The 279,409-nt window shown below is 39.4% G+C and overlaps 11 protein-coding genes, 1 long non-coding RNA gene and 1 pseudogene across 28 annotated transcripts in view; 5 read left to right on the plus strand and 8 right to left on the minus strand.

The window, feature by feature from the left end:
• Positions 1-21,371, minus strand: part of LOC148371436 (uncharacterized) — a 21,790-nt gene extending 419 nt beyond the window's left edge. Inside the window, exons 1-5 of one of the 2 annotated variants that reach the window (XR_015849814.1) lie at positions 20,775-21,371; positions 20,098-20,198; positions 17,695-17,772; positions 11,186-11,297; positions 1-1,890 (exon numbers count right to left, since the gene is read on the minus strand). The exon at positions 1-1,890 is cut by the window's left edge and continues 419 nt beyond it. This is a non-coding gene — a long non-coding RNA (uncharacterized LOC148371436). Of the gene's footprint in view, positions 1,891-11,185; positions 11,298-17,694; positions 17,773-20,097; positions 20,199-20,285 lie in introns of both variants that reach the window. The other variant, XR_015849813.1, reaches the window with a different exon arrangement.
• On the plus strand, positions 500-3,309 carry LOC148371437 (cytochrome c iso-1/iso-2-like). The gene is made up of 3 exons (XM_088329521.1): positions 500-654; positions 1,398-1,573; positions 1,805-3,309. Exons 2-3 carry the CDS (start codon positions 1,405-1,407, stop codon positions 1,954-1,956), a joined length of 321 nt encoding a protein of 106 aa, XP_088185647.1. The 5' UTR covers positions 500-654; positions 1,398-1,404; the 3' UTR covers positions 1,957-3,309.
• LOC148371438 (uncharacterized) lies at positions 3,617-20,910 on the plus strand. 2 transcript variants are annotated; one of them, XM_088329516.1, is made up of 19 exons: positions 3,617-3,797; positions 4,143-4,189; positions 9,212-9,336; positions 11,204-11,319; positions 11,399-11,518; positions 13,074-13,118; positions 13,191-13,217; positions 16,495-16,566; positions 16,621-16,683; positions 17,336-17,362; positions 17,475-17,519; positions 17,613-17,648; positions 17,712-17,792; positions 17,855-17,951; positions 18,021-18,160; positions 18,520-18,639; positions 18,719-18,848; positions 19,095-19,197; positions 20,133-20,910. In XM_088329516.1, exons 3-19 carry the CDS (start codon positions 9,234-9,236, stop codon positions 20,200-20,202), a joined length of 1,395 nt encoding a protein of 464 aa, XP_088185642.1. In that variant the 5' UTR covers positions 3,617-3,797; positions 4,143-4,189; positions 9,212-9,233; the 3' UTR covers positions 20,203-20,910. The 2 variants fall into 2 exon arrangements, with proteins under 2 accessions (XP_088185642.1, XP_088185643.1); XM_088329517.1 differs by lacking the exon at positions 4,143-4,189.
• A 253-nt stretch (positions 21,372-21,624) lies between the features above and the next one.
• Positions 21,625-30,215, plus strand: LOC148371439 (peptidyl-prolyl cis-trans isomerase FKBP14-like). Its single transcript, XM_088329518.1, has 4 exons — positions 21,625-21,986; positions 22,604-22,764; positions 24,988-25,115; positions 27,558-30,215. Exons 1-4 carry the CDS (start codon positions 21,793-21,795, stop codon positions 27,720-27,722), a joined length of 648 nt encoding a protein of 215 aa, XP_088185644.1. The 5' UTR covers positions 21,625-21,792; the 3' UTR covers positions 27,723-30,215.
• Positions 28,300-40,362, minus strand: LOC148371440 (WAS/WASL-interacting protein family member 3-like). 11 transcript variants are annotated; one of them, XM_088329509.1, is made up of 9 exons: positions 40,147-40,362; positions 38,735-38,833; positions 37,045-37,162; positions 35,917-35,958; positions 34,062-34,223; positions 32,417-33,073; positions 30,424-30,585; positions 29,206-29,307; positions 28,300-29,120 (listed from the first exon to the last, which is right to left on the minus strand). In XM_088329509.1, exons 2-9 carry the CDS (start codon positions 38,822-38,824, stop codon positions 29,080-29,082), a joined length of 1,374 nt encoding a protein of 457 aa, XP_088185635.1. In that variant the 5' UTR covers positions 38,825-38,833; positions 40,147-40,362; the 3' UTR covers positions 28,300-29,079. The 11 variants fall into 11 exon arrangements, with proteins under 11 accessions (XP_088185635.1, XP_088185641.1, XP_088185639.1 ...); XM_088329515.1 differs by lacking the exon at positions 35,917-35,958; XM_088329513.1 differs by lacking the exon at positions 30,424-30,585.
• A 2,414-nt stretch (positions 40,363-42,776) lies between these two features.
• LOC148371441 (uncharacterized) lies at positions 42,777-46,605 on the minus strand. Its single transcript, XM_088327867.1, has 2 exons — positions 46,275-46,605; positions 42,777-44,789 (listed from the first exon to the last, which is right to left on the minus strand). Exon 2 carries the CDS (start codon positions 44,767-44,769, stop codon positions 44,398-44,400), a length of 372 nt encoding a protein of 123 aa, XP_088183993.1. The 5' UTR covers positions 44,770-44,789; positions 46,275-46,605; the 3' UTR covers positions 42,777-44,397.
• A 9,785-nt stretch (positions 46,606-56,390) lies between these two features.
• On the plus strand, positions 56,391-71,614 carry oxnad1 (oxidoreductase NAD-binding domain containing 1). Its single transcript, XM_088329523.1, has 8 exons — positions 56,391-56,516; positions 56,881-56,978; positions 57,283-57,349; positions 57,425-57,528; positions 65,659-65,800; positions 68,105-68,332; positions 68,423-68,531; positions 70,645-71,614. Exons 2-8 carry the CDS (start codon positions 56,887-56,889, stop codon positions 70,800-70,802), a joined length of 900 nt encoding a protein of 299 aa, XP_088185649.1. The 5' UTR covers positions 56,391-56,516; positions 56,881-56,886; the 3' UTR covers positions 70,803-71,614.
• A 4,879-nt stretch (positions 71,615-76,493) lies between these two features.
• rftn1a (raftlin, lipid raft linker 1a) lies at positions 76,494-118,849 on the minus strand. The gene is made up of 10 exons (XM_088329522.1): positions 118,716-118,849; positions 110,265-110,416; positions 90,895-91,078; positions 88,702-88,813; positions 82,113-82,731; positions 81,843-82,046; positions 80,627-80,736; positions 79,264-79,367; positions 77,299-77,374; positions 76,494-77,055 (listed from the first exon to the last, which is right to left on the minus strand). The coding sequence occupies exons 2-10, from the start codon at positions 110,410-110,412 to the stop codon at positions 76,669-76,671; spliced, it is 1,944 nt and encodes a 647-aa protein (XP_088185648.1). The 5' UTR covers positions 110,413-110,416; positions 118,716-118,849; the 3' UTR covers positions 76,494-76,668.
• A 1,437-nt stretch (positions 118,850-120,286) lies between these two features.
• dazl (deleted in azoospermia-like) lies at positions 120,287-130,209 on the minus strand. Its single transcript, XM_088327868.1, has 10 exons — positions 130,078-130,209; positions 126,480-126,596; positions 126,267-126,358; positions 126,146-126,197; positions 126,008-126,074; positions 125,289-125,428; positions 123,469-123,537; positions 123,341-123,394; positions 121,129-121,190; positions 120,287-121,036 (listed from the first exon to the last, which is right to left on the minus strand). Exons 1-9 carry the CDS (start codon positions 130,078-130,080, stop codon positions 121,152-121,154), a joined length of 633 nt encoding a protein of 210 aa, XP_088183994.1. The 5' UTR covers positions 130,081-130,209; the 3' UTR covers positions 120,287-121,036; positions 121,129-121,151.
• A 14,585-nt stretch (positions 130,210-144,794) lies between these two features.
• LOC148371445 (uncharacterized) lies at positions 144,795-145,548 on the minus strand (annotated as a pseudogene).
• A 4,720-nt stretch (positions 145,549-150,268) lies between these two features.
• On the plus strand, positions 150,269-205,305 carry LOC148371446 (inactive phospholipase C-like protein 2). Of its 3 annotated transcripts, XM_088329525.1 has the most exons (13): positions 150,269-150,712; positions 180,297-180,398; positions 182,454-182,603; positions 182,785-182,945; positions 185,259-185,715; positions 186,657-187,880; positions 187,967-188,216; positions 189,180-189,466; positions 191,361-191,564; positions 194,846-194,921; positions 201,301-201,410; positions 202,156-202,234; positions 203,412-205,305. In XM_088329525.1, exons 1-13 carry the CDS (start codon positions 150,401-150,403, stop codon positions 203,486-203,488), a joined length of 3,489 nt encoding a protein of 1,162 aa, XP_088185651.1. In that variant the 5' UTR covers positions 150,269-150,400; the 3' UTR covers positions 203,489-205,305. The 3 variants fall into 3 exon arrangements, with proteins under 3 accessions (XP_088185651.1, XP_088185650.1, XP_088185652.1); XM_088329524.1 differs by lacking the exon at positions 203,412-205,305 and having other exon boundaries at positions 202,156-202,879; XM_088329526.1 differs by lacking the exons at positions 180,297-180,398; positions 203,412-205,305 and having other exon boundaries at positions 202,156-202,879.
• An 857-nt stretch (positions 205,306-206,162) lies between these two features.
• Positions 206,163-243,191, minus strand: tbc1d5 (TBC1 domain family, member 5). Its single transcript, XM_088329527.1, has 22 exons — positions 243,045-243,191; positions 231,311-231,418; positions 227,771-227,822; positions 227,234-227,342; positions 227,062-227,151; positions 226,619-226,693; positions 226,200-226,267; positions 226,023-226,125; positions 224,644-224,732; positions 224,424-224,474; positions 224,233-224,302; positions 217,504-217,676; positions 217,280-217,422; positions 217,100-217,206; positions 216,032-216,117; positions 213,750-213,997; positions 212,657-212,707; positions 211,146-211,336; positions 210,298-210,397; positions 209,520-209,599; positions 208,698-208,907; positions 206,163-207,249 (listed from the first exon to the last, which is right to left on the minus strand). Exons 2-22 carry the CDS (start codon positions 231,408-231,410, stop codon positions 206,968-206,970), a joined length of 2,478 nt encoding a protein of 825 aa, XP_088185653.1. The 5' UTR covers positions 231,411-231,418; positions 243,045-243,191; the 3' UTR covers positions 206,163-206,967.
• An 8,603-nt stretch (positions 243,192-251,794) lies between these two features.
• The window catches only part of satb1a (SATB homeobox 1a), a 30,410-nt gene continuing 2,795 nt past the window's right edge, over positions 251,795-279,409 (minus strand). Inside the window, exons 2-11 of one of the 3 annotated variants that reach the window (XM_088329528.1) lie at positions 278,909-279,128; positions 276,464-276,640; positions 274,643-274,769; positions 272,609-272,732; positions 269,896-270,004; positions 265,118-265,617; positions 258,459-258,656; positions 257,125-257,271; positions 253,723-253,923; positions 251,795-252,818 (exon numbers count right to left, since the gene is read on the minus strand). In XM_088329528.1, the coding sequence (XP_088185654.1) occupies positions 252,054-252,818; positions 253,723-253,923; positions 257,125-257,271; positions 258,459-258,656; positions 265,118-265,617; positions 269,896-270,004; positions 272,609-272,732; positions 274,643-274,769; positions 276,464-276,640; positions 278,909-279,128 (2,568 nt within the window). In that variant the 3' untranslated portion in view covers positions 251,795-252,053. Of the gene's footprint in view, positions 252,819-253,722; positions 253,924-257,124; positions 257,272-258,458; positions 258,657-265,117; positions 265,618-269,895; positions 270,005-272,608; positions 272,733-274,642; positions 274,770-276,463; positions 276,641-278,908; positions 279,142-279,409 lie in introns of all 3 variants that reach the window. The other 2 variants (XM_088329530.1, XM_088329531.1) reach the window with 2 other exon arrangements.

Raw genomic sequence — 279,409 nt, forward strand, 5'->3', positions numbered from 1 at the left:
TGTAATAATTTTGTATTACTTTTGACGTTTCTCTGTTGTAATATTTATGTAGTAGTCTTCATGTGTTATAGGATCAGTAGTATTTTTTATTTTATTTTTTTTAAATATTCTTTAGTATTTCGCTTTATGTATTTTTTGTACTATTTTGTAGTAGTTCTTTAGGTTTTATTTCCGTTGTATTTTTGTAATGTTTCTGCAGTACATTTTTTGTAGCATTTCCATAGTTTTGTAGCCATTTTTAGAACTTGTGCTCTATTTTTGTCGTGGTATTTGGTCTCAGACACACAAAGGGACAATGGGGATAAAGTCGGAACAAAAAAAAAAAACATTTTCATTGGTACTGATTTATTTACTTTTGCCATTAAATTTTGACAAGTTGCGTTCTGAGGGTCGGATTAAAAATCCTGCCAGGCCACATGTGGCCCTTGGGGGCGTAGTTTGCCCACCTCTGCTATACCTGAATGCATTCTCACCCGCCTTGAGTCAACCAGACTGACACGCCCACTTAAAATATGAAGGTGTTGCTTTTGGAGGGTTGGACAAAAACATTCAGAAAAAGAAAGAAAGAAAAGAAACAACACAAGTTGAAACTTGAGAAGGGTGGTGCCTCCTCTAAGAACACTAAATTAGGCTACAAACCTCGACGGACAAACGGTAAGATCAGTTTTACTCTTGTTTACAAAGTCAAAAAAATTGTGTTCCTTCGTTCCACTGTCGAGTAAATTATGTACAAATAGACTGTACAGGGTCCGTAAATATTTTCATGTCTAAAGTCAAGCACTTAAGAAGGACTTTGAAAGCCATTTTTACAATTTCTCCAGTACCATTGAAAGAAGGAATCCAGTGAGAATCATGTATTTTGCAGAGCCACAAACATGTCTGCGATTTACCAATATGATTTCTAATCATACGTGTGCACAAATGATTTTTAGATCTTGAGTAAATTGTGGATATATTGTTTTGGACACAAATCCCTCCCCATACAGGTTTTAAGTAAATACCACAAATATACTGTATTTGCTTTACACTTTCAGTTGCAGGAAATTTTTCCCATAACATTTTCCACTGGGAAACGCTACCTTCATTTTTGCTTGGCCCCAATTTAATACATAATCCTTGCACTAATACCAATTCATAGTGCCCTGTTTAGGTGTAGCCATTTTCCCTCCCAAAGCGTTGGGGACCTGTCCTCTTGGACGCTTCATAAGACAATGCAATACAAACTAATGCCAGCTGCCGTTAATCACGAGGGAAGAAGAAATGCAATTGCAGTCCTATATACTTTATTATCTCAACATTGACCAGCAATTGTTACTCAAGTTGTATTTTTTTATTTTAGCTGTGATTTGTCTTAACACCTGAAAAAAAATGATTATCCTCATTTGCTCTTATTCTAGTCTGGTAATGGGGGACCCGGAAAAAGGAAAGAAAGTGTTTAAAGTGAAATGTGGCCAATGTCACACTGTCGAAGAAGGTAAAAAACACAAAGTGGGGCCAAACCTGTGGGGTCTCATTGGCAGGAAGACGGGACAAGCGCCAGGTTTTTCTTACACACGGGCAAATATCGACAAAGGTATGACTAACTCTATTGATCTGATTTTGTATACGATTATTGTTGTGAAGCGTTACAGTATATCCTGTAATTGTTCATTAACCAGATGTTGTTTTAGCTAAAACCACGAAAAAAGCAAATGCAGCAATGAGAAGCAGTCAGTTTTGTATGTTTACGAGTCGCAAGTCTGAACAGGCCAGTGCGCAGATTTCTCAACTTGCAATGGAGTCATTCTTGTGATTGTGTTCGTAGGTATTATATGGAGTGAAGAGACTTTGATGGTCTACCTTGAAAACCCAAAGAAATACATTCCTGGTACCAAGATGATCTTCAATGGTCTGAAAAAGAAGAAAGAGAGGGAGGATGTCATAGCGTATTTAAAGGAAGCCACGTCGCCCAAGTAATCAAGACAATCGCCTTTGAGTTTTGTGTTTGATTTCTTGTATTAAGTCCTCTTTCTTTTTTCCTTTGTCACACCTCTATGACCGCACTTATTATTTATTGGTATGGATAGTTTACACACAGAAAAAAAAAACATTTAAATGGTGTGTGGATTTAATATTGTGTGAAATTTGCTTGTATAAGTGCAAGAGCTTCACGCAAAGTAAAAAATATATATAACAAATGAAATTTGACACATGAATTAAAGCGTTTTTTCCCCATCTGATAATCTTACGCTGCAACAGGTTGCACATGTTATGTATATTTAAAAATGTACATTTCAAACGTTTAAGTTATTAGCCATATGAAAAGAAAGTTGAGTAAAAAAAGGTATTTACTAGAGATTTAACAATATGTTGAATCTTATGGCATATATAAAAAAAGACAATAAATACTGTACATTGGGTTTATATAATATCGTGTGATATGGTTCAGGTTCTCACTGATTTTGGGCATAATGAAAGCTTATTGAAATGTATAATGATATCAAATCACCACACAGTTCACTTTGAATGACTACAGCAGTGCCTGAGTTCTCAAACTTAATTAGTCCTAGGTAGGAGGCCTTGGTCTGTTGTTTTTGGTCAAGGTCTGAACTTATTGTTCCCGTAAGTAATAATGGTAAGATCATTAATATGCTCCGGCCCGTATAAGGTGTCCACTTTTTCTATAAAAAGGGTATAAAAGCAAGAATTTAGTTTAAACATGGATATGTATATAATCCTGATATATTGTGGTTCTTCGGATCCCTTGACCATATTTGGCTCATTCTGATTATTTTTTTTTATGTATAAAATGATTTTATTTTTCCCATTCCAATATTTTTTCTTTTATCAGTGTGAGCAGATTTTGAATATTTGGCTCTTTGTAGGGCAGCACGGCGGCGCAGTGGTTAGCGTGTGTGCGGCACAGTTGTGAGATCATGGGATCTAACCTCCTGTGTAGAGTTTGCATGTTCTCCCTGTGCTTGCGTGGGTTTCCTCGGGGCACTCTGGTTTCCTCCCACATTTTAAAAACATGCATGCCAGGTTAATTGGCCCATCCAAATTGTCCCTAGGTGTGTATGAGCGAGTGAGTTGTCTGTTTCTGTGTGCCCTGCGACTGGCCGGCAACCAGATCAGGGTGTCCCCTGCCTACTTCCTGAAGGTAGCTGGCATGGGCTCCAGCATCCCCCGCGACCCAACTGAGGATAAGCGGTGCAGATAATGGATGGATGGATGGCTCTTTGTAAGTATTTTTTTACCTGTGTTCCTTTTTTCCTTCCCCCATGTTGGAATTATTTTTCTTAAATTAGTAAAAATAAAAAAAACATTGTATTATTGTATTATATTTTACTTGTTATGATTCTTTTAATTACATTTAACAAAAAACAATGATAACTAATTAAAAAAAAGTTTACAATTGAATGTACTGCTATCGAAATCTCCCGACTCATGAAATGACAAAAAGATGTTACATTTTGAGGAGACGAATTTGACCTTTTTTACTACTTTAAATAAACAAACGGAGCCCTTTTTGATTTTTTTTTTAAATTGACGAATGATACTTTAGGCGTGCAAGGGATTAAACCCCCCAGCAGATGGTGCAATTTTCCCTCTAAAAAAAGCCTCATCAAAAATCGACATCCCAACCATTCGCATCCATTGATGTGTGGCTTCAGTCGGCTTTGCAGAGCCACCAGGACTCCACTCTGCCTAGCCGCACTCAGCAGTAACCAATGTTAGATTTTGGGGAGTTTTCTTAAAAGTGAAGTGGCGACACAGGACATCGAAGTCTTATTTTTCCAGAAACAAATCCACTGACGGTAAGAGAAAGAGCTCATCATCAGCTTCCGCATAAAATATGATATGCCTCAAGTTGGCTGAGCTTCCTGCATGGCCATCTTGCAGCATGATGGTCGCAGTCTGTGCCAGTGAGCCTGCATTGATGTCATTCGTGCACACTTGCATCTGCTGCAAAGATGCAACACGTTTACGCTTCTGTATGCGTCACATGTCTCAGGAGAAACGGCATGTTACTCGAAAACTACAATGATGCACATGCAAACCATCTGTACATTTCTTTTCCTGCTTGGGCTCGTATCATGAATGCAACAAAAAGCCACACAAGATGATGGCGTTTGATTTGTCCTTTATATCTTCTATATCAGGGGTGTCAATCTCAATTGAGTTGGATCCTGCTGAAGCTAAGGTCCAGGTGAGGTTGGGCCAAATGGGCTTTTACACAACAGACAGCGCTGATAGAAACATGCCGCTCTTCTTAAAGGGACAGTGCTTATATTTGTTAACTAGATGGTGCTGTTATGTGTAGTGCAAGTCCAAGGAAGACTTCAAACTACAGAGACTGAAAGGGAGCAAAGAGCGGCCTTTTCCTTCACATTTCTACCCAACCATTCTCAAAGAAAGACGAAAAGACAGGACTTTTTTTACTTTTTGAAGGAATAAAACATAGGAAGGAAGAAAAAGGAAAAAAGGGCAAAAAAGAAATATTGGAATAAAAAGAAAAATAGGCATATTTTTTTCTTTTACTTTTAAATTTTAATTTTTTGTTTCATTTTTTCTTGATTTTTCCATTTTGTTTTATTTCTTTTATTCTCTTTCTTTTTATTTTATTTTCTCGTCTTCTTTTCAAAAGTAATAAAGTGCGTTTTGGTCACTTTGAGTCTTCGTATTTGGTCTTCTTCTGTAGTCCTTTTAGCACTTGTTTTTAGTGAAAAGAGAGAATACAGCAGCATCGAGTGGGAGAATAATACACACTGTCTCTTTAAGCTCCATATCAAAACGAGGGCCTCAAACTATCATCCTGGTGGCTGCAATTGGCCCCCGGGCTGCGGGTTTGAGACCCCTGTTCTATATCTTCATCCTTTTTGTCTTTTTAATACATGGCAGGTATTTTTGTACATGTGCCAGGGCAATAGTTTGACCTCTCTATGACTGCTGGCAGCATGACCAGTGTTCATTTTACCCCTGAAAAGTGATGGGTCCCGGGGACTCGCATGCTCAAAAATCTGTGGGTCCCAACCAATATTCTCTCTAAACACATTCTCAGCGCACAAGAAAATCTATCCAGCGCAATGTTCCCTCTAAGCTGCGTGTGTGCGCAATTGCGCTCTACCCAGAGCTTTTCCGTGCACAAAAATATCTAGCCAGCTCACAAAAATCAGGGCTCGAAATTGCTAATTAAGAAGTGAATTAAGTCAAAGTTACAGTGCATGAAGGTAAAAATACAAGGGTTCCCCTGATATTCTAAATGCGGTATTTTGAAGTCAACGTCGAAGTAGAACGAAGTTGAATAAAGTCAGTAGAGATTTCAAGAATGGGCTTCTTCGGCTCGGCTCACTAAAAAGAACTGGCTCTTTCGGGTCCCAAACGGCTCTTCAGGTTGTTTTTACTTCTTTAATCCCTACACGACCAAATATTATGTAAAATTGTGCAAAAAAATGACTTAAAGGAAGGGGGGAATAGAACAAAAAAGAAAAAAATACCAAAATGAAAAAGTAGTGAAAAGCTGAGAAAAAAAGAAACAAAACGAAGAGAAAAAAGAAGGAAAAATTCAGAAAAAAAGAAAGAAACAAAGGAAAAAAAGGAAATAGAGAACAAAAAGAAAAGAGTAACAGCTCGGAAAAAATAAACACAATGAGATTTTTTTTAAAGGAATTAAAAAAATTGAAAAAAAAAACAGGGAAAAAGAAGAAAAAGTTTGTGTTGCATTCAAATAATTTCCAGTTATACCAAGTCAATCTTGTTGCCAACATTGTACTTCCACTAAAAATGTGATTAAATACAGTTCTGTATCGTGCAACCGACTAAATAAGCCCCCAAAAATGTTAGTATTATGCGACAAAAGATACCAGGAAAAAAAAGAAATCTTGTGAAAGAATTGTGAAAGAATTGTTGTAAAAACAAATGATGTTTGTAGGCCATGCAACCATTGCAATAGTACATTAGTGAATTCATTCAAAAGTGAAAAATGATTTTGCATTGCCGGAAACTCGGCAAAATGTAACTTGATGTTAAGTTTTGGACATGTATAATAATGACTTATGCTGTTGCTCACTGTTGTTTCAAGTGTTGCTCACCGACTTTGTGTGAACGCTCAGACCCGTGGAAAATTACAGGGAACATTGGTCCCAACAGAGATCTTTGGGTCCCCAAAATGTAGTGTTATCGAGGTTGAAATTGTAAATCGGCGACAAATATATAATATAAATCTATATATTCATTCAGTTTTAATCATCACAGTTTATTGGTAATAAAAATAAGTTATCAATTCAAGATTTTGCAGTTCACAATACTTTACATTATAAAAAATAAAATTGCTGAAATATTAGTCTATATGTTCATGCACTTTTAATCATCACAGTTATTTGGTAATACAAAGCAGTTATCACTGCAGATTTTTCAGTTCATATATTCTTCGTGGTTTGGTGTCCCGCCACAGTTGTAATGCCTTCTCAAGGTCCAATCCATTATCATCCTCCTCATAGCGTAACCAAGAATATAATTTAGTCAATTTTGGCAGAAAAGTCCTTTTCTTGCTAGGAGTATTCTTTTGTTTAATTTATTTCGTCGAATCGTTCGCTTCTACACATCTTCCGAAGAATTTCTCTGCCGTTTTTTCGTGCCGGAATTATTGCCGTTGTTATCACTTTCTGCATCATGTTTCGACTTATTACTGGCACTGAAGAAATGACCAATTTTGTGTTGATTTTCACCTAATACAAACAGTTTTTTCGGAGGCATACTCATACCTGTCAACCTCCACGGCTCCATGCCCTTACAAACTGTCGTATTTTCCCTTACAAAATACCAAAAAATATTATTTTTTTTAAACGTGTTTATTTATGTAGTTTAACATATTATATTGTACATGTGTTTCCTTATATCATATATATTGTTAATGAACATTTTGTTGTGAGACACTGAGTTGCTCGACATGAATGAGGTTTATAATGGAAAAAAAAGTTCAAAAATTAAGTAGCTTTGACCCTCACTGTAGAAGGAAAAATACATGCAAATATAATTAAGTCGAATAATACATTTTCTTATTCAAAATATTAATTCATCTTCTGCATTAAATTATTGTTGGAAATATACTGATTAAAAGGGATCACCACAAAACTGTCTTTTTTCATTTTCTCCTTTTATACTTCCTTTTTTTCTTAACTTCTTTATACAACATAATCAGTCGTAACATAATGTATCAAAGCAAGTGAGCCGTTTGAGAGCCGGCTCTCATTAATGAGTTGAGCCGAAAAAGCCGGTTCGGTTTAAAAAGAGACGGACTTTCACTACACAATTCGAACTCGTTTGACTTGATTGATTTGCCGTTTTCGTGATATTCGGTGTATACCGGATGGTACCCATAATTGACAAATTTGCGTTTTTCCGTACAGATTTTCTTGTACGTCGTACACGTCTTAAAATGCATCATAAACGTACATTGTACGGCAAAAACGTACAGGTTGACGGGTATGCATACTTAACCTTCACTCAACGACAAGCACCACAACAATGACGTAATATCGAAGCAACGAGATCTCGTTTTCCGAGATCGGCGTGCAGACGAAAACTCAAACCGCGAGACCAAAACAACAATGGCGGATCTGCCTGACGAAAAGTTTAGAGTGCGGTAAATCTTTGTTAAAAAATGATAATGACAATTTCATGTCAAAAAAGTTGCGCCCCGGGGACGCACGTTGATTTGACACGATGCGTCCCCAGCAAAAATAATGCGTTTAGGACGCAGGGACGCGGGCAAACGAGAACGCTGCATGACGACTCTTAAAGGTAGTGTGCGTAGTTTGAAGTGTCCTTAAATCGGTTTAAATTGAGTAGTTTCTCTATTAAGTATGCCCAACTGTGTTCCAAAAGCCTTTATTTTATTTTTTTCCACCGCACCTATCTGCTCCTGCTATCTGACTTTTACCCTCAATATTTCTGCCACGGAGCACATTACGCTGGAGAAAAGGAGGCAGGGGATGGGGGGAGAAGAGTGATTTCACGCCCGTGCTCTTGGTTTTATTTTATTCTTGGATGAAAATGGTGAAAGTAAGAAATGGATTGTTGCAAATACAGTGCAAATGCCAACCCAAAATCCCAAAAACATGAAAAATGAGTTTTTTTCAAGCCCGTCTAAGAATTTTACATACTTGCACACGCAAAACAAGGAGCTTGACAGAGGCTGCAATGATGATTTCAGCCAGAAGATGGCGTCAGCAAGTTGAATATTTTGAACTTATGGACACCAACTTTAAGTTGCTTTACTCTATTATTGTCTCAAGACTGCATGATTATTTCCTTAACAGTTGAAAGTTTCGAAAAGAACCAATGCAAATATGTGTAATTTAGTTGGGGTAAAACTTTCTGTTTTGCTTATTATTTGTTACAAAACCCAAATATTCTTAAACAAACGAAGAATACATTTTGTAGTACAATATTTATTTCTTAAAAAATGGAAATGAGGTTAAAAATCCCCACAAAAATATAATGAATATTCCTGTCGTCAAATCTACTGTACCTTCACAATGTCACCACTAGATGGCAGATATGTCTATGTTGAATGTTGTTAAATGCCAATTTTTTGATCAACTTTTGCTTTTTTCTTTGAAAATATGAATGAAGAAATAGGTTTAAATCATCACTAAAAATATAACTAAAAGTTTACAAATAGAAGAAAAAAAGAAAAAAAACTCCAATCACCAATTCTGTAAATGCAAATACAGTATGCAAGTATCGACGGTAATTTCACAATATCATAACACTGATGACCACTAGATGGCAGATATCTTCTTATCAAATCTTATCAAATGTTGTTGTCATTAGATGCCATACTCCATAAAAAAAAACAGAAAGCCGAACATTACTCTTAAATGGTCTCCCCTGTTAAATTCTAATTTTGCAGATGCAAAAAAGTGGGGTTAAAATCTCCAAGAAAAATCTAAAATTCAAAAAGTTAATAACTGAAAAAATAAAATGGAAATCCATCTACAAGTCCAGACCTGCAGAACTACACAAGATGCCAGAGTAGTTTTACGTTGTAATATCACCTATGATCATTAGATGGCGGACTATTCTTAGTCAAATTTCAGTCATTGGAGGCTTGTTGTCATGCAAGACAATCCTTTTCTCTGAGGAAAAAAAGACTCAATTGTTATTTACTGTTTGATTCAAAACATATGGAATAATCTGTTCAAAATGTGTGTTTTTTCTTTTAAAGGTTATAATCCACTACTCTAAGGATGGTTTTAGTAACACTAGCAGCATTTTTACACATATTTCTGAGTCCTGCTTGGGCGATGTCGCATCACTCCTTCCTGGACCGGTTCTTCCAGTTCCATTCAGGTAGTGTATTGTCTATTGCAGTGTTTCTCAACTGGCGGGTCGGCAACCAAAAGTGGGCTGTGGGCCCATAGTCAGTGGACCTTTGCCTTGGTAAAATAATGCTTGGAAAAAAAAAAAGGAGGGTCAATTGAACAGTAGATGGAGATCATGCCCTGCTCCATCGTTTCTTCCTGTTCAGTCAATCGGCCCGTTTAAGAAGGTCCACACCTAATTTTATTCTGATTTTGTTGGTTTTATTTCATTTTTCTGCCCATAATAATGGGTCTCAACAAAGTTAGTGATAAGGGGAAGGAAAATCAGAAAACGGTAACAACAACAATCCAGTCGAAGAAAGAAATGATTGCGGAATATGAAATGATTGAACAAGTGTCTGCCATTAAAGCACTGATTGAAGTTACAGTTAATATTTTTAAACTGTTGTATTTCTATCTTTCTTACTAGCATATTGATCTTTCTTTTCTACTCAGTAAAAGGGACAGTGTGTAATATTTAGTGCCTCCTATTGGGACAAAAAAAACCTTTAGCCAATAAAAAAAGAAAGCAATGGTTTAATTAATAGGCAAAATTACATGAACTGTATATAAATGTTCAATGGTCAATTTTTTTTTGCATTGTGGGATCAATATCATGTAGTCCCTGTCTGGCATCTTGCTGCTACATTGGGCTCCTTTGGCGCTGTTTTTCATTCGTATTTGACAATACAGTGCCATCCAGTGGTCAAATATTACTCAATGTACCTTTGAGTAATTTTGGTTGTTTGGGTACAGGATTTTTAACTATTTTGGGTACGAACTTCATTCAGTGTATGGTTATTTCAAAGCAGTTTTAGTGGGTTTCCCAAATACGATGTAAGCTTGTATAAAAGTATCTACGGAAATTAGAGTCGTTTTTGTTTTTGACAAAGAGGTGAATATATTCTATTCTGTTTTAAACTGCACAATCCTTTCAATTGATTACATTTGCAGATGTGGAAATATTTTCTTGATTTGAGTTACAGCTTGTTATTAAGATTTAATGGAAGGTCCTGAAGTTAGACCAGTTGCAAACCACTTTCCAGTGCAGGGGTCGGGAACCTATGGCTCACAAACCATATATGGTTATTTGCATTTGCATGAGTACATATTACTCGTAGATTAAACCGTAGTCATGCAAATCTCATCTATAGCGAAAATAGTATAAATTGCGAAAATAGTATCAGTAGTCCGGGTCCAGTATATAAAGGGCACACTCTGCACTACAGTTTAAAGTCAAGGGACCCCGTTTTGGCTGTATGCAGCTAAGGAATTATTTATACGGATGCTCATTAAACAATTTAGGTTCACTGTTGAGACACTTCATTATAAAAACCCACAGAACAAACTAAACAACCAGAAACGCCAGCCAAGCACACAGAACAATTTGCATCTATGCACACAGCACACATCTCCGATGGTGAAAACGTCAGTGTCCTTGTTTGCAGTATTTCGTGACCTTTTTTAAAGAACTCTGCATGCACCTTGTTTTAAAACCATTACTCATGCAAAAAAATGAAGGTGAAAATTAGTCTCAACTGTTGCTGGAAGGCGACAATTTCAAAGTGGAATATTGGTTGATAAGGGTCACAGTTCCTGGCATCATTCTTATTTCATACAGTATATGTAATCATATCATCTCAGTGAAATATCGCTAAAAATTAGATTTTGTCTGGAGAGCGGAATTGGCAGCTGAAATTTGTCTTACAATGTAAGGTATGGATCTCTCCCCGAAAAAACAAAATCAAAATATTTTGCTTCTATGGCTCTTTGGGTCAAACAGATCCCCAACCCCTGGTCTAGAGTGTGCATGTGTGCATTTGTGTGTCTCATCTTACTTCCACGTTTGCTCCCAGATGTTGGGTTGCCAAATAATCCTCTGAAATTTGAGCCCTGTTGTCTGACTTGGCCTCCTCCTCCTCCGCTCTTCCCTCCGCCACCACCTCAGATCTGGAAGCAAGGAAGCATACCTGTAATGCTCTCTCTCACACACTTACAAACCAGCGTAAATATCTGCGCTGCAATATTTGACGAAACTTTCTTTGATGAAGGATGAAAACGACGTGTCAGGGCCGGCCGTTTTCAGAGGAGAGGGGCAGAAGAACCAACACCCGCTGATACCGGGATGCCCGGCCGGGCCCCCAGGACCACCAGGGCCCCACGGGCCCGAGGTGAGAAGGCTAAATCAAGTGGATGGATGCAAATAGAAGTGCACAATTTAAATGCAGTGTCAAGTCAGTCTTCCAGCGTCTAACGAGATAGGACCCGTCTCACACTCTCTCCGGAAGTTTTCCTTCTTTACTCCTTTGTGCATCGTTTTGGATTTTTTAGGTTGTACACATTATATTGTTGTTAGAGAGTAAGGAGAAGGATGGGAACATGTCTTTTCTAAAGCAGAGGTGTCAAACTCATTTTGGCTTGGGGGCCACAGGGTAGAAAATAAAACTCACAGGGATTAAAGAGAAAGAAGGAACCAAAGAAAGAGAGGGAGAAAAGGGGCAGGGAGAGAGAGTCAGAAAGAAAGAGAGTGAGCAAGAAAGAGAACGTGAGAGGGATAAATGGAGAGGGAAAGAGAGAAAGAAATTAAGACACACAGAAGGTAAGAGATGGAGAGAGAGGGTGAGAGAAAGAGAAAGATGAACTGAGAGAAAAAAGAGAATGAGTGATAAGGAAAAAATAAGAAAAAGATAATAAAATAGTGATGGTGAGAAGAGGTGGGGAGAAAGAGAGAGAGAGGGAGAGAAATTTGTAGCCAGAGAGAAAGAATAAAATAAAGAGAGTTGTCGAGAAGAGGTGGGTAGAAAGGGGGAAAGAGGTAGAGAAAATTGTAGACAGAGAGAAGGAAAAACAGTGATGAAAGAGAGAAAGAAAGAAGACTAAGAGAAGGTGAGAGAAAAAAAAGTGACACGGTGAGAGAGAGAGAGATAAAGAGAGAACAAGACAGAGAGAATAGGAGAAAGGGAAAAGAGAAAGAGTGAAGAGGGGAGAGAAAGAAAGCGACAGAGAGAGAGATAGAAAGAAGGTGAGGTAGAAGAAAAGAAAGAGAGAGCGAAAGAAAGTGAGGTAGAAGAAAAGACAGAAAGAAAGAAGGAAAGAAAGAAAAACAGAAAGAAAGAAAGAAGGCAAAAGTGAGAGTAAAATGAAGGAAGAGAATAAAAAGGAGCATAAAAGAGTGAGAGAGTAAAAGTAGTGAGACAGAGGGATCAAGAGAAAGAGAAAAAGAGAGGGAGGAAAAGAATGAGAGTGAGAAAGAGAAAATAAAAGAGAGAAATAGAGAAAAATAGTGAGAGAAAAAGAGCGGGCAAGAGAGAGAAACAGAAAGAGATGGAGATAGGGAAAAAATGAGAGAGAAAGAAAGAGTGAAAAAGAAAGAGAAAGAAATGCAACTAATGTCCTTTGGGAGTGGTGACTGACTTTGGCGACCTCAAGTGGAAATATTTCATTGTGCAGCTCATTTTTCTTTTGCGCTTCTCTCAGAATTGTCAGGCAGGTGGGCCTGACCCCTGTGTTTTAAAGGATTAACAATGTGTCATAATGATGTAAGATGCGATTATTTGTTTATATAATTGATAGAATAAGCGTCCAAAGTTAATTTAGAGACAGGTCTCATAAGCCTTTGGCTTCAACCTGTCATCCTTTTTTCGTTCATTTTGTGGTTGTGATGTTTGTTGCAACAGGATTGAAAAGAAAAGAATAAACCCGAAAATATCGAACAATATGTTTCAGGGTGACACAGGATTACCTGGTTTAAGAGGACCAAAAGGGGAAAAGGTACTTCAACACATTTTGTGATGTGTTTATACTTCCATAATATACAGTATATACCTCGTTTGTCCTTCCCAGGGAGAAATTGGACGCCCGGGTTTAAAGGTGAGTGGCCTTTGAATTTTACCATCAAATGGTTCCTTCCTGATGCATCTTGCACGCCACCAGAGTAATCTGAATGATATTACTAAATTTAGTATGTAACTTAAGCAAGGAGTGTTTTTAGTCGCCATAATGACCTAAGAGATATGAAATTGTTATGGATGTAATGGCCATTGAAAATAAATATGTCGGGAGAAAACAGCTCATTTAAATATATATATATATATATATATATATATATATATGTGCGTATATATATTTTTTAATTAAAATAATCTATTATGACAGTATTTAGTATTTCATCTACCCTATCACTATAAATGTTTTTAACTCAATAATTACCATTAAAAAGACTAAATGTATCTAATGTGGTATATTTCTAATTTTTTTTTAATTTATTAATTTTTTTTCTAAATTAAGAAAAATAATACATAGAGAAATATTATCTGCCATACGCTATCCACTAAAATGGCTCACTCTGTTGATTCATTTTATTATTTAACTACCGTATTTTCTGTACTATAAGGCGCACCTAAAAGTCTTAATTTTTTTCAAAAGCTGACCATGCGCCTTATAATACAGTGCGCCTTATATATGGATCAATATTAAGTCGCAAAGTCTTTTCAACTAATACAAGCAGCCGCCGACTCGATTTTCCCCCGAACGCGAAGTAGTCCGCGGTGTATGCTGGGATTTATATACCGGCGTTTCATTGGCTAACCAATGTGTCAATCATCATTTGAATCGATCACTATTGGCTAAAGTTATTCGGAGGTAAAGGGGGTGGATCCTTTTTATCATTTACAGGCTCGCATTGGCTAAAGGGGCAAAACAAAGCCTGCAATTGGCCGAAAAAGATGTGTCAATCATCAGTTGAATCGATCACTATTGGCTTAAGTTATTCAGAGGTAAAGGAGCCGGATCCTTTTTATCATTTACTGGCTCGCATAGGCTAAAGGAACAAAACAAAGCCTGCAATTGGCCGAAAAAGATGACTGTGAATAGCATGTTGGGTAGAACTACGCCATAGAGATAACAGTATTTTACTATTCTGTACTGTATTTGTGAATATTTTACTCTCCTGGATTAACTACACTCACCGATATAAGAGGACCATGGTTGCACATTATTATTGAACACAACGACTTCGGTGAGCTACTCCAACTATATATTTTCCCAGTATCTTGTTTCAGACTGAACTCGATGTTTCTGTGATAAGCGGTGCAGATAATGGATGGAATGGAGTGTCTATTTTTAAATTAAACTCAATTCCAAGTGTTTATTGTCATATGCACAGTAAAGTTGCGAGCGAAAAAGAAAATAGAAACTAAGGAATGGTTGGCATTTCTTGAATCCCAAGACTTTAACCTTCCGAATGATATTTGGAACGATGCATTTGAGTGACATCGTACGGACACCGCATCCGCACGTGTCTACGACACGTATTTGCTTCTTTGCAAGTTTTCGGAATGTTAAAGGGGTAATAAGTTTGACTGAACTATCTGACTGTTTTGTCCACGTTGCCATTGTAGCGCCTTATAATCCGGTGCGCATTATGTATGGTAGATATAGGACCAAAAGCTATTTTTTGGGGGTGCGCCCTATAACCCGGTGCGCCCTATAGTGCGGAAAATACGGCATAATGTATTTTGTTCAGTACATAAGAAAATGTACTGAGCATGGCAATACATTGTACTATGTACTTACTAGATTTAATTTAATCTAGTAACCGTAATACTTGAAAGTAAAATAATCCTCAGAAAGATCACTGGTATTTGATATGAAATACAGCAGATGTTTTTTTTATCTGTTATGATTTTTTTTTTACTAAAATAAGAAAAATATTTGATAAACAGGATACAGTAGATAATATTGATTTTGGGAACATTACTTTTATTTTAAGATTCATGACTAAAATGAACTAAATTACCTCCTGTTTCAGTTCATTTGTATACACATTCTTACAATGAGATTCTCATGGGTCCATTTGAAAACAATTTGATATTCAACATCTGGTTGGGAGTCTTCAGGTGACCAAACCCCCCCCCCCAATTCCAACCCCTAATGCCGAGCGCCAAGCAGGGAGGCAATGCGTACCAATGTTTTAGTAAGTGTTAGGTATGGCCCGGCCGAGGCTCGAACCGGCAGCCTCACAGTGGGCGCCCGACCTTCAAGGCCACCGAGTTGGTATTAAAAAAATTGCTGTTATTTAAGAATTATCTTTTATAATTGTACAACAAACTCATGTTGCAAACATAGTAAAATATGAAAAGAATAGGGTTTTTATCAATTATTATCAGAACTACTTTATAAATCCTGATTTTTGTGTATGTTTTTGTATGTGATTTATAAGCGCCGAAAGGGCTGATCTGATTTTTGGGAAAATTCTTTAGGCCTCTACAAGTGTCTTTAGCTAGGTTTCGTGTCAAGGCACCCTCAATAAATACCAAGCAAATTGATAAACATTAGCTTTCGTGTGGTCTCTAACTCACTCTAGCGGCCAAATTGGGTACTGCAGCTCCCGCCCACCGACTACTCCAAGCAGCTCAATCCGATCTTCTATGACCAGGCCAGTTAACCAATATCTGTGCAGTGCCCCAGACAATGACCAACAGAGGAAGCCAAAATGGAAAGTCGAGGAGTTTGTCAATTGCTGTTTCTCAGATGAGGGGACAAAGTCAAAACGTGAACTGGCTTCCATCTTTTAATGTTGCCCTCCCAAACTAGGTGACATTTCGTTCGGCGAGAACATACTTTGCAGCCGTTCAAACGCAACCTTAGACCGCTCGGGAAGACGCTCCCTCTTGTTCGCTGCCCTCCTTTCCTCAGCTCTATAAATTCTCCTTTCGACCTCTTTCACGCACATTTTGGCCCGCATCCAGTATACTACGCTCTCGCTCCAGGACTCCAGTCGTGCTGAGCAAACCACTCGGGCTCCTTAATCTCCCTGAGTGCTTTTGACTCTCGTTTGATGATAAATCACCCCCACGCGGCAGCAGTTGCAGCAGGTCCGCCTTGTCCCAATAGGCCTCTGCAGGTTTAATGACAAACCTCTGGAAGATGGCACGCTGCAGCCACGGGACCCTGCAGAGGGCCTCACATTTTGCAATAAAGCCTCGGCTGGCTGCAAGCGAAAACAAAGCGTAATGCACCAAAAACCTCAGGGGTGCACTTACAGCCAGCACTGTATCTGATTAAGGAATCATAGAAGGTCAAATTGTTATTTCCAAGCATTTATGGGCACAATGGCATCGTGCATTATTTTTATTGTTTTTTTAAGGGTCGTAGTGGAGCGCCCGGCCTTCCGGGGAAACAAGGACTTCCTGGATGGCCTGGTCCACAGGGACCCATGGTAGGTGTCAGGTTTTGTTTTGTTATTCAAAAAGTTGACTTATTTCGTGATTAGGGTGAAAAAGGTGACCCTGGACTCATGGGGCTACCAGGATTGAGGGGACCCCCAGGAATGAAGGTGAGCCACAGTAAAACGACTCCATGAAAGTAACTCTCAATCATTAAATTAGTTTTTAAATATGTATAAGGGTATCCTTTCTTCCATTCTTTGTAGTATTGCAGGGGGCATCAAACTCATTTTAGTTGGGGGACACATGCTAGAAAATCAAACACACGGTGGCCAGACTACCGTATTTTCCGCACTATAAGGCGCACCTAAAAGTCTTATTTTTTTTTCAAAAGCTGACCATGCGCCTTATAACACAGTGCGCCTTATATATGGCTCAATATTAAATTCGCAAGGTCTCGCAATTTACTCAACAGCCGCCGACTCGATTTTACCCCGAACGTGGAGTAGTCCGCGGTGTATGCTGGGATTTATATACCGGCGTTTCATTGGCTAACCAATGTGTCAATCATCATTTGAATCGATCACTATTGGCTGAAGTTATTTGGAGCCTCGGATTGGCTAGATGGCGAAAACAAAACAAACCCTGCAAACCCCTGACGTATAGCTTGTTGCATGTATCATAACAACTAAACACAACTTCATTATGCTTTCTTTTAACTCTGGTCTCAAATAATTTATATTTATTCAATGTTTCTTTAAAAGTATTTCAGTTGTTATTCAAAGCATTTGCTGATTTTAAAACTTTTTCATTCTATTACAGGGGATGCCTGGTTACAGGGGAGAGAAGGTATTTTTTTAGTTCCAAAAATGTTTTTTTTTTACAAACATATGATTAGTTTCTTTGTTTCTCTTTCAACTTTCCACATTGCTTTTTTTAATTGTTTTATTATTGAAAAAAGGGAGATACTGGAAATCCAGGAATGCCAGGATCAAAAGGTGATAAAGTAAGAAAAGATGATTTGTTTTAAAAAAATTTTTTGCATTAACTAATTCATCTGTTGAGAGAATGATTCGTCTGATATGCTGTCACTATTTAGGGTATAATTGGGTTGCCTGGGATGCTGGGTCAAAAGGTAAATAGAAAGAGTTAAAATATCGGGGATTTCTCCCAATATTGACCTGTACTCTTCTAACAGGGTGAACAAGGACCCAAGGGAGAGCCAGGCGTCCCGGGCAAGAGAGGACCCACTGGGCGACCTGGGAAGAGAGGCAAACAGGTAAAACCACAGACATGTTTAATTATTTGGTCATCATTTTCGCATATTTTTTCTCTATCAAGGGAGAAAAGGGAGAAAGTGGAGCTTCGGGACTGATGGGTAAACCTGGCCCCCCAGGTCCAAAGGGCACTCCTGGTCCACCTGGTCCACCCGGCCCTGGTAGCATCACACATAATCTGATCACTTTAAAAAAATATTTTAGCTAACATGCACATGTGAATCATGCAGGTCAATATTTAGCGGGGGAGAAAGGCGAGAAAGGTCTTCCAGGCCCACCCGGTCGCTGTGATTGTGACGCTTTTCTCATATCCAATAACGCGCCTTCTGGAGGCTACACGCAAGAGGAGGCACCCAATCAAGTCCCTGCTGTAAGACCACGACATAACAAATGACGTTTAGGCCTTTTTCTGTTGAATCTAAACTTATTTATAAATCTCAATTTGTGTGTGTGTGTGTGTGTGTGTGTGTGTATGTGTATGTGTGTGCGTGCCATTTTTCTTGTATGAAATAAGCAGCAAAATACATCTATCGTCTCATAGTTGAAAAGGTAGCTAACTCAACACTAATGTTAGCAGCAAAATGGTCGTCCCCCGAGATGGCAGCAGCTTTGTTAACTCTTGTAGGTCAAAATAAGATTTTTAGGTTGATTTTAAAGTATTTCAATTGACTTTGATCATCAAAAATAGACATAAATTATTTTTGTAATTTTGTACTCAAATGTGTTTAGATTTTCGTGGTTAGGAACCAAGAGGAGCTTGGCCGTCTAAACCTGGATCAGGCGATAGCGTTCCGAAAGGATCAGAAAGCTCTCTATTTTCGAGATAAAGACGGGTGGAAGCCCATTCAAGTGAGTTCGGGTTGGGTAAGAATCCAAACATGTGCTTAATATTTGCTCAAATTTTTTTTTTTTTTTTTTTTTTTTTTAGCCTTTCCAGCAGTTTCAATCCACTGAGAACATGCCTGACAGAGTCGGGGTGTGTGGGGACGGGAAGGTGCAGCTCAAGGATGGGGAGGAATGCGATGATGGAAACCAAATTGTCACGGATTCTTGTCTGAGTGAGTCACATGCACAAGTTCATACTCGGAAAAGCATCCTTAACTCATTCACTGCCTGCCTAGTAAGAATAAATCTTGACGGCCAATTTTTTTTCTGTCAATGGCACCCAACGAGTTAATGTTTCTTTTCCAAACAAGCTTTCAACCGTCCAGTTTGATTGCATTAGATGCAAAAAGCTGCCCTGACTTCTCTTTCTCTCTGGCTTGGCTCTGTGCCTATATGCTGTCTTCAAATTTCGACTTGAGACTGCAAATGGGCTTTTTGTGGAGATGGTCATCGACATGAAGGCATGGAGGAATGTGACGGGAAAGACTTTGGCTATCAAACGTGCAAATCCTATCTTCCTGGGTAGGTTTACAAGTCACCTATTGCATTAATAGATCATACACAACCATCCAAAAGTTTGGGATCACCAAGACAATTTACTTTTTCCATGAAAAAGTTACACTTTTACTTATTAAATGAGTTGTCCAATATGTCTCTTATTTTGCACTTATTAATCACTTCCTTTTGTTGGCCTTTTCTTTGCCACTCTGCTTTGAAGGCCAAAATCTCAGAATTGCCACTTCACTGTAGATGTCGACACTGATATCTTGCAGGTACTATTTGCCTGAGCTTCTAGTTTAGGACCCTAAGGGGTCTATTTGTTAAACTAGGGACTCCAAAGTGCTTGTCATCTTGCCACTTCTCTTTATACTCTGGTTGAAGCCTGTTTGTTCTGTTTTCTGAAGGGAGTAGTACACACCGTTTTAGGAGATCTTCAGTGTCTTGGCAATGACTCGCATGGAATAGCCTTCATTTCTTAAAACAATAGAATGTTGAGTTTAACACTAAAGTTCTCTTTGTCTGGCCAATCTGAAAGTGTAATCACACTAACAAATGTGATATTCAACTAGCTCAAAGGAAGGTCAATTTAATAGTTTATCTAACCAGCTAAACTGTTTTCTTCTATCCTAACATCACTGCACATGGGTTTTTTTAATCATCCTTTGGCCTTCCAATGCAATGAGCAAACACAATGTAGTATTAGGACACTGGAGTTCTGGTGGCTAGTTATGGGCCTTTATACATCATGTAGATATTGCATTAAAACATGACATTTGCTGCTAATATAGTCATTGAACATGTTATCACCCCATATTTCTAAATACTTTGGTGTTATCTTCTTTGCTTTTCTTACAATAACAAGGATACGTCTCAGCAACCCCAAACTTTTGAACATCAAATAAAAACTGAATTTGCACTTACAATGCTTTTCAACCTCCTCCTGTGTCTTCTTTCAGATCCTTTGGCCAGCTTCGATGCACAGACTTCTGCATCATCGACTCCACCGGCTGCAAATACTTTACCTGAACAGAACACGTGGTGAAAAATTTGAAACAGGTCCTCACTGGTGATGGAGGGGATCCAACTCAAGATTTGGCGTGTAGTCTCACCTCACGTTACCTAAATGATACTTGATGCAGTAAGCAAGCGCTAACAGGTGGCCCATGTGTTCTGGGTCATGAGGTGAGTGGCGGTAGTCAGATTTTGGATTAGCTGATGATTTTTCTTTTTGTTTCCTCAGGGATCTGCTACTTGATAAATATGCTATGAAGGAAAATGCTTAAACGATTTTATGACTACCTGACTGTTACTACAGGCATAAGCGGTTTTATAATGAGAGAAAATGCCTTTTCCAAAGGTCTATAATATTGCTTGTGTAGTATGTAGAATGCTTTAAACATGCAATATGTATGAAAAGAGAATTATATTTAAGGTGTGAAATGTGTTATTGCATGTTTTGTGTTGTGAAAAAGAAAATAATTGTTGGCCGTATCAAATTAATGTGTAAATATTGATACAAGCAATACAGTAGCATGAAAAAACGAGTAGCATGAACCTTTAACTGTTTATTTTCTATGCACACATTGCACTGTACTCACCTGGTCAGATTTACCTGGGCCAAGAACGTCCTCAAACTGGTAATTTTGAGAAAATTCGAATGTGAACTGGAGATTTTTCTAAATGTTTAAACATTATCTAGACTGTCTGGAATTAATAAATGATTTAATCCCCAAATATTTTCTGCGCCAGATTGACTCTCTTTCCTTTAAAAAATGTAAAGAAACAATAAGGCATTTAAGAATACTTTAAGTAGATTTTATAGCACCCCACTCAAGCTTTTCTTCTTTTAAAAATAATCATGTAAAATCCATTTTAGCAAACTCGGTATTAGATTCAACGCAATAAAGCCTTATTGTCCAAATTATGGTCATTTTAAACGTTTCAATTTTTACTACTTCTGTTGTTACGATCACATACAAGCTTTTTAAAAATGTATAATTCAGAAACCGATAGTTTAGGCGCTGTTTTTACGTTTTTACCAAAAACTTATCATTCTTACTTGCTATAAAAAAAATTAAAGACATATGCCCCACAATGCAGCGGGTTATTGACATGCTTACCATATATGTACGTAAGTTTTTTGTTTGTTATTTATTTATTTATTTTTTTACTTTTAGAATTTGTGACCCTGTATGATAATACCTTCAAAATTTTTGTTCTCAATATAATTTCATTTTTAAATTACTTTAATGATCGGTAAATCCCGCAACTCACTGCGCATGCGCGTTGAAACTACTTTGAAACTCGTTTGGCAGTCGAAGATATTGACTCCATGTTGGCAGCTTTACGTTTGGCCAGGGAAAATGGACAAACGAGATAAATAAATGCTGTAGGTCCGAAATTTCAAATACTTACATTTTAGCACTTAGGGTTAATACTCTTGGGGGAAACTGTCTGTGGGCGGAGTTTGGCGAGAGAAACAAGCCAATCAAACGCATGCTTTCTACAGCAGCACCTACCAATGAAAGTCACTGCCACGTAGATGCGTCGCCGACTTGCAAGTCTGTCACGTTAGTGTCCACCTAAAATTCCCAACCGGAATCTTCCAAAAAGGGAATGTTGTTGCAAGTCCTGAGCTGGTTCTGCTCCTCCCTGCTGTCTTCCGTCTGCGGTGGAGCTCTACCGGAAGCAGAGCTCGTGATAGAAGTCCTGCACAAACCTTTCCTCTGTCATCGCAAATCCAAGTATGGAGACATGTTGCTGGTCCACCACCAAGGCTCCTTTGCAAATGGAACCGTGTTTCATGACAGGTAGAGAGCTCATCATTTGAAACGATTACAACAATGGTCTTAAACTCATTTTTCTCAGGGGCCACAACTAGTGTCTGGGTAAGGTGGGGCCAAATTGGGTTTTACAAAAATCAAGTTGTTTATCTGTGACACCCTCAATCTCAAGAAGTCTCAAAAGGCTGTATAGACTACCATTACACCATCCCCTGATCTGAAACCTACAGTAGGGCAAGGGAAAAATTCCATCTATGTAAAAGCAATACGACAACAAAAACAACATTGGTATGATAGTTTATGTATTTTTGCCTAGTATTCAAATCAATGTTTGTTCTGTGCTAAATGAAAGTTTTTTTGTACCACTAGGAGGCACTAAATACTATACACTGTCCCTTTAAGTTTTAAGACGACCCTGTAATAGTCGAAATGTAGGAAGTAGAAAACTTAAAAAATATATAAAAATGAAAAATACTACAGTGTTGGGCTGTCATGGCCTGCAAGGCCCTTTCCGCTGGCCTAAAAATATATGAATCATGTGAAGTTTATTCTATTTTGTCCTCAAGTACTTCCTAATATAATAAATATTTTAAAAACAAAATCTGCCACCTTGTATGCTTTCATATTTCATTTTATGTGTTCAGTCGTGGTGATCCTGCTGATGGTGACAAACAGGCAATGTGGTTCACTTTGGGCATCAGGGAAGCCATCCACGGCTGGGATAAGGGCCTGCAGAACATGTGTGCAGGAGAGAAAAGGAAGTTGATTGTACCTCCATCGTTGGCCTTTGGGAAAGAGGGAAAAGGTACTGCCAAGCCCGCTACTGTATGTTGAAGAGCATGTACTACTTTCCTATATCAAGCATGAGAACTGTCTGGACTCCAAAGTTTCATTCCTGATGGAGCATGGAAATCTTTTTGGTAAGCTTACTCAACACTAACAATTTGTGATTAACACCAAAGAGGAATTACTTTTTTCTTTCGACTTGTTTTGAGCAGTGGTATGGAATTTGGAACTTTTCTACCCACTGCCGCCATCCTCTGGCTTGTGTCAACATTGCAGCCACAGGTTGTTCACGAGGCACGTGCAAGTATGTGTATTTCTTAGATGCACTCAAATAAATTATTTTATCAACTTTATTGGAGTTTGGGTTGCAGCTTGAACTCTACTTGAAGCAGACCTTGTTAAAACATATTTAATAAAGAAGAAAATATTCTTTTTTTTTTTTTGAGACGCCTCAAACGACGCACCCCACTTTTAACACCTAAGTTGTGAGGGGTGAAACAAATGCTTAAGTTGAACGAATTCACTGAGATTTTGATTAAACAGAAGAAGAATATTCTGGGCAATGTGAGGTACAGAACACGGCTGTAAGGGTTCAAAAATCCAAAATGACTGAAAATCACTTTAATACAAGGAAGGCGTGCTAGGACCGAAAGAAAACTCTACATTACACCAGCCTTTGTCTGGACCAGGTCTGGCAAGTACTGAAACTCAAGGCATTCTGCAGTGACTGAATAGTGAGTTAATGAATGCATATGTCAATAACTCATATTGATTATATCGATAAATAAATAATTACAATCAAATATATGAATAATCATGAAGTGCGTTGAATACGACTAAACAAGTGAATATTTGAATAACGGAACTAATAATAAGTTAAAAATGAAAAACTCAAACTTCCTAAATACATATGAAGTGACACATTTCAATTCTACAACAACAAACAAAAGCAACAAAGTATTACATTCACCAAACTCACTCTTAAAGCCCCATGCGTATTTTATAGCAACCACTCGTAGTGTAAAACACTTCTTTCATTAAAGAAACACTGTTGATTCAAATAATGAACAACAACACGTGTACCATATCATAAGCAGGATTTTGTTAGACTCCTAGGTTTAGAATGTCTTCAATAATAATGACTTGAAGAAGCTGACATGTTTTGATCACTTCGAATGTACTTTCATATCTGTTAACCTCAGCCAATTGCACCCCTTAACTATTGCTATCTTCCTCATTAAGCCATCATAAACCTTACAAACACAAGCAGCACCTATTTATTCACCGCAATCCAGACTATGTAGAATGCAGTGACAATATTAGCAATTTACAATGATGTCGCCTGCTACCAGTGACTGATACCGTCTGGATTAAAGCCAAAAGGAGTAAGACGAGATCCGTCTAACCGTTAGACGGATCTCGTCTTACTCCTTTTGGCTTTAATCCAGACGGTGCTGTTAGACTCTAACCGGAAGCGAGTGCTTTTTTAAAGTTTTCATTATTTCATTTACCGTACACATATTGCTATATGGCGTTAACAATTTTAAAGGATTAAAAAGTATATAAAATACGAGGAAAATGTATAAGTTAACAGGTGTGTAGCAGGTCCCGGTGGTGCTTACCTTACACTTGCTTTCCACAGCTGAGCCATGAATGTGATTGGTTGCAGTCTTATTATTCAGGCATCTTCCACTTGTATATTCACTGTTTACTTCTCAAGCCACCGGTGTTACCCACATGGCAGCAGGCTATGTCTTGTCACTAGCCGCTATTGTTGTTTTTAGCTGCTAAAATACAATACAGTACTGTAAATACAGAATGCCTGCAAGTAAACATTGCTAATTCCACCCCGATGCGTGACATATTCAAGTTTAGTCCTGCAATATTTAACTTGCCTTTTTAGTAGGTTTTTCCATTAGCCGTTAGAGTACAACAGCTCTGATCAACTCCAGCTATTCACCCTTTTCAGCAGCTCCGGTCTTTTGTTATGACTGGCAGAGATTAACAACTGCTCTTCTCACCCGTTGCTAGCTAAAATGAATCCTTGCTCTTGCAATATGGAAATAATCTTCCGAATTTTATCGTGTGGTATCCTTCTGCCTTCAATAGTGTCTCTTTTTTTAATGCACGCACTTCTTCTCCTTTGTAATCTACCTCTAGTTGTAAATTACTACACTGTCAGTTTAACGACTACGTTTGTACTTTGGAGATCTAAGCTTTTTCACCTGGAAACCCTTTTTAGGCAAAATCCCGCCAGAGAGCACCTTAACTTTTGTCGTTGAGCTGCTGGACATCAGGAACGGCCCAAGGTCGCACGAATCTTTCCAGGAGATGGACATAAACGATGACTGGAAGTTGTCAAAGACTGAGGTGAAACAAACTCATGCGAGATATGCACTAGTATTTAACCTAGACCTTAACATGTATAGGAAACATGAAAAAAATGTATATATTGTATACACATACGGGGTTCTCGCAGAACCTTGAAATTCTTAAAAGGCATTAATCTCGTGATTCTCAAAATAAGGCCTTAAATGGCATTAGAATGTCTTAAATGCAGGTTTGAAATTCTTAAAAATGTGAACACATTAATAGGATTTATATTAGTTTGAACTTAACATTTATAAATTGTCTTTGTGAATAATTCACCAATTTACCCTATTTTCCGCACCGTGTTATAAGGCGCACCTTCAATGAATGATATATTTTTAAACTTTTTCCATACATAAGGCGCACCGCATTATAAGGCGCTACAGTAGAGGCTGTAGTTACGTTATGCAACCAATAGATGGTGCCGCGCTAAAGGCAATGTCAACAAAACAGTCAGATAGGTCAGTCAAACTTTATTAATAGATAACAAACAAGCTTTCCACAACTCCATTCACTCCCAAAATGAATAAACAGCTGTTTTATTATTTTCTCTGAGGTAAAGCATTTTCGTGACACATCTTTAACATCTTTGAACAACAGCAAGGCATACCATGTTACTTTTCCTACATTTAGTCAACACACAAAAAAACGTCTGATACTGTTATGGTAAATTAAACGTTAGTGCAATCACAATATAGCGTAATGTACAAAAACAATAACAAGTGCAAAACAATAACAATAAAGCAATAACATAATAACTGTAAAACGTAAACACACAAAAGAAAAACATAAAGCTCACTCTATCAGCTCCTCATCTACGAATCCCTCGAATTCTTCTTCTGCAGTGTTCAAATTGACCATCTCAGTGAATGGGCCATCCAACACGTCCGGCTCCGTCTCATCAAGGTCGTCATTAATCGAGTCAGTGTCGCTGTTGTTGTTGTTGTCTGGCAGTTCGGGGACAATTCCCGTCTTCCTGAAAGCTCGGACCACAGTTGAGACTGATATATCAGCCCAGGCATTTACGAGCCACTGACAGATGGTGGCGTATGTCGTCCGGCGCTGTCTCCCCGTCTTGGTGAACGTGTGTTAAGTTCCCGTGCCAGCGCTGTTGCCTTCATTCGAATAGTGATTGTACTGAAACTTCTACTTGCTGCTCTTTGTTCAACAACCCACTGTTCAAGTCTGTCCTCTAACTGTGGCCATCTCTCTTTATTGCCACGGAAACTTTGTTTAGTCTTCTTTACTTGGCGCAGCTTATCCTCATGCTTCCTCCACTTCCGCACCATCGATTCATTAATGTTAAACTCTCTCGCTGCTGCTCTATTTCCGTGTTCTACTGCGTGACTGATCGCCTTGAGTCTAAACTCTGCGTTGTAAGCGTGTCTCTTAATAGGAGCCATTTCAGGGTCTTTATACAAACGCACAAATAAAAGAAAATCGTTGTTTAATATTTCCCAGTATGCAAAGCGCACTTCTTCTAACCGGAAAATGGAGTCGGTGGCTGCTTACCATAAGTTGCGAGACCTGTCGCGGCTCAATATTGATCCATATATAAGGCGCACCGGATTATAAGGCGCATAGTCAGCTTTTTTTTTTAAAAATCAGATTTTATGTGCGCCTTATAGTGCGGAAAATACGGTACTTTGGTGGCAAGATGGCGTGACCACAATCAAAACGGTGATGTGCTTTCAGTCGGCGCATTACTTAGGTTTACCCACAATACACATTAAAACTTCGGACAGAGACGTTTAATTTGGACCCTGCCCGGGAAGTGGACATGGCTAAAAGCGGTGCCAGGTCATGTGTACAAGGTAAAATGTATAGTGTGCAAGAAATATTTGTGTTTTATTATTTTGTTTTAATTGTGGGTTTTCTTTTTTGACGACGTGGTCTTGAATTTGATTTCAAAGTGCAAAAAATAAGTCTTGAAAAGTCTTGTATTGAACTTGCTTTAAGCTGTAGGAACCCTGACACACACGCTCACATTATTTTTATATACATATATATATATATATATATATATATATATATATAATATTTTGATTATATTTGGATTAGATTATATTTAGATTAGATTTATATTGTATTTACATTGTGTTATATTTAGATTGTATTATGTTATCTTTATATTATATTTATATTATATATTGTTGCTATAGCCCCATACTTCAAAGGTAGAAAGAAGAAAATCATTGTTTTTTTTTCCAATAATCATTATACTATAAAATGTAGTTTACAAGGAAATAACATCATTCAAAAGTTTGTTTCATATTTTTTTACCCACCACTTTTAACACTTGGGATTCTTTGGCATGTCACTAGAGGGAGGCTCTGATTGTAATCATGCTTGTATCGTAATCTCAAATCAGAATTCGGGTGTACGGCACAGAATGAAGTGACTGTTAAAATATTAAAATATGCCCCGGTTTTGTTCTGGCAGGTAAGGCAGTACCTGAAAAAGGAGTTTGAACGTAACGGCTACCCCCCTAACGACACCTTGCACGAGAATATGGTCGAAGACATCTTCACCAAGGAAGATGAAAATAAAGATGGCTTTATATCCGCCAAGGAATTTACATACAAGTACAAACATGATGAACTTTAAAGGGGCTGTACGGAATTTGGAACTTTCTGCCGCCATGTGTCATCCTTGCAGCCTCAGTCAACTCGTTCATGATGCGTGTGTACGTTTGACATTTTTTAGAAGCGCACAATGGATTCTCGCCTCCTCTCACATGTCCGTCCGTCAGTGAGAGAAGCCCAAGCCCTAACATAATGATTTACATTTTAGGCCTAGTCCGACCAAAAATTCAGGCTGGAGATTTTTCCCCTAAATCAGGAGTCTCAAACTTGCAGCCCGAGGACCAATCGCGGCTGTCAGGATGGTAGTTTAAGGTCCCTGCCTAAATATGAAAGTGAAAGGGACAGTGAGTATAATTTGCCCACTAGATGTCGCTGTATTCTGTTGTGCCAATGAAAACGAGTGGTAAAAGCACATCAGATGAAGGCAAAATATTACTTATTACTTTTGAAAAGAATTTAAAAAATCAATAAGACATAATTTAAACTCAAGAACAAAAGGGAAAGAAATATTTTAAAATAAAAAAAAAAAAGAAATTTGCATTATTTCGTTTTTGTCATTTTTCTCTGTAAACCCTTTTTTTCTTTTTCCTTTCTTTGCTTTCTTTTACTCTACTTTTCTTTTTGTTTTTCTCTTTCAACACATTTTATTTATTATTCTCTATTTTTATTTCTTTAAAAAAAACTTTCTTTTTGTCCTTATTTGAAAAAGGCTGGGTAAAGATTGGACAAAAAAGGCTTCTTCTTGCTCACTTTAAGTTTCCGTAGTTTGTAGTCATCTTTGAACTCATTTTTGGTTGCACTACACAAGACGGTGACATCTAGTGGACAAATATGAAACATCGTCCCTTTTTAGAACAGCGCGATGTTTTTATCAGCCCTGTTTTTGAGGAAAGCTCCATTTTGCCCAATCTCACCCGGATCCTAGCTTCAGCGGCCCCCAACTCAATTGAGTTTGAGACCCCTGCTTCAAATCAAAGTGATCAATAACATGACTCGAAACATTTCCTCCAATTAGCCAGCAGGTGGCACTTTTGTCAGGTTTATGGTTGGTACATAATAGAGGAAACTTCACATTCAGTCCAGCCATAGAAAATGCTCAGATATAGTACAAATCAAGGATCTGGAACAATATAAAATAATCTGCATCTGCAATTCATTTAATCTATTCTGTTTCCAGATAATGAACTACTTTAAAACTATCCATGTCAAAAATAGCCACTTGAAGATGGGAGCACTCCTCTCACATAGAAAACATTACGTTCCAAGAAAGTCAGAGGTCACATACTCTAGTGAGCGGTGAGACTAACATCCCAAATCTTCATTTCCTGTGTTTATAGTGTTTTCCAACCTTTGTATCCAGGAATTGTAAGTGATGACTATCATCTGAGGTGTGATTTGTTCCCAAGAGGGACGGGATGTACTGTTGAAAGGATGGAGAGCCAAAAGAAAACACTGTATATTAAAAGAAAACAAGTAATTATAAGAAAAGGGATGTAATACTGCACCTCTGTTGTCTTTGCTCGGGTAGATGCGGGGGAAAGGCTTGAATTCATCGGGAGGGGGTAAATCTTCGATTGGGTGGAACTGGAATTTGGATTCAAAGTCATCTGGGTGGAGAAACAAAAGCATATTGAAATTTTCATCTTGCATTTTGGATTACAAATGTATCATTATTTTTGTGCTGTGCTTAGTGAGAGAAATTCACACTTCTGTGAGACGAAAATCGACTTGGGTAAATAATTAACAAAAATCACGCCAACACATGTTGTTTTCTATCCCAACTTCTATCTTTGTTTTATTTTCTTTTTCTTGTTTTTGTGTGAGATTATTAGCAAAGAAAACTCCATAAATCAGAGTATGTGTGTCTTGATTAAAGTATACCTTACTGTCAAAAACAGTAAAAAGAATCCGTTTAAAGTTGTGTGTAACCAAGACCTTCAAATTAACTTAAAATTTTTCATCCATTTTCCTGATATAATTGTCTAAAAAAGAATGTGGTGCTCCAAAAAAAGGTGAGACGAGTTTGAAAAGAAAGAACTCGGCTTTGTAATTTAATTGGTCAATTGATTATTTGTAGAAATAATTTATCGACCACACATTTTGCCAAATTATTCTTTTATATGCAAAAATATTATTCCTTCCTCCAAGATGAGCAGTTGATTTTAAAGTGCAGTAGCTTTTGGTATGACACAAATTTGCACATAGATATTAGAACAGTACTGAAAATTTTACCTATTTATCCTATTTGTTAGGGTCTGGCGCGTCTCCGTCCACCAGAGGGCGCCAATAAAGTTAAGTCCAATCACCCCAAACTTGTCCCCGATGAGCCAGACCCTTCATAAGGACATTTTGGACAGCACCCAGATTCAGTTCCCACTTTCATTATCCATTATTGCCCCTTTCCAGTCCATCCCAATTTGTTTTTGTTTTTTTGTGTGTGACTGCTATTGTTGTTTTTGACCGTTTGTTTGTTACTTTGTTGATGATTTTGTTAATAAATGCCATCCGTTTTTGAGCACCTAGCCTTTTCTGTGTTTGGATCCACCGCAATACCACAGCACTTTTGTTCATTTTTTTAAACTAATTTTTAGCTTTTGAGTTTTAGTTACATGTTTATCCTGGAGTGCCACGTCAAATCTCGTAATCAAGGTTCCGTTTTTTTTTAAACAATGACAACGTAGTAATTTCTATTCTTTTCTAAATGCCATATGCCATTGGCTCACCTAAACCATGTAGGTGCCCATTCCTGATAATGGAGGGAGGCAGGGGAGGAGGAATGCGATTGGACAGCTCGGTGGAGGGCGAGCGCGCAGGAGGAACTGGAGGAGGCGCCAGACGGGTGATGGAGGCTGGAGAGGAGTCATTGCCGCGGTCAGAAATGTGATCTTTACCATGAAAAATGCATTTCAATTGGATATCTTGCCAATTGGTCATGTTACACGACCACATTACCATCCGTGAACGAACCGCTTGTTTTTAAGGCGTAGTGCGTATCATTTGACCATATTGCTGTATTGTGTAGTGCAGGGATCACCAGGGTGCCCTTTAAGGACTGTTTAGGTGCCCTCAAGCCTATTCCGAAAATAGCTTAGTGCTGCGTCATTGTGATTTTTAGTAAAATGTATGGTTTATTGGTTGAGTCTATGTAACCCTTTTGAATAATTAACATGGTACTAACATAGCAATAGCATGATAAGTTGTTATTTTAGAAATTCAAATAAATCTGGTTTCTTGGGCATCATGGACTAAAACAATCTATTCATGTATTGATGATCATTTTTAAGCAATTGAGAGGATAGAATGAGAATGTATTCATGTATTAAAAAATATTCATCTTTTTTTTAATTTATTTTACGGGAAACACCATAAACTAAATTCCTAATTAGGGATTTTATGAAGCTAATAAGCAAAAAATGTTGTTGTTTTTTAAAGCTAGCTAGCTTTCTTAATTTTTCACTCTTGAGCATGCTAACTAGCAGGCTTTTTAAATTTCTGCATGCTATCTGACTAACATTTGACCTTTTTTGCTAGTTATCAAGCCAAATTTTGGTCTCCTTTCTAGCTAGCTATCTAGCTTAGTTTTCAGCTTTCTATCCATGTATTTAGATGGCGTTTCCCTTTTTTAGAAAGCTGACTAGCTCCCTTTCAGTTTTTTACCTGTTTACCTTTATAGCTAACTGTCAAGCTACATTTTTAGCTATTTAGCACACCATCTAGAAAAGTTAATATTTTAGAAAATTACTATCAAACTGGGAGCCTTTTGTGCAAATTAATGATAAAAAGTAGCTTGACACTTGAAAAAGGTCGAAGACCCCTTGTGTAGTGCAACCAAAACGGGAGCTAAAAAGCACAGGGAAGAATACAAACTTTCAAGATTTTAAGTATAAATCCACACCATTTTCTTCTCATTTTTTGCTCAGCCTATTGTTTTGCGTACCATAACCGCAAGATGGCGTAAAATAATGTCAGCTCTCTTGGTAAGGCTCATCTAATGTAAAACAAGTACACATTTATTGACCTAAGAGTATTTGAAAACATACACGTACAGAATATTAATGGTATTATTGTTCATTTTAAAAGCAACATTTTTTTGGATTAATTAGATTTTCTTTCACCACTAATACACAATGTCCCTTTACCTTACTCAAATTAACTGAACAAAAATTGGGTACATTTATTTTATATCTGTATACAGTACTTATTTTTTTACAAACCCACTCCCAAAATTATTTTTTGTATAATAACGAAAAACTGTTAATTAGTTTAAAATTTCAAAATATTGAGTTATTTGTGAGAGTTAGAGGGTAAGGATTCACTAAAAATGAAAAAAAAAGGAATTTGTTTAAACGTCGCCCCTCCCAAATAGGGAGCCTTTACTCTGAGTTTAAAAAAAAGATAATCTGGTTAAAAACAACCCCAAAATATTTGTAATCCAAATAAAATTATTTTATATTTGTTTATAACTTACAAAAAAGGTCCTACTTTACAGAAGCCCCAACCTCCTAAAATGGAATAATTTTGTTTGAGACAACCTGACCAATTGGATAAAGTTAAAATCTATAAAGTTGGATCCAAAAAATTCAAGTGATGGTATTGTGTTTTTGGAGTAGTTGTGTTTTGCCCTTTTCTACTTAACTGTTGAAAGGTGTTCCTCAGGGTTTATTTTTGAGTACCTTGCGTTTTTTACTGCATCGGCTTCACATTTTATGAACGTACCTGCACTTCTGGGCACAGCCGGCGGCCGCCGGGTGGGAGCGTTGCAAGGGTATGACGGCGGTAGAAAACGTAAGGCCGGTGAGGGCACAGCTAGAATTTTGGGCGGGGGGGGCGGGACAGTGGTTGGACAGCTGGGGGTATAAGAAATCGGAAGAGGGGGAGGTGGCGGTGGGGCTGGAGGTGCTTGGGGGTTATAGTCCCGTAGGATGGGAAACCGGGCAGTTTCGGATTGGACGACAAATGTTGACGGGGTGAAGGACCAAGAGGATCGGTCCCGAGGGAGAAAAGGGGGGTTGTAAGATGGCGGGGGTGGCGTTAGGGGTTGCATATTGGGGGCGTTTTGGTAGTGCTGCGTGGGCAGCCAGGTGGGTTTTGCGACCGGAGGTGGGCAGGAAGGTAAAGGCGGAGGTCTGTTGGCGGGACGGTCCTGGAAGGTTTGCAGAAGGGGTGGCGGGGCAGAAGGCGGAACAGGCAGCTTTGCAACAAGATCAGCCACAGGAAGAGGAGCGAGATGTTTGCCAGCATGAGTCGGCGAGGGCGGGGCAGAAGAAGAGGCAAGGGGTTGGGGCCTGATACTGCCCAGGGGCCCGATTAGGTCCGCAAGAGTTGGCGTGTTCCAAAGTGGCTTGAGCGAGGCAGATGAACTTGAGCGGGACACTTAAGAACATTCACACAAAAGAATTGAGTTACAGTGATACTGCTATATACGAGCACCTCTACAAATGAAAATTTTGGTATACGAAGTTTATTTGCAACAAAAATCTTGCACGCTATACGAAGAAAAATCCAGTTCAAGAGCAAACCCAGAGGCTGCCACAAGAGACTGCTCACTGCTCGTGATTGTTTACCACCAGCATAAAAATAAAAGAATGTGCAGTTAAACATGTTTATGTGCTCGTTCATTTTAAGATACAGTAACTTTAATTTTCAGTGTACCGTAAGTGCTTACGTATCATCAACAATCTCTCGATTTCATTCCTGTCGACCTCAGACAATTGCTCCTCCTATGAATGATTGGAAATACCCCTATTAAGCGACAATAAACCTTACAGGCACACCTATTTACTCACAGCAAGACCGATGACGCTGTCGTCTGCTACCAGTGACGGAAACAATCCAGATCAAAGCTGAAATCGGCAAGACGAAATCTGTCCTTTTTTTTTTTTTTTAAATCTGTCATATAAAATTTGTTATACGGCGTACATGATGTGAAAATATCAAAAAGCGTATACAAATCTGGGAAAGCATATGTTGACAGGTATGCGAACTCCGTGACTCCTCACAACTCTCCCCCCTTCTACCGCAGCACGCACATTTGTTACTGTGCTCGTAATGAACTCATTTTATCTTATTAACGTCTTATTTATCTTATTACTGTATTTTTTTCACGTTTAAGTACTGTTTGAAGGTGTTTTTAGTGATCAGGAATATATATTTTATAGCCATGTAGGGTTCACTTGGATGCTTTTGGGAGGACAGGAGCGGATCCTTTACTTTTTAATTATTTCATACAGGGAAAATTCACTCGTGACACGAGTAATTAGAGCTAGGAGTACGATCCCGGAACATATTAAGCTTGTAAGAAGAGGTACAATTGTTGACATATTCAGATAAAAACCATTTTGAGGGCTGAATTTGTGCCAACCTGGTGTCTTGCCTGCAGAGTCATGTTGCCCGATAGGCCTGAGGGTCGGGAAGCCCCCTGCAAAGAGTCCCCCTAAGGATGGCCCCATGGAGGCCGTACCTCCACATGAAATCTGAGTAGCACCGATAATGCTTGAAACATCTCCACTTGTTGCCTTGGGCTCTAATAAGCGTGCATGACACATTTAAAAAAAAAACAATACAAAACAAACATTTTCAACATTATTATAATTTATGTTTTTTTTTTTTAGTTTACCGTATTTTCCGCACTATAAGGCGCACCTAAAAGCCTTTATTTTTTTCAAAAGCTGACCATGCGCCTTATAATACAGTGCCCCTTGTTTATGGAACAAAATTAATTCGCAAAGTCTTGCAACTAACTTGCAGCCGCCGACTAGATTTTCCCCCGAACGCCAAGTAGTCCGCGGTGTATGCTGGGATTTATTTAACGGCGTTTCATTGGCTAACCAATGTGTCAATCATAATTTGAATGGATCACTGTTGGCTAAAGTTATTCGGAGGTCAAGGGGAGGATCCTTTTTATCATTTACAGGCTGGCATTGGCTTGAACGGCAAAACAAAGCCTGCAACTGGCCAAAAAAGACGTGTCAATCATCAGTTGAATCGATCACTATTGGCTAAAGTTATTCGGAGGTCAAGGGGGGATCCTTTTTATCATTTACAGGCTGGCATTGGCTTAAATGGCAAAACAAAGCCTGCAATTGGCCGAAAAAGATGAATGTGTATAGCACGTGGCTGACGGCATACAGAAAGCATTTTTTTACTATTTTGTATTTGTAAATATTTTATTCTCCTGGATTTACTAAACTCACGGATATAAGAGGACCATGGCTGCACATTATTATGAACACAACGACTTCGGTGAGCTACTCTGTCTATATATATTATCCCTGTATCTTGTTTCAGACTGAACTCGATGTTTCTGTGATAAGCAGTGCAGATAATGAATGGAGTGTCTATTTTTAAATTAAACTCAATTCCAAGTGTTTATTGTCATATATACAGTAAAGTTGCGAGCGAAAAAGAAAATAGAAACTAAGGAATGGTTGGCATTTCTTGAATCCCAAGACTTTAAGCTTCCGAATGATGGAACGATGCGGGGTGCGCCCTATAACCCAGTGCGCCTTATAATGCGGAAAATACGGTAATAGTAATTCAAGTCATCTAGCTGGATTCTATTTGATACTGTCATTCATAATGGCGCTGCAACTATCGACCATTTTAATAGATGACTACTCACCGACTGTTAAGGTCTGGCGTGTCTCTGTCCAACAGAAGGCGCCTGATTTGTTTGTAATTGACCGTATTGGCTTGAAGGTTACCTGAATATTACCGAGGCGAATCATACTCCGTTTGGGTAAATTGTCAGATGCTCGCTTTAAATTTTGGGGCATAACCGGTCTACAGCTACGGTCCGCAAGGACTATTTTGCAAATGTTGAAAGTCGTCTTAATAAATTGCAATATCCAGGCTAAAATTCTCCCAAACTTCAGAAGTCTCGGTACGCGTTATTGATGTTGACGCCATAATTTCTGTGTGTTACCGCTCAAGACAGAGAAACTATTGTGAATGAGCGACTCTCAGCAGAGACTATAATAAAGTAAGATGCCTAACTTTGTTAGAAAAACGTGTATGGCCACTACGGAATTTATTTACTATTTACTATTTGTATTCTTGATTTTTGTCCATAACTTCGACTCATTGTTGCAGGGCTAGAAGCAACTAGGGCCCATTTGACCTGAACTGGATGGTGAACACAGCCCGCCCAAGGCTTAAGCGACCTAAGCAGGCGCATGGAGCCCAGCGACCACTAGGGGGACCCCAAAAGCAATTACCTTTTTTGGTGCCATCTTCGTCCCCATTGCCACTTTGTCTGCCTAAGACAAAAATACTTCTATAGAAATACAACAAAAATAATAAGAAATAACTACAAAACTATCATATATATATATATATATATATATACTGCTTAAAAACGGGGACTTCGTATATTATATTGTTTTATCCTAAAGAGAAAAAATATTAAGGAAATCCTACAAAAATACTACAACAGTTATACTATAATACAAAATTCTACTACATAAAATGATTCCAGAACTACTACAAAAATATGACAACAGTAATATCTCAAATATTAAATAAATATTACAAAAAGACTTCCACAGAAATGCTACAGAAATACAACAAAATAATACTATAATAGAACACACCACTAGAGAAATATTAAAACTGATGTATTAGAACAGAAATGCTGCAAAAATGCAACTCCAACATTACTCCTAAAAAAATCTACCACGGAAATCAACTAAATACAACAGAAATGGTACACAAAAAAACCCACTACAGTTACACTACAAGAATACTTAAGTCATAAAACTACTTTAATACTACAGATATATTATGAAAATACTACAGATATACAACCAACATTCGATTGGAATGCTACGGAAATACTACAAAAATACTACCAAAAAAATGCGACTGCCGAAATACTACAAAAAACCTTCAGAATCCGACTCCAGAAATACTAAAAATATACTAAAGAAAAATACAACTACAGTAATACTTCAAACTTAAATATCAAACAATGGTTTAAAACAGGGAGCCAATATACTATTTTGCTTTAATTGTGAGTGTTTTAAAACTAATGTGATGAGACTTATCTAGTTCAAAAGAAATATAAGAACGTAAATGTCTGCATGTTTATATAAATGGTAGTCGTCTCCAAATTTTTTAACCAGATGCAGCCCTCCTGGGGACTCCTGGATTAGGAGATGGAATTAGTTCTAGTAGGTATGCAAATTATCAAGTAATAGCCCCCCACAAATCTCATTTTGCTTAGGGCCCCATGAAGGCAAGGGCTGGCCCTTCAGCTTCAGTTTTAAGGGTGTGCAAACTGAGTTTCGACGCTGAAAATGTTTCAAAAATAATGAGAAAATTCTGTGTAAGGTGTTTTCACTTACTGTCTACAACAGGGGCACTGCGGTCATTGACCTGTGAGACTTTCTTGAGTCTGGTTCCCTTCTGGATGTCGGCTAACAGGGCGCTCCTGCCTCCGCTAGATTGGACTTCTGTTTGGGACTGACACAAATATATACACAACCTGTGAGTTTTAAAGGTGTTCACTGACATTTAGGCAAAAAATGTGTCGTGTTTCTCCCCACAATTGTATAAATATGGTATATGCGGTGCCAGGGGACCCGAGAAGTTTAGTCCCAAAGTCAACCCATCTGACTGGAGCGAAAGATCTTAGAGTGGATGGACTTTGAACGATGAGGGAATTGAGGAAGGAGGTCGTGGGAGGAGAAGCTTGTCGTTCTGGTGAGGGAAAGTCTTTAGGATTTAAAAGCGTTCAGCAATGTGAGATGGCAGCCCAGGGAATTTATAGTAGAGGGACTGTCGAGGGTTTTCCTGTGTTGTTTGCTCCTGGTTAACAATCGTTGGATGCTGACCGTGTGTTGTTTGATCAGCTAGCTTGGAGTTAGTGCCGGTTTTCCCATGTCCCTTGGTTTATTTTTGCCTGGCTTCGCGTTTATCGTAGCCGTTGCAGCTTTTTGTTGTTGGTTCCCAGTTAGCCTGGCTGCTCACTACGTGTTTTTTGGTCGGCCAGCCTAACGTTTTTTGCCCACCTTTTTTTTTTTAATTTGGTCCCAGTAAACCCCTCGTTGGCGGCTCTCTCTGTGTTATTTTTGCCAGTTAGCCCAGTTTTGGTTGCTAACTAGATGTTGCACCATTACTGCATCCTCCTGCAACACAAGCCCAAGGCATTCTCCACAAAAACAACCAAACTTTGCTTAAAACACCGATAACCTCTTAGACTAATTAACACATAAAACAATATGGCGATTGGCTTGCAAGTGCGTTGGTGTTACTCTGATGAAAGCATAGCTCAGGATGTGAAAGACGAGATATGCTTTTAATTCGATTCAATAATTAATAATAATTATATTTATTTGGTCCCCTTAGGGAAGGAATGTCAAAAGTCTGGCCTGGGGGTCAGTTGCGATCTGTGATCAAATTTTTACTGGCCCGTGGCCTCTGTCATGCATCAATATCTCTTTCTGGTCTCTCTTTCTCTTTCTCTCTAGACAGAGAGACACTGCTAGACAAAACATGCCAATTACATCAAGCTGGAAAGAACAACGTGAAAAGGTGAAGAAAATGAAAGCTGTTTTAACGGTACAGCAGTGCTTTTTTTCACGAGACCCTGCAAGTCAAATGAAAATGTTGCAATGTTGCGACGCAAGCACTGCAAACATTTCCCAGAGGCTAAATTTATTAAAGACTGTTCGAAGAACGCCAAGCTGAATAATCGGCCCTCACACATTTTCAGCCCACCAAGTCTGGCCCGAAATTGGGCATTCTCAGGGTGGCCTGGCCGTAAACATGTCTTTCTTCAAAATGCATCATCTTTGAAATTAATTGGAATAAACTGATAAAATGTCAATAGATTTTACACAAAGAACATGTACTATTTCATCCCATTACGCATGCAAGGGTTTGGGAATACAATTAACATCACCTACAACTCAGTAACCAATTCAGACGCTTTGCACCTGCCATGGAAACTGAACACTGAACCTCTTTTAATAATTCAAATAACTTCCAGGTGTTAAACCGAGAATGGAGTACTAATGTTGGGGTTTTTCTTACCGGTTGGAGTGCAGTGCAGGGAAGTAGAGGGGGAGGAGGAGGAGGAGGAGGTGGTGGTGCCGGGGGTGGAGGCGGCGGAGGTAAGGGCATCGTTGGAGGCTGTTGAAAAAAAAATTCAAATAAAGTCGGCTAAAATCTGCTACTGTTGCTCGAGAGCGGACCTCTCGCCAGATTTTTCCTAACAGGAAGCCCTTTCAGCCGCAAAACAGGAAACAAAAAGTACTCCATCCTCCCCGGAGAAGTCCCTCTTCTCCCCCCCTCCACCCCTTCTCGACCTGACTTCCCACAATGCACTGAGAAGAACAATAGTTTGCGTTGTGCAAAAGGTAATTGACTCCAATCTTTTGACGTCTTTCAGTCGAAAAATGCAAGTTTTTTTAAGGATAGAATAGTCTTTATTGTCGTTGAGTACAATGTAGCGTACGTTGTTTACAACAAGAATTGTTGTGGCACTCCAGGAGAAACATCAAACAAAAGGCTTAAAAGGAAAGTGTGTTTTATTAAAGAAAAATACATGAACTATCGTATAAAAATACATCTTTTAAAATATACTCTTAAGTCAAAAACATAGTACTTATTTTACACAACATGAACCTCACTTAAAGGGAGCTGACATAATTGTGCAACAATCAAACATGTAAATAATGACCCATTAAGTAAATGTTTTATTTATATAGCCTTTAAACACAAATGTGCGAAATTTATTTTATCTCCGAGCCATATGTACTGATGAAAAGAGCCATATGTGGCTTGTGAGCCCTAAGTTCCCAACCCCTGAACTACAGACTTGCTTCTTTTTTGACATACTCAGAAATCTACAACGGGCCGGATTTTTTCATCTTGTGTGACAGAACAGGCACGCGGGCCGCATGTTTGATATCCCTGCATTACACCATACAGCGACATCTAGTGGTCAAATACTACACACTGTCCCTTTAAAAGCTAAGAAAAAAAGATAAGATGAAGAATGATATTAGGATAGAAGGGTAAATGTGGCATTAAAAGTTATTCCTTGCAAGGAGGTAATTTATGATGTTTGTAACCGCTGATGGCAGTAAATAATTGAAAACAACGCTAGGCATTTTGGCATTCCCCGGCAAATGTAATAAACACGCAAGTGAAATGCTGTGCTGCAAAATTATCGGTACGCCCGTTTCAAAATGAGTTGACATTCTGACCACTCGAAATGAGCTTGCTAGATAACTGTCAGGCTGCTCTTCAGTTTCTATTTCGATCACTGTAACTGTGTCAAACATCTCCGTCACGCTGACCAAAGCTTTCCGAGTGTGACCACGTTAAAAATAAGTTTAACTTTTTGCTTAAATCATGCATTTCGTGTTTTAAAAATCAACCTTATTGACACATCATTATTAGCTTATGCAATATTAGTAAACAATGAATATGGGGCCTACCTTCAAAGTCAGAAATCCACCTGCTAACTTTCAAAAATCCTCATTTGGCAACCTGAGCTCATAGTTTTATTTTTAACCTAACGGGCCATGTGCGATTAACCCCAAGGTGTCAGTAGAAACCTTCAAAAAAGGGAAAAGAACGTGGTTTAGTTGAGTCCACGATGCAGTTCTGCGCACAGGAACAGTGGACTATTGACTGCTGTGGGAGTTCGGTGCTCTCACATATATTTACGAAGTGGGCTGGCCAGCACAAAACTGCCGGGAGGGTCCAAAAAATGCAATCTGAACTGAGATTCACAACTTTTACTGACAAAGATTGTATTTTGGGGAAGTCTCCGTCGCATCAAATAATACCAAAATAATATTCTTCTGTTACATGTAAAGCAACAGGTTTTTTGTTTCCTCTGTCACCTAGTGGATACGTTATATATTTCTTCTGTTGCTCTTATCCATAAATTACTTAGAAAATTTAACCTGGTTTGGTTACTGTTTAGCAGCGGTGGTGGGCCTCCTCCGCTGACCTAGCAATATCTGAATTATGTGTTGTCAATAATGTTTTGTCGATGAATACCAAAATAATTCCAAACTATCAATCAGGTTTTTTGCATTGCTTTCCCTCTTTTTGTGCGACTTGCTGATGGGTGCTTTCATATTTAAGTATTTAACCAATCACATTCCGACCATTACTTTGTTCCCAGGATCAGAAATCTACCCGGAGGCCTTCTCATTCAATTCTGCAGGCCGTGGGGCATAAATAATAATAATAATTTCCTTTGTATTGTCATTCTTTGTAACAATGCACACAGAACGAAATGTCGATACACCTGACCCGTTGTAGCGAGTCGATGCAGCCGCAGCCAACAGAGGGCGCCGCCATTATACCAATTAGGTATGTCTCGGCCGAGGCGCGAACCAGCGACCTCCCAGTCTCAAAGCGGGCACACTACCATCTAGGCTACTGAGCTGGTAATAAGTGTCAATAAAGAAAGTGTAACAGAACGTCAGCGGTTTCACAACCTATGATTGGGTAGGGGGCGGTAATGAAAGTCTCACACCAAATAAGTGAAAAAAAAATACCCGTGTCCACTGCTTCTGTCAAACGGACATTTCCAACCCTAAACTGAATAAAATCTTATGCCAGAAATATGACAGGACAGACTTGACTTTCAGCATTAGCTTTGATGGCGGCAAAAAAGAACTTCCTGATGGAACTGAATCACACAGATAATCTACAATTGGGTAATTGAAATGTTCTTGATGAAAGAATGTATATCATTCACAAATAGAAGGGGATTTTGGCTTACTAAAATGTGATTATATTCCTAAATAATATTATACATTTATGAGGTTCTCATTGAAGCTTCATTCATATATGTGTCACAGCTGTAGCTGAAGTAAATGTTTTATAATTATAAAGTAGTTATTGAGGGTTGGATTGATTCAGATGTAGCACTACTGAAGGCTTATATGTGAAATATACGGCCCGCCACTGCTGTTTAGTTATGACTACTTAAATGATATTGTAAAAATAGTGATACTTTTTTCATCGATTTGTGTAAACTACCGGTAACTTCTGTCATATTCTTCACTGGAATCTTTTTCAAGGAAACTTCAAATGACCAAACTGCACCATTTAAAATGAAAAATTCAAACCTTTTTGTCTTTCTTGAGTACTCTTAGAGCAAGATGTCACAAAATCTTATCAGTTCCCGCTAGGTGAGCCTTATGTTATGTAAAATAAATACAAATTTCTCGACTTACAAGTATTTTTAAAAAGGCACGTTTAAATGATGGTTCATGTATTTCTGCTTATTATTCAAATCAATATTGTTTTTTTAATGAATGACGTAGGCTATTATTTTCTACCGAAAGCAAGTCCTTGATAAAAACATTGTCCCTTTAAGAGGATTTTGATCAACAAGGAGACTATAAATGATGCAAATTAAGAATGGCAGATCAGGCACAAATCAGTGAATTTTTATTATTTTATTATTCTATTGCAACGATTGCTCATTTTTTTATCGTGCATTGTACTGTTAAAGTATAGTAAAGTGTAAAATTCACACTTAATGCTTTGCTTTTGAACAATGCACAGTATGTTTTTCAAAGATGGTATTTTTTTGGCATCGGGTCCACATTGCAGTTCCTGTTTGGCTCTTTGAAAGTTGATTCCCGTAAAATACAATCTTGTAACAAGACCCATCTGAGCTGAGTTTTGGGCTCGGTGCCATTTAATGACTGCCATGTTTAGTGAACTGAAGTCATTTTCAGCGTCCTCTAATTGTAATCTTTTACAATGCAAAACGATAAAAGATACCACATATTTCTTTACATTTAAATCCGCATTTGCTGAGAGATTGGAAAAGAAAAGACATCCTTTTATGAATGATTTTCACGTTTTAAAAGGACAGTTTTCACGTGAAATTTAGGTTCCATTTAGATCATATTTCTTAAATGATTATTCACATGTTTTTACTCATTAGGTCTTAATGAGATCATTTTGAGTGTTTACTATACTTTAAGCTTATTAATAAGGCAAGGTTCTGTCGCTCAAATTTATCCTGGTTAGCTCCAAAGTGACTAAACCGGATAAGCAGATGTGACAGTTACAAAAGGAAATAAACACGTCATGAGATGTAAACAATTTGATTTATTGCTCAGGGGACCTTCATTTTAATATTCACAAGTGGTTTATAGGCAGCATAAAACGAAAACCAAAAGTCAAGAAGCGGAGTCACATTCTTGGATACTTGACCCTTTTGGATGCATCGACTTCTCAACTTGTTGGATTTTGATCCTTCATTTAAGACGAATACTGCTTTGAAAGCTAACTCAAGTTAATTCAAAGCTTTAAAAATGTTTCATCATTGTGAGTTAAAGGCAGGGTGTGATGTTTGAGGTTTCCTTAAAAAGTTGAATATTTTCTATATTAAGTATGTATTAACAATGTCCAACTGAGTTAAAAAAGCCCTTATAATTGGGTTTCCACCACGCCTGATTTTATCTTTTAGCAAAGCTGTTCAGGGTGGAACACGGTAGGTAAGAAATGCGGGGGCAGGGGACAAGGTGGAGAGTCACTTTATACTCGTCCCTGTGTCTTATATTGTTAGTGTAGCATGAAAATGGTGAAAGTAAGAAAAGTCCTGTTTCAAGTAAAGTCCAAACACCAAAAAAGAAGAGTATAATACGAGATTATCTAAGAAACGCATGTACTTGCACCTGAACATATGGAGTTTGACAGAGGCTGCAATGATTGCAAAAGCTAGGATATGGTGGCCGCGAGTTAAGAAGTTACAAATTCCGTACAGCTCCTTTAAAGGTGCGATGCGTCTTTTGAGCTTTGTGCTTAAAGAGTTATAAGTAGAACATTTTTTCTACTAAGTATGTGTTACAATGAGCAATTGTCTTCAAAAAGCCTTCATATTTTTTTTCCACTGGCCTACCTGCTTTTATCTTACTTTTAGCATAGCTGTTTCAGCCACAGAACACTTTAGGTAAGAGAAAAGGAAGGAGGAACATTGGAGAGTGACTTTACGCACGTCACGGCAGTTTTTTGTTAGTGTAGCATGAAAATGGTGAAAGTAAGAACAGGCCTGTTTCAAGTACAAGCGAAACGCCAAATCACCCCCTGGTTCAATTTAACTCTTTGGTGTCAAGTTGGGAAGCGCGAAGTGAAATGAATGTGAGTGTGATCTTGCTTCTAGCTACCCCTCACCATGCAGGTATGGCTTTGATAGATAGATAGATAGATAGATAGATAGATAGATAGATAGATAGATAGATAGATAGATAGATAGATAGATAGATAGATAGATAGATAGATAGATAGATAGATAGATAGATAGATAGATAGATAGATAGATAGATAGATAGATAGATAGATAGATAGATAGATAAGTTAACTCGGGTTTAAAGTGTAACTTTGAACGCACTTTTTAAGAACAAAATATTCTCACTCTGAAGTAAAATTTACAATTTCACAAACTTTTTTCATGAAAGCTTTTTTGGAGAAGGCACATCCTTCATTTCACCACTCCAACAAATTATTTTATAAACAGCAAAAGACAGGGAGGACGTGGCACAATCTCAGGTGATTGGCTCAGTATCAAAACAAATCTGCAAATCCGTTTTCTATGCCGTTCGTCTCCTCTCAACCAAGCCAAGGAACCTTCATCAGAAAGGAAGGACTTTCTTCTTTCTTCCCGTCCTCTCCAATCAATTTTGAACTTCTTGCCCCTCGGTCACCGACCGTCACCGAACGTCGTCCTTGGCCGGGGCCATGTTCTCAGTGCCTTTTTCCTCCACGGGGATCCCGATGCGGGCCCTGGTCTTGACTTTAAAGCGTCCAGAACGGGAAATGTTCATGTTCCTGCGGCAGGTTTGCTCGTTGAAGAGCGACTCCATGTGCGAGTCGTCGTAGGTTTCGTTGCTGAAGAGGCAAGTCCCATTGGCCGGCTCTTGCTGGGGATGGGTTGGCTCTGTGGCCGTCTTGGACTCTTTGGATTTCACCTGAGCGAAGGGGTCGAAGTCTGGTTCGTAAGCGCTGGCGGAGCCCGTCTCCTTGGGGGCCCCCGGCTTTTTCTTCGGCAGGAAGGCCCTCCACCATTTCACCCGCTCTGTCATGATTCGATGAGGGGCCGAACCTATTAAAATGTATAGTAGAATTTAAATTTTCTTTATTGTCATTGATTCTAATGTTGTGTACGTTGTTTACGACCAGTGTTGGGAGTAACATGTTACAAAGGAACACATTTTGGTGCGTGACTCCAATAATTTAAAAAATCAGTTCACAAATAACAGTGTCTGTATTTCTTTGACTATGAATCATTCCCTCACTGAAACACGCATGCCAGAAACACTTAACATGGTCGATGTATTACATTTAAATACAGTCACAGTGGTCTCTTTTTTTTGCAATACAACGTCTTGGTCATCACTCAGAAATGGAGTCGGAAATCTTTGAGTGGTTTAAAGTCAAAATGGATAAGGAGTGTCTCCTCCAAGTGTCCACTATGAAGGCTCTACTGTTTCCACAGGTTGTCGTACACCAGGGGTCTTCAACCTCTTTCAAGTAGAGAGCTACTTTTTGTTAGTTTGGTGTGCATATCTAAAATAGCAACTTAGCTAGATGGCTTGTAAAATAGCTTAAACGCAGCCTGATAGTTAGCTAGAAAAGTAAACAGGTAAAAACTAAAAGGGAGCTATGTAGCAAGCTAAACGAGTTAAAAACCAACTACCGGTAGATAGCCAGATAGTAAGCTTAAATTAGCTGCAAAAAAAAAATTCAAAGGCTATCCAGATAGCTTGCTAAATAGCTAAAAATTGAAGATGATAGCTAGCTCCAATGCTAAATAGGTAGCCAGATAGCAAGTTAAAGTAAAATGGTCATTTTTTTTTGCTCATTCTTTTCATAAAACCAATACATTGGAATTGAGTGTGTTGTATTTCCTGTCAAATGAATTAATAAAAGAACGGAAAAAAACTCTGGTGTACACGTTTTTCTCCAATTTATTTTATTATGTGTCTAGTTTAAAGCAGTTTAAGGAGGTTGGCTTCAATGCGAGTAAATACGGTCATTGGTAACTAGATATCTTCTTTCAGATCAACGCACTACTTTTGGGTGTCAGTAATCTTGGTAACACAATTACTTTTTAAATGGAACTGTAAATGTAACTAATAACTGTACTTAATCTTTTTTTCCAGTAATGCACCCAACACTGTTCATAAGATTAGATGTGGCACTCCATAATAAACATGTAATAAAATACTTCAAAATAAAACAAACAATGTAAAAATATATATTTGTTATATTGTACATCATATCTTTAATATTATTGACAACAGAGATTTGCAGAATCAGTTATTACCATATTCTTAGGGTTCAGATTCATTTTTTTTCTATTGACTGTATGAATCTGATTTTATTTAACTTCTAAACAAGGCAATTGTGATTTCCTTGTAAATTTGTGACTTGAGACGGGATTTCCCAGCTGCTAATCTTGCACAAGCCTTCTTAGTAAAACTGGTTGAATGAGTTGTGGGTAAACCTAAACAGTGATTCACGACAGCACATTCGACACCAAAAAATGATTCAAAACCGCACATTCGACACATCAAAATGAACTTACCTGAGATGGGAGACTTTTTGACAATGTTAAATTTACGAAGGAAAATAAAAAACACTTTTGATGAGGATTTAATTTCAGTTCGCTTGTTTTGCCTTAAAAAATATCCCAAGTGCTCCAAACGGAAGAGTTTGTTGATGAAGCTCTCTCACTACACGCCCGGTTGCGTGTATCCCTCCTGGTTTATTCTAGTTAAATATTCAGATCCTTTCTTAAATATATATATATATTTCTGAAATATTATGAAGAAATACTGCAGACACAATTGTCGCTTTTGCAGGAACTGAACCAGCAGGTTTCTGACTCCGAAACTCTCAGGTAGTCGCACCTGTACTCGCTTCTGGTTGGCTGGCGCGATTGTACCGGTCACGTGAGCCCCACCCCAAGTTTGCCAGCTGTGCCGTGTGGGCGGGACAAACCAGGGAGTATATGTATATCTTCGGTGAGTTTTTTTTTTTTTTTTTTAATAAAAACAAATCTTTTGTTATGTACGTGTTCTTGTTTGACCCAACCCTGCATTGACACGAAATGCAGTTTACAAGAATTAAATGGCAAGTAAGATTTCATTTCACTGAGGTTACTGAGGACAGGCGGAAAATGTAGTACTGTAGTCAATAACTATCACAACAGTCATCTGCTATTTTATAAAATGTACTTAAAATTACAAAATCAATCGGGGATATCAAAACACACTTTTGTTATCTTATGTACAGTGCCATTAAAAAGTATTTGCCTTCTTCCTGATTTCTGTATTTTTTGCATATTTATAACTCACAAAGGTTGCAAGTTGTCAAAATAATTTTAATATCACAGAGAGACAACCCAAGATAATACACGACACATCTCGGAGGTAACAAAAGACTGTCGAAGGAGCTGCAGGCCTCGCTGGCCTCAGTTAAGGTCCATGTTCATGACTCCACTATAAGAAAGACACTGGCCAAAAATGGCATCAGTGGGAGAGTTCGAAGGCAGAAACCACTGCTGTCACAAAAGAACACAAGGAGTTGACTCACATTTGGCCAAAACCATTTTGATTATCCTTAGCACCACATCCTATGGACTGTTGAGTGAAAAATAAAACTTTTTGGGAGAATTGCAGCCCGTTACATCTGGTAAAAAATGGCACAAGTCAAGTCAAATTTATATATATAGCCACAAAAATGTCTCAAAAGGACTGCACAGGATTACAATGACACAATTACCTGATCTTAAACCAACATGCGGGCAAGGAACAACACAAAACCTCAGCGTGAGGAAAAAGAGAAACCTTGAGAAGGGACCTCACAAGTGGTATCCCCCTTTCAGGATGACCAGGGTGAATTACATTTAGCATTACAGTGCACAAACATAGTAAACTCTAGGTAACATGTTGAAAATTTGTCCGGAAAGTGCATGACAGCAGCGCCGCCCCCAGCCTGTAAACTAGTCCAGAAAGTCTCTGACGCCCACGACGCAGCTTCCCATCTCTGCCAGCTGGTCCATGCAGGCGTTCACATGCTTCAGGTCAAACGCTGGTCCGCTGACTCATCTCAAATCGTCCTTCTCCTTAGTATCACCACCAGGCAGGCAGTCGGAAAAAGACAGGACAATACAGAATATGAGATGGGCATCAATCATAAGCTTTGGAATAGAAGTGTGTCTTAAGCCTTTTGTAAAAACTTCCATTGAGGTTGCAGATCTTATCTCCGGAGGCAGGGCATTCCATAGCACCGGGGCCCGGATGGAGAATGCTTTCAAGCCTGCAGACTTCTTGGCTCTCGGAGTCACAAGTAGACCGGCATTTTCCAAGTGCAGACTCTGTGCAGGAACATAGGGGGAAAGCAAATCAGAGAGATAAGAGGGTGCAAGTTCATGCAAACATTTATATGTTAACAAGAGAACCTTAAAGTCACATCTTAAGTGGACTGGGAGCCAGTGCAAGTTGGCCAATACAGGAGTAATATGCTCAAACTTTTTGGTTTTAGTCAAAAGTCTAGCTGCTGCATTCTGAACCAGCTGCAAACTTTTGATGCTAGACATTGGAAGACCAGAGAGCAATACATTACAGTAATCAAGCCGAGAAGTAATAAACGCATGAATTAAAACCTCTGCATCTGATTGGGACAGCATCAAACGAATCTTCGCAATATTACGGAGGTGGTAGAAAGCTATTCTAGTAATATTTTTAACGTGTGACTGAAACGACAGATTAGGATCAAATAAAACACCTAGATTTTTCACCGAGTCATTATGTAATATTACATTTGTCTAGTTTCAGGGTAGTGTTTGAAAACAACTCACAACAGTGAGCTGGACCAATAATCAACATTTCAGTTTTTTCTGGGTTAAGGTGCAAAAAATTAAGTGACATCCATCTTTGAATCTCAGGAAGGCAGGCCTCCTGATTTCTACAACTTAACTGTCCAGTTGTCTCCAGTGGTACATACAGTTAAGTGTCATCTGCATAGCAATGGAAACTAATATTATACTTGCGGATAATGTCACCAAGCGGGATCATATAAATACTAAAAAGAAGGGGGCCAAGTACAGAGCCCTGTGGAACACCACAGGGGACATTAGATTGTTTAGAGGTCAGATTGCCATAGTTAACACATTGCATCCTGTCTGACAGGTAAGACCTAAACCATGAGAGTACAGTTCCTGAGATACCAATGCATTCCAGACGAACAAGTAATATGTTGTGGTCAACAGTATCAAAAGCAGCACTGAGATCCAGCAGCAGTAACATTGATGAGGCACCGGAATCTATTGCTAAAAGGAGATCATTGGTTATTTTAGCCAGGGTTGTCTCAGTAGAGTGATTTGCCCTAAATGCTGACTGGACAGTTTCAAAGAGGTCATTTTCTGACATGAAGTCATTTAACTGCTGTGCAGCGACCTTTTCAAGTAAATTTGCAAAAAATGGCAGATTTGAAACTGGCCTATACTTACCTAGGCTTTCTGGTTCAAGGTTAGGTCGCTTAATTGTGGGTTTAATGACGGCAGACTTGAAGGCTACAGGAACAATACCCGAGGATAGCGATATATTAATAATATTTAAAACTGATGGTCCTAAGATCCCAAACAGATCCTTCACCAGTGAAGCTGGAAACGGATCAAGCAGGCAAGTAGTTTTTTTTTGCCCTACTGACCATCTGTAATAGACTATCAAGGGACAAATCATTGAAACTGGAGAATGTTTCTGAACAACCGCCGACACAGTCCTTGCCTAACACCTCCACATCTTTGAGATAGGAGGAAGTTACAGAGCATTCTTTTAAAATTTCATTCTTGATTAGTTTAAAATTTTTATTAAAAAATTCCATAATGTCATTAGCAGAATAAGTAGAACTATTTGGGTTAAGTTGTTGTCTGGCAAGTTTCGCCATTGTGTCAAACAAAAATTTCGGATTATTCTTATGTTTAACAATAATCTTGGAGAAAAACGATGCTTTAGCTGAGGCAAGAGCTACTTTATATTTCAGCAAGCTGTCACATCAGGCCAGCTTTGTAGTGCGCCATTTTAGTCCATGTTTTCTGCAACCTTGTTTGAGTGACCTGGTTTCTTCAGTAAACCAAGGTGTATGCTTCTTAGGTCGAAATTTATGCCTTAGGGGCGCCACAGAATCAAGAACATTAACCAAAGCAGTATTAATGTTGTTTGTAAGTGAGTCAACAGACCCAGTGTACAAAGGGAAGGCTGCAGTTACTGTAGGTAATAGTTCTTTTAAAGCTAATGCCGTTGTAGGGCGGATATTGCGACTGCTAAAGCCTAAATTTTCCTTATCACAGTAAACATTAAACAGCACCTCACACTTAACAAGATAGTGATCAGAGATGGCATTAGGATACGGTAACACATTTGAGGCTACTACGCCACGGGTCAGAACTAGATCTAGAGTGTTCCTATCTTTATGAGTGGGCACATCAACTATTTGATTGAAACCAAATGTATCAATCAGTGACTTAAAAGCAATTGCATGTGAATTTGATGGGGAGTTTACGTGAACATTAAAATCACAAATAATTACAACATTGTCCGCATAAGTTACTAAGTCTGTTAACAGTTCCAAAAATTCATCCAAAAAATGTGAGTATGGTCCAGGTGGGCGATACACAACACATAAATTGGTGTTGACATTAAGGACCTCAAAACAAGTGCTTCAAACGTTTTACTTACGCTTCAAACAGTAGAGGCACCAGGAGAAAATTTCAACTTACCTTCCGACATAAGAGCAACGCCTCCACCTTTTTTGCATGGTTGTGCCATGTGCAAACTCACAAAGTTAGGGGGAGAAGCCTCATTTAACACTACTAAGTCATTTGGTTTTAACCAGGTCTCACAAAGGCCAATAAGGTTAAGATTGTGTTCATTAATAAGGTCATTGACAAGTAAAGCTTTGGAGGCTAGTGATCTAATATTCAGAAGGCCAAGCTTCAGCACTGTGGACTGAGCCGAACCCTTTCCCGAGTTTTGAACCTTAATGGCAACCTTAGTGGTAACCTCCACAGGATTATACTGCCATTCTGCCTTGCATGACGGCAGATGCGGCCCGAATTCCATACCACAGGAATATTGTTGACAGATGGAGTAGCAGGATGACTAGTGGTAGAGAATAATGTTATTTCTTCTCCCTCCTCACCTAACAAGGGAGAATCAGAGGTGAGAAGCACAGAAGAAGATGCTATAGAAGAATACAGATCAGGGTGTGTGGTGCAGGCAATAGAACACTCTAAACTACAAAAACTATGTTAATTGTATGAATCTAGCATAGCGCTAGTTAGCTCTAGCATTACAGACTCCACACCCGTGGTTACAGGTTCACTAATCACCTGTGACCTGGCCTGCACTAGTGTACCCTGTCATGGAAGGCTTAAACAGTAATCTATATTTTTAGAAAGAGTGCGAGCACCTTCCCAGTTAGGGTGAAGGCCGTCTCTCCTCAGCAGGTCAGGTCGGGCCCAGAAAGCAGGCCAGTTATCCACATACCTAAATCCCTGCTGACTACAAAAACTTGCCAGCCACCGGTTTAGCAAGACTAGTCTGCTAAACCTCTCGCACAGCATTTGAAAAAAAAGAACATGATGTCAACAGTAAAGCATGCTAGTGGCAGTGTGATGGTCTGGGGCTGCTTTGCTGCCCCAGGACCAGGACAACTTGCTGTGGTTGACGGAATAAAAAATCCTCAAGGAGAACGTACAGCCAACAGTTCGTACCCTCAAACTCAAGCACTCTTGGATCATGCAGCAGGACAACTACCTGGAACACACCAGCAAATCCCTCTGAAAGGCTAAAAACAAACAAAATGAAGGTTCTGTAGTGGCCAAGTCAAAGTCTGGATTGAAATCCAATTGAGATATTTTTGGTGTGACCTTAAACGGGTAGTTCAGGCTAGAAAACCATACAGCAGATTTGAAACAATTTTGCAAAAAAGATTGTGTCATAAGTCCTTCACAGCGTTGTGGAAAACTCATTACCAATTATCGTTGACGTTTAATTTCTGTTATTGCTGCCAAGGGTGGCCCAACCCGCTATTAGGTTAGGTTTTTCCACATTGGGCCAGATACCTTTTTATTTTTTCAGTGTCTTAATAAATTGAATCAATATTTGAAAACTGCATTTTGTATTCCCTTGACTTGTATTCTGCGCGATAATAAAACTGGTGTGCTGATCGGAAACCTTTGTGAGTGATAAATATGCAAAAAAAAAACTGAAATCAGGAAGGTGGCAAATCCTGTACATATTACATGTTAGAGAATGGTAAGGCACGCCACCTGGTTCAGTTGTGCCTGAAGGGCGATGACGCTAATGACTCATTTTGATTCCCCTCGTGGCGTTAGTCACTGTCAAAAGCATACAGCTGAAAACGTGTCCTTTTGCTATTGTGGCAGAAGTGCACAACAGGTTGAACAGTGCGTGCAAGCCATGGGAACGAAAGCAGGAGGAAGCCAGTCCGACTGGTAGGGGCAGCTTGCAAAAACACCTCAAAAAGAAGACAAAAGGTTTCTGCCTGCTAAGAACTGTTAGGATTATTCAGCAGTCTTAGTTTTTCCCATAAATAAGAGTATTTCTCATCAATAAAACCTACAGACTGTTAAATCTTTAGTAGTATTGCATAAAAAAGCAAAATGATCACAGTTTTGCGGTTAGGGTTAAGAGATCACATGATCAAAATATAAATAACAAAAAATGTAATACTAAATACTAGTCGTAAAAATATTGTTCGTGCCAACTTTGTCCCTTTGTATGTCTACAGCAAAAAGTACTACAAATTTGCTACAAAACTCAATATCAAATTTAGTGCTTGAAAACAGGGGCCTAATATAAACTTTTTGCTTTCATTCTGAAAAGAAGAAAGACCAATAAAAATACTCCTACAATATTACTACAAAAGAAAAATACCACTAGAGAAATACCACAAACATACTACAATAATACCATTACAGTAATAGTATAATACAAAATACTGCTACAGAAATATTACAGCAGAAATACTACAGAAATACTACTACAGAAATATGACATATATACTGCAAAAATAGTTCTACGGTATACTACAGATATACTATCAATATTCTACCATGAAAATAATACTAATGAAATACTTGAAAAATGCTACCATGAAAATACTAGAAAAATGCAACTACAGTTATACCATAAACCAAGAATACCACAACAGAAATATTGAGACAGAAAAACTACAAAAATACAACCACTATAATACTACAAAAATATTGCAGATATACGCCAAAATTCTGCTATGGCAATACCACAAAAATACTGAGTAAAAACAAATATGGAAAAATATTAGAAAATAAAACGACAGTAATACTATAAAATACTAACAAAGTACTACACAAAACTGACTGCAGGGGTTTGGGATGCGGGTCAACCCTAACCGTATAGTTGCAGACCAATCTAAATGTGTGTATACTTTTAGACATATCCCAGCATCTCAACTTAGTTTTGAAACCATACTTCTTTTGTCTGGGTTTGTGTAGTTTTGTAAAAAAAAATAGAATTGCAATTAGTGACACACTAACTTGGATACGCCTTGTTCAGACTTGAATACATTGAAGCGGTGTTAAAATTTGCATTTCCAGCTCGGTTAAGACAATCAAGTGACCTAGTGAGCGTCCACACCCTTCACACAAAGACTATGATGAAACTTTATGTACAAAAGATGCTCTTTACTTGGGCGCACTCGGTTTCACAAGCAATCTTGACCAGTATTGTTAGCACGCATGACTGACTTGCATTATTGTAATTAGTTGGGGCTGGCTTGGCAAGGCGCAACTCATTGCCAACAGTGCTGGAAGCCCAACTATTCGTATTCTCCGTTTTCTTCTCATTCTATCCATCTTCTTTCGTAAGATTTTGGCACAGTTTTCCTCTTCGGGCTTTGTGAGTTCCCCAACGAGATGATGAGTCCAACAGTGCCATCTGCTGGTATGGGGTGGGGCTTGGTTTTGGCTTCTGACATGTGACCGGGAGGCGGGGTTTGTTGGCAGTCTTACCAGAGAGAACTGCAATGGTAAGACACATCTTTTGGTGCTCCACAAAAGAAGTTAATATTAAACATTATAACCCCAGCTGACAAATCTCTCAACATGCACAGTAATGTGATTGATATTGTCAAGCTGTTTAGGTTTATTTTCGTTTTGTTTCTATTTTACTAAATTATGAATTCCCCTTGTAGAGATCAAAGAGATCAAAGCCAGCAGAAAAGCTAATGTTGTGACTCATCCATTTGCAGGTAACTTGTACCCGTTTTTATACTCATTATTGTTTTTATTTCTATTTTCTCATATACATTAAAAAAGGATGATGTTGGTTAAAATTCAGACGAAAGAAAAATATGTTGAATCCATTGTAAACGTTAAAAATCCACTATACGATCTCTTGTTAAAAGTATCTTGTTAAAATGTAAAGATGTAAAAATGTATTGTGATATTCTAAAATGTATTTTATGTAAAGTGAAAAGAAAGCTCTTTGGTATGCTTTGTTAGCAGTCTTACCAGAGAGAACTGCAATGAGATCAAAGAGATCAAAGCCAGCAGAAAAGCTAATGTTGTGACTCATCCATTTGCAGAAACTGTAACAATAAAAAACCTCATCATCCAGTCCAGCGTGAATGTGGATCTTTGGTGGGACACGTACACCGCGGTTACATATATATATATATATATATATATATATATATATATATATATAAGGGCAGCACGGCGACGCAGTGGTTAGCGCATGTCTTGGAAACCTCCTGCGTGGGTTCAAATCCAGCTCAAGACTTCCTGTGCGGAGTTTGTATGTTCTCCCGTGCTTGCGTGGGTTTCCTCCGGGCACTCCGGTTTCCTCCCACATTCCAAAAACATGCATTTTAGGTGAATTGGCCGGTCTAAATTGTCCCTAGGTGTGAATGAGCGAGCGAGTGAGTTGTCTGTCCCTGTGTGCCCTGCGATTGGCTGGCAACCAGTTCAGGGTGTCCCCTGCTCACTGCCCGATGACTGCTGGGATGGGCTCCAGCACGACCCCTGCGACCCTGCTGAGGATAAGCGGTGTAGCTAATGAGATGAGAGATTATATATATATATATATATATATATATATATATATATATATACACACACATACAGTATATATTCCGGGTCAACCAGGAATTGTGTGCTATAGCTTTTGTTAGCGATAGACGTTCCTACAGCGACTACATCCTTTTAATAACCTGAAATTTTGGCCCATCCAGAATGAATGGGCTTAGATTTTTCCCACCCAGAATGAATGGGCAAATCCATTTTGAATGGGGAAGCTTGGTCTCCATGGTAACCGTGAAAGTTACCAGGGGCGGCCCTAGTGGGACACTGACCTGCATGAAATGTTAAACTACGCAAAAGGCAGGTTAACGAGTGGATGCTAACGAGTGGATGCTAATGGATATACGCTAACGAGTCATGCTAACGGCTCCATGCTAATGGGTTGATGCCAACTGATCACGTTTAAGGCCACATTCTAACAAGTCATGCTATCGGCTACATGCTATCAGGTAATGCTAACAACTGCATTCTATTTACTACATTCTAACAGGTAGATGTTAACGAGTCACGCTAACTACTACATACTAATGGCTCATGCTAATGGATATGTGCTGACAAGTAGATTCTAACAAGTCCTGCTAATGACAACATGCTTACAAGTCATGCTAACAGATACATGGTAAATTGGTAATGTGTCATGCTAACAGGTAGATGATAACCAGTCATGCTAACAGCTGCATGCTAACGACTACGTACTAACGACTATGAGCTAACAAGTCATGCTAACAGCTACATGCCAACAATTGCATGCTAATAAGTACATGCCAACGAGTTGATGCTAACAACTACACGCTAACGACTACAAAAATGGTTAAAATATAATGACCAAATATAGAATAAATAAAGTACTATTAACAATAAAAAACATGTTTGGTGCCCTTTACGCCCCATTTTCAATTGGCTAATATAAAGGTACTACACATAAATACTATAAAAATACGACAAAATTACTAAAAAACAAATTATCAAATTTGATAAAACTGAAGTACTACTACAGAAATACTACAAAAATCCTACTGCAGAAATAATACAAAAGTCATAATACAAAAATACAACACAAATACAACTACAGTAATTCTAAAAAAAAACTAAATATTATTAATTTGGTGCTAAAAATGAGACCTGATATATTGTGTTACTTTTTTTCTTGAAAATAAAAGCATACGACACAAATACTACCCAAATGCTACTACAGAAATACAGAAATACTACAACTGACGTACAACTTGGGCAAGGACTACAAGTACTAACATGTAAAAATCGCTTATCTGTCCTTAAACTGTGGATCAGGTTATTTTTACTGTAAATCTTTTATTACTTCCTTGGGTGCCACATATGTCTACTACATTATTTAACCAATGACAAGAAAATTACATTTTAAAGGACAAATTTATTCCTTTGAGAAAGTCATTTCAACAAAACTGTGAACAAGTTCAAAACCATTGAAACTCTTTGTTAAACATTTATAAGGATTTAATCATGTGACGTCACCTTTGTTTGGCCCATAGTGCGCAAATATTAAAGCGTACACTAGGGAGCGGTATTGGAAACAATGACGCACACCGGCACGAAGAAGATATGATAACAGTCACATAATGTTAACGTGACCAAGGTTGTTGATTTATATTAGCCAGAGAAATGGACCCTTTTTGATAAAAAAGGAGAAATATTTTTGAGGTAAGACAAACATTCTGACTTTGTGTTACCATAGCGAGGGGCTTGTGTTATTAAGAATGGGCATTAATCGGGTGGCTCCTGCTAGCATTTCAGCTAGTATGCTAACGAGTAACTACGGTATGAATGAGAAGCTAGAACTGTGTGAGACGATAAATATGAATTCAACAACACAAACACTGCAGTTTTTTCCTCTTAATTTCTTTAATTTTAACTTTTATTGTTCATCAGTTACTTTATTTTGCTAAACCGCCGCACATCTGTCAACGTTGTTAGCGAATTCACGCGAGGTTTTGGAAGTTTTGCCGTGCATTGAAATCACGCGAGAAGTTGTTCTTAGTTTGTTTTCGCATTGAAACGTCCACAGGTAGAGATGAGCGTCCACTGCGTATTGACGTCCACTGTACGGAGTTTGTCCGCAGACCTTCTCCGCCGTCTTCCCCGTGCCTTGTGCCATATCACTGGGTGAGACCACCTAAAAAGTTTTTAATTAATGTCAAGTATTGTTTTGTCAAATATTACCTCGAAATGATGAAAATTAGGTAGTCCTTTACCAGTTTGGTCGGATCTACTTTCCAGTAGTGTTTTAGAGGTAGTCCAGTTTTTTCTGTGTTTGAACAAATTCATTTATTTTATTTAGGTGAGAAAAAATCACAGTACGTTATGTAAATACTTTGCAAAGTTCCCACACAACTTTTGTTGTATCATCAAGTGCAAAGTCCACATTTCCCATTTAAACTAGTCACTTATGTGTCTGTCTTTGTAATAGGCGAAACATGTCCTCCAAAAGGCAAATGGACCATTTAGAGAGGACTGCAAGCAACCAAAGACAAAGTGTAAGATGATCCGTTTATTCTCAGATTAGTCATCATTTAGAGATGAAATGATTAATCCCCAAATATCACACACAGGCTGTGTATGCTGCTCAGGTGTGTGGCATCGTGAACGAGTCTGAATCGGTGAAGCGCCTCAGGTTAACGGTCCATCCGGAGTTTAACTTCAAGGCAGGACAGTGGTGAGTAGAAATGTGGTTCTCATTCTCACACTTAACATTATGTTATTGTATTTTTGGGGTAGTATTTCTTTAGAGCATTATAGTGGTGCCTCTACATACGAGTTGAATTCTTTCCAGGTTTGCGCTCGTAGCTCGGATCGCCCGTCTAGAGGACTTTTTTTTTTTTATTAAATAATTGAAAAGTACCGTATTTTCCGCACTATAAGGCGCATCTAAAAGTCTTAATTTTTTTCAAAAGCTGACCATGCACCTTATAATACAGTGCGCCTTATATGTGGCTCAATGGTGTGTCGCAAAGTCTTGCAACTAATGCAACAGCCGCCGACTAGATTTTCCCCCGAACGTGAAGTAGTCCGCGGTGTATGATGGGATTTATGTACCGGCGTTTCATTGGCTAACCAATGTGTCAATCATCATTTGAATCGATCACTATTGGCTAAAGTTATTCGTAGGTAAAGGGGGCGGATCCTTTTTATCATTTACGGGCTTGCATAGGCTAAAGGGACAAAACAAAGCCTGTAAATGGCCGAAAAAGATGAATGTGAATAGCAAGTTTGGTTGGTTGTCTACGGCATAGAGAAAGCATCATTTACTATTCTGTATTTGTAAATATTTTATTCTCCTGGATTTACTACACTCACGGATATAAGAGGACCATGGTTGCACATTATTATTGAACACAACGACTTCGGTGAGCTACTCCGGCTATATATTTTCCCAGTATCTTGTTTCAGAGTGATATCGATGTTTCTGTGATGGGTCTTTTTTTAAATTAAACTCAATTCCAAGTGTTTATTGTCATATGCACAGTAAAGTTGCGAGCGAAAAAGAAAATAGAAACTAAGGAATGATTGGCATTTCTTGAATCCCAAGACTTTAACCTTCCGAATGATATTTGGAACGATGCATTTGAGTGACATTGTATGGACATCGCATCCGCACGTGTCTACGACACATATTTGCTTCTTTGCAAGCTTTCGGAATGTCAAGGGGCAATAAGTTTGACTGAACTATCTGACTGTTTTGTCGACGTTCCCATTGTAGCGCCTTATAATCCGGTGCGTCTTATCTATGGAAGATATAGGACCAAAAACTGTTTTTGGGAGGTGCGCCGTATAACCCGGTGCGCCTTATAGTGCGGAAAATGCGGTAATCGGCTCGTTTCTGGCCTCTCAAAAGGATCAAAGTGAATTATAAATAGCTATGAAACACATCTTCTTGACCACAAAAATACATTCAAATAGTAATTGAACATGAAAATACAGTAATAAGATTAATTAGATAATAACGAAATACCATGCAAATGTATTATGAGGGACTTGCCGTAACAAAGGTGCTTAATGGTGTGAGGGTGCGGTAGAAAAGTGAATTTCCCTTCGGGGATGAATAAAGTATCTATCTATCTATCTATCTATCTAGTAGGAGAGGGGGGTGGCGGCACACGACTTTTGATGATAAAAAAGCACTTATTAGATAGATAGATAGATAGATACTTTATTCATCCCCTAAGGGAAATTCACATTTCCAGCAGCATCCCTGAGCTGAGAACAGTACAATAATAAAGCCAAAAGAATACAATATACAAATACCCAGTGTGACGTGCAAATGCCCACTGTAGCGTGTTATATAGAGTAACTAAATAGTGCTACACAGAATACATATTGCAGTAAGATTCGGTAATATCCAATGTAGGTGGTGTGGTTTAATGTGGGCCTTTACTCTGCCGGGTGGAGTTAAAGAGCCTCATGGCATGAGGAAGAAAAGATCTCTTCAGTCTGTCCGTAGTACAAGACAGTGACAGCAGTCTGTCGCTGAAACTGCTCTTCTGTCTGGAGATAATGCTGTGTAGTGGATGCGATGGATTGTCCATGATTGACCTCAGCTTTTTCAGTGCTCGTCTCTCAGCTACTGTTGTTAGGCTGTCCAGCTCTTTGCCCACAACTGAGCTCGCTTTCCTAGCCAGTTTATTGAGACGAGAGGCATCCTTCTTCTTGACACTGCCTCCCCAACACGCTGCCGCATAGAAGAGGGCGCTTGCCACTACTGTCTCATAGAATATTTTCAGGAGTTTTTTGCAGATGTTGAAGGAGGCCAGCCTTCTGAGGAAGTAAAGTCGGCTTTGCCCTTTCCTACATAGAGCTTCTGTGTTGGCAGTCCAGTCCAGTTTGTTGTACACCGAAATGTAAAATTTACTTTAACTTTAATAAAACTTTGTTTTGTTTTTTTTTTTGTTTTTTTTTTAACAGCAAAACATTTTTTTGTTTGTTTTTTATTCATCATTTTATCTTGCTGTTTTAGCTGGACTTGCAGCGCTATAGCTTTCATTTAGTTTTTTTTTTTTTAAATGAACTTAAGTCTTTGCCTTCCCTTCAAAATGTTGAGGAAATGCGTAAGGCAAGTGTTGTTTAAGAGAGCTTTCTAATGACCAGTCAATTTTTTTTCTGGATTTTTTTTTTTTTTTTTAACAAAAGCAGCAACTTCCCTCCTCTTAGCTAGCACCTCTCTCATCACCTTTTGTAGACACCCGCTTCTCTGGTTTGTTCTGTTTTTGTTTTGTTTTTTAGCAGGAATATAACCTCCCTCAGAAATTATTGCGTGAAGCACTGCGTAACTTCTTTTGCGGCTTTGTGATTGGCACTCGCTGCTTCCAGATAGTGCTTTTTGGCTTGGCCATTCACATGATCAACCGCACTGGTCTTTTTCTCTTATTTCTTACTTCATGTCAATTGTCGTGATTCTCCTTCATTTCTCAGAGATCTTACCGTTTCCCTTCCCAGAACTCATGGCTAAGGTCACAAAAGGTTATGCTATAGAGGTGATTAAAGAGATGTGTTTAAAACAAACTTGCTGCAGAATACAGGTACTCCGCAGGTATAACAAAGGGCGTGCTAACAGGGGCCTGATGGTGGGACTTCTTGTGAACTGGATTTTTCTTCTTAAAGTGAGGTTGATTTTTTTTTTCTTCTACTTATCAAAATTGTTATGTGTATGGGTGCTTCCTAAAGCATGCAGTGCTGTTAATACGCCAGGAGGGGGCAATGTTTTTCTCACTAGCACATTATTTTGGGAGCGTGACTTAAAACCCCAGACAGTTCTTGTAAATTTCTGCTAAAATCCCAATTCAGTATTCATTTTACTTTGGGTATGTCCAAAATAAATTGAATGCTGTCCTTTTACAGTTTGGAGAATATGGGCAATTTGTCTCTTTTTTGGATGCAACACTCAAGTTTTTTCCCAAACTGAAATAATCACTGCAAGTGCAACTAACATTGAGTCATCTGAGTTGGAAAAACTAAACATTGTATTTCACTCATTTTTCTAATGGTGGATCTAAGTGTTTCCAAAAGTGGCCATTTGGAGACAGCCCTCAACTTTGCATTTGTTTATTTTACTTCATCCAACTTTTAACATTGAGAAAGAGTTGTAAATGTTTAACTTCTCTTTCTCGAAGTCAATCCATGACTGAGCACGCTTGCATGTAATACTCGCACGTAAAAATTGATCTCGAATTGCATTTGCGCGCGTTTATTTTTGGCTCAGATTTTAATGCACACGGTAAATGTGTACATTTATACATTGGGAATTACATTGGCTAACCAATGTGTCAATTCACTTTCAATCGGTCACTATTGGTTAAAGAATTTTTCAAGCTAAATTGGTCATGACGTGTTTTTTTTTTTTTTTTTTTTCAATACAGGCCATCATAGGTTGTCACAGGCTAAGGACTGAGAAATATCTTGCAATTGGCCAAGAGTGGTTTCATTTAAAAATGTGAGAGAAAAATGGCTATCTGATGAGTTTGTTTACTTGTAGAAGGGAATTATGAGGCGAGACTGACATAGAACAACAAGGATTGTCAATTGATGTAGAAATGCTTCTAGGTGGATTTGTTTTTATCTGTCAGCCTTATCGCGTGTTTTGGATTTAAATATTTGACGTTGGGTTCACTGGACTCTCGTGACTGTAACCAGACCATGTTAAAGGGAAATTGTTTCACGAGTGGAATATCACAAGACTTTTAGGTATATTTGTACTGACTATAGTTTTCGGGTATCTTATTTCAGACTGATCTGGATGTTTCTGTGATGAGAATATATTTTTTCCATTATAAGCTTTCCAATGATATGTGGCATGACATATTTCATTGATATTGTGAAGACACGACTTAGTTTAGCAACAGTGTGACGGCCCGCAGCATTAAGGGTTTCATTTTTAGGAATAATGATGATTTATTAAGGTCACATAGTCCAATGTGTAAACTAAAGCCATAAGGAAATGAATTTGCTCACGTTTTTACTCCATGAATGTTGCTGAATAAATTAAATACAAATGGTAATGTGCATTCATTGCTACAGGCTTATAGGAATATTATGAGATGAAGTTACGTGCGCGTCTGTCAGTCATCTCCTCCGGCGTTAATGAGCAGAACATGTACATGAGCGCATACTGTAGGTGGGTGGCGGAAAGGGCGAGATATAAAAACCCGGCAGCCAGTTTCCCCTGCGGCGCTTGATAATGAATGTAAATACATGGAAAGCTTGGCGTTTGCCAGAAAAGAGCCTGTTAAGTTGTTCGGTCTCTAGGTGGTGGTAGAAGCAGCGCCGCTGGTGGGCGGAACACTCGTGTTCTCTTCGTTGCAGATCCATATTCATGACGTTGGAGGTCGAGGGGAAACAGACGCTAGTTGTTTGCTGGGGCTCACGTGCTGGTGTCACAAATGTGTTCTCGCCATTTTCCTCCGGTCTAAAAACTTTCCAGAAGCGTCGTCCTTGCTTAGGTCATAGATCACAATCCTTTCACACAATCCCACGTTGACCTTCAGCTCAACATGCTTCTACCCTCCAACCGTGCAATTGTGCAGTCAGGCTTTCTCTTGTGGCACTATTGTGGTATGACGGTAGGGCTGTTACGACTAGGAATTTCTGGAGATTAGAGATGTGACAATTAATCGATAAAATTGATTATTTAAAGTATTGGCAACTATATTTACCTCAAGTTAATGTTGTGTTGTGCAAATTATGAGGCCACTAAGCTAATGAGTGCATTTGGTCTTCTTGTGAAGTTGTAGTACCACTTGGTTCTGCAGAGGGCGCCTTGGAGCAGTTTTTATCAAAGCCTCAAAACAAACCAACTTGGCACGAAACTGTCAAACACTACAAAGTTAACATTGTTCAAGGGAACAGAAAGTGCTGCAGAAATATAAAGAAATATGAAAATAAAGTAATAACTATAAATTGAAAAGAAAAATACTCATCATGACATGTTTATCTCAACACAAGGGGCAGATTCTTAATCATTTTCTATATCAATTTGCACATTGAGAATATTTATCATATTCAAAGACTTAACCCAAAAACAAATTCGTTGACAACATTTTGAAAAGTAAAGTTTGAGATTTTTTTGTGGGGCAGCAATTGACATAAAATTACATTTCTCTCTTTCTTCCTTTTGGTTTTGGTTGTATGATAACACACATTTGCCGGTGTCTATCATACATTTATATGTATTTTTGTGAATTTTTTGGACAAACACTTGGATTTTTTATTGTTGTATATTATAAATGAGTTGGTTGTTTTGCGCACTCTTTTTATATCTGTCCAAAACTTCAATCATTGAATATAGAAGGAAATTGAAAATGTGTTTTTTTAAAAATCTGATTCATCGATTAATCGAAAGAATAAACGACCAATTCAACGATTAGTAAAATAATCGTTAGTTGCAGCCTTACTGGAGATGAATACTTTGTCACACAAATCACAATTTTGATTATATTTTAATTTATCCCCTCTGTATTACAGTGGGACCTCGGTTATCGCGGTTAATGGGGACCAAAACCACCCGCAAAAAGTGAAAATCTGCAAAGTAGCGACGCCCTTTCCAAAAAAAAAAAAAAAAAAATCTCATGTCATCTCATTATCTGCACCACTTATCCTTATTAGGGTCGCGGGGGGGGGGCTGGAGCCCATCCCAGCCATCTACGGGCAGGGGACACCTTGAACTGGTTGCCAGCCAATCGCAGCTGCAAATCCCATTAGTTCTCGCAGCTAGCTGCGTTCTTCATCGACGCACGAGCCGAGTGATCCACCGCTAGGAGTCATACAGTTGGGCAATTTTACGTCCGCCCGGGACGAACGGAGACTTATTCACGACAGTGTTTATACTTGTGCCGCACCGTGGGTGCCGTTCAGGTAGCTCCCGCAAACGATCCCCTAACCTGCGGTGCGGGTACTTTCGGGCGCGGTACGCACGACACCGCGACAAGCCGAGCGGGTCAGCCGGCGCCCGGCGTCTCCCCTCTCGGGCCGCGATGGCTCTACATGGCGCTACACGGCCTTCGATGGCTCCGGCCGACGGACGGGCGGCCGGGAGGGAAAGGGGTAGCTAGGGGGGACCTGTGGTGTTAGGGGGTGGCGGTGAAGCGGAAGCCGCACCGAAACCGCGCGCCGGGAAACGAGAACGGCGCGCCGTGTTAGGGTCGTCGGCCGAGCGGGATTCCCGCAAAAAGTGAAAATCTGCAAAGTAGCGACGCCCCTTCAAAAAAAAATTTTGTTTTTTAACCATTACAGACCGCCAAGTAGCGAGGTCCCACTGTATATGAAAAATATCAGCTTAATATAAAATGTACTGTACACTTTAATAAAGAGCAATTTCATGTTCAAGAAATAATGAAGACATCATGTATTAATATACTGTTCCTTTGTATAAAAACAACTTCGACATTGCAGGATTTCAGTCTGTTCGGTCGTAACAGGTTGTAAGGTTTTTTACTTACGAGTAATAAAGTGTAAAATTCAACTTTACAAAAACAAACTGCACAGATGAGAAACAAACTCTTAATTTCAACACCCACACTTAAAGCCCCAATGCTTAAAGTTTGACAACTAGATGGCACTGTTGTCTAATGCGAACGAAAAACCAGTGCCGCAGCATGGCTGCAGACAAACATGGCGGCCAAGCTAAATAGGGATTCCACTACGTTAAGATAAACCTGTAATTGTTTTATAAAAATGAACACTGGCATAATAAGTCATGTATTTTTTGCTTAGGATTCAAATCTGTATTTTTGTTTTTTACCAAGTTTTTTTGTACCAGTAGGGGGCACTAAATATTACACACTTCAAGTGAAGATAGATAGATACTTGATTCATCCCCGCAGAAAAATTCACAGCAGAGCATATAAATGTCTACGCTTCGCTTTCACTTTTAAGATTTCAACACATGTAACCAACCCTCTTATTCGCGTGAGGGTGCTTGCGCCCCAATTTTACAAGCTTTATTTAAATTACCGTAACGCTGTGACCGTTCGGCATATTGAATCAATGTAATTCTCCAAAACACCCACAAGGTATCCACGTGTGGCAACGGACTGATCACAGGCAAGGAATGGCACATGCGGGGCGTAACAAGTCATGCTTTTTGTAAAGCATTTTTTGTGATCAGTAACCAATTAAAAAAACTTTGAATATTATAAATATTACCTTATTAGTTTTGATTGTCAAAGGGGCAATGAATTTTGGTGCTGTTGGGTCATGTATGATGTAGATCTGGCACCAGGAATGGCTTCAACATCTACCATACAGGCCCATAATAGGCCTGGTCATGGTAAAAATAGTTTGCAAAATATGGACAAATGTGAAAGACTCAAAACATTTTTGTATATTTATAACAGTTCATATTGCCAGTTAATTTTCTTATGTGTTCATGTTCACTTCCGGTCTCTACTTCATTATGTTCCTTAAAAATCCAAGTCTGTTTTATTTCCATTTCATACTGTTATCACATTGTCCTTACTCACATTTATGGTAGATATTGCCTCATACTGGAAGTTTGTGTTGATCCGAAAAAGGGCCAAAAGTCATCACTCATAACACAATTTCTCACTCTCATGGCCAAAGTAAACTACAAATTCCAAGCGGCCTGTATGATACTTGATCATTAATGTAGCTAACAGCAGCAGACGAGTGTCTTTTATTTGCTTTAGGAAATAGAAAAAGTTTTTAGGAAAACAGACTGGTACACTGTGAAAGGACTAATATGAATAACATTCACGGCAGGCCTCTATGGCAGCAAGGGCAATAATACATCAGGCTGTGAGGCAAATCTGAGTGATGAATCCGTCATGGTTTGCAGGGTGGACTTTTTCATCCCGGGCGTGGACAAAGTGGGTGGTTTCTCCATGTGTTCCAGCCCAGGGCTGCTGCAGAGGGAAGGCGTCGTGGAGCTGGCAGTTAAATTTGCCAATCACCCGCCGGCACGCTGGATTCACACGCAGGTGAGTGGGCGGAGTCTCTCATTCCTTACAAATCCAGATAAAAAAATAAAAAAAAAGAATTTAAGGCAATAAGGCCTTTTCAAAAAGGGGGAGGGAAGTTGAAGCTATGTAAGTTGGGAAAGATTTGTACAGGTGCTTAAAATTCTTGAATATGCTTGAATTTCAATGTCTTTTCACAGATTAAAAAGTGCTGATATTATGGGTGAAGTGCTTCTAAATGCTTGACATTGTTGCCATGTTTGACAACGAGTCTGCTTAAAAAAAATGATGCCCACACTGCTTTCTAGTGGCTTCGCTTTGCCATTGCATTTTTTTTCCCTTGTGATTAACTGCAGCTGGCATTACTTTGTGCGGTATTGTCCTATGAGTGTCATCGCCCCTCACGGTTCACGCCCAAGAGGACAGGTGCATGCTACTCCTTAACAGACCGGTTGGATTGAAAACCCCGCTGGGCAGCATGTGGCCCGCAGGCCGTCGTTTGCCCACCCTATCTTTAGAAAGTAACTAGAAAATGTGTCAATCATAGTTACTTTATGGGCGTGAACTAAGATTTTTGTGTCTATTCTTTTTTGCAGTGAGAAAGCCTCTTCTTGGATAATGTTGGGATACTTTGATCCCGCTTGTTGTTACAAACCTTTTTTCCTCGTGAGCCTAATGGCATGTCCTGATACATGTTGCTCTTTTGTAAATCAGGTTGTTTAATGTATGCATAATGCATAAATATGGTAGAGCAAATTTGTCCCTGCACTTGATGTAATTATGTAAGCATAGGGCAGATTGCATTGTACTTTCTTATAAATTTTTAGACACCTTAACAAATTTATTTGTTAGTTACTATTTGGAAGAAGTAAAGAGGAACTGAGTTAATAACTGAATTGTTCTATTGTAATAGTAGCTTTTTGTTTTAACTGAGCCATATTCAAATCCTTTGAATAGGGAAGACCAGACGGGCAGTTGTGTTATAAAACCTTATATTTATTTCACCACACTAGCAACACAAATAAACAGGAAGCAAAATCACAAATAACAATCAACAGTAAACAATATAATCTCACAGCTTGACAACTGGTCAAGTAGAAATCTGCAACTGCACTTCAAATTTTTGTTAAATGTACCTATACATTTTTATAGCGCTTTTTTAAGTCATTTAAATACCTTCCAAAGTGCTTTTACAACAAAAGTCAGTAAAATTGTGACGTTATGTGCTTAACATAAGAACATTACCCATAATGCTGTATTGCATTCCCTAATGTTTACAGTTGTATGTTATGGTTTACTTGTAAGCGACTTCAAAGTAAAAACCCAACTACACCATTATGTCTCGCCTCAGTGATGCCAGTTGCAGAAAAATAACGCGTTATACTACCCATTACTGAAAATAATAACAGCATTATTCCCAACACTGGTATTAGGCCACTATTTAGTTTCTGGTGCGAGCAAGGGCAGGATGCCGGACAAACTTTGCAGAGACCTGGGAATTCCACTTGGCAAACTGGAGGCTATCGAGATCTATGGGGATGAAATCTCTGATTCAATGGGCCTGTATTCATTAGGACAGGTGAGGGGGGGGGATATATTCTGTACTGGCATTCTAGTGGAAAATTTGAGACTCACCAAAATCTTGGACAGGATGGGAATGTCCGGGAACACTTCTGCCGGCTGGCCTGACACCTTGTCCAATCCTGCAGCTGTGCAGGTCTTGACCCTCCCCAGATGGGGGCAGGTGCTGCTGCTCCTCCTGCTCAGATAGGTGTGGAGCTTCTTTGCTGTGTCGAAGCAGGCAAAGATGCTGGTTACAGGGTTCATAAGGGTGCTTGAAATTCTTAAATGCTTGAATTTTAATGGTGTGTTTTCTAGGTTTGAATATTAGGTGGCATACTTGTAATTGGCTAAAATTGTGGCCATGTTTATTCAGGGTAGGTGTTGAGGCTAAGAGCTAAGTTTAGGGTTCAAATAAGGGATTGGGGCTGAGGTTAGAAATGAAGGTTTATTACGGTATAAAACTGTTTTGGGGTTGTAAAATAAGCTTGGGGCTAGAGTTACAGCTTGAGTTAGGTGTCGGTACAGGTTTGTAGGGTTCCAAAATATGTTTAGAGCTTTGGTCAGAGTTAAGGCTAGGTGTAGGTTTAGTCGCAAGGGTTTGGTCTGTAAAGGGTCTGAAATATTGTTGGGGCTAGAGTAAGGATTTGAAACTAAGGTTCAGGCTCTTTCTTTTGATTGGCTTCATAGTTCTGGGAAAGAAATGGCTTCAAGATGTGCTCGAATTTGCCTATAAGTGTAGGAACCTTGCTTTTGCTCCCGCAGTGCCACGTGGGCTCTGAGGTGGCGATGCGCGTCGGCGGCGACTTCTTCTTCGAGCCGTCGCCTTCGGACCTCGCCGTCAAGCTCCTCCTTGTGGCCGGCGGCGTGGGCATCAATCCCCTTTACTCCATTTTGTCTCACGCTTACGATTTGCTGCGGCTCCGGCCGGCAGACGTCGACGCGGTGCACCTCTGCTACAGCGCCAAGACCACCCAGGAGTTGCTTTTCAAGGTGTGGCCACGGATCCTAAAGAGGCAGTTTGTCAATCACTCCCAATGTTTCCATTGCTGACGAGACTTTCCTTACTTTCTACTTGCCAAGAATGGAATCCTTCGGGCTTGCGGGGAGTTTCCGGACAAGTTGACTTGTCAATTTCATGTCACGCAGCAGAACACGGATATTGAGGCGTACCTCCAGCCTTTTGTCAACCGTAAGTCATGAAGCTTTACGACGCACTTCACACTTTACCCATTCAAACAAATGCACACTGATAGCCTTGAGGACTATATAGAAAATGTGTGGGTTTTTTTTGTGGCTATTAAGTCCCACCATTTCCCATTTGTGTGCGTTTACTACGACAAGACTTAATATCAAATTTGGTGCTTGTAAATAGAAACATAAAATATTAAAGTATTATTTTGCTTTAATTCTGAAAGGAAAAATATTCTATAAAATTCCTTGCTGGAATAATTGGAAAATTGGTTTCTGAAGTACACATTCCTGTATAAGGTAAGGTGTCTCCCCGAAAAATAGTCTTTTGCCATCATATTTTAGTCGTACTGGACGTTGAGGTGCATCACTTTAAAACTGCAGTCCGAAGCTCCCATGGATACACTTAGGCTTTATATTAGTGAAATAATTTATCAAATAAAAAATTATCACCTACCAAAATTGCAAAACATTGCATGCAACTGGAATCAAATTAGGGTATACTCGAAAAAAGTAGTACATTTAATCTCATTATTACACCATTTTACTAATGGTGCCAGAAATGAATGTTGGAGATTGCAGAAAAATCGTCTTAATAGGTAATCACAAAAAAGCACTTTAGTTATCTTTCAGGAAGTCATTTCTGTTTTCTCCATATGCCAACCTTTGTTTCTGGCACTATGAGTAAAATAGTATTATAGGTAAAGGCATTGGCTTTTATCTTATGACATCTGTATCACTGGTTGTCTTGTGTCTTGGGTTAAGTGCTGGTGTACTCAGTTGCATAATCAATGTCCATACAGATTATCATTGTACAAATACTGTAGTATCTTGTAATGCACATGTGTAAATACTGTATGGATTTCTAATCTTATCCCTCTTAGTTTGCAGTTAAAAAGGTGCATTCTTCAAATTCCTAGCCAATTTGGGGTTTTTCGGTGTGCCTCATATTCCGGATATTACAATGCTATTTGCTTATTTAGACTGGGGCTTTGGCTCCATCTTGTGGTATTACCAGGTATATCTAGGTATATTTTTCATTACGCTTGCCAAAACAAAATGGTACAATGAAAGAAATATCAATCAGGATTCTGTACAGGTGCTTAAAATCCTTAAATACTTGCATCTTAATGTTGCGTTTAAGGTTTGAAAAGTGCTTGAAACTGGTGATGGTTAGAAATAAATGTTTAGCCTCCCTTGATCTAATTTAGGGTTCCAAAATATCGTTGCGGCTAGAGGTAGGGTTTGAAACTAAGGTTTAGGCTCTTGTTCTTTTGATCAATGCTGGAATGTTCTATTAGTATTTGGAATAAAAAGAAAAGTATTTTAGCTCAGGAGGTAGAGCGCTCGTCTTGGGATCAACGGATCCCAGTTCGAATCCCGTCTCGTCCGTGTTACATGTAGAAGTGTCCTTGGGTAAGACACTGAACCCCTAATACCCCCAATAAGCAGGTTAGCGCCTTACATGGCTGCAAGCCCGCTATTGGGAAATGTGGAGCACATTGTAAAGCGCTTTGGGAAGTCATTGACTTGAAAAGCGCTATAGAAATGCAGATCATTTCATCTCGGAATCCAGACTACACAGTGCCATCTAGTAGTTAAATGTATTACATTGGGGATTTAAGAACGGCCAAAGCGAATTTTTCCAGTATCATAAAAAAAAAAACCTCCAGTGCCTATAAAAAGAATGGGAGCCTAAGTTTGTTTCTAACTGTAACACTAAAATTGGTAAGAACCCTAACTCCTAACCCTAAAAGTAGCTGTAACTGTTGTTGTCCCTCTGCTTCAAACTAACATATTTTAGAACCCTACATTGAGTTTAAAACCTTAACATGGAGCTTAAACTGGAGTTCCTAAACCTACACCTAACTCTTCAGAACCTTAAATTCAATTTAATACCCTAAATAAGTAGCGTTAACTTTAGTTTTTAACTCTAGCCATATCAAATAAGTTTCAAACCCTTATTTGAAGAACAAAGGAAGAATTTCAAACATTTACAAGCGCTTCATGTCAAATCCACCCGTATAAATCGTGTTTTGTACAAAGGATGGTTGTTGCAAAGGGCCTTCTAAATATAGTACATTTACATGTCATGGACTTACTGGTGTTCCTAGGTCAGAGAATCTCAGAGGAGGAGTTGCGAGCCCACGTGGACCCTCGGAGGACTTTGTGTTACCTTTGTGGACCTCCGCCCATGATCGAGGCCCTTTCCCTAACCCTCATGGACCTCGGCCTCCCACAAGACCGAATTCTCTTTGAAAAGTGGTGGTAACTGTTCCTACCTTTCCGGAACCGACGACCAATGAGTCCTTTTAGGAGTTGGATTCTGGCTGAATCCCTTCAGGAGGCTGCACATTCATCCAAATGGAATTGAGAGTATTTTTATTTGATCTGTAAATTTGGACATGGTTGTGGTCTGAATATGGATTGACTCAGTGCAGGTGCAATGAACACGTTTGCAACTCTGTCATATTGATGATGCATTCAGTGTTGTCCTTAGAATTTGGTGAGATCCTGGGGTGGGTGGACTCTGGGGAAGTGCCCCGTATTTCAGCTCCTAAACGACTGTTCAGATTATGCCTTAAAATGTATTGTGCGATATATTATTGGTCTTTTTTTTCCCCCGACAGCAAACTTTTAAATCTAACTTATTAAAGAATCCCTGAAAATAAGCAATTTTCAAATAAAAGTACTTTTAACTAGCTACAATTCAACTCCTAACCATTGTTGACTAAAACACACGCAAAACCTGAATTAATGTGTATAAGAAAAACTACTGCACTGAATATTGGCATTTAGGAAAAGTACTAAGCTTTGAGGGACAGGTTCTTGTCAATGGTAGACAACGCACATTATCATCTTTTTGTCCGCCATATTGCAATTTCTACTGAACCGTTCCTGTGCTCGATGTGCTGCTGCGTAAAATTTGGAGACCTTTTTCCATGATATGGGAAACACTAGCGTTGTTTGAATTCTACTTTGCGGTAACATTCATTTGGTATTTGCACATTTTTATTTATTTCTATTTTGTGTTCTTGAGTGCCGAACTATATATGACACCCTTGAATAAACTGTCAGGCCACATGTTGCTTGTTATTGTGTGTTTTAACATTTCTTCCGTCGCACGCAAGAGTCATTACACAGTTCAGTGAGGAACTCGCAACGGAAGCTCAAATTGGACCTCCTGATTGGTGGACGTCCTCGAACCCCCACAGAGACAGTCATCAGCTTCTCAGCGGGGCATGCCGTTTTCCCGTTCGGCAGAGTTGTTCTACGCTGTAATGTGACAATTAAATGCCGGAGACGCTTCATTTGGTTTAGCTTTTATGTAAATACATATCACACGCACCGCACGTGGGGAGGAACATCCCAAATAGCTAGCTCCCATTGTACAGATTTCAATAGCCAATTTTACTCATCTGCCACTATGACAACAAGCACAATAAGGATGCAACCATCCTACCAAAAACGCTCATGTAGTACAGTGTTTTTCAACCTTTTTCTAAAATGATACACCTTCCGTCCATAATTTTCAAAATCTATGTTTTTGTTCTTGAATGATCACGTTTTCTAAATTGGCAGTATTACATGATTTTATTTGTGGTCCCACGGCTGAGGAGGTAATACTGGTTGTATGGGTAGATAACTTTGGATTTTACTACTTTTTTTTTAAGTTATATTTTGTTTCTGGAAAATACAACTGAAATCATCATTAAAATGAGCAAAATCACATTTTTGAAACATCATTTCACCTTATTTTTTTTCTAAATGGACTGCATAAAAAGTCCTTCAAGACCCCTAAACGTAAGGGCCTAAAGCACTGTACAACATACTCTGTACCTACCCATTCACGCACACACACCTTGCAAGGCACCTACCTGCTCATTGAGGGAGTTAGGGGTTAAATGTCTTGCCCAAGGACACTTCCTCATATAACCCGGAGGAACTGGTATTCGAACCTGGGGACTCTTCGGCCCAAAATGACCGCTCTACAATACACTTCACCCATTTACTCACACACCGATGGCAGCATCAGCCATGCTAAGCACCAACTTATCAGGGGAAATAGAGCTTCAGTGTCTTGCCCAAGGACACTCTCACATATGACTGGGAAAAGCCAGGGATCAAACTTGCAACCTCTAGCTCTTAAGACAAGCTACCTGCTAAGCTCCTACAGCCCCAAATAAGAAAACATCTTAAAAGTAGCAATATTATGTTATTACTGGGTGGGGCCACAACACGGCGGCGCAGTGGTTAGTGCGTGTGCGGCACAGTTCTGAGGTCAAGAGATAGAACCTCCTGTGTGGAGTTTGCATGTTCTCCCCGTGCTTGCGTGGGTTTCCCCCGGGCACTCTAGTTTCCTCCCACATTCCAACAAAAACACAGTTTAGGTTAATTGGCTCATCTAAATTGTCCCGAGGTGTAAATAAGCGAGTGAATTGTCTGTCCCTGTGTGCCCTGCGACTGGCTGGCAACCAATTCAGGGTGTCCACTGCCCGAAGATGGCTGGGATGGGCTCCAACACCCCCGCGACCCTACGAAGGATAAGCGGTGCGGATAATGGATGGATGGATATTACTGATTGTTTTTTTTTGTATTTTTACTTGATTTTGTTTTTTTGGTGCAAGCTCAGACGTCAATTTTATTTATAATATAAATATACATGAGGAAATAAATAAGATACAGGAAGAAATAACATAGTAATCTGCTGCCACCTACTGATACAGATACATGTTAGTGAACTGGCCATTCATTGAAAAAAGCAACGATACTGCAAATCGGCAAGCCTTTTTGCAAAGATTAAATTGGCAATTTTATGTTGAAAAACACTGCTCGAGTAAAGAAGTTTCTAATACTGATATGGGCATATGTGCTTTCTTACCTATAAATGACTGACCCAGCTGACTATTCAGTGTATAACAGAATTCGGAAGCCATCTATGTAAATCCATGCTGTGAAAAACAAAATGGCACGTGTTGACCACAATATAAACTATTCCTTGATCGTAGTATAAGTACACTTAATATACATACAACAATCCCAGCAACATCAAATCACACCCACAAAGCTGTATTTTTCTAACCACATTACCATAAGCTTCTATTCTCCGCTGTACGACAATTTCACATTGTGATCCCCTCAAAAAGCCGAGAGTACAAGACCAATTCTTAGCTAAAACTTCACAGCTTTCATCATTTATAAAAAACAAAACAAAAAAAACAATGCTCACTTTGTTGACGTTGAGTATTTTTGTGTAATAAATTAAGTCAGTATATCAAGGTCAGATAAGACGTATAAAACTGTTCAGGTCAGGAATAATCAACTGCTACAGGGCACATTTGACATCAGACCACAATATGAGGTGCTTTAGATTAATAGAAATGTAAAAAAAAAAAACCTCAAAGTTATATAGAAACCAACTTTGTGAAAATAAGGGTCAGCTCACATTTGAAACAAAAATACCCCCCCAAAAGGCAAATATATTTGCATTTACTCACTGTGAACCTTGTGTAAATGGGTTGATTGTGTTTTAAGTGGTAATAACACCATTCACCATCAGATGGCAGACACGGTTTGTACTTTCCTTTACAACATGGGGTTGGTGGTGATGGGGTGGGGAATGGTGTGGGTCATCTGGGCCCCATTTATCCCTTCACCCTTTTGATGAGTTTCTTGCATGTGAGGCCTTTTCAACCCCACCAGCACTTACCCCACACCTGTTGCTATGGGCGGGCCAAAGGGGGCCTTGGCCACACCATTGAACCCTGATATGTTTTTTATAGGTAATAAGTCTGCCCCCCTTGAGACTGATGTCTGGCAATGAGTCTGGTCCTATTCTAATTCAGAAGTGTAATTCCCCTCAAGACTATTTAGACCAGGGATTTCCAACATGGTTCCCGCAGGCAGGATAGTGCCCCCTAAGGACAGCTTAGGTGCCTGCAGACCTATTCTGAAATAGCTCACCGTTGCAGGGTCATTGAGATTTTTTTTTTAATTTTTTTTTTAAATGGTCGTGTGTATTTGATCCGATTTCCAATCATTAACCTGGTAATAACATGATAAGTAATTTTAGAAATGTCTTGTCAAACTAAGTGCCCTTTTTGCCACTTAGAGAGTTGCTCTTAGCTTGAAAAAGGATCGCATATTCAGACAATAGAAAATGGTGTCCCTGGTTAATATTTCACCTATGTTAATCCAATTCTCATTTGTAATCGAGTTTCTCAAGATTGGGACTGACCTCGGTGAAACTTTAGTCAAACCAACACCAGAACCACTACCTCAGCCCCCCCAAATTCCTTTCTTTGTATTTTGGTACCGTTGTCAGATGGGGATGGAATCTTGAAGTATCACACTATTGCATCTTTCTTTTCACCTCTTCTGGTTTCCCGACTACTTGAGTCAGCTAAAGAATGTCCCAAGTTCTATGAAGATATACTGGACTGTCTCAGAAAATTAGAATATTGTGATAAAGTTCTTTATTTTCTGTAATGCAATTAAAAAAACAAAAATGTCATACATTCTGGATTCATTACACATCAACTGAACTATTTCAAGCCTTTTATTATTTGAATATTGCTGAATTTGGCTTACAGCTTAAGAAAACTCAAAAATCCTATCTCAAAATATTAGAATATCATGAAAAAGTATACAAGTAGGCTATTCAACTAATCACCTGAATCATCTAACTCGAAACACCTTGCGAGGGTTTCCTGAGCCTTAAAAACACTCAGCTTGGTTCAGTAAACTAAATCACAAGTATGGGGAAGACTGCTGATCTGTCTGCTGTCCGGAGGACCATCATTGATACCCTCCATCAGGAGGGTAAGACACAAAAAGAAATTTCTCAAAGAGCAGGCTGTTCACAGAGTGCAGTTTCAAAGCATATCCACAAAAAGTCTGTTGGAAGGGAAAAATGTGGCCGGAAACGCTGCGCAACCAAGAGAGATGACCGCAGCCTTAACAAAATTGTGAAGAAGAGCCGCTTCCAGAATTTGGGGGAGCTTCAAAGACAGTGGGCTGAAGCTGGAGTCCAGGAATCAAAAGCCACAGTTCACAGACGAGTCCGGGAAATGGGCTACAATAGCCGTATTCCCATGGTCAAGCCACTTCTGAACTCAAGACAACGGAAGAAGCGTCTGACTTGGGCTATGGAGAAGAAGCACTGGACAGTTGCAGAGTGGTCCAAAGTCCTCTTTTCAGACGAAAGCAAGTTTTGCATTTCATTTGGAAGTCAAGGCGCCAGAGTCTGGAGAAAGGCTGGAGAGGAGCAAAATTCAAGTTGCTGGAAATCCAGTGTGAAGTTCCCACAATCAGCAACGGTTTGGGGAGCCATGTCAGCTGCTGGTGTTGGTCCACTGTGTTTCATCAAGTCCAGAGTAAATGCAACTGTGTACCAAGAGATTTTAGAGCACTACATGCTTCCATCTGCTGAAAAGCTCTATGGAGATGAGGATTTCATTTTCCAGCATGATCTGGCACCTGCCCACAGTGCCAAAACCACCAGTAACTGGTGCACTGACCATGGCATCACTGTCCTTGATTGGCCTGCTAATTCCCCTGACCTGAACCCCATCGAGAATTTGTGGGGTATAGTTAAGAAGAAGATGAAAGACACCAGACCTACAAATGCAAATGAGCTGAAGGCCGCTATCGAAGCATCCTGGGCATCAATAACACCTCAGCAATGCCACAAGTTGATTGCCTCCCTGCCACGCCGGATTGATGCAGTAATCCGTGCAAAAGGATTCCCAACCAAGTACTGAGTGCATCAATGGACATTTTCAAATGTTTGATTTAGTTTTGCTGTTATAAAATTATTTTTTTACTTGGTCTGAGGAAGTATTCTAATATTTTGAGATAGGATTTTTGAGTTTTTTTCAACTGCAAGCCAAAATCAGCAATATTCAAATAATAAAAGGCTTGAAATAGTTCAGTTGACGTGTAATGAATCCAGAATGTATGACATTTTTGTTTTTTTAATTGCATTACAGAAAATAAAGAACTTTATCACAATATTCTAATTTTCTGAGACAGTCCAGTATACAGCAGAGCATGAATGTGCACATCCAAGCGGATCGGAAACTTTGAAATCCTTCGAAAATCTCCTTTTCAGCTCTCAAACTGTCCCCCATTTCCATTCAACAGACACCGGAAAAGAGTTGATGTTTGATGCGCTCGTCTTCCTTGACCTCTTTGACTCCGCAGCCGTCTCTGTGGCATACGTCCGTCCACCTTACAGACTTTTCCGGCTTGTACGTCAAAACGTTGTCGATGTCCGTCTCCTCCTCCTCCTCCTCTTCAATGGACAGGCTTCCCGAGAGGAACCGAAGATCCTTTTGAAGCGCGTCCTGACCGCCTTCTTCGGTCGGTTCTCCAGCCCAGCTTCTTCTCCCCTCCTGGTCCTCTTTTATGTGTCGCAGCTTTCTCATTTCAGTCTCTGAGACGAGGGACCGGTCCTCTCCCTCCTCCAGCATCTCTCCGCATGAGTGTTTTTTTGTCTTGTGGCGACCTCGGAGGTTGAGCATCTGAAATGAAACGAAGGCGTTTGACAGATTCTATTGTTTTTTTCCCTTTCCTTTCCCTGCAGACACCTGACAAAATGGAACAAAGACTCTCGCTGATAATTCTTTCTTTGCACCGTGAGGCATTTGACTATTATTAGACAGTTTAATTGTATATTCTACATTTAGCATCGTGACTTAGTAACATAAGGCAAAGCCACACTTAGGCGGGCAAGATCTGTGGTAATGACGGAGCCTGGCACCAACCTTGAAGTCTTTTCTTTTGCGCTGCAAAACGGGCCTCTGAAGGAAAAGGATTTGCTTAGTCGACAAACTCCCATCACTGCGAGAAAGAGAGAGCTGGAATGTGATGATGCGCGGAAAATCATTTCTTTTGTTAGGCGCATTTTGAAACACGACAGGTTACAAGGCAAAGAGAGCCCGGCGTGCTTCTTTGGCTGACAGACTGAAAAAGGGCTTTTATTTAAGACATCCAGTGTCAGATCTCGCACCATTTGTGTTGTGTTTTGTAGTTAGCTCTGTCAGCCCATAATTCTTTAAAGACACCGCAAAATAAAACACAGGAGTGCTCATTAAGAAAGTAAAATCAGGTACAGTTTCTGCTCACGGCTTTTTTTTTTTTTCAAACAAGTTTTGTCACTGTTTTGCATGCTGAAGGTAGAAAGTGAACTGATGTTCCCTATCTATTAAGTACAACTACATCCAAAATAAATTTACTTGGGCATTGGAAATAAAACGACAAGTATAATTATTGTCGTATAATAAAAACATTCAATAGAAGTTGATCATTTATAAAATGGGGGCGCTAATGCAATGAAAACGCAAGTTCCAAACTTACATTCAGGAGACAAAAGTGACAATGACCAGACAATCAGTTCGTAGGTATAGCAGCTCACACAGTGGAAGCGAAAGGACTACAAGAAGGTCAAAATGAGCGATAACGAGACGAAGGATAACAGCCAGCATAGCCATTAAAATCATGCTGAAAGAGTTGTAGACAGGAGAGGCCTCTAATATTCACTCTTTTGGAGCTATTTTGGCCAATTACACAGTGGTGATATGCCCTGCAGACGTTGCCTACCAAGATGGGCAACACAACAAACTCATTTCACAATTTAAAACACTATAGCCTGCTACAATACCCAGAAGGAAAAAACACTTCACCCAAAAACAAAGGTTCCCGCGGAAGCTGCAGATTTCTTCTTGGCTCTTGCGATCACTAGTAGACCTGCAGTTTACAAGCAGGAACATTGGGGGATTACCTCATGTGCAGCCCCTTTTTAAGGTTTTGTTCTTTTCCTCATGTTGAGGTTTTTGAGTTTTTTCTTGCCCGTATGTAATTTTTAGTTTGTAGAGCCCTTTAAGGGATAGACAAATAAACATGACTTGGCTTGACTTGACTTAAAACTTGAAAAAGTTTTATATTTTATAACCGAAAAAAAGGCCTTGAAAAGGTCTTACATTTTGTTTGAACATCTTAAATTTCACTCTTAATTTTCCCCGTGTTATCTGCACAATAGAGCCAATAAATACAATAAGTAAACTAACAAAAATTATGTATGGTGCGTTGCGTTGTGAAATTCTATTTTATGTTTTCCGACTTTATTGATCCCTAAACGATAAATGGAAAAATTCAGATTTCTGTGTTTTCCAAAATGCAGCACGGAGCTTCACGTTCTCAGTCTCTAACCCGCTGTGGTTGATAGAGTAACTTTGGGATGGGAGCAGGTACTTGGTCCTTGTCTTATGCAGTTATTCTTAGTTATCCTGACAGATTATTTTGCATCATTTCATCATTGTATGCCAGAATTGGTGCAAGATAGCTGTGGTCTTAAATGAAATTGGATGTAACCTCAAAAGGGTTAAATTTGAATTGAAAAATACTGGGGAAGCACTTTCGACGAGTGAGCCCGCTCACATGGTGCCACCAGTGTATCCCTGCAACCAGCTCCGCCTTGTTTTATGTTCCTCATATTTGTGAAATGTTGAACAATAGCTCGTCATCAGTTCACTCGGGCAAAAATGAAACCGAAAACGGGAACGAAAAAAAAGGTTGCGATAATGATCGCAACCCACCGTCGTGATCGCAATTTTTGTCATATGGCCCAGTACTGATTTTACTGCCAGCCTATTTCAAGAGGACAATGTGGAATTGACGTGTTTAGCTGTCAACGGCACGCAATGTATTTAACGCCCTCAAAATCGATGTACCTGTTAGTCTTGACAATGGGTGTCGGTAAGACACACATTAGCCTCCATCCGTAGGGAGCAAGCGACTGCAGCAGCGGGACATAGTCGGCTTTCACCACCACACCCTGACAGGCACAAACAGTCAGCAACAAAGACAAATGCGTATGGAACCATGCAACTGCCATATTTACACCAGACCCCTGGATACGGCGTCCCAGCCTTGTGACATTTTCACTTCGGAAAAGGACGGTTTTTTGCCCCTTCTTTACAGCATTTTCCCCACTATACAACAGCAATTACAAATTAGTTTGCGTGTTTAAAAACATTTAATGACGAGTTACATCTCGAAGATGCCCATCTGCTATTAGTCGACGTCGTATGGAACGCTGGTCTGCTATTGATTTGCGTCTCGTGAATATAACGATATGGGATTGGCTGAACTGCCTCCCACTATACAATACTTTTTTGTATTCGTTTCCTTTGTGATCCTAGGCTTGTGGTGATGCTAAAGAGAAGCAAAAACGTGATCAGGCTTGTGATTATCAAGAAATACTAAGAAAGCACATAAATGGCGACTGTCGTCAAGTTGCACGGCCGTAACCAATTGACAATCCAGACCATTATTCAAACCAAGGAGGTGATTAAAGCAAAGAAATCTTCAAAGGACATGACAATCCTCACAAGAGTAATTCTTAAATCAGTTTCATTTTTAATCCGCCGTCACCGTTCCCCACATACTCCATGCATCCACCCGCGACTCCGCTCGACTAACTCATATTACGTCAGATCGGGAACATTTAGTTTTTCTTTTACATGTATTTATAATGTAACTCAATACTATACATCTACATAACATATAAATAGTACCTATTATATACTATTTTGTTGTTTTGATGTTTTTTTTTTTTTATGCATACCAGTGGTTTGAAACACATTAGCTACACATTACCATGGAATTATCCTCGGCTATTCGACAATTTCACATAGAAATCCACCGCAAAACTGGTTACTGTTGTATCCTGGGAGTCTATTGCATCTGTAAAGTTGAAAATTTGACCAAAGATCGTTATTGATTTAAAGGTTTAGTTGAACACGCACCTGCCATCATTTGAAATAGATTTTGATAATCTAGTCAGCTTTTCCTGACAATTGCCTGTTTTTTTTACCAGTAGGTCTAACTTGACTGTGTAATTCCAAAGGGTTGTTCAGCCTTGCGTTTTTTGCCGAGACAAGTTCTTACAATTTCACTCATTATCATGTCCAAGAGTAGATAATACAAGAAGACACACTTAAGCAGGCATGTCCAAAGTTCGGCCCGGGGGCCGGTTACGGCCAGTGATCACATTTTTACTGGAAAAGGCCCGGGAAACAAGAAGAGGCTCACATTGATGACAGTCCATTGCTCAACCACGATGGCGTCGTAGGAGGTGTTTGAGGTCTCCTCGGTCGAGTTGTGGAAAATGAACACACTGTCCACCGACAAAATCCCATTATCTGTGGAAAAAAAAGATAAGGATGTGAGAGGACACTCGTGATTTGGGAACGCCTCTTCTGACCCCATCTGGATTTCAACCTCTTTTTTTTATCACCCCCTTTCTTATTCCACATATGGCTGAACACTCATTTCCAATGTCTCACATTGCTATAGACCTGTTGCACAATAGCAATCATATCTCCTGTTGCTACATGGCAGACAATTACATGCATGATAGCCAGAACTCCAAGCTACAACAATGAACAAAGGAATTCAATTCAATTATGTGTACACTTTGTATTCCCATTACGAACACATTCATCATCACAGGGAATAGCATCATATTGGAACTATTCAAACTTGGAGTGGGTCGTTTGAGTTGTCCTTAAAAAGTTGAAAGTGAAATATTTTCTCTAATAAATATGTGTTAACAATGCCAACTGAGTTCAAAGAGCCATTATGATTTATTTTCCATTGTGCCCATCTGGTTTTAGCTTACTTAAAGCAGAGCTGTTTGGGACAGAACACATTAGGTCCGAGGAATGGGGTCTGGGGTGAGTGCTGGAGACTGTAGTCATGCTTCTCCCCAAAGGTTTTAAAAACAAATTCTATAAGTCAGTGTCGCATGAAAATGATGAAAGTAAGAAAATACCTGCTTTAAGAATCCAAACGCCAACCCAAATTCTAAGATAGACTAATAAAAAAGGTTTATTTGAGCAGAAACACACGTCATTGCACACGCATCATCAATGAGCGGAGTGAAGCTGCGGTTATGATTAAGTCAGGTGATGGCGTTCCAAAATTCCGTACAACTCTGTTAAAGGGACAGTGGGATATTTAGTGCCTCCTAGTGGTACATTCAGTAAAAATTACTTGAACACTAGGCGAAAATGCATAAACAGTCAATGGTTAATTTATATTTAAAATTGTAAGTCGAGAAATTTGTAATTTTTTTACATAGTGGAATCCATACATAAGGTTGCCGCCATGTAGCATTGCTGCAGCACTAGTGTCACATTAGACAAGAGTGCTATCTAGGGGTCGAATATTACACGCTGGGGCTTTAACTTAAGCACCCTCCCCCCCAAAACAACCGCTGATTTCTCACACGACTATCGCACTGTACCGTTATTATCCCAGAGATGGAAAAAGCCATCAACGAGCTGCGCTCCGTTGGCGAAGTGCTGAGTCATGTGATCGAGCCAATCGCCATCGACTTCCGTAACAAGCCCCGCCTCCTTCCGAACTCTCAAAGGCACTCTCAGCGCGTAATACCTCAAAGAGGAGTCGAGTTCCCCCGTAGAGTTGTACAAGGCAAACAATTGCATTCCTACGAAGATCAGAAAATTACTCAACAATGTTGTGAATGAACGGGAATTGACATCAAATTACTCACGAGCTTGAGCCGTCTCAGAGTTTTTCACACAAATATGGTTGTTGTTCCAAGGAACGTCCGGGACGGATTCTTTTCGGTCTCGCCGAATCGAAAGTCTAGAATTCCTCTGTGGGGATTCCTTAAGTTCTGGTAGGCTGTGTTCCTCTTGCTCGTAGGCTTTCAGGGTCTTTGGACTTAGCTGCCTTTCTTGTGTCTCGACTGGGTTCTCACTTACACATTGTTGGACTGTGTCTCTTTGATATGAAGCTCTGTTTGTTTCTCCACGTGATTCTCTGAGGGGGATCTCAAGCCGCTCATTAGATCCTTTTGGGTCCACATCTAAAGGCCGAACAAGGAAGTCTACTTCTGAGCTCAGAGCGGGTGTGTGATCCCTTGTAGCGCGTTGTGTGCTCTCATGATGCATCTCTGGAGGTTCAAACGGTAGGCTGCCGGGCTCAGAATCGTTACGGCACAGGGCTGAAGGATCAGTCGGACTGAAGGGGTTTCGGTGGATGGGGGAAGGGCTCGAGTGTAAGGAAGACAACTCGTCTGGTTCCCAGTTGCTCGTGAAGCAAGGCGTCCCTCCTGGATGCTGGAGAAATCCCACAAACATCACTCCTTGCTCCGCTACGTCCTGGATCTGGAGGAATGTGACAACTTTATCAATGTTCACATCTTCAGAAAGATTTGGTATTGCATTGTTTTTATAGAACAAGGCAGCAAAATGACTACAATAAATTTTAGACTGCAGGTTTAAAGAAAAAAAAAAGTCAGCTCCTCACCTGTAATATCTTTCTGTGTAAATATTTGAAGATGGGGTGGGTCGTTTGAGTTGCCCTCAAAGTGTAGAATATTTTCTCTATTAAGAATATGTTAACAATACCAAACAGAGAAAAGAGCCTTTTTTTCCGCCACGGCTATTTGCTTTAATCGCGATTTTAGCAACACAGTTCAGGACGCGCAACACATTAGGTAGTAGGAGTGGAGAGTGACTTCATGCTTGTCATGGCAGTCTTTTGTTAGTGTAGCCTGAATATGATAAAAGAAAAAGCTCATTTCAAAGACAGTCTTAACGGCAACCCAAACCCCAAAAAGATTTAAAAAGAAAAGTTGATTCGAATGTGTAAGAAATGCACAGCCATCATGAATGAGCCGTCTTCGGCTGCGATCATGACCTTAACTGTTCTGCATTTTTGTAGCGCTTTTCAAGTCAATGAAGACCTCCCAAAGCGCTATACAATGTGCTTCACTTTCCCTTTTACACACACTAACTAACCGATAGCCAGGAGATGGCAGCAGAGAGTAACAAAGTTTCAAATTCCGCACAGCAACTTTAAGAAAACGGCGAGAATACAAAACACCACGCCGACGCTTGAAATAAAGAAAAACGAGTCCGTGTTTTTGCCAACATTCATATAATGCATAACAAGAGCAAAACTAGCAGTTTGACACTCTGTAATTTATTCAACTTTTACATCGTACTCGTAATATTTCGACTTTTGCACCCACAAGTTGAGTCCTTAATTTAAACATACGAATTCAATAGCAGGGGAAGTTATACATCACAAACTCTGCATTTTCTGAATCATCGGCATTGAAGTGAGGTTGCTGAAATTTCCTTTAATCCATGAGGAACGATGTCAAACAAATGCAAATTTGTCCATTACCAACCACTGATGACAATAAAACAGAAAGACACGTCAGTATGAGGAAACCCTCGTTCATGTTTTCTATGCGCAAAAGTAAACATGTGCTCGCTTCCCCTTCCCCCGTTCCTCAAACCTCATGAGCTTGCCCCGAACGCCTCCTAAAAAGATAAAAACAAAAAGGCGCAGAGCAAAATAAAAGCATAAGGGCTCTTTGAACTGAGTTGGACATTAGTAACACATACTTAATATACAAAACATTTGACTTTCAACTTTTTAAGGACGCCTCAAACGATGTACCCCACCTTTGAGCATGCAGCTTTAAATAATCATGTGTGCTTTGTAGTCCGGAATTTGCCGTATTCTAGCCAAGAAAGCCGCATCAATCAAATTCAGATAAGCTATGTACTGATCAAAACAGTTTGGAATACAAGGTTGTCTACACGGGACAGACACGGCCGATGTCTTTCCCCTTGGGTGAGCAGTCACATAGCACGTCACACGACTTCAAATCAAGGCCAAAATGACAGAAGTACTACATTTTCATAGCAAGAGAGGTACTTGTATCAAAAATATAAAGAGGCCAATACTTATTTCTCAAATTTCGGAGGAAAATACAAATAATGTTGGAAAAAGTGTTGTATTTTTTAGAACTATAATGATGAATTTGCATTCTCAATGACTGAAAATAGTGACTATTGTCCATCGGCTTTTTGTTTTTCTAAGGTTCATGTCCCGTTTAGGCAAACTGCATTAAAAATATACCGATGAATATGTACATGGCAGATCATTTTGCTTGTTTTAAGTACATGTATGCTTATTTCACTAGAAATATTTCTTCAAAAAAGACAAATAAGATAAATAAGAAAATTAAAATATTTCATACAAAATGTTGGATATCAAATAAATACATATAATTCTTAACATTTATATTTCATTATATATATATATATATATATATATATATATATATAAAGAAATAAAAATGTAAATGAATAAACAAAAAAACAACATTTAAAATCATTAGAATTATCTCTTAATAAAGTATAATAGGTCTAGTTGTATTTCTTTTTGGTAAAGATTTTTTTATAATAATATTTCAAATTATGTGTCACTGGGCCCAATCAACAACTATCAACATTGAAGGGGTAAGGAATATAAGCATTTGCTTCTGACTACCCCTTTTCTAACATATTATGGAATATTATTTTGTTGTGGAGTTATTGTTTTTGTTCTGTTTTTATTTTAATGTTCGAATAAAGTTTTCATTCATTCATTCAACATAAGGTTATATCGGAGGCCATTTTTCTTCCTCAGGCACAAAACTAAATTATCTGGAATCCGAAATAATTTTACCCCAACATGCCATCTTCGATTCAATCTTCTGCTGTACGTTTTTCAACGTTATCATAATCTGAAGCGCTTTTGTCCATTTAATGTCAATATCCAAGGCTGTCACGGTAATGCAAATGATTCTATTATTCACTATTCATAAGCGACCGCTATATATTCTATTCAGGTGACGTCAGAGCCTGATTTACACACACACAAAGGCAGAGATGATATTCAGCTGAATTAGAAGCATGCTAATCATGTGCAAAGATCAAATATTCAAATGACAAAAGGACCTCATCTGTGCTCATCCGTGCGTGTACGCGTGCAAAAGAGAGAAAGCGAGTGTGTGTTTGTGTGCTTTGTCACTTGGAATTTGGGCTGAAAGGCTTGACGGGAGAAAAATCACACGGCAATAATGAGACTCGTCTTCCTTACTTGTGCACTTTTCTCACCCCTCATCTGTTTATAACTGGATGACAAACCTACGTTATAGCGGGAAAAAAGCAGTCTACTGAGACGCTTCGCTACTTGGTGCTTCAGTTATCGCTGGTTCATTTCTTTGCGAGGGAAAAAATAAAACAAAAAAGATCAGAAAAAAAACAAAAACGGATGCTTCCCACGCCATTGAGGAAGGCTTCGGGCAGCCAGGATTCAAGCTGACTGGCCGTTAGATTAAAAAACGAAAAGAAAAAAGATTACTAAAAAAAAAAAAAAAGAAAAAAAAGAAAATTCAAACCCTTCCTGCACCGACTTTGCAAAATCACTTTTGCTGTGCTGGCTGGACTCCGCGAGAGATGGACATGAGAAGTTTGTGTCCTGCCAGCTAAACCACAAAGACACACACACTTATATATGTATATATATATATATATATATATATATATATACATACATACATACATACATACATATACACACACACACACACACATGAGATAAAAACTTTAGATAATCTCTCCCCTCCCTGTCTGTCTGTCTACCCATTTCTCTCTCTGTGTATCCCTCTCTCTACACCTTCTCAGTTGGCAAAAAAAACCAAAACTATCAATTAATTTAAAATACGTGTGGGTTTGAATTTGTTCTCACTCTCTTTCTCTCCTCCTTCTCTTATTCATAAAGACAAATACATACAGAGTTTCAATATATACTCGCTCTCATTTGGTAAGTTGGCAAGTCCGCTCTAATGAAGGCTGCCCCCCAAAAAAGGGTGTTAGACTACTTCACGGATTTTCACTTTCTGCGGGTGGTTCTGGTCCCCGTGAAAACCGAGGGATTTCTGCATTTGCAGATAAAAGCGTAAATCTTTGAGCGTGGACAGATTGAGAGTGGGAGGGCTGGCAGAAGGCAAGATGACAAAATTGAACACGCACAATCAGTCTGGATGCTTATCTGGAACTCTCTTGCTTCTGGCATCTGATTGGCTATTCATATCACGCTGCCGGAGCCCATCGCGTTAGACTTCGTGATGTGCGTTTTCCATCCAATCAGGTTTCCTTTTGTGCGCTCTTTGGGTGTTCAGATGTAAATCTATTCAATAGAGTACATTTTCATTTCCCATTGTTGGGTTTGGGGCGAACTGATGAGCAGAGGAGGGATTCCAAAGTGATGTTTGCAGAGAATCGGAAAGGTATCTTTCCACCGCGCCTATCTGTTTTTATCTTTCTTTTAGTGAAGCAGTTTGGGTCGCGAAACAAATTAGCTAAAGGGAAAGTGGTGTCGAGGTTTGGAGAGTGATTCTATGCTTGTCATCTCAGATTTTTGTTAACGTCGCATGAAAATGGTATAAGAAAAAAAAAAGCTTGTTTCCGATGGTCGAAACGCCAACCCAAACCCCAAAAGGATGAACATAAAAAGTACATCTAATACGCGTACCTGCACGTGCCACACAAAGAGTTTGAAAGAGGTTGCAATGATGATTTCGGCCAGCCCCTTTAAAGACACTTCGAAAGATGCACCACACCTTCAATTATAATCCAGTTATTCAACGATTTTTTTCAAATAGTCAGTGACAAGTCAACTACTCAGTCATATTTTTTAAAAATCGAAATTCTAAAAGTAAAAGGTGCCTGTAGGGAACCACCTTGCCATAAATATATTTTCCCTTGCCGTTTTTAACCACGAACTCTGCTGTAACAAGCATGAAGCTTAAAATATTCACAAACCAACATGCCAATGCACACCAGGGCTCATGGACAGACATTTTTGAACCCTACAGAAAGTGACCAGACTCCAGGTAGTGACCAGGTAACTTTGACAGGTGCGACCTCATCGACATTTAATAGCGCAGGCCATCACGCCTTCACTCCCTCTTTTATCGCCCCTGCTAACCAGAAAAGCGGCACAGAGGGGGGCCCCGCCTAACCTTTGCACCTTTAGACAATGGGGACAAAGAAGGCTGGAGCCCAGGGCCATGGCTCCTCGGTCAGGAAGCCTGGTGCATGCCAACCAAGAGGCCTGGATGGTCCGTGTTTTTCCCCTCCCTCTCTATCCTGATGGGTTGTTTAATTTTAGCAGAATTGCCTGTATGAATGGATATCCTAAATTAATCATATCAAAATAGAGCTCTTTTCCCATTGAGGGAATGATAAATTCACACGAGTGGGATAACCCGCAAGTCGTTCCGCCACTAGCAAATTCCCTTCTCCCCTTCCATGTGCCAGTCACACTCCATTGACACAACACCCCCCACCCCTCGCACTTTTCTTTCCTTCTACACACAAATTTGTCTGAATGTAAAGTTTTTTCTTCGTTTCATTCGGATTTTAGGTATAAATAAACCCTAGTGTGTGTTACAATAAAACATCGTATGCATTGTCTTGTTCATCCTTTCTTTTGGATTGATAATTATTTTCAAAATTTATGAACTATAACTAAAATAAATTTAAAAATAATTGAATACAATGAACATTCCCTTCAGGTTAAGAGATATGATTATAGATTATGGTGAATCGCTGGCAGCCGCTAGTGGCGAATATGGCAAATGCTTCGAATAAAGAAAAATTGATATCTAAAGCAGAGTATATCGAAATTAAAGCAAAAATCCTTACATGATTCAAGTTATGACTGTAACAAATTGTAAAAACACAGAGCAGTAGATTTGTGATCTTCGCACGTGGGTGCAGTATTCCTGTAACAATAAATTTATTACTGAATAACCTATATTTCATGTTGAAAATATCTGTGTATTATTTGTTATTGCAACACCCATTGCAGCCTGGTCATCCTGGAAGGGGGATTACCTCATGTACGGTCCCTTCTCAAGGATTTTTCATTTTCCTCATGTTGAGGTTTTTGAGTTATTCCTTGCCCTCATTTAGGTTTTATATCAGGGGTTGGTGTCAAAATAGTCTGTGGTTTGCAATAATCTGGTTTGAGACTCTGTGATTAAGGGCGTCACAAATAAACATGACTTGACTACTGACTAAGACCAATCGTATTGGTTAACATCTCTTCACAAAGAAGAGAGATAGCATCAATAAAATGCTGCCAAAGAATGCGTGTGGTATCGTGACCGTACAACACTGATCTCTTGTATTGAGAGCAAAAAGGAGGAATTACTTTTTAAAATTGTGGCATGTTGATGCAAAAACATTTCATTGGAAAAGTGAATAAACACACTATGCGCTCACCCTCTTGACGTAGCTCTGAATTACCTCCGGGTCAGCCGCCTGCTGACCTGCAGCGCACACGTCAGTCTCCAGACGATGCCGCCAGCATCTCTTCTCTTGACTTTTCTCCCAACTGCAAATTGGGATATAAAAGCTTTCATAGCAAACATCGCTCAGGAAATCCACGACGGTTTTGTTATCATAGAGTGAGTGGTCATGCTGTTAACATTAGCCTGAGCTGCCCTCCTGTGGGAGAGTTTCCTTTTGATTATCACCCGGAGGCGCCATTACCTACTTCCATTACACTTTGAATCCGTCCCTTGCTTTATAGGCTGTGACAGACATTTTGCTCGGGCACGTGGGAGCCCAGTTAACCAGAATGATCACAGCAGAACCTTCATGTCCGTTTTGGTATCAAGTGGTTGATTTTTCCATTCCTTCTCGCAATCAAAATAGATTTATTAGAGGGAGAGAGAAAAATAAGGAGGAAATTCACCTCCTGCTGCAAGATGTGATCATAAAAAAAATAGAAAAGGAGAACTGAAACATGCCTCTTCATATTTGGAATAAGGTCAGAGAGAAGGCCATGGCAATATCATGTGCTCCGAGGCGCGAGTGACATTCCCTACTGGATTTGATACAGTTGATCTGTCACTTTTTTCTCACTCCACTTTCATTTTTTCTTTTTATTATGAAAGCGGCCAGCAATGATGTGGAGATAAAAGGCGCCGGTAAGGGAAAAAAAGAAAAAAAAAGGATGGAGGTGAACAAAAGAAAGAGCAGGGGGTGTTCATCAATAAAGGGGAAAAAAGATGGTTTCATACTTTCTGCATCCCTGCTGTTTGTGGGCTGATGATGCAATCAGCCATCTCCACAAAGACAGGTGCCAGGCACAAGCCGACCGGCAGGCAAGCCGCCTCGGAAACCCGGGATCTGCGCGACTACTCCGGGGTAATTAGGTGTGCATTTGAAAATAGCCTTCTGTTGAATGAATGGCTTTAAAAAGAATCTCTTGTTTTCAATGTCTCTTCCTCTAACACTTCGGAATCAAATGAACAGGGTGGTTCTACAGGCTTTAGCCTCTACAGCTACTAAGATAACAGTGGATGGTTTGACGTCTATAACGTTCAATGGCGCTGAGCATTGTTGATTTTTCAAAAGACTTCTCAAATTAAGCTGAACTACAATGGACTCATTGGCAGGAGAATAACAATCGCTTAACAACCCAGGCCTCGAGAGCTGCATGTCCTGCATGTTTTTGAAGTTTCACTGCTCCAATACAGGTGATTCCAATCACCAGGGTTGTTATTAAGCTCCAACATAGCTTGTTAATGAGCTGATATTTGCATTACCCGAGATAGGAAGAGAAACCTTAAAACATGCAGGACATGTGGCTCTTGAGGACTTTCGCAGCAAAGCTGGAAAGGAAAATCCATGCCATGGAGATGCCATGCTACAATGCGCACAGGCCACATTGGACCCTACCAAGAACTGTTGTCAACTGTAAGCAGACAAAAAGGGCAGTGGTACGGTCACATAACAAGATCCTCAGGATTGGCCAAGATCATTGTAGAGAGGGCACATTCCAAGGGGGAAGAAGAAGAACTGGAAGAACTATGGAATGGACTAGTGCCAACTTTGCATCGACCCAAAAACAGCTGTCCAGAGTTGTCTCCTTAGTGGTGCACCGATGACACAGGTTGTTAAAGAATCCATAAACAGTGACTCATTTGAATAAAATCCCGTTTGGTTGTGTGAGGTTTGTAATGCAAATGGTAGGTCTTATGTTTAAGCACGTCGTGATACCACAGTGAGGAAAAGTACACCGTGCATGGTGATGTGGTACGATTTATCAATTAGAGGAAAAAGTGAAAGAATTAGGACAGCGAGCTGCATTCAAACATTTCTCCCTTTTGACTCATCAGATGTAATTTGACATGAAAAAATGAAGCTAAGCTGCAGAATCTTGTGCCGGCGATAAAAGCTTTTTCTTGTCACATCAACAGACTCACAAAGGCAACACAAGTAGTTGTTAGATTTGTGGACGTGCAACGTTGCCTTAAAACAGACCAAATCATGACTTATTTGCATTTATTACGGTTCATCATCAGCAGAAAAATAGTACGACGTACAGATTGCTTTGTTTAAAACGTTTGTACATCAGCTACAACTTCAGGCAAAACTGTCATGTCACATCCCTTTAAGAGTGTCTACCTTGGGGTTTCTCGCACCAGCACGGCCCGGTGGAGCTGCCGCTGGATGTGGGCGTGATGAGGGCCACAAGGGTGCACGAAGGGGTGCACGGAGACAAGGATGAAACCCTGCGCGTAGAGTTCCCTGACCTGGACGGGAAGTTCTCGAACTGAAGACAGGCAGAGCACCGAGGACACCGGCACCTCTGGAGATGACAAATGCAATTGTTAGACGGAAATGCGTGAAGAGCGCGTGTGGGTGTTTGATTATGATCATTCCCTTGGAGAAACACCACATGGCATCGTCACGCTAAATCGAAAGCTAATTACATGGGAATTCTCATCTTTTCTGTGGCCTCGGCAGATGCTAGAGTGTGCAAAAGCTTTGACTCACAGATTGATCTTGCTAATGTTTAATATGTCAGATCTCTGTATTCTGCTATCTCAGGTGCTTAATGGAAACAAACCAAATTTTAAAAGTAAACGATGACTTCCAATTTGGAACAATTATTAGGGTTTCTGCCAAAGCTGCCTTAAAATGGAGCAGCGGTTCTCAAATTGAGTTTTTACTCGCTGTCGCCATCTCCTGGCTTGAGTCATTATTGCAGCCTCAGTCAGTTCCTTCATGATGCACGAGCAAGTATGCGCTCAAGTTAACACTTTTCTTTGATCTTTTTTGGGGGTTTGGGTTGGCGCTAGGACTCAATTTGAAGCAGGCCTTTTTTTTACTTTCCTGGTACACTAACAAATAAACAAAAACCCAGGGGGACGCACATGATGTCGCTATCCAGCACCCTCCCCACACCTCATTCCTACTACCTAATGTGTTCCACCCCGCAGAGCTTTGCTAGAAGTAAGATGAAAGCAGATGTCCAGTGCATAATAAAGCATAAGGAAACTCGGAACTCAGTTGTTAACACATATTTAAGAGAAAATGTTTAACTTTTTAAAGACACCTCAAAACAATGCACTCACCATTTTAACATTACGGTAATAATTATATCCAAGTAAGGAAAAAACAAATCACTCATTCCGGTGTCGTTTTTTCCTCATTTTAATGATTGCTAAAACGTATCTTAGCTAACAAAAAAACTGAAATTGGTTAAAGTTAACAGAGTTAATCCCCACCTCTCTGGTTTATTAGGAAATGCCATTCTGAAAAAAAAAAATTGAAAAAAAAAAAAGGTTTCATTATCCATACATCGAAGGGTCTGCTTTTAACAAGTGGCGTTTGCACATGGAGGAGCTTCTACCCTTCCCGGCCTTATTACCACACACAATTAAAACACCCCCCCATGCTTCTCACTTCAGTGGAAATGGTTAGCGGGGCTTATCGTACGGGTGCAAAACTGTCATCGGGAATCCACGAGGGTTTTGTTTATAAGCAGCTCTGTCTCGGGGGTCGCTGCATTAAACGTGCTTTTGGGAGCAAAGGCAGGTGTGTGCTGGAGAGGATAGGACACATAAAAAAGGAAGGGGAGTGATTTGTGCCTCAATGCTTGTCATACCTCCCCTTTCAGTCTCATTTGCATCGGTCTGGAGAAGAGAAAATAACCAGAATAAATTAAAAAGGCACTCATGCACGTACACGCATAGACAGAAGAAAAAGAAAATGTGAGCCGTCTCATTTTCAATTTGTTCTCCATCATCTGGTGTGCTCACACATAGCCAGACGCACACATGAGACCGAACTTCCGAACACATGCAGTCTAATAAGGTGAGGAGCCCATCTTTCCATCTTGTTTTTTTTACCTGACCTGCCACGAAAAAAATGCGGATCAAAGATTATTTACCGCACAAACAGAAAAATAAGAATCAGTTCGCCAAAGTTTGCAAAGCAGACCTTGCGTATCATGGCGGTAGATCAGTGACGTATGGACATTTAAAGAGCATGTCGGCCAGTTGAACAAAACAGAGTCTGATTCGCTTCATTAAGATTCAGGCCAAAGGGGTTTTGATAACATGCATTTAATACGCATCTATTTGAATGTACTTCACAAAATGGACATTATTTTTGTTTTATTTACTGTTCTACTGCTGCTAATGTGCCTCTTTTTTGTTTACAGGGATACAAAATGTTTACTTTATTTTAATGTATTATTTATTTGCTAGTCTCTAAAAATGGACAGAGGTTTATTCATAGATTTATGTCTGTACTGACCAGGCAGTGCCTTATTTGTTTTGGTTGGTTGGTTGGATCTCTTGAGCACCATTTCCTGTGGTGGGTCTAGGGCAAGTACAGCCAGGTGGCATCCATCCCTCTCCAGGCCATTAATTAGTTTTAGTGCATTTTTATACAATTTTTGTACAAATCCAATGTACGTCCAATAAAATATTTATCACTGTATCCACTTTTTTGTGTCCGTTATCATTTGCCAAAGAGGCGTTACCAGAGGGGGGCAGGGGTGGGAAGTGCCCAGCTACGAACACGCTCTGCCCAACAAAAGAAAACTGGATGTAGCCAAGCAGAATGGAAACATCTCTTGTAGAAATGAAAATTAAGTCTCTTTTTCGAGAACCAGTTCTTTCAGTTTGGCTCACTCTTTTGGCTTCCACATGCCTCTTCAGATTGTTTATGTTGCTTCTATCCCTATACTACTAATTTTTATGTGAAATTATGCATAAAATGACTTGAAAAAAATGGAAAAAGGAGAGAAAGAAGAAAAATGAAATAAGCTAGAAAAAGGGAAAAGCTTGGGAAAAAAATAAAGAAAACCAATGAAAGAAAATAAGGAAATAAATGACAGGTTGTTGGGTGTCCCTATGGTCAGTATATTACCAATAATAATAATGTTATATTATGCAGAAAATGAATAATTTAAAACTAATCTTAATAATAATTGTCTGTACAGCCCTTTGTAACTTTTCGTTTTAAGGGCAATACAAATAAACATAACTTTACTTAATCATAATAGCATTTATTTTTTTCACTCTGCAGTAAACTTTTAGCTCATTTACATTTTTTATATCAAGCAACTTCAAAGCAACTCAGGAAAACAAAATTTCAATTCAAAATATTGACTTCAGTGTTGCAACAAATAAACCACAAAATAAGATTATAAACAAAAGGGGCTGTTTTTTTTTTAAAGCTAATCGTGAAACAAATACCTGAAAAACACTGGAAACATGAATGAAAGTATTTACAAACCTGAAAAACAAAAATATAAAACAACTATAACATTTTAAATACTCAACAAATGTAAAGTTGACATCACAGAATCCTTGGAAAAATGCCTATTTACCAATCACAAGGGGGGAAAAAAGCGCCTGGAAGGGAGCCGGCTGTCTATTGTTTTAAATAACGAACCCTGTTGTAAACTGCTGCTGGATGTACTGTTGGTTCTTCAATGTGCTTTATTGCAATGCAAATATTTTTGGGGGGATAATAAGAGTTGTGCCCACCCATGTAATTGATATGAGGGAAAAGTGCATTGTATGCATGGTTAGGTGGTATGATTTATCAATAGGACCTGGCTCCAGGATTTCTCACCACGCAAACAGAAAAGTCCACCAAATGGAAGTAAAAATAAAACACAAATATTTGGAAGCAGGAAAGGCTTTCATCCAGCAAGCACATTAACGGGTGTCTACGTGCATGTCTCCAAAACAGCATGGTCATGATTATATTAGCAGCTGGAGAGCATGTTGCCTGGCGCTGGCGCTAACAAAGATCCAGCCATTAAGCGCTATAAGCTCTACGCGGCGAAGCCTCATTCACCCGCTATTGCCATCCTCAAACTTCTCATTCGGGCACAGGCAAGTTATCGGGATGCGCACTCGCCATCTGCCGCTGTGGGAATTTGACACAAACAGGAGGCTACAATTTCCCCTTCATAATGGGAACACAAATGGGAACCATTAGGTTTAAATCCCATGCCTGTGACTGCCAAAATTATAACACGGGAGATGGTGTGTGCAGGGTGCAAATACTGTTTTTGTGGTCATGTTACATCACATAGGTGTTTGCCACTCGAGTTAACTTATTCCAGACGTATTTGTATAGTACTTATTAGACAATCTCATGTTACATTCAAAGTACAATAAGAAAATAATACCCCCAATTCACGCCCACCTAACAATAAATAAAACAATAAAAGAAAAATAAGGCACAGACTAACCATGTGAAGAAAGGGACCCCCATCCACACCGATATAAAATTATAATTTGAGTTTAGTAGTCAGGTCAAGTCTCATCTATTTGTACAGTTCTTAATCACAAAATGACTCAAAGGACTGCACAGGTTACAATGGCACCATCCTTGGATCTTAAAGATGCAGGCAAGGCAGAACTTAAAAACTCAAAATGATGAGGAAAATAAGAAAACTTCAGAAAGTGCCGCACATCAGGTAATTCCCCTTCCAGGATAACCAGGGTGCAATAGATTTAGCATTGGGTAACAATACCAAAAAAACACAATGAACATCAATAAAAGAAAACATGTAAAAATAGACCCTCAAAAGAAAGAGTGAAGACATCAATGGATTTTACACTTGCAAAGAGAACAGGAGAGGACCCCTAACTCGGATAACCAATTCCAACCTGTTATAAAAGCTCTCCCATGAGCCCTTTCATTTTATTAAATGGTCTACGTTACAAAAAGTAAATCCACCGTAAAGGTTGTGCGTATCAAAGAACAGCAACATAATTGGCCGACAGGGACAACGATGTAAACAGTCCAAATAACAAAACAACTAAGTTACATGACAAAATAAAGAATTGACATGTTATGAAATCTTCTTTTCTAGGTTTCTAATATTAAAAACAGAACATTTAGGAAAATATATTGTAGTATATAATGGCAACAAATAATTAGATTCCTCTCTCAGCAGAAAGACTCATTAATATAGATATAATTAAAAGTTACTATATTAAAAATGTTTCATCAAATTCACAAAAGCAGACAAAAATTGTTTTTGTGGAACTTAAGGTGCAAGGATTATCAAGTGGGCTTTCACGTCAGGTTCTATTCAATAGAAATACTTCTTAGTATAAAAAAAAAAGCAGTCTTGTGCACAAAGATAAAATCATTTGGGGCCATAAACATTTGTCATTGGCACTAAACTGGTTATGGCCAGTGGAAGCAAAGAATATGTGACGTGAAAATAATTCTGTATGAATATAAAGTATTCATTTTGACATAACAGCTAGAGTGTTACAAGGAGAGGAAGCATTAAGGCTGCCAGGTGACGAATGAGGATTAGGGCTCACAAGCACCCTCAAGGCTTATCCTCGCTTTGCTGGAAGTTGACTTTTTTTATTCAGATTGCCCTCTAATGACTTGCAGGGGTTTCAGGCGAGGATCTGCGCCAAAACAGTGGCTATAAAACAATCAGCTTCCTGAAGCCAGAAGCTCCCCACAGCTCAGGGAAGGCTGCCGCCAGCTACAAAGCTTGTCGGTCAGCATCTGTGGAGAGGGATCCACTTAAAAGGGAGTGAGTCAGGAAGAAAGGAAAGGAAAAAAGAGCTTGGGGCATAAATGGGCTGAGGACCGTTGACACCAGCAAACTTGACTCCATTTGGTTAAAATTCCGAATTTGGATCCGAAGGGAAAAGCATTGCAGCCTCAAAGATTTAACAATCAAAAATAGTCTTTTTGTATCTTGCTGTACAAGTAAAACATGGATAAATTATTTTATAACCCTTGTGTGTATTTTTCCATGAAACCTTTGTATTTTGCTATCCACTTTTTTTTCTAAAACCGTAAATTCTGGATTGCAGAACGCACCCGATCAAAAGCCGGATATCCAAATTTAAGAACAAAACTCAATTTTGTCTTTTCATCAACCCTACTGGATTTTTAATCAAATCCAATTTATTTGTAAAGCAGTGTTTAAGCAATAGATTGTCATTCGAGGGTTATCCACACCGACAGGGACGGCAGCAGATGGCATCGGGATTTCAGTCATTGAAACATACCCTACCAGTGTGGGCCTCCTAAATGAGGAATCACTGAAATATGACAAACGACTGCAGAACAAAACTGAAGCATGTGAAATGAAAGTAGTGTATGATCCTGTAAAATAGTAAAAGTTAAACAAATCAAAACTTAACAAAAAGGATCATGGTTGAATGCTGCTTGACAATGGGTGCAGGTCCTCACCCTATGAACAAGTCAACAAACCGCTGCCAGAGGACCTCAGGGGCTGCGAAGGCCAAAATGATAAGTTCAAATAGGGCCGATAACGGTCTTGGGCCATCCTAGGACATTTAAAAACCAGTAAAAAAAAAACTCCTGATTGATCCTAAATCACACAGGCAGCCAATGCAGCGATTTTAAAATCATTTTAATCTGTTCCCTCCCCTTGGTCCCAGTAATAGCTGCAAGCTGGCAATGGTTTTTTATTTTTGAAAGACCAGAGAGCAGGGCATTAGAAGATGTAAAAGCTTGAAACATCATCTCTGTATTTGCCTGAGAAAGGAATGGGTGGGCTCTGGCTGTGTTCTTGAGATGATAAAACCCAATTTTTTTTAAGCCGCAGGCTTAAAAGTAGGTTGCATCGGATGTCCTTAAAAAAGTTGAAAGTTAATTCTTTTCTTTATTGAGTATGTTTTAACAAAGCCCAAACTGAATTCAAAGAGCCCTTTCGCTTTCTTTTCCACTGCGCGCCTTACCTTTTGGAGAGCGGTTTGGGGCAAACTCATTAGGTAGGAGTAATGCGAGTAGGGGGCGTGGGTGTAGTGGTGTAGAGGGACATTTTTAGCTGCGCTGTTTTATTTCACCCTAACTTCTAGTTTGCGGGTTAGAAACAGGCAGCTCTGGAGCCGCATGTGGCTCTTTGGCACTCCGTAATGGCCCCATGGCGCGTTTTCAAAAGTCTTTGATAATGGAAAATGATATGGTGCCGGTCGGAGGGAAAACAAGACGCAAACATTTTAAATGTTTTTCAATGTATGTGTGTGTGTATATATATATATATATATATATATATATATATATGCCTTATACAAATTATTTCGCTGCTCCAAACATATGTTTTGGGCATTTTCTGGTCCGATACAGCTCTTTCAACATTTTGGGTTGTCATGAGTTTTTGGGACCATGTAACCTTCCAAGATGGAGATTACACAGACGAGCACATATTTACTACTGTGGATTAAAGGAAACTGAAGCGACCTGATGACAAATGAAACAGAACAGAAGGTTTTTTGGATTAATAACTGATGTTCAATTTCACTGTATGAATCAAAGACTTAATTTGTGGCTGAAAATGTTTGTGAGAACGTAGTCATGATAAGTAAAGTACTGTCAAAACCCCCATTTGGCTGCTGTTATGCATTCTATGAATAAATAGTTCTTCCTGCTGGCACATCCACTTTCTCAAAATTGATTCATTAATGCCAAGTTAACGGGAAGCAGCTCGATTTCCATTTTTAACTGCGGTCAGTGATCACTTTTACCCTAAACAGCGCATCACACGTTTTTCTTTTGGTGTTTTACATGTTGATGAGGGTTAGTAAAGGTGACTGATTTACCATAACAGTAATAATAAGTTATGATTAAAGTTATGATTACTCATGCAATTTAATTGGACTCTCACACATTTTCTTAAGCTACTGTTGCTGGATGAAAAAAAAGAATAAGCTGCACCATAGTTAAAGCTACAGTGTTTAAAAGGCATCCTAAAAGTAGTGGTTTGCAGACTGGAATTTACGGTAATTTTAAAGTGCCATAATTGTATCTTGCATTTTAGACTTTTTAAAATAATATTTTGATTAATATTAGTCAAATACAACAAAAATAAATCATTTGAAGGGTTACTTCCCCCACCATTATTTATCACAGAAAGCCGTCTAAGTTGTCCATCTCTCGGGTGAGGTGAAAGATGGTCCTTGAAAAGGAATGGTGTCATACTGGCGCTTTAAATCATCACACGCTCTCTTGAATAAGTGCACCTGGCAGGGCACATCTGGCTAAGTGATGGATTTGACTTTCACAGGTTGCCCCCACCAAATAGATCACATGCACGCGCTCAGATGTATGACTTCTCAAAATGTGACATTTCCATGCGTACGGGTTTTCATAGCCTGGCCTCTTCTAAATCTAATCAAATGGTGCACAGTTCCATGAAAAATCACGTTCATTGAATGAATGGAATGCCTACAGACCTTTGACATTTTTAATTAAAACCTACATTTTGCTGTAAATTCATACATTCACGACCAGCAAGGGAAAGAAAAAAAATAGTTTTTACGTTGATAGCAGTGACGTATGTTTTGCTGTTAGGGTTACATAAGGTATACCACGATATAATGAAAAATAAATGTAATCAAGCGTTAAAGCAGGGTCAGATACCTTGTTTGACACAGAGCCATTAAGGATTTGTTTTTTTTGAAAGACGCACCATTTGTTTTAAGACTAAATTCAACAAAAGCACCAAACCTGCTTTCCAGACAAAAGCTAAGTCTTCAGCACATTTTATTTCGCTGTGTGTTGTTTGATGATTTAATAAAATATATGAAATATAATAATACCAGAGCCTGTGTGCCATATCAACAAGTATACGACTTAAAACGTATATCCCCTGCAGTCACTTAAGATTGTTAAAGCTCATTTTGACTGTCATTTTTGTCATCAATAATGGCTATTGCGCTTCTTTGACTTTGTATGAACTAGAATTGACCAATGGCTAAGCCCCGCCCTCAGATGAAATGATCCAATCACAGTGCGCATGACCAATTCAATACAGGTGGTTTTATGTTGGTAGTCATATGCGATTGCAGCTGTTGTCCAAAACGCTCTAGTCAAAAGAATCAGAATTGATCGTTAATCTCTGCAGCGTGAACCTAGCCTATATGTTAACTTTCGAAGCTTAATTACTTTAACTTATTGTAAATAACTGAAATAACATATGTTGGCCATGTTATGCTGAATGATTCAACGTAAATACTTTATCACCAAACTAATGGTGAGGCACTCACGGTAGCCTAGAGAAGGTAAAAAGGCTTGTCCTGGGAAAATATGCAGCTTAGACTTGAAGCTCTTCATCGACTTTCTCAACAACAAAATGAATATAAGCCTCCGATGCATAGTTCAGTTCTTGGTGACTTTATCATATGAGATCTTTCTGAGCCTAAAAAGTGTCAGTTGCCCTTTGCCAAATGTCACCTACTGTGACATTTGCCATAGCGCTCAGAATGTTGATAATTTGTCGAGTGAGTAAAGGGGGCCGGGCTTAGCGATAACTCAATTGGAACAACACAGAGAAGTCTAGCAAGGTCCCCGTTTTGTCTTCGAGCCAGATATACTCATAAAAAGAGCCATATCCGGCTTGAGAGCTATACGTTCCAGACCCCTGCGTCAAAGCCTCTGCACACACACAGCCTCAAACTTTGCCGAGAATTAGCCACACCTTGTAGTTTTAATGAGCCCAGTGGTTTCTGTCTCCACAGGGCGGCACAAAGTCATCAGCAGCATTGCACCGCACCAAGTCTCTCACACATCCTCCACTCTCACACCTCTAAAAAGATTTGTTTTCCACCCCTCTACTCACACTTGTGTGTCTTTGGTCTCGCAAGGACGTATTAGCACATGGTCATTGTCTGTACTTTGGACCATCATACAGACAAGATCATGTCATAGGGTCCCATAACTGAATGATAAACACATAATGATGCATTAGAAGATATGCACTTCATGGCAAAGTGGGAAAAGCGTAACACACTTGAGATGTAAGAGCAAGGGGGCTGAATATGGGAACACAGGGCGGCCACATTAAGACACCGTCACGATTCTGTCACACTCAATGAGAGGAACCTCTGAATATGGTCACATATTGTGTTATAGGAACAAGGATTTGGTTTGAACCCCATTTTCAGAAGAGAAAAGAGGTATAAAATATCGGATTTCTTAAAAAATTTTGACTGATGTTTGGTCTGACGTCACAAGAGATCTCGGATTACTTAGCTTCATCAAGGGATTAATTTATACTTTTTTTTATTGAGACACACATTCCAAAAGAAAGGCCAGCCTCAACAAAGGGTGTTCAAAAGACAGCAAGGAACCAAGGAGACGACGACAGAGGAACAAAGTGGAAAGTCATTAGGGGAATAATAATATCAGTTCAAAGATACCTAATTAAACTGACTAATTTGCTGCCGCCCCACAGATGAGTGTTATCCGTTTGTACATTTCTTCATAAATTACTAAAGATTGTTTTTTTCTTCAACCTGAAGGATTTTATACATTCGACTATAAAGGATTTTATACGATTGAATACAAATACATTTAATGCAAAAGATATTCACTGACTGGGCTGTGGTGCGAGGTCAGGGTATTCTGGTAGAAAATGTTGTTTACAGGAACGGTGGGAACGGGACGTAATGCCAATAAGATAATCAGCACATCCAGACGCAGAAAGGCCCTGATGACGTAGAAACGCTCGGTGTTTTGAGTATTCCAGACATCGCGACGCTCTTCGACAAGATGGTGAAGCCCAGGGGGGGGGCTTCCTTGCCACCCCCATGGGAGGAGTTGGCATGCCATTATGCGGGGAGAAGATGGCCAATAGGAGAAAGCTAAAGGACTTGAGAAAAAGGCTTCACACAGACTCCAATGTCACTAATTCGGCTGTTTTCGATGGAGTACACTTAGTTAAATGGTTAATGAAATTAAATCTGCCCCCGTGTGAAAATGTCAGCTTTCTTGTTCATCTTTTCCCTCAAGAAACGAGCGCGCATAAATTGTTGGGTGAATGCAGGTTGTGTTTGGTTAATGGAGTCAGATAACTAATTCGAACAATTTGGTAAACGGTACATTTTGATATTTAATTCCAACAAACCCATAAATTCAACTTATTTACTGTAACCAGGCTTGGGGAATAACTGAATACACATAGTGGCGTTATTACAATACAAATTCCGTTACAGTTACAGAAAAAAAGACAATCAAATTACAAGTATATCTAGTCAAAATAACGATTAATTACAAATCTTATTTAAACTATAATCACATATACATAATGCATTTTTGCTATGTTTCTCCTTCAATGTAGCACTCATTTTGTTGTTTTGCATCCAGAGTTCAAACAAGTAAAAGGAACTTTGACACAAGTTTATTGGTTCTTAATGTCCTTTTAATGTAAACTAAAACAGAATATATTGTTTGCCATGTGAAAGTTTTATTTTTGCCCAATATACTATACTGAAAATGACTTGACTTAAATGAAAGCACTTTTTGTAGGACCTAACCTTGGTTTCCTTCGATTTTTTTTCGAGGTTCAATTTTTTATTTTTATTTAACAAACTTATTTTTATTAACATTAGATTGATTTGATATATTTTTAGCATATTTGGTATTGTAATATTTCAAAAGTAATTGAAAGTATTTCAGTTACATGACTGCAATATAGTATTTAGAAGATGTTACTGATTACATTTTTCGAGAGTTAAACAGTCAGTAACTGGGCTCACCTCGATGAGTTAATAAATCAAACCAAATTTGTTTATAGAGCAATTTTCAGGAAATAAATTGCCACCCAAAGTGCATTTAGTGTGCAATAAAGACAAAACATCCTCTCCTTGTAAAAGTAAAATGCGTTATAGTAAAAGATTAGAAGTTAAACGTATCCTGACTATAACTAATAAGCATTCCTATCGTTTTTTCCATTGTTGCCAAGTTTAGCAAAAAATAATTTGAAAACAAAAGCAGACAGTTCAAGGCTCTCTGATCCAGAGTCTGAGCAGAAAATACATCAGAGCCCCTCTCTGAGAAGACCACTTTACTTTAATAAACAGTCGCATATAGCTCAGAGGGAGAAAGCTGCTGTGATATTTGTTTTTCATTACTGCGTAAAAGTCATCAAGTCACACAAGCCGTCAAATGTTATTATTAGTGGCCGGTAAATTAAATTAGAGAGTGGACTTGACCGCGGGGTTTTTTTTTTTCAATGTCACGGACAGACATGAGGATGCCTATATCGACCTCTTTGCACACATACAAATAAATCCCTTTCCTGGGAATGAGGTCTCTCAATCTCCACAAACAATCAAATAATCCTCCAGGAATCCTTCACTCTTCTTGCACTGTGTATCGCAAATGGAGGAGGGCGGAAAGCACACACACAAACAGCCACACTATACACAATCCATTCATAATGGCTATGTGAGTAGAGCCATCTTAAGGCTGCTCAGATGCTATTGTGGAATTTACCATATAAATGACCTACCTGTCTCCTTAAAGATAACAGTGACTCTGTTCTCAGAGAGACAAAAAAATGTTTCATGTGCATAGGGATAAAACGGTTCACGCTTTCACTGATAACAATTTTAGGCTGGGGCGGACACCCCAAATCTTTTGAATCTTCTCTGTGATCAATATGCCACAATTGTACACAAAGCCAAATTTTGGTGACCAAACATATTTAATTCATTTGCCAATGGTCTCTTTTCAGTTCGTAATAAGGATCGACTGATATGGTTTTTTTCAAGGCAGGTACCGATGATTAGTATTAAGAGGAGGCCGATAGCCGATATTTGGAAACACTATTAGTTTGCTGTAAAAGTTTAAAAATGAAGAGATTTTTAATAATACAAAAAGAAAAAGAATATTTGTTATAAATTCTAAATCCGTTTACAGTAAATAAATTAGAATTTCAACACAACTAACATGACAAATTTTTCACTTAAACCAAAAACTAACAGTGCAGAAGATAAATTGGGCTGGACAGCAACTTGTATAAAAGGTATAAAAAAATTAATAGCTCCCTGATTTTTTAAAAATTCCTAATTAAAAATATCAATACAAGGTTGACTTAACTTAAAAAAAATAAATAAAAAAAATAAAAAAAAAATCGAAATTTCAACGGAGCTTGCGAATTTAAAAGTGTGGCCACTCCTGTTTGAGTGTCCAACTAATGTTATGATAGTCTCCTGAACGTGCTTCCCTAAAACAAGTTAACTACACTTTCCACGCCATCTATTAATCACACACATGCTTTTATATCCAAATTTTTAAAATCTCAATATTATCAACAGCCTTGATTCACAAATATCAGTCCTGATAATCAGCCCACCCGAGAATCGGTCGATCTCTAGTTCAAAGTGTTTGATTTTAAATTACAAAGCTTTGAGAACATGTATGAGGATAGTGATCTTTTGTCCAATTTCATCAGATTTAAATCTTCTGAATCAGTAACTTCATCAATAACCTCATAAAAAAATAGAAGCCTTTTTCTGCCCTCATAAAAAATAGAAGCCTTTTTCTGCTCTCTGACAACTGATCAACAAAAACAAAATGAAAGTAGTGCTTTTGTGTAGGAGCTATATTAAATACGTTTTTATAATCCTATTAGATAAATATTGATCCTGAACTGCTCCAGATGAGCTTGGCTCAGCAGTGCACTGTTCCATTTTATTTTAGCTTCGGATTGATGGTTTCTATAATTGTACTGTGATAATAGCCTTGATTAAGAACTGGATTAAGTCTGGTGAATCTTAACTGAAGGCGCATGTACCAAATATGCAGCCTGAAACGAGCTTTTTTTCTTAGCAGTATCATGCTAATGAGGAAATGTTCCAATTAGTTTATGTGTATAGTTAATAACCAAGTGAAAGCATCTATCCATAGATACATAATTATCGCAAAAACATGTGCACAATGCAAAAATAATCTACCCTGGTCATATCCCTCGAGAGGGGTGATCAACAGCAAGACAAACACATATACAAAAAGAAAAGAAAAAAGTCGCAAAAAACGTCAAAAAAATTGACCATGGCCAACCCAAATGCCCAAACAAGTTAAGCACATAGGCACCTAAGTTGGTCATGCTTTTATCCCTCCAGATAAAACGGTACACAAGAAATTGGCCACGTCACTCGGGTCAGGGTGACACAACACACTCTTCTGTTCAACAGCAGGGCCCGACAGATTTCATTGGTTTACCCCTGCCGCATCATACGGGTGCCCTGCCCATCCCTTAGAACACGTCTTAACATCCCACTATTATTTTACAACACCTCTCCAGTCATACCCATCCCCAACAAGAGCTCTAACTCCCACTACATTTAGACCTCTTTCCTGCAGTGCACTCACAACACCATTCATCCACCTCAATCGCGGTCTTTCTCTTAGACTCCTTCCATTTACTTCTGGAAAATAATCTACGTGTCTTAAAATGAAAAAAAATATCTGAAATGGCAACTACCCATATCCTTTTGTTATTCATGCTAAGATTTTATTTTGTAAAATATATATTTCTAGAAATACTTAATATTTTCAATAAATATTTTCAGAAATAGTTGATGAATTTTTTTAAGTAAAATAATTGTTTAATATTAAATACTTGGCTGAATAGTTTTGTTTTTATTTTAGTAATTATTGTCAAAACAAACTATTTTCAAAACACAGTGTGTAAAAGGTAGTGCCTCCTAGTGTTACAAAAAAACTTTCATTGAGTAAAAAAAAATGAAACAGTAGAATCCATGGTCACCGTGTTTGTCTGGCAGGATGGCACCACACTGTGCTTTGTGGCACTGCCCCCCGCAGTGCCATCTAGTGGTCAAATATCACCCATTAGGGCTTTAAGAATTATTTAGGTTAAAAAAAAAAATCTTCTCATTTCATTATTGTAGGAATCCTATATTATCTAAATATATCAATTATGTTGCATATTTTATTATTGTTTATATAAAAACAATTTTTAATGAAAACATAATAATGAGCACAATTATCTGCCAGTGAAAGAAGAAACTTTTACTTGTAAAAATGATCATTACAGTATTTTCCGCACTATAGGGCGCACCGGGTTATAGGGCGCACCCCCAAAAAATAGTTTTTGGTCCTATATCTTCCATAGATAAGGCGCACCGGATTATAAGGCGCTACAATGGGAACGTCGACAAAACAGTCAGATGATTCAGTCAAACTGATTACCCCCTTAACATTCCCAAAGCTTGCAAAGAAGCAAATACGTGTCGTAGACACGTGAGGATGCGGTGTCCGTACGATGTCACTCAAATGCGTCATTTCAAATATCATTCGGAAGGTTAAAGTCTTGGAATTCAAGAAATGGCAACCATTCCTTAGTTTCTATTTTCTTTTTCGCTCGCAACTTTACTGTGCATATTACAATAAACACTTGGAATTGAGTTTAATTCACTCAACTCATCACAGCAACATCAAGATCGTTCTAAAACAAGATACCGGGAAAAATATAAAGCTGCATAACTCACCTAAGTTCTCACGTTCAATAATGATACGCAATCATGGTCTTCTTACAAACGTGAGTGTAGTAAATCCAGGAGAGTAAAATATCTACAGATACAGACTAATGAAACATGTTTCTTTATGGCGTTGTTTAGCAAGCTTGCTATTCAGTCATCAATTGCAGGGTTTGTTTTGGCCCTCTAGCGTATCCGAGGCTCCGAATAACTTCAGCCAATAGCGATCGATGTAACGGATGATTGACACATCTTTTTCGACCAATTGCAGGGTTTGTTTTGGCCCTCTAGCGTATCCGAGACTCTGAATAACTTCAGCCAATAGCGATCGATTTAACGGATGATTGACACATTTTTTTCGGCCAATTGCAGGGTTTGTTTTGGCCCTCTAGCCAATCCGAGGCTCCGAATAACTTTAGCCAATAGCGATCGATTCAAATGATGATTGACACATTGGTTAGCCAATGAAACACCGGTATATAAATCCCATCATACACCGCAAACTACTCCACGTTCGGGGGAAAATAGAGTCGGCGGCTGTTGCGTAAGTTGCGAGACCTTGCGAATTTAATATTGAGCCATATATAAGGCGCACTGTATTATAAGGCGCATGGTCAGCTTTTGAAAAAAAATTAAGACTTTTAGGTGCGCCTTATAGTGCGGAAAATATGGTACTTATTTTACTATTTTTCTCATAATAAACATATTGATGTAGTTGCGTGACAACTTAACGTGGATGGATCACCGAAAATCTGATGTTGGCCTGGCTAATAACAAGGTCATTTTGACATCATCCCTAGAGAGCTTGATGGGCTAGAGGTCAGTTTGTCCCTTTCACGACCTTGCTTTGTGTACAGCAGAATAGAAAAGAGCATTGATGTAAACCACTCCTGCCAAGTTAAAAGCACACAATTGTCAGAAATGAAAATTGATGGGGAAACCGCACAGCCCTCCAATAAAAGGGATGCCTTGGTGTTTTGTCCACTTATTCTGAGGCTTTCATTCCTATCATTTTCTATAGAAGAATTTCAGGCTCCTGGCTCTTTTTTTGATATTATATAAAGCAAATGACAGGGTTTGTTGTAAAAGCCATTTAGTCCCCGACTGGTAGTGACATTGTGTGTTACACTGTTGCATCGCAGAGTCATCAATGAGCTTCCTGCACCTGTTTGGGCTTGTCGCTTCATATTGTACATGGCACCGTCTTGTGGAAAGCCAAGATGGGAGAGCGGCTGTTTTGTTCCATCTGCATTTATAACGCTTCTTTCTCTTTTTCTCGCTATTCTATCGCACCAACAGTCCGCGCAAGCGACACAATGGAATAATTTGTATATTTAGAACCGGTGTGTCCCTAGAGGATTCTCGTCAAAACCTTTTAAAAAGATGCTGCAAGCGTGCGCCCACGCATTAGCGGACTATTTTTCAATATTCATACAATGCTGCTCGGAACTACAAAAACATCAGGATCGTCGTGTGAGGCGTAGGGCACGTCGACGGAAGTGCTCAGAACTGCTAACTTTTAACACAGATTTCTTTTCCCTACCTGCAGGGGGTTTCTATGAAGACAAGTGTTTCTCAGAGTTGCTGACCAGAACATTTCGTTTATCCGGGAAATTTGAAAAGAAAACTTTGGTAGTTGAAACACAGTACAGATCGGATTAACAGCTATAAATGTCAAAGTTTTTTTTTTAACTTGCTGGCAATTAACTTTTAGAAGTTATGAACTCATCCGCTGCCACTAACAGGTAAGGACTTTAGTGGCATACAGTCCTTCACTCCCAGTGACACCTACCGACTTAACCTGCAATGAATGAGTTAAATGAGACTAAATTGGACACAAAATGAAACTGATTTTCTATTTATGTTTAGAAAAATTGCATTTCCTAGGGCGGCAGTAGCTCAGGAGGGAAAGGGCTCGTCTTGGGATCAAGAGGTCGCACAATCGATTACCTGCTCCACCGTGTTATATGTTGTAGTGTCCTTGGGCAAGACACTGAATCCTTAATGCCGATAGCAGGTAGTTGCCTTGCATGGCTGACGCTGCTATCGGTGTGTGAATCGGTAAGTTGTAAAGCGCTTTGGGAGGTCTTCATTGACTTGAAAAGCGCTAAATAAATGCAGACCATTTACATTTAGTTATGCGTCATTTGTTTTTGCAGAAATAACTTTTTTTAATTGAGAAATACACAAAAATCCGAAATCAAATTAGTCTGTTATGGCATTAAATCCACAGGCATCCTTAACCAAGTACTGTGGAATGAACGTTATTAAATATGGATCCAAAAATTATACTTTTGATAAAATCTCGGAAAATAAAGGGCAAGATTTACAGCTAAGAGATAACATGACGACATCGGAGTGTGACCATTTGAGTGAAAGCACCTTTTAAGATTTATGTGGAGCATTCTAAAATGACAAATTCATTGATGGCTGAGGCTGGTTTGGGATCATTAAACAAAAATGTGAGTGTGTTAGTGAAGCCATCAGACGTATTGATGTTGAGTGCTGAGTGACTACTTAGTGAATTATTGTTGCGGCTGGGCAAGATTGGATCACTGACTTGATTAATACAAGTATTAGCTTGACTAGATCTTCTAGAAGTGCACATACGGTTTAATTCGGGACACTTAAAGACTGATCAGAAGGTTTCTCATTCTTCGGTGGGTCAAATTATGGGAATTGCACTTTGAGAGATTTATTTAAAAATTGCGGGGCTGTTTTTTTTTCACATGTTAGTAAAAACTTGGAGTTGGGGAGCGTGGTTTGAGGTGTCCTTAATGTTAGAGGGTAAATATTTTCTCTTTCCGTATGTGTTAACAATGACCATAGTTTAAAAAGCCCTTATCCTTTATTTTCTACTGCGCTTATCTTAGTTTTAGCAAAGCTGTTCAGGGTGGAACACATTAGGTAAAAGGAATGGGGGTTCGGGGAATTTCTGGAGAGTGATTTCATGCTCGTCCTTTAGTATTTTTGTTTCCATTTGTTATTGTAGCATAAATCGGTATGATAGGGCCTGCTTCAAGGAGCCAAACCAAACCCCAAGTAAGATGACAAAAAAGTTTATTTGATTGGATGTAAGAAATGCACGTACTTGCACACGTATCATGAACCATCTGACTAAGGCTGTAATAATGACCCAAGCCAAAAAGATGGCGGAAGAGAGTAAAAAAGTTCCAAATTCCATACAGCTCCTTTGAAGAATACTCTGTCGAAAAAACAACAGCAAAAAAGAGCAGCGTAGATGAGCTTTTAAAAAAAATATTCAATTAAGTCTTCTCCGTCACATTCCTTATTAAAATTCTGCCGAAGGAAAATAACTCATTTACAAAGAATATACAGAGATCCCTGGGTTTTCACAGTTGGGAACCACAACAATCCGCGAAAAATGTAAATCTGTGAAGTAGCATCACACTTTCATAAAAGCCCCAAAACAATAAAACTTACCAGGAGACTACTTCATTCCTGACTGAAAGTATACGACTGTAACACAATAAAAATGATAGATCTACAAATAACAACAGACAACACATAATTGCAGTTGAATAAATGGTTTTATTGTCATTATACATACATACAAAAGGAAACTTGAGGCCTTCTTTCAGTGTATGAAAGAAATTTAGAGAGCGTCTGGTTAGTTGCGAGCTGACACTAGATGTCCTCGAATTGTGCCAGATCTCTGTGATGATTAAAATAAAACCGTCCTGATGTAGCAGTTTCCCATGAGTTGTTGCTCCAAGTCATCCATTTCATTGCAGCGGTGGCTTCGAAGAGTTTTTAGCCTAGCATTTAAGCAGTAGTCCGGACCAGAAGCACCGCTTTTGCTTTATCCCAAACGCCGCCCGAGTCGCTTCTGGAACCCGATAATAATCCGCGAAGCACCAACTGGTGATCACAATTTAATTGCGCTTTTCTTACTTTCATCAGAGTCCGATTTAATAGGCGAATTTCTATTCAATGGAACTAGCCGTGTTGTGGATTGTCTGGAGTCTGCAGTCGCTACCCTTCCCAGTATGTTTTGATTCGAAAACTTGACTGCGCATGCCTATCTGTTTGACTGACAGCATTCACCAGCCTATCACAGTCAGGCACACAGACAGTCACACCCACCCAACACAAAGCGCCCTCCCTAATCTGTCCCTGCGGTGTGGGTGTGCAGTCTAACTGAACAAAGTACGGTACACTATCAACGACGCTAAAAACATAACAAATCGAGTGGCGAGGAGTCTCTGTACATACCTTCTTTACCCAACAGAAAATCCAGGAAGTGGTAGGTGTAAGACACTCCCACTTTGGTTTCCACCTGAGGCCTTCGCAGTGTGGAGTATATGTTGCCAGGGCTTTGAGTCGCTTCAGCTTTCCGCAGTTTAGGGAGCCTACACCCCATCGCTCTGCATAAAGAAAACAAGCAAATCAATGAGGGGGATAAGAAATCACAGCTAAAAACGGGATTAATTTTTTTTATTTTTAGAAACTGATTCTCACTTCCGGGAAGGCGCATCTACATTTTAATGCTTCCACTGTGAGAAATTGTGTTTCCCTACCCTCTCCCTGCCTCACTATGTAATATTATTTATAATAGTAAAATAGGAAACTGTCAGACATTACCTGCTCGGCAGGCTGTGATACGGCCCTCTCCTAATCAAACGTGGCTGATTGGAAGCGACATGTTTGATCAGAACGAATTAAAGCAGAAATGAGAGTGATTTCCCGCCCTGTCAAGCGTGGCGACACGACACCAGACAGAGGGGAAAGGATAGAAGAGAGCCGAGACGCCGAGCGTGTTGTGCTGCCGTCCAATTTATATGTTGATCCACAAGGTCAGCATTCCATCACAAAGAGATTTTCTCAAAACTGCAGCCGGCCCAACAGGCAATTAAAATGACAATTTATAGCAGTCAAAATTCCCTCTCCTCTGCCAGTAGAGAGTGAGCAATACAAACAGTGGGGTATGTGGCAGCAAAAACAAGATTGAGATGGTTTTTCAGAAAAATAGCATTACATGGAAGACGGAAAGGCTAAATACAAAAGGACATATTCTTATATGACAATATGACAACAACAAAAATGGTCAAATCACATCTGACAGGTTTGCCAAACTCCAATCATCAATTCCAATTAGTAGCCCTCCTGCCACTATTCACAAATGGTATTTTATAAAGATTGTGTGCATGTATGGATGCGTGTCCTCTCTCATAAGGTCAATTTGAATTTGTGGTTGGGAGTGCGGAGAAAAGCAAAGTGCACAAAGATTAACTCAGCTAACAATCCATACAGAAGACAGTGTAGCTTGTAGTGTAGTGCAGCGTTATATACATTTTCTTAAACTTACCTAAACTGTCAGGTATTTGATACAGTATTCCATTGTCAACTCATAACAATACCAAAAGGGAAAATAAATTAATCAAAATGATATTAAAGTCTACACACCTTTTCAAATGACATTTTTTACCGATATAATACAATGTGATCCGTAATGACATTCACCCCTATTCTTTTCTAAGAAAGTAATTAAAAAAAAGGTCATAAATGAGTATATCTTTCCCTATGCAGGTTACATTTGGGTTTCTAATTAACCGACCACATAATCTCGTTAAATGGAAGTCTCACACATACTCCATTTAGCACCTTTGATTGATCGAGTTCTGCTGATCAAACTTTTGTGCAAAAAAAGTCTGTATTATTAAAAGAAATCAATTTAGTATAAGTGTACACACATGCTCGTATGAAGCACATACATTAAGAGTGTGTAAACGCCTTGACTACTTGAATTGTACCCTCAAGCATTGGTACGCCGGAAGGTGCAGAAGGACCTTTTGGCCTTAAAATGATCAAAAGCAACGGCCTAAATTTGCACAAATTTATTTCCAACTGTCTTTATTTTGTACTGATGCACTGCTTCCATCACATGTGGATTTTGTTTTGCTGAGCTACTGTCATCAATCTTATCATTAGAAGCAATCAGGAGCAATAATGACTTAAGTAATGTGACACATTTCACATTTTTTCTAATAGGGTTAAAGTGCAGGGCCTCAACAAGGACAGTTTGTTCTGATTCATCGCAACAAATATTTTCCATAAAGCAAACATACCAGTAGCAACATGCACACATACAAATAACAACTTTCAATAAATAACATTGATTGTGAATTACACCAGCTGATGTTAATAGCACTTCTGTTTACGTCTGTTTGGGTCATCTGTAGTGATGATTTCCATATTTGTAGCTTTTGTTGTATTAGACGATGGATTAAGTCAGATAAATCTCTATTGGTCCATTAAAATTGATAGACGGTACCAATGGGCATTGCCGTGGATTGATCTCCTACCGGACATGAAAATTCTAACATGGGAGGAGACCTTCCCAACCAATTTCGACAAAGAGAAATTCATCAACTAATGGGTTGCTAATTTTCCTAAGAATTGATTGGAGCAATTTAGCCAAATGCACAATCGTGATCAATACGATATGTTAATGGATGAAAAACGGATTATTTGCTTGCTGGCATGGGTTTGCAAATGACACATGAGAAAAAAACAATGACAATATAGGGAACTGAAGTCATATCCATATTTTACGGACTATAAAGCACATCAATATAGTGTGTGTGTGTGTGTTGGGGAGGACGCGCAGGAGCGTTTGATCAAACTTTTTTTTTTAACTTTCCAAAGGATAAAGTGCAATTGCACTTCCATTACAGTAGTAAGCAATGGCGGTCTCATTGGAAGTGTTTTGGTCACATTTAACTTCCACACTGGGAATTAAGCATAAGTATAAGTATAAGCATCGAGTATGAAGTGCGGATACAAAGTTGAGCAGACCGTCAAGTGACCCCATGAAAAAAATAATTCACCCGGATGAGGAAACAGGCTTGACTAAACAATTAGAATTAAGTGTTTGAGGTAGGCTTGCCACAGCAAAATGAAACTAAAAAATTTTCAAATTATCTTTAGCTTCCTTATCTCAGCACAAACACCATGAATGTCTTCAATGTATCAGATTCCTTCTGGTGTTCCTTGCTACTTTGACACTTTCAACACAACAGTATTTTGGCCTCTTTCACTCTCGATCCCTTCTGTCCACTCAATCCATCTGTCTGGTGGCTCATAAGAGCTCCCGCCGCAGATGTGATCCCCCGTTGAGCCCATTTGAAGCGTGATCTACAAGACTGTTTCCAGCCAGACGCCCTGATTGCATGTGTTATGACTAGTTAAAAGCCATGTCAAACATTTCCGATCGCAAGACTTAAAAGGTATTTTGCCAAACAGATCTTTTTTTTCCAATTAGGCGCAAAACGTGTATTGTCTTAAGGGTGACCTATCCGGCTTGTTTTCTGTGGAGCTGTGACGACATAGAAGGAACACTTTCAAAATGGCAAATCCCATTCACACAATATGTGAAGCCAGCTTCAAAATCAGACAGCAACTGTAATAAAAATAGATTGCACGTCGCTCCCTGTCGGTACAATTTTGTCCGACTAGGTCCTGTAAGAGTTGGGGCTGCCAGGGGCTTTCCTGGTTTGTTTGCTCCCAGTTGGGGCTTGTTAGCTGCCCACCGTATATTGTTTGGCTGGCTATTATGGTGTTAGTGGCGGTTTTGCCATGTCCTTTGGTTTATTACTGGCCAACTTCTCGTTTATCGCCGTAGCCACTTTTTGTTGTTCAGACTCAGATTCAGATCTACTTTATTGTCATTCTAGTACACGTGTATACAGAACGAAATGTCGATACATCTGACCCGCACAGTTTCCTTGAATGTACAGATATAAATAAAATGTTGTATTGAGTTGGAGTATTGAGTACTAATAATATACTAAATAATTATGGCTATGTACCAGCTCAGTAGCCTAGATGGTAAGGCGCCCGCTTTGAGACTGGGAGGTCGGTGGTTCGCGCCCCGGCCGAGTCATTCCTAAGACTTAAAAAGTGGTCGGCGGCGCCCTCTGTTGGCTGCGGCTGCATCGGCTCGCTACAACGGGTCAGGTGCAATCGACATTTCGTTCTGTGTACATTGTTACACAGAATGACAATACAAGGAAATTATTATTATTATTATTATTATTATGTATAGTATTTTACAGTAGTGCAAATAGTGCAAGAGGAGCAGCTAACCAGATGTGCAAAATGGGCAGTCAGGTAAACAAGTCAGGTAAACAGTAACAATAACACTGTAACAATAACGCTGTAAGTACAATAGTGCAGAGAAACAGATGTGCAAGGAGTGGCTAGCTATAAAGAACTGCCAGTAGTGCAAAAAGTCAAACAAAACCAACAGATGTACAGATTAGCAGAAGTTTAGATTTACTATGTGTTTGATTGACCGTTTAACAGTCTAATGGCCAGGGGGACAAGACTATTGTGGAACCTGGTGGTCCTGCACCGCACACTGCAGTACCTCTTCCCAGAGGCTAGCAGAGTGAACAGTCCATGATGGGGGTGAGAGGGGTCCCTGATAATGTTCTTAGCTTGGGATAGGCAGCGCTTCTGGCCAATGTCCTGAATGGAGGGGAGAGAAGTTCCGATGATTTTCCCTGCTGTCCTCGTCACCCTCCTCACACTACCCCAGTCGGAAGCGCTGCAGCCTCCACACCACACAGAGATACAGCTGGTCAGGATACTCTCTATGGTGCCCCTGTAGAATGTGATTAGGGAGGGTGGGGGCAGGTGGGCTCTCCTCATCCTCCGCAGCAAGTACAGGCGCTGCTGTGCCCTCTTAACCAGTGATGCAGTGTTCACGGACCAGGTGAGTTTGTTTGTGATGTGCACCCCTAGGAACTTGATGCTGCTGACAACCTCCACAGCCTTGTTGGTTCCCGATTAGCCTGGCTGCTCACCGTGTGTTTTTTTTATTTTATTTCTGGCCAACTTTGCTTTTATTGCTCTAGCTGTTGCTGCTTTTTGTTGTCGGTTCCTGGCTTTCCTCGCGTTTTTCCCGCCAAGGCTGCGGCCGCCTTTGGTTGATCAGTCCCGGTTAGCTCCCGTTGGTGGCTTTCGATGTTTTTTTGCCTGTTAGGCCCTTTTTGCTGCTCTCCCTTTGTTTCAACATTACTGTTTCCACCTACACAACGCGTAGGCATTCTCCACAAAACCAACTAAAACTTGGCTTAAAACACTCGTAACCTCTTCAACTGATGAACACAAAAAAAAATATGGTGAGTTGCTTGTCAGGGTGCTGTGTTTCTCATATAACGTCGCAGCTCAGGATTACAAAGACAAGAATTGCGGTCTTCAAAATGCATTATCTTGGAAAACAATTGGAACATAACAATTAAATATACCGTATTTTCCGCACTATAAGGCGCACCTAAAAGTCTTAATTTTTTTCAAAAGCTGACCATGCGCCTTATAATACAGCGCGCCTTATATATGGCTCAATATTAAATTCGCAAGGTCTCGCAACTTACGCAACAGCCGCCGACTCGATTTTCCCCCGAACGTGGAGTAGTCCGCGGTGTATGCTGGGATTTATATACTGGCGTTTCATTGGCTAACCAATGTGTCAATCATCATTTGAATCGATCACTATTGGCTGAAGTTATTCGGAGCCTCGGATACGCTAGAGGGCCAAAACAAACCCTGCAATTGGCCGAAAAAGATGACTGAATAGCAAGCTTGCTAAACAACGCCATAAAGAAACATGTTTCATTAGTCTGTATCTGTAGATATTTTACTCTCCTGGATTTACTACACTCACGGTTGTAAGAAGAACATGATTGCGTATCATTATTGAACGTGAGAACTTAGGTGAGGTATGCGGCTTTATATTTTCCCGGTATCTTGTTTTAGAACGATCTTTATGTTGCTGTGATGAGTTGAGTGAATTAAACTCAATTCCAAGTGTTTATTGTCATATGCACAGTAAAGTTGTGAGCGAAAAAGAAAATAGAAAGTAAGGAATGGTTGGCATTTCTTGAATTCCAAGACTTTAACCTTCCAAATGATATTTGAAATGACACATTTAAGTGACATCGTACGGACACCGCATCCGCACGTGTCTACGACACGTATTTGCTTCTTTGCAAGCTTTGGGAATGTTAAGGGGGTAATCAGTTTGACTGAATCATCTGAATGTTTTGTCGACGTTCCCATTGTAGCGCTTTATAATCCGGTGCGCCTCATCTATGGAAGATATAGGACCAAAAACTATTTTTTGGGGGTACGCCCTATAACGCGGTGCGCCCTATAGTGCGGAAAATACGGTACGTAGAATTTATGCAATATACATATACTATTTCCTCACATTTTGTTTGTTTAAGAATTTGGGAATATCCTTAAGTCCTCCGAGCATTGACACAGGTTGACCTCATGGTTAAAGGACAAAAATCAGGGGATTGGACTCCATGACGGATGGGGAGATGAGGTAGCACCTAAGGAAGTTTGAAACTTGAGGCCTTTCTTTCTCCTGACATAGGAGCGGTTTCTTTCTCCACATGTTGACTTCAAACAGAACCTTAGCACTCTCACACGAGCGGCAAAAAGAGCTTTGACTGCAGAAAAAAATGGGAGGAAAAAAACAGCCATTAAACATGAAGCGACAGGAGGCAGATAAAAAGCTGAGCAAAAGGAGAGAACGCAGCAGCGAAGGAACCCAGACGGGAGTGCAGCGGAGGGCTTCTCATTTGAGAATCTCTTGTAAGAGAGTCTTGGAAATGACAGGATTTGCACGAGAGCGTAATCCGTCTGCTATGCTATACCTCTTGAATACACACACTCAAAAAGGAGATGTGGGAGGTGTGGGAGTCTTTCTTGGAGTAGTGCAACAGACATCCACTTGGGAAGGAGTCAGACTGAAAACACAAGCAGTCAACAGCATGGGCCACTGGGGAGGACGCCTGTCATTCGGTCAACCTGATCGCTCACCTTCAAAGTCCAATGTTTCCCATACCATATAAAAACTCTGGTCGGCCTCCATGGTTGAATAAGTCCCCGCCAACTTGTATTTAAAAAACAAAACAAAAACAAAAAAACAAAGAACAAGGAGGAAACATATTTTTGTCCTCTCAATCACTTTTGTTTAATTGTCTAAAACGAGTGTTTTTGTACGCAGAGCAGAGAAGGGAGGGTTTGGGGTCGTTGACTGCCGCACCAGCACATGAAAAGTTCAAGAGATTGCAATACGGAGGACAAAGGGAATTTTTTTAAAAATGAGTGAAAGGAAGATCCTTATTTTGACTCATTTTGATCATATGAATGATGCCAAAAAATTGGGCATTGTATCACTGACAGAAGAACCTTGAATCAGTGTTTCAATGCTTACCACTTTGTTTCAAAATGCCATTATTCAAAAGAGAATGATGTTTTGGTTTTTGATATAATTGATATTTTTGCGTTTTTTTCAGAGGTTCTGCGTTGTTTCAGTCAACATTGGTTAGAAGTTGAATTGTAATAGGTTAAAGGTTATTGTATTTAAAACTTTTTAATAGCACTAAAGAGTTAATATTTCATTTTTTCATTTCATTAGTTTTTTTTCTAGGGATTCTGTGTTGCATGCCCCTGGACCCCCATAGACTGTTCTAGCATTGGGGTCTCGCAAAACTCTGGGAAACGCGGTTTTATGGACGTTTTTATTTTGATTGTAAAGCAGCTGACAATGTTGACATTATATTTTTTTTCTGTTCCAAGTTGACACGAGGCCAGTGGTTCTCAAATGGGGGTGGGGCCAACTGGAGGGGCATTGGCGCGTTTGAGCTAGGAAGTTTTTCTCTTTTTTTATAACTTTCCAAAGACAAAAATTTTTAAGAAGCACTGGACTAGGCAAACTTTTCAGACTTTCACAGCTCTTGTGCTCAAAATTAGTCATTCATTAATTCATCCTGATAGCCTCATCTATTTTCTCTTCAAAGTTTCTACTACAATTCGACCCTCGAGTGCCATGTCTAATCTCGTTGCGTACCGTTTCATGACATTGGTGTCCATGCCAATAAAGACAATTTTAAGTCTCTTAATTTCACTCAAATGAGTGTTTTAAAACTAACCGTGGTTGTGGTGGGTTTTCATATACGGCTAAAATGAAAGGTGGGATGCGTCATTTGAATGCTCCTTAGAAAAGTTTAAAGTTTAGACCGTCATCTGTTAAAGCCCCAATGAGTAACATTTCACCACTAGATGGCAATGGAGTCTAATGGGAACAAAAACCAGTACCACAGCAAGCAGAAAGACGGGCGGAAGAAAATACACCCCTAGAGCACCCCCAACACGAGCTGGTTACACACATGGTGGCAAACTTACTACAAGAGAAATGTCATGCGTTCGTTGGAAAGGTTTATTCGCGCACAAAGACGTGACAGAAACACCGTAGAGTTCCCCAGTAAAATAATTATGTTGGTGGAATTGGAAAAGTATGATTTTAAGAACGTGATAGGCGTCTTAAAGTGGCGAATAGCGGAGGTCTAACGCGTAAAGCGGTATTGTTGACAGATATATTATTCAAACGAAGTCATTTTTATAAACACACAAACTACGACTCCCCGTAGGGAGTTCAATAAACATTTTAAATAGCCAGTTTTGTTTGTTAAAACGCGCACCTGAAGGATGGATTCACTAATGAGATCATCCATCAAAGTCCCCCGCACGTGCTTCTAATACTCGAAGGAAACTTTTCTAACGGTTCTAGATAAATTTCACTCGCTTTGTTAAACTATTGCCCTCAGTTGTGAAACAGTTTGTAGTAAGAAGGGAAAGAAAATTTACCGGGTTTGGTAATCGTCAGCAAAGACAAACCTCCTCGTCACGGCTGGAGAGACGACACGCGAAGGCGGAGCGGGTCCGCCGGATTCGAGAACACGCGAAAGGTGATGGGGACCGCCGAATGTGCCGTGAGTGAGGAGCCCTGCTCAAACTGGGCGGCTCACGCGCTAGTGATGTGTCGTTCGCGAACAAACGGCTCTTGGAACTGAACCACGGGACCCGGCTCCCCAACCAATCACGAGCCGGTTCCTCTTGGAACGCTTTGTTTCTCCTCTTGTGGTCAATTTTTTTTCAGGGATTTCTTGTTGACTTAAAATGTGTTTGAATTGAATTTACCGAGAAACGATCTGGAAAAACAACTAAAAGAAAACCCACCAAAACCAGCCCAGAAATCATGAGCATTGAAAAAACAAAACAACAACAATAATGAACAAAAGTTGGTCAGGAAACAACCTAAATACGACAAGAAATGACCAGAAGGCAGTAGTTCGGGAGGTAAAGCACTTCTAGTCCAAATTAAACGTGGAAGTGTCCTTGGGCAAGAAACTTAACCCCTAATGCCCCTGAAAGCAGGCAGGTTTTTTGCGTGGCGTTTGACACTATCGGTGTCTTTGTGTGTGTGTGTGAATGGGTAAGTGTAAAGCAAATTGGAAAGCACTTTAGGTTTTCAGTAACTTGAAAGGTGCTATTGTAAATGCGTAGGTAAGATTACCATTAACACCCAGAAATTAACCAGGAAACAACAAAATATGACATGAAACGACCAAAGAATAAACAAAAACTGCCCAAAAAAGGAACAAAAATGTATCAAAAATAAACAAAAATTGACATGGAAACGCCCTAAAATGATACCTAAAATCTACCAAAAAGCACAAAATTATCAACAAAAACAAATATTGTCCATAAACTGAAAACAAAAAATTATCCAGGAAACCATGTTGAGAAACGACCAGAAACAAACAAAAATTGTACAAAAAAAAAACCAATGAGTAAAGATTGAACCATAGCGCCCCCCCCCCAAAAAAAAATTGACCAAAGAATGTCAGTAAAACGACCTAAAAATCACCGGAAAACAGCAAAAATATGACAAGAAACGAACAATTAATGATTAAAGCAACCAAAACAACCTGAAGAGCCGTCGGGAGGACAAAAGAGTCAGCTTTTTAGTGAGCCAAGCCAAAATAACCGGCTCTCTAAAAAGGGCCTAAATGAAGACTTTCTGGCCTGGTGTTTTCTTGATATCAGGCAATACATGGACTCTTGGAACGCCCACGTTGGTCCCGTTAACCCGGTACTCGCCTACCCTTTACATGCCCCCACCGCCTACCCCCTTCTTTTTTTATATAAAAAAATTCATATTTCATAAGCAGCAATCCAGACCCATTAAAAATTCAAAGGTGTCTGACTGGAGGCAAGTGGGTGGGGAATGCCAATGGGGGGGTCGCAGCACCCTGGGGAACTCCCAGTCACACCAGTAGACGGTGACAACAACCCACCTCAAGATGATGGAAGCTGTTGCTAGGGAAGGAAAAAAATACAAGAGAAGCAAAGCAACCCACCCACAGACGGCAAAGTTCAATTTCTCACATCTTTTATTTTGCAACTGCAAAAAACATCCAACACCAAGAAAGCAACAAACGCAAAGCCAAGGCTCCCTGGAAAAAGAACACTATTTGTGTGGGGGATACACAAAACCAGAACCGTGAGCAACCCCCCCAAAATAACAATTTACACAACAATGTACAAAACACAAACTGGAATGCCATTTTTAACCTTACCGAGGGAAATAAAGAAAAATGAAAATCAATGCATCGTGACTTATCTTTACCAAACCAGTGAGTGATGCAAGGTAATGTCAACTATCCAAAAAGTGACTCTGCTGCCTGTGTAGTGCTCACCTTCACCTAAAGACCAAGTAATTTGTAAAAAAATTTTTTGTAAAATTTGGCATTAAAAAAAAAAAGTTTTAGGGGTAAATTGAATAGAATCAAGCGGTGCACAATGTCTTTCCTTACAGGGAGCCTCCGCCTAAAAAGGAAGCAAAAAATGAGACTTAACTCTACATTTAAAACAAAAAATAAATTAAGGACACAACATAATACACATTAAAAAAATAGAAAATCTTAAAATACTTCAGTTGGTTAGTTACAAAACTTTGGTACGCTGAGAGTACTCCGCTCTTCTACGTTACACATTAAAAGCATTTTGAGGTTTGTGGTGGTTTTGGCTCTAAGAGACTGGAAAATATTCGAGAAAAGAAATGGAAATGGACTTTTTGATGGTCATGGCAGCCAGGTGATGTCAAGTATCGTCGAGTCGGTAGCCTTGAAAAGGAGGAGGGCGGAAAACACATTTTACTTGTTTGTATTCACTAACAAATTCAAAAAAATCTAAATAAACCAGAGAAGTGGTAATACCTGGTAGTCTGAAACTGAATTACTACACAGTGAATGGCGTCTGAACACCACATTCCACGCTCTATCAAAAGACACAAAATATGAAATGAGTCATATTTTGGTGTTAAGCATAGGGTTAGTACATCCTTTTCATGGCCAAATACAAGCATTTAAAAGACTTTTAAAGCTAATTTTCCTATTTTCAAATACCATTAATAAATCCAGCGCTGGTCAAAAGAACGAGAGCCTAAACCTTAGTTTCAAACCCTACTCTGGCCCCAACCTTATTTGGAAACTCTTAAACTGGTTTAAAACCCAAATTTCCAGCCCATACAAAGATCTTAACCCTAGCCCTACACCTAGCCCCAGCCGCAACAGTGTTTAAAACACTGTTGTTTCTAGCTCTAAACATATTTTGGAACCTATGTTCTGTTTAGAACCCTAATATAGGACTCAAACCCTTGTTCCTAACCCTAGCCCCAACAGTATTTCAGTACCCTAAATTAAGGTTTAATACCCAAATTAGGAGCCTCAACATTAGTTTCTAACCCTACCCCCAATCATAAAATCCTTATTTGATGCCTAAACCCTAGTACCTAACCCTCGCCCAACACCTAACCTGAGAAACATTGGAACAATTTCAAGCATTTAAAAGCGTTTCACCTGAAATTCAAACACTTTTCAAACATTGAAAACAACATTAAAACTCAAACAATTTCATGGTTTTTCAAGCACCCATACGTACCCTGTAAGCAGGGTTTGGGGCGTTTTTGGCATCGTTACTGTTAGGGTCTGGCATGCCTCCATCCAGGAGAGGGCGCCTTATCAGTTTGAAATTGGGAAAGGTGTGTCCAATCACCCCACACCTGACCGTAATTAGCCTGACTCTTCATAATGACATTTAAACAGCGCCAGTTTACAAACTTTTGGTTGTTTTTGGTCACTTGTTGAGTTTGTTATAATACCCATTTATTAATCGTTATTTTGGTCAGTTTGTTTGAGGAGGTCACTTTAAAGGTCATTTTCATACTTTTGAGTAACATTTACTTATTTTGGGCAGAGCAGTGGTCAGTGTGTGGGGGCCACAGTTCTGAGGTCATGAGATCGAACCTTCCTGTGTGGAGTTTGCTCGCGTGGGTTTCCTCCCACATTCCAAAAACATGCATGTCAGGTTAATTAGCTGGTCCAAATTGTCAAGTGTGAATGGGTGAGTGAGTTGTCTCTGGCCCTGCGACTGGCCGGCAAGTAGCTCAGGGTGTCCCCTCCCCACTGCTACCTGGAATGGGCTCCAGCACCCCCGCGACCCTACTGAGGATAAGCGGTGCAGATAATGGATGGATGTACTTATTTTCTACCTTTCAATATCTACATACATTGTACTATTTCTGTTATTTTTCATGCTTTTCAGTACATTCTTCAATTATTTACATTTTATGTCGTTTTCTTGGGTACTTTTAGTTTGATGGTAATTTTCTGGCATTTTTTTTGGTCTTCAATATTTTGAGTTGCGTGTCTTTTTGTTTTTACTGTTTTTCAGCACTTCTACATACTTCTGGCGCTTAATGGTTTTCAGTACTTTTTCATATGATTTAGTTCTGGTTCTGTACACACTTTTTAGTAGCTTTTGTACATTTTTAGTTATTGTCCATACTTTTCATGACTATCTGCAAAATATTATATTAAATGTAGTTCCCCCCTGTTTTTTTGGGTCATTTTGAGGGCGTTTTTGTGGTCGATTTTCATTTTAAGGTAAGTCTTTTTCAGATCATTTTCAGTCGTTTTGTAGTAGTTCTGTGGTAGTTTTTCTGGCCGCAAGGAGTAGGCAAGATGAATTCCATTCAGATCAGTTCTCTATCACTGTTTAAAATGTTAAAAAGTTAATAAACTAATACAGGCAATTTAACTGAATAAAGACATTCGTTTTTGAATTAGCAACAGTATGTTGTTTCATTAGTCTTTTGTATAACTTAAATTATTACTATTGAATCCTGATGGATTGGTTTCCTTAATAATTTTTAATATGAGAATATTGGAATGTTTTATCAGAGCCTATCAAACCATTTGCAGCTCAGCCTCATCCAGACTGTTTCCAGCAGCTCCCGGGTAAATTGAGTGATCTCTGGTGTTGAGGGTGTGTCAATTTTTGACTATAAAAATCAGTATAAATTGACTGCCATCTAGTGGTCCAAATACGTATTGCAGGAATGAAAATTCCTTACTCTGTTGACTTACCTGATTGATATGCTGTGCTCTGAGGTCAGTTGTCCAGTAGGGAACGTTGTTGTGCTAACAGAGGAAAGGGCCCAAATGTCAAGATGTGACAGAATTCTAAGTTTAAAAGTATAAAGAATAGATAATACCTGGTAGGCATACATATTCTGAGCAGGCATCTGTGGCACCAAGTTTCCCAAATTGGGGTAGCTGTATGGCTGCATTTTTTTTTTCATGAATACAAAAGTTAATGGTATCATTTGACTAGAAATAATAATTACTGTATTTTACACACAAAGAGACACAACAAATTATAAAGGCACATCCCCAGAAATTTTCGTTTGTGATATTTTTTTCCATATAGGCTATAAGTGGTACTAGACTGTTAGGCACATACAATTAAAACTTCTACACCCTTTTCATGGACAAATTCAAGCACTTTCTAAGGACTTTCAAAGCCAATTCCCCAATTTCTCCAGTAGCATTAAAATAAGAAATCCAGTGCCAATCAAAAGAATGGGAACCATAAACCTTTGTTTCAAACCCTTACTCTAGCCCCAACTTTATTTGGGAACCCGCAAATTAGTTTAAAACTCTTAATTGCAGGCCAAACCCTAGCTCCTAACCGTAACCCTAAACCTAACCCTAGCCCTAACCCTGTTTCAAACCGTAACCCTAGCTCTGAACAGATTTTGGAACCCTACATTCATGTTAGAACCCTAATATGGAGCTTAAAGACTAGTTCTTAACCTTAGCCTAACATCTAACCCTAGCCCTAACCCGATTTCAAACCGCAATCCTAACGTTGCACCTAATTTGGAACCCTACATTCAGTTTAGAGCCCTAATATGAAGCTAGAACCCTAGTTCATAACCCTAACCCTAGCCCCAACCCTATTCCAGAACCCCAAATTCAGTTTAATACCCTAATAAGGAGCCTAAAGCTTAGTTTGTAACCCTAACACAAATCTTATTTCGGAGCCATAAAATATGTTTAAACCCCTTATTTGAAGTCCAAACCTTAGCTTCTAACCTTAGCCCAAAACATAACATAAAATCATGTCAACAATTTTGAGCATTTACAAGCACTTCACCTAAAATTTAAACACTTTTCAAACCTTGAAAACAAAACATTAAAATTAATTGATTTTCAAGAATTTCAAGCACCAGTACGAACCCTGAAAACTACAGCAAGGGCTAATGTTGCACTAAAAATAATGAAGTGCGATATGTGTGCGTTAATAGGTCAGTCGATTACATCGCTGGTCATAATCGCAATACGATCGGATGCCATGGAGTCGAACCTGAATCGTGGCGCGGATACTGCAGGAACCGATTCACTAGACTACTAGAGATACAGACGACACATGAAAGGCATTAGGTTTTATGTCATGGTACCACATTGTTAATGGTATGATTGGGCCCGGCCGCAAAAATGTTGTCCGGCATTAAACCGTTTTGTGGTACAGAGAAGGTTTGAGACAGCTTAAAAAACGTAATGTATTGTCAACTCTTAAAGTCTTTACAGAGATTCTGAATTGAATGAATGGAAAGGCATTATGGGACATAATTAGTCACCCTTAAATATGTAAACGCATCACTACATGTATTCAACGTTTGTCAGTTACAATTCTTAGTTTGAGTTAAGCAAACAAGAAACAATCTTTTATACGGATTTATATTCACTTTCTGTTTTGTAATTTCTCTGACATTTGTATGCGGTACTGTGACGAATAATAAATAGCACGGGGTCAAAAAGATTCCCGAACCCTTGCTTTAGCCAATCAATATGCAGAAAAAAAATGCACGAAGTAGCGAAACCGCAAAAAGTAAAACTCGATACAGCAAGGGATTACTGTAAATAAAATTTGTGCTGTCACGATGAGGATGCAATAAGCGTAGTGAATGTTATTGGAATGTTTTTTTGATTGTCATTTAGTGATCTCAATCTAAGTGTGTGCTTGCCGTACCGTGTAGTAGTGGGTGCCACAGTTCACGAAGGTTGGGGATGGTGGGGTCATGCCAACACCACTGAGTGAGCAGCAATTGCAGCAGAAATAAGGAGGGCTGGTCCAAGGCTCCGCCGCTGTCAGTCGTGATGGCCTTCCACCTAGAGCGGGAATCAGGAAAAGAAGGCCGTAGAAATCGGGATCCCCCACAATAAGGCTGCACGATTACCGTATTTTTACGACTATAAGGCGCTACTTGGCGGATTTCCACTTTTCGCGCGTGGTTTTGGTCCCCATTAATTGCGATAACCGAGGGATTACTGTATTATGTTCGTTTATTGGAGTTGCTGCTTGACCTAATTTTATTACCTGCACTGTATCTTTTTTTGTCAAAGTGAAAGATTAGTAATGTTCGTTGTGTTGAAATTCTTATTTACTGTAAAAAGTTTCAGGAAGCTATTTAAGTTTTAATTGAATTTATGCCAAATATTCTTCATTTCTTTTGGCATTATTAAAATATTCTTAAGCCAATTTTAAAGCTTTTAAAACAAATAATTATTGGCTCCAATATTAGTTATTGGCCTCCTCTTAATACTAATAATTAGTAACAGTCCTGAAAACCGCATTTCGGACGATCCCTACATGCAATACAGGTCTGGAAAATGGCAATAAGGTTTTTTTCTAAAATAGTGCAGACCTACCCCACAATAAAGCATGAATATGGTGTTTGGAATACTTACGGCAATATCTTTGTTTGATGATTGCGGGGCCTAGCTTGAGTGACTTCCCTTTCCAAATAATGTGTTGCTATGGAAACATAATAAAAAATCTGTTGAACAGCACAACACTCTGTTGAGGATTATTGCATGTGCACTTACCTCAATGATTTCCTTGACATCAACATCGTCGGTGAAGTAAACAAAGCCATAGCTGCAAGAAGAAATTGTAATATAGACCACATTTCAGATAATATCCATGGTACATGGCAGAAAACCGTACCCTTTGCTGAGTCCTCCGCGGAAAGAGATGATTTTGACTTCTTTGACTGAACCAAATGTTGCAAAGAACTCTTTCATTTCGTTTAGAGTGACCTGATTTTTGGAAGGGGATTCAAAATTGGAAATTCTAAATTAATCTTTGATAAATTAAAACCACATTTTTAATTGTGCACTCAAAAAGTGATTTTTGTAGTTCAGATCAAAGATTCCTCACGCTGATGTCAAACCCGCCGACGAAAATGGCGTTTGGTGTCACTTTCCCAAATGGGAGAATGTAGCCGTTGTTCATCTGGGCAAATCCCAGATCCATACTTCTTGGAATCTGATTTTCCTACCAGGAGAAAAAAAAATTATATAACACAATAGAGGTTGACCAATTATTGGGCGGCCCAATGATCGGCACTGATATTTGGGAATTTGACTGATAACGGTATTGGCTTATTTATTTATTTGACGCGGCAATTATGAGCACAACAGCCAAGACAAACTTTTCTCTTCTTTTCCCACATTCTGTCTCTGACGCTACCCACCCTACACCCTGTGATTGGATAAGCGACCGGGGGCGGAGCAACTGAAGCAGGAAGCCCACTCTGCACTGTGAATTTGCTGGGTTTTTTTCTCTTCACCCCCTTTGTAACTACCCTTGACTGAAATGTCCAGGAAATGTTGTCAAGGTGCAGCGACGCGCACACAGAAGCAGAAAACATTGGTGTCTCACTCCCCTTCACGTGAACGCAAACTTTTGATTTTCCTCTACTACTCAGCTTCCAATAGAACGAGAGTTGCTATCGTAGTCTGTACAATGTGTTTTTAAGAAATATTGATTAACTTGATTGTTGTCTTTATAATGAAATGATTAATTGGTCCTTCTAAATGACGTGACGTGTTCTCAGAACTGCCCTGAACATTCACTGATCGCTGTAACAAGAGAATTGTTGAATGAGACCCTGCTTTTCATTGGAGATCCCTTTGTAAACAAATGTTTGAATAAAATTTAAAATCTTACTATCTATCTACTGTTTGCAGGAATACCACACTTATTAGTAATTTGAAAGTGAAAGATTAGTCATGTGAGTTGTGTTGAAATTCTAATGTATTTACTGAAAAAGGTTTTCTGAGGTTTATTAGTTTTATTTGAATTCATAAAATATTCTTTGTGTCTTTTGCATTATTAAAAATGTCTCATGTCAATTTTAAGCTTTTACAGCAAATAAATATTAGCTTCAAATATCGTTGATCGTGATACTAATAATCGGTATCGGCCCAGAAAAATCTATATCTTTCGATCCTTATAACACAAACGCCAATATTTCTAGCATAATACATGGTTACTTGTGCATCTTCAACAACAGAACACGTGCTTTCAAGCATCACGTGGAGCAGGGAAAGTGGTCATTTGATATAAGTATTGTAGAAGCTTTGTTGACTAATAAAGCTACAAATTATTTCAATTCAATTTCAATCTAGCATAACAACGTTCTTGTGCACAAGTATTTTTTCCCTAAAAACTGTATTACTACTTTAATCTTTAACCTGTAGCAATGATCCTCAAAATTTAAGGATCAAACTATTCAAAAGTTGTTTTTTCCTTAATTACTTTATTGCAATACAGACGCGGTTAAGCCTTCTGGCATCAGATACTAAAATATACAAAAGACCCCCGGGATAAGTTGTCCCCACTATACGCTGTTTTCTCTGTGCCTCTTTACAGAATTTTACCCCTATACAACATGAGTAACTCATTATTTCGTGTGCCAAAAAAACTTTAAAATTCCAGTCTTTGCAGTGTTGGTTTGTATGACAGGTTACATCGCTAAGACGCCTGTAGGCTATTGGTCAAAGTCATAAAAAATGCCGGTCTTCTATAATTTTGCGTAGTGGCATCGTGAAAATACAGATATCCTATTAGCTGAACTACCTCCTACAATGCTGTTTCTTCATTCAGTTCAGAATATTGTGTGCTTCATAAAAACTTTGCGAACTGGCGATACAATACTGTACTTTTTGTACTGGTCCAAGGCTTGCAGTTATGCCAAAGAGAAAAACTAAAACAATGATAACAATGCAAACGAAGGTAGCTATCAACAGGAAATACAAAGAGAGCACACACATAGCACTCTTGCTAAGTTGCATGGACCTAAGCATGTCATTGTTAATATTAACATTAAAAAGGAGGCAAATAAAGCGATATTTAAAAAAAAAAAAAATTATTTTTACTTTAGTCGGCAACCACCAGGTTGTTTGGTACCAGGCCACACAGAAAAAATGCCTTATTTTGTGATTATAATATCATGTATACTCACATTTTTTGGTTTATTATTACTAATACTATAATTAGCCCGAGGAGTGAGAATATAGTCAGAAATTAAACAGGTCCCTTGTGCAGAAAAGGTGGTCAAACACTGCTTTACATGTATAATTATTTAAAATGCCTTTTGCCTATATAAATTTATAGTACACATACCTAGTCCTTACATCATTTTGTTATCTTCATGTTATTATCTGGTTTACCAGGGTTTCAGAAGGCGTTCGAAAATTACTATAGCTTTCTATTCCCAGCAATACGAATGGTTCAAACACTTTTCAAGGCCAATTTTTCCAGTATATTCAAAGGGAGAAATTCAGAGCAAATCAAAAGAACAGTATTTTGTTGACTTTGATGACTAAAATTAAGTAGTTATCTTGCAGCATGACATGCTATATCTCTTTGTGTCAATGGGTTGCAATTTTTTGTGGGTCTGTGAATATTTTAATGTGCCTGCCAAACTTACGCACTTACTAAAAAATTTGATGCATACAGTTGAATTACTTTTGTTAATAATTCATTAAATAAAACAAAGAATCTGATGAGCCGTTTTGGAGCCGAAAAGAGACGTCTCTCCTCTGTGAACTGAGCCAAGAGACGATTTTCTAAAAAGAGATGTCCTCTTGGAGGCGGTGGCACTTCACAACAGTGCTCTAATGACTAAGAGCAGGCGTGGGCGTCAACTTCACACAACGTTTCTTCATTTATTGCGTTGTCTATAGAGTCTGACTGACAAGAAACAAGGCAATGGCAACCATTTCAAGCATTTTCAAGCGCGTCACCCAATATTCAAGCATTTACCCGACCTTGAAAACACCGCATTAAAATTCAAGCATTTTCAAGGATTTCAAGCACACGTACGAACCCTGTAACAAAAATATTCCAAACGGAATTTTGAATCCAGTAAACAGAAATGAATGCTTTTAAACTTAGATGTGATAATTATGACAAAAAAATGAATTTTATCTGAATACGCGCTACATTGTGCTCGTATTTAAGCGCACGCGTACGAAATTTCTCTCAGCTATTACTTTTAGCAAGTACAGTAAGTGACGTGGTTTTCCAGGTTTTGATTTTGAGAACTGTAGTTAGTAACATTATATAATAACTAGCTTGTGGAACACAACGACGAATTTTAGAATCAGTTTGGGCCTATATTGAAAATTTGACGGTGGGTGTGGGGGTGCTAATAATGGCGGAACGCGGCACTATACAAAGTGATGAAAATTGCGCACTAAAACTTTGAAACCCCTTTCACAAAGTGTTGGAAAAGCAACCTAATATTAATACTAAGACATAAATATGTCGAAATGAGTTAAATGAAATCTCCCCCACCACCCTTCCTCCGAAGTTAGCAAAGCCGCTAATTAGCGTAGGGGTGGGAAAACAAATCACTTGCTAAAATAGCGTTCAAATACTGTCCCGGAAAGCCAAATTTGAAATTGGATCCTTGTATACATGCCCGTGTCGTAGAGACATGTCAATAGTGTTATTTGACCAAACTTACCATCTTAAAATAGTAAAATAATGGCAGATTCTAAGGCCTGATCGATAATGGGAAGAATTGCGCTTTTTTTTCTTCTTGACCCAGCAACAGTGTGCTCACTTGCGAAAACGCCCACCTCAGTGTCACGTGACTACTCTAACAGCCAATAGAAGGTCAGATAGTGATCCAGCATAAGGACGCGTTCGACTGTACAGTATCTATAGTTTTGTAAAATCATTAAATTAAGAATTAATCTATGACAACACTATTATACTTGAGGTTGACAATCAAAAAATAATATCTTGGGATATATTTATGAACCCTAGGTGGCAGCAAGCCACTTTTTTCTTTTGAGATCCTGCTTATGTGCACACTGTATTATTCAGCAACGTCAATCATAATCATTAAAGAAAACTAAATGCATAATTTAACCAACTAATATTATTTTAAACAGTGCAAGAAATTTAGTTGAAAATAATTCAAAAGATTTCTATCCTCAAAGTGCTTACTGCGAAAAGGTTTAATGAATATATTTGATAATATATTTTTATATTGAGTTCTGTCTTGTGTTTTGTAAATGTTGATACATTTTTCTTTGCATATTGGTATTTGTGCTATTTTTAAATTCTATGTTACTGGTAAAATAGATGTTACTTTTAAATACTATGTTACTTTTCAATACTGTTTGTATGTGTGCACTATATGGGGCAGCTATGAATTTCATGACACCCTGTGTATAGACAATAAAGGCTTTATATTCTATTCTAATCTATTCTATTCTTTTCCATTCCATTCTATTCCATATTGATGCTAAATTCACATTTTGTTCTGTTGACCCTGAAACTGAAAGGCATTTGTTTTGGAAAACGGCCAGTCTGAAATCTGTATTTATACAGCTGATAACAGTGACAGTGGGTTCACACTATTTTGTAAGTATATCGTGCTTGGAATATCTCACTCAGAAGCATCTAAATTAAAGCAAAAACAAACCTTTATTGACAATCTTATTTTCATATAGCAAAATTCTACATTCACTAACGCAAATTTATTGGTTGAACAATCTCTTTCAATATAAAGTAAAGGAATACAGTTTTTCCATAAAGCTTTCCCACAACCAGACAGCCATTTTAACTGATACTATTTGTTAGCATTTTGGTAATTTTATGTAACTTACCTGTTTTTCCCCCTGGTATGTTTGTTGATTTCTATTCTCTTGTACTCAAGATTGTTTGTACAGTTTGGTTCAGATAATGACACAACATTGCAGTGGAATTTTGTATGGAAGGGTTTATGGGTTCTGTTCATCAAAGCATTAAAAACATGGTAATGACTAGATAAAATCAAAATAGCATCCAAGAAAAAAAATGCTTATTGCAAATGAAATATATTACCCGCTATAATTAGGCAACCCCAGTAATACATATGATGGTTGCTTTATCGTTACAGCAAATACAAACAGTCTTTGTGGTCATTTACAATCTATTTCTCTACTATGTTTTAAACAAGTTGCATTAATGCCGTCCTTTGTGGTGCAGAGGTGAGTTATCCCATCACAGTGGAGCGATTGCATCTTCTTCCTCCTCTTACATTATAAATGATAATTTAGAGTACAAAGTAACGCTTGGCTTATATTAAATTTAGCTGGTGGTGAATTTGATTGCAGGTTTCTTACAATAATTTTATTGTGTTTGTGCCTGCAGTTATTTTTGAGTGTACATGTCTGGCATGATGCAAAATGTAATGCTGTGTTTGATATGGGGGATCAAAATTTGAGTGCTTTTTCATTTGGAAGGCAGACCGGCTCGTACCAGATTTGCTTATGCAGGTGGACTTCATATTGTGACCGTTGTGTATAAAATTTGAGGGAGCAAGTTAAAAAAAAAAAGAGAAAGGGAGGGAACTTTCATTTCATTTTTTTCTAGCATTTACTCTTCAGGGGTTTGCCATGGCATCCATCCTCAAGTAATGCATCATAATAATTTCCCTTGAATACTCCAGCGAAAGCTGTAGCCACGATAACGGCTGGGGGCAAAAATATTGCAGGGTATTCTGCAGGAAAGCAAAAGGAAAATGCATTTTACATGAAAATAATTTTAAAAGTCTTCTTTCAAATAATCAAGAACTTCACAGCAGCTAGTGGGTCATCTAGTAGTGGGGCGCAACCGAAAAGTGCCATGGTGAAAAAATTCTACAAAAACAAAAATAACTGTGTTAATTACACTCCCTAACAGTGGATGGCGATAATGCCCTGTCAATGCGAATTAGCACTCACTATTTCACACCACAGAAAAAGACCGGTAAAATGTGTTTACACGTCAAGTCAAGTCAAGTCACATTTATTTATATAGCCCTTAATCACAAAAATGTCTCAAATGACTGCACAGTATTACAATGACACAATTACCTGATCTTAAACCAACATGCGGGCAAGGAACAACTCAAAACCTCATCGTGAGGAAAAAGGGAAACCTAGAGAAGGGACCTCACAAGTGGTAATCCCCCTTTCAGGATGACCAGGGTGAATTACATTTAGCATTACAATACACAAACATAATAAACACTAGGTAACATGTTAAAAATTTGTCCGGAAATTGTATGACAGCAACGACGCCCCCAGCCTGTAAACTAGTCCAGAAAGTCTATGACGGCCACGATGCAGCTTCCCATCTCTGCCAGCTGGTCCATGCAGGCGTTGACATGTTTCAGGTCAAACGCTGGTCCGCTGACTCATCTGAAATCGTCCTTCTCCTTAGTATCACCACCAGGCAGGCAGTCGGAAAAAGACAGGACAATACAGAATATGAGGTGGGTATTAATCATTAGCTTTGGAATAGAAGTATGTCTTAAGCCTTGATTTAAAAACTTCCATTGAGGTTGCAGATCTTATAGCATTCCATAGCACCGGGGCCCGGATGGAGAACGCTCTCAAGCCTACAGACCTCTTGGCTCTCGGAGTCACAAGTAGACCTGCATTTTCCGAGCGCAGACTCCGTGCAGGAACATAGGGGGAAAGCAAATCAGAGAGATAGGAGGGTGCAAGTCCATGCAAACATTTGTATGTGTCAAAGTTAATCGTTTTTAGTTAATTGTGTATTTCTCTGTCTTCTATGTTACAAATAATCCTGATGTGCTTGACTTGTATTACAACTCGTTTTTCTGCTGTTTTGTACCGAAAGCTATGACATCGTTTGTAATTGCTATCTATGGGCGAACTTTGAACCGGAAACGTATGTGTGACGTCATTGATACTTTCTGCGCATGCGCACGTTTTGAACAAAACCGGGTTGCACCCTGAGAAACACGTGAGACGCTAAAACTTTTTTGAATTCGTCTACCACTGCGCAGTTAATAAATTCTAAAACTACATTTTGCCTCTCTTATTGATCACTTGGGGTTAACCTACGAAAATATTAACCCTAACATTTTTGATGCCGAAACCGGGGACGATAAGTAGTATTTTGAAGTTGAAAACGAAAAAAAAAAACCAATCCAGTTTACCACGTGGTCTAGAACAAAGGAAACTTTTTTTCTCGAGATCAACTTCAAACTCAGCGGCATCGTCAACGAACCAGGATGAAGTGGTCGGTAAGAGATGCATTTTAATATAAAATTTGGAATAATTTTAAGAACGAAGCCATTTTTATAGTAAGATAAAATAGAACATGACCCAGCATAGCGATCGTAGTGTTGGAAGGGCGCCAGATGTGGGCTTGAGAAGCCATTACAAACCTTAGCTAAGTAAATTACCCATAAGGCATCAGAATAAAATACGAAGTATTTTAAATACTCAAACTTTTTGTTTGAGACGGGTGGATTGCCTCGGGACGGGAAATGCCCAATGCTAACCCATTTTTGGGACGGAAGTGGGAACGAGTACGGGGGGAGGGTACAGAAACGACCCCCCACTTTTCCCATGGATGGTCTTTTGTTAGGAACAAAAGACCGGATCCATCTGTGGTCATATAAAATAAAGTTTAAGTAAACTGCATGGCTTAATAAAAAAGTGTACACGGTTTAAAATTAATTTTTTTGTGTGGGCCCACTCTGTCTTGTCAAATGTTTTATGTTTGTTCAATGTGTAAATGTTTGTAGTCATTCCTGTTTTCTCTTTTTTCTTGTTTTATGTTTGTTTGTACTAGTTTTTAATCGGCCCACGTAACTGAAAAGAAAAGAAAAATGGAAAAATACGAAGAAAAGTGCCGCAAACGAGAAAGCGCGCGCATTTTCAAAAGGGAAACGGAAGCGCACATTGCAACGAGAGAAACGTCGTTTTTTAACAGTAAGACCGTTTAAAATATGTTGTTTTTGGGTGGAACCGAGAGAGCACTGCGTTAGGAATCGAAAACGTTCGTTTTTTGGGAAATCGGCGTTTGGCGCTAACGGTGTACAACATAACGCCTGCGGGCCTAAGGGGTTCCAAAAAATATTTTTTTTCGGTCCGAAATTTTTTTTGTTTTTTCAATTGGAAAACGATAAATTTAGGTGTGCTAAGTTTAGAAAACTTATGTTTGAGTTATTTTAGATGCGTTAAAAGAAGTTAATGCCAGAATAACACTTACCAAAGATACAATAACAAAAATAAAGATAGAATATTCCGGTTTTCAGTTCTAAATTAGAAAATTAAGGACTGCAAAGACGGGGGAAGTTATTGCCAAATTAATACAATAAAAAAAAAAAATTTTTTTATTCGATGAATTTTTTCTTTTTATAAAACCAGGGTTGTTGTATTTTTGTTTTTCTCTTTTTAGTTAAAGGAAGAAAATGGGTCAGACCAATAGAGATAAAAGGTGTTTTGTACAAAATTATCGAAATAGAGCGAATAATTATTTTCAATAAATATGGAGAGAAAATTCATTGAGGGGAATAAAAATGATAAAATGACTCGTAGATCAATACACGTCATTTTTATCATTTAGGCTGGTAACCTGAAAAGGGTGTTAGAAAGGGCAGAAGAAAAAAGTGTTATGTAGGGAATGTATTGTTGGCAAAGCATGTAAGGAAGTTGTTAGATGGGGCGGCAGTGGCTCAGGAGGTAGAGGACTCGTCTTGGGATCAAGAGATCGCAGTTCGAATCCTGGCTCCTCCGTGTTACATGTCGAAGTGTACTTGGGTAAGACACTGAACCCCTAGTACCCCCAATAAGCAGGTTAGCGCCTTTCATGGCTGCACGGCCGCTATTGGGAAATGTGAAGCACAATGTAAAGCGCTTTGGGGAGTCTAGACTTGAAAAGAGCTTTATGAATGCATTTCATTTCATTAGATGGACAGTAAAAGTTCGAAGTTCTGAAAAAAGGTTTTAAAGGAAGTAGGCACGAAGATTAGATTGAAGGCTGAATTAGTTCACGAAAAGATGAGGAAAGGAAGAGACACAAGATGTGGACTGATCAGAGCGAGAAAAGAAGGATATTGCAAGTAGATAAGAGTTGGTAAAAGGAAGTGAAAAAAAAAAAAGGGTAAAGAAAGTGAATCGTTAAGGGAAAGAGCAAGTGGAATACAAGTAAGAGGAAGAAGGAATGTAAAAGGGAAAAGTTATTTAAAGAAAAAAATAATTCGCTGAAAATTGGATATGAAAAACTTGAGACAAAAGTATGAAAAACATCACATTAGTGTTTTTGGAGTTCCTCACAGTCTTGAAAAACACTATATATATGCAAACCATTTATAATAAGAATATACCTTTACCGACATAGTTACAAAATGGGTTAACATATTGTGACTGACAATGAGAATTGGCATTACACTCCATCTACAAAGTAAGATAAAGGAGCAGAGAAGGTAAGGTTATAGTTATAATTGATACAATATTTACACAAAAATTAATTGCGTGTAAGACGTTACATGCAGTTGAGGTTTGTGTAATATGCATTTGGTGAATAGTCATCATAGTGTAAAAAATTTGTCAGCATTGTGCAAAACATGTGACAGTATTATTATAGATGAGCTATACAAATTAACGGAAAATATTTAAATGATGCAAATCTAATTGAAGCCAAATGAACATAGATATAATATCGAACACTACACTATTTTGTTGCCCTAATGGGAAATATTATAGACTAGAATATTGTTAGGGAACTATCGTGAAAACACTGCAAAGTATCTAAGGTAAAGTTTGATTTTACAGTAAAAGTGTTGCACTAACAATGTTTTGAGTTCTAGAATTTCGGTTCTTGTCTCATTTGGACTCAACAACTCGCTGAGGAGAAAATGGGAGGAAGAGCGATCAGCGAAAGGTAGCACTATTAACGATGATGAAGATATTACATGTGATGAGCAATGGTAAGTGAAAAAATTTTATGATATTAAAGGAATATGTCATCAATAAAGGTGTTACAGGTGAGAACCAGAAAAGTTTTGTGTTCATATTCGGCCGGTATGAACCATAACTATGACGCGTAGATCTCATCCCATCAGCTACACCGCTTGTCCTCAATGGGGTATCAAGAATGTTGGAGTCCATCACAGCGACCGTCGAGCAGCGATTGGAGGGCACCCTGAACTGGTTGCAAGCCAATTGCAGGGCACACAAAGATAGACAATTCACTAGCTTATTCACACGTAGGGAAGCTTTGGACCAGCCAGTCCACATGAAATGCATGTTTTTGAATGAGGTAAGTAATCCGGATAGCCGGACTGAAATAATGAGATCATGCAGGCTCCACACCAGAGCCCTGTGGCTGACTTGGAACACACACACCTGTTCCCAGGTCCTTAGTAATGCAGCACACGTGCTGGCCAATGCGCCACCGTGCTACACACACATATATTATATATATATGAAACAATTTTAATACTGAACTATCAATAATGATAATATAATAGGGATTTTGAATTCCCTGTACTAGCTTGTTAAAAGATTTATAGATCTTGGGAGAGATCTAATAACCCCTGAAATTAAGTGATACAAAGATATCTGCGTATTCATTCTGTTTTGATCATCAAATTATTAATTTATTTTCTGCATTTGTTGATGGTAATTGCAAATAACAGGCTTGTCTTTTTTCCACTTTTCTACTTTCTGTACTTCTCTCTTTAACATCTTAGTACAACATAATTCGTGATATCATCAAAGCAAATGAGCCGTAAAAGCAAGCTCTCTTTGATGAATTGAACAAGGAAAAAAGCCGTTTGTCTAATAAAAAGACTGACCTTCACTCGACAAGAATTACCAACAACAATGACGTAATCTCGAAGCGATGAGATCTCGTTAGCTAAGATCGGCGTGCAGGAAAATAAAACTCGTATATAACAAAACCAAATTAACGATTAGGATTGTAATGTGTTAAATCTTTGTTAAAGAGTAACTAAATGATAATGACAATTTAAAGGGAAAAAAGTTGCGTCCCCAGTATAAATAACGTGGGGAAATGAAAACAATGGGTGTATAATATAAGATAACTATACAGAATAGTTTAAAAAGAAAGAATATTTGAGTAACAGAACTAATCATTTCTTGTTGAATATGCGAATTGCAAAAAGGGTAATAACTTTAAGACATGTAGTTTTGCTCCTGATAAAGCAGGGACTAAAAAAGCAATGAAGATGACTGGAAAAACATCCATAATTTTAGTGTTCATCTTCTCGTTCGTAAATGGACAAATTCAAAAGATATGTAAAGGTTATTTCCTTAGTTCTCGTATTCAATAAGAGATTACTCTCAATAGGTCATTTGAACCATTTCAAATAATCAAAATTTTGAAAGAAGTTTGAAAATGACGACAAATTAACAAAAAAAAATTGGAGACTAGAAATCATAACGTAGCTGAAGCTATTTCAGTCACTGAATCTATTTTTTTTCTTTTAAATAAGGAAAAAAAAGAAACAAGTATTAATAGTCAGACCAGATCGTTAATTTGTTTAGCTTTAATCACAAGGGATCTCGAAAGGATGCTTAGAACGAAGACTAGTGCGTAGAAACGAAGATTGTTGCGCAGAATAAAAGATAATGAAAATAAAATGGATACACTCAACAAGATAATTCATAAGTGACGGGTATGTATTGTTCTATATTGAATCAATAACAAAAGATTGATTATGATTACAGAGAGAACAAAATACAATTAGAAAACTTATGACATTAAGTTCGATTTGGCATTTTTGAGAAATTTTTTTTAGATCTTTTGAGATTTTTGATATTTAGTGTGAGAATTTGGAATTTTGAAAAATTTAGCCCAAAGGAAATTGGGAGGACAATTGATTACACACTGAATTTTTTTTAGAATGAGTGTTACAATTGACAAGTGGTAAACAAATGTGCAACAAATACTGACTTTTGATTAAGTTAAAAGGAAACGGTTTCTATGGAAGAGCATTTTTAGAACACAATGAGAAACTGATCAATTTTGAAGAGGATAACGGATTAGTTGATTTCGAGACATATCGGGCTAATTTAAGAATAATTGCATGGGAAATAAATGGATAGAAATTGATTAAACCAGGATAATGTCTACTAGTACTTAAATTTAGAGAAAAATTTAAGACATTGAATAATGCAGCCAATTTATTAAAAAATCCCACTACATAAGCACAATGGAATTAACGAGACTCTTAAGTGTCTGAATTCCACCAAAAGACTCTTTTTGAAAGTCCATTTACTCTTCAAAGGACATACCACCCTGTCAAAAAGAAATCATGGACAAAAATCATTTGCTGAAAGAGCCAAAGACATCAGTCATGCATTATCTGCGCCGCTTATCAACAACGAGGCCAAGGGAGTGAGATGGAGCACATCCCAACTACGCTCAACAACGACATCATGGGAGTGTTGGGGGCACATCCCAGCTGCTTTTCAGACAGCTAACAGGAGATTCCTGCAGTCGTTGCCAGTGGAACTGACAGAAAAGTCAATAAAGTCATTTTGTGTTTGACATGGACACATTTTTGAAAAACTATTTTTGATGGGCCAAAAGCAACATTCAACTGGTGAATGAAATGTGGAATAAGCAAATCAAAAGACTGAAAGACAACAACATTCAAGAACACGTCTGCTTGAAGTTTTATAGAGTCTTGTTAATACAAAGTGTAAATGTATTTGAGGAAGATTGATAAATTAATCTTGCAAATTTATAAATGTGTCTGATTTCACTCCTATTCAAAGATTGGGAACTTAGGTTTTAACTCAGGGGGGAAGAATTGAGACATTCAGTAAAAAATAAGTTAAAACCTCGTTTTTTCCGAAATTGATGAAAAATTGTCTTCTGAATATGCTCTCCATATAACGTTTTTTTGAGATTCAAATTACGAAATTTGGACGAATAGAAAAATATTACACAAAAGAAATGTTGTAATATAACAAATTTACAATGGTTATCAAATTGATCAACAAAAATCGATTTAAATAACCATTCACCATTAGAAAATCGCCCACATTGAGAACATTTTGGGATGGTATTTTTCATTTTTGGCAAAATCATTCACTTTGAGCGTGAATTACCTGCTTTCTTTGCAAAATACTGTTATTTTGAACAAATTTACTTACTGAAAAGATAATACATAGGTTATGATTTTTACAAAAGGCAAAACAAAGGGTGAATCATAACAATAGAAACGTCTTTTCTTGGGTTAAATTGATAATTTAACAATCTATCCTGGTCATCTGCCTCGAGGGGAATGGCCAACAGCAAAATAACACATTGAAAATCAAAAGAAAATGCAAATAAAAGGTGCATACAAAATTTTTTCTCAAATGTGATCAATCTACAAAAGAGAACACTCAAAAACTCAAATCAAGGTAAATGATTCTGACAAGGATGATGGTTAGACTGATTCAGTGACTAGATTTAGTGAAAAAGCAAAATTTGAAATTTAGAACTGACAATTTAAAAAATAAATTGTTAATCTTCGAGTTAGCATTTTGGGATAGAACGCTCAAAATGGATAGGGCATCTTATAGTGGGGATTTTGATTTTCACTTAAAATAAATATAAAGACAACTTGAGAAAATATACAAATCTATAAATGAATTTTTCTTGAGCCATAAAGTCTCAATAGGGGGGGGAAGAAATAGAATAGCACATTCTATTAATAAAATTTTTTTTAATTAAGTCCTGACTATCCTTTTTCCTATCTATAGCTTTCCCGGAATATTCAGTTCTATGGTATTGATTTATGCTTCTCATCCATACAGGGGATGGTGACCCCTGCTGAACAGATGACTGAGTTCTGTCTGCCCAGGGAGCTTCAAACCTAACTTTTCTTCCCAAGGGCAGCGGTCAGGACTCTGGGGAGTGTTCCAGCACTCGCGCCATCAACTGTCCTCCACACGTCCGCCTCGACGCAGGAGGCTGTTGTCATCTCAGGGAAGAAGCTAACTTGCCAGATCCGAAAAGAGGAGCAATCCAATGTGGACAACTGGATGGTGTCATCTCATCTACAAGCGACACATCATCACGCCAGGAGGTCATCACCATGACGCCGGAACTCTGAGGACCCGGCGCTCAAAGGACAGAAGTAAATCCAGCCTGATGAGACAGCCCTGGTGGTCGCTCCGTTCCCCAGAATGCCCCCCGTGCCAAAGCCCCCCTTGGGTCCCATCCCCCTTCACAGACCCCTCCAAGCAGGGTCCACCCGAGCGCCCGAGCCAGCAGGCCTTCGTCATCGAGTCCTTCGACGATAACCCTCGTAAGAAGCTCTCCCAGTCCTTCACTCATAACCCTGCACACGCCGACTCCTACTCTGCCCTCAAGACCAAACTGGAGCGATGCAAAGGTGGCGATCGCCCGGCGTCTATTCATGGCCACGTGGCCCCGACCCAGCAGGTCACCGTGCCGCTCAAAGGCCCCGGGGGCCATGGAGTTATCCAGAGATCCAGTTCTCTAAAATGGGAACATGCTGGTGCTGAGACCTCTCGCTCAACTTCAGCCATCTATGTTCGTCATTTCGGCAGTGTCGGAAAGAAGTCCTACCGTTAAAGACCATATACATTTTGCTAGTAATAAAAGGTGTGGGGATTCTTACGGTGCTCATGCTCATGAAAGACTGCATCAAAAGCTGCCAATAATGCCTTAATCTATTCTTCCGAAAGAATAGGCATCAGATTTTACAATGATATCTAGAGAAATGGTCGTAAAAGTACCAAAATGAGAATTCTAACAACTAAGGGAGGAAATAAGATAAGGTACAATTTCTTCTTGCGTAACGTTGAAAATTTTGGACTTTGCGGACTGCTTTGTTTTATTGGTATCAATTCCCATACACCATATTTAAATGGACTTAGACAACATTGTCTAAAAGGACTCATCCCTACCAACAAAGAGAAACCTCTCTATTGCACACGCGAAGATCTGAGTGGGTAGGCTAATCGAGTCCCGCTCACTAAGTCATTCAGGCCCTGTGAAGACCAACGCACAGGCAGGGTTTTTGCATTATGGTTTTTGTTCGTTTTATCTGTGATTCTTATAGTTGACTATCGCACATTACTACGTTTTCTAGCATAAACACTCTCGACCTCACGAAAATGAGGTGGGAGGAGGGGAATTTTTCTCCTTTACGAAGGTTTTTCGCCCCTCCACGAAACTACTAACCTGTTGTTTTTCTTAATGTGTTAACTTGAAAATCTCTGGTATTATCACTGATATCCTTCGAAATCCACAACAGGGGGGAATGTCAAAGTTAATCGTTTTTAGTTAATTGTGTATTTCTCTGTCTTCTATGTTACAAATAATCCTGATGTGCTTGACTTGTATTACAACTCGTTTTTCTGCTGTTTTGTACCGAAAGCTATGACATCGTTTGTAATTGCTATCTATGGGCGAACTTTGAACCGGAAACGTATGTGTGACGTCATTGATACTTTCTGCGCATGCGCACGTTTTGAACAAAACCGGGTTGCACCCTGAGAAACACGTGAGACGCTAAAACTTTTTTGAATTCGTCTACCACTGCGCAGTTAATAAATTCTAAAACTACATTTTGCCTCTCTTATTGATCACTTGGGGTTAACCTACGAAAATATTAACCCTAACAGTATGTTAATAAGAGAACCTTAAAGTCACATCTTAAGTGGACTGGGAGCCAGTGCAAGTTGGCCAATACAGGAGTAATATGCTCAAACTTTTTGGTTTTAGTCAAAAGTCTAGCTGCCGCATTCTGAACCAGCTGCAAACTTTTGATGCTAGACATTGGGAGACCAGAAAGTATTACATTACAGTAATCAAGCCGAGAAGTAATAAACGCATGAATTAAAACCTATGCATCTGATTGGGACAGCATCAAGCGAATCATCGCAATATTATGGACCTAAACGACAGATTAGGATCAAATATAACACCTAGATTTTTGACCGAGTCACTGTGGGTGATATTACATTTGTCTAGGTTCAGGGCAGTGTTTATAAACAACTCACGACAGTGAGCTGGACCAATAATCAACATTTCAGTTTTTTGGGGGTTAAGGTGCAAAAAATTAAGTGACATCCATCTTTGAATCTCAGTAAGGCAAGCCTCCAGATTTCTACAACTTAACTGTCCAGTTGTCTCCAGTGGCACATACAGTTAAGTGTCATCTGCATAGCAATGGAAACTAATATTATACTTGCGGATAATGTCACCAAGCGGAATTATATAAATACTAAAAAGAAGGGGGCCAAGTACAGTGCTCTGTGGAACACCACAGGGGACATTAGAGTGTTTAGAGGTCAGATTGCCATAATTAACACATTGCATCCTGTCTGACAGGTAGGACCTAAACCACGAGAGTACAATTCCCGAGATACCAATGCATTCCAGACGAACAAGTAATATGTTGTGGTCGACAGTATCAAAAGCAGCACTGAGATCCAGCAGCAGTAACAATGATGAGGCACCGGAATCTATTGCTAAAAGAAGATTTTTGGTTACTTTTGCCAGGGCTGTCTCAGTAGAGTGATTTGCCCTAAATGCTGACTGGACAGTTTCAAAGAGGGTATTTTCTGACATGAAGTCATTTAGCTGCTGTGCAACGACCTTTTCAAGTAATTTTGCAAAAACTGGCAGATTTGACACCCGCCTATAATTACCTAGGCTTTCTGGGTCAAGGTTAGGTCGCTTAAGCGTGGGTTTAATGACGGCAGACTTGAAGGTTACAGGAACAATACCCGAGGATAGCGATATATTAATAATATTTAAAACTGATGGTCCTAAGATCCCAAACAGATCCTGCACCATTGAAGCTGGAAACGGATCAACCAGGCAAGTAGTTTGTTTGCTCCTACTGACCATCTGTGTTGGACTATCAAGGGACGAATCATTGAAACTGGAGAATGTTTCTGAACAACCGCCGACACGGTCCTTACCTAACACCTCCACATCTTTGAGGTAGGAGGAGGTTACAGAGCGTTCATTTAGAATTTCATTCCTGATTAGTTGAATCTTTCTATTTTTTATTTAAGCAAGCTGTCACACCAGGCCAGTCGGAAGACCTCCAGCTTTGTAGTGCGCCATTTTCGTTCAAGTTTCCTGCAACCTTGTTTGAGTGACCTGGTTTCTTCAGTAAACCAAGGTGTATGCTTCTTAGGTCGAAATGCATGCCTTAGGGGTGCCACAGAATCAATAACATTAACCAAAGCCGTATTAAAGTTGTTTGTAAGTGAGTCAACAGACCCAGTGTACGAAGGGAAGGCTGCAGTTACCGTAGGTAATAGTTCTTTTAAAGCTAATGCTGTTGAGGGGCGGATAGTGCGACTGCTAAAACCTAAATTTTCCTTATCACAGTAAACATTAAACAGCACCTCACACTTAACAAGATAATGATCAGAGATGGCATTAGGATACGGTAACACTGTAACATTTGAGGCTACTTCGCTACGGGTCAGAACAAGATCTAGAGTGTTCCCATCTTTATGAGTGGGCACATCAACTATTTGATTGAAACCAAATGTATCAATCAGTGACTTAAAAGCAATTGCAAGTGAATTTGATGGGGAGTTTATGTGAACATTAAAATCTCCAATAATTACAACATTGTCCGCATAAGTTACTAAGTCTGTTAACAGTTCCGAAAATTCATCCAAAAAAATTTGAGTATGGTCCAGGTGGGCGATACACAACAACTACATAAATTGGTGTTGACATTAAGGACTTCATAACAAGTGCTTCAAACGTTTTAAAAACAGTCAGGGTACCAGGAGTACATTTCAACTTACCCGCCAATATAAGAGCAACGCCTCCAACTTTTTTGCATGGTCGTGCCAAGTGCAAACTCACAAAGTTAGGGGGAGAAGCCTCATTTAACACTACAAACTTATTTGGTTTTAACCAGGTCTCACAAAGGCCAATAAGGTTAAGATTGTGTTCATTAATAAGGTCATTGACAAGTAAAGCTTTGGAGGCTAGTGATCTAATATTCAGAAGGCCAAGCTTCAGCACTGTGGACTGAGCCGAACCCTTTCCCGAGTTTTGAACCTTAATGGCAACCTTAGTGGTAACCTCCACAGGATTATATTGCCAGTCTGCCTTGCATGACGGCAGATGCGGGCCGAATTCCATACCACAGGAATATTGTTGACAGGTGGAGTAGCAGGATGACTATTGGTAGAAAATAATTTTATTTCCTCTCCCTCCTCACCTAAGAAGGGAGGATCATGCAATAGAAGAGTACAGATCAGGGTGTGTGGTGCAGGCAATGGAATGCTCTAAACTACAAAAACTATGTGAATTGCATGAATCTAGCATAGCGCTAGTTAGCTCTAGCGTTACAGACTCCAGACCCGTGGTTACCAGTTCACTTATCACCTGTGACCTGGCCTGCCATAGTGTACCCTGTCATGGAAGGCTTAAACTGTACTCTATATTTTTAGAAAGAGCGAGAGCACCTTCCCAGTTAGGGTTAAGGGCGTCTCTCCTCAGCAGGTCAGGTCGGCCCCAGAAAGCAGGCCAGTTATCCACATACCTAAATCCTTGCTGACTACAGAAACTTGCCAGCCACCGGTTTAGCGAGACTAGTCTGCTAAACCTCTCATCATTTCCTCTCGCAGGCAAGAGGCCAGAGACAATTACTCGATGTCGACTCATCTTTCCGGCGAGATTACAGGTCCTAGCAATATTTTTCTTTGTAATCTCAGATTGCCTCATTTTAGTATCCTTAGAGCCGACGTGGATGACTATATCGGTGTAGCTAGCCCTGTCCTGGTGTCTAGATTTGCATGTCAGCTCCATCAAATTAGCCTCAATGTCGGGTGCTCTGGCCCCATTAATACACATAACCGTGGCTTGGGTGCTAAGCTTTATGTTACGGGTGATGGAGTCACCTTTAACTAGGGTGCGGGAGCCAGTAGACCGGGGTGAAGTGGGACTAGCTAGGGTGCTGAACTTATTATGTGTCTGGATTGGCTCACCCCGATTAGCATGGCGTTTAGGGCTAATGCTAAACCACACTAGCAGGTTCGCTACAACCCACGCTAGCAGTGGTGTCCGCGGCACCTAACATTTTCCTTTTAAACTGCTCTAGCTCACGAACACGTCCCTTTAGAAGAGCTACTTGCCTGCGGAAGTGGGAGCAACCTTTACAACAACCCATACTCACTTGTGAGCAGTCGGATGCCGAAAGAGCGTCTTAGCAGCCGTGGGAGGGGTTGCCCTTCACCAGAGATCGGCAGCAGCGCAACTGTAAAACGGTTGTGCGCGGCACTTACCTTACGCCAATCGTCCGAGATACCTACCTGAAACTTTTTAGCTGTTCAAGATAAAAAATCGCAGTCAAGAATTCTGCTATAGCAGGAATCTGAATCGAACTCGTAGTCGACGTGAGCAACACAAAAACTCCCGCCACTCGATAACCCGGAACCGAAACTTGAGGATAGTCATCTGAAATCATCTGATGATCGTGTTGAGCATGCAGAAACCCTGATACTATAATCTGTTTATCACAGTTAAGGGGACCAGAACCCTACGCGATATTTGAAAATCCACCAAGTGGCCCCATCTCGCTGAAACACACACATAATGAACATGCGCTCTGTCAGCACAGAAATAAACGACCAGAGGTAATTGATCGCAGCCGCACGGGTGCTGTTCGTTTTAAGTGGAAAGATTGGGAAAAAAGAGCAGCCACGAGTGACACAAATTTGCTGTCTTGGCCCTTGCTACCAGCGCAGCAACGGTCGATTGGGGATAATGGATTGCAGCCACAGCCGTGCATTACATTTTAGACGGGCCTAAAAGGCATGCCTCCCAACCGGTCCCTGCTCGCAGCAATATAGAATTGGGGATAATGGACGGTGGCTGCACAAGTGCAGTTCATTTTAGACTAAAATACAGTGTTGGCAAAAAATGAACCACTCTGCCAGTCCCTTTTCACAGCAATATGCGAGATAATGGGCAAAAGTGTAGATCCATTTTTGGGGGACAGCAAAAGAGCTGCCAGGCCCTGAAAATTGCTGCACTTTTTCACTTCATGTTTGCACGTGTTGAGTCAATTAAAAATGGTTGATGCTACCGAAGTAAAACCGTTTGGGTTTTATTTAAAATGCAACTATTTGAGCATCGAAGGGAATATTGTTACGTTTTCTAAAAACGTGCCTGGATTCTACTTTTTCTGGTTTAAACTGCCGGTTTTCTTGATTTGGGTCGCGGCTTGTTATTAGGGTGGGAGATCAGTTGTGAACCACTACTTTACAGGATCTGAAAAACTAACATTTGCAAACAACAAAACAACTTCTGTGTTTTGAAAATAATTCAGTTGATTTATCTCCCGAGAGAATAGAACTTGAGGATAGTGATCTGAAATGATCTGATGATCAGACTGTGATTGACCTTCTGTCTCAAAGCCAGTCATAAGCTTGGAAGGAAACCAGCACAGAAGTGGAAGGAAAATTGTTGCACGGCATTATTAGAGTAAAAGTCTTTAATCTTCGTTTATCAGCACGAGCAAAGGTAATTGAGTTGGTTCTCTTTGCCTTCTAATGTCAGCATCAATAACAGATTGCATGGATTTGCTTCTCATTAAGGTCCCAATTAAGATGGAGAGGGTCGGCTTAACAACTACTGTACTTGCAACCAAGGCAGCCTCACCTGGAATGTGGGAGGAAGCTGTACAACATTTCAACTATCCTGCACTGTACTACTCCTGATACCATTAGTCTAGAGTAGTCCCTGATACTGATACTACTAATACACCAAAAAAGGTCATAACACCCCAAAATATATAGAGAACAAATCCCAATACTGTATAATGATAATTTGATAATTAGTTAATTTTTGATTTCTAGTTTAAGGGAGAACAACAATTTGGAGTCGAGGGTTGCATTGGGTTAAAACAATTGGCAAAGGGGCCCATCCTGGAGATCAATCCAGTTTTTTCATTTATGAATAAAAATACATGCAGACATCTACTTCTTATCCATTCATCCATTATCTGCACCACTTATCCTCACTAGGGTCGCGGGGGTGGTGGAGCCCATCCCAGCTATCTTCGGGCAGTGGGCAGGGGACACCCTGAACTGGTTGCCAGCCAGTCGCAGGGCACACAGGGACAGACAATTCACTCACTCATTCACACCGAGGGACAATTTTAACCAGCTAATGAACCATGTTTTTGGAACGTGGGAGGAAACAGCAGTGCCCGGAGGAAACCCACGCAAGCACGGGGAGAACATGCAAACTCCACACAGGAAGGTTCGATCTCATGACCTCAGAACTTTGCTGCACATGCGCTAACCACAGCCCCGCCGTGCTGCCTCTACTTCTGATATTTTTTCATATTTGTTTCTCAATAGATTAGTTCCATCAAATTGGTTATGAAACGCTGACGTTTAAAGAAAAATCGTATATTAGCTACCTGTTTAAATCACTAAATTTGATATATTGTTTTTTAGTACAACTGTAGTTGTATTTTTTTTGTTTTTTTGTATTTCTGCTCTAGGATTTCATGTAGTATTTCCGTAGCATATTTTTCTTGTATTACTGTAGTTTTATTTTGGTAGTATTTTGGTAGTACTTCTTCTTATTTTTTTGTAGTATTTCCATTGTATAATTTTCTTGGTACAGAATTTCTGCAGTATTTCCATAGTAAAATTTTCATAATATATTTGTAGTATTAGTGTAGTGGTAATTTTGTAGTATTTCAGGAAAAGTTATTTTTGAAGTATATTAATAATAGTATTTTTGTAGTGTTTCTGTAGCAATTTCACAAATGTATTTTCATAGCGGATGTATACCTTAAGCACACAGGTCATAAAGACACCATTTCCTTGTGTGTGTCTTGGGCAAGTACAGCCTGTGACACCCAGCTCTCTGCAGGCCAACAAATATAAGAATCAAAGTAAAGAAGTAAAAGGAGAAAAAGAAGAAGAAAAAAAAATCAGTAAAAAAGTAAGAAGGGGAAAAGTGAAAAAAAAGAAAAATATAATAAAAAAACAAACAAAACATGAAAAAATATAAATACAAATGGAAATATTAAAGCAAGAAAAAATAAATAAAAAGCTAGGGCGAAAAGAAGCAAAATAATAAAAGAAAAACAAATCAAAAGGGGGAAAAAAGAAGAAAACAAGCAACAAACATAAGAAAAAGAGAAAAAGACAAAAACAAATAATTTAAAAAAGCTCATAAAAAGAAAAAAGAAATAGAAAAGAAAAAGGGAAATTGGTGAACAAAAAAAAAGAAAAAAATCAGGGAAAAGAAGTTTAAAGCTAGGGAAAAGAAACAAAAGAAAAAAAGGAAAATTAATTTAAAAAGAGAAGAAAAAGATAAGAAAGAAGGAAACCCTAGTTCAGTATATAACTGATAATAATTACGTTATATTCTGCACAAAATAAATGAATACGTTTTTTAAAAATCCATTATCCTAGTAAACTATAATAACATTTGTATTTTTTTCACTCTGCCGTAAACTTTCAACTCATTTCAACTTTAAACCGGAATTTCTGCTCGACAAAACAAAATGTCTATTAAAAATGTGACTTTGAGTGCAACAGCAACTAATAAAAATACAAAAAGAAACTATGAATTTAAAAAAGCTAATCTAAAACACACCCCTAAAAACACTGGAAACGGTGCTGTGCAGAAAGATAATTATTTTGCCCCCCATGCACTTGATAATGCCCCCTCTGATACTCTAGCAAGGGCCCTGCAGACCCCCGATCTAGTGATCAAATAACACACACTGTCCCTTTAAAAAAAAGCCCGTTGTCAGGACCACTCGAGATAACCTGAATTGGTACCCACCCATCCCTTAGATAAATATATTTGATATCTTTTTATGCCATCGGACGGCAGTGTGAGGATAATTTGGGTGGGGGTATACCTTTTTTAATTTCATTTCTTTATCGCGTTTATTCAGCTGTGTGTGACGCAGGGGCTGTTTCAGGTGTCTCGCTGGTTTGAACATGATTTTTTTCTTCATTTCACTTTAAGCGATACAACATGTAAAATTTGATTATGATAACATTTTAATTAAAGTACTTTGCTAAAGGCTTTTTATCTTAAAAGACCGTCTTTTTCAATTGTATGTTCATGTTAAGGCCATTTTTATCAACTAAATGTTGCTCTTTTAAATAGAATTTAGTCCTTTTGGGCTTCCATAATAACATCCATCCGTCCGTTATCTGCACCGCTTAGCCTCAGTAGGGTTGCGGGGGTGCTGGAGCCCATTTCAGCTATCCTTGGGCAGTGGGCAGGGGTCACCCTAAACTGGTTGCCAGCCAGTTGCAGGGTACACAGGGACGGACAACTCACTTGCTCATTCACACCTAGGGACAATTTGGACTGGCCAAATAATCTGACATGCATGCTTTTGGAACGTGGGAGGAAAGCGGAGTGCCAGGAGGAAACCCACGCAAGCACGGGGAGAACATGCAAAACTCCACACAGGAAGGTTTGATCTCAAAATTTCAGAACTGTGCCACACACGCGCTAACCACTGCCCCGCTGACCTGCCCCCATAATAACATACTCACAGTAATACACTGGTGCCTCCACAGACCCCGCTGCTACGCTGCAAGTCACACTAGAGGAGCGAGAGAGGTGCTAGAAGTCAAGTGGACTGAACCACTTCAAGGCGGCGGAGTACTATATTTCAGACGCTGGGGTGTGCACAGTTTTGTTTGACTTTTTTCTATATTTTAATTGGTGTTTTTCATGATATTTTAACCTATTCTGTCTTTTGTCAAGGAAAAGAGAGTTTTAAAAATGATATTATAAAAGGGTCCGGTTACGCCCATGGTGTGACGTGACGAGTTTTGGCAGCTTATGTCTGGGAAGGGCGTGTATTCCTGCCGTCATTCACTTCCGCCGTGTTTTTTTCTTGGGTTGTGCCACGCCCACTACGCGTGCGTGCAAAAGGGAAGAACAGCGAGCAAGGAATAAAAAAGAGATAAGTTTCCTGCATTGACATTTAGCGGCTGCTTTGCTGCCACCATGACACGTTCCCATGCATGTGCGACCCGCGTGGACGTCTCCCCGCCGTGGGGGCTTTAAAATCACACGCACGAGTCGCCATGGCCGAATTCGGCTACGGCAAACGCCTCGTTCCACCGGTCGCTGCATCCGACGCCGCCGCCGCAGCGCCGGGGGAAGCAGCGAGGAGCCTCCACTCGCGCCGGGGAAGGGACCCGGTGTCGAACGGCAACTGTAACTCCGTGGAGCCGGCCACGAGGCTCCATCGGGGGTCCATGTGCGAGTCCCCCACCTGGGAGGGATTGGATCCCGACACCAGGTCGATACCTCGACGGAGCAGTCTCATTAAGGTAGGGAGGGTCGCCTCTTTTTGACCGACCGTAAAACGGCTCGGAAATTGAAGATTCGCTCATGCTACAAGTTGATAACAGAAGACTGGTTTGTTTGCTGGAAAGTTAACAATGTCATCCTCTCATTATTCCAATTATTGGCAGCAATTCCATTGTAAAAAGTGCATACAGTAATCTCTCGTTTATTTATTGGGCTTGCGTTCCAAAACGTCCCGCAGCAATGGCGTCACCAGAAACGAGTCTCAGTCAAGTCCTGATAATTTGTTTAGCCCTGCACAGACCATAGTATATTATAACACCTCCCACTGATCTGAAAGCTACATGAGGGCAAGGAAAAACTCAAAACCTCGGCATGAAGTTTTGACATTAAACACACATTTGTATAAGCACGAATTTACCAAGTGACTCAGTCAAGCTAACAAATATGCAAAAGTACAGCAGAATTGGATTTTCTGAGGAAGACAAATCAAATGCATGTGGGGGTATACATTTTTTCCTGTTTTTTTTTATTGTTTTCCTATTGTACTTTTTTTTTCTCCATTTTCCCCTGTTGTCATAGTTTTTCTTTGTTTTCTTTTTCCTTGCTTTGTACTTCTTTTTCTTCTTCAATCTTTGTTCTTCATTTACTCTTTTATTATTTTTCCTCTTTTGCTGTTATTTTCCCAACTTTATACTTATTTTTTATTCTCTTTCCTTTTTAATTGTTGTCCTGTTTCCTTTATTGCTGAATTACCATTAGCCCAGCCCCCTCCCCCGAGTCATTTTGTAAATAATGTTTCCTAATTATTGGTAATTTATAGATTAAAGCAACAAAAACAAGTGCTGCTGTTTTTAGTAAGCTGAAAGAGCCGCATCTCTAAAAAGACTCAATTCCCATCACAACGACCAATGATGGGAAGGGCTGCTCCCTCCATGGGGACTGACGCACACCCTGTGCATTGTAGGGGGCAGGAAAGTCCACGCTAGTGTCCACTGACATTCACGATATTATCTGAACGGGATAGCATATGCGCTGCCCACACTGCCCTCATTACTACATCCACTTTTTCTTGGGTGGGCAGAGCGTATCCTTGGGTGGGCACTGTAGTATGTTTTTCACCTAACAGCAAAAGAACTTTACCGTGATTCTTTCACATGCCTCTAGAAGCTACCTGGAACCCATTTTAAGAATTACTCTCCTTGTTGTGAAAGATAGTTGCAAATGATTAAACATGCCAAATGTAAAAGAATAGCAATTTTATTGCATAAAATCTCGATGCAATTCATCAGTATATTCCTCAGAATGCATTCTGAAGACACCTCTTGTCTATGTCATCTGAGCTGTGATGTCATCGGAGGAAACCCTTGCAGGCACGTCGCCACATTGTTTTACGTGTTAATTAGTCAAAGAGGTTACGAGTGTTTTAAGCAAAGTTTTGGTAGCGTTTGTGGAAAATGCAAAGGCTCGGTATCGCAGATGTATTCAGTAAAAGTGCAACAATTGGCGAGCTGCCAAAAAGGGGCCAACTGGCAAAAATTACACCTGGTGAGCTAGCGAGGGCTAATCAGGTCCGATCAACAAAAAGCTGCCCTACCAAAAAACGGGCAGGGAGCAGGCAAGCTAACCGTGATCCGACAATGAATGCGGCAACAATTAAGCCAATAAACGCAAAGTCGGTCGGGAATAAACAAACTTTGGGACAAAGAAAAACTGGCGCTAACGCCAGGCTAGCCAATCAGAAAATTGGCAGTGAGCAGCCAGGCTTACTCAGATCCAACAACGAATGCGGCAACGGCTACGGCAATAAAACGCGAAGCCAGTTGGGAACAAATAAACCAAGGATAATGGCAAAACCTGTGCCAGGTTACCCTACCAAACGACTCACTGTGGACGACCCTAGAGTGCCAACTGGGAGCAAACAAAACAGAAGCCCTCGGCAGCCCCAAGGCTAACAGGGAGCTAGCCAGACACAGGTATACCCACCTCAGTAAAAATGTTGTGTTAACGGGATTCTTCATTTTGAAAGTTTGGAGTTCCTTCAATGACGTCACAGCAATTCAGTCGGATGGGTCGACTTTGAGACTTGGGCCCAATCCCATTTCTCTCACTCGGCCCTGAGGACCCTCCAGTGAGGTCCCTCGAAGAGGAGTGCCCTCCGCGAGTGAAGTGCAAAGCGGAAAAGGTTTGGACAAGACTTGCAAGGTTCCACCCCTGTCCAGGAGATGGCGGTAATATTAATTGGCTGTAGACCTCAGTGACGTATTGGTCTACGTCACATGTAAACAACTCGAGTCTCAACTTGTAGTGTGTCAGTTGGAGAGTTCGTGCAATGTTAAAAATGCCCGCTACTGCTGTGTTATTACCGATTGCCTGAAAGCTCATCATCTTTTCCGTGTCTCCAATAAACGGAGGAGAAATGTGCTATACTGAAGACAGCTTCGGCGCTATGTAGTGCTGATTCATCTTTACAAGGTACGTACACTCATTAAAAAAATGACCCGTTCGGTCAAATACAGTAAAAGTTAACATACAATGCACGTTCACATAATACCTTATGTTTGTGTAGACATAAATGGCAATCTACTTATTAGTATCTTAATGCCATTTTATGACATATAGTAGGGGTCTTTAGTGTGTGACATGATGAAAAGTAAACAAACACAAGAACAGTCCACCTGACCCTTAAGCTGACATAATATCGTCACCAAACTTCCCTGTACGACCCAAAAACCTTGGTTCATAAGGAATTTAATTCAAAAGAGTTGTCATTGGATATAAAAAAGCTCATTTCAACATGTTTTCATGATGCTTACATCATCTATGCCCACATTTATGTCTAAATTGTCTGTTATCTATTGTGTTCCAGAGTGGCTGTCCCATAAGCGTGGACAGGTTGGACAGGAATGTTCCCATCCTGTGCTTATGGTTCGATGTGAAGTCAAAACTCATTCAGGACTTAAGGTTGAGCAAGAAGGTCATGTGGGCCCTGCAGGAGCTGCTAAAGAGGGAACAGGGCCATGGCTGGAGGGCCTATACTGGCTGGCCCACGGTCTGTCCTACCGTGTGGTGTCACGGGTCTTCAGGGTTCCCAGGTCCACGATACACAGAATTGTCCACAGTTAATATGGAATAAATTGCCCAAAAGCCATGTTTTAGGCTTTGGAAGTCAGACCCACATTTGCATTCCGTGCTTTTCTGCATTACTATTCAATAAACATCTTTATTTTGAGTAACACCTTGGTGATTTATTTCATAATTATGTGAGATACTGTGTGTGAACTATGTGACTGTTGGACAGAAAACAACTACAAATCACTCCAGTTTAAATAATAGTTTACTTTCAGAAAAACAAAATCACATTGGGCCGAAATACATAATAGTAAATAAATAATATGTCACAAATTGTAACAAAAATATACCAATTCTTCCATAAAGCTGGAAAACACAAACTGGAACTTCATTGAGTTCTTAATAAAATAAAATATTTTCCTTTTATAAAACAAAGGGAAACATTGCAGGGATGTCACTGTTCTGGAAATTTGTCCACGAGCTTCCCAAAAAGGACGGGAACCGCTCAGTTTTGGCCACAGTTTCCTCGAGCCTTTTCCTCACTCCGGCAGACTCCGCTTTCAAAAAGTCAAGGAGTGTATCGTGCTTCCTTTTTTTTCTGGGTGATTTGGGGTTTGGCGCCGGATTAGAAGATGCCAACGACGTGCCCGTCGGTGTGGATGGCGTGGTAGCTGTGATGGTGGCCAGCTCTTCCACGGGACGTTCTACATTGGCCTTTAGGTTGGGTGGAAAAAACAAGAATTACTTAATGCTTGTGTATTGCACAAAAACAACTGTGTATAGGATGCTCAACAAGTTGATGTGAGAAATTATAGGATGTGTTCTGGATAATTATTTGATAGTGAATAGATACACAAAATTGACATGTTATTCTTATGGCTGTAAGAGCCTTCTATTGGCCAGCATCACATATGCTTTAGAATTGTCTCCACATTTGGACAACATTTTGAAAAGGTAATTAGTTTACTTAATATGTGTTTACAGAGAAGGCAGTGGACTGTGTGATAGTAATTTGTTTCAACTGTATTTCCACGTGAAATTCGGAGACATTACTCATAATGCATGATGAAAACTAATGCATTCTGATCTCACATGAAATAATCATATTGTAAATAAAACACGACACCCGAAATTGTGTGCAGTAAACAAGCGCGTATGTCCAGAACGTTATTCTGACTATGCTCCTTTAGCGACTGGCCATGTACATGTAAAAGCACGACTCGTTTAAGATACAAACAGGGATGGGCTGAACCGTGATTTTCTGCAGTTATCCTACTTTAGAGTTTGTAGCGTGAAGATTATTTTTTGGCAGCTCCCTTGGTAGATTTGTGCACTTCGTAAAGTAGCGATTTTGCAATGTTCATGTTTTAACGCGAAAATACGATTTTCTATTGCATTTACGTCCAACTAAGATATCTCAATACATTTTGTTGCAAATACATGCGTGGTTGTGGAAAACTACTTACATTTGTGCGGTTCCTTTCCGGGCATGTTTGTTGATATTGAGAATTCGCAAAGCCTTCTGGGTAGTCACTTCGCTGCCAAGGGAGGTCGAGAGCCCCCTCGGTCTTGAAGTGGCTACGACATGGTTTGAGGGCACTTCTGCCTCGGTCTTGAGAGTATCGGGACACACCCCATTTTCACGTGAACGCGCAAACCGAGTGACTAGGGCACATAGCGAGTGAAAGTGCGAAGAATGGGACTCAGCCTTGGAGTCCTCCGTGGAATATTTTGCAAGAAACTTGCATAATTTTGGGAAGGAGCACTTCATGTTCTCTGCCTAATTGAGAACTAAAATCTGTTAGGAAATACCTTCAAATAGTTCTAAAACGTATATCTTTCATCAGCGAAAAAACACTATTTTTTTCTGCTCGTGGACGCGTACCAAAACACGTGTTAACATCAAGTCGGTCTCAACCTCCCGGCCCGTGGGCCAATCGCAGTCCCCAGGATGGTAATTTGAGGCCCGACTTCACCGTATTCTGTCGAGCCCCCGAAAACGAGTGCTAAAAGAAGAACAAAAGTAGGCAACATACAGAGATTCAAAGTGACTAAAACATACCTTATTACTTTTGAAAAAAGGAATAAGAAAATAAAAAAAAAATAAAGAAAAGGAAATATAACCCCAAAAAGAAGAGGAACAATACATTGGACAAAAAGTGTACTTGAGAAAAAAAGTAAAAGAAAAAAGGGAGAAAATGCTTTTTTTTTTCGTTTTTGTCTTTTATTTTTTATTTTATTTAATTCCTTTCTTTTTTTGCTTTATTTCCACCTACTTTTCTCTTTATTATAGTATTTCTTTGTTTGCCTCTTTTTCTTATTTATTCTCCCTACTTTTTATCATTTAAAAAAAAATCCTCCGTTTATCTTTCATTGAGAAAGGCTGGGTAAAAATTTGATACAAAATGCTGGTTTTTGCACTTTTCAGTCTTCCTAGTTTGTAGTCTTCCCTGGACAACCACTACACATAACTGTGACATCTAGTGGACAAATAGAGCAGAATGTTTATATCTGCGTTGTTTTGGTGGAAAAGTCCATTTGACCAACCTCGCCCTGCCTACCTCCAGCAGCCTCTATGAAACCCCCGATCTAGCTCATTTTGTGGCCTCTGAGAATCTGCTTGTTTTCTTTCTTTTTGTTCCTCTTCACAATGTATAACCGCCAGCTGCACAGGAAGTTCATACTGATGTCATACGTTTATTGTGTGCAAGATGTATAGTGCCTAGCATAAGTGTAAGCCCCCAAAAACTTTTCAACTTATTGCCTTACAGGCTTCAAACTACGAATATTTACTAAGAATCAACAACAGGTGAGACACAATCGTGAAAAGATACCACTTTTATTCAACTTTTTATATCATGCTAACACATTTAAAGAACTGAAAATATTGGCCCCCTTTGAGGTACCACTTAGTACAACCTCCTTTTGCTGTCATCACAGCCACAAGTCTGTTTGGGTGTGTCTCTAGAAGTTTTGCACATCTTGAAATCAAAATATTTTCCCATTCTTCTCTCCCAAAAGGCTTAAGTTTCTTAAGGTTTGATGGTGATTGTTTGTGTACAGCAATTTTCAGATTTTTCCACAAATGCTTGGAGGATTGAAGTCCGGCCATTTCTAACACCTTTACATTGTTAGTTTTAAGCCATTCCATTGTAGATTTTGCTTTATGTTTAGGGTTGTTGCCCCCGTTGAATGGTGAACTTGCACCAAATTTTCAGATTTTCTGCCAGAATCGCACTGTATTTGGTTCGATCCATTTTCCCATCAACTATAACCATCTTCCCAGTCCCTGCTGAAGAAAAGCAACCCCAGAACATGATGCTGCCACCACCATGTTTGACAATGAGGATGGTGTTTTATGGTTGATGTACAGTGTTACTCTTACACCATAATGCTTTGCATTCAGCCCCAAAAGTTCAGTTTTGGTCTCATCTGACCACAGCACTGTGTTCCATGTTATTTGTGGCTCCCGTTTGGCTTCTTGCAAACGCCAAATGGGCATTTTCATGTTATTCTTTTAAAAAGGGGTTTCTTCTTGTCACGCATCCATGAAGGGCAGATTTATTTTAAGTTTGACTAATAGTTATCCTATGCACAGATTTTCCAACCTTAGCTGTGTATATCGCTGGTCATCTAATGTAATAATGGGTGTCTTAGTGGCTTCTCTGATTAGTTTTTCCTTTTTGGGGCCAACAGTTTAGAGAACGGACAGGTCTTGGTAGGATTGAAGTGTTTTTTTTACTCTCCAACTTGACATTATTGCTCACGCAGTGCTCCGGGAGATGTGTACATTTTGCTAAATCTTCATGTATCCTATTGCTGCTTTGAACTTTTCCACAACTTTATCTTGGACCTTCCAATTGATTCTTTGGTTTTCATAATGCTGTCGGTTTTCCATAGTTTCCTTTCACAGACTTCTTAGACCATCACAGAGCAGGTGCATTGAAACTGAGACTTAAAGACAAACAGATGCACTCTGTTTGTCATTGTTAGTTGTTTAGGCCGACATTGCATCATTTAGAAGTCTTCAGGGAACTTATGGAGTCGGATGAGCTGAGAGAACAGGGGGACAATATTTTTGCAAGACCTCCGTTTCAAGTTTTTTTGGCGTATGTATACAATTTCTAAATAATTTGGCTGCCCTTCAGGATTGTGTCTCACATGTTGTTTATTTTTAGAAAATATTCTCAGTTTTCTAGCTTAAAGTTTGAAGCCTCAAGGTCAATACTTTTTCTAGGCACTGTACATCATCTGTCGGCCTTTGAGCTAACGTGTCGAGTTCTGGCCACAAAACAACAGCAGGCGATGTCACTCAACGCTCCGACGGACTTGACAGGAGGTGAAGAAACGAAAGCCCCCCGCTGCGATGCCGACTTCTCTCTCCACCTCGCGGCGATGCATCTTTAATCTCGGTTTTTTTTTATGTCCTTTGAGAAGTCGTGCATTTGGATCCCAGCGCTAGTTATAGCACGGTGGATCAATAATGCCTTCTCCCTCGACGCCGCTAGTACCTACTTTCAGTTCCGTATCGATCGGGCCTTCTCTGTTGGTCTCCGAAATCATTAGTGTCTTCACAACCGAGTTTATTTTTAGCTGCCGTACGTGTTTGTTTTCGAATGCGCCTCATGTCGTCAAAGTAAAACTTCATGCAAACTTCAAATGTATGTAGTACCATTTTGGAACTTCCCACCTTGATCCAGATGAGTGTTTTGAAGCTTTTTTTATCCCCCACCAACAATCCTGTAAATTTTGCCTAAAATCCCAATCCAAGACGTACCCAAAGTGAATTGAATGCTGTTCCTGAACCGTTTGGAGAATATGGACACTTTAGTTTCTTTTGAAAGGTATCAGTCTGAAGGAAAATCACACCAAGTGCGACTAACATTTAATAATCTAAGTTGGAACACACTGAATAGAATGTTTTTGTTGTCGCCTGAATTTCTTCGGCCAATCAAATGCCTGGAAGATAAGTAAGACGATAGTTTGAAGCCTTACCTGGAACCTTGTCAAATTTGATCACAAAATAAACATTGTATTTTATACATTTTTCAAAATTTATGTCTAGCCGTTTCTAATAGTGGCCATTTGGAGATAAACATTTTACAGGCCTCATAACTTTGCATTAGTGTATTTAACTTTGTCCAATTTTGAGACATTGTGAAAATGTTGCAAACATTGCAAGATTGTGCACACTTGTGTGTAAAAATCGTGCATAAAAATGGATCCCGAGTTGCATTTGCGCAAATTTTTGGCTTTAATTTCAAAACGGCTCGTCAAATTGCATAAAATTACTTTGAGAATTTCACTGGCTAACAAATATGTTAATCCACATTTGAATTGGTCACTATTGGCTCAAGATTTTTGAAGCCGAATTTTTCATGACTTTTTTTTTTGTTTGTTTTTTTAAATACATGACCTCATAGGTTGTCACAGGCTAAGGACTGTTAAAAAATTAGGCCCAGAGTGGTGTCAATTGTAAGGGGAGATACTGACACACGTATTACAACAAGGACCGTCAACCGATGCAGAAATGCTTTTAGGCGGATGTTTTTCAATGGAGTCAAAATTTTACACTGTTGGAGTCACTGGACTCTTGTGAATGTGACCAGACCATGTTTGTGAAGAATCGTTTCATGAGTGGAATACTAGGGCACTTTCTCGTAAGCTACACTGGCTTTATAGTTTTGGGGTATCTTGTTTCAGACGGATCATGTTTCTGAGATGAGTATATTTTGAGTATATCTCAAACTCCCAGATTATAAGCTTTCCAATGAAATGTGGCATGACCGATTTCAGTGATTGGTGACATACAGAAAGCCTGCCGTCAGGCACTAGGAACGTTAAAGGGTTAACTAGGGTACCCTTTTATTATTGTCATAAGTCTTGAAACATATTGGCTACAGTGGCTAGTGACCCCTTGCACACACATGACCTAACCACGTGACGACACCATGACGGACGGAGGTAAACCTTAGTAAACATTACTCCCCATGGGTGAGGCCAGTAAACAGTAGACAACAAAAACGGCTATTGACCCTTTGCACGTGATGTCACGTTGCCTTCCCCAGCAAAATGACTGTATGTGACTCGTACCTACTTATCATAAAATTGCTCAGGAATACATTAAAGATACCTTGCAAAAATTGCTTCCTGCAAATCCAGGAATACTTTGAGGGCTGGCAGTGTTGTGCTTTGGCACAACACCAGTTCCTCCGTTTAATAGCAGATAAACAATGCCGTCTTCTGTCTTCATCAAAAGGGATATGATAAAATTCAAAAATCAGGCTTAGAACTTTGCCAGTTCGCACAGCTCAAACCAAGGTAAAGAGCGGTGGTTATATTCTTCTGTTTCGGTTATTGATATTTGTTTCAACTTAAATGCTCATTAGAGTGCTCCTGCCGTCCGTCATGGCTGTCACTCTGCCGGGGAAGGCAACGTGACGTCAGGGGCAAAGGGTCGATAGCAGGGATGTCAAACTCTGTATTGGCTCTGTGGCCAGATCCAGTCTTCATGTATTGAGGCGGACCGGATCAGTAAAATCCTCATTTTTTGCTTTGTCTTTCAGTTTTATGTCTCATCCGCCATCCAACATGAGTAACCTGCCCTAAATTTTATAATCACAAACGACAAAGGATCTTTTCTAAACACATGATTTTTATTCACAAACAGTTGGGATGTCATATTTGACATTAAATGTGTCAATATTTTGTTCAATTTTAGAGTTGATTAACTGCAGCTTTCCATCTGAACCAACTCATCACAAACATCACCAACATAAACTCAAGAGGAAGCTATGAATACAAACGTGTTTGCCTCATTTGTCATACTGCTTTGAAATAAATAATAAAATAAGAGTTTTAGCATTGAACGGGCAGTAACGTCAGATCAAACTGCTAGGCTGGGAAAACGCTTCACAATACAGTGGTACTGTACTTCTAGTTGGAATTTATTTCTCTGGAAGTAGCTTTGTAATCTGAACCGTTTGTAAGTAGAGACACCTTTTGAATGTAAATGCGCTGATCTGTTCCAAGCCCCGCTAAAGTATGATATTTTTTGGGATAAATCATAAAAGAGCATCACAACATGAAACAAATACATGTTAAAATGAGATTACTGCACATCTTTGTTAAAACAAAGAATAAAGTTAATAATAAAAATATTAATCTACCTTTTAACTTAACACAAAGAGCCTGCTGGGATTCACGCCTATGCATCGGGTTCCCAAGTGTTTACAAAGTGGGAAGGGGACACGAAGAACATGCCGTGATTCACGCATGCGCACTGGATTGACAGGTAGAACTCTTGAAATGGCAAATAGCAGCACATTTTGCTCTGTATTTTTCACTTTGTATCCTGAAACGCCTGCGTAACTAGAAGCAGTATTTTTTTGTTTAACCTGAAACTCTTGTACATAGACATTTGTAAGTTGAGGTACGTTCGCGCCTCGGCCGAGACATACCTAATTGGTATGATGGCGGCGCCCTCTGTTGGCTGCGGCTGCATCGACTCGCTACAACGGGTTAGGTGTATCGACATTTCGTTCTGTGTACATTGTTACAAAGAATGACAATACAAAGGACATTATTATTATTATTATTATTGTCTTTAACATGAAACCAGGCTGGACTTCACACCTTTGCTGCCATCTAGCCGCGAGAAGAAGTGTTTGTATTGTTTTTTGATTTACTAAAATAAAATAAAAATCCAATAAATCAGTAGTTGATATATTATTTGGAGCCGCATGAATAAATAAGGCAGATAGGAAAGATTTATACAGAACAACCAAAGGCCCTTTTATCGCCGCAAATCCACCTATTTTCTCATGTTCGTTGCTCAGTAGCCTAGATGGTAGTGTGCCCGCTTTGAGACTGGGAGGTCGCTGGTTCGCGCCTCGGCCGAGACATACCTAATTGGTATAAAGGCGGCGCCCTCTGTTGGTTGCGGCTGCATCGACTCGCTACAACGGGTCAGGTGTATCGACATTTCGTTCTGTGTACATTGTTACAAAGAATGACAATACAAAGGAAATCATTATTATTATTATTATTATTAAAGTCCACAGCGTGACTTTGGCGGCGAACTCTGTAGGAAAACAGACAGTTGGCCAATTTCCTCACATAGTTGATGTCGCAACATTGCTGTTAAGTCATCAGAATTCAGCGATGACACTCCACAGGGGACCTGGATTCCACTCACAGCAACTGCTTGTAAATTGAATTTGAGTACAGCCGCTCCCGCTCACTCGTATTGAAAGACGCCGTTAGCGACAAGCGCTAGCAACATTTACATTAGACGCACATTGGCGCTGCAGTATTTGAAAGTGCGTCGTTCAGTCTCACTGCTTACAGTCCCGTCAATATCCGAATATTAGTACCCTCTGTTATGGCGAATGTGACGGCCGCTTCCAAGATGGCCGATGCATCCGAACGAAAAGCCACTAACGCTTACAGCACAAATAAGAAAATCATCTATTGGGCTTGAAGCTATTTTCACGGACATTCAAAGAAGGTGAAGACTGCCAGGGGACGTAAATGGTAAGTTACGCCGGCTTTATTGTTTTCGGGTACCTTGTATCAGACTGATCGTAACGTTTATGTGATGAGTAAATTTTGAAATGGTCATCATGTCCTGAATTCCAAGAGTATGCACCTTCCAGTCATGTGACTGATTTCAGTGACTAGTGACATCGTAGGGACACATATTTGTTTAAAAACGTTCAGGGGTTAAAAAAACAAGATGGATCTTTGGGGGCGCGAGAGGATTTCTACTTCCGAGTGGAGGCGTGACAGAAATTCATTGGCAAGCTACATTGAGCAAGTCATACAAATGACCTAGCATTTTCTTTACTTTCTTCGCTCTGAAAATGCCGGTCTACTAGTGATCCCCAGAGCCAAGAAGAGATCCGCAGGATCGAGAGCGTTCTCCATTCGGGCGCCAATGTTGTGGAAAGCTCTTCCGACTGAGATTCGTTATGCAACCTCAGTGGAACTGTTTAAATCTAGGGTTGAAACACACTTCTATTCTATAGCTTATGAACGACTTATATTTCTTGTTGACAATACCTGTGTATTATTTGTTATTGCAACATCCGCTGCAGCCTGGTCATCCTGGAAGGGGCATGACCTCATGTGCAATTCCTTCTCAAGGTTTCTTCATTTTCCTCATGTTGAGGTTTTTGAGTTTTTCCTTGCCCTCATTGTAGGTTTTAGATCAGGAGATTTTATAAGTCTTTAGTCTGTGCAGCCCTTTGAAACTCCTTGTGATTAAGGGTTACACAAATAAACATGACTTGACTTAATCTACCCTTGTGGAAGCTGTCAAAATGTTTTCTTGTTTATTTTGTCTGCCAAAGTGCTCACGGAATCTTCCGTCTGGTATTATTTGCACACGCATCATGACCACAAGTACTTTCCCTTGTACCTAAATGTGGCTAGACGCATACTCTTGTGAAACGCATCACCGGAAAGAGCTTCAAACAGATTTGGGGTCTGCAGCGACTGCTTCAATTTCTATTAACTGATTTTTCAATTGCTGGAGTGCCTGCAAAGCCAGAGTTAATCTCTGCTTCCGGCGTGGGATTTGGAAAGGTTTTTGCGTTGTTAAGTAATAATCTTCACATTTCAAAATAAGTATAGTTAAAAAAATAATAATAAAATCTGCTAACATGGCAATTGCAGCATCACTCGTCCTTATTCATCATAGTTTCTTAGGTGATGACCAATCACCGGCCCTACATGCAAATCAAATGATCCAGACAAAATACGAGCTGTGATTGGTCTTTGACTCTTTTAGAGCCAATTACATATTTTCATGTTATTTAGTTTTTTTTTCACATTGTTAAAAAAAAAATATCTTACAACTTTGCCAGAAAATGTCAGTCATTTTAATTTGTGACTGTACGATATTTTGAATGAATGATCAATTAATGAAAAAACTTTATTTCAAACTTGAAACAAAAAAACAAAATATAAAAATTGAAGGTCTTTGAGGATCACTACGTTTTTCATAGATCATTCATACACTTGTTGTCTACATATGGTTTATCATTATTGTTATTCTTTTCCCTTTTTGTATGGTATTATGAACCTATCTAAATATGAATATTCAGGAAGTTGTTGGTATATGTAAATACACAATTGATAAGAAAGTCAAATGGGTAGGATTTATTTAAAAATTTGCTTCTTCCCACTCCTTTTCGGACATGTTATGTTAAAGGGACAGTGTGTCCCAAAAAAATTCATCCAGTAATAAAATAACAAAAATATTGATTTGAATATTAGGCAAAAAGACAAAAACTATCATACTAATGTTAATTTAATAAAATAAACCAAAAAACAGAAATTTGTATTTCTTTTTCATAGATCGACGCCAAGTTCGTCAGGCATTCTAGTGCCCTGTATCACTGGCCCTTGCTCATATTGGACAATACAGTGCCATCTAGTGGTCAAATATTACACACTGGGGCTTAAATTGTTTTTGTATTCGACTTTTTGTTTTCTCATGTTCTAGCAATATGGAATTTTACTTCAATTTATGACAAAATCATACTTGCGTTACCCAAAAAATATCGCATTGTCAGAGAATGCTGCTTATTTTTCTTCAGAATTTAAGATAATCATTTTAAGTATACAATTTTTACACTTTAATCTATGATTTACACTTGCATTGCAAAAAAAATCTTGTCAGAAAATGTCACTTGCATTAGTTTTTTTTATTTTACGACATTTTTACTAATATGAATAACAAAAATATAGTTAGTAGCAAAACATTAAAATCCCACCCCATTGCCACAAAATGTCCTAATTCTACAATGATTTTACAGAAAGATAATACATTACACTCAAATCTTGTGCCATTTTCATAAAATGCTTTTTTTATGGAACATATCTTTACAAATGTATGACAAAATATGACAAAATTCTACTCGCGTAGCAAAAAATATTTCATATTCTTACCACGTTGAGAAAGAAGGTTGGTTATTTTTAGTTTGTTTTTTTAGTAAGTGAACAATTCTTATTACTTTAATTTACAGCCAAATTATATTCCCATTGCAAAAAAAAAGTGTCAGAATGTTTTTTATTTCAGTCGGTGCCAAAGAACCATTTTCACATCATTTTTAAAAATTATTTTCCTTTTTCATTTCCTAATCTCATAAAGAAAGAACATATATATATATATATATATACACACAGTGGCTTGCGAAACCATTTACCCCCCTTGTACTTTGTGACCTTTTGCCACATTTCAGACTTCAAAATATAAAACTGTAATTTCTTGTGAAGCATCATCAATAAGTGGGACATAATCATGAAGTGGAACACATTTTATTGGATATTTTTAACTTTTTTAACAAATAAAAAACGAAAAAGTGGGTGTGCAAAATTATTCAGCCCCATTGAGTTAATACTTTGTAGCGCCACCTTTTACTGCGATTACAGCTGCAAGTCGCTTGGGGTATGTCTCTATCAGTTTTGCACATCGTTATTTTTGCCCATTCCTCCTCGCAAAACAGCTTGAGCTCAGTGAGGTTGGATGGAAAGCGTTTGTGACCAGCAGTTTTCAGGTTTTTCCACAGATTCTCAATTGAATTGAGGTCTGGACTTTGATTTAGCCATTCTAACACCTTGATATGTTTTTTGGTAAACCATTCCGTTGTAGCTTTTGCTTTATGTTTTGGATCAGTGTCTTGTTGGAAGACAAATATCCCAGTCTCGAGTCTTTTGCCGGGTCCCATCAGGTTTTCCTCCAGAATGGTTCTGTATTTGGATCCGTCCATCTTCCCATCAATTTTAACCATGTTCCCTGTCCCTGCTGAAGAAAAGCAGGCCCAAACCATGATGCTGCCACCACCATGTTTGACTGTGGGGATTGTATATTGAGGGTGATGAGCTGTCAAACATAACGTCTCGCATTGTTGCCAAAATGTTCAATTTTGGACCTTCTTCCATATGTTTGGTGTGTCTCCCAGGTGGGTTGTGGTAATCTTTAATGACACTTTTTATGGATATCTTTAAGAAATGGCTTTCTTCTTGCCACTCTTCCATAAAGGCCAGATGTGTGCTGTATCTGACTGATTGTTGTCCTATGGACAGATTCTCCCACCTCAGCTGTAGACCTCTGCAGTTCATCCAGAGTGATCATTGGCCTCTTGGCTGCATCTCTGATAAGTTTTCTCCTTGTATGAGCTGAAAGTTTAGGGGGACTGCCCGATCTTGGCAGATTTGCAGTGGTCTGATAATCCTTCCATTTCAATATTATTGCTTGCACAGTGCTCCTTGGGATGTTTAAATCTTAGGAAATCTTTTTGTATCTAAATCCAGCTTTAAACTTCTCCACAACAGTATCTCGGACCTGCCTGGTGTGTTCCTCGTTCTTCATGATGCACTCTGTTCTTTAAACAGACCTCTAAGACTATCACAGTGCAGGTGCATTTATACAAACACTTGATTACACACAGGTGGATTCCATTTATCATTGTTGGTCATTTAGATCATTATTGAATTATTCAGAGAGCCCCAGTGAACATCTGGACAGAGTTTGCTGTACTAAAAGTAAAGGGGCTGAATAATTTTGCACACCCACTTTTTCACATTTAATTTGTTAAAAAAGTTGAAAATATCCAATAAGGTGTGTTCCACTTCATGATTGTGTCACACTTATTGTTGAGGCTTCACAAGAAATTACAGTTTTATAAATTCATGTTTGAAGTCTGAAATGTGGCAAAAGCTCACAAAGTTTAAGGGCCAAATAGTTTTGCAAGCCACTGAACATTATTCTTTCTGTAAGGATTTCTAATGTTTAAGGGATAGAAGGGATTTTGTGAGTCTTGGAAAAATATTTAGCGCACTTGCTTTCTGAAAAATAATTGGAAGTAATTAAGTTAATATTTTCTCTGCCAATATGAAAAAAGCTTTGAAACGGACCATGGAATTAAATAACGAAACGATTATTTTCCCAATCTCTTTTAAGATCAAATTGTTTTTGATCCGTAGTTCATTTTTCGGAGACTTTTGGTAATCATATTATATTGCAAGCGGGGACAAAACGTTCCTGTGGGTAACTCGATTGGCCGTCTGCTTCTGGTTACATAGTTAAATCCGCTTGAAAACATTCCCAATTGTAGCCCAGGGAAATGAATTCCAAATAGCATTTTCAAATTGCTAATGAGCAATCCTAACAAATGCAGTACTTTGCAAATGTATTGTTAGTTTTAAGCCATTCCATTATAGATTTAGCTTTTTGTTTAGAGTTGTTGCCCTGTTGGAAGGTGAACCTGCGCCTTGTTCTTAATCTTTTACAGATTTTCTGCCCAAATCGCCCTGTATTTGGCTTTATCCATTTTCTCATCAACCCTAACAATCTTTCCTGTCTCTGCTGATGAAAAACCAGCCCAGATCATGATGCTGCCACCACCATGTTGGACTTTGGGGATGGTGTTTTCAGAGTGACGTTCAGTGTTAATCTCACGCCAAATGTAACGCTTTGCATTTAGCCCAAAAAGATTAAGTTTGGTCTTATCTGAACAGAGCCTCTTCTTTAACTTATTTGTGTTTTTCCATGTGGCTTCCAGGAAATGCCATTGTATTTTTTCATAAGGGATTTCTTCTTGCACTTTTCCATCAAGGGCAGGCTTATGCAGAATATGACTAATGAGTCTTGTGCAAAGTTTGTCCCATCTCAGCTGTGTACATCTGCAGGTCATCCAATGGGATCATAGGCCTCTCGGTCGCTTCTCTAATTAGTTTTTACCTTGTGTTTGGGAAGAAACTTTAGAGGGACAGCCAGGTGTTGGTAGGTTTGCACTGGTTTTCTGCTCTCTTCATTTTGATATCATTGATTGCACAGTGCTCCAGGAGATGTGTAAATGTTGCAAAATTCCACAACTGTTTCCTGGACCTGCCTGGTGTCCTCTTTGGCCTTCATAATGCTGTCTGTTCATCAGTGTCTGTTTTCACAGACCTCTTAGCCTATACAGAAAAGGTAAATTTAAATTCAGTCATTTATTTTTGTATTTTTGCAATACCTACTTTTTGTTGTAAGTATATTATAAAAATGTTGAAATAATTTGTTTCCACTTCACGATTGTGTCTCACATGTCGTTGACTCTTAGAACATATTTTCAGTTCTTTGGCTTTCGAAGCTTGAAATGCGGTAATGTGAAAAAAAACGTTCTTGGGGGCTGCTAGGTACTGTGGAGAGGAATTACAAGTGTCATTGTGTACATCAACGCCCGTTTTCTTTTTGTTTTCTATTCCACCCTTTGGCAGTCATTTTCTTTCCTATTATCGTGTCTGTTGTGACTGATCATTGAGCCTAATCCCCTCAGTTCTGCCCATTTGTCATTCACTCCAACCCTGCAGTGAGTTATTCCGGCATGGGAGTAATCCCATTACAACCACAATCACTCGACGGTATTTACAGCAATCTGTGGGACATCTCCGATGAAAATCAGGAAATGAAACATAGACCTTCCGTCAGGGTTCGTGATTGATCAATTGTTAAGCTGAATGTGAGCTAAGGGGTGCCAAAATGTACTTTCTCGCTATTACATTAGCGATTATCACACTTCCGCTAGGGTGCTTGGGGCACCACTAGCTGTGGTGTATCCTGCGCAAGTACGACCTTGCGGCGCCCATCTCTCTCCAGGCAGGGTTATTGGGTAGGGTTTTGGTCCCCCGCATGAAACGGATAGTACTCGTTCCCGTTGAAACCAGTTGCAGGAGAAGTATCTTGGTCTGACTCGGATACAGCAGAAATCTTATGGAATTATAGACCTGTGTCAAACCTACCTTTCCTTTCTAAAGTACTTGAAAAAGTAGTGGCACAGCAGCTGAATGATTTCATATCCGAGAATAACCTTTTTGAATCTATCCAATCAGGATTCAGGGCTAACCACTCTACTGAGACAGCTCTGATCAAGGTAACAAATGATCTCCTACTGGCAATGGATTGGTCTCTCAGGAACCGTCCTCTCGTGGTTCAGATCCTACCTCTCAGATAGGACGCACTGTGTTAAATATGGCGAAATGACATCTGAGCCCTTTAATGTTACCTGTGGTGTTCCGCAGGGTTCAGTGCTTGGCCCCCTTCTTTTCAGCATTTACATGCTTCCATTAGGTGATATTATTCGCAAGTACAATATCAGCTTCCACTGCTACGCAGACGACACTCAACTATATCTTCCGTTGGAGGAATCTCCCACACTAAACTGGAAATTTGGAGGCCTGCCTCATTGAGATAAGAGTGGATGTCACTCAATTTCTTGCGTCTTAACTCTGAAAAGACCGAAATGTTAGTCATTGGTCCATCTAAATGCCGTGACTTATTCTCAAAAACTGCTGTGAACATTGACAAATGTCACATCACACAGAGTGACTCAGTTAAAAATTTAGGTGTCATATTTGACCCTGATCTATCCTTTGAAACTCATTTAAAGAAAATTACTAGAACCGCTTTCTCCCATCTTCGTAACATTGCTAAAATCCGTTCAATACTGTCTCAGTCGGATGCGGAAATTATAATTCATGCGTTTGTTACCTCCCGTCTCGATTACTGTAATGCACTACTCTCTGGTCTCCCGAAGTCTAGAATCAAGTCCCTTCAGCTGGTACAAAATGCCGCAGCGAGGCTTTTAACTAGGACAAAAAAGTACGATCACATAACACCGATTTTGGCTAACCTGCATTGGCTCCCAGTTAGCCTTAGATGTGATTTCAAGGTTCTCTTAGTATTATACAAAATCATACATGGACTTGCTCCCTCTTATCTTTCAGATCTGATTTCCCCCTATGTCCCGGTCCGAAGCCTACGATCTAAGAGTGCCGGTCTTCTGGTGATCCCAAGAGCAAAGAAGTGTTCTGCTGGTTCGAGAGCGTTCTCCATCTGGGCACCGGTGCTGTGGAATGCCCTTCCCCCTAAGATCCGATCTGCAACCTCAGTGGAAATGTTTAAATCTAAGCTTAAAACACACTTCTACTCCATAGCATATGAATAACCTACTCTTCTCGTCGGCTGAAAAATAGTCTGTGTAATATAGTGTAATAATCTGTGAAGCCCTTTGAGACTCTTCGCTATACAAATAAAAATGACTTGACTTGACTATTACCCGGCCGGCGTTGTTTTTCGGTGTACAGTATTATCCAGCTCGTCAGAGATGAGCCGGACCTCAGAATTGGTTGGCATGTCACAGTCATGGGGAAAGAGCTATTTTCTTCCCAAATTTTAAGTCTCACGTTGTACAATACACATTGCAATACTTGTGGCTTTTCATATCTTTCTTGAAAAACAAACTTTGTGGCAATGAAGTCACAACCTCTGCTTTTGTGACATATTAAAGGCTCAAAGGCTCTTTGTCCTGCAAAGGACCGTTGTTTGTATATTTTGTATCTAAATTCAATTTATTTAGGTATTTAGATAAATAATGAGATGAATAAATAATCATTCTTATTACAATGGCAGAAATTCTGCTCATTTTAAAAAGAGCAAAATTATGTGATATAGCAAATGGTATATGTTTTCTCTTCTTAAGGTTTATGCTATAGATTACCAAAAATCACAAGGTCCCCAAAATGACAAAATTAAGCAGGTGTGTTAACAGTCATGCTCTGAAGCCATTGATTTAAAAATAATAGGTTAAACGTAAAGCGCCATTTAACTAATGGTTTCAACTTTTTAATTTCAATTGTTTGAACCTACTCAATGAAAGGATGCAATTGATGGTCACAAAAGCCTTAACATGTTAATGAATTCTCAGACCGAATATTATATTTCTTCAAATTGTAATAAATAAGCAAGGGTCAGGAACCTGTGGCTCACAAGTCATTAATATGGCTCTTTTTATATGGCTTGGAGATCAAATAGCACTTGTGCAATTATAAAAGACAATGTTGTGTGCGGAGCTGAAACGGCACTAAATGTTAATGGGGTTCGGTCCGGTATACATAGGACACAATTGTGACTACGGTTTATAGTCTAGGTGTCACACCAACAGACCCCGTTGTGGCTGTAAATCGCTAAATGATCCTTTCATATGAAAGCTCATTAGATCATCTCTGCTCATTTCATAGACATTTTATGATTAAGAGCCACACATTATTTAAACACCAAAAAGCTTTAGCAAAGCACCTAGAGCAATTTGATCGAATGAGCGGTAGGAATGGGTATAGCTATACACAAGGCTCCGGTCACTCTTTTTAGTACATTAATGTAGGATTCAAATGAGCCTCAACACTCGTGAGTAAATGTAGGAGGGAGACACATTTTAAGTGGTATATTCATATTGATTTGGGACACAATACTGGCATAATTATTATTTCATAAATTGTATCACAAGATCCAACGTCACACAGTGAAATAAAATGCGCTGAAAAATATACTTTTGTTTAGGGAGCAAGTTTGGCAGTTTTGTCAAATATTGTATTAAAATGTATAATGTTACTCTCTCCAAAAGAAATCAAAATATTTTTGCTTTAATGGCTCTTCGGGTCAAAAAGTTTCCCGACCCCTGGAATAGGTTAATGCAGTGGTTCTCAACCGCTCTAATTAGGAGATGAGACCACAAATCAATACTTCGGTATATTCACGTTTAAAACCAACAACAAGGTTTAGGGCTAGGGTTAGAGGGTTTAGGGTAAGAAGTTTCATGTTAGATGGTTCGGTTTAGAATTAGAGGGATAGGGTTTCGGGTTAGGATTAGAGGGTTGGTGGATGAGGGTTAGTGTTAGGGTTAAATGACTAAGTTATTTTTTTTCCTTTCTGAGCATAATTTGGCCAACGCAAAGGCCGTAACCCACTTTCGGTGCCCAACCCACCAGTTGGGAAAGACTGCTTCCACAGCCTTCAAGGGCCAGTTTGTTTTACATCAACTTTTGAATAATATTTCCAAGTAAAAAATGTCTTCTGTAAAACGTCATATTGAAATATAATATTGTGAATGTGCTTAATTGCTGTCGAGATTGTCATGATTGTTTTCTGTTATTAGTGTCAATAAATTTGTTCAAACCACATTACTCCGATTTTGTGGATTAATTTGGTCACACTTTTTGTGAAAGTACAAGTGAGGTTTTGTAATCTATTGGCTCTTTGTTGCATTAGCCATTATAACCGATTTTTCCCCTTTGCTATTACAGAAGTCCAAGAGTGCCATAATTAAATGAATAAAATGGATGTTCAAATAATAAAACAACCTTAAAACGAACCTTCAATTCATAAAAATGGTATTTTAAAAAAGCCTTCAGTGAAATATTTTAATGAAAATGTTATCATAATTCAACTTTACATAATTGCCATGGTTCTATTTTAAAAATAATTTCTAACAAAGTATTGGGATTGAATGTTTGTTTTAAGGATGTTTTTATTAATTCAATTTTCATTTTATTAAATGAATTATTCCACTCTGTGGCCGCCATATACTATCGTCACCCTAACGCATAAAACATATCTTGGGCCTTTTACAGGTGTTTTCTCTTTTTGCTGGTGCTAAATGAAACTGTGTAAAAATATAAACTATTGCACTGAACTGTGAATAAATATATATATAATATATAGGAGTAGAGATATCTTCCAGATTGATGTGGGTGAGGTTGAAGTGGAGTGTAGAAGTATGGATGTGTATAAGTGCATATGGACCTGTTTCAGAAAGAAGCGCTGAGGAGAGAGAGGAGTTCTGGAAGGACTTGTCCGAATGTGTGGCAAGTGTGAAAGAAGGGTGGAAAGTGGTAATACTAGGTGACCTGAATCCTAGAGTGGGTGATGAAACGGTTGAAAATGTGATTGGTAGATATGAAGTACCAGGAAGAAATGAGAGTGGGAAGAAATTGATTATGTGTGGAAAATGAGTTGGTGATTGGAAATACATTGTTTAAAAAGAGGGACGTGAATAAGTATACCTTTGTCAGAGTGGATAGTGGCAAGATGGTGGACAGAGCACTGATGGATTATGTAGTGGTTAAGAAAGGGATGTTAAGTAGATTGTCTAATGTGCATGTTTACAGAGGTGAAATGAGTGGTATGTCTGATCATTTTTATGTGGAAGGAAAACTGAGAATAGATGGATCGTGGAGGGCTAGTTATAAGAAGAGTGTGAGGGAAGAGGTGAAAATGTCAGAGTTGAATAAGGCAGAAAAAGAGTTTAAAGAGAGGATAAGGGAAGAGTATGAACGGATTAGTAAAAGAGAAATGGAGAGTGTGGAAATTAATTGGAAGTGGTTTAAAGAGGCAGTGTTGAGGAGTGCAAAAGAAGTGTGTGGAATGAGAAAAGTTGGTCGAGGTATTAGGAAAGGAAGTGAATGGTGGAATGAGGTATCAGAGGCTGTGACAGAAAAGACGTGCCTTTGAGGAGTGGCTGCAAGATAAGAATGGTGATGCGTATGAAAGATATAAAGTGAAGAAAAGGTTGGTAAAAGGGGCAGTGGAAGCAGCGAAAAGGAAAGCAAATGATGAATGGTGTCGAAAGATAGGAGTGAACTTTGAGGAAAGTAGAAAAGTGTTCTGGAAAGAAGTGAAAAGAGTAAGAAACTGTGAGTCTGGAAAGGAAGAGAAAGTGAAAGATGAGGGTGGTAGGTTGCTGGTGAGTGGTAGTGCAGTCAGATGGGCAGAGTATTTTGAGGGGTTGCTAAATGTGGAGGATAGGAGAAAAGTGAGAGTCGAGGCGATCGATGGTATGGAGAGAATGCCCGTGTTGGGTGATTTAAATGTGAAGCCTGTGGAAACATGGGAGGTGCAAGAGGCAGTGAAAGAAATGAAAGGGGGGAAGGCACCTGGGTTGGATGGTTGTACTGCTCAATGCTTGAAAAAAGGTGGCACAGCTATGATTGACTGGTTAGTACGCTTGTTGAATGTATGCTTTTTAAGTTGTGTGGTTCCTGTTGATGTAGTGCATGTGTAGTACCATTGTATAAGGGTAAAGGTGATAAGTATGAATGTAGCAATTCGAGAGGTATCAGTTTGTTGTCTGTGCCGCGTAAGCTGTATGGAAGAGTCTTAATTAAGAGAGTGAGAAAAAGAACAAATGAGGTGGTGATGGTGGAGCAGAGTGGTTTCAGGAAAGGGAGAGGATGTGTTGATCAGGTGTTTGCAGTACGACAGGTGTGTGAGAAATATTTTGCAAAAGGTAAGGATGTTTATTTGGCTTTCATGGACTTGGAAAAGGCATATGACAGAGTTGATAGAGAGGCGTTGTGGCAAGTGATGGTGATGTATGGAGTGGGTGGAAAGTTGTTATATGAACAGCAGAGCATGTGTAAGAGTAGGGAGTGAGAGAAGTGAGCGGTTCCCTGTGTTGACTGGTGTGAGACAGGGGTGTGTGATGTCACCATGGCTGTTTAATGTGTACACGGATGGTATGGTGAGAGAGGTGAATGCAAGAGTATTTGGCAGAGGTGTAGAGATGATGGACAACAGTGGAACAGTGTGGCAGGTAAGTCAGTTGTTGTTTGCAGATGACACAGCGCTTGTGGCTGATTTTGAGGAAACACTGAGAAGGTTGGTAACAGAGTTTGGAAGAGTATGTGATAGGGGTAAGTTATGTGTCAGTGTTGGGAAGAGTAAGGTGATGAAGTGTTCACGTGATGGAGTGGGCATGATGTTAGAAATCAGGTTGCACGGACGGGTGCTGGAAGAAGTTGAAAGCTTTAGGTACTTGGGTTGTGATGTGGCTGCAGTTGATGGAATGGAGTGCGAGGTATTGCACAGAGTGAATCAAGGAAGCAAGGTTTTGGGTGCTCTGAGGAGAGTGATGAACAACAAGAGTATGAGTATGGATGTTAAGAGGGGACTGTATGAGAGTGTGATTGTGCCGACTGTGTTGTATGGTGCAGAGACTTGGAGCCTGAATGCAGATTTAAGAAGGAAATTGAATGTTTTTGAGATGAAGTGTTTGAGGACTATGTTAGAAGTGACAAGATTCGATAGATTGAGAAATGAAATTGTGAGAGACAGAACTGGAGAAGTCGTGGAACTGAGCAAGTGTGTTGATAAGAGAGTACTCGGTTGGTTTGGACACATGGAGAGGATGGATGAGGGGCGAATGTTGAAGAGGATCTACAGAGCAGAAGTCAACGGAAGGAGACCAAGAGGAAGGCCGCGATTGACCTGGATGGATGGTGTCATGAGTGCACTGCAGGAAAGAGGTCTAAATATAATGGAAGCTAGAGCTCTTGTTGGTGATAGAAAGGAGTGGAGAGGTGTTGTGAAAGGATAGTGGGATTGTGGACGCGTTCTTAAGGATGGGCTGGGCACCCGTATGATGCGGCAGGGGTAAACCAGTGAAAGCTGTCGGGCCCTGCTGTTGAACAAAAGAGTGTGTTGTGTCATACTGACCTGAGTGACATGGCCGCTTTCTGGTGTCCCGTTTCATCTGGAGGGACGAAAGCATGACCAACTTAGGTGCCGAGGTGCCTAACTTGTTTGGGTGTTTGAGCAATTGGGTTGGCCATGGTCCCAAAATTTTTGTGTGTGTGTTTTTTTTTTTTTTTTTGCTTTTTTTTCCCTTTTATTTTCTTTGTTATTGTATGTGTTTGTCTTGCTGTCAGTCACCCCTCCTGAGGAATATGACTAAGGTAGATTATACACACTTTGTGAATTATATTGGATATTTTAAACTGCTGCTGCTAAATTTTATTTTCATTGCACTGTTGTTGCCGTGCACTATTTATTATCACTGCATTATTATTACAACTTAGGACAGTTTGTCGAAGCACTACATAGTAATTATTTTATTTGCCTTTTTATCCTGATATGTTCTCTCCAAAGTCTTTTATACGTATTTTACCCTGGAGTGTCATGTCTAATCTCGTTGCATGCAAGGTTAATATCAATGACAATAAAGACAATTCTAGTTCTAAATTTGGAACCTTGAATCGTGACCTGCCAGACTTCCTGTTGAACGCTGAGAAATATTGAGTACTTTTCTCACATTTATTCTTCCTGCACTGACATTCATTGTCATTAATTCATCTATCCTTCTTCCTGTTCTCAAACCCGAGCTGTATTTTCCTTTTCAACTTCACCGATGTCCTTTTCATGAGAATCCGACCACTGATCCCTTTTCAGCCGTTATATCGCGGTCGAGCATCATTAAAGTAGAATCATTCATCTGATCCGTTTGAAAAAAGCTCCTGTTCCCATATCTGAAAGCGAGCCCATTTGATTTTTTGGGGTCCGTACTTGTAGCTTAATTAACTCTCGTTTACTTACAGCATAATTAATTTGTCATTTTCTACATGCGGGATAATGAGATCTTTGCAGATCAAAGTGTAGCCGAGACCTCAAAGGGATTTTCAGATCTCAGTTCTGCCCAACAGCAGACAAACATAAATGGAATGATTGATGCTGTCCTCCATTTTCTTTCTTACCTCTGCAAATGAAATGGATTTTCTATAAAAAAAACAGCCATCCAGGGGTTCTATTTTCTTCAAGTCAGGTTATTTTCACCCAGGTTAGGGTCATCCTATTTACACCAGAAGTTGGGCTTGTCCCTATCAATTGTGTTAAATCGATTTTCCTACAGATGACATTCTATTGATGGATTGATTCTTTCGGGTTTTAAAATTGGAATTGGACAAGCTGAAGGGGGCAGCCTTTTTGTTATGTATTTTAATTGAAAATGTGGATCCCTATTTTTTACTATGACTATACTGATTCATCCTATTCATCACACACTAAATACAGTTGGGTAAAAAATAACCTATGTTTGGGTCCAAAATGGGCTAACCCTATATCAAGGTACATTTGGCTGAAGACCCTGCGTCGTTTTCCAGGAACAACTCCCACCAAAATGGTTTTCATAGAAAATTTTGCTAAAAGAGTATTTTGTTTTATAATGACATGCTGCATCATTGGTTAATTTTTTTGCTATTGTCTGGTTCATTTTGTGTAAATCAACCTGGGAAATGTGTTAATATGACCCGAGTATTTGGTTGGTTCCAAGTGTTTTAAGGGTTTAGCGTGAGTCGTTTTTAGCCAAAAGATTCGTACCCAGCAGGCTAGCTCTAAACTTCAAATAATAAACAAGCTGTTTGGTCCCTTTGGAAATCCAGGACTAGGTTACTATATTGAAATTGCTTGGTCAAAAATGACCCAACTTGGGTCCACAATTGTAGCAATGATGCCCTATTCCACTAGCATTTTGTCTTTATCCCTAAAAATAGTATCTTATTTGAATTGTCTCTAATATACAAGCAGCCCGTATTGTATTGAAATACGAATAAACAGGATTAAAATTCGGTTAAATAATGCTAACCAGAATGAACTTTAAGAATCGTAATGTTCCAAATTGTTCCCAATTTGGGTAAAGGAATAAACCTTCACAATTAGAAGAGGAATCGTATTGGAAGTGATAAACAAAATCATCCAAACTTGCAGAAAATTGTCTAAGCATCTTTAAAGTTGTTGAACTTCTCCACTCAGTTTGGGTTGATTTCAATGCAGCAATTTTTTAACCATGGTTTTTTTTTTGGTCTATGCAACCAAGCGTCCAGTCTTGAGCAAAAAATATTATATCAGATTTCTCACCTTTTTTGTCTCTGGATGAACATATGAAGTTCTGCGATATACAATATTGCAGGTTGTTTTAGGGGTGCAACAAAAAATCGATAAGATTGATTTATCAAAACAGTTGGCAATAAATTTTGTCATCGATTTCTCGTGTCGGGCATTTGAAGTGTCACTCAGCACCTAATTTAAAGCAAATAATAAAAGAAATAAGGCCAAAGAAATGCAAAAGATTAACAAAGGTTTCTTTGTTTTGTAGTGTAGTTGGGCTATTGAGGGGACTTGCTTGTAGTTCCACTTCAATCCATCAGAGGGTGACTCGAGATCACATTTTGTTGCACAATGTTTTCTTGATCTGGCAACCAACTTCTAGTAACATGTGGGCTAACAAAAGGCGCACTAAAATTGTGTTTTGATTTATGAGATCCAAATCTAAATTTATTTGTATAACACTTCTTGGACACCGAAATGTAACTCAAAGCGCTGTATAAAAACATTCAATGTACAAAAAGATGACATCTGCCGAAGTACTCGCGTTCCTTTTTTGCACTTTTAAAAAAAAGTATTCTACACATTTGTATGTGTATAACCTGCATTGTATGTTGGATTTTTTATTGGTTTAAATCAGTGGTTCTCAAAGAGCGGGGCAGGCCCCTCCTAGGGGAGTGTGAGTCTCTGTCAAGGGGATATGTTTGTTTTCTGTATATTTGGTTTGGATTTTTTTATAACTGTCCTACAATAAAGTGAACCTGCACCTCCACTATACTACAGGACAGTGGCACTCTCACTTGGGGGGGTTGCAAGAGGTTTTCGTCTTCCTAGGGGATGCATGATTGAGAAGTACTGGTTTAAATAGAATGTTCTGTTGTTTTGTGCACTTTCAAAACAAAAAATTGATTCAAGAGAAGAAAATTAAAAATCCAATTCATCGATTAATCTAGATAATAATCGATCGGTTATTAGAATAATTATGAGTTGCAGCCCTAGTTGTTTTATTTCCGATTTGGTTTTCGTTTAGGTCTCCTACAAAATTGCAAAGCACACAATAGACTTTGATTATGAATCGAATGAATTGATCAACAGGAAGTAGTCAATAAAACAAGTTGTATTTGTCGCAAAAGAGGCCCTTGGTTTAGATATCACAGCCCAGGGGCATTGTGGAAATTTTTAGATGACTGCATCCCGTGTCATGGCCAAATGGCTAAAAGCGATAAAGGAATGCAATGGCAATTCAGGGCGCTTCTGTGTTCCTAATGAGGCGATTCTTGGAGGATTTGTGGCTCAATTTCTTTGAGTCATCTTCCTTTTTCTTATGCTCATTAATGCACACTGAACACATGTGCTTGAGATCCTTGAAAACACTTGAATTTTAATGTGTATTCAAAGGTGTACTGTGAAGTACTTGAAATGGGTGCCATCTGCCTTATGTTGTAGAATTTTAATCTTCTTTTCAATTTATTCACAGCATTGTTCTTAAGTCCCATGGAGTCTTTCCTGATTAGTCATTTTTCTGGACGTCTTGCAGCTTCTTTTTTGTTTCTATCAGTTCGTTCAAGCATTTTCTCAATTTTTCTGCATTTCTCTCTATTTTGTAGTCAATGTAGAGAAAATGGCTTTAAATTATATGTATTTCATTTAGAATCTAATTTGATGGATACCGATTCGGCCTGCAGGTTGGGCTCACGGTATCCCACCCAAATTATTTCGACATGGCTTCATATCGTGTCGAGCATTTTACGTTTTAGTTGAAATGCAGGGCTATAAGAAAAAAGAAAGAAAAACAGGAGCAGCAGAATAAAAACAAAACAATCCCAAAGCGATAGTACTAGGCAGTGAAGAGGGGAAAAATTCCGGAGCAAGTGTGAGAAGTGTTCTTCCTCGTGAGACTCCAGAAGACTACATTTTCCTATGAAGTATCATCTCCCCCTACGGGAGAGGCGCATGCTACTTCTGAACAGGACAATATGAAATGTTTATTAGTCAGTGTTGGGAATAATGGTGCTACTTTTTCAGTAACTGGTTCATCTAACTCATTTCCTCCGCCGTTATATCGTCAAAAGTGGTGTATTACTATGGCTGCCGAACTCCATTAGTGCTGTGTGTCCCCCACACCTGACGCTATTTCATCGGGGCGTTCTTTTTTTAATTATAATGTTAACTGTTTATTCTTGTTGCACTTCAAGTGTAGGATCAATTTGTTGCTGGTGAGCTGCAATAAATATGAAAAGGTCCTATAACTTAACTACCTGTCTGTTCTTCTCTGAATAAAATACTGCTAAAAAAAAAATTTCAAATTCTTCGACTTGGAACAACTTCTTTTTAAAGTAACAGAAACTGTTACTTTCCCTGGTAACTATTTACTTTTACTGTGGAGTAATTTAGTTACTGACTTACTTACCTTTTGGAAGAAGTAGTGAGTAACTAGTACTGATTCCTTTTTAAAGTAACGTGCCCAACCATACACAATGATTACGCATCAATTGTGGACATTTATGAAAAGAATGGGGGACGAAAGGCAGGCTTGGCAGAGTCCAGCTCCTATTGGAAACCAATCTGACCTACTGCTGGAAATGCGGACCAAACTCCGGCACCGGGCATACAGGGACTGCACAGCCTCATTTTTTTCTACTTCTGGCACCAACCAAGGGTATGTTTTTGCATATCCCCGGGATGATTTGATAAAAAGAGCGTCATGTTGGAAAGCGCACAACAAGTCTGCTGCAGTGTCCTGCTCAAGTCCGGTCGGCTATGATTCATGTTGCAAAAGCGAATTCAAAGTGGAAGAGCAAGGGCAAGTAAAGGCTTTTACAACAAAACATGTTGCTAGGAAGAAGCTTTGTCTGTAGGATAAATCATCGGCCTTTACGTAGGCTTATATAAGATCATTTTAATAATCCGCGACCTCTCGGAAAAGTGTTTTGTCATCATGCTAATGCAAAGAAGGCACTCTGAGGGATCATTGTCATTACGCCGATCCCTTCCGGCCTGGTATTATCTCCGTTATTTACCTACGTCTTGATCTTCTCTCCATGGGTTGCCTTTAGGACGGAGCCCGGGGCGGTCGAGAGAGGAAGAAAACGGTGTCTTTTAGCAGCAGCCTCGCGGAAAAGAAGATCAGTAGCGCTGCCGACTGTATCCACTCGATGGTGGGTTGGATGCTACATGTCCTCTTGCATGCTTGCACGTACCACATTTAAAATACTTGGCATTAGTAGTTCTTATCTGGGTTGACTTGAGGTGCCATTGTCCCACCCTAATGACAACCTGCGACCGAAATCAAGAGAAAATAAATATTCTACTTTGTCCATTTTTGAATGAAAGGCTATATAAACCAGATATTTTAGAATAGCTTCACATTTTTGAATAATGACTAGCAAATCCACTTCAAGTAATAATATCCTCTTCAATTTCCAATTAGCCAAATCCTGAGTAAAAATAAAAATGCTTTAAATGTAATGAAAAAGCATACAGTGCACCATTTTTGTTTTTCATCGGCACTGGTAAGAGGACCACACACATCGCTTACACGCACTCAACGATTAAGCTAGGCTGATTATTGCATACCTGTCAACCTCCACGGCTCCATGCCCGTACAAACTGTCGTATTTTACCGTACAAAATAATCGTACACCATTTTTTTTTTCCGGAATGATGCATAATGGGAAATCCCCGGGCGGCAGACGCATGCGATTGACAAATTTGCGTTTTTCCGTACAGATTTCCTTGTATGTCGTACTCATCTTAAAATGCATAAAAAACGTACTTTGTACGGTAAGACCGTACAGGTTGACAGGTATGTTATTGTTGCATTCGATTCAATTAAACTAAAACGAGAACTAATGTCTGTTAATGTTAGCAAAGTCGCACTATGAAGTGCTAAGATCGTTGTTCAACATAACCACTCGATAACGTACTCTCACTGTAATGCATCAGAGCATCCACAGAATCCGCCGCTATGCTGTGAATGACACTGGCTGAGCAAGAGGGGCGAAAGTGATGCTAGGAATCAAATGGACTGAACCATTTCAAGGCACTTGCTTTGTTCAGATTTCTAATTTTCTTTTAAAAAGGAAAACATTATATTAAAGGCTATCCTGTCCTGTCCTCAGAATTTTAAAAATGTTATAATTTTTGCGGGTGCTTGAGCCCCCCAAAAATGTACTGGTAACGCCTATGATTCTGGGTGGGAAATTTGTACAGTAGCCAAGCCCACAAGTGCTACTTTCACAAATCTGCAAATCTTTGGCTGAACAACAACTTTGTTACCTTTTGATTAAATTTGATCATATTTAAGTACAGTAACTTTCTCATAAAACTTTCCTTTTTTTTTTTTTTTTTTTTTTTTTCCCCCTCAAATATTTCATTTTCGTCCCCAAAGGCCTCTTATCACACCAACTAAACGGTTCGAAGGTTTATTTTATGTGTTTTTACAGTGCTGTCAAAAAGTATATGCCCCCTTCCTGAATTGTGTTTTGGTTTGAGATCATCAAACCAATTTTGATACCACACCGAAAAAACCCAAGGAAATATAAAATGCAGTTTTGAAATGTTGATTCCATTTAGTAAGGCACACAGTATATGAAAAAGTCATTGCCACCCTTGTTGGATAAAAGTATTGTAACTGTGACTAGGCACAGTTTTGGGAAAGCTGAGTTTTGTTCCACAGGCCACACCCAAAATGGATTGCCCCCACGTAGGTTAAATTAAGAAATAACTTAAATTGAATTCGTTAGAAAAAATGATGTAGGCTACAAATTCTCAAGAACATAATTGGCATGTCACAATACAAAGAAATTCTGGAAGAAATTATAAAACATGTGATTGAAATCTATCGGTCCCGAAAAGGTCGCAAAGCTTCTTTCCAAGGCTGTGGGGCTGCAGAGAACCAATGTCAGAGCCATTAACCTAGACTATGATGACTCCAAGAGTGCAACGACTGCTCCTCTAGTTCAGTGTTCACGATTCCACTATAACTCAAAACCTAGAAAGGTTTTGATATTTTGGTGTCTTGATAAATGGAATCAATGTTTGAAAATTGCAATTTGTATTTCCTTAGGTTGTCTCTGTGTGAACATTGGTTTGGTTTGAAGATCTGAAACCTTTGTGAGACAAATTCTTTTTCGCGGCACTGTATATCTGCGTCTTACAGGGTTAAGGGCGCAGTGGTTTTGAAAACGTCAAGTGTCTCAATTTGTGCCCAGGTGGAAGGAAGCGACCTAAAGAAAGTGCGTCCCAACTCTCGCGTGTACCAACGTTATTACCTCCTGGATGCCGGCCTGCAGGCTCTGTGCTGGGAACCTTCCAAGAAAGATTCCGACAAAGCCAGGATTGCGCTCGCCTCCATCCGAGAGGTCAGAACACACTCAAAATCCTACATTAGCTCTTACAGGATATTGCCTCTCTCAATGAAGTGATCGATTTTTGAGAGGGATTAAACTCATTGAAAATGTTTCTCACCCCAAACCGCAAGAGCGGCGGCACTTCATCTTGCTTTTAATGCATCTGATGTTAACGTACGACTCAATCTTTTAGGTGCGGACGGGTCGTAACACTGAATTATTCCGCAGCAGTGCCGTCTACGAGCAGATTTCAGAAGACTGCGCCTTCTCTATCATCTATGGAGAACTCTACAACAGCCTGGATCTTGTGGCCCATTCGGCAGAAGTAGCCAATATTTGGGTGACGGGACTAAGGTAAAATAATGGCATGATAGGAGCATAGTATTCGTATTGAATTGTCTTCATTGTCATTGATATTAACGTTGGGAAACATTCAATGCAACAAGATTGGTCACGGCAGGGTAAACATTCAAGAATGATTTAAAAGAGTAAAAGACCATCAATATAAAGGGCAGAAAAAAATGTTTACAAATTAGCAACAAAAAAAACAAATAAATTCACAAGTTATAGATTTTCAGTTTCGTGCAGTAGTGCAGTGGTACCTTTTACTTAGGAATTTAATTGGTTCCAGCAGTGACATTGTATAATGAAACCGTTGTAAATCAAAACATGTTTTCCCATTGAAATGAATTTAAACCGGAATCATCAAATGCAACCAAACCCCCATAAGTCAACTGCAACTGCCCTGTAGGTATACTAATGTTTAGTCGATGTTCATAAATAAAAGAAATAAGGCCAAAGAAATGCAAAAGATTAAGTTACTGAACAGTTGGATCCATAAACCACTAGGGTCGTAGGGGCACCATTTCCTGTGGTGTGTTTTGGGCAAGTACAGTCTGGTTGCGCTTATTCCTCTCCAGGCTAACAAAGCTTTATTAGCCAAGAACAATTCAAGAATGCAACCAAACCCCCATTAAATCAACTTGGCATGCTTATCCCCCTCACTGTAGTGGTTGTTGCTGGACGCATACAATTGCGATCCAGCGATTTTTATTTCAGTCTAGATCTCAGAATGTTTTTAAAATGTTTCAGTTTTCATCTCCATTGACCATTCGCTTTTGGCTTTATTGGGATGTCTTTTTGTGATAAAAGCCTGCAGTTTTCTGAACGCTACCTTCATGTTTGCCGTGGATAACGATCGTGCCTCCCAAACAAGCTCTTTTTCTTGAATCCAAGTCATTAAAAGCTTTTCCATAACTTCATTTATTGCCATCCTCCAGTTTGATAAAAGTCTGTGGCCTTACATCTCCGGTAAAAGTAAATCTAAATGAAAGATGGCTTTCGCTAGACTGCACAGGCACACAAATTGAAATATTTTCCACGGCTGAATCCAACAATTATTTGGCAGTGTGCCGCGACACTGTGGTTGAAAAACAGTGAATTAACACCATTTGGCAATTTAATCCAGGGGGGTTTCCAGGGTCTCACTAGGATATCATGCTAGAGGTCGACCGATTATTAGGCGGACGATATTTGAGAATTTGATGGATATTGGTTTTTGCCTTTTTTTTTTCAACGAGCTGATTTTTAAGTCTCTTGCAGCCGAGTCTCCCTCTCCCTTGTTCCTACTCCTCCCACCCACCTCTCTCTTGCTACCCACTCTGCACCTTCTCATTGGCTAAGCAACCGGGGGCAGAGTTACTGAAGCAGGAGAGAGCAAAAGCTCGCATAACTCGTCCCAACATGCCTGTGTCTGTGATAGAAAAGTGTGTTTGCCATTAAGAAAAAAAAGTGTAAGCACGTATATTAGCTCTTATCATAACATTAGTTTGTCAATCAAGCGTATCTGTTATTCAAAGCATAAAAAGCAAGCTAAAGTGGAAAGCCGATTGATTTGCTGTTACCACTAACACTAGTTCATCAATCTGGCTCTAAAACCAGATGTGCCCACACTTTTAAATTCTGTTGCACTTTAATTTTTAAGGTAAGTCATGTTAGTTGTATTGTACTTCATTTATTTATTACGGTATTGTAAAAAGTTTAATGGAACTATTTCAATTTTGATGTACCTTTTTATACAAGTTGCTGCAAAACCTAATTTTGTTTCCTGCACTGTTAGTTTTTGGTTTAAGAGAAAGATTAGAAATGTCAGTTGTGTTGAGATTCTAATTTATACACTGTAAAATGTTTCAGAAAGCTAGTAAAGTTTTATTTTTATTTATAACAAATATTCTTTGTTACTTTTTACAATATTAAAAATGTCTTGCGCCAATTTGCAGCAAATGAATATTCGCCTCCTCTTAATACTAATTGATATGACTATGAAAAACCCATATCGCCTCTAGTGCGTACCTGTGAGAATCTTTAGTGGTAGCCTCACTGACCTGGGATAGTGGAAAACTGAATCGTATAACGAGGGAGATTGAGTCAGATGCAAACTTCGGATACCGAAACATTCATAAGATGGGTTGATCCTGAAACGAGGTACCATTATATTTTCACCGTTTCATGCAACAGTATATGTTTTGACAGTTTCTTTTAGCAGCAGCTAAAAAAGTAAAAAATAAAATAGTTATTTATTTCAGTTTTGATGGTGATGGCCCCGGGGAAAAAGCCGTCATCGTTCGATTCTACTAAAAGTTAACGTTTCCTTGCCTTCTTCTACAGGTATCTGATCCAGTATGGAAAAAACGCTTTGGACATGCTAGCCAGCCGACAGAACAGCCTTCGCCTGGGCTGGTTGGAGCAGCTTTTCTCCTCCGCCGCCGATTCAGACTGCCACAGGGACATCGAGCAAGGCATTTGCCTGCAGTCGGCTGTCAAACTCATCCGGATGGTCAACCCTGGATTGAGCGCTGGAAAGCTGGAGCTCCGTTTTAAGGAGCTTCAGAGGCGCCGTGCCGAGCGTTTGGCGCTGAACAGCGAAGCTGAAGACGGCGACGTCAAATCGCCACTCGGGGCGCAAAACGAGAAGGTCGCATTGGAAGAGTTCATTGAGGCATTTCATGACTTTTGCACGCGGCCGGAGATTTACTTTCTCATGGTGCAGTTTTCCAGCAACAAGGAGTTTCTGAACTCCAAAGACCTGATGAGGTTCCTGGAAGCCGAGCAAGGTGTCGCCCAGGTCGGTAAATTGATTGCCGTGCTCCATCGTACTGACAATCGGTACGTTTACGTTCAGGAATGAGTCAGGTTATGATCATAATGTTTAACATATTTGGATTTTCTGAGGCCATGTAAGGCCATAAGAATTTAGGCATCGGATTCCGCTAACAAAGGGATGAGTTTGGTTACCCTTACTCGGGGGTTGGGAACAAGCAGCTCTAAGTGCGCATTCATTTCTTTACGCTCCTGGCACTTTTTCAGAAATGTTTGATAATGGAAAATTATATTTTTTCTGTAGGAGAGCGAAAATGACAGACATTCTTAATGTTCTCCAATAAATAAAGATGTATACAGTGTATATGTATGTATATATGTGCAGCCCTAATTTTGTGTTTTTTTGGTCCAATATGGCTCTTCAAACGTCTAAAAGGGTTGACTTACCCCTTTCATAAAATTAAACCCATTGGGATTGTGAGATGCCTTCAATTGCATGATTGATTTCTTCACCAATCATTTCTTTCTCATAAAGTGTTGCAAAAAAAAAAAACAAATTATATATGCTAAGTTGTGAAGTAAGCCTTGCATCAATTAATCAAATTCTCTGAGATCATTTATTTTCTGTCACTGTGGGAAACATTTCTCAGTATTTATACATAGATCTTGGAAATCAGTGCTTCTGGTGAGCAAAGTATGAACACAAGTTGTAAACATGCGAGGCGTGACAACAAAGCACATTTTTGGAGCAGAGGAAACGATGATAGTACTTTATTAATATGAAAATGATTTCCTTTTAGAAGTTAAATGCAAAAACACATCTAGTTGAGTATATACATCATTCCAACCGGGTTATTCCCAAAAATCAGGCTAGTTCGTCAATAGTCATGCAAACCAATTTTTTTTGTGATTGATCTAAAAAAATAAATTCCGATATCAAACATCCTCGTTGTTTTGGTCTCTCAGGTGACAGAAGAAGACAGCCTAAGTCTAATCCATTCCCACGAGCCATCAGAAGAGGGACGGCAGCAGGGCTACCTGTCCATGGACGGCTTCAACAGCTACCTTACGTCGCCAGAGTGCCATCTTTTCGATAGAGAACACGACGCAGTGTGTCAGGACATGTCTCAACCTTTGTCCCACTATTTCATCAACTCCTCCCACAACACCTACCTCATCGAGGACCAATTTAAAGGACCGTCTGACCTTTCCGGCTACGTCCGAGCGCTCAAGATGGGTTGTCGATGCGTGGAGCTGGACGTGTGGGACGGCCCGGACGAGGAGCCAGTGGTGTGTACCGGACACACCCACTGCCCCTCTTTAGTCCTGCGCAACGTGTTGGAAGCAATCAAGCGGTTTGCTTTTGTATCGTCGGAGTACCCGTTGATTGTGTGCTTAGAAAACCATTGCTCGCTCCGGCAGCAGAAAGTGATGACGCAGCACCTGCTGAAAATACTCGGGAGTAAGCTCTTTACAAGCGCCCCTGACCCAAAGGAGTCTTATCTTCCCTCGCCACAGGATTTGAGGCATCGGATTCTGCTAAAGGGAAAGAAGTTGATACCCACGTGGGAGGCGGAAGACGGAGAAATCAGCGAGGAGGACGAAGGGGCTGAGATGTGTCCGAGGATGACGGCAACGAGTAACGGCAGTGGAGCAATGGAGGACAGCCCAAGAGGAAAACCTCAAAAAGGTGTCAACCCCACTGCTGCCAGCCTGTGTAATCCTCCTCACGTTCCTCATAAAAAGCTTCGTCTCCTGAAGGAACTCTCAGACTTGGTCAGCCTTTGCGAGTCGGTGCTCTTCGTGGACTTCCCGACGTCAAGCAAAAGCCAAAGACCTTGGCAGTTGTGCTCCTTTGACGAGACGCAGGCTGGGCGTCTCGCTGGGGAGACCCCCGGCGACTTTGTCAACCATAACAAGCGTTTCCTGTCACGGGTGTACCCGAGTCCCATGCGCATCGACTCCAGCAACATGAACCCTCAGGACCTTTGGAAATGCGGCTGCCAGATTGTGTCAATGAACTTCCAGACAGCCGGGCTGATGATGGACCTGAACTCCGCCTGGTTCCGGCAAAACGGAAACTGCGGTTACGTTCTACGGCCCGCCATCATGCGACAGGAGGTGTCTTACTTTAGTGCCGACACCAGAGAAACCGTGCCTGGGGTTTTACCTCAGCTGCTCCATGTCAAGGTCTGAGGGACTGCCCGCAGCTCACCAAATTCTCGGTATCTATAAATCATGTTCTGAAAGCAGTCCGTGTGGTGACCCCCCACCAGGTCATCAGCGGACAGAACCTCCCCAAGCCGAAGGGTTCGGTGGCAAAAGGGGACGTGGTGGACCCGTACGTGTATGTGGAGATCCACGGCATCCCTGCTGACTGCAAAGAGCGCCGCACCAGGACCGTCTCGCACAACAGCGACAATCCGGTTTTTGACGAGAGCTTCGAGTTCCAGATCAATCTGCCCGAATTGGCCATGGTCCGCTTCATGGTGCTGGACGACGACTTCATAGGAGATGAGTTCATAGGTCTGTTGAAATGCGCTCTGTTGCAATTATTGTAATTTCCAAGCTATAAGGCGCACCTAAAATCAATAAATTGACCATATATTTGAAAGTGCGCATTATAACCTTGTGTGCCTTTTTATATGCTGCAAAAAACAGTGAACAAGATTGGAAATACTTATAGCATATGTGTGCGTTACTATACAAGGTAATGATCAATCCAAAAACTTAGCTGACCAAAACCGCAAAACTCTGTATGCGTCGGGAAATGAACATAGGGCGCGGAGGTGAAAGTGCTGACATTTAACCAATAAACCACCAGTGAGACAGGTGCCATAAGATGTTGGCCAACCCGGTCCACGAGAGACGCATGTGTTTGGAGTTTGGTGTGTCTCTGCTCCAATCATCCGATCATTATCAAGCTCTCACAAAGCTTGCTAACAAGCTGTATCACCCTATTTAACTCAAAGTGCCCGAAACGGATGTTAGACAATGGAAAAATTTTATCCTTAAAGCAATAAACGCAAAGTCTGATTCATTATCAGACTCTTTAGTTTCCTTCATACTGCTTTTTTTAATGTTTATTTATATCTTTCAAGACGACTTGCATTCTATAAAATTTGTCTCTGGTACCGTGACAAAAAAACCTGTTTTTAAGATCACATCTAAAGCTTTTCCATATGTTATCTGTATTACTGGTTAAGTTTTTATGATTAAGGGCTATATAAACTTGTGGTTGAGTTTTGGCGTGACCCGGATTGGTTCCTGTGGCATATTTTGCGATTTTGGTCGGCAACATTTTGGACTCATCATTCATTGCACTAATATTCACCGCAAGTGGAAACAATGCGCACCCATTATACATGACTAAATAAGATAGCTATTATCCTAGTTTTTATTCCATGCGCCTTATAATCTGGTGCGCCTTATAGTGCAGAAAAAAAGTCGTTTATGAATCTGTCAAACAAAAAGAATTTTGCTTTACAGGTCAGTACACTATTCCGTTGGAGTGCCTCCAACCCGGGTACCGGTACGTCCCACTCCAGTCACTTACCGGTGAAGATCTCCCGCACTCCAAGCTTTTTGTCCACGTGGCACTCACCAATCGTAGAGGAGGAGGTAAGCCTCACAAAAGGGGCTTATCGGTGCGAAAAGCCCGCCGGACCCGGGACTACACGGCTCTACGGGACTTGGAAATCCGCTCTGTCGACGAAGTTTTCAAAATGGCTGGGCCTCTTTTGAGAGAAGCTACTGACTTAAGGGAAAATATGCAGGTGAGCGTGAATGATGTCCATATAACTCATTAGAGGTAAGATCTTAAGCCCGTGTCTGACCTGAATTTCGGTCTGGGCATAAAATGTCAATAATTATGTTCGGGTTAGGCCGTGCCCATCTCTTGCTGACTTTTCTTTGTCTCGTCACAACTCACTTTGATATTCTAAAAATAGCGTTAGGATAGGCCTCAAAGATGGAGGACTTGAGCTGACTGTTGCTGTGACTTGTTCTTGCTTTGGCATTTATTTAAAAGCACTCCTGCATACATTATCCAGTTTAAACCAGTTTAGACCATTAAGTCTCACATAGCCACATTGAAGGCGGTGTAGTTTTGGCCATAAATGACTGTGGTCCGCAAAAAAACACGCACTGTAATGAACTTGTGCTACGGCAATTTAAAGAACTCCTTCCTGTCTCGGTCTATTATACACCATAGGGTGGTCCTTAATGGGGGTCGAATATTTTTTTTTTGAAATATTGGGCTCTGACCCCCCGCATATGTTCTTATATCGATAAAAACACACTGTGTGCAATTTTGAACAATTTGGATAATATTTAGAGGTAGCTCAACGACTTTGAAATTTCCCAAAATGGTAAAATTTTGGCAATTTTCGAGAAAAAACGGAAATCTTAACCCTGTGTACGGCGTTTTAGAACATCCAATTTCAGTCCATTGCTTATAATTGTAACACAAGAAAAGTTACAAGTAACTTTGTACACTAGGTCTGATATAATGTGCGAAAAATCCTTATTTTTCATACCAAAATTTCAGAGGCCTTGAGCGACCTCTAAATATCCTTTGATTTTGATGAAACTTTGCCTAATTACGTTTTGTATATATTGGAACATATTCAAGGGGTCAGAGCATGAAATTTTAAAAGTCGAAAAATAAGGACCACCCTAATACACCAGTCATTGTTGTTTTTCTCTGCTTCTTTCAAAGTGCCGCGCTAAATACTTAAACGAACTGCTGCTGTGTTTTATGGCTCAATCCGTCAAACTGACAGGCGGCCTTCAATTTTCCTGTCAATGATAGCAAATTGTCGGTATATGTATCCGTTAAGTTTATCCTTTAGTAGCCACTCAAAATAAGGAGAGAAAACATCAATGGATTTAAAACTTGCAAGAATAACAGGGAGAGAGAAGCCTTCAGATAAGAGAATTCCAATTCATGTTTCTGAGCCTCTTTAATGAATATTCATCGCTACTAAAAAAAAAAATCAGCCCTTAAGGGTGTGGGAATCAAAGAACAACAACTCGATTGGCCGATAGCAACAAGAATTTAATAGTCAAAGCAATGAACAACAGTGAACCATAAACTCATTAGTAACCTCTGCAGACAGAGAAGTAAAATGTTTACAGTCTTGCTTAACTTTGATTCTGTACAAAAGATAGGCTTTACTTTATCATTAATCACAGTTTAGGGGCAATGGGCAGGAAACACCCTCAACTGGATGCAGTCATCCAACTAGTAGATTGAGAGAGAGAGAACATTAAAAAGAGAGAAGTCAAGTTTTTGTATAGCCCTTAATCACAAAAAATCTGAACGAGCCGCAAAATCAACTACTGCTAGAATGAGGAGAGAGGCCATTTTGAAAAAGAAATACAGAAAGAGAAAAAGTAAGAAAAGAGAAAGAGACTTAAAGAAAAATGAGGTAAGTAATAAGAAAGGGAGAGAAAAAGAAAGGCGAGAGATGGAGGGAAAAAAGTTGCTACGAGAGTGGTGCCTGGCTTTGGCAAAATCAAGTGAACATATGTAAAACTGCAGCTGTTTGCCTCTTGTGCTTCTCAGTGTTGTCTCGCGGGCAGGATTAAAACCCTTGGCTCGCCCCACGGCCCGCATCTTCAGCACCCATGGCTTATGTGATTCTCTTTCCATTTTTCCTACAACAGAATTCCGTCGCCATGTTCAGGGAGCTGTGCGGAGTGTCTGCCGTTTCCAACCTCATGCAGTGCATACTGGCCCTCGGCTCCAGGGCGCGGGGACCCGACGGGGTCCCTTTGCTTCTGTTTGACCTTCAGAAGACCTTCCCCACCCTGGAGCCTCAGGGAGCCTTGCCTGATGTCCTTCGCCGTGTGGTTTCAACATATGACATGGTGAGGAAGGAAAAGGACAGACAGTAAATGTGCCTTTTGTCTCTCCCCAACCCCAGAAACAAAACGTATCTGTAAATTGCAAAGAACGGAAGGAAACTGCAAACAAAAGCCCGCAAAGATCAGCGTTCCATCGCCGCCGCCATTCTTCCTGTCTGCTTCACACAACAATAAGCAATATTCCTGTTAACAGAATTACCTTCTGAGCACATACAGTGCTGTCAAATAGTATTTGACCTCTTCCTGATTTCTGTGTTTTTTTTAGTATATTTGTCACAAAAGATTTCAGATCATTAAACCAATTTGAATTTCACACAGGAGACAAGCCAAGGGAATAAAAAATGTTGATTCTATTTATTAAAGCACGAAAAAAAAAAATATCTAGGCCTTAGGTGGAAAAGTAATTGTTGTCCACCACGGTGTGGAGGAATTTTATCCCACTCTTCTTGGCAAAATTGTTGCAAATCTGCCTGAACTGCCTTGTTTAAGGTCACAAATCTGAAGAAAGAAAACAAAATGAAAGTTCTGGGGTAGGCAACTCAAAGTGTGGATTTCAATCCAATTGAAACTATGATGTGACCTTAAACGTGCAGTTTGTGCTAGAAAACCCTCCAATATGGCAGATTTGAAACAATTTTGCAAAGAGCGGGCAAATCTATCCTTACGGCATTGGGAACGACTCATAACCAATTATCATAAATATTTAATTTCTGTTATCCCAGTCAAAGGTGACCTAACTCACCAGAGGGGGCAATTACTTTTTCACATAGGTTTTGATGTTTTTGTTCCTCAATAAATGGAATAATCATTATAAAATTGAATATAGTATTCCTTTGAGTTGTCTCTGTGTCCTATTAAAATTGGTTTGATGATCTAAAACCTTTCGTGAGTGAGGAATATACAAAAACACATAAATTAGGAAGGGGGCAAATCCTTTTTAACAGCACTGTAATAATAAAGTGCCCCGTCGTTACGGCAAGGAAATATTGATTGCTGATAGCATCAGCTTGGATAAACGCCACCACACCTGCAACTCTGTGAGGATAAGCGCTATAGAAAATGGACAAATGGCTTTCCCTTTGGCTTTTGATTCCTGTACTCCTTTACAGTCCAACCTACACAGTTCTTGCCCTTTTCTCCTTTTCCCCTGGGGCCTCGATTCAACTCTGATTGACCCATTTCAAAAGGGACTCCATGCGGACGTGCGCTCTGCCTCTCTGCTCAATTTTCCACCAATTCACGCCGTCTATTGTAACATGCCGGCAAGGACGAAAGCGCCTTTGATACGATCTCATTCAGTTGCATAGTGAAAATATAACTGCGGTAGTTTGTAAGTTTGGTTTTCGTGAGAACGGAAGCATGTTTCAGGGTTCAAGCACTTTTTAAAGACTTTCAAAGTCAATTTCCCTCGTTTTTCCAGTACCATTTAAAGAAGAAATCCAGTGTATATTATGTAAATTGCAGAGCCGCCAATATAACTGCGATTTTAAATATCCGATTTGTAATTAGGCGTGTGCATTTATCAAGGTAAATTATCTTTAGATCTAGAGTAAATCACATATCTGTTTTTAAGACCAGTCCCTACCCATAAAAATGTTGGGTAAAAATGACTAATATGTAGCTTACATTTTTCAGTTACAGGAAGTTCTTCCCAGTACAATTTACCACTTGCAAACGCTACCTTCATTTTTTGCATGGCCCATAGGAAATGTCCATAATTGATACATAATTCATGCACTAATACACATTCCCAGTGTTTAAATATTGCATGCACCTGTCCTCTTGGGCACAACCTGCAGGGGGATGACACTTCATAAAACAATAATAATAATAATAATAATTTCCTTGTATTGTCATTCTGTGTAACAATGTACACAGAACGAAATGTCGATTGCACCTGACCCGTTGTAGCGAGCCGATGCAGCCGCAGCCAACAGAAGGCGCCGCCGACCACTTTTTAAGTCTTAGGAATGACTCGGCCGGGGCGCGAACCAAATGCCATACAAGCTAACGCCAGCTGCCATTATTCATGAGGGAAGATGAAACGTAATGGCAAAGTAAAGCCCTCAGAGACCGGTATCGTTTGAGCAGACTTGTTCAGTAACATGGCAACAATTTCACGAATTTACATGCACATCGCCTAAAATTCAAGTCGTTTTCAATCCTTGTAAACAGCACAATAAATGTAAAGCATCTAAGGATTTCAAGCATCTGTACGAACTCTGAAATTTGTCTTGCCTTCTGCCAAGTGAAATCCAGGTCCCCTGTGATATGTAATCACTGAATCCTGATAACAGTAACATTGCAACATGAAGTATGTGAGGAAATAGGCCAGCTAGTCTATTTTCCCACAGGGTTTCTTACCAAGGTCAAATATTAAAATTCAAGCATTTAAGGCTTTCAAGCAGTTGCACTAACCCAGGTGTTTGACTAACAGCATACACCAGCCTATGACAGTCAACACATCACATACAACCTGCCGTGATGGCATTTGCTGTGTACCGTCTGCTAAAAAACACTGCACAATACGTTGATATCAATAATAACGAAGACAATTGAGTCAAGACCTGTCTATTTGTTTGGCCACGAATCACAAGTCTCAAAAGGCTGTACAGACAATACACGGATATCATCAACATGGAATATAGGTCAGAACAGAGTGCCCTGTCTGGTCAACATCATTCATAAGTTATTTAATCCAAGAGTGTCCACTGGGATACGAATGAACGCTCTCAAGCTTGCATCTTTCTTCTTGGCTCTTGGGATCACATAGTAGACCAGCATTTTCAAGCAAAGGCAGGAACATAGAGGGAATTTAAATCAAAAATTTAAAATATGCTAAGAATTGAACCAGCGATAACTGAAGCGTGAAGTACGGATAGCTCTCTTCTGATGCCTTAGGCCGCTGAAATATGGCCCCTTTGCCAGTGTTTGGACCCCCTTAGTTAAACTAAAGATTAGAACTCGTGCAGTGTGTGAGTTGATAATTGGTTTGTGCTACGGCGAGTTTACATCCTCTCAGGCTTTGCGTGCCGAGCCGTGCATGAATCAGCCCAAGGCGGGTAATGTTATTACTTTTCGCCGCGTGTGCGGCCATTACTCTAAGCGAGCGTTTCTATTAGTCTCCTAGGATTTCCTCCACAATGCACATGTGTCTACGTGGCATGACAGGCAATGACTCTTATCTGGCATGTTGCTTATTTTAATTCCAGCACTTTCCTTTCCCTCTTCCTTTTGATTTGTGGTATAGAGTATTGTATCGACATCTGTGTCTGTTTGTACAGATGGTCCAGGCCAGCAAAGCTGTGTTGGAGCTTTCGGATGGAATCTGTACCAGGATTATGCATATCAATGTTATGGGTGAGTGGAAATATTGCTGTGAGTTTCTTAAATTGACCACCTGCAGAGTTGGCCAATGCAAGGTTCCCGCGGATCCATGAAGTCTTAAAATGCTTTGAATTCCTCTTTCTAAAAATAAGGCCTCAATAGGCATTAAAATGTATTCATTTGGTTTGCATAATAGCTAAAAGCTGTGCCAGGTAATGTGTACGAGGCGCGATGTATTGTGTGCAAAAATTATTTGATTTTCTTATTTTAATTTTATGTTTCAAGTGTGGGATTTTTTGTCAAATAGGTCTTAAACTTCATTTTAAAAGGCATTTAGCACGCTTTAAGCTGTAGGGAGCGTGTAATATCACATGGAAATGCCAAAGTGATGTCAAAAATTTTGAATACAGTAAACATTTTTCCTCAAAGGTTGCAATCCAAAAAGGTCTTGCAATAGTTAAAACCCGTAAAGACAATCTTTGTTTGGTAATTACTACATTATACATTCAAACCAATGAACTAACTCAATTGACAGGACTAAGCTTTTAAAGTACTTATATTTAAAATCTTAATTTTATAGTAATGTTGCTGCATGTATTGAGCTATGGAAATAATGATTTCAAACATGGAAACAAAAAAAATGTTGATGTAACATGTCTAAAAAGGAATTGGAAGAAACATATGCTATGCATATACATTTCAGAACACTATGTTTTTACTTCAAATTATATCTTGTTACCATCATGTAAACCTTTTGGAAAAGTGCCCATTATTTCTTTAGGCAGGGGTCGACAACCCAAAATGTTGAGCCATATCAAAAATTTAAAGCCGTATAAGGAAGGAAACTCATACTGTATCTGTTTACATTAAAAATGTTAATGTTTTTACTACAAAAAACGTATATTTCTTCATTATCAAACATTTTTGTAAAAGCGTCAAAGTTCAACTTTGTTGGCGATAGAAAGCCAACAAAAAAAACACTGGTTTGGTCACTGAGTCACCTTAGTTTGTATTCTTCCTTGTGCATTTTAGCATTTGTTTTCAGTTGCACTACACAATACAGCGACGTCGGTCAAATACAAACTGCCCTTTTAAAGGAGGAGTCCCACTTATTCGACGCTGGAACTAGGGTCTGCGTAAGGTTGGGCCGCATTGGGTCAAATGCATCCAATGTCGTTTAAGCTTTAGTTCATTAACTTACCTCCTTCCACACTCCGACAGCCCCTCATTCCACATTTCAGTTGGAATAAAATATTTTGCGATCAGTTTGTAAGAAAATTGTGAATTGAATCAGATAATTTGTTGAAACGTTGAGTGTGTGCACAAAATGGTGGTCTAACCAGGAAGTAGCTAGCCAATCATATTGCAGGGTGGACATACATCGATTTCAAACATTAGTGCAGTGTTTTCAGTAACCAGGGTTCTTCCAGCTTAAGGCAAGTGAAACATTTTTTTTTTACGGCCATTCGAAATCAAATTCAAGACCCAAGTCGACAAAGTGCCTCGTTCACATGACCTGGCACCGTTTTTAGCCATGGCCAAAAACATAAAATGTCCACTTTCTGGCCACGCTCCAAATGGAAAGGTCTCTGTCTAAAATTCCTGTGTGTATTGTGGGTAGACCGAAGACGTGCGTCCGACTAAAAGCACTCTACCGTTTTGATGGTCATGTTGCCGCCAAAGTAAATCAGTGAATTCTTCAAAAAGACAACTCATAAATGTTAAGTTCAAACAAATGTAAATCCTATTAATGTGTTCACATTTTTAAGACTTCCAAAAATTGCATTAAAGACATTCTAATGCCAATTTAGGCCCTATTTAAGAAAGCTGAATTTAATACCTTTCAAGGAACTGCAAGAACCCTGGTAATTCATTGTCATAATGGGAAATGATCCAATTTGCGGTCTAGCGTAAGTTATTTTTCATTTGGATTTATTTTCACCAGAGATGCAATGGCACAGACCACCGTGGTTCAAAAAAGGTTGAAAAACACCCCGTTAGTGAGTACATTTTGCATGCTGCCTAAATAGTTAGCACATTTGAAACTGACCTAGACCGCTCTAACATTAAGATTTCATATTATGTCAGGAGCCCCAAACGATTACCTTGAGGGCCGCAAGTTTGAGACCCCTGCTTTAAAGGCAAGTTTTTGCGAGAACATTTTCACCAATTAGATATTAACTTTAAAAGGTCCTAGAGTATAATAATGTGCGTTATATCAAATTTCAAAAAAATGAATGCATGGTCTTCAGTGGCGTATTTTGCATTTGCCCTCATCTCAGTTTTGTTTTTTTGAGTTCAGACTTGTCAGCACAGGACCATCAGACTGCATATCATGAGTTAAAAACTAAAAAAAAAAAAGAAGAAGCTATTCTTTGTTTCTGCGTCAGTAAGTTTTCACATGCACGCTGGTTCAAATAGAACACGCTTTGACAGAGATGAATGTGGCGCTTGTAAATCATCTGAAATCTTCCAAGCAACTCCCTGAGGTTCCATTTCGTAATCGGGTGAATTTAGCTCCATACTGAGACAGGGTTCGTACAGGTGCTTGAAATCCTTGGAAATGCTTGAGGCAGAAACTGCTCTCAAGTGTATGCTTTACCATTGCATTTCTCCTCCCTTAGGCAGCTGGCATTTGTTTGGATGGCATTGTCTTATGAAGCATCATCGCCCCCTAAGTGACAGGTGCATGCTACACCTAAACAGGGCACTATGAAATGTGTATTAGTGCAAGGATTACATATCAATTCAAGACTGTTGTTATAGGCAATACAAAAAAAATGAAGGTAGCGTTTCTTAGTGGAAAGAACTTTTTGCACCTAAAAATATAAGCTACATATTACTGTCATTTCTACCCATCACTTTTATGTAGGGTTTGTACAGCTGGTTAAAATCCTTAAAAGTGCTTGAGTTGTAATGTTGCGTTTGAAAAGTGGTTGAATTTAGGTGATGCGCTTGTAAATGCTTGAAATTGTTGCCATGTTTCTTAGGTTATGTGTTGGAATAAGTAAATAAGGGGTGTAAACTAATTTCATTGTTCGAAAATAGGGTTAGAAATTAAGATTTATGCTCCTTATTAGGGTATAAAACTGAAATTAGGGGTTGGGGCTAAAGTTACAGCTAAACTTAAATGTAGGGTGCTATAGTTTGAGCTCTATATTAGGGTTCTAAAATAGGTGTAGAGGTAGGGTTACAATTCGAAACAAGGCTAGGGTTGCAAGGTAGGGTTTTAAACCGATTCTAGGGTTCTGTGATAAGGTTTTATATGTAATTGCAGATCTCTGTGACTTAGCCAAATACAAGATTCACACCAGATCTTTTCTTTAAATAATATTGGAAAATTGGCTTTGAAAGTCCTTAAAAGTACTTGAACTTGGCCATGAAAACAGTGGACTGACCTTGTTTGCAAGTTTGCAGTGCCATTTCAACCCCGGCCAAGTTGTGTATGAACTTGCCTAGTTGTGTGAGAAAAAAAGTACATGCCGTAAAAGATCCCAATCAGGGAATCTCCTAGCAACGGTCACTCGAAAATAAGGTACGGAATGTCTGCGGGCTGAAAAAGGGAAGATAAAACTGATTCAGTCTCACTGAGGGGAGTAAGAACCATTTCTTCAGCCCACCCGTGGGCCTGTGGCATCATAGCCGACGGAATTTCAACATGCATGGATGGAACAAAGCATTCCCATATGTTGTATATGATATAGACTACTTGGTGAAGTAGTTGCTTGGCGAAGAAAAACCCCTTCTCAGACAAGTCTCTCAATCTCTTTGGTTGCATCCCTCAGCCAAGGGATAGGGAAAATGAGAACAATGGCTTGCTTTTGCTATCTTTCCTAGCGTGGGAAACGAGGCTGTGACTTTTGGCCTCGTCACCAGGTATAATAATCAGGGCTGGAAATTGCAGATTCACTTGCAAATTTGGCCAAAATGACAGTGCATGCGGGTTAAAGCAACGTGGTGTATGTTTTTGTCAGTATCGATAATAATTTTTAAAAATCTAAGAATTTATTTGGGAGTTGAAAAGTTGGAATTTCCATGACTAGTCTGATAAATCTGTCCTTTTGGATGCGACAGTAGAGGGCAGTCACAGTTTACATGACAACTTGATAATGAGGACTTGAGCCACCATCGGCGTGATTTTTCTTCTGTTTAAAAGCGTGGTCTATCCAGTCTGACTGCTAGAAATCATTTCAAAACATTTTCAAGCACTTCACCCATAATTCAAACAAGGATTTCAAGCATTCTTATGAACACAGTCTATAGGCTTTAGGTTGCCTAGCAACAGCAGCATCATGTTCAGTTCCAGGGAATTTGCGGAGTACGTACTGTATATACACGTTCTGCAAGTACTCCAATATCGATGGGCGGATTTTGTCGACCCTCTCATATTTACTGGTTACTTTGTCTTTGTGTGACGTTTGGACTACTGATGTCAGCTAACATAAACCCACTTCTGTTTCCATGGTGACTGCGGGACGATGGCCCAGGGCGACCCAGGGATACAGATGTGCAACGTTACTCGCAGCGCGCCGATCAATTTTTACAGATTAATTTTGACTTGCGTGTTGTTTGGTTCCCTGCTTGACAAAGAGCCAGTTCTGAATTAGCGTCCATGTTCAGTTTGGCTGTCAAACATGGCCCGGTATGAGGACAATTTGTGATAATGAAAGACTATAGCTTTCCTAGAGTAACTCGTTCACTACCGGCCAAGAAGGGACTTTGGTGTCAGTAGCGGTTTATTGTAGCCTATCTGAAGTGCAACTTTAACGTCTATACTCAACAGTGGCAACATAGCTAAAATGGATGTTTCACATCTATAGCCATTAATGGCAGTCTAACTAGAATGGGTCTTTCACATAGCTATCCATATGTGGTAGCCTAGCTAAAATGGATCTTTGATGCTTACAGCCAGTAATTGTAGCTTAGCTTGAAATGGCCTTTGACAGCTATACCTATTAATGGCAGCAGAGCTAGAATGGATCATTGGCATCTATGGCTGTTTATGGCAGCCAAGCTTGAATAGATATTAGCAGTCTGAGAGCTAAGCTAAAATGGATTATTGCTGTATAGCTGTTAATGGTAGCCTTGTTAGAATGGGTCTCTCACATCATCAGTCTATGATAGCCTGGCCAAAATAAAGACCAATAACGGCAGCTTTGCTATAACTGATCTTTGACGTCTATAGTCGTCTATTGTTGCCTAGCTGAAATCAAATTATATAACTGTAAAGCATAGCTAGAATGCAAGTTTGACATCCATGTCAGCGTAGTTTGAATGTATCTTTAATGTATATTTTTGTCGATGGCAACCTAGCCAAAATGGCTCTTTGACATTTATGGCTGGTTATGGTTGCCTATTTAAAATGTATCTGACGTATATAGCAGTTTATGGAAGCCTCTATAGTCCCTCTATGGGAGCCCAGCTAAAATAGATTAATAACATCTATAGCTGGTAATGGTAGCCAAGCGGGAATGGGATTTTGACAACTATGGTCATTAATATCCACCTAGACATTTATGGGCATTTATGGCTGCCGTGCTTGAAAGAAATATGTCTTGTCGTCGATGTTAGCAAAACTTAAAATGATCTTAAAACATCTACAGTATAACCGTTTATGGCAGTCTATCTAAAATGGATCTTTCATGTCTACAGCCACTAATAGCAGCCTAGCTTGAATGGAGTTTTGAATCATCCTAGCTATCTTGCGACAGTAGGCAGGGGACACCCTAAATTGGTAAGCGGTTTATTGTAACTAAGCTAAAATAGATCGTTGACGTCTCTAACTATTAATGGGGCGGCAGTAGCTTAGGAGGTAAAGCGATCGTTTTAGGATTAAGGGATCCCAGTTCGAATCCCGGCTCGTCCGTGTTACATGTCGAAGTGTCCTTGGGTAAGACACTGAACCCCCAATACCCCCAATAAGCAGGTTTGCGCCTTACATGGCTGCACAGATCACGGCCGCTATTAGGAAATGTGAAGCACAATGTAAAGCGCTTTGGGAAGTCATTGTCTTGAAAAGCGCTATATAAATGCAGATCATTTCATTTCACAATGGGAGCCTAACCAGTACGGATTGTTTATGTCTATGGCAGCGAATGAGTCAACTTGAAATTACTGTTGACGGCTATAAACGTGAAATATAGATTGTGGTGTCACTGCCATCGACTGCTTTATGCTTAATATTCACTGTTTATCGGAACTGGGCCAACCAGGAATGAATTAATAATTGAAGAAATATTTTTCAAACTGAGCCCTGGAGGAAGCTCTCGGGTTGAAAAAGTCAATGACCTCCGATTCAAACTAAAATGCCACTGGGTTCAATAAAGGTTGGCAAACAAGACTCTTTTAAAACTGGTGTAATTTGAGTTGATTCTCTCAAGGCAAATAACCTTTATCCGTTGGATTTTTGCAGCCATGAGGTTTCACGAACAGCTTCAAGACTTGGCGGCAAAGGAAGGATTGAAAGGGCGCAAGGTGGGCCGGGCAGTGGAGAGCTTCACCTGGAACATCACCATCCTTAAGGTCAGAAAGGCAAAAATCACATTTATTTGTGACACCCTTAATCACAAAACGGACTACACAGATTACAATGACACCATCCCCTTAAACGTGCAAGAAAAACCTCAGAATGAGGAACATAAAAAACTTTGAGGAAGGGGTCAAATACAGGGTTTGTATACCTTTTACATTGCCAAATTCAATAACTTTTTAAAGACTTTTAAAGCTAATTTTCCTATTTTTCAAATACCATTTAAAGAAATCCAGTGCTGATCAAAAAAGCCTAAACCTTAATTTTAAACCATATCTCTAGCTCCAACTATTTTGGAACCCTAAGATCAGTTAAAACCCTAAAGACCTGCAGCCCAAACCTATTTTGGAACCCTACATTCAGTTTGAACCCTACTATGGTGTTAAAACCCAAGTTCATAATCCTAACCCTAGCTATAACCCCGTTTCAAACCAAAACCCTAGCTCTCAACCTAGCCCCAATCTTATCTTGTAACCATAAAATAATTTAAATTTTAAAACCCTTATCTAATGCCCAAACAACCAATGCTTCTAGTCTTAGCCCAACACCCGACTTAAGAAATAGGGCAAAAAATTTAAGAATTTACAAGCACTAGACCTATAGTTGAAGCACTTTTCAAACCTTGAAAACACGTCATTAAAAGTCAAGCATCTAAGGATTTCAAGCACCTTTACAAACCTTGAAATCAAACAAGCAGAGTGCTTTCACCTCACCTTTGCTCTTTTCCGTTGTGTTCAGGGTCAAGCAGATCTTCTCACGCACGCCAAATCCGAAGTGGAGGACAACACGAAGCAGGTCCACGATGCCGCCCTGACGGGTAACCTCGCCCGGGAAGCTGGCAACATTAGCAGGGCCCGATCCCAGTCGCGTAAAAACCAGCATGAAAACGGCGGCGGGTGATGAGAAATCCATTTAGAGTTAGGTCGTGTCAAACAAACGGCTCGCAGGCCGGATCAGATGATTTAATCCTGCCAGCCATTAATTTCCAAGGTTGGCGAAAAAAGCGAGTCTCTAGGTCATTTCTATCAAAAGTAATGATTTTCTCATGAATGTAAACGTAAGCCTCTCTTCCTGCTGCTAGAAGAGCAGTGTTGAGTTTGTATAACTGGCGTGTTGGTTCAGGTGTAAAACTGCCTTCACTCAACAGTTTAAGAAACTAGCAAATAACACATTCAATGCCAAAAATGAAAATCTTTCCCCCCCTTTTTTGTAAATACTTACACGCCAAACTTTTGACATTAGGGATCCACAATCGGTCTCCAGAATACTAAAAAAATCCCAGTATCAAGTCAAGATTTTTTATGGGGGTGGGCTTAAATTTGATACAGCGGTGTATATATTTTTTAAAAGCGTTTTGTGTTTAAGGCCAAAAAGCGTCAGTTTAATGCATAATAAAGCGGTAGTGTTGGTAAATGTGTTGTCTTTAGAAAAGATCTGTTATCAACTGATTATCGTCAGAGTTGGCACACACAGACACACAATACAGCTTTATTTATATCTGTACACTGAAGGACACTGAGGGAAACTGTGGGAGTCAGATCCATCGACATTTCGTTCTGTATACACGTGTACTAGAATGACAATAAAGTAGATCTGAATCTGAATCTGAATCTGAATCTGTTCAAGCACTCTTTAAAAGCTAATTTTATCAAATTTCTTCAGTACCATTAAAAGAAAATAGACAGGTGACTCATGTATTTTTCAAAGCCACAAATATGTAATTTACGCCATTTTTAATCTTGTGTGTGCCTTTATCATGACATTTTTAAATCTTGGGTAAACCGCAAATATCTGTGGATGAAAAATGAAAAATACGTGTGTATATATTTTTGAGACAAAAACTCCCCATATAAGTGTTGGGTAAAATGACAATAATGTCTTACATTTTCAGTTGTTGTCTTCCCAGTACAATTTACCACCAAGAAATGCTACCTACATTTTTTGCATGGTCTATAACAATAATACATACATCTGCACTAATACACATTTCATAGTTTCCCATTATAGGTGTGGCGTGCACCCGTCTTCTTGGGAGCGACGAAGCTTCATTGGACATTACCCTACGAACTAATGTCAGCAGCTGTTAATCACTAGGGGAAGAAGAAATGTAATGGCAAAGCCAAGCCACCATAGAGCAGCGTCAGCGTCATTTTTACTCGTTGATAAACATTACAATTTAAAGCATTTACAAGTACGTCACCCAATTTTCAAGCACAACTTAATCTTAGAAAACCCAACATTAAAATTTAAGCACTGGCACGAACTTTGATATGTAAGGCTACTATTACAGGCTGGGTGATAAAAGTGTAATGTTGAAAAACAAAGCTAACAATTTCACGTTGACATTCTTTTCTGCCTGAGAATAAAGTCTGGATCCAGGCCCCAGAGCCAAACTCAGTTTGACATAGCTGATTTCAAATTCAATATTGTGGAACTTTTCTGTACAAGAAGTTTGAAAAAACAAATGTTTGTTGACCTTTTTCTGTTGTGCAATGTGTTTTGATCGTGGAAAATGAACACACAAAATACACAACTTGCAGACTTAATCCTTATGGACCTGACTTTTTAGGAATATAGGATCCAGTATTTGTGTTAATTTTGATGCAGTTACTTCTATGCGTCATTTAAATATTGATATTTTATCTATATTTATCATCAAAAAGTTTATTTTTTTGCACAGAGTAAAATTATATTATAGAAAAATAGATATATAGTGGTGCCTTGGCCATCTAAAATATTTTAATAAATAAAGGTTTTGATCATGTTACTCTTTGTAAGGACTTTTAAGAAAGTCATAATATACCAAATTTTGTGTATATATATATATATATATATATATATATATATACACACACAAAAGTTTTATCTGCATCTGGTTTTCTTAAGCGAGCAATAGGTAACTCTTTAAAAACACCAGAGTAGCTGGCGGACTGGTACAGAAAATAGCTGACCAGTGATGGGTATTGTTATTTTCTTAGAAATGTGATTTCGATCTGGCATGACAAATTTTACACGATCAGCGTCTTTAAATACATGATCAATTCTCCCGGAATGTTGGAAATTAGCTCAGGATTAATAGATGTAAATTATTCTGTGGCCTTCTACAAGGCAAATGTTTTAGTGGTTAACAAAAGAGTATTTTCATCTACAACCTGGTAAAAACAGTCATGATATAATAGTAAGTATAGTAAAAAAGGTTGCCGACCTCTGCTCTACAGGATAAAGAACATGTTTTTCGTCTTCACTGTTGGTTCAAAGGGTTTAAAGTTGCAACACTGTTAAATCTTTCATTTTTGTTAGAATTGAACCAGCACAAATACATGATTTATTTTGGTATTTGTTTTATGTCAAGTTTGACGTTAAAGTCTCCAATTGTGCAGGCTTTAAGCCAATTTCTATGTCCTAAATCACATAAATCTCAATGTTTTACGGTGTACATATACACTGTACATTGAGAATTTCTTGGTTAAATTATAAAGCAAAAATATATTTTACTTACAATCAAATGCTGGTGTCATAAATGTAGGTGAATCCTTTATCTGTTTTCAAGTGCACAAAAAAGTGAACTGCAGTGCTTAGTCTTCAATCATGAATTGTCTTTATCTTTAATGACCAAACTCGCCAAATATGATTTCCCTTTACCTTATGTAAATGACATGATTTCATGTGTAAATGTCTTTCCCGTCCTGTTTTGTTTTCCTGCAAAATATTGTACAGTATTTTAACAAGATGGTTTTCTTTTTGCATAAATGCAAACATTCCATGTGTGCAGTCATAGCGAAGGAATCTTCCTCGCAAATGGAGTTGGAGAATAAATGATTTTTAAAAACAATGTACCTCAACTATTTCTACAGAAGGGTAAATAGAATAAAATGGTCTTGAAATCAACTTGAGCATCTCTGATATATGAATAAATGTATTATACGAATTGTATATTGCTCCGAATTATCGAACATACGAGCCAAAAACGCATGAAAATGTATACAAGTTGCACACCCTAGACAAACCATTAAAAAAATGGTGACTTAGTCTGGAAAATACTGTTTGTGTGTGTATATAGAATAAAAAAGCTTTGGATTGAATTCAAGTAGATCATTCCAATAATTACATTATATATTACACACACACACACACCTGTAATTCTTGCTACGGCCACGGTGCATCACTGTTAAACTCTTCCAAGATCCATTATCCCCGATAGCATCAACAGAGAGCATTTCTCAGGGTTTGCGGCTTCTGTCCACCCAAAAAAGTGAACTGCACTTGTGCGTCCACCATCCGTTATCCTTGATCGCCTATTTACTAGAGCAAGGGCCAATATCTTTTAATTAGAGCTGCTGAGACATGCCCCTGTGGCCGTCTAAAATTAACTTCAGTCTCAGCCACGATTCATTATGCTGATGGGTGGGACAGAGTATACATTTATCTTGATTGGTGGCTTTATTTTTCCGTTCTTTCTGCCTAAACAGCACTGGTGCAGCCGCAATTTTTTTATCTCCATGACTATAGCTAAGAGCAGGGGCTGGCAGTGCACGTTTTCAGATTTACGTATATTGCAGGGGGTTCTAGTCCCCATTAACCGCGATAAACAGAGGATTACAATTATATATTTTTTGTACTTGAACCAACACTGCTTTGTAAAACCACACAAACACAATATCTTGTGTATTATGTGTATATGTATTGTGTGTATGTACATGTATTAATAAAAAAATAAAAATTGGCTGAGTAAAAAGAAAGGCAAATTGAAATCATAAAATGTTTTACTTTTTAGAAGATTAAGTTCAATGAAAGTGAAGACATTTCAGAAAAATAAATTGACTTGAAAGAAAAACTGAAGAAAATATATTCAGACATTTAAGAACGTCTACTTGGCTTAGAGTTAAGAAACTGAACAGTTCGTCAGTTAAGAAAATTACTTCGATGAAATCACAGAAATAAAAACAATATAGTGTGAAGTAAAAAAAAAAAAAAAAAAAAAAGTCGTAAGTATTTCACTAACAGTGCCAATTTTATACAACATAATATTGAACATGGGTCTCATTGAGATATAATATATAGCGTTTTATTTGCTCAAAAAGAGAAAATTAGCTAAATCAAGGTAGAGGTGAGATCGGGCCTAAAAAAAAAAATCCAGCCAGACCAGGTCCCTCGAGTATCAAAGCCCGAGCCCCAAGGAAAACCCGAATGTTCCCATTTCGTATGTAAGGGCCGGGCTTAAATCACCCGTCATTGTCCTTAAGTTATTTTTCCTTAGTGTAGCGCAGTAGAGGATCTACGCAATGTTTCAGTCCTCCCGCCAACGCCGGTTACCCTGAGCAAGTGGGGAACTGAATCCATCCTCCACCGCATGACACAAAGGAATAGAAACAAAGAACAATGACAGGTGGATAATTACGGGATTAAAAAAAAAAAAAAAAAGCAAGAGGGAAGCCAGGAACGAATTTTGGGTCAGGCTTGAGATCTCCCCTTTAAATCAGGGTATTGTTGTGAATTTTCCGAGCTTTTCCCGAACTTTCGAACAACTTGTAAAGGGATAGCAGCGGTTGTTTAAAAATCACTCCTGTTGACCATAGTAAAGTCAGAGTCCTTGCTAGTAGTAGATCCTTCGTCCGGGCTGGAGGACCCCGAGGCGACGGCTCCCGTCAGGGGGTCGGCAAGGGTCCCGGCGGCTCCTTCTGGCTCCGTGCGGACCAAAGCACGGCCTCGGCTGATGGGGGGGGTGCGTTCCGTTCCAGATCGGCCTCCTTCGGCCCCCTGCAGGTCCCTCTCCTGGGAAACGAGAATGTAATCCTCCCAGTTTTTGGCTCCCGAGCCACCAGAGGACTGCACCTGTTCGAGAGAAGAGGGTCTGCTGTTTCTATTTTAGTGGACACTGCTAAAGGAAAGGAAACGAATAAAGTGCGGCAGTATGCAAATCTGTATCGTTCAGATTTAACTGGTATGTGGTGTTGGTCCCCAGCGACAGCTTTCAATGTTATAAAATGTAATAACTGTCTAAGTGGCCATTAAATCAAATTACTAGGGGAATATATGGTTATGAATGTATATATTTTAGGATATTGTATCAACTACATTGAGCGATTTTCTCTTTGCTGGTCAGGACTAAGTAAGACCCCAGGTCAAAATTGACCTTTTAACAATGGTTAGTGGTGCCAATTCCTAACAACACAGGGTTAAAAGCTTCAGTTTAGATTTGTTGGTCGGTTGAATAACAAAAGGAAGGACATCTAAGGAGACTGGAAAAAAATTAAATAGTAAAGGACAAGTAAAAAAAAAAAAATCATTGTTTATGCCAGGAGTCACCATCGAACACCTGAATAGCCCGTGGACCCGTTCTGAAAATAGCGATGGGTCTTAATGATTATCTAGGGAATTTCAACTAACTGGCATGAGAAATCAGTGACATGATCAGTGTTTTTGAATAAATGGGGGAGAGAGGGAGGGGGAAAAAAAAAAAAAAAACGGGAAAAAATGAAGAAATAAACCAAAAATGAGAGAGGCGTTTTTTGCTGAATTGTGCATCTCTACACATGAAACCCAAAAGAGGTTATCTAGTAGTTATTTTTGGTTTATATGTATCTTTGTACAGGTGAGATGTCACTAGACCACGAGAGATTTCATACATTGAGCAAAACCAAACCCTTATGCAAAAATCAAAAGGTCGAATACAATATATCCATTTGTGTTTTTCGTTTAACTGAATGACATTTATGTTTTACTTATGTACCATGACCAATATTGAGATGGGTTCTACGAGGAGGAAGGTATTGCATTATGGTATTTGTGTTCAAGATATTTCTTATGTGAGGTACTAAAGAGAAAGGAGAATGGTAAAGGGAGAAAAAAACAAGAACAAAAGTAAGAGAAAAATGAAAAATTGAACAGAGCTAACAAATAATACAGAAAAACGCATAAGTAAAAAAAAAAAAAAAAAAAAAAAAAAAGAGTAAAGAGTAAAAAAGAATACCAGCTCACTTCAGTTGAGCCCGTTATATCAAATAAATGAAAATCTTTGACACACAGATATTTTTAATAATCCATGTTCATATTATAGTTCATGAACTGTTATATATTATTAAGCATTGTCCCTTAAACTTTACTATTTAGGCGGGGGCCATAAACTATTATCCCTCGAGCTGCAATTGGCCCCTGGGCTGCAAGTTTGAGACCTCCATTTTAATAGATGAGGAAAATGGGACAAAGATCAAGAAATCAATTCCACCAATATGAATTCAATACCGACACTCATTCATTCAGTCCCGTTATTGTCAATCAACCTGATGCGGCGTCACCGCTGGCTCCTCTTCCGATGTCCCTCCATCGTCAGGGCCCCCGGTGCAGCCCCTGCCGCCTTCTAGAAGGGTCCCGTCGAGAGCGGTCTCGGCCGCTAAGGTGTAATGGTTGTCTGCAATGTTGATCTCCTCGTTTTCCCCGGCCTCAAGCTGACTCTGGTTGAAGCGCAGCGCCCCCTTGAGGATATCTTTAATCTGCAGAGAAGAGACACAAAAATAGGGCTGAAAGCTAACAATTATTTAATAATCAATAAATCGGATGTTTAAAAAACACATTTTTAAGTTTCTTCTCTACATTCAAGTTTTGGTCAGTTCGAAAAGAAAGTGCGCATAACAAGATAATATTATACATTATAAACCATTAAAAACGGGTGTTTATCAAAAATCGATAAAAATACACCTAAATGTATGTTATGCACCTGCAAATATGTAAAATCTTGGCACCTTGTCCGATGTACACATGTCATCATTATTTTTATTTTTACTTAATTTTTTTCCCTCTGCATTCCTTCAGCACTTTCTGTTCCCTTAAAAATTGTCAATGTATTGTTTGCATCATTACAAACAAAATTGGCATGGAACAGCTTATATTAAAACAAAAACTGTTTTTAAATAAAAACTGTCAAAGGCGCCCTCTGTCGGGACAAAGTGGTACTACAAGTTTTACAACGCAGTGCACTTGCATTGGTTTAACGTGTTAAGTGGCTCACAAATCGCGCAACACGACGAATCGATGGGGGAAATAACTGATTTTATTTATTTGTTGTCACAGCCCTAGTTGAAAGGTCTCAACTTTTAACGTCTCACCTGTTTGAGCCCCGCCAGAGAAACCAGCACCTCGTCCTCTTTTTCTAGGTTTTCTTGTAGAATCACTTGTTGAATTTTACCTGGGGAAGCACAAGTCCACTCTTTAGAATCGGACATACTGTATTCCTATGTATATAACGTGCATTTTTTTTAACCTGAAAATAACTCAAAAAGTTTGGTCAGGAGTTATACACTCAGTTTTACGGTAGTACATTGCTCAGGGTTCATAAAACAATCCCTCCCCTTATAGGCGTGGGAAAAAGGGCAGTAATATGTAGCTTACATTTTCAGTAGCAGAATATTCTTCCAATTAGAATTTAACACTAAGAAACGCTACCTTAATTTTTTGCATGGCCCATAACAAATTTTCATAATTAATGTGAAATCTTTGCACTAATATACATTTGTTTTTTCCTCATCGTGCCCTGTTTTTAAGTAACATACACCTGCCCTTTGGGTGCCATGATGCTTGATTGGACAATGCCATACAAAAGAATGCCAGCTGCCGTTCATCACGGGAAGAAAAAATGAAAAGCGACGCTGCCAGAGAGCAGTGTTGGCTTCATTTTTAAGCAGACTTGTTGAGAAACATGGCGAGAATTTTGAGCATTGGCAAGCACTTCACCCAAAATTCAAACTGTTTTCAACCCTTGAAAAAAGTTGAATTCAAGCATTTTCAAGCACCTGTAGGAACCCTGCACGAAAAAGTACAGGACTACACTGTCAGTGACTGTTTATAGACGTCCCATTTTACGTGACATCTTTATTTTGAACTTACATATATGGCTGTTCATCATCTTAGCACAATATTTGCTCATGGCCTCCAGATCATTGATTTGCCCCTGCAAGAATGAGACCTGGGCCTCCAAGTCCTCCTCCTGTTCACAAATTGAAAAGAAAAAACATTGACAAACAACAAACACAGCCATTTACTCATTAAGTGCCATAACGTATAAATACGTTTTCAGAAGCATTGTCCCTCAGTGCTGAAACGTAATATCTTCTTTTTTGTTTTATATATTTTAAAAAAAAAAACTTTTCTAAAGACTTTGGCTCTGGTGCTCAGAAAGTAACAAGCATCTGGGAATAATTTCTATATGATAAATCACCACTAGATGGCAGGAATGGTGTTGATCAGATCTTTGTCCACACATTGGGGAGCACGTACTTCTTTGTGTGATTATGCCACAAAAACATAAGCACTGAAAAAAAGTGTTCATGCAATAAAATGTTATTTTGCACGCAGTGACCTTAGGTTTATGGAAAGCATTAATTAGACATTGGGGTTATCACAAATGCAAAAAAAAGCACTTAAGTTTAAGTTCTTGTGCAATACATCCTTTCACAAAAATGTGTTTTTTTTCCAGAAGTTTTTTGGGGAAATAAGAATTTTCCAGAAACTTGCAATGATCAACTGTTGTTTACCAAACAAAAGTAAAAGCTAGACACCCATTTTTTAGAGAGAAATGTGATGCTTGAAGCTTTTCTTTTGATATGTCCTATGTCTATAGAGCTAATTAAAATTTCTGTAAGCCTTCCAAAATGGGTCAAAGTTTTCTAGCACCTGCACATCCCAATCGAGAGAAACATCTGGCGTCGAATGAGTTAAGAATGTATAACTCTGACCGTTTCCTTCCTGGATATGCTCTTGCTGTGTGAGCGCGAGATGTGGAAAAAGGAGTCTTTCTTGGCACCAGAGGGGGGCGACGACGAGGCGCTCGGATCGCTTCCGAGCTGAGGCGAGGCACTGGAACGGCGGGGTCCTCCCGAAAGGTTTTCCACGCTGGGGGAAGAATTGAGCGTCCTGCAGCTTTCGCCTAAAAGAACCAATAAGGCGCCATCATTTTGGTGAACGGATCAGACTCATCCTAAATAGGCATGGACGAATGTGAGCTTATGAGGGTTGGATAACCATGAAGAAAAATATTAGAACGTCACGGGATTAAAATTACAGGCCTCAAAGGAGAAGTCAAAGCAGATTCCATTTGAAAGACGCCCGTTAACACGCCTATTTAAATGCAAATTGTACTCATCTTGCTTTCCATATGTGTGCAATTCATCAAGAGAAACGTAGCAGAGAAAAGCAGTGTTTTATCGCTCTCTGCTGGTCAGACTTTGCTATCACAGTTAGAATTCCGGCTCTTTTTAGAAAACTGGCTAAAAATCAACCGGCTCCATCAGCTTCCAAAAAACATATTCCCAACAATAATCCAACATCATGCACAAATAATTTAACAATGAAGTTTAAAACTGTATTATACACACACCATTAATCCCATGGTCCAGCTAATCTCTGAGGACTGAATGACGCTTTACATAGAAAAATGGCAACCAGATGATAAAGGTACTGTATCAGTCAGATCAGGAGGCTTCTCCCGCTACAGGCATACATGGAAACCATCCATCTATCCATTTTCTGCACCGCTTATCCTCAGTAGGGTCGCTGGGGTGCTGGAGCCTATCCCACCCATCTTCGGGCAGTGGGCAGGGGACACCCTGATCTGGTTGCCAGCCAGTCGCAGAGCACACAGAGACAGACAACTAACTCGCCCATTCACACCTAGGGACAATTTGGACCGGACAATCAGAAATGCATGTTTTATGGAATGTTGGAGGAAACCCACGCAAGCACGGGGAGAACTTGCAAACTCCGATGGTAGCTGGATTTGATCCCATGACCTCCGAATTGTGCCCCTGACGCGCTAACCACTCATCTGCCGTGCCAATACATGGAAAGCAGTACTATACATTTCATGTAAGGGGAGCAAACTCCTACCCCAAAAAGATCCAGGAGAACAATGGGCGCCACCGGGCTGTACTTGCCCAAGGCACACCACGGGAAGTAATGTCCCAACAACCCAAGTGGTTAAGGGATCCATGTACTATTTTATTATAATATCCTTCAATTTGTTCAATCTTCAGTGAACTTTATCCTATTAAACAGTCAACTTTTTATACAAAAAACTAAGTCAAGCAAAAATAAATCCCTAAAAACACAGCCAAAAAAAAGGGGAATAAAAATATCTTCTTTTTTGCGCAACAAGAGGAAAAGAAGCCTAGAAGGTAAAAGACTCCTGATTGGTGGGGAGACGGCTCCTTTTGTTCGGTTTGTGAACATCACATCACATATTTCTTACCTTGAGCACCAGCCTGTGTTTGGATGCGAGAACCTCCAGATGAGACCGCATCTAACACACACACAACAATCAAATTTGTGCATCGGGAGAATCAAAATCAACTGTGAAAATATACATCTTGCGTCTGATTTTTTGTTATTGCACTACTTTTCTTGTTATAATGAAATATTTTTTAATTGCACCATTATTATAACTTGGGCCAGTCTCTAAGCACTATGTTGTAACTATTTTGCACATTTATTAAGATAGCCTTTATATTTTTCTCTTTAAAAAATTTATTACATGTTTACCTTGGAGTGTCATGTCTAATATGGTTTCATTCAATATTTCAGCACGTTGATATAACAATAAAGCAATTCTTTTCTATTCTACTTTTCCTGCAAACCTAACTCCACACTCTCACCTTCCCTCATCTTCTGTCTATATTACACAAAATTGTGGTTGGTTCAAATAAGCCAAATATCTTCTCATTGGCACCAAATCCACTTTCCAAAGTTGACACATTCTCTTTCTCCATTTACAGTTCCTTAGTTTTTCCCTCCCCTCAGTTTGAGTTTGGGTGTCATCCTCTACACTACTCTCCTCCTACTCCTATTTAAATACATCCTCCACGGCCTACTTCTAAAGTCCCACCATAAACTTCAGCTGGTCCTTCACTCTGCTGCTTGCATTATCCCCAAAACACTCCTTCGCCAAAACATTACCCCTGTCCTTCAACTCCACCGGCTCCCAAGCAACCCCCCCCCCCTAGGAAAAAAAAACACCTACAAAATATTTCTGTATACATATAGGGCCATTCATAACCTTGGACCTACCTATACCACCTTTGTCACGCCAGATCTTCCTCCTCCCTCCTAACTGTACCCACTACCCATCTCAGCGACATTTGGAGCTTTCAGCCTCTCTGACCCACAGCTCTGGAACTCATTACCCCCTGACTGGAATCCTGTCACTCTATAAATCTTCAATTCCGGACTCAAAACCCATCTCTTCAGGCTGGCCTATCCATAGTAAACTGCTTCACATACGTACTCATGATAAGAGCCATTGGTTCCCGACCCCTGCTGTAATTCGTCCACATATTGTCACGTACCTTTACACAGATGCACAGGCATGCTCTCGGACTTCAACATGCGATAGTGTGCTTGGCTCTGGGCGTGTGGTGGCGCAGCGGATGCGGGAGGTTCGGCAAGCGGGTGAGGCAAAACGGGCGTCGGGTTTGGACGCACGTCGCCGACAACGGGCGGTGCCGAGGCAACAGGCGCCATGAGCTTCCGGCCGAAGTTGAGCAGGCTGCTGGACACTTTGTTGATGTTGAGGGGCGCCGCTTTTGTGCTAGACCTTCAAATTCAAATAATGCAGCAATCCATAAGTGTAATGCTGGCATGGGCGACATCAGAAAGAGAACAATTGAGCGCTATATTTGAATGCAGTACAAAAAAAAACAACCCTCCAATCAATAAATAAATAATGATTTGAATAATAGCGGAGCAGCTGTAGCTACTGTTATTCAAAGTAGGAGGCAGGGCGCCCATCTTGGAACCAAGAGGTCACAGATTCAAATCCCGGCTCTTCCAGGTTAAATGTCAAAGTGTCCTTGGGCAAGACAATAAACCCATAATGCCCTTGATAAGCAGGTAGTCACCTTGCATGGCAGACTCCCTATCTGTGTGTGTAAATGGTTAAGTGTAAAGTTCATTGTAAAGCTCTTTGAAATGTCTTAAGTGAATTGAAAAGCTCCATATAAATGCAGTCCATTTCACCATTCAAGAATAGGAAAAAATAATGTGCATTTAAAAAAAAAAAATACTCGTAGGTCAATATAATCTATTTTACAAAACATAAGGAAGTTGACATAATTGTCCGCCATTGTGCTGCTAAGCAATAAGCTTTAGCCTACTCCCTTTTGGGAACATGATCATGTATATTATTATTGTATTGTTCAGCCGTTCTTTTGTTTGGTGCAAATATTATGTTGTTCCATCTATTAATTTGTGTTTGATGCTGTGCCTTAACATACCTTTTATCACAAAGAATTAATTTGGAATTTGGGGAGGGAAGCGGGGATTTTATTGTCTTGTTGTATGCTGAATGCTTTTATACAGCACTTTCAGTGGCAATGTTTTGTCTGAAAACGAAATGAAGAGCAATGAATTACATTTTATGTGTAGCAAAATTTGTATCTGCCTCAAAATTTTCAAACATGTAAACCAGTGTTTGAAAACACGTCTGCCCGGACGCCCGGGGCGTGCATCTTTTACGTCTGGCGTACAACTTTCAGAACGTCTCCGCTCGGGTGGCCGACAACTTTTTCAAGATTTCTTTTCAAATCAAACGTTTGCTTCATTCCGATTTCGAAATCTTCGTTCGGTTTGGAAATTTCGGTTCGTTTAGCAATTTGCATACTCGGCAGCCGATCAGAAGACATCGAATAACTTCGTGCTTCCGGACTTTCCCGAGAGTTATAAGGTCATGCATTTGCATATCATTTTCCAAAGTTGTTAAGGATATGTCAGAGTGTGCAGTTTCCTTATGCATGAGAAGATAAGCAGGACATTGTGGTTCAGCCTTTAAGCATATTTATTCCTCAACAGCAAGCAAAACAAGAACACGGCTCCATTCAATACAACATGGCAATCTACAATAGCAAAACAAAATTTGGTGCGTGCCAGGCCTAAGTGGTAGTACAACTTTTACTTGACATGGAAATGCAATGCACTTATTTGAATTGATTTAACATGATTAGTGGCTCATATATCACGCAACACAACAAATAATGAGGTAATCAGTTGCCAGTGCTGAATAATCGATTTCTAGCAATTTTATCGATCCGTTGTTGCAGACCTAGTAGATATTAGAGCCTTCGAGTATACAGAATGCGAAATGCAGCCCGAATCCCTACAACACTGGCAGAAAACTTCATTCAATTTGAAAAGTCTGAAAACAGGACTTGTAAAATCTATACTAGTTGGGGGCAGACAAAGTGAAAAAGTTTATAATTCTTATTGAAAAAACGACCAATCATCTCTGTGTGACCATAAAGGTTGCCCTTTCATGACCGATCTTAAAAATAAAACAATATAAAAAGTGCATTGGTTTATCCAGCTCGCCTTTGTGTGAATGTGTGCAATCAATCGTAAAGGTCAACCTTATGTGTGCTGCCCCAAAAAAATTATTGACCACGTTTTACTAATGATATTTAAAAGGTCGATTGCGTCTGGATGCAATTTTGGATTTATTTATGTTGTCATTGGTCCAAGCATATGAGCAGAGTTTTTCCTTTCACAGTTCACTCGACCTCTACGGATTTTTTACACCACTCGTCTTTGTTTACCCCAGTAAAAAAATCTCTCAAATAGTTCACAGCGGCATTACCGTGTCTTATTTATCAGGTCGGCTCCTCTTGTTTTGTAGTAATCCAGGTTCTGCTGGAATTGGTAGTTGACAGGGCGAGGATGATTCTTTAATAAAAAAAAAATGAGAGAGAGCGGCCATTATTTAGAAATTATGTTAGGTAACGGTCTAAGACAGGTGTAAATAAAGGGGCATTATCCCTCCCTCCCGCCACAACCTTTTTCAGCCTGAGGTGTTACTATGATGTATACTAAGAGTGACACGGTCATCAACTTAAGGACATTGCTGTCACTTTACATCAGCTCCAGTAAAAGTATGGGTCACAGGTTAAATAACAAGGTTTATAATATTTCAGTTTGACTAGAGCAGTGTTTCTCAAATTATTCTGCGCCATGGCAAATGTTCAAAAATTAATGTCTGGCACCATATTCAGTTTTCATTTTTGAAAATTATCAGGTTGACTAAATTGACAGTATAATTGTTTTCTCATCTTTTGTTACCATGGCTCAGGAGGTAATACAGGTTATTTATTTTGGTTAATTATTACACTTACACTAATTACACTAATTTTGGATTTTACAAATATGTTTACTTGTTTTTCAAAGTTTACTAGATTTTTATCTTGTTTTTCAAAAAACGAAAAAACTAAAAATAGTTAAAATGAACAAAAATGATCTGCCAATGGAATTGTTTTTACTGTGTTTTATTTCTTAATATTTACATCAGATCAAAAACAGAAAAAGTATTTACAAGATTTTTACTTTGATTTAATTACTTTTTGCAGTAGAATCTTAAACAGCCTCGCCAAACAATATAAGTTAAATATACTATACAGTAACTCATGAGCAGATAATAAGTATATGAAAAAAAAACAGTTATCAGCTGCTGCCTACAGATATTAAATGTTACAGTTAGTCATCTGATCACTGGAAAAAAAGCAAAAATACTGGACAATGGCATGATTACAAGCAAACAAAATAGAGGTCTAAAGGCAGACTGGTTGAATAACTCTATAGAATAAAGGATAAAACCAAAAGAAAAATGTCTTCCCCGTCTAAAATCCATTTTGAGTGATCACAGCTTTCTTACTCTGGGATCTCTGAGAAAGAGAGCTTTCTGCAACAGAGAGTTAATGTCTCCGAGAGGAGGGTAGTGCATCAGGAGGCCCAGGCAAGTCTGAAAGTTGCTGGCAATCACTGAAATAAGGAAAAGGCATTCAATTAGAATTTGTCCAAGTAATACACAACCTGTCGGTCTTGAGTTACGTACGAGCATCTCGGATGTAGAGCAGCATTGCCACAAAGACGTAATCCACCAAATCCAAGGTGATGCTGTCAGCAAACAGGGCATCCCATACCACAAGAAGGTCCTGAAGCGGAAATTCACGACCAAAGAGCAAACGCACCCAGCGGCTAAAAGGGAAGATAAATAAATGCACCGCGTGAGTTAGTTCTTCACAGGTTTGGAAGAAAAAACACACAAAATATACTGACATTCCGTAGATTTGGGGGGCAATTTCCAGCCGGTTAAGATGCATGTGCAGCTCCACGTCGTGCCTCTTCACCAACTGGTCTTGGATGCGGTTGACTTTGGTAACTATGGCGACGGATGGGCCGGAGTCCTGCGGCCGGGCAAAGGGGATGCTGCTCAGGATTTCTTCTTTACCCTGGAGGCGAACGTCATATACAGAGTTAGTACATATTTTTCCATGGCCAAATACAAGCACGTTTTAAGACATTTAAAGCCAAATTTTCCAATTTCTCCAGTACCATTTGAAGAAAAAAATCTGGTGTGAATTGTGTATTTTGCAGACCCGCAATTATTTCTGTGATTGACATATGCGAATTTAATCTTGCGTGTGCAATTATCAAGACATACTGCATGATTTTTAGATCTTGAATGAATCATGAATACATTTGCTTTTGAGACAAACTTTCACTATATAGGTGTAGGGTAAAAATGAAGAGAAAGCGTTTGTCATCATTATTTACCACTGGGAAACGCTACATTCATTTTTTGAATGTCCCATAATAAATGTTCATAATTGTCCATAATGCTTGCACAACTACACAAATCATAGTGCCCCGTTTAAGTGTAGCATGCACCGGTCCACTTGGGCACGACCTGTAAGGGTCAATGACACTTCTGAGGACAATGCCATACAAAGTAATGCCAGCTGTCGTGAATCACGAGGGAAAAAGAAATGCAATGGCAAAGCAACCAAAAAGCAGTGTCGGCATCATTTTTAAGCAGACTTGTTGAAAAACATGGAAAGAATTTTAAATCGGGTGTCTCCCACGTCGTCGCGATTCAGATTCCAGCTATACCAGAATTCATGAATTCTGGACTGAGATTTTTCAGCTTGAACTGTTGGAAAGTTTCAGATTGTATCGGCGACGTCGGCTCCGTGCGGGGAAGCGGCAGTCAAGCTAGCTTCGGCTCGGACGTGACTCGCCTTCACTCCCCGCAGCCGCTTTCTTTCCTGCTCGTCGACCGTTCGGCTTTTGGTTGACTCTGCGGCGTCGAATCGTCTCTTCGCTCGTTTGAGTGTGCTTCGTCAAGAGCGAGTCGCCATAACGCCAAAAGCGTGTCGCTACAACGTTAAAGATCGGCCATTGTTGACGCTGGCAAACATGGCGGCGCTACTTGTATAGTGACCAACAGTCGGGGGAACTAAGTCCGGCGAAAATAACAACTTGAGACTCAGAGGGCGATTGGGTGATGCGACCAGCGGACGGTGCCGTAAGAGGAACGTGAAATTTTCAAGATGCCGAGCAGAGATAAAGAACTCGAGGAAATTAAAAAGTCACTCGGCTTTTTAATGGATATCGTCACCAGACAACAAGACACAATTTTGAGTTTAATGGCAGAAATCAAAGACCTAAAAAACGAAAACATGGAGAAAGAAAAGAGGATTATTGCACTAGAAGGACGCGTAGCAGATCTGGAACAGTATACCAGGATAAATGACATCATTATCACCGGTTTGGACATCAAACCTCGGACCTATGCCAAGGCTGTGGCAAATACAAATATTGCAACAGATGCTGATGAGGATTCAGCTGAGCAACAGGTCATTGCTTTTATGAGTAAAAAAGGCATATCCATCAATGCTGAGGACATAGAAGCATGCCACCCATTAACAAGAGGTGACAACCGACCCAAGGCGACCATCGTAAGGTTTGTTAACAGAAAACGGAAACATGAAATCCTTAAGCAAGGAAAAAAACTAAAAGGGACTAATGTTTATTTAAATGAACACTTAAGCAAAAAAAACTCTGACATTGCAAGACAGGCTCGATTTTTGAGGAAAACGAACAAAATACAAGGAACATGGACTTCAAACTGCAGAGTATACATAAAGTTAAACGGCACTCCGGAACAAGCAAAAATATTATGGGTTCGAGAAATGCAGGAGCTGGACAGATTTGCCTGAAGTGTAACAATGGCATCCTGGACTGACAATATGGACACCCTTATTACAGATCACAATAAAAAAATCCATCATAAAATATTAGGCCATGATTTACCGGAACTGAGCATTGTTAATCACACTGACTCTAATAATTCAAGATTAGATGACTTCGATCCTGACCACAAATTCATATCAGCTAGCTCAGACAATTGCAAATATTATACTGGAAATGAATACAATACCTTTGTTAATTCTGAAGACAAATTCTCAATAATACACTTTAACAGTAGAAGTATGTACACAAATTTTGATGACATCACTGAGTACTTACAACAATTTGAGAACCCGTTTAGTGTTATTGCAGTTTCTGAAACGTGGTTCAGTGAGGGAAGGGGTGTAAATTTTGAATTAAATAATTATAATCTGAACTATGTAAATAGAACTAACAAAATAGGAGGTGGAGTAGCTATATATGTGCACAAAAGATTAAAATCGAAAATATTACAAAACATGTCATTTGTCATTGACGATTTACTTGAATGTATTACAATAGAAATTATAAATGAAAAAAGGAAAAGTATCATAGTCAGTTGTGTGTATAGAACACCGGGCTCAAATCTGGAAACCTTCACAAACTGGGCTGAAAAAACATATTCAACAATAAGCGCCAAAACACTATTCATTTGTGGAGATTTCAACATCGATCTAATGAATCCAAACAACCATAAAAACATTGATGACTATATTAATATGATGTACAGTATGAGTTTGTACCCAACTATATTAAGGCCTAGTAGACTCACTTCACACAGTGCAACACTCATTGACAATATATTTACAAATAATATGGAATTTACAAATGTCAGCGGGTTACTGGTTTGTGATATTTCTGATCACCTACCAGTATTTACAGTATATGATGAAAAGGTTACTAGACAAGAATCAATTAAGGATTATGCTTACAAACGAGTTAGAACTGAAGCGACTATTATATCACTGTATGATGACTTAGTTAAACAAAACTGGAATGCTATATATGGTACAGATGATGTGGATGGTGCGTTTGACATATTTTTGGAAATATTCACCAACAAGTACAACAAAAATTGCCCAATGAGACAAATTAATATTAAGAATAAATCTGTAAATCATCCATGGATAACTAAGGGTTTACATAATGCTTGTAAGAAAAAAAACTACTTATATAGAAAATTTATTAAACTAAGAACTAAGGAAGCCGAAACCCGGTATAAAACGTATAAAAACAAATTGACAGGAATATTAAGAGCAAGCAAGAAATTATACTATACCAATTTATTACATCATAACAAAAGTAATATCAAAGGTATTTGGGATATATTAAATAGTATAATAAAAGGAAAGAATGTAAGCAATGCATATCCAAACTATTTTATTGATAAGAACAGTGAAAATTATAATTTAAATCAAGTTGTGGAGAATTTCAATAGTTATTTTGTAAATGTTGGACCAGAGCTCGCTGCAAATATCCCAGAGTGCAGTGGTAAACAATTTGAGTCACTAATAAAAATGAACTCCAAGACCATGTTTTTATCTGGGGTTACGGAATCAGAAATCTTAGACGTGGTTAACAACTGTAAAAACAAAACGTCTATGGATTGTTTTGACATCGATATGGTACTAATTAAGCAAATTATAAACAGCATTGTGAAACCATTGACCTACATCTGTAATCTATCATTTCTAACAGGCACATTTCCAAATCAAATAAAAATAGCAAAAGTTATACCAATATACAAAAATGGGAACAAGCACATTTTTACAAACTATAGACCGGTATCTCTGCTTCCTCAGTTCTCTAAAATATTAGAGAGACTTTACAATAATAGACTGGAACAATTTGTAGATAAACATAAATTGATTAATGAAAGTCAATATGGTTTTAGAGCAAACAGATCAGCGACAATGGCAATTATTGATGCAGTAGAAGAAATCACCCACAGTATAGAAAAGAAGAGATACGCAGTCGGGGTATTTATTGACTTAAAAAAAGCATTTGATACCATTAATCATAATATACTATTAAAAAAACTGGAAAGATATGGCATCAGGGGAGTGGCTTTGAAATGGATTCAAAGTTATTTGACGGGGAGGAAGCAATATGTAAAAATGGGAGAGTTTTCATCTGAATATTTGGACATCTGTTGTGGAGTACCACAGGGTTCTATCCTGGGACCAAAGCTATTTAATTTATATATTAACGATATTTTTAATGTTTCAAAACTATTGAAAATAGTAGTATTTGCAGATGACACTAACATTTTCTATTCAAATGATAACTATATGGATTTGGTAACCTGTATTAATCGTGAACTAATTAACCTAAAAGTATGGATGGATATAAATAAATTATCTTTAAATTTAAATAAAACCAAAGTAATATTCTTTGGTAATCGTAAGGCAAATCAAAATTTAGAAGTAAAAATGGATGGTGTCACAATAGACATTGTATCAGAAATTAAGTTTTTAGGGGTCATAATAGACAATAAACTAAGTTGGAAAACACACATCAGACACATACAAACAAAGGTATCTAAAAGCATTTCAATAATTAATAAAACCAAAGTTCTTTTACATTATAATGCATTGTATTTATTATATTGTTCTCTCGTTCTGCCATATTTAACATATGGTGCAGAAGTCTGGGGAAATAATTACAAAAGTTCACTACAGCCCCTTTTTATCCTTCAAAAACGTGCAATAAGAACCATACACAGGGTAGGATATCGGGATCATACCAATATTTTATTCATGCAGTCCAATTTATTGAAACTGGATGATTTAATAACATTTTTCACTTCACAACTGTTATTTAAAGTCAACAAAAACATAGTGCCAGAAAACATACAAAGATTATTCACTCGGAAAGAGGGAAATTATAACTTGAGGGGCTGTGGTGAATTCAAAATCCCAAAGGTGAGAACCGCCAGGAGAAGTATGTGTGTGTCTGTGTGTGGAGTCAGACTTTGGAATAATTTGCAAAATGAAATCAAACAATGTCCAAATATCCATGTGTTCAAATTTAAATACAAAAAAGCATTACTGGCGAAATACAGAGATGAAGAAAATGGGATATGAGGGAGACTGGAAATACTGCACTTCAAACCATGGCTAACTTGTTGTTATTGTGCTATTATCACATCAGAACTGTTATAAATATTGTGTTTATTTTTATTGATATTATCACTGGTGCCGCAGTGACATTATGCGCATTATGACGTTGAGGGATGGGTATTGCGAAGATTAGTGTATAAAATATGTGATTATTGTAACTTATAATTATTGATATCTGACCTATGTAATAAGTATATCCATGAGATTTTGTTGTATTGTACACAAGAGGGAGCTATCTATAAAATGTATTTAATAGGGAAGATAAAGGGGTAGGAAAAATAAGCATCTGCTTCTGACTACCCCTTTTCGAACATTTTGTGGGACATTATTTCGTTGTTGACTCATTGTTTTTGTCCTGTTTTTATTTTTATGTTCGAAATAAAATTTTCATTCATTCATTCATTCATAAGTATTTACAAGCCCTTTCCCAAAAATTCTAGCACTTTTTATTCTTGAAAACACAAAATTAAAGATTCAAGCATTTTCAAGGATTTTAAGCACCCACACAAACCCTGTATTAGTATGAGTCATGCAACAAAACTAAAAAAATAAGTCGGAGTACTAATAGGTGCCAGTTTGTGTCAAGCATATGTTTTATAAAACTATTTGACTCACATTTAACATATTGCATGTTTTTTTTCATACCGATTATAGAAGAGTGAAAATAATAATCCAAGATACCGGTTGTTGTCTTTTTATTGTACATATTGTCCAGGACAATGCAAGTAGCAAACTAGCATTTCATAAAAATTGTTCACTTGGGCTAACGCATTTAACAAAATGCATGTTTATCCTTTACAAACAATTGAGTAAAATACATTATTTTAAAATAATTAATTTATTAAGATCAGGGTGGGCAAACCAATTGAGTGGCGGGCCAGGTTGGATGAAAACAATCTAGCAAAAGTCCCGGGACGAAAAAAAATAATATTTTTGGGGATATATCTGCCAATAACTCAGCAATACACGAGCCTAAAAAGCTACTGCAGGCTTGTCTAGTTTTTGTGATGTAGCCGCTGCCATTTCAAAAAGATGTACGTCTCTCTTTTTTTTCTCCATTATTTTCACAGTCTATTCAGGCAAAACTAAAAAAAATACCAAAAAATTGAGATAACGCTTTTTAGAATAGCAGTGGCTAAATCTTTTTTGTCTATAAGAAAAACATTTTATCAAATCGGTTTTGAAACCATCAGAAAGAAAGCAAAGTCATAGATTAGGTCCCTTTTTAAAGCACTAAATTTTACTATATGCATTGAAAAACTCAAAATACAATACAGCTAGCTCTGAAGTTTTTTTTTCCATTATATATGATAAATATAATAAGTACAAGATGGGGACAAGAGTACAACCAAAATCATCATCTAAACATTTTCATCAGTAATACTTTTTGTTTTTACCATTTAATAAACATTATCATTATACGTTTAACATTTTTTGTTTGGCATGCCGGATAACAGAGCCTGACAGGCTGAGCGTCGCCCATAATTTAGATGATTCCAAAAGGTTTTTTTTCATACAGGGTTATTTTTGTTCTGAAGGTCATTAGATTCCAATTATTAATTCTCAATAAGTGCTTAAAATAGATCCCTCAGTTGAAATTAAAACGTAAGTGTTGATCGAGTCGAATTGGCCACAACGTCGAATTGAAACTCACCCTCCTCACTTCTCTCTCGTAGCAGGAAAACCACGGCTCTGCCGTCTCCATCAGTAAAGAGAAGAGTGCGCTGAATAAAGAAAAAGTGTTTGTGTAAATAGGAGAAGTTCGGAAGGACCCTTTAAACTATGAACCCGACATCCAAAAAGAAAACATTCCCTCATATATTTTCTGTCAAGTCCCATACTCACTAAGCATCATGCTCAAGGTACAATGGATTCAGCAAACAATTCATCTCCTCACTGTGGGAAAAATAAGACAGAATTAGTCACAAATTAAAATTGAATGCAGCAGAGAGACTTTGCATTAAGACACACTTTTCAGATTGACCCTCCATTTACTGCTTCAAGACTAAAAATGTGTAAAAACGAAAATGGGAAATGTCCAGTTTGACAGGGAATAGAAAGTGACCTGGGGCTTGCCGTCTCACTGGCGTGTTGGAAGGCTTGATGGTCGCAATGAAGCACAAAGACGATGGGGGCCAGCAATTCGTGCATCCCCTACAGACAAACGGGATGAGAGAAAAAGGTGAGGAGGGTTTTAGGCAGGGCAGACGAAATAAGACATTTGTGGTCGGCCTTGCTCTAATAGTGATGCACGAGGTTCGTAATGCATAATGACAGCTTTCATCTAGATACTGTTAGCAGCTGCATGGCCATGTGTTACTTCCATTTTGCAAAAAAAAAGGAAGCTATGCGGTCCCATCCAGCCATGCAAACACAGTAAACTACAAGGGCCTTTTTGGTTACCGTATTTTTTGGATGAAAAATCGCCTCGAATTATAATTCACACCAGCCAAAATATGCAAAATGATTAAGGAATAAACATAAATAAGTCGCACTGGAGTTTAATTAACATTTTGGAGGGAATTTATTTGATAACATTCAACACCAAAACATACATGTCATCCTACGAGGCAATTTAAAATAAAAAATTGAAATGCTCCCCTAGAATGTCACTCGCGTAAACGTTACTAAAACAAGTAACTCATTTTTTGAAAATGAATTGGAAGGGTAAAACAGAGAATTTACACCCTTGTATTATATGAATCACTTTTGAGTAAGGTAAAAATATTGACTTTGGTGAAACGACGCCTTATCTTCTGAATGTTCGTCTCTCATTTTATCTGTTGATAAATTGGCGGTTCCTTTCGGTGTCGTAATTTTTATGGGAGAGCACACAACAGTATAATACATGTGATATTCTGAAGATTACCGTTACAAATCGCTGGTTAATTGCAATGAAAGCAATTCGTTTACGTGTCCATCGATTGGTAACAAAAGGTGGTGTCATTTTGCCAAAGTAAATCTTTTGAACTTGCTCCAAATATATTTTCATACAAGGTGTGAATGCTCTGTGCTTTACTGTTCTACATTTTCCCAACAATGAGATATGAAGAATTTTTTTTGCGCGAGGGACATATGCTATTGGGAGCATTTCATGCGGCAGGACATTTTTCGTCACAACACCGTCAATGTTGAAATTATCAACAAGGGCCTAGAGCGCCCTCTTGCAGTTTAGTGTTATCACATGTGAAATGGCATACCCGGATATAATGTGGTTAATAATTTCACACATAAATTTCACAGGAAAAAAAACTGACGTATAATCTTCAAAGTATGGTACTTTGGTTTGGATACAGTTTTCAGGAATGCATTGAAAATTGTTCACAGCCAAGTTGTTGAAAGTTATCCAATCTGCTGCACGCCAATCTTTGCAAAAAATGCAGTTGGCAACTCATAACATGAAAAACAGTTGTGATTGTAAAAATAAAGTGCATAAACAGATACCTGCTTATAAAGTAATTGCTCATTTTCTCTGGCATAGCAGAAGAGAATGTCGGTCAGCTTGGTCCGCACATCATCATCTTGGAAGTAACGAATCTCAGGAAACCTGGGCAAATTAAAAGATGTATATTCCAATAAATAAGTCAGATTCAAGTCAAATTTGGTTGAAATGTTCCATACGTTCTCAAAACGTCTTGTTTGATCATCCCCTTCAGCTCTTTATCTTGGAAGAACTTGTTCCACAGGCTCTGGATATAGAAACATTAAAAAAAGATGAACAACCATGACAAAGAACATGTAGAAATGGGACAAAATTGAATAAATCCAAAATGTAATGACATTTCAATCTTTGGCATGATTCCCTTTTACATTTAAAAGAGCTCAAACAACTAAAGAATAACATGAAAAAAATAGGAGGAAAATACTGACTAAAAGCCGTAATTAAATGAAGAAAATGCTAAATAGTTTGTTATCAAGGAACCTAAACAGTGTGGAAAGAATCTATTGCATTATATGATCTTTTATATACAAATGAACTGTTGTGCATTAATGATTAATAAAAGATTCAAATATGAAAATCAATAACGTGTTCAACTCACCCCCTCGTCCTGGGATAAAGGGTTATTGACCACCAAATCCTGTTGGCCTGCAGATTTGCGTGGATTGGTAATGTGCTGTATTAAAAAAATCAAATGAATAACTCAAAAACATCCTACTATTTCATTGACATTTATGTTATGTGAGGGAAAAAAATAAACATCAAAACCCACTTACAGAAAATGCATTGCATTATTCAAATACGGATCATATTTTTTTTAATTACAGCACAGAAGTTATTAGTTGAATAATTTACTGTTTAAATACTTAATCATGGATAATTATAAAATAATTTATGGACATATGCCATGGATCTTTTAAAATTTAATAAGGATCTGAAATAATTCAACACATAAGACATAAGAGAAGTTCTCCATTTTGAGACTTGTTGTTTGCCGTTAAACTTAATCTTTAATGTTAAAAATCCACCAATGAAATCCCTCACCGTTTCTTTAATCTTCTCATACTGGCCCCGGAGCTCCTTGGTCTTGTTAATCCACTGACTTTTGTCTTCTGGAAGCGCCTCCAGAAACAGCTATGGAGAGATAGCGCATGTATAGAATAACCAGATTTAATCTTTGGAAGAATAATGAAATGAAGAGGGTCCATCTTCTCACTTTCCAGCACACGCTCCGAAATCGGCTGCTCCTCAGTTTCCCGCTGATACCGGCCTGCCGGATCCTGGCCAGGTAATTGCTGTGGAGGAACAAGTCGTCCCATTCTTTCCTGTGCGGAGGGAGAAGGATGGCGGGATATTTATGAGGATTTCGTCTTATTATTCATCCTAAGTGGCAACTGCAGTTAAAAAAATGTGCTGGTGGGGTAGCCTGAAGTGAATGGTGTTTAAGTATTACCATTCTTCCAATAACTTTATAACATATTGCCAAATTTCAGGCTTCCAACTTATAGATACAAATATTTTCAAAGGATGAACAACATGTGAGACACAATTGTGAAAAGAAACCAAAAATTGTTTTATTTTGTTACTAAAGAATTTATAAGAAGCATTGCAAAATTTTGGCCCCATTTTGAGTGAATACTTTGTACATCCTCCTTTTGCTGCGATCACAGCCACAAATCTTTTGGGCTATGTCTACAAATTTTAAACATCTTACTTTCTTTCAGTAATGTATATAAACAGTGCAAATGCTCACCTGTATGAGGGGAAGGTCGACTGTGAGCGAGTGCTGCTTTCAGGGGAGCCTCCTTTTGAGACAAACACACCCAAAAGAGGGTAGCCAAGGGTCGTAAAAATAAAAATCCATCATTCATTTTTAACAGCACATCGAAAAGGGGAAAGAAACCATACATATAAAGCTGAATTTCTGCTGCTTAGACAGTGTAACCTAAATATGCTTGAGGCCTTTGAAAGAGTCTGTAGCAGATGAAGTGATGATTCAGAGCATTGCTCAAATTTGTCTTTATCGCCGGTGATATGTCTTAATTTGGCCCGCGGGTTAACATGCGCTCAGGTTGGGAAGCTGTTTATCAACGTTAATTATGGGAGTGGATCATTCCACAGGGACACCCGGTATGAATATTTATAAGTGCTCCAATATGTCAGTCCTTATATTTAGTGGCAAACACTAGAGCTGCACGATTTCGGAAAAAAAACTATTGAGATTTTTCTGACCAGTTTGAAAATTCCAATGCAATTTTTATTTTAAAAGAACAGCCCATTTTCTGTGCTTTTTTAGTGGAACTCAATCATAGTGAGCAGTGTTTCACATAGAATTTTGTGAGATCCCAGTGATTGGAGAGTGTAGGGCAGGGGTCTCTAACATGCAGCCCAAGAGCCAATTGAGGCCTGCAGGGTGATCGTGTGACGTCCCCACCTTAATATGAAATTTTACATGACATTAGCCAATTGTTTGCCTTCTTGCTAAGGGTAACGAAAAACCTCATAAAAAGTCTGAAAAAGAATATGAGAGGAAGAATTTGGCGTGTTGGTCACTTGAAGTCTCCATAGTTTGTATTCTTCCTTGGACTACACAATACAGCAACATCTAGTGGTCAAATGATACAAATTGTCCCTTTAAGTAAAAGCCATGCAAATGACAGATTTATTGATATTTTTCAGGGTGGCACGGCGGGTGAGTGGTTAGCGCAATTGGGCACAGTTCTGAGGTCATGGGATCAAATCCAGCTACCAGCATTACTGAGCGGAGTTTGCATGTCCTCCCCGTGATTGAGTGGGTTTTCTCCCACATTCCAAAAACATGAATGTCAGGTTAATTGGCCGAAGAATGGTCCCTAGGTGTGAATGAGCGAGTGAACTGTCTGTCTCTGTGTGCCCTGCGACTGGCAACCAGTCCAGGGTGTCTTCTGCCCACTGCCCAAAGACAGCTGGGATGGGCTCTAGCACCTCCGCGACCCTACTGAGGATAAGCGGTGCAGATAATGGATGGATTATATTTTCAAATTTATTTATTGTTACAACCTAATTCTTAATGATTTTATATATCTTATTTTGTGTAGCAAATTAGAAAATATATACAGTGGAACCTCGCTAGTTCGCGGTTCCACTTTTGCGGGTACAGAGCTTCGCGGGTCTAAAAAATATACCTTAACTTCTCAATAAAAGCATTTGACTTGAGCAAGCGCGAGTTTATGTCAACTGAGGACACGGTGTGGACACTCTTATTGTGAAGGGGAGGGGGAGGCCCTGACACAATGCATAGTCATAGTGAGTTACCGCTTCGGTCACACCCCCCCCCCCCCTCAACTCCTCCCACCTGACCCCATTCTTATGTGGCGCTGTTTATCATGGGGGAACTCGGCGACGCGACGTAAGTGTATTCTCTTCTGTCACATTTCATCTCAAGTTTGACTTTATCGCTCTTTTCACTTTCATTAAAATGAACACACACCATTTTTTAACTTTCCCAAAACGCTTCACAAACACTCATCAAATATCACATTTTCACTGTTTTTATTTTCAATATGTAACCGGTAGTGTTAACAAGCGAAATAAGCTGCGATGGCTGCATGTGGTTGAGAGCGGTTAATACAATCATACTGAATGGTTCGTAGTGGTTTTGCCGCAGTCCTATTCCGTGTAAATTGATTATGTAAGACATTGCTACACTTGTGGGTCATGTTTTGGTACATTCAGTTCCAGTGTGAAGAGTTCTGGATGAGTAACCCAATAACTCCTTGCCATCATGCCAGCGTTTAATGGCGGCGGGTATACTGTATACCTGTATACGTTTTCTTAAGAGAATTTTTGAAGGGGCGCCGCTACTTCACGGATTTTCAGTTTTCGCGAGTGGTCTCAGTCCCCATTAACCGCGATAACCGAGGGATTACTGTATTTGAGAACCATTTTTTTAAAACAGTTTTCTTGTGCCCAGTTTCACCCGGAACTTAGGTCAAGGGCAGCGCGAGGAAGTAAATGGAGGGAACTATTTCAAGGCAGTGGAGTATTTTTGAAGCTGCGTTGTTACCATTTGTTTAACACAGCGTTTTTCATAATATTTAAGCATTCCCTGTTCTTTATTAAGGGGAAAAAAATGCTATAATTTTGGTGGGTGCTTGGGTCGAATTTAGGGGTACTTGAACACGCCCCAAAACAGGCTGGTTACTACACCCGTCGGCGAAAGTTCAATGTAGCGCCATAGATATTGCATCCATCAACAACTGGTCAGGTCTACTATTGGTTTGCATCACAATATCACAAGGATGCCCATTACACTGTTGACCAAACTCCACCCCACAATGCTTCCCTCCTTTCCCCTTTTAAGCTTAGAATCACAGGGAACAAACTTTTTTGTAGCACTGGGTCTCAAGTCTTGCAGTGATACTAAACAGAGAAGCACGAAGATGATAACAATGGAAACAGAGCTTAAGATAATGAAAAAATATACGGAACTCTCGCCAAGGAATATGGGCAGAACAAGGTAACAATCATGAGAATTGTTTAAAAAAGGTGGCGAAAAAGTCTCCTTGGGGCATGATAATTCTTGGAGCGGAAGTTTTAAAAACCGTTGTAATTGTAGTTTGCCGTCTACCTCACCCTCTGCATCCACCGACTACTCCACTGTAGCAGCTCAAATCAAGTCACACAAAGGCATATACATTTTATTTTTCTATTGCATTTGTATTTATTTATAACTTTATTGACATATAAGCATCTTACGGCAACTCTCCAAAAAAATAATGTGTTTAAAACTTAACACAAAGCTAGAAACAGAGTAAGTTCATTTTGTTTATTTGAGCTTCAATTAGAAAAATATAGCGAAATAATAGGTTTTCCACATTCATCCCGGTTCCACAATCTGGACGACATCAGTATTCTCACACAACAGCTTACAGGACGTTTGCAAGTCCATTCCATCTACATCCATGTTGAAAGATTAACAAGGTAATACCGTAAGTTTCTATAAGTGTTTGTATGATGAATAAGCTATATCTTGTAATAGTTTAGACAGATGTTAAGTTTATGTACTTTATTTTGGTGACCTTATTGGCACATAGTCTTAATGCATTGTAGTGTCCTTTTGTAGTTTTCACCCTCCGGAGAAGGAAATAAAGGCTTAATAACACGTACCCTGTTGTCACAGTCCTTCATTGGTGGTTTAGCTCGGTGTCTAGTCGATAACAATACAGTACTACTTACCAAGATTATTTAGTTATTAATGTTGCCCATTTGCATACAATTTTAATGTTTTTTACTTGGGTAGTGGTAAACCTACTGCTGCGGTTCCTGTTGATATTGCTGAGTGGGTCGATGCCGGTTTCCTGCTGCTCATCTGGCTGGAGTGGGTGGCGAGTCTCGAAGTTGGGGTGCTGCATGGCCCGATCTGTTATCAAATCATCATCAGTTTTAGAATTTATCAGTAATTATAAATTAAATCCATAGGCAACTATAAAGCATTTATTACATATCAAGATGGCAAAAAGGGAAGGTTACTGCTAGATTCTAAGATAGACATTTCCTGTCGTTCCTTAGATCCCGACCATTGCTAATAAAGTTCGCTCAATTTCTTTACTAATTTTACTCATAAGGAAGACAAGGAGGGAATTATCCTACTTTAAATTCGTGCTGTTTGAGATGAGACTATTCTAGGTGTAAAAAAACAAAACGATTTTCATTAGAAAATGACAAAATGTATCAAAGTAGATATTGTTTCAGTTGTTTTCTCATTTGAGAGTAATTCATTCAATACCATAACATATACATACATTTTCAGAATGTCTACGAGTGCCAAAAAATAAAAACACTTAATTTTTTTTTTTTGCGGGGAGAGAGGTTTCTTTTGAAAAACTATTAGAAAAGGTTATGGCTAAGCTAATTGGTAGGTATCAAGCTCTTGACAATGATTTCAGTATGCTAAATCCCCATTCGATGGCAGGATTTTATTTGATCAGATCATATGTCCACACATCAAGGAAGCCCTCACTTCCTAGTGTTGCTTCCTGTATCCAGCGATTGAGTGTGTGTAGGCAGCCCTACGTCACGGGTAATTGTAGCGATGTAGAGTGGTTAGAGAAGCGATAATCAAAGACTAAAAAGAGGACAGTCCCATCGGCAATGTCTGCTAATAGGGATCACATGCATGTCCGCAGGAATGCAATCACCAAGGTGAACAAAATAGTTTGATCACGTCACCGAAAATATCGGGCAAAGTTCATGCATTGTTCATGCGCGAGTTCTTGCAATAAAATGTTATTTTGCAAGCAAATGCCCTTGTTTTTAATGGAAAATATTTAGATATTTGAGGGATCACAGGGTTAATGAAAAAAAAAAAGCATTGATGCAAAAGTTCAGCTTGAAATTCATCCTTTAACTAAATCAGTTTTTGGGGAAATTACTATTTTTTAAAAACTTAGCAATGTTCAACTGTTGTTTATTAAACAGTGAAGCAACCTTTTTTCTCATGAAAGATGAGGGTTAAAGCTTTCTCGTGTTAAGTCCTATGTAGCTACAGAACTAGGTTTTCTGTAGGCCTTCAAAAAAAAAACCGGCAAAATGGTTCCCGTTTGACAAGCCGTCTGTCATTGAATGCGTTCATTTTGTTCATTTTTGTTATCGACCATGCCATTAGATGACAGCGATAAAGAAAGTGAAATGTGATTGAAAAAGACAAAACCTGCATGCAGAAGAGCGGGTGAAATAAAACAAAACCAATTTTCGTCTTAGTAGCTCAGAGAACTTTCTCAGAGAACAAAAGCAATCTAGGTTAACCAATCCCGCCTCCCGTCTTTATCCGGCTCGGGATTATCGCCCGTTTATGAAAATGGTTAGCCTAATACAGCGGCCAATAGAATAGCACGCCTCCGCTGAGCCTAATGTTCTCTTTCCATTTATTAATTGTGGAAATAAGACAACAAAGGAATCTGTTAAACCTATTAACCATGTGAATGGAGCGGAGCCTCATAAATCAACTACACGCGTCAAATTGTCCAAATAGGAATAATTGTATGAATAATGTATGTGCCTGGGTTCTTACTTTGGGCAAATCTTAAAACAGTAATCGGAATTCTAAAAACAATCCGTTTGCGAATGTGGGAAATACTTGGATGGGCACTAGCATGAGCTCATTTCAATAAAAATGTTGTTCATCTATTACAGGCAATGTTGTCCAAACAAGAAACAGAAAACAATATAAAAACAAAAACAAAAACACAGGAAATGCAGATTGACAAAGTATAAAAACAATGGCAAGTGGGTGCAAACAAATAACAAAATATCCAGACCAAACAATCATAATCAAGGGTCAGAATAAATAGGAACAGGTGTGTGAAGATTGGACACAGCTGTACCCAATTCCAAACCCGGTTGGCGTCCGATTTAACAATTCCCACGTGTCATTACAAAAACCTCAAAATATAGGACTTATACTCCAGTGCGACTTGTATAGTACAATTTATACTTCGGAACAGTGTTTCCTCTAAGCTGCGCGCGTGCGCAATTGCTCACTGCTCGCACATTCTCAGCGCACAAGAAAATCTAGCCAGCGCACAAAAATGAGGGCTCAAAATCACTAATTAAGAAGCGACTTAAGTCAAAGTTACAGTGCATGAAGGTAAAAATACACGGATTCCCCTGACGTTGTGTCCTAAATGCAGTATTTTGAAGTCGAGTCGAAGTAGAACGAAGTTGAGTAAAGTTAGTAGAGAACCGGCTTCTTCGGCTTGGCTCACTAAAAGGAACCGGCCCTTTTGGGTCCTAAACGGCTCTTCAGGTTGTTTTTGCTTCTTTAATCCCAACATGACCAAAAATTATGTAAAATTATGCACAACATGACTTAAAGGAAGAAAAAACATACCAAAATGAAAAAGTAGTGAAAAGCTGAGAAAAAAAGAAGGACAAATTTTGAAAAAAAGCCAGAAAAAAAGAAAAAGAAATTTAGGAAAAAAGTAACAAAAAAGTAGAAAAAAAACACGGAAAAAAGAAGAAAAAGTTTGTGTTGCATTCAAATAATTTCCAATTATCAGGTGAATCTTGTTGCCAACATTGTACTTCCACTAAAAAATGTGATTAAGTACAGTTCTGTATCTTACAACCCACTAAATAAGCCCCCAAAAATGTTAATATTATGCGACAAAATATCTCATCTCATCTCATTAGCTGTACCGCTTATCCTTATTAGGGACGCGGGGGGCAGGAGCCCATCCCAGCCATCTCCGGGCAGTGGGCAGGGGACACCCTGAACTGGTTGCCAGCCAATCGCAGGGTACACAGGGACAGACAACTCACTCGCTCAGTCACACCTAGGGACAATTTGGACCGGCCAATTCACCTGAAATGCATGTCTTTGGAATGTGGGAGGAAACCAGAGTGCCCGGAGGAAACCCACGCAAGCACAGGGAGAACATACAAACTCCGCACAGTAAGGCTGGTAGCTGGATTTGAACCCACGCAGGAGGTTCCCACGACCTCAGAACTGCGCCGCCGTGCAGCCTGCGACAAAATATATCAGGCAATAAAAAGAAATGGATACCTTGTGAAAGAATTGTAAGAAGAAACGACGTTTGTAGGCCGTACAACCTTTGCAATAGTACATGAGTCAATTCATTCAAAAGAGAAAAATAATTTTGCATTGCCGGAAACTCAGCAAAATGTAACTTGATGTCAAGTTTTGGACATGTTTGATAATTATCTTGCCACACTTGGGATTATGGTTGCTCACTGTTGTTTCAAGCGTTGCTCACCGACTTTGTGTGAACACTCAGACCCGTGGAAAATTACAGGGAACATTGCTTCGGAATGATTTATAAACCTATTTAACGATTCCGTCTTTTCGTTACAAAAACCTCAAAATGTGATTGCTGGTATTTGCTTTCTATTCATGAATTCTTAGCATTATATATTTTTTTACCCTGAAATGATTTATAGGCTAAGAATGTTGATAAGAGCGTACAATATTATAGGGGCCTTTAGAATTTTAAATAGCATTTGGAGAAAAGCTAGGATATTTTAGTTTGGTACAAAGACCCAATAAACCTCCTATCTTAACGCCCCAGCCCAGCCCTATGTTCCTGCTCGGAGCCTTTGCTCGGAAAAACGCTGGTCTACTAGTGATCCCAAGAGCCAAGAAGAAATCCGCAGGTTCAAGAGCATTCTCCATTTGGGCCCTGCTGCTGTCGAATGCTTTTCCCTCTGAGATTGGAACTGCAAATTCAGTGGAAGTGTTTAAATCTCGGCTTAAAATACACTTAACTAATAACTTATGAATAATGTTGACCGGACAGGACACTGTTATGACCTATATTCCATGTTGATGATGTCTGTGTATTGCCTGTACAGCCCTTTGAGACTTGTTCTGATTAAGAGCCAAACAAATAAACAGGACTTGACTAATAGTTTTCAACATTGCACCCCCCCCCCCCCCCCAAGCTCCTGGGTTTTAGGCAATTTACTTGTCCAAAACCATGCTTATATTTATCATTTAAGTAACATTTTTAGAAGATTAAAATAATTTGCCCACATAACTGATTTTTTTGTAAATACTGCAAGATAAATTCAAATGCAGTTCAGTCCCTGCAGCTTGAGCTTCAATGCGGCCAATTTTTCTAACGGCCGCCAGGGTGCGCCAGAGCAATAAAGGAAAGAGTGAGACAGTCGGATTTTGAATTTGTTTGCTACGCAAGAGAAAAAGTGAAAAAGTCGGAATGCCTTTGGGGTTCAAAAACAGCGGAAATCCGCGGATCCGCGGAAAATTCTGATCCCTGCATATATAAATTCCGCAGTATTGACAAAAAAAAAAAAACAATCAAAAAGATATTCTCAAACGCAAATGTCCCAACGGGCCAACAAAACCCAAAGCATCGTTCCACCTTTCCAAAAATAAGAAACTCATGTTGAAATTGTGTTCTGCTGAGATGACTAGATTTTTTTTTTCTAATATTTTGTACTTGACAGAACATGCTTCAAGCAGCTGGATAAAAGGATTCAAAGAGCAAATCATCTTTTAGGTCACATTTTCCTGAGGCATTGATTACATAACACATATTAGCTTGCTTGAAATATAAAGTGAGAGACTTTTAAATAACAAATATTTCTTGAACATTTGATCTTAAGATATACTGTATAGATACAATAAAAAATTCAGGCAATTAATTTAGACACTTTTTAGGTTTCTTTTATACAAATAAAGCCAACCATGAGAGTTATCTTTAACATTCCAGTACAGATTTTGATCATCCCCATAAATACAGGGTTCATACTCCTATGTTCATAAACTTTACCACGAGGAAAGAGCTACCTTCATTTTTTGCATGTCCCACAATTAAAACAATCATTGCACTTATACACATTTCATAGTGCCCTGTTTAGGTGTAGCATGCACCTGTCCAGTAGGGGGCGACGGCGCTTCATAGGACAATGGCATACAAACTAAGGCCAGCAGCTTAATCACGAGGGAAAAAGAAATGTAAGACAAGCGACCAGAAAGCAGTGTGGCCATCATTTCAAATCTGACTAGTTGAGAAACATGGCAGCAATTTCAAGGACTTTACCCTAAAGTCAAGCATTTTCACTCCTTAAAAACATTACAGTTCAAGAGTTTTGAGGATTTTAAGCATTTGTACGAACCCTGTACATCACGGAAGATTTTTTTTTGACCGTTTGATCTTCAGATACATAAACACAATGAACAATGCAGATAATCCTTTTGGACAACACATTTCTTTAGCCTTTTTTTAGACGAATAACGCAGACCGCAAGATTTTTTTTTGGCATCCCTGTTCTGATTTCGATCGTTCTCATAAATACCTCCAGATCTCACACTAACCTTGTGTTTCCGCTTGATTACAGGCGTGGCATCGCAATCTTTGGCAACATGAGAACGTTTGGAAACTCCTGATCAGCTGACAGTTCAGGGATTTTTTTCCCTCCTACCTCGGTACTTTTGCAAATTCAAAAGCGCTGCTTCTTCCAACCACTGTTTTATACCACCAGGGCAAAAAGGACACAATATTCACAGTTGATTACATGATACTGCACAAGGAGAAGCTTGTTCCCAAAAGGTTTTTTTCTCGGAGTACCTCTAAGGCATGGGACTATGTTACCATGTAAACAAAGCCATATCAATCGGTTTCTAGAAAGAGGTGTTTACAATTAAGAAAGGCTCTAAGGGTTAGCTGCAGAAGAACCGCCCCAAAGAATACTTATGATAAACTTTGAAATATACCACGGAGGGCTCCAACAACGAATCGATAAAATCAATTATTAAAAGCGTTGGCAACTAATTACCTCGTCGATTCGTCGTGTAGTGCAAGTTACGGGCCACTAGGCACATTAAATTAATGCCAATAAGTGCATTGGATCTCGTGAAGTTGCAGAGTTGTAGTACCACTTTGGTCTGGCAGAGGGCGGCTTGTGTGTGTTTTTATAAAAGTATCTTACTTTAAATAAAATACTTTTTTATTGAACATTGCAGACAAAATTGGTACGAGACAGTCCAACATTACAAGGTTAATTGTTTTTAAGGGAACCGAAGGTGCTGCAGGAATACAGAGCAAAGAAATATGAAACTAAATTAATAAAATATTAAAGTAAAAAGAAAAATAATAATGTTGACATATGTTTCTCGACACATGGGGCAGAGTTTTGAGCATATTATATATCATTTGCACATTGGAAATGTTGATCATATTCAAAGATTTAATCCAAAAAACAAATTGGTTGACAACAGTTTGAAAAGTGGGTTTACATTTTTTGGCAGATAAATATTTTGCTACACATAAAATGTAATTTATTGTGCTTTATTTGTTCTTGTTTCGTATAATAAGTCTAAAGTATAATGATCTTTGGTGGTAGGAAGAGTATCTTACACATTTGCAGATGTATAGCATACGTTTGTGTGTATTTTTGTTTATTGTTATTTGACAAACACTTGGATTTTTACAGTTTTATAATACAGAATATTCAGTTGTTTTGTGCACTATTTATCAGTCCAAAACTTCAATATTTGAATACAGGATAAATTAAAAATGTTTTTTTTTAAATCCGAATCCTCGATTAATCGAAGGAACAAATGACCGATTTATCATTTGTTAAAATGATCGTTGCAGCCCTAGAAACATGTCTTTTTCTCGATGTGAATTCAAGCAGGCGCCAATAAGAGGTAAATGGCGGCGAGCCCAGCTAAACAAACTCACATGCCTCCGCTTCGATACGTAGCCAAGACCCCATGCCGGCAGGAGCTCTCGCCTGGTCACATGCCCCGAAAGCAGCCTGGATCAAGTGGAGAACTTTAAGCCGGGAAAATATAACAAACTCTCTTGTTATCCACTGATTGGTGACTGGAGGAGTGGAGACTCCCACGATTGATCAATTATACAGAAATGGAACGATAAAAAAACAGTAATTCAGTGTTAGATATGACCTTTTTCCATTTGCGCTAACAATATATTTATTTATGCTAAGTACTCCAAACTTGTCAGGTAGAAAAACACACGTTTCAAGCGGTTCCACAAGCACTTGTTCCGATTTCAGCTCACACACAATAGATTCAGTTTTACGAGAAGCTCCAACAACACAGGAGAACAATGGCCTGCTATTGTCTCCCACAACAATAGCTAAAGTAGGGCCATCAATACCATGGGTGTAAAACTCGAGGACTGAGGATCAGATGGGGCATGTTGCAACACATTGTGTAGCTCAATAAAAGGTTTTTCTTGTTCATGCAGAAAATACTGATTTTGTTTTTTAACCATCACGTTGAAATAAACCATAGCATTTTCTCTCTAAATCCAAATAAGACGCAATGGTAAAATTACAAATACACCCAAAAATGTCAGGGAATTAATTACTGCCACATAATCAAAACACAATCAAAGAACATTTAACTCATTCAGTGCCTTAACAGATAAATCTATTTTCAGAAGCTTTTTCCTCCAGTGCTAAAACGTAAATATGTTTTTTTCCATTTTATGGAAAAAAAAATTGTAAAGGCTTTGACGCTGCTGACCAGTAAGTATCAAGCCTCTGGGATCGATTTTAGTATGATAAATGACCACGAAATGGCAAATACGATTTTGATCAGATCTTAGTCCACACATTGAGGAAGCCCAAGCTTCTAGTGATGCTTTATTTTCCGGCAAACGAGTGAGTAGGCGGCCCCAAAATGCGAGCAGGCTGGCACCAACTCTTCCAATGTGAGAAAAACTTCTGGCATTGATAGATTAAAAATTAAAAAATATATATATATTTTTCCTTTCAATCTAACTAAGACTGTGAAATTGTAAACACCCCCAAAAAGCATTAGGGCATTAAGTACTTGAAATCTTTTCAAAAAGTGATAAGAAGAAAATGTTAGGACATTTGAGTGTCATTCAATTATCGATGCGTATTCACATCTGCTTGAGTTTAATTGTGCTTTTTACATTATTTAAATTTAGAATATGTTATAGGTGTTCAGAAATTACTTTTATGGAACGGCTCGTACATTCTTACGTGCACGTGGAGGCTTGCAACGTGATATTACAATGTTGATTTTTTTTTTTTTTTTTTTTAAACTTTTGTCACCTTGGCCATAACCAATCAGCAGAGGTTTCATTGACTGGCCACTGAATGACGACTATGCTATGCTAATGCCACTATGCTACACAACTATATTTTTTTTTATTCAACTATGTATTTATGTATGCATTCACTTATGCATTTATGTGGTATTGGATTTATTATTTTATGGATTTATTTATTCGTGCATTTTTATGGTTTATGGATTTCTTGAATTATTTGCATATGTATTTATTTATGTGGTTATAGATTGATTTATTTATGTATGTATTTATTCATACATCTATGTCTTCATTTATTTATGCGTTTCTGCTTGCCTGGCAAGTTGCAGCACTGGAGACCAAATCTTTGCTTGATGGTGCCAGGTTTCATTTTTCTTTAGCGTTTTAAAAAGACCGTTGTCTCCATCAAATGATAATGTACACCATGTTTCTCTGTAATTTGCTAAAGAGGATTTATAGTAGCATTAGCAACATACGGGGTACGATCTTAGAAAAAAAAGCTACATGCGATTTTTCAGACCTCAATTGCACTTTTGATTTAAAAAAATGAATTTTCTTTGCTATTCTTTTTGTGTGTATTGAATCATAACGACATGTCCGAACCTTAAAAAAACAGCGGCCTCTTCTGGGCTTTTTTAAAGTGTGTGGCATACTGTGCTAACTTTGCCTAGCCTTTATTGGCTCGCACCTTCAAAACCCGAAGTGTAAAAATTCTGGTTAGCCAAACACTCCATCGCTCAAAAACAAGGAACTGTAAATCCTTGAAAAACAAGTGCAGTGTCTTGTGATTACATAATTGCACTATGTCACATCAATTAGATTCCGGTTAATAGTGCAGCCTTAGTTAGCCTCCAGGCATTTGGTCCCATGCACCTGTCCTCATGGGCACAATGCGTATGGAGGCGATGACGCTTCACATGACCACACCAAACTAAGGCCAGGTGCCGGTAATCACGAGGGAAGAAGCATAGACCCTGTCCACCTTCAAGTCACGACTCAAAACTCACCTCTTCAGACTTGCCTATTCTTGACCATATGCCTTACACACCGCCCCTTTTTACTATAATGTCTTTTATTGGCTATTTAGTACTTGCTTGTTTTACTCTTCATTTATTGTTGTGTCCTACTCATATGTATAGCGACCTTGGGTGTCCTGAGAGGCGCTTTGAAATATAATGTATTATTGTTATTACATACCTGTCAACCTCCACAGCTCCATGTCCTTACAAACTGTCGTATTTTCCCTTGCAAAATACAAAATAATCTTACACCATATGTATTTTTCCAATGTGTTTATGTAGTGTAACATGTTATATTGTACATGTGTTTCGTTATATCATATATATTGTTAATTAACATTTTGTTGTGAGATACTGAGTTGATCGACATGAATAAGGTTTATTATACAAAAAAGTACAAAAATGAAGTAGCTTGGACGTTCACTGTAGAAGGAAAAAATACAAGCAAATATAATGAAGTAGAATAACACATTTTCTTATTCAAATTATGAATTTATTTTCTGCATTAAATTATTGTTGGTAATCTACTGATTAAAGGGATAACCACAAACCTGTCTTTTTTCATTTTCTCCTTTTAAACTTCCTTTTTATTCTTAACTTCTTTATACAACATAATAATTCGTAATATAATGCGTCAAAGCAAGTGAGCCATCTCTCTTTAATGAGGTGACCCGAAAAAGCTGGTTCTCTAAAAAGAGACGGACTTCCTTTCACTACACAACTACCACATGAAATCCGATGTTTAAGACCACATGTATTTCAAATTTACTCAACCCCGCCTGTTGTTTTCAGATCAAAATGACTTACGGCGTTTTAATTCAGGTTCGGCCATTGCGACTTGATGATTGTATCCAAAGAAAATTCAAAACTATGTTGTAATGTAGGCCTACTGCTCTGCTTTCGCTTTAATCACGTGTGATCGGAATGATGCATGATGGGAAATCCCCAGGCGGCAGACGCATGCGCACAGTAGCATCAAACCGCTCGCTTCGTTTGCAACAACAAAAAAAAACATACCGAGATAGAGGCTACTGCGGTGAACTCGTTTGACTTGATTGATTTGCCATTTCGTGATAGTCGGTGCATACCGGACAGTACACACAATTGACAAATTTGCATTTTTCCGTACAGAGTTTCTTGTACGTCGTACATGTCTTAAATTGCATAATAAACGTACTTTGTACGGCAAAAAACATACGGGTTGACAGGTGTATTATTATTATTATTTTTTATTATTATTAAACGAAGCCACCCGAACTGACGGGTCGGCAATGTTTTTAGCAGACTTGAGTTATTTTCTTAATTTAAAGTGTCTATTGAGTCAGACTTCCCAAAAACATGGCAACAATTCCAAGCATTTACAAGACTTTCACTAGGGTGGTCCTTAATGGGGGTCGAATTTTTTTTTTTTGAAATATTGGGCTCTGACCCCCCGCATATGTTCTTATATCGATAAAAACACACTGTGTGCAATTTTGAACAATTTGGATAATATTTAGAGGTAGCTCAACGACTTTGAAATTTCCCAAAATGGTAAAATTTTGGCAATTTTCGAGAAAAAACGGAAATCTTAACCCTATGTGTACGGCGTTTTAGAACATCCAATTTCAGTCCATTGCTTATAATTGTAACACAAGAAAAGTTACAAGTAACTTTGTACACTAGGTCTGATATAATGTGCGAAAAATCCTTATTTTTCATACCAAAATTTCAGAGGCCTTGAGCGACCTCTAAATATCCTTTGATTTTGATGAAACTTTGCCTAATTACGTTTTGTATATATTGGAACATATTCAAGGGGTCAGAGCATGAAATTTTAAAAGTCGAAAAATAAGGACCACCCTAACTTTCACCCAAGCTTAAAGCACTTTACTGACTTTGAAAAGACAATATTTAATTCTCGACAAACTACGATTTAATTAATTTCAAGCACCCGTGTGAAGCCTGTACCTGCAGCACTTTAGTGACCACGTTCTAATTTAACACCTGGCTGGCAGTCCATTACTGGCCTATAATTTAGCATTATGTTACAAATCGCTTCGGAAATGAACTTACAAATAACAGCCTTTTAAGCAGTGAAACAAATGCGTAATTTCTATAATGGGACGTGACGTTACTATTTATATATTAATGTTTTACTTGTGTACGTGAGAAAGTTAATGACTTAAAAGCAGCCGGGAAAAAAAACAGCCGGCACGTTACACAGTAAAAAACGGTACAAATGTTATCTAAAAAGGAGTGACGAATAAACCAAAAAGTATGTCATTACGTTTTGAAGAGTGCTCAAAATACTATTCAAGTAGTGATGTGTTAGCTGTGCTATTAGCATAGGCTGCATTGACTTCCGCCACACGCAGCTAAAGCTAACCCGCTCACAGGCGCAAAGCTAGCGTTCAAACGGCAACAACAAATGGCCCCCCTCGCGGCAAATACTTACTCGGTTTTAGCAGCAGAAGCTTCGTCCGTGCACGACCATGTCTTTCACCGTGTTTTGCTTCAGTGTCTCGCCCAATTTGGACTCTTTAAGACGGGAAAGAGCTTTGTAAACAGTCCCGGGGAAGAAGTCAGGATGGACTGGAGAGCAGCTGACACGTCACGTGACTAAGTCGCCGAAATAAAAGGCCGCAGGTAACCGTTAAATTACGGTCCGCGGGCCACATGCGGACCGTCAAGCTTTTCCATCCGCCCCCCCAAACACAACTCGTCAAAATATCACGCCGATAGTAAATCAAGTGCTACTAATAAAACAAATTCGGGGGCGCCAACTTTGTTAGGTCAAGTCAAGTCATGTTTATTTGTATAAACCTTAATCACAAGGAGTCTCAAAGGGCTGCACAGACCACAGATTATTGCAAACTACAGACTATGATTGCACAATCCCCTGATCGAAAACCTACATGAGGGCAAGGAAAAACTCAAAAACCTCAACATGAGGAAAATGAAGAAACCCTGAGAAGGGACCGCACATGAGGTAATCCTCCTTCCTTGTCCCTACTGTTCCTTTGTGTGTTTACAGCAGAAATACCACACAATGACTACAAGACCAGATATAAAATTTAGTGCTTATGAAGTAACACCTAATGTCTTGTTTTGATTTCATTCTGAAATGAAATAAACACTTTACTATACAAAACTACAAAAGAAATACTACAAAAACACTAGAGAAATACAACAATACAACTATAAAAATACAACAAATATATTAAAGAAATACTACAAAAATACCGAACTACAAAAATATCAGTACGGTAATCCAATAATCTAAAAATACTTCTACATAAATATGACACGAGAATTACGACAAAAATACAACAATAAAATAAGAAAGAAATACGGCAAAACAGTAACAAAATAATAGAAAAATACTACTATGGAATACTTTTCTTTAATTTTATGTTGATGATACATTTTCAGATATATTTTAAGAACTCAAATCCCCCCGCACTGACCTCAAGTATTATTAATGTATTCATTTTTAAAAAGCGACATTAGATCTCACAGAATATTAAACACAATATGGCGATGTTTACCCAGAAATGGTCTCTATTTCTGTTTTAGCGCTTGAAGACTCATCATTACAGTTTTATGAAGTCTTGATTACAGTCGTTTATGCAGGGATGCTGAATGAGTTTAATGCTTTCTTTTGCAAAATATGCTGGGGGGGGCATGATGGGAAACATAAAACACATTTGTGTGTGTGTGTGTGTTTTCTTGATAGCCATTATCCTGTAGCATTTGACGAGCACCATTATCCTTTGTTATTATTGCTAATATTATTGATGCTTAGAGCTTTCATGACCCCGTGCTGGCCGGGATGAAACTATCACCATGGAAACAAACATCAGCTCTTCAATTCCAAACTAATCAAATATAGAAAGGACTGCAATGGTGCATTTCGAAGCCCTTGGTTCAGGGGGGTCCATTTCATTTGAGCTTAGGGGCCGCATGGCCGAAAAAAAATCACTCTTGAGCAGGTAGAATTAAAAAGAAAATAAAGAATGAAAGAGGGGGAGAAGGACAGAATGAAAAGAGAGAGAGAGAGAAAGCAAGAAAGAAAGAAAAAGAGAAAATGAACAAAAGATAGATAAAAAGAGAGAAAGAAAGAAAGAAAAAGAGAGAAATAGAGGGGAATACAGAGATAAATAATGAGAGAAAGAAAGAGTTGAATAAAAGAAAAGAAAATCGAGGGAGAGAAGAGTGGCAGGGAGAGAAAGTGAGAAAGAGAGAGAGAGAAAGAAAGAGAAGTGGAGAGCGAGGAAAGGGGTGGGGAAGAGAGATAGAAGTCGATAGAATAGAAATAATGGAAGATGGGGAAAAGAAATAAATAAAGAAAGAAAGAAAGAAAGAAAGAAAGAAAAGAGAAACAAAACGAGAGATAAAGTGAAAGGAAGAACAAAAGAAAGAGAGAGACAGACAGACAAAGAGAAATTTAGAGAAATAGAAGGGAAGAAAGAAAGAGAGATGGATACAGAGAGAAAGAAATGAGAGAGAGAAAGAGTTAAATAAAATAAGATTGAGGGAGAGAAAATAGTGGCAGAAAGAGAGGGGGAGAGATAGAAAGTTAGAAAGTGGAAGAGAGAAGAGAAAGAGAGAAACAGAGTGAGAGCGATAGAAAGAGAAAGGGGAAGACAGAAAGAGATAGAAAGTGAGAGAGAAAGAAAATAAGCAAGAAAGAGAAATGAAGAAAGAGAGAAAAAAACAGGGAAATAAAAGAGTGAAAGAAGGAGTGAAACAAAAGAAAATGAGAATGAGAGAGAAAAAGTCGGACTGGGAGAGACAGAGAGAGAAAGAGACGGGGAGAGACAGGGACAGAAACAGACACAGACAGAGAGAGTGGGAGAGAGAGAAAGAGAGAGCGAGAGCAAGAGAGAGAGAGAGAGAGAGAGAGAGAGAGAGAGAGAGAGAGAGCGAGAGAAAGAAAAAATTATGACTTTTGACAGAAATTACCTTAAGAGACTGGCTCCTTTTTAACATATTCAGATATTCAGACCGGATTAAATTATACAATGGGCAGAATACAGCACACTGGCCAGATGTTTACCAGAGTGCACCAAAATATGGGGTATCTTACATATCATTTGTTGAGTCAGTAGGGGGGAAGGCTGCCATCTAGCTAACTGGCTAGATTACGTATGTGAAAAGAGCTAACTAGTTGCATCTCTTTAAAGTAGGCACTACCCTAAATCATAAATTTATATAAACGAATTAATTCTACAAAGAGGGGAAAAGGCTACCTATGTAGCTGTTAACTACGTGGCCCACTTTCTAGTTAGCTCACACTATTCCATTAGAGCTAGCTAGTAGCAGCTCTCTTGAGCATATTTTTTTCAAAAATGCTTCGTAGCAGTTTAGTCAGAAGCAGTTGCTTATTTTTCCTACCCCTTTATCTTCCCTATTAAATACATTTTATAGATAGCTCTTCTTGTGTCCAATACAACAAAATCTCATGGATATACTTATTACATATGTCGGATATCAATAATTATAATAGTTACAATAATCACATATTTTATACACTAATCTTCGCAATACCCATCCCTCAACGTCATAATGCGCATAATGTCACTGCGGCACCAGTGATAATAACAATAAAAATAAACACAATACTTATAATAACAGTTCTGATGTAATAATAACAACAATAACAACAAGTAAACCATAGTTTGAAATGCAGTATTTCCAATCTCCCTCATATCCCATTTTCTTCATCCCTGTATTTTGCCAGTAATGCTTTTTTGTATTTAAATTTGAACACATGGATAGTTGGACATTGTTTAATCTCATTTTGCAAATTATTCCAAAGTCTGACTCCACACACAGACACACACATACTTTTCCTGGTGGTTCTCACCTTTGGGATTTTGAATTCACCACAGCCCCTCAAGTTATAATTTCCCTCTTTCCGAGTGAATAATTTTTGTATGTTTTCTGGCACTATGTTTTTGTTGACCTTAAATAACAGTTGTGAAGCGAAGAAATTTATTAAATCATCCAATTTTAATAATTTGGACTGCATGAATAAAATATTGGTATGATCCCGATATCCTACCCTGTGTATGGTTCTTATTGCACGTTTTTGAAGGATAAAAAGGGGCTGTAGTGAACTTTTGTAATTATTGCCCCAGACTTCTGCACAATATGTTGAATATGGCAGAACGAGAGAACAATATAATAAATACAATGCATTATAATTTAAAAGAAATTTGGCTTTATTAATTATTGAAATGCTTTTAGATACCTTAGTTTGTATGTGTCTGATGTGTGTTTTCCAACTTAATTTATTGTCTATTATGACCCCTAAAAATTTAATTTCTGATACAATGTCTATTGCGACACCATCCATTTTTACTTCTAAATCTTGATTTGCCTTACGATTACCAAAGAATATTACTTTGGTTTTATTTAAATTTAAAGATAATTTATTTATATCCATCCATACTTTTAGGTTAATTAGTTCACGATTAATACAGGTTACCAAATCAATATAGTTATCATTTGAATAGAAAATGTTAGTGTCGTCTGCAAATATTACTATTTTCAATAGTTTTGAAACATTAGAAATATCGTTAATGTATAAATTAAATAACTTTGGTCCCAGGATAGAACCCTGTGGTACTCCACAACAGATGTCCAAATATTCAGATGAAAACTCTCCCATTTTTACATATTGCTTCCTCCCCGTCAAATAACTTTGAATCCATTGCAAAGCCACTCCCCTGATGCCATATCTTTCCAGTTTTTTTAATAGTATATTATGATTAATGGTATCAAATGCTTTTTTTAAGACAATAAATACCCCGACTGCGTATCTCTTCTTTTCTATACTATGGGTGATTTTTTTCTACTGCATCAATAATTGCCATTGTTGCTGATCTGTTTGCTCTAAAACCATATTGACTTTCATTAATCAATTTATATTTATCTACAAATTGTTCTAGTCTATATCAAGTACATTTAGCCTACTTGTCCATCCTTTCCATCCATTACCTGCAGTGCTTATCCTGAGTAGGGTCGCGGGGGTGCAGGAGCCCATCCCAGCTGTCTTCAGGCAGTGGGGATGGAACACCCTCAACTGCTTGCCAGCCAGTCACAGGGCTAGTCTATTTGTTTTGTCTTGAATTTAATGAGTGACCAGATTCATTTGGAAAAACATCAAACAGGAAACTTTGACCAGTCACACAACACACCTCTGATGACGAATAACGAGTGACCTGATTGACATTCAAAAGCGCATGCGGGAACGCCTGCCCACTCTCTCTTCACGCCTGCTTCCAGTACAGCGGCCGAGAAGGGGGGCACTGGCTGGCCTTTGCCCCAATGAACGATGGGGACAAAGAAAGCTGAAGCCCAGGGCCGTGGCGAGGAACCTGGCGCATACCCACTGCAAGGCCTGGATGATAGGTGTTTCTTTTCCTCCCTTTCCATCAGCTGAAAGATTGAAATCTTGGTTTTCTTTAGGAGGCCATGCGGTGACTTTTCCCCCGTGTGATACTTTGTGTGACAAAAAAGTAATGTGAGAAAAAGATTCCACAACATACCATTCTTGGTGCTGGGTATAAATATCATTCTTACAAAATATTAAATCATTCCTGATCATTTGAAATGTGTTGATTATCCTAAAATCGGGCTTATTGATCTGCACTTCCAATCGCTACTGAATCTCTTCTCCCCCCTTTCCCTTTCTTGATACTTGGTCCCCTTTTGTGGTTAGAAATGCGAGTTTCTCCGACCGAAAATGTTTACCTTGTTTTATTGATTTTATCTTCAGTGCTGACAAATCGTAGTTTGTCGAGAATTAAATCATGTTGCCTTATTTGTGTGTCTATAATTTTCTTTTTAGATTGATCTATCATTATCAATATCTGCAAAATCAAATCATTTAAAACTATAATCCATTATGTTTGGAAGATTGCTCGGTGACTCGGTAACCACCGAATTAGATTCTAAACCAGACATGTCCAAAGTCCGGCCCGGGGGCCAAATGCGGCCCGCGGTCAATTTTCATCCGGCCCGCAGCCTCCGTCATAAAATCAATAATGCCTGGCCCGTGTGTAGAATTATGTACCAGTAATATATTGAGCAGCAGCGCTTTTACCTGCGTGTTCTAAGTGCTGCCATCTAGAGGCTCAAATAGGAACAGCAAATTAGTATGCGAGGCCCTCCAATTTTCTAAAACGGCGGCAATTAACAAAAGGAGGAAAGTTGACTGCGAGGGCCGACGGTTGAAGGATGGGTGGAAATTGGACTATTTCTTCATTGAAATACGTAATAACTGTGTCTGCCTCATTTGTAAAGAGAGTGGCTGTTTTTAAAGAGTTCAATCTGAAGCGACATTACCAAACAAAACATGCTGAAGCATATGACAAGATCACAGGTAATGAATGCGGCGAGAAACTGAAACATCTTGAAGCTATCTTAGGATTGAGGAGGTGTCATCGGACATCAAAAGACAATTGGGAGTCAGAGGAAAGGAGTTTGACTTTTTTTCACTAGCTTGTGACGAAAGCACAGACGCCTCTGACACTGCTCGGTTACTTATTTTTTTTGAGAGGAGTGGACAACGAAATTAATATTACTGAAGAACTACTTGGCCTACAGAGCCAGAAAAACCAAACAAGAGGAACAGATTTATTCTCCTCTGTTTGCGCTGCCGTGGATAACATGAAACTCCCGTGGAATAAAATTTCTGGGATAATTACGGACGGCGCGCCATCGATGACTGGCAAACAAAGCGGATTAGCAACACTAATAAGTAACAAAGTAAGTGAAGAAGGAGGGAAAGCTGTAAAACTCCATTGCATCATTCATCAGCAAGTTCTGTGTGCTAAACATCTCCGATACGAACATGTTATGGGACCGGTGATAAAATCAATTACTATATCCGCTCCAGAGTGCTATGGAATATGGAGATTTTGTCTATCACAATGACGTGAGATGGCTCAGTCGGGGTTCTGCACTGCCACGCTTCTACTCACTTAGGCAAGAAATCGGTGAGTTTTTGGCTGAAAAAGGACAGCCTATGGGAGAACTAAGTGACATTGTAGTTGACATTACAAAGCATCTTAATGTACTCAACACCAGTCTCTAAGGACCAGATGCATTTATAAGGCCAACTATATTCACATGTCAGGGCCTTCGGAATCAAGCTGGAACTGTTTGAAAGACACCTGTCGTCGACCCAGCACTGCACACTTTCCAGCGCTGCAAGAAATCATGGACAGATTCCCACAGACCGATGTCAGTGTGCAAACAAGGAGGTACGCGTCAGATATTTCATCTTTGGCTGAAGAGTTTAAACAACGCTTTCAGGACTTTGCAGCAATCGAGAAGGAGATCACTCTTTTGTCCTCACCTTTCTCCGTGGACACAGATGATGTTCCAGACCATTTGCAGCTGGAGGTCATTGAGCTGCAGTGTGACGCAGAGATCCGCGGTCAGCACCAGCAGCTTACTCTCGCCAACCTTTACCAACAGCTGAATAAGGACAGGTTTCCAGAGATTTGAGCATTTGGTAAGAAAATGCTAAGCTTGTTTGGGTCGACATATTTGTGTGAGAAGACATTCTCGGTTATGAACTTAAACAAGAGCCATGTGAGGACACGGCTATCGGACTCTCACTTACAAGACATCTTGCGCATCAATACTACTGCCATGGAGCCAGACCTGGCCTTTGTCCTGCACTCCAGATCTCAGTTTCACCCATCACACTAATGCGGACAAGTCATCATTTTTCATTGAGGGGGGTTATGTTTGTTTATTATTCTGGAGTGAAAGCCTGCAGGGTTGGACTGTAAGGTACGCACAAGGCGAGCTACACCGCTAGTGCGCACATCATCCTGTCCCCGGGTCGCCAAGCGAGAAGGAGAGAGAGGTGTGCCAATCAACATTTATAGTTACTGTCATATTTTAAATGAGCCCTGTACTTGTTGATATAACAATTTATCTGTTATTGTGTTTAAAAATTCTGTAAATATTAAACTGCCATGGTGAGATTTTTTTTTATGTTTCAAATGTAATTTGCACCCAAGAGTACAATTACTTCTCTTCAACTGTTACAAAAAAGTTAATTTAAGTGTTAAAAAAGTGAAGTTGAGGGAATATTTAATTTCAATTTTCATTGTGGGCAGCACGGCGGCGCAGTGGTTAGCGCGTGTGGCACAGTTCTGAGGTCGTGGGAACCTCCTGAGTGGGTTCAAATCCAGCTCCCGGCCTTACTGTGCGGAGTTTGTATGTTCTCACCGTGCTTGCGTGGGTTTCCTCCGGGCACTCCGGTTTCCTCCCACATTCCAAAAACATGCATTTCAGGTGAATTGGCCGGTCCAAATTGTCCCTAGGTGTGACTGAGCGAGTCAGTTGTCTGTCCCTGTGTGCCCTGCAATTGGCTGGCAACCAGTCCAGGGTGTCCCCTGCCCACTGCCTGATGATTGCTGGGATGGGCTCCAGCATCCCCGCAACCCTACTGAGGATAAGCGGTGCAGCTGATGAGATGAGATGAATTTTCAATGTCAATTGAATTTTGACATATGCTTAAGATAGCTGAAATTAAAATAAAAAAGCGAATGTGAAACACAGAACGGCTCGCTGAAATGTATTTAAATTAATTGCTGTTATACGTAAAGAACATCCGACGAGGTTGCCCCCTCTACATTTTTAACACACCAAATCTGGCCCCCTTTGCAAAAAGTTTGGACACCCCTGTTCTAAACCGAAAGAAATACAATTAAAAGCAATTCTCCCTACAGTGTAATATCTAGTGCCTCCTAGTGGTACGAAAAAACTTTCATCCAGTAAGAAATCAAATAAAAAAAATGTAAATACTAGGCAAAAAAACATGAACTATCATACCAATATGATTTTTTTCTGAAAAAAAAATCATAGGTCGAGAAATTTGTATTTCTTTTACACCTTGAAATCCCCATTCAAGTCAGCGCCATGTTTGTCTGGCATCCTGCCGCCACGCTGTGCCGTATATCACTGGTGCCCACTCGTACCAAACGACACAGTGCCATCTAGTGGTCAAATATTACACATTGGGGCTTTGAGTACTGCAAAAAATGTAATTGAGCAGTTACTTGGTGGTGCTATCACAAGATAAAAGTTTGTCTTCTTTTTTTATGTCTGTAAAAACTGAACAGAAGAAATATTTTTCACAAACCCCAAAAGAAAGGTGGTGTAGGGCGACGGCAGTCTAATTTTAAACAATTTATTAGGAGGTATTACATAATAGCAGACGAACACGTAATTCTCATGGGAACATATTTAGAAACGCAAAATGACAGCTACAGTAAATAGTTTTATAGTTATATGCTGTTTAAGCCTCTCCTCATAGGCTCCATTTCAAAAGTAGCGACAGTGTGGGTCATAATAACTGCACAAAATGTGAAAACCTGCGAGCACAACGGCTCTTTCGAGGACTCATACTAGCAAAAGTTTATGGAAGAGAACTTTATGGCTTGAGAGAATTGTTTGAGTTCAATATACAGCTGGTCTGGTCTTCTTGCTTCATAACAGGAATGGTTTGAGTGCTAATATCCAAGCCTTTTAAAGTCATCATGTCCACGAGGGCTTCCTCCTGGTTCATTTCTACCGATTCCATCTTCACCACTTCTTCCTCCTTGTACTGCTCAGTTCTTTCCACCGTCACAGCCACTTTGTGTTTTAGAACCTGACTGCAGCATTGCTGCTCGTGCAGCCTTTCGTTTCCGAGGTCTTGGCTATTGAAAAATCCGCGAATGATATGCTTGGGCAGGTCCAGTTGAGCAGATAGCGTGTGGATGGCCTCCTCATCAGGGTTGAGGCCCACATCCCGGATAAAGCTCTGCAAGATGCCAAGAGCTTCGTGGGACACCAGCCCAGCACGTTGGACCTCTACTGCGCAAATCCCAAGCCCGTCCCCGTTTTCGTCCTTCAACCTGGGCCACTCTGCTCCTTTGACTGTCTCTTTTTTTTCACCTTCTCCAATCTGGTGGACGTCATGACTTACTTTCATGGGATAATTCCATTCCATACCAAAAGTGTCCCCTTCTCCTCCTTCTTCACTAAAGTCCTCACTTTTAGCGATGCTCAGAAGGCCCCACTTGCTCCCGGTTTCCAGCTCAGCGGGCGTTGCGGCGCAAGGTTGCCGTGGAGACATATGTGGTCCCGCTTCCGGATGCAAGGGTTGATGAGGTTGGAGATGATGTTGCTGAGACAGCACAGCGTTCCGTTGGTACTGAGGAAGGAAGGAACCCTCATCAGGATGAAGAAATAAGGATAAAGTATAAATAGGTACATTCATGACCAAATAGATACAATTGGATGGATATACTGTAGGATTTGTGTATTATTATTAACTGATTCAGTGCCATAACGTGTAAATACGTTTTCAGAAGCATTGCCCCTGAGTGCCAAAATGCAAAACTATTTGGTTTTTTTTTTTAAATTTTGTTTTTTTTATTTTAAAAACTACCAAAAACCTGACTAATTAACTTGAATTAAGGGACTCTGCCTGAAGTAAACACGAAGTGTTACTTGGGCACCAAAGAGTGCGTTTCGTCTGAAGTACTCAGCTTGGGGTTTACTTGGGGCCGAGTCAAATCAAACCAAAGTAGGCTTTTTGGCAAAGTGCAGAAAAATGAAACTGAATGAAATGGCAACGAAAAAAAAATCCTATTCTGCAGATTACAAGATGCAAATAGTCAACCATTTGGCCGAAAAGCAAAAAGAAAGTTTGTAAGGCTTGTAAACTTTTGGCGAGAAGTGGAAATGACGTCTGACCGTAAGCCACGTAGAGGTGGAAAGAGGAAGCTGCGCATGTTCTACCACAACACCGAGGATGAAAATCTCTTTGGATTTCATGATTTGTAGGTCAACTGATAGTTTGCTAAGCATGTTCTTTTTGATAAATTATCTCAATAATATAATTTGGCGCCAAAGTGCTGCGCCCAAGTGTGTTACTCTAGTAAAAGTACTGTTACTTCAGAAAAATATGGCTCAAGTAGAGGTAAAAAGCAGTCATCTCAATAATCGTTTGAGAAAAAGTAAGAGCTGTACAGATCCACTACAAAGAAAAATAGAATTAAAAACGTTGACCTGCAATTCACATCCAAAAATATGTTTCTATTTTTTGGGCTTACCAGCACGTTCTCATTAGCCATCAGCGCTCGCCTTTCTGTGCAGCTCTGCACAGGCGTGTTGTTGCTCTCCTGCTCGTAGATGGAATCCCTCTCGGTCTGCGGCAGGCTCAGGAAACGGCGGATGGTTCTCAGGTTGTCCCACAAGGTTCGGTTCTCCGGGTTCGGTTCTTCTTTCCAGCGAAGGAGCTCGCAAAGCCAGCCCTGCGGAACAAACGCACGTATGATCTATAGGTCAGCGATACAACCCGGCTCATTACAGCAGTGGTTCTTAACCGGAGTGCCTTGATACCTTGTCTAGTGTGACGCAGGAAATTGTCCAATTTTATCTCTGCAGATAAAGCCTGCGATTATTTCATCGATTTGCTTTCGAACAGTGAGCATGTCATGATTGCCGATTCAAGGCAATTGGCGCCAACAGCCCTGAGAGCTGATTGGCTAAGAGACTCTTTTTAAACCCCGGGCTTTCAAGAGAACACTGTCAGATCGGTGCGACCCTATGCTCCCAGCTAGGCAAGCTCATTCCGTCCGACATGTTTCCTGCCCTGTTTTCTTCTGCCTGATACCCGTTGCCGACCTATTTCTGGACCCGTTTAAGCCCTGTTCTGCCATCCCGACATCCGACCTGTTTTGCCCCGCTTCCTGCCTGACACCTGTTGCCGACCTTTAAGAAGAGCGTTGGAGTGGCAGGTCTTGGGACAAGGAGGAAAAACTTGAGAGGGGGAGTTTAGAGGGGATCTTGGGGTGGAGAGAATCTTTAAAAGGAGACTTGGGAATATCTTTAAGAAGTGGGTTGGAGTGGCAGGTCTTGGTGTGGAAAAACTGGAACAGTCAGGGAATTGAAGGAGGAGGTTGTAGCTAGTCGTTTTGGTGAGTGAAAGTCTTCAGGAATCACAACAGGTTGGAGCCCTGGGCATTAATATTAGAGATGGCTGATAGTTAAGTTGGAAACCCCCGGGGAGAAGAAAGGTGAAGGACATTGGAAAATGGGGCGAAGCTGCCCTCTTTTGGGGAAAATATGGACTTCAGGGACCAAACCAAGACACTAAGGCCTTTGGTAGAGGACACGGGTCTGATAATGGACTGTGGAGGAGATTTTCTTTTTAAATATGACAACAGACGTTCAGCAATTTATTACGTTTTTTTTTAAGAAGCATTACTATATTAAAAGGAAAAGTGTAGAAAGACTTCTATGCATCGTAGCAAACAAAAGGATGGAAAGATATTTGATTCCATTCTTCAGCAGGAAATGATCCTCCAAACAAAAGCAATAACAAGCTAATGGGGCTGCCATGAAATAGGAGACCAATAAACATTCATACTGTGCTCGTATACGATGCATGTGTCTATAGTGACAGTAGAGAGTGGGGGTTGGGGACCTTTATGACTCAAAGAGCCATAAAAAGCCAAATATTTTGAATTTTTCTTGGGGGGGGTGAATAACCACACCATACATTTTGAGGCAAAACTTCCAAACCCGCTTTCTAGGCAAAAGCTTATTCTCCAGGACACTTGACTTCACTGTGGGCGATCAAATCTATGAAATTGAAAATGTGCCAGTGCCTGTGTCTCATATACCACTTAAGTATCCCTCCCGCAGTCACTTAAGAGTGTTAAGTCTCATTTTGACCGTCATTTTTGACATAAATAGTTTCAAGATGCGAGCAAACTTCTTTTGTAAAAGCCTTTAAAATATTCTGCAAACGAGGATCCCGACGTATTTATCTTCAGCGCAGACGGCGCAAGGCGAGGGACAGGAGGGAGTGCTTGCTCTCTTTGCATAGCTCCACCCATCCCTACCGCTCACCCAATCGAATTGCTTTGGGTGCTCTGCTAGCGTTTTGCCATATTTACAGTTGGTTCCTTAGATTTCCATCATATTGTATTTCAACAGTGAACTTGAATTATTTCATGTGCTTCCATGTAAAGGGTTCTTTAGCGATGTACAGCCAAAACGAGTTTTTTTTGGTTTGAGACCTTGACTGTAAACTGGAATTGAAAATGTGCCCTATATACAGTGGTACCTCTACATATAAATTCAATTTGTTCTGTTTAGTCACCTAAAACATTTTGTCATGGTTGCCATGGCGCCCATTTGGCCCCTGCCGTGTAGCACCAGCTTTTGTCACGGTTGCCAGGGCGCCCAATTGGCCCCGCCCATGGACACCAGCTGAAACTCGTTGACATATTGCTCCCTGTCACTACCTAAACGCTGTCCTGTGAGTCGCCTTTCTTAGGGGCGTCTGCGAAACTCTGTTTTGACACGTCAAGTCCTGTGATTCTTTGTTTTTTCCTGTGTTTTTGCTCTTGTTTTGCCAAGTCCTGTGATTCTCCGTTTTTTTCAGTGTTTTTTTGCTCCTGTTTTGCTCTCACCACGATCTGTTTAATTTTGACCACTTCCGCGTTCCGAGCAATCTACTCCCCGCGACCAACGATCTCCGGATCGAGTGTGCGCTCCTTTCTCTTCTTCCCAATAAACTGTGAGTAACGTTACGCGAGTGGGTTCTGCTTCCTGTTTTCTGTGCTGATACCGAACACATTTGGAAGTAGAAACCCTTTTGAACGTAAATGCGCTAATCCTTTCCAAGCCCCGCTAAAAGTATATATTTTTTAATTAATCATACAAGAGCATGACGAATAAAACAAGATTACTGCACAATAAAAATCAAACGAGAGGCTTATAAAATATACTAAACGCAAAGAATAAAATAAATAATAAACGAAGACGCCATCATAATAAGCGATAACCCGATCAGTCAACATTTTTCCAGGTGATTGCTTTCCTGGAATTTTGCCAAAATGGAATGATAGCTGCATCTTCCTCCTTGTCGTCTCTGAACTTTGCAGGGCGATGTGTGTTTTCATACCTTTCTATTATCTCTTGATTTGTTTCAATGGTCCGAAAAAGTCTCTTCCTCTTTTTTTCTTCTTGCCCACTTTTCTGCATGTCTTTTGTTGGGTCCATTGTGAATGACAGAGCTTTGTAGCAGTTCCATACAGCAGACCATTTACAGAGCATGAAGACGACATAAAGAGCATGCCGGGATTCATGCATACGCACCGAGTTGCCAAGTAGAACGCTGGTAGCGTTGAATGGCAGGGCGTACTGTGCCGTATTTTTGACTTGGTATTCTGAAACACCTTTGTTACAAGAGGCAATATTTTCCCCTTTAGGTACTTTGTAACTGAACCTTTCGTATGAAGAGACATTTGTAGGTAGGTACTACTGTACACTGGACAGTACCTTTATTAACTCCACTACAATAGGCTTCGCTCATGCAAACTTGCACGAAATCAATTTCGTCTTCGAGTCATGTGTACTCATGATTAGAGCCATATATGGCTCGCAAGCCATAGGTTCCCGACCCCTGGTAAAGCGGGTATACGATTCTAAGGAAGGTGTACCTGACTCTTGGATGCTGCCACCTTTGCGAACAAGGCCTGAGAGACTTTGGCCCTCCTCATTTCGTGCTGAATTTCTTCATAGATGGAGGAATTTACTTTAAGGACGCAACCCGTGCTTCTCTCTGTCGTGACCGGCGACAATGTGGCCTGCAGAAAAAACAAACAAAGGGAAAAAATGCCATGAAAAACTTGTAAACTGGAAGCCGGACAAACTATGAAATACAGTGCGTTGCAAAAGTATTGCCCCCCCCCCAAATAAAATTTGGACATACTGCCATATTTTAGGCTACAAACTTATAGATAAAAAAACTCAAAGAAAAAAAAATCAAAAACATGTGAGACAGAAACCAAATGTATTCAACGTTTTATATTGAGCTCACAAATAAAACATTGAAAAGGAGGTGTTGCAAAAATATTGGCCCCTTTTGAGTTTATACTATGTACAAGCACCTTTTGCTGCAATCACAGCCACAAGAAAAGATACCCCAGAGCTTAATGCTGCCACAACCATGTTTAACAGTGGGGATGGTGACTTTGGGGTGATGTGCAATGTTACTCTTAAACCAAATCTAACACTTCATTCATCCCAAAAAGTTCAATTTCGGTCTCATCTGACCAGAGCACCTTTGTCCGCATGTTATTTTGGTGTGACTTTATGTAAATGGCAAACAGGCCTTTTTATGCTATTCCTCCAAAAGGACCTTTCTTCTCTCCACTCTTCCATAATGGGCAGATTTATGCAGAGTACAAGTAATAGTATCCTATGCACTGATTGTCCCACCTCAGCTGTGTATGCCTGCAGGTCATCCGAAGTGATCATGTTCCTCTTGGTATTCTCTGATTTGTTTTTTTCTTGTTTGGGTCTAAAGTTTAGAGGGACGTCCAGGTCTCGCAGTGTTCCAGGAGATGTGTAAATGTTGCAAAATCGTCTTGTATCCCATCCCTGCTTTGAACTTTTCCACAACTGTATTCCAGACCTGCCCGGTGTGTTCTTTGGCCTTCATAATGCTGTCTGTTCTCCAGTGCCCGCTTTCATGGGCCAGTGTGCCGATCTCAGAGCAGATACATTTAGACTGAGACTTGATGACGCACACAAGTGTTAGTCATTCAGGTCGATTTGAGATTATTCAGAAGTCATCAGGGAACTATGTTGGCTGAGCTGAGAGAACAGGGGGTAATATTTTTGCAACACCTGCATTTCAGTTGTTTTCGCTGTGTATCTAATATAAATTGTCTAAAAATTCAGTTCCACTTTGCGATTGCTGATTCTTCGAAAAGATTTTCCTTTTTTAGCCTGAAACTTGAAATGAAGGATTACGGCGCTTAGCGGGAACCTGATTGCATCTGGGTGGGGTGTTGTTGCAGCCGGGCATGAAGCAAGTCAGGCTTCGCTCTTTCTCTTCCTGGTAGTTTCGTTCTCGCTCGGCTTCGGGCAGTTGCAGGAAAGCGTGCATGGCCCTCAAGTTGACCAGGAGCGATTGAGATGCGTTGTTGGGGTCCTCCTCCTTTCGTAGGATCTCCGACAGGAGGCCCTGCTCCACGTGAGGAAGGCTGGTCAAACTAGGTTCCGCTCGGGGAGGGCAGGGGATAGGGGTAAGGGTGGGGGGTCACTACGAGAGAAAAAATGCTCTTGCGGGGGCCGGTCTTGTCGATGAAAGAGAAAGAGACTAGGGGAAAAAAGGAAGAGAAAGAGAGAAAGAGAGAGAGAGAGAAAGAGAAGTAGAGAAAGAAAGAGGATAAGGAAGACAGAAAGAGAGGAAAAAGAAAGAGAAAGAAAGAGAGAAAGAGAGAGAAAAAGAAAAAGAGTAAGAGTGAAAATGAAAGAGAGAGGAAGAAACAGAGGATGAGAGAAAGAGAAATTGAGAAAGAGAGAGAGAAAGACAGAGAGTAAAATAGATAGAAAGGAATATAAAGAAGGACAGAAAAATAAAAATAATCAGAGAGCAAAAGAAAGAGAGGTATGAGAGGAGACAGGAAGAGAGAGAGAAAGACAGAGGGAGAGAAAAAGAGAGAGACAGAAGAATAAAAAGAGTAAGAGAGAGAAAAGAAAGGAAGAGAGAAAGACAGAAAGAGATAAAGAAAGAAAAAAGAGAGAAGACAGAGGGAGAAAGAGATAAATAGATAGAGAGAGAGAGGGAGTGAGTGAGACAGAGATAGAGAAGGGAAGGGACCAAGAAAAAAGAAAGCGAGAGAGAAAAAATAGAGAGAAGTAGGGAGAAAGAGATAAGGATAGAGATGGATGGATAAAGAGAAAGATGTAAAGAAACAGAGATTAGAACGATATAAGAAAGAGAGAGAAAGAGACAAGAAAAATTAAAAAATAGAAAAAAAATAGAGAAAACAAGAGAAAAACAAAGAGATAGACAAAGAGAGAAAGAGAGAAAAATGAAAGGGAGAGAGTGAGAAATAGAAAAAAACAAGAGAAAGAGAGCGAGAAAGAGATCTAGCTGTATTGTCTCGGCAAGTATCCTAACCTGCTTTTGGCGACATCAAGTGGTCATTTTTAAAACTGTAACGCTCTTTTTCTCTTACGCTTCTCTCAGTGTTGTGTCTCGCAGGACGCATTTGAACTCTTGGCGGGCCTGATCAGGCCTGCGCGCTGCGTCTTTGACACCCCCTGCTCCCCATAAAGTGACACATTCAGAGGCACACGGAATCTTTGATACATATGAAAAGGTATTTGTCGAAAGGATGAGCAACCTTTCAACTAATCATTTATTTAAAGAGCGCCATGATGCCAGGAATCCACTAAATAATGCATTGAATGAGGAATTGATTGTATTTAGGTCAGAAAAGAGGTTGAAGGGTTCCCTTTGTCTTGGATAAATCCACAGATAGAAACTCACCATTAATAAATTACACGGATAATCGATTATCTGTAAACAAAGGGGGGGTTACGCTTAATACTGCAAGGATAGGGGAGTAACAATACCACATGTCATATCTCATAATAGAAAGATAACGGATATTATATTGGGCAGATACCAGGCCTTATTTCAGCATATTCCTCAAAAGGACAGTGTGTCAAATTTGACCACTAGATGGCACTGTACCGTGTAGTGCGGTGGGCAGAAACAAGCAGTTTTGGAGCAACGTGCGTCTCTTTTGCGCTTCCTAGTGACTGCCTGGTTCTTTTTAGAAAATGTTTGATAATGGAAAACTGTAATTCCTCTCTCTTTCTCTCTAAATAAGGATTTTATACATTTTACTATATAGGATTTTATACGATTAAATACAAGTTACATTTATCGAGTGCAATGAAGATTTTCCCTGAGCGAGCTTCAGGTCACGCTGATCCAAATTCGGAACGTTTTGGCTGGGGAATTTTGATAACAACTCTGGCGCAGGAAGGCAGGCATTGTTTGGAGAAGTTGTTTTGATAAGCTCTCTACTGTTTTGACCATTTCAGACATTGAGGCAAGGCGAGGGGGCTTTCCTGGTATGCCCATGGGAGGAGCCAGCACACCAGCTTGAGGAAAAAAACGTGGCCCGGAAGAAGAAAGGAAGAAGAACGAGAGAGAGGCTTGACAGAGACTCGAGCGACACTAATTCGGCTAATTCGATGGAGTTCACTTAGTTGATTTAAGAAATTAAATATGCCCCCGTGTGGAAATGCCTGTCTCTTGTCCATATTTTCCCATCAAGAAACAAGCGCGCATTGTTAGGAGGATGCAGGTTGTGTTTGGTTAATGGAGTCAGATAACTAATTCGAACAATTTGGTAAATGGTACATTTTTAATATTGAATTCCTAACAATATATACGGTCCCAAACCAGCCGCAATTTAAAAAAAAATATTTAGTTTTGATCCGTTTGACTTCTTTTACTCTATCATACTTTAATGTTTCGTTCTGCATTTTTTTAAAATTTCTATTTCTACATTTCCTCATTTGGTAGGGTGTGGTTCAATGGCTGAAAATCCTGAGCCATTTGCTGTCCTCCTTATCAGTGTGGATAACCTTTCCTTGAGTCCCTTTCCTCACATGGTTAGTCTGTGCCTTGCCATCATCGTGTTTTATTTCTATTACTACTCATTTTGTTATTATTGTATTTTAACTATCGTGTGTGTCTGTATTACATGTTCCGGGTGGTTGGATGGGAATAAAGAAGGGGATTTTATTGTCTTTATGTACTCTAAATACATGTTGAGTGTCAATTTATTGCTTTAGAAATCCATTTGATGAGATTGTGCCTCAAAATTTTTCCCCGAGAAAAATAAATGACATTTCATGCTAAGCGCCATCACCCAGCAGGAGGGGGGTCTCCTCAGATTCGTCCCCTGAGTCAAAGCCCAAGATGCTAAACGATCTTTCTGCCTGTAGAAAGCATCTCGGAAGGACGCCATCTTGCAAGGGGGGCGATGCCCGGGCAACCTCCTCCCCCTTCCCGCGAGAAGGGATAATAGCTCGCTCTGCTTATTGTGATGAAAATGATAATGATGATGATAATATTAACAAGCCTCCCTGGAGTTTGGTATGTGCAGCAGCGCCAGTGACTATGAAACGCCATTTTGATATTAGCACCAATATAAGATTAGGATATGAAAATGAAGGAGGGTAAGGGGGGGAATGATTGAAAAAGGCCAAGTGGCATTCAAATTTTGGTGAAAGTTCATAAACCTTTTTCATGGCCAAATTCTTTCAAAGCCAATTTTCCAATTCTTCCAGTACCATTAAAAAAACAGTGTGAAGCATGTATTTTTCAAGGCCACAATAATATCTATGGCATATAAACTAATCCCAGCTGCTGTTAATCACGATGGGAAAATTAATGCAAAGCAAATCCACCAGAGAGCAGTGCTGGCGGTATTTTTAAGCAGACGTGTTGAAAAACATGACAACAATTTCAACCATTTACAAGCACCTTGGGCAAAATTAAATTCCGTAATATACCCCGATTCATAGATCCAACAGAGCTTGTTTCCAGCCAATGAGAACGCGAGTCAGACGACAGCCGCCCACTTTTGTATCACAGACAATGCATGGAATGCCAGCGGCTTTAGCATCAACTCAAGGTGCATAGGATCGATGGATACTGAAACAAAATGATCTGTTCTACAAAAAGTCTTTTATTTTGATGACGCTGCCTTTGGGTCAGTTAGTTGTCAGTGAGAGAAGTTTGTAACTGCGGTAGCTTTACTCGCACTTTCTTTGAGTATATTAGCCTCGTTAGCATACCTTATTAGCATATGACAGAAACAAATACAAGTGAATGTGGTGTTTTGTAAATAGAGTAAAACTTGTAAATTATGGGAGGAGTAGGATATGCAGGAAAGTAACAAAAGCAAACAGTTACTTTCCCTGGTAACTACTGGATAATTCAGTTTGGAGATAAGATCAGGTCTAAAAAAAATCCAGCCCAGCTCCTACCCGGCCCGGGCGCACATAAGCGCGAACCTGGTCGAGTCCGACTGATTAACTTGTTATGGGGGACCGAGCCCAGAGTAAACCCGAAGCTTTCGTCTGAAGTACTCAGCTTTGGGGTTTACTTGGGGCCGAGTCAAACAAAGTGTGCATTTCCAAGTGCACCGCCGAAATGAACACCAAATTGGACATTTCGGCAAAGTGCAGCGAAATGAAACTGAATAAAATGGCACCGATAAGAAAATCGGATTCTCCAGATTACAAGATGCAAATAATGAACTATTAGGCTAAAAAGCAAAAATAAAGTTTGGAAATCTTGTAAGCTATCGGCGAGAAGCCGTAATGACTGACTTATGCCACGTAGAGGTGGAAAGAGAAAGCGGCTCATTTTCTACCCGAACACCGAAGATGAAAATTTCTTTGGATTTCGTAATTTGGAGTTCAACTGATAACTTGCTAAGCATGTTCTTTGTGATAAAAAAATATCATGATAAAATCTCAATAATATAATTTTGGCGCCGAAGTGTAGCGCCCAAGTGTGTTACTTAAGTAAAAGTATTGTCACTTCAGAAAAATATGACTCAATCAAAGTAAAAAGCAGTCTCAATAATTGCTGGAGTAAAAGTAAGAATGACTTCTTTGTCCCTATTGTCCAGGGGCAAAGGCCATGCCAGCATTCCAGGCTCAGTGTATCCCTTTTGCGCTGTCCTGGAAGAAAGAGCGAGAGAAGATGGCCGAGCCTGCCTTTTAAATGCAGTAATGTAATCAGTGGCGTGTCCTGTTGAAGTTCCTGTTTTAATTTCAAAATAAAGTTCTTCAACTTCAACTGTGCAGATCCTCCACAAAAAAAAAAACACGGCGAGAGGGAAGCCTGGCCCAGTCCGACTTAATAATTGGCATTTTAAACCTGAACCCGGCCCCAAATTTGGCCTGGACCCAAGATCTTAACCAAAATCCAGTTACTAACTCTCTTACTTAATGGAAGAAGTAGTGATTAACTATAACTAATGACATTTTTTAAAGAAACGTGCACAACACTGATTAGCACTAATCTGAGATTTGCGTATGACAATGAGGGAGTGTGAAGAAAAAAAAGATGAGAATAGACAGACTGGCAAGAAAAGGTCAAACGAAAAGGAACGAAGGATGGAGAGAACAAGGAATGAGGTGAGAAAGGAAAAAAGATTCCTCCGAGGGGTTCCTGATTAGGTAGCCGGCAGCTGTTCCAATGTTGGCATCGGTGTTTTTGCTGCAAAGAGCTGGCACAAGCACGCCAGCATATGCAAATAGGGGAATGGAAGAGAATAATACTCTCATGAATGGCCTGAATTCATATAGCGCTTTTTCGAGTCACTGAAGCTTTACGATGCGCTTCACGCTTACCCATTTATACGCACACTCACGCACCGATAGCGGCGTCAACCATGCTAGGCGTCTTACTGCGCATCGGGGGCATTAGGGGTTACGTGTCTTTCCCAAGGACACTTCGACATTTAACTCGGAGGAGCCGGGAATCCAACCTGCAAACCTGTGCTCAAGACCCCCACCCCCAGCAAGATTAAATTGATTGAATTAATCAATCAATCAGTTGAAGAACTTTATTTTGAAATTGAAACAGGAACTTCAACAGGACACGCCACTGATCACATTACTACATTTAAAAGGCAGGCTCGGCCATCTTCTCTCTCTCTTTCTTCCAGGACAGCACAAAAGGGATGCACTGAGCCTGGAATGCTGGCCTGGCCTTTGCCCCTGGACAATAGGGACAAAGAAAGCCGAAGCCAGGGCTGCCTTGGTGCAGGAACACCCCTTGGATGCCTCCCTCTCCCACTCTCTTTGCTCTAGAAGCAAATGATGAGCTCTACAAAAGGAAAGAAGGATTTTAAATGTCCAGGGTCCATGCGGTGCCCCTCCCCTACATGATGCTAGGTAACATGAGAACATTTTTTCGAAACAACCGTTTAAGGGGCTTTCGGACCAATATTTCATTCTGACACCCTATGATATAATTCCTGATAATTGAAATAAGTTGATTATCTTATGATTTGGCTTGTTGATCAGTACTTTCCATCGCTTCATAATTTGCTTCCCTTCTCCCTGACCACACGGTACCTATTGTTAAGTAGAAGCACGCGTGAGTTTCTCTTGTCACAATGTTTTCTTAGTTTTAATTTCTTGCCTTGTAAATAAATCTGAAGTTTGTTAGAATCTAACTATGTTGTTTTCTCCCTGTGTCTATATTTTCCCTTCAGACTAAACAATCGTTATCAAAATGAATGAACTGCAAAATTGACAACTTCAAAATGAAATAGCAGATTTTTTTAAAAGTAATTGCTCCTTTAGACCTGAATGAGACTGTTTAAACTAATTCGGATGGGGGGGGGGTCTTGAGCACCACCCACCAGTCAACCCGGTAACAACCAAATTAGAAACCAAAAGACAAATAAATACAATTAAAAGTAATTTCTCTTTACACATTTTTCACGTTTAGCCACTCCTGCAATCTTCACCCTTTTTCTGTTACAAACTGACCTCGGCCCCTTATCAAGGAAAGGAACAGTTATGTGGCCCTTACAGGAAAAGGTTTAGGGACCCCTGAATTAAAAGTGCAAAGGCGTCAAACTTGCATACCTGTGTCCTGTTGCAAGAAACTCTTGCAAAAACAGCTTGCGAGATGCCGGCCCTCTTCATTTCCTCACGCACGCAGTGGTAGATATCAGCAGGAACCTCCACCAACCCAGCTGCCGCCTGGTGAAGGGGCCCGCCTGGAGGAGATGCGTCCTGGGGGCATTGGGCATGCTGGGGCCCCTGGGGGTCGGGCGCTTTGGGTAGGGCTCTGCCGGCCGGCGCTTGGTTGAGGTACGGCTGCGAGGCCGGGGAGAGCCCCTGTCCAGCTAGCATGAGGCGGACGGCGTATTGCTGGTTGAGGATTTGGGTCATGACTTGCTGCTGGGACCGGTTGAGGGTTTGGGTTAGCAAGTTTGGGTTGCAAATTCCGTGGGGGGCGGCGCCGGCCACCATATTGGACATCCCGCCGTGGAGATAAAGGAGGCTGTTGTCGGGGGCGCTGCTGTTGTTTGGCGGTTGGGGGTTGGGGAGGATCGACGACTGGTCTGGAAAACTGTCCGTCTCTAAAGGAATACAGAGCGTTTAAGACATCAGTCTTCATGGCCAAATGTAAGCACTTTAAGGACTTTCACAGCCAATTTTCCAAATTCTCCTGTACCATCAAAATATATCTGAGATTTATATCAACAATTTTTAATCTAGTGTGAACCTCCATCAAAACGAATCCACAAATCCATTTCCCCTAACCTTTTTCCAACCACTGACTCTGCCAACACCTCAAAAGACAAAATTGCATTCATTCACAGGAAGTGACCAGAACTCCAAAGTGTTCAGATGTAATCAAAAGAAAAATGATTTGCACATGTGTCATGTTTCATGATAGAGGATTTATTTTATTCTGTGTCCACATGAATTGTGGCCTATTATCAACAATTAGAATTATTATGATAATTACAATCAACCAATCGGAAAACTTTGTTCTGAAAAGCATCGACAGGAAAAGGAGAAGCGCGAACAGCTTTCTCCTCTTCTACCCGCGCTCCATCTGATAGGAAGCTCCCCTGTCGGGGGAGGGGGTCGCGTGGGCCACTCTTAAGATGGCGGACTGAGGTCCCCAAGCTTAGGGCCTGGCCACCCCAGAGCCACAAGGCTTAGAAAGCCTGTGTTTTTTCCGTCCCTGTCTTTTCCATGAGAACAAGCGCCTAAAGCAGGGGTCGGGAACCTTTGGGACTCAAATAGCCATAAAAGCAAAATACATTAATTTTTTTTTGGGAAAGAGCCACACCATATATTATGAGACAAATGTACTAAATTGCTAAACCCGCGCCCCACACAAAAGCTTTGTCTTCAGCACATTTATTTTTGATGATTTGATAAAAATTATGAAAAGAGAATAATACCAGAGCCCGTGTCAACAAACATACCACTTTAAACTTGTCTCTTTCTTGCAATTACTCAAGATCTGTTAAACTCATTTTGACCCTTTTATTTTGATACATATTGGTTTCAAAACCAGATACAAGCAGTTATTTTGTAAAAACGTCACAACATTCTGCAAACAAGGAGCCTGATGTGCTTACCTTTGGCGCAGACGGAGTAGGGCGAGAGATGGGAGGGAGTGCTTGCACTTTTTGCATAGCTCCACCCATCCCTCCCACTCACCCAATCAAATAACTTTAAGTTCTCTTCTGGTATTTTGGCGTATTTACAGTTTGTTCTGTGGATTCATCATCAGGTATCTGAACACTGAACAAAGATTATATATAAAGGATTCTTTTGCGTTTTACAGCCAAAACGAGTTTTTTTTATTTTTTATTTTTTTGGGGTGTGACACCTTGACTGTAAATTGTAGTGAAAAACGTGCCCTATATATTCTGCGAAGTACTGCTTTAAAATTCAGTCTTGGTTTGGCTTTGCGTGTATCTGAACATGATTAAAGACTCAAGTTTTGAACGAGATGGAGAAAGTTTGCATGCAATCAAATTTGTCACTGAGCCACAGGTACTCATAGAAAGAGCCATAGGTTCCCGACCCCTGGCCTAAAGGGCTAGGAACCTGGCTTTCTTCATCTTCATGTGATGCCATGTGATGCCCTTCACATAACCCTCCACTGAGTGGCCCCCTTTGTTCTCAGAGGTACGCGAGAAAAGATAACGCAACAACCTGTCTCCTTTGTTGTGGGCAATTATTCAACAACCAATCAAGAGAACAAGTACATTAGAGTCTTTAGTTTGAAATCAAAATGCCCTACAACTATCAGCTTAGTTAAGTAGTAGACGCAAACAGTTTTAACATCCAGAGTGAAGAGGCAACTTTGAGATGCTGGCCTTCAAGACAAATGTCTAGTTTTTATTGCAATATCTACATAGTTGTATAAAGGCCCATTTCAAGCAACCATCACTCCAGTTTTCTAATAGAACATTGTGTTTGCTAATTACCTTTGGGGCACTATTTTCTGTGGTATGTCTTGGGCAAGTACAGCCTGGTGGCACCCATCCTTCTTGAAGCTATCATATGTTTATTGTTTATTTTTATATATGGCTTTTTTTTTCTTATTATAATATATTTAAACCTTGTTTTCCTCCTAAAATATTAAAAGGAGAAAAACACATCTAAAGTTCCAGATGGAAGAACCATTTGCTCAGTTTAAGTGCACCATGTTTTCTTATTTCAGTGAAAACAACAAAAATACAGTTCTACAAAAAATAAAATGGGAATTTTTGTTGTTGCACTATTTTTAATGGCACAATTGCTATAACCTATAAGCCAGTCTCTGGGAAGTCATGCGCGGGAACACAAACGCCACCGATTCGGCAGAAGAAGTGGGGCAGAGAAGTCAGGCGCGGGAAAGCAGGAAGCCAGGGGCAGACCAGATCAATACCAGATACAGGATACACGAGTAGGATACCGGACAGGATGCACGAGAAACATACCGGACAGGATGGGACAGACGGGATCGGTACCGGATACTGGATACACGAGCAGGATACTGGACAGGACGGGACAGACGAGATTGATACCGGATGCAGGATACCGGACAGGACGGGACAGACGGGATCGATACCGTATATAGGATGCACGAGCAAGATACCAGAAAGTACGGGACGGACGGGATCGATACCGGATACTGGATACACGAGCAGGATACCAGACAGGACACACGGGATCGATACCAGATACTGGATACAAGAGCAGGATACCAGACAGGACGGGAAGGACGGGATCGATACCGGATACACGAGCAGGATAGCGGACAGGACACACGGGATAGATACCAGATACTGGATACACGAGCAGGATACCGGACAGAGTCAAAATGCTTGTCTTGCAAGTGTAGAGGTTCGTTGACGGACTGACAAGGAGTGAATGAGAGCACTGAGTTCAAATAGGAGGGGACCCTATCAAGCAACGAGCAGCTGGCGCCAAACGAACGGGCACAGGTGAGGGCAAAGGGCAATTGTGACACAACGTTGATATAAAAGAAAATGAACACTATTTGATTCTGTTCTATTTTGTTTTATTTCATTTTATTCATTTATTTTTATTTATTTACGGGTATTTCTTTATGTTTAATTTTCATTTTTTATTTATTTACTATACACAAATATATATATATATATATTTTTAAATTCTATTCCATTTTATTGTAGGAAGTAAAATCAAGGTTACGCCGTATGCTTGCTGCCTTCCTGTTGCGCTTCCGCACGTGCATATGATAACTGTCCCCAAATGTCTTCTTGAATCAAAGGTGTCCATTTTGGTTTTCCCCACCACAGAAACCCAAGACTAAAATGGCCTCTTTTATTTATTCATGTATGCATTTATTGATGCATTTATTCATGTATGGATATGTATGTATTTATGCATTTATTTATTTATGTATTTATTTATTTATGTATTTATGCGCTTCCCTGCGATTTACAAACCACACCAAAATCCACATTTGGTCTTTCAGGAGAACAGAACCCCGAATGACATTTCAACCAAATCATAAGAATTCTAAATGGTAAATCCACCTAAACCCTGTTTATACTCGACTTGTTTTTATTTATTTCTTTTGTTTCACTGTTGCTCTCTTTCTTTCTTTCACTCTCACTTTCTCTCTCCGTCTTTCTCTCTCAGTCAGTCTTTCTCTGACGCTCATTCTGTTTTTCTTTTATTTTCCTCTTCCTCTATTTCACTCTCTCTTTTACTTCAATTTCTGTCTCGCGCGTTTTATTTCTTTTTAACTTTCTGTCTCTCTTTCTGTCTTCCCCAGTCTCTATCTATCACTCTCACTCGTTCTTTCTCTCCTTTTATCTCTCACACTTTATCCATCATACTATCTTTTTTCTTTTTCTCTCAGTTTCCCTCTCGCTTTCTGTCTCTCTCTTTCTGTCTTCCCTTCATTCTATCTTTCTCTTACTTCTACCTTTTTCTCTGTCTCTGCCAGTCTTTCTATATCTCATTTTGTTTTTCTTATATTTCATTCCTCTGTTTCTCTTCATCTCTCATTCTGTTTTGCTCCTTTTTTCATCCTACACTTTCTATCTCTTTCTGTATTCACCTCTCTTTCTAATTATCTCACTCTTTCTCCTTCCTGTTCATCTCTCTTTCTCTCAGTTGTTCTCTCTTTCTTAACTCTTTTTCTCTCGTTTTCTGTCACGCTCCTTTTTGTCCCTCCCCCTCTTTTTTTTCTCTTTCTCTACAGTTCTGCTAGTCCGAACCATGCGAGAGGGATTTTTCTACCGTGTGGCCCCTGAGCTCGAATGAGTTTGACACCCCTGTGCTAATCTGCCCGGAAAGAAGCAAGAGTAGAATAACTCCAATAAATGTGGCAATATTGAGATGGAGCAACTCACTTTTGCATTTTGTGGTCTTGAAGTGTTTGTACCATCGTCCGAACTCTTGACATTTGCTGGTGGAGACGTTAGCATAGTAGGTGCAGTTGACGATGGACGAGATCATGCTCTGGAAAACATCGTGAAGACACCGTCAAGTATTTTGCTTAACGTAGATTCCGGATTATAAAACGCATCCCCCTAAAAATGCATGATTAAGCCCTGTCTGTTTCATTTCTTTCCTGTGATTGGTCCGTTGCCTCCCGTGAGATACGATTGTGGGAACTTGCTGCCACCTTTCTGGTGTTTTGAAGAATTACTTTACTACGGCCTCAGTTACGGTACTTTAAATTGCGCTGGTCAAATGGGAGCGCCGACGCCCCCATGGTAATACTAGGGCTAAGGAGGAAATAATATTTACAGTGGAACCTCGTTAGTTTGCGGTTCCACTTTTGCGGGTTCAGAGCTTCGCGGGTCTAAAAAATATACCTTACCTTCTCAATAAAGGCATTTATTGACTTGACGCCATTGAGCGCGAGCTTATGTCAACTGAGGACACGGTGTGGACACTCTTATTGTGAAGGGGAGGGGGAGGCCCTGACACAATGCTTAGTCATTGCCGCTTTGCCCCCCCCCCCACTCCTTCAACTCCTCCCACCTCACCCCCTTCTTATGTGGCGCTCAGTTTATCAAGGAGGAACTCGGCGACGCGACATAAGTATATTCTCTTCTGTCACATTTCATCTCAAGTTTGACTTTATTATACCAAAAGCCAGCGGTTGTTTGTACTACCTAAACACGGCTAATTGTGTGTGGTTTCGTGTATTTGTTGTAAAAGTCGTTCGATGCCGCTAGCTAAAGTATGTTGTTATTATCAGAAGGTAGCTCTTTCACTTTCATTAAAATGAACACAGACCATTTTTTTACCTATTGTTTCCCAAAACGCTTCACAAACACTCATCAAATATCACATTTTCATTGTTTTTATTTTCAATATGTAACCGGTAGTGTTAACAAGCTAAATAAACTGCGATTGCTGCATGTGGTTGAGAGCGGTTAATAGAATCATACTAAATGGTTCGTAGTGGTTTCGCCGCAGTCCTATTCAGTGTACATACAAAATATTTTACAGTTTGTTTGTTTTTTGTTATAACATGAATTTCACTCTCTCTCTCTACCCGTATTCTATATGGTGTACTGTACACAGGGGGGTATACTGTATACCCGTGTACGTTTTTTTTAAGCATTTTCGCGGATTTTCAGTTTTCGCGGGTGGTCTAGGTCCCCATTAACCGCGAAAACTGAGGGATTACTGTATAACCATTCAACCAAAGTTAGACTTTAAACTGGGTTCCACTCAACATTTAGATCGTTATTCCCTGTTCTTTTCATGACTTTTGATGTCATTTTACAAACTTAATGGAGCCGTTAAATCATTATTTATGGGTTTGTACACCTTTTTTATAACCAAATTCAAGCACTATCCAAGACCATTTTCCAATACATGGCATCTCGGACTCTACACTTGTCCTCTGAGGCGCGGCGCGTAAGGGCAGTGACACCTCCCATGATAACGCCGTACAAACAAATACCAGCTGGCGTTAGTCACGAGGGCAAAATAAATGCAATTTCAAAGCCACTAGTGTAATTTTAAGAAGACTTCATTTATTTTTCTGCGTGGTCTATCGTGTAAGACTCTTGGGAATCATGGCAACGATTTCAAGCATTCACTTCAAGAATTTCAAGTACTTGTCCCAAAATTAAGCATTTTCAAGGATTTCAAGCACTCGTATTGATTAGGTGAAAAATCTTAAAAACCGACAAGACAAAACCACCAAACATAAATGACTGCACATTGTAAATGTGCATTCTCCCTCCAGACATTTGATAACGCCTTTAATCTCCTCATATTTATATGAATCTTAGGCGCCGGCAGCGGCAAGGGGGGGTGGCGGCGGCGTTGAGGGAACGCAGTAAAAGAGAAAGACTGGTATGAAAAAATGGGGGAGGGTGTTACTTTGCTTATAAGGCAGGGGTGTCAAACACATTTGAGTCCAGGGGCCCACATAGGAGAAAAGGGATTAGTAGATGAAAGAGAAAGAAAGAAAGAAACAAATAAACAAAGAAAGAAACAAAGGAAGAGAGAAACAAAGAAAGAAAGAAACAAATAAACAAGGAAAGAAAGAAAGAAAGAAAGAGGGAGAATAAAATCAGAACAAAAAAGGAGAGAGAACGAGAACTAGAGAGAGAGAAAACAAAGCGAAAGACAAACAGATGAAGAAGAACAAAGATAGAAAAAGAGAGGAGAGAAAAAGGGGAAATACAAAATACAAAAAGAAAAGGAGGAGAGCAGAGAAAAAGACATGAGAAAGAGAACGAGAGAAAGAAGGGAATAAGGGAAAACAAAGAGAGAAAGAAGCAGAGAGAGAAAGAAATACATATAGAAGTAAAAACAGAGAATAGAAAGAGAGAAAAGAAAAAGAGAGAGAAACAGAAAAAGGGAGAGTGAAAGAGAGTGAATTAAAAAAATGAAATGGGGGAAAGAAAGAAAAGAGAGTGAAGGGGGAATAAGAGAACGAGAAAAAGAGAGAAAAGAGAGAGAGAGGGAAAACAAGAGTTAAAAAAAAGAGAGAAAGAAAGACAAAGGGAGAACAGCAACAGTTGCATTGGGGGTGGCGCCTGGCTTGATTGAAAACGGCAGCTCGTACTTAGACTTCGTTGTTATGTGGCTTACCTGAGAGAGAGGACACTCCTTGGCCAAAGAACTCTGGTTCATGTCCTTGAGAAGTTCCTTCAACGAGTTACGAACCGTGGAGTGTGTCCACTGCTCTGCCGGGAGGTCCTCCAGTTTGGGGTAGCTGCAGAAATCACATGAGTGGATGTACTGTATGCTGATCATCCACACAGTTTAAAAAATCTCCAAAATTCAACACAAAATATGAGTTTTTTTTCCTTCAGATGAAACAAAACAAAAAATCGGATTAGTCAGAGTCCAGAAAAAAATAATCATGCGAAGGAAACTACAGAGATTTTGATAAGTTTAGAGTTTAGTGGACACTCCAAATAGTGGCCATCTACATGGACAAAATCGCTAGTAATTATGCAACCGAAGACAGGAAACCTTCGACTATGCTCCAACTACAGAACCTTAGTCTTATCAGCCATGCAAGTAGCGAAATCAAAGTTCCTACTGAACAGACTGAAACCACAGGCTGAAAACATCATTGCCAAAGAACAGGCAGGTTTCAGGGAGGGAACAGGTTTTTAAACTTCTTATCCTATGCGAGAAGTTACAACACCAGAGAAAACATGTTTTGTTGATTTCAAGAAGGCGTTTGACAAAGTAAGGCAAGCCGCTTTATGGGCCACCCGGCAGAAGTACAGCATGGTCCAAAAAAAGAGTTCATTGAACAACTGTATGCCAATGCCAACAGTGCGGTACTGATCAATGGCACCATTGGAGCGTGCTTTTAAACCACAGTCTGTGTCAGACAAGGCTTCATTCTCTCTCCAATTGTATGCAACATCTTCCTGGAGAGGATCATGACTGAAGCCCTGGACCAACATGAAGGTACAGTCACCATTGGGGGAAATAACATCACTAACCTCTGTTTTGCTGATCATATTGCTGGACTGGCAGCAGAATAACAAGAACTCAAATCCGGTCAATCGTCAGGACAAAGCATCAAGCCAGTATGGGATGGAAATCAGCACAGAAAAAACAAAAGTCATGACCAACAATCCTCAAGGTATCGCCACAAACATCACCATCAACCTCAGAGATCTAGAACCTGTCACCCAATTTAAATATATTGGTGCTTTCATATCAGACGAGAGGTCAGATCAAGAAATCATGGCCAGGATAGCTCAAACCACAGCCACACTTGCCAGACTTAAACCCATCTGCAGGGACAAGAACATAGCAGTGAAATCAAAGATCATGCGAGCGCTGGTTACTTCCATCTTCCTTTACGCTTGCCGAGACATGGACTCCCACGGCAAAACGAGGAAATTAAATTCAGGCTATGGAAATGCCATGCTGCAGGAAACTTCCGGGCATCAGCTTCTTAGCCCATGCGACAAACCAAACCATCAGAGGGCACATTGGACCCTACCAAGAACTGTTGTCAACTGTGCGCGGATGGAAACTTCAGTGGTATGGATACGTCACAAGATCATCAAGACTGACCAAGATCATTCAGAAGGGCACAGTCCAAGGAGGCAGGAGAAGAACTGGACACAAAACATAAAAAATGGACTGGTGCCAACTTTGCCACAACTCCAAAATCAGACCAGGAACCGTCAGTAGTGGAGAAAGCGGTCCAGAGTTGCTTCCTCATTGGTATTCTGATGACTCAGGCGGTTAAGGGATCCTTGAACCATGAACCATTCCAGATAAGGAGAGAAGACATCAATGGATTTTAAGCTCGCAAGGAGAAAAGGGGAAAGCCAAAACCTCAGATAAGAAATTCAAAACCTGTTCTAAAATTGCCCCGTTAATATCTTTCACATCCCTGCCTTACTTACCATAAAATCTAAACATAACAGTCAGTTTGAACATGATTTTTTGCAAAATGTTAAAAAGCCTTTTCCGGTTTTACTACTTTTGCTAATACAGTGGTACCTCTACCAATGAATGAGTTGACTTTTTTTCATAACTACTTTATATGCATATTAAATGTCACCCGCAACTGTGAATATTTGATGTTATGAGGAGCATTATGACTAAGATATAATGTTAAGACATAAAAGTGGTGTTTTGGCGTACCACTGCAGTTGAATTTTCAGGGTGATCACGTGATGGACATCCTGCAGCATCTCTGCCACCGTCGCATCCGGTGCATCCGTCACGCTGGAAAGCGGAAGCGGGTTCCACCTGCCCACTTGGATCATACCTGGCACAACCACGAAACAGGACTCAGTTCATATAGTTTTGCATGTACAGTGCCTTACGAAAGTATTGCCCCCTCCTACCCCAAGAACTTTTTGACGTATTGCAACGTTTCAGGTTTCAGACTTAAAGCTAAAAAAAATAAAACTGTTTTCGACGAATCAACAATAATCGTGAATTGGAACCAACTTATTTCAACATTTTATAACATGTTTACCACCGAGAAACTCAAAGCTAGGTGGTTGAAGGATTTTGTACATTTTACTATAGAGGACTTTGTATGATTGAATACAAGTTACATTTATCGAGTGCAATGAAGATTTTCACTGAGTGAGCTTCAGGTCATGCCGTTCCAAATGCGGAATGTTTTGGCTGGGGAATTTTGATAACTGGACTCTGACAGAGAAGGCCAGAGGCACAAGGACAGACGCTCTTCTCCGGGATGGTGGAGCCCACGTGGGCGGCTTTCCGGGCGCGCCCATGGGAGGAGCCGGCACACCAGCTGGTGAAGAGACGTGGGTCGAGAAAAGAGAATCTAGAGGGAGAATAGAGAGAGGAGGCTTGACGGAGACTCGAGCGACACTAATGCGGCTAATTCTATGGAGTTCACTTAGTTAAATTATTTGAGAAATTAAATCTGCCCCTGTGTGGAAATGCCGGTCTCTTGTCCATCTTTTCACATCAAGAAATGAGCACGCATTGTTAGGTGAATGAAGGTTGTCTTTGGTTAATGGAGTCAGATAACTAATTCGAACAATTTGGTAAACGGTACATTTTAACATATTTAATTCCTAACATGGTGAAAAAATACCGCCCCTCTGTCCTTTCAGCTCAGCCAACTGTCTCCAAAACTTCCCTGATGACTTCTGAATGATCCAATGTCGACCTAAATGACTAACAGAGTGACAGAGTGCACCTTTGTGTCTTTAGGCCTCATTTTAAAAGCACCTGCTCTGTGATGGGCTCAGAGGTCTGTGAAAGGAGACACGGGTGAACAGACAGTATTAATGAAAAAACACAACAGGCAGGTCTGGGACACAGTGGTCGAATTTTGCAACATTTAATCTCCAGGAGCACTATGTTAGCAATAAAATCCAAATGGAGGGAGCATAAGACCACTACAAACCTACCAAGTACTGGCCATCCCTCTAAACGTTTGGCCCGAACAAGGAGAAAACTAATCAAAGAAGTAACCAAGAGGCCCATGATCACATTGGATGACCTGCAGGCTGAAGTGGGACATTCTGGCCATAGGACACCTACTAGTCGTACTCTGCATTAATTTGCCCTTTATGGAAGAGTGGAAAGAAGAAAGCCCTATTTGAAAGTCACTATTTGCTGTTGCTTGGAACACTTTACTGTATGTTGTGTCTTATACGTCAGTTTGTTTTACTTCAATATTAGCTGGAAATAGTCTTATTGAGTATTATTTTAGGTCGGGACTGTAGCAAGTGTTAACTCATAGGGGGCCAATATTTTTGCAATGCCTACTTGTAAAAACATTTTTAAAACACATTTCATTCCTTTTTAGGATTTTGTCTCAATTGTTGTAGACTCTTGGAAAATAGTTCCAGTATTTGAGCTTGACATAAGGCAATATTCCTCGGGGGGCCGATACTTATGCAAAGCACCGAACCTTCCACTCTCTCCGGACCGAGAGAAGAAGGTCGCTGGTTCCAGTCCCAGATAGATAGATACCTGTAGCTTGGGCAGCGGAGCTATGCGAGTAACCCAAGGTGATGAGGGCCATCTCGATGAGTTGCTTGAAGAGGAGATCTCTCTTGATGAGGACGAATTCGGCGTGGTCTTCCTGACGTTGGCCCTCCGCCGGACTTTCCAGGTGTTCCACCACGCAGAATACCGGCAGCAGGCTCCCTAAACACCGGCGAGATCCTTTTTTTACGATTAGCGGTAAAAACGAGAAGCGAGAACTATTCTTTGCGACATTTGCTGTTTCGAATGGGAGCGCGTAGTCGGATTGAGTCTAAGATTAGTGGCCCTTTGGACTAGGAGACCACTGCTAGAACAGATGACATATAACAAGGCATTAAACCAGGGGGCTCTTCCAGGTGGGGCTCCCCAAAGGCAGATGAGGTGCCAGTGGACCTGTTTTTATAATAGCTAGCCAGTGCTGGGTCATTGGGATTTTCTAGTCAAATGCTTTTTTAGTGGTTGACTGGGTCAATATGACCCTACTCTCTCTCTCTCTCTCTCCCCCCTACTCTCTCTTCCTTTTTACTCTGCTTTTTACTCTATCTTCCTCTTTCTTTTTCTCTTCTTTCTTCCTCCGTCTCTTTGTTTTCTCTCTCTTTGATTCTTTTTCTATCATCCTATCTTTCTTTCTCTCTATCTCTCTCTCTTTCTCCCTTTCTTTTGCTCTTTCCTTCTTTTTTCTCACTTTCCCTGTTTCCCCCCTCATTTCTTTCTCTCTCTGTCTTTTACTCTTCTCTGAATCTTTAAATAATTCTCTTTACCACTTTCCTTTTCTCTTTATTTCTTTTTCATTGTCATTCTTTTTCCATCTCTTTATTTGTCTGCTTCTTTATTCTTTTCTTTTTTAAATCCATTTCCCTCTCTATTGTGCTCTCTCTCTCTGTGTCTTTCTCCCTTTATATTATGCTCTCTCACCTTCTCTCACTCTTATCCTTTTTTCTGTCTCTCTTACCCTCTCTCTTTCTCTCTCTCTCTCTCTCTCTCTCTCTCTCTCTCTCTCTCTATTGTGCTCTCTCGATTTCTCACTCTTTTCCCCTTTTTTTATCTCTCCTACCTTCTCTCTCCCTCTCATTTACTGTCTCTCTTTTCATCCCTGTCTCTTTCCTTCTCTTTCTTGTTCTCCCTCTTTTTCTTTCACTCATTCTCTTAAAACTACTAGTCTGGCCCCCGTGAGATTATCCTTTTTCCAGCATGCGGCCCCCTAGCAGCTCCAATGACATTGACAACCCAGCACTATACAAATAGGTGTCACCGGCACTGTGAGTAAAAATAGTGTGATAATGAGATAAGCCCTAAAGCTATTTCGTATGCCATCTGTTCCACCGGTGAGCTAGTGGTTAAATGTCAGCGCTCTCACCGCCGCTACTCGGGTTCGATTTCCTTTGCAGACAACGTTATGTGATACATGTTACTGCATTGCGTACTAAGTCATTCTTACTATTGTCTCAAATTCATGCGCCATATTAAAAAAAAAAAAGAATGACAGAAGACTCTTTTTGAAGGTGTGTCTTATTATTCAATGCTCTTTTTTCAACTCTTCTCTGCATTGTGAGGTGCAAAACACCGCAAAAAATCCAGGGAGGAGTTCAGAAAATCGATTGTAAAATAGAAAAAATTAAAAATCAATAAGTTATTTTTTTCTTTCTTCTTTCTTTTTCACTCGCTTTCTGTATTCCTCGCTCTCTCTCATTTTGCCTCATTTTTCTCTCTTTTCTTTCTTTTCTTTTTTTCTCGCTATATTTCTTCTTCTCTTTCTTCCTTCCTCTTTTTTCTCATTCTCTCTATAGTTCTCTTGCTCGTTCTCCGTTGTTGTTGTGTCTGTCTGTCTCTCTTTCTTTCTCTTTAATCTACTAGCCCTACACCATGACAGTTTTTCTTCTAATATGTGGCCCCAAATGAGTTTGGTGCCCCTCTGTCTTTATTGTCATTGATACCAACGTTGAGAAACATTGTATGCAATGAGATTAGACATGGCACTCCAAGGTAAACATGTAAAAAGACTTTCAAGAGAAAAATGAGATAAAAGACGGCAGAAAATATTTACAACGTAATGCTCACAGACCCGTTATAAGTTATAATAAAAGATTAGTTCATCTAAAAATTGCTTTGGTTTACGTTTTTGGATGTGTCCCATTGAAATTATTCCACAAATGCAAAAATTACGTTACGTTTTTTTCCCACATGAAATCGAGCACATTCAATATTTGTCTCTTCTGTGTCTCATTCAACTCTCTTAATGTATTCAATGCCATTTTTCCCACACACTCTCATTCGCAGGATACAGACGGCAACTCTAGAAACCGGGATGCTTACTGATGAGCCGCGCCAAACACTTTACTACAGTTTTTTTGTATGTGTTCAGGGACTCGGGGACAATGCTTGGGCCTACATATTGATATGTCGCGGCAGTGAACGAGTCACTTTATTTACCTTTGGGTTGATGAGAGTTCTTGTGCTGATGTCTTCCGGCAGCAGCTTTCTGGACCTGATAAGGGGTTTTAGTTCCAGGACTCGTTTGCTTGCTCCTTTCCTGCACGCTGCACAGAACTCCATGTTGCTCCAGACGAGCCATCTTTGCAGGAGGGGCCCTGGGGTCCACATTGGGATCGGGGCCCTCGGGCTGCTTGGCTCCATTACACAGGAGGTCCATCTGTGGAGTCACGCTGCATACATTGGAGTAGGACTTTGGACTTGTGTAATATTGGGCGGGTTTTAACTAGAAAGATTAACATTTGGAATGAATTACCGTATTTCACGCACTATAAGGCAAAGCAGATTTTAAAACCACCCCTATGAATAGTCTTTTGTCATATAATGTTCATGTTTAAGGCGCACTGGACTATAAGACTAATGCAAATTGGCCTACAGTTAGAGCTACAGTCTGTATACGTGTATAATCATTGGGCTTTTTATATACTTGTCAGTTCACTG

The sequence above is a fragment of the Urocampus carinirostris genome, chromosome 2 (genome assembly GCF_059441175.1).
Source record: "Urocampus carinirostris isolate Australia breed hairy pipefish chromosome 2, RoL_Ucar_1.0, whole genome shotgun sequence".
NCBI classification, from domain to species: Eukaryota; Metazoa; Chordata; class Actinopteri; order Syngnathiformes; family Syngnathidae; genus Urocampus; species Urocampus carinirostris.

Coding starts and splice junctions, on each gene's coding strand:
- LOC148371437 (XM_088329521.1), top strand. CDS start 1,405: ATGGGGGACCCGGAAAAAGGAAAGAAAGTGTTTAAAGTGAAATGTGGC. Junction 1,574..1,804: donor ACGGGCAAATATCGACAAAG/GTATGACTAACT, acceptor TTGTGTTCGTAG/GTATTATATGGAGTGAAGAG.
- LOC148371438 (XM_088329516.1), top strand. CDS start 9,234: ATGGTTTTAGTAACACTAGCAGCATTTTTACACATATTTCTGAGTCCT. Junction 11,519..13,073: donor CAGGGCCCCACGGGCCCGAG/GTGAGAAGGCTA, acceptor AATATGTTTCAG/GGTGACACAGGATTACCTGG. Junction 18,849..19,094: donor TGTCACGGATTCTTGTCTGA/GTGAGTCACATG, acceptor TTTCGACTTGAG/ACTGCAAATGGGCTTTTTGT.
- LOC148371439 (XM_088329518.1), top strand. CDS start 21,793: ATGTTGTTGCAAGTCCTGAGCTGGTTCTGCTCCTCCCTGCTGTCTTCC. Junction 21,987..22,603: donor GGAACCGTGTTTCATGACAG/GTAGAGAGCTCA, acceptor TTATGTGTTCAG/TCGTGGTGATCCTGCTGATG. Junction 22,765..24,987: donor CTTTGGGAAAGAGGGAAAAG/GTACTGCCAAGC, acceptor AACCCTTTTTAG/GCAAAATCCCGCCAGAGAGC.
- LOC148371440 (XM_088329505.1), bottom strand. CDS start 38,824: ATGCCCTTACCTCCGCCGCCTCCACCCCCGGCACCACCACCTCCTCCT. Junction 37,163..38,734: donor CCTGCACTGCACTCCAACCG/GTAAGAAAAACC, acceptor TATTTGTGTCAG/TCCCAAACAGAAGTCCAATC. Junction 29,308..30,423: donor TGGGCACCTACATGGTTTAG/GTGAGCCAATGG, acceptor TTCTCCACCCAG/ATGACTTTGAATCCAAATTC.
- LOC148371441 (XM_088327867.1), bottom strand. CDS start 44,769: ATGACAGAGCGGGTGAAATGGTGGAGGGCCTTCCTGCCGAAGAAAAAG.
- oxnad1 (XM_088329523.1), top strand. CDS start 56,887: ATGAGCGTCCACTGCGTATTGACGTCCACTGTACGGAGTTTGTCCGCA. Junction 56,979..57,282: donor GCCTTGTGCCATATCACTGG/GTGAGACCACCT, acceptor TCTTTGTAATAG/GCGAAACATGTCCTCCAAAA. Junction 65,801..68,104: donor CACGCTGGATTCACACGCAG/GTGAGTGGGCGG, acceptor TTGCTCCCGCAG/TGCCACGTGGGCTCTGAGGT.
- rftn1a (XM_088329522.1), bottom strand. CDS start 110,412: ATGGGGTGTAGGCTCCCTAAACTGCGGAAAGCTGAAGCGACTCAAAGC. Junction 82,732..88,701: donor TTCAGAGCTACGTCAAGAGG/GTGAGCGCATAG, acceptor ACATTCCTCCAG/ATCCAGGACGTAGCGGAGCA. Junction 80,737..81,842: donor CCATCTCTGGGATAATAACG/GTACAGTGCGAT, acceptor TTTTTTCCACAG/ATAATGGGATTTTGTCGGTG.
- dazl (XM_088327868.1), bottom strand. Junction 126,198..126,266: donor CGCGGAGGACTCAGCAAAGG/GTACGGTTTTCT, acceptor TTCTTCTTGCAG/CTATGGCTTTGTTTACTTCA. Junction 123,538..125,288: donor GTGGCACCCACTACTACACG/GTACGGCAAGCA, acceptor AAAAAAATGCAG/CCATACAGCTACCCCAATTT.
- LOC148371446 (XM_088329524.1), top strand. CDS start 150,401: ATGTGCGACCCGCGTGGACGTCTCCCCGCCGTGGGGGCTTTAAAATCA. Junction 180,399..182,453: donor CCGACTGTATCCACTCGATG/GTGGGTTGGATG, acceptor ATTTGTGCCCAG/GTGGAAGGAAGCGACCTAAA. Junction 191,565..194,845: donor TGGTTTCAACATATGACATG/GTGAGGAAGGAA, acceptor CTGTTTGTACAG/ATGGTCCAGGCCAGCAAAGC.
- tbc1d5 (XM_088329527.1), bottom strand. CDS start 231,410: ATGCAGCACCCCAACTTCGAGACTCGCCACCCACTCCAGCCAGATGAG. Junction 226,268..226,618: donor CTTTATCCCAGGACGAGGGG/GTGAGTTGAACA, acceptor TTCTATATCCAG/AGCCTGTGGAACAAGTTCTT. Junction 224,475..224,643: donor AGTGAGACGGCAAGCCCCAG/GTCACTTTCTAT, acceptor TTTTTCCCACAG/TGAGGAGATGAATTGTTTGC.